The sequence below is a fragment of the Aquarana catesbeiana genome, linkage group LG09 (genome assembly GCF_042186555.1).
Source record: "Aquarana catesbeiana isolate 2022-GZ linkage group LG09, ASM4218655v1, whole genome shotgun sequence".
Taxonomy (NCBI): Eukaryota; Metazoa; Chordata; class Amphibia; order Anura; family Ranidae; genus Aquarana; species Aquarana catesbeiana.
Window position 1 is genome coordinate 198055890 of NC_133332.1, and position 231504 is coordinate 198287393.

The window sequence follows — 231504 nt, forward strand, 5'->3', positions numbered from 1 at the left end:
AAAAGGGTTGCCGGTGCTGCCCAATGATTTCAATGGGCAGGGGCGCTTTAGGAGAGGTGTATACACCGCTCTTACAGCGCTGCAAAGATGCGGCTTGCAGGACTTTTTTACCGTCCTGCCAGCGCACCTCTCCAGTGCGAAAAAGCTCTCAGGCTTTCACATTGGAGTGAGAGGAGAGGCTCTTTCAAGGCGCATTGCAGGCGCTATAGCGCCTGTAAAGCGCCTCAGTGTGAAAGCAGCCTTAGAATAACGTAAAGTAACTTGAAGTATTGGAGGTAACTGAGTAATTTGAAACAACGTGGAGTATCGGGAGTAACTTGGGCAATATAGAGTACTGAAAGTAACCAGTTAATATCCTCATTGGAGTAGCAGGTAAAATGTCCAACAGGATTGGTAATGCGACCCAGTGCTCATTTTGTGGCATGTATGCGTTCCTTGAAGAACCGTTTGAGGGTGAATACTGCTGTGTGAGATTTCAGCTAGTTGTTTCTCTGGAAGCCCAGATTCTGGATCTAGAAAACAGGGTGGCAACACTGCGCAGCATCAACAACCTGGAAAGGAGTTTTTTTTTTTAAAGGTATTTTATTAGTTTTCACACAGGCATCAACAATATTCCACAAGAAAGGGTATCTATTATTCAATATACAATGTCAGCAAATAAAAATACAGACATACGGACAGTGCAGCATACCCAAGATAGGCAAGCTTGATTACCGGAAAACAACAATATCCAACAAAACAAGACATAACAGCTGGTGACTAAGTCAGTTTATCAAAGCGCCATCCCTCCACTCCAAGGATATAGCAACATGACATTAAAGAGAAACTGCAGTCTGCTCACATAATTTGTAATAAAAACATCTTTGCCGGGGCGTGTCCAAAATGGCGACCGGAGCAGAAGCATAGTGAGAGAGCTCTGCTGTCTAGCCTGCTATTAATTCTGTCTCCCTGCGGATATTCATCCCTCTGAACCCCCCGAAGCTCTGATAAAGACTCCCAGACCTGGTATGCCTTATAAGCGCAGATCAACGGCGCTCCAGAAACCCTCTCCGTCTCCCTCACAGCCTCGTGGCGGGAAAGCGGGACCCCGCAAGCTCTCCAACATGGTGTCGCAGACGGAGGAAGCAGACCCACCGATCCAGGAGCATGACAATTTTGCTGCCCTGATGCAGGCCATCAATACACGCCAAACCACACTGACGGGCAAGATCGATTTCATTCGGCTAGAGGTGGGCCTAATCCGCAAGGATACGGACAAGTTCCGGACCCGTCTGACAGAGGTTGAACACCGAGTGGGGGATGCAGAGGACCTGCTACGTGACCACTCCAGCTCCCTCCACACTACTAAGGTAGGGCACTCGAACACCGAGCCGAAGATTCCGAGAACCGGAACTGGAGGAATAACCCCCACATCATAGGGCTCCCGGAGGGATCGGAGGACCCCAATCCTGCAGTCTTTACCGAACGCCTCCTCCGCCAGCTGCTCCTGCAGGCGGCCTTCTCTCCATTCTTTGTGGTCGAACATGCCCACAGAATGCCTGCTGCCCATGGAGCTCCGGGAGCCCCCTGCGCACATTCATCCTCCGGCTCTTGAACTTCCGTGATAGAGACCTGGTGCTGCGGGAAAGCAGGAAGATAGAAGCCCTGTGATTTGAAGGCTCCAAAATCATGATCTTCCTGGACTTCTCTGTGGAGATACAGAAACAACGAAAGTCCTTCGATCATGTGAAGCTCACCATGTGACAAAGAGGTTTGAAGTACAGTATGTTATTCCCCACTAGGCTGCGAGTACAAGATGGAGAGTCCCTTCGCTTTCATCCCTGGAGGAAGCCTCTAACTGGATTGAATCTCTTCCACCCCCCTGAAGCCACGGACCCCTATGAGACCCGTCTTTCTCTCCTCTCCTCCTCCTCCCGGTTGGGTGAGTTACATGCTAGCTTGTTAATGCTCTGACTGTCCCATGCATAACTGTATATGTTACTGGCTCCCTTCCTGTTGGAACTACCTCCTTGTTTATCTGACTATGTTTGCTTTGGGAGGCCAACACGGCGGCCCACCTGGCTCCCGGGAACGGTAGCTGTAGACACCTGTTAGCCCCATCCACAAGTTGGAACTTCTACCGATGTGTAAATAGAGGCTTATTAACGCTGTCCAGCTGACTTTTTACTCAGCAGCGATGAGGAGAGATGGAGACGCCAGTCCTGCTTTACCTGCCAAAGATCAGATTTGGGAACTTACCCACACTTTTTCTCAGGACCCTCGGATTCATAAAGAACTGTGCCCCCAGTGTTAACTGGGAAAATACCTTCCCGCAGGGAGGTCGATATATTACCCCCCTTTCAGGGGCTAATCCTAATTTGTAAATTTTTTTTACAGGCAGCACAGTTGCTGACTAAGTTGAACTTATTTCTCATTGTGCCTTCCAGGGGCCCTCTTGATATACTGCTCCCCAGAGACTACTAGTAGTCATGTTTAGTTTGGGATGTCAAACGTGCCCTGGTTTTTGGGGTGGCAAGGGGTGGGGGATGTTGGGGTGTTTTATAAGTTGCAGCAGCGTTTGGTGTTTAAATGCTATGCTTTTTTATTTTCTCTTTACTGTTCTTTTTTACACCTACCGCACATCTGCATAATGCAGGAGACCCATCTCACCGGATACAGGGTGCTCTCCCTTAAAAAACCCTGGGTGGGCTCTTACTACCTTTCCACCTTTTCCTCCCACTCCCGAGGGGTCAGTATTCTGGTTCATAAAACGCTTCCCTTCATGCTGCTGGATCTCCGTATAGACCCAGATGGTCAATATGTGATTATGCATGCCTTGTGCGACTGAATTGATATAGTAATATTGAGGATTTGTGTAATGGCAGTGTGTGTATGACCTGGTCTGGCCAATCCAACAGACAAACAAGAAAAAAACCTAGTGTGCAAGGCTCAGCGTAACCCCTCAGGATTGTGAGGACAGACCAGGAAGTACCATATTTATCGGCGTATAACACGCACTTTTTTCCCCTTAAAATCAGGGGAAAATCGTGGGTGCATGTTATACGCCGATCTCGGCTATTCTTGGCTCTACTCACAGTCAGGGGCGGGACTGCGAGAGGAGCCAAGTCTAGCCGAGTACACTCGGCTTTGTGTATCTCGCCGGCGCTCCCTCCTCTCCGCTCACAGTCAGCGGAGATCGGCACCAATTTTAAATAATCAGCGGCTAGGCAATGCTGCAAAGAGACTGGCAAGGTTGCAAAGAGACTGGCAAGGTTGCAAAGGCACTGGGCAAGGCTGCAGAGGCACTGGGCAAGGCTGCAAAGGCACTGGGCAAGGCTGCAAAGGCACTGGGCAAGACTGCAGATGTACACTGGGCAAGGCTGCAATGATGGACAAGGCTGCAGATGGACACTGATAAGGCTGCATTGATGGGCATTTAAATGTACGTTTTTTTCCTTAAACTTCCCTCCTAAAAGTTATTTTCCTTAAATTTCCCTCCTAAACTTGGGGTGCATGTTATACGCCGATAAATACGGTATTTAAAAATGAATACATTTTATTGAAAAAGTAATTAACAATAGAAACATTAAAATCAATATCAGTACAAAATTATATACATAGTAGTAATTGCCCTCTTAATTACTGAGGAGCTGATGCATGCAGCTGTTATGGATGACGCCTGACATGTTTCAGACTCATATGTGCTTCTTCATAGGCTTTATGTCATCAAGAGCATACATGTTCTGTGATGTAAAAATATTTAAGCATTAATACAATAGTATAATCGCATTATAATCGCATTAGAGATCGTTTTTAAACAGAAATAGGATGATCATTGAACATGATACACATGACAAAAAGGAAGACAGTATACTCACATAGCTTAGCTGTTCACTACCCAGGATAGAGGGGGACGGCAGTGTGGAAAATGCCTGTACAGGTGTTAACTTGCGGTGCAAAACTAAGGATATGTGGCTGAGATGGTAAGCCAAGGGGAGGAAAGACAAGGGCTGGACAGACCCACAATGGTTGCAAGAACTCCCACTGATGGGAGTAACTACTCCACTCAGTATATGGTCGGCCAGCAAAAACAAGGTAAAACTTGTAACTTCCTGTCTGCATAAAGACAGAGAGACAGAGACAAAAGACAGTGATGGCTCCTTCCAAAGCGAACTGTTTCTGGCAGCGTCCAGTTTCCATCTCGAACCGTTGTTGGCATCCATCCTTTTTGCCCAATACAATAGGGCTAGGCGTAACTGTTCTAGCGATGGCCTCTTTGATCAAGAAGCTGCCATACTTAGACAGAGATTACATGCTCGAGGATACTCCAACAGCATCCTCAAAAAAGCATACAAAAAGGCAAGAGACAAATGCAGGAGGGATCTCCTCTTTTCAAAAAGACTGATCAGTGAAATGCCTCCTACACGTGTCATTACCAGATACTGCCAACAACATCGACAAATTAGAGACATTCTACAAAAATACTGGCATCTATTAAGTATGGACACCACCTTAGCACCTTATGTGTCAACACAACCCCTTATTACCTATCGAAGAGCCCCCTCTTTACGAGATAAATTGGTCCATAGTGAGTTCAAGGCTAACACACGTGACCATAGCACACTAACAGGCACATTTAGATGCGGTAATTGCAATTACTGCCAATATATGGATGTAAATAAGGCCGTGGTGCTGCCCAATGGAGAGTCATTTAGATCCAAATACTTTGTAAATTGTTGCACTGCAGGGGTAGTTTACCTAAAGCAGTGCGAATGTAACTGTTTTTATGTAGGCAAAACCAAATTACCTTTTTGGCAACTAATTTATTGACATATTGTGAGCATCAATAAAAAGGATCCTGATCTCCCCATTGGCCGACACTGCCGCATAGTGCACATTGATTGCACTCCTAAAGTGCAATTTTTAGCCCTGGACCACATTCCTATGAGCCCTAGAGGAGGTGACTTCAATAAAGCACTTTTACAGAGCGAATTGAGGTGGATATTCCACCTCAACACCACTGCACCCCCAGGCCTCAATGAGGCTTTCAACTTTAAGCCCTTTTTGGAGGGTTTCCAATCAGGCGTGTGCAAATTTGATCTCCAACGAGAGGCAGTTCTCTTGAGTGCTGACATTGTACCTCCCCTGCAAGCCTCACCACAATAGGTTAGCTTTGCCAGTCCATTTTACATCTGTGTATGTATTGTGTTTTATACGATTTCTTATGCGATTTTTTTATGTTCCTTTTGGGTTATTTCTATATGGAATTGAGATATGTAGAGCACAGAATTATTTTAACACTATCAACTGTTGTTGGATCTCCAAACAGAGGCAAGTCTTTGAGTACTGACATTGTGTTTGATGCGATTTGTTATGCGATTTTTCATGTTCCCTTTGGGTTATCTCTGTATGGGATTGAGATTATGGGATTGAGATATGTAGAGCACAGACCACATCCTCTGTAGGTTCCATCTTACTAGGTAGCTTTACTGATCCACTTCATACCTGTGTATATATCATGTTTAATGCGATTTTTCACATTCCCTTTTACAACCATCTCTGTATTTTGACCAAGATATGTAGAATGCAGCGTTGTTGTTTTGCACATTATTAATTGTCGTTTTTGCTGTTCTAGATATTTCCCCGCAGAAAATGGTGATGTACTATTTTACTGACTCCTGGGCTTCAGCTGATCACTCCTCACCACCAGGTGGCGCACTTCTTCCTCCTGACTAAGGATGAGCTCCGGCGTGTTCGCATGGCGCACGTGCCGAGCCCGCCAGGAAGTCGGCACGGCGCAGCGCTAATCACAGGCAGGGAGACATTTCCCGATCTCTGCAGCCGCACATCGGGAAATGTCTCACTGCTTGTGATTAGCGCTGCGCCGTGCCGACTTCCTGGCGGGCTCGGCACGTGCGCCATGCGAACACGCCGGAGCTCATCCCTACTCCTGACGGCACCTACCTGGTTGGCAATGTTTGCGATATATTTTTTCAAGTTTTCTGTCATTACATTGCTGTGGATGCTTGAGCTGGCTATCCCACTTGTTTGCCCGGTGCGCGGGAGACTTTTGATCCCTGCTTTATTGGCGGTGGTTCTGGGTCTCTTTGCCCTTAGGAGCCCAGAGAGCCAGCTGCTCTCCTTCGTGTTTGCGTTCCACTGTGGAGCGCAGAAGGGCGGGCTACACGCGCGACCGGTGATGGGGAGACACGGGACGCAGCCCTGACCCTCCCTTGCGGGCGGGCCTGCGGCGCGCCGCTCTGCCAGAGAACTCTGAGGCAGACCGTTGCAGCCATCTGGCGCAACTCTCTGCCTCATCAGCCACAGCTGATTTGGTTGCTTAAAGCGGTAGTAAACCCAGCCATAAAACAGTTTAATTTCCGGCACGTGCTGGAAATGCAGCACTCCCATTGGTTGTGCTCTCAACCAAACTGTCAAACCATCCAATGGCTGGTGTCATAATTGATCACATGTACAGCATCATGGCAGTTGTGGATTAAACAGAGGCAAAGATGGCAGCTTCCTTGGCTGAAAACAATAGGAGGATTTACTTACACTTTAAGTGCAACCTGCATTCAGCTGTTTGCAATAGCCTTATTGGCTTTTTAAACATTCGGTCACCAGCCGTATTTACACTGCTGGTGCTTGCTGCTGGGACCCACTGACCTACACATACTCTCAGATGTGGTGAGTTTTAAGTTTAACTACTTTTGCAAATTTGTTTATACTAGTAATCTGTAACTCAGATCATTACACTCACTACCATCATCTGTCTCTCTGTCTTTATGCAGACAGGAAGTTACAAGTCTTACCTTGTTTTTGCTGGCCGACCATATACTGAGTGGAGTAGTTACTCCCATCAGTGGCTCCCATCAGCAAGCTAACACCTGTACAGGCATTTTCCACATTGCCGTCCCCCTCTATCCTGAGTAGTGAACAGCTCAGCCATGTGAGTATACTGTCTTCCTTTTAGTCATGTTTATCATGTTCAATGAACATCTTATTTCTGTTTAACCACTTGCCGACCGCCTAACGCAGATATACTGCGGTAGAATGGCACGGGCAGGCAAAATCACGTACCTGTGCCCGAGGCGGTTGGCTTCATTAGGGGAGCGATACAGGCTGAGGGGGAGACCACTCATTCGTGGCCACCCCCTCGCGATCGCTCCTTACGAATGAGAATCTTCCTCTGCTGCTGTATAGTAAACAGCGGCAGAAGAAGTGATGTCATCGCTCCTCGGCTCGGTATTTTCGAGGAGAGAAGACATCGATGTGAGTGCACAACACACACACATACAGTAAAACACACCAGGCACACTTTACACCCCGCATCACCCCCTGATCCCCCCCTGATCCCCCCCCTGATTCGCGGTCAGCTTTTTATAGCATCAGGGACCCCCATATACTACCTAATAAAGGTTTTAACCCCTTGATTGCCCCCTAGTTAACCCTTTCACCAGTGATCACCGTATAAGTGTTACGGGTGATGCTGGTTAGTTAGTTTATTTTTTATAGTGTCAGGGCACCCGCCGTTTATTACCTAATAAAAGTTTAGCCCCCTGATCGCCCTGCGGGGATATAACTTAGGTTTTAGGGTCAGATAGGGTCTGCGTCGCCCCAGGCAGCGTCAGGTTAGTGCCAGTACCGCTAACACCCACGCACGCACCATAGGGAGGTCCCTTAGTGGTATAGTATCTGAATGGATCAATATCTGATCCGATCAGATCTATACTAGCGTCCCCAGCAGTTTAGGGTTCCCAAAAACGCAGTGTTAGCGGGATCAACTCAGATAACTGCTAGCACCTGCGTTTTGCCCCTCCGCCCGGCTCAGCCCAGCCCAGCCCACCCAAGTGCAGTATCGATCGATCACTGTCACTTACAAAACACTAAACGCATAACTGCAGCGTTCGCAGAGTCAGGCCTGATCCCTGCGATCGCTAACAGTTGTTTTGGTGAACTGGCAAGCACCAGCCCCAGGCAGCGTCAGGTTAGTGCCAGTAGCGCTAACACCCACGCACGCACCATACACCTCCCTTAGTGATATAGTGTCTGAACGGATCAATATCTGATCAGATTTATACTAGCGTCCCCAGCAGTTTAGGGTTCCCAAAAACGCAGTGTTAGCGGGATCAGCCCAGATACCTGCTAGCACCTGCATTTTGCCCCTCCGCCCAGCCCAGCCCACCCAAGTGCAGTATCGACCGATCGATCACTGTCACTTACAAAACACTAAACGCATAAGTGCAGCGTTCACAGAGTCAGGCCTGATCCCTGCGATCGCTAACAGTTTTTTTGGTAGCGTTTTGGTGAACTGGCAAGCACCAGCGGCCTAGTACACCCCGGTCGTAGTCAAACCAGCACTGCAGTAACACTTGGTGACGTGGCGAGTCCCATAAGTGCAGTTCAAGCTGGTGAGGTGGCAAGCACAAGTAGTGTCCCGCTGCCACCAAGAAGAAGACAAACACAGGCCCGTCGTGCCCATAATGCCCTTCCTGCTGCATTCGCCAATCCTAATTGGGAACCCACCACTTCTGCAGCACCCGTACTTCCCCCATTCACATCCCCAACCAAATGCAGTCGGCTGCATGAGAGGCATTTTCTTTATGTCCTCCCGAGTACCCCTACCCAACGAACCCCCCCAAGTAAGATGTTGTGTCTGCAGCAAGCGCGGATATAGGCGTGACACCCGCTATTATTGTCCCTCCTGTCCTGACAATCCTGGTCTTTGCATTGGTGAATGTTTTGAACGCTACCATTCACTAGTTGAGTATTACCATAGGGTACAGCATTGCACAGACTAGGCACACTTTCACAGGGTCTCCCAAGATGCCATCGCATTTTGAGACACCCGAACCTGGAACCGGTTACAGTAATAAAAGTTACAGTTACAGAAAAAAGTGTAAAAAAAAAAAAACCACAAAAAAAAAAAACCACACAAAAAAATATATAAAATAAGAAAAACAAAAATAGTTGTCGTTTTATTGTTCTCTCTCTCTCTCTCTCTCTCTCTATTGTTCTGCTCTTTTTTACTGTATTCTATTCTGCAATGTTTTATTGTTATTATGTTTTATCATGTTTGCTTTTCAGGTATGCAATTTTTATACTTTACTGTTTACTGTGTTTTATTGTTAACCATTTTTTTGTTTTCAGGTACGCCATTCAGCTTCAGCACGGATTTATTTATCTTGACAGCAACAGCGTTTGCTACCATGATATATAAAGCCATGACTCCAGCGGAGGTGATATATGCCAAAGCATGGGGGCAGCAGGGGCGGAGGAGCGATTTGCTCCTACCTTTTGCAGGAGGATGCCCCCCCTGCTTCGGCATATATAAATAGTGCATGTATGCCCATCATTAGAAGTGGGTGGATGAAGGGAGGTATTCTAATGGTGGGCATACCCACCAATCAATCTCTTTTTTTTGTTCAGCCAACAGGCTGCGTGAAAAAAAAAGATTACAATATATGCCCAACAACGTACTGGTATGTTGCTGGACTTTGAGTGGTTATACCAGAATGATGCCTGCAGGTTTAGGTATCATCTTGGTATCATTCTTTTCAGCCAGCGGTCGGCTTTCATGTAAAACCAATCCTAGCAGCTAATTAGCCTCTAGACTGCTTTTACAAGCAGTGGGAGGGAATGTCCCTCCCCCCCCCACCGTCTTCCATGTTTTTCTCTGGCTCTCCTGTCCCAACAGGGAACCTGAGAATGCAACCGGTGATTCCGCCAGCTGACCATAGAGCTGATCAGAGGCTCCAATCATCTCTATGGCCTAAGAGCATTTCATAACTTAGATTTCGCCGGATGTAAACAGCGCCATTGGGAAATTGGGAAAGCATTTTATCACACTGATCTTGGTGTGGTCAGATGCTTTGAGGGCAGAGGAGAGATCTAGGGTCTAATAGACCCCATTTTTTTCAAAAAAGAGTACCTGTCACTACCTATTGCTATCATGGGGGATATTTACATTCCCTGACATAACAATAAAAATTATTAAAAAAAAAAAAAAATGAAAGGAACAGTTTAAAAATAAGATAAAAAAGCAAAAAAAAATAATAAAGAAAAAAAAAAGCACCCCTGTCCCCCCCTGCTCTCGCGCAAAGGCGAACGCAAGCGTTGGTCTGGCGTCAAATGTAAACAGCAATTGCACCATGCATATGAGGTATCACCGCGAAGGTCAGATCGAGGGCAGTAATTTTAGCAGTAGACCTCCTCTGTAAATCTAAAGTGGTAACCTGTAAAGGCTTTTAAAATGTATGTAGTGTAATGGAAATTAATATTACAATTGTATGTTTATGGTAACAAGGGGCGTTACATAGGCAGGCTAATTCTAATCAGGACTCGAAAGAATGTAAACATATACTGAAAACCTTCAATTGCGTCATAATAAAGCAGAACAGTTATTTGGAAAGATGCTGACTCGGTTAAATTGATGATAGGCAACTCCTATTCTCATATTGATTAGTGGTTCCAAATTTAATAATAACTACTGCAGTAGGGAACAGACACAAAAGATACGCTCAGCATCTTTCCAAATAACTGTTCTGATTAGTCCTGATTAGAATTAGCCTGCCTATATAACGCCCCTTGTTACCATAAATGTACAATTGTAATATTAATGTGATACCTATGTAATCATGTGTATAAAAACCTTCAATTGCTTCATAATAAAGCAGAACAGTTATTTGGAAAGATGTTGAGTGTATCTTTTGTGTCTGTTCCCTACTGCAGTAGTTTTTATTAATTTGGAACCACTAATCAATATGAGGATAGGAGATGCCTATCATCAATTTAGCCGAGTCAGCATGGCGAGCTTTGCCTTAGGAGGGGATTCCAGGTAAGAAAGGGAAGAATAGTGCTGTTCACAGGTATATGTAGTGCACATCTGCTAGATAAAGTACTTTAGAGGCAAGAGGGTATAGGCACATGTAGAGAAGACTGGCCAGTCATTATGGGCATTGAATTAAGTAAGGGAATGAAGGGTAAGAGACCCTCAAAAATGCCCAGCGCAAGAGGAGCGCTATATATGAACCGAAGGTGCGGTTCCACCTATACTGAGCCCCTAGATTAATGGTTAAAGTGGACAGGGATCCACAATGGGTAACTGGGTTACCAAGGTCCACAGGGACTAAGAATCATGCAGAGTAAACAGCTAGAGAAACCGCTATCTATGTGAGCAAGGTGGATCAAGGGTGACAATAACACTAGACAGAAAGGGACATTTTCATGTTAAGTTGTGGGATGAATTTGGGGTCAGGCACTACAACTAGTAAAATCAGAAACAGAGAAATGAGAATTAAAACAGAATACTTTATATGTTGTCAGAGAGGGAAGATGAATAGAAATAGAAAGATATCTGAACAAAATAAGGAAAGCAGAATTTAGGCAGGGAAATATTAACCACTTGCTGACCGCCTAACGCAGATATACTGAGGCAGAATGGCACGGGCAGGCAAAATCACTGACCTGTACGTGATTGCCTTCCCGCGGGCGGGGGGTCCAATCGAACCCACCCCCCCCCCCCGGTGCCCGAGGCGGTCGGCTTTGGTCTGGCAGTGATCAGAGATGAGGGGGAGGCCATCCATTCGTGGCCCCCCTCGCGATCGCTCCCAGCCAATGAGAATCTTCCCCTGCCTCTGTGTAGTACACAGAGGCAGAGGAAATGATGTTATCTCTCCTCGGCTCGGCAGTTTCCGTTCCGGCGCCGAGGAGAGAAGACATCTAAGTGAGTTACACAACACAACACACACAGTAGAACATGCCAGGCACACTTTACACCCCCCTTTACCCCCCGATTTCCCCCCCCCCCATCACCCCTCCCCACCCCCGTCACACTGACACCAAGCAGTTTTTTTTTTTTCTGATTACTGCATGGTGTCATTTTGTGACAGTAATGCCCCGTACACACGGTCGGATTTTCCGATGGAAAATGTCCGATCGGAGCGTGTTGTCGGACATTCCAACCGTGTGTGGGCGCCATCGGACATTTTCCATCGGATTTTCCGACACACAAAGTTTGAGAGCAGGATATAAAATTTTCCGACAACAAAATCTGATTGCGTCAATTCCGACCGTGTGTGGCCTGTTCCGACGCACAAAGTGCCACGCATGCTCAGAAGAAATTCCGACACGGAACAGCTCGGTCTGGTAAAATTAGCGTTCGCAATGGATACAGCACTTTCGTCACGCTGCAATGTTAAAAATGGTTTAATACAGCGCACTCTCTTCTTCTTTATAATGTGACAAGAATTAAGTAGTTTTGCTGCTCATATTCACACAGACTTCTCACAAACTTATTTCTTTACTATTTATGGGGATTTCCTCAATATATTTTGATTTGTCACATCTGACAACATTATTTTGGTGTTGTTTTTTTTTTGTTTTGTTTTTAAGGCCGATTTTTTTTTTTTTTTTTGGGTTTGTATTTTTTTCAAGGCTTATTTTTTGTTTTTGGGATTTTTATTTGTACTCCTGAAAATGTTTGTGTGTTTTGTGTCAAGTTACCACAACACCATTGATATGTTGTTCTATTTAATCTGTAGGAGGTTGTTTGGTGTTGTTGTCCCTTGTTAATTTCACATTTTATGTTAGAAATGTACCTGAATCGTCACCAACAAACTGTCCTTTTTGGATGAAAACACACATAGGAGAGTATAATTTTCACAAAAATTTTTTTTATTAAGGGCTCACAACTAAACAAAGAGGGAGGCAACGCTGGAGAAACTGCAGAAATTGGCGAAGCCTTGGACCCCCAGGGCACACATCAACTATTTTCAAGCAAAATTGGTGGCCTGAGGAGTCCTTATCTAAGGGAGGGCAGTCTGGTCCATCAGTCCCAGAGATCCGGAAAGCAGTAGATGACATCTGTGTCCCCAGGCTGTGGTCATACAAGAGACTGCAGCTTTTGTCAGACCAGACTGAACCCAGGGCCATCACTCTCTGGTCTTCCTTCCACGCTTCCTTCCACGCGGTGGCTCTGGTGGTGGAGTTGTGGCAGCAGGAGGAGGAGGAGGAGGATGGTCCAACTCAATCACGTCGGTCTTGGGTGTTAGTTCCCCACTCACCCCCTTAGTTAGGACTTTATAAATAAGTTGCTCACACAGGAGGCGTTGACCCTCCTGCATGCCCTGCAGTTTGGTGGCAGCCATGCAGGCAAAGGCCTCTTCAGGAGTGGGTAAGGCTCGGAGGGACGCAGAAGCCTCCTGAATGAGCCTGAGCCCTGAATCCTGCATGGGAGTCGCCTTCCTCGCTCTTTTATATGGAAGGTGGAGGGGAGGAACCTGCGATTCAGTCAGGCTGCGACTGATCCCAGGCTTCTCTTGGCTGACACTTAGCCCCGCCTCCTCCTGGCTGCCACTAATCCCCGCCTCCTCCTGACTGCCACATTCCACAACTTCCTCCTGGCTGAGGTCTTCCTGTGTATGAAAAAGGGACATAGTTTTAGTTTTTTATTCATCATTCACACACAATTTTCACCTCATGACTGTTGCAAATTGAATGTTAACAAATATAACAGACTAGCATTCTGAGCCCAGCATTTTTCATTCTTGTCCCAATTATTTTTGCCCACTACTGTCTATTGATATGTAAAACACTTTTTTCAATCAGCAATTAGTGATCAATAATAACATCTAGTAAACATAATTTATTTATTGACCAGAAATCTGTAGAGGAATGCTATACCTGACTCCAGCTGGGCTCCTCCACTTCTTCCTGGCTGGAAGGCCCAGGTTGGACATCGGAAGCCTCAGCTGGGGTGGAAGGAAGAGTGGAAGGAAGAGTAGAGAGGGATTCCCTGACTTCAGTGTGGTCTGACAGAAATCGCAGTCTCTCATAGTACCACAGCCTGGGGACATAAATGTCATTTGCTGCAGCTCCGGAACTCTGGGAATCCGTGACCTTCTTGCGCTCCCTAAGATAAGTGCTCCTCAGGCCACCAATTTTGGTTTTTAAATAGGGGATGGTTGCTGTGGGGACCACCGGCTCGTACGTAATTCGAACGCGTGTTACGCTTTATACACACTGCGCATGCGTGTAACTCCGCCCGCCCCTGACGTTCTTTCTAGTCTATTTCCCGCCCCTTTTCGTTCTGCGCAGTGGGGGAAGAGCACATGGCGGATACACAGCAGGTGCGTGCTAATTATAGCAACGAGGAGGAGGAGGAAAGCCCAGAGCCTGAAACGTCTGGATCCAGAAGGAGATTTAAGGCCTCAAATATGTCCTTTGGGGAGATGTTGGAGATGGTGGACATCCTGAATAGGGCCGACTATGAGGGGAAGTATGGACCTCACCCCAACCCCAATGTCAGAAAGGCCAAGATAATGGCGAAAGTGGTCAAGAGTCTGCACCGGCATTTTGGGGTACGACGATCGAAAGATCAGCTCAGGAAACGGTGGTCAGACCTGAAATTACGAGAACATGAGCAGTACAGAAAGATCCGGAGAGTGCTGCAAAAAAGTAAGTAGCTGTCCTGTGTTCCTATTCTTTATGTTTCTTACGTTCGTGCTGCTCCATGTGCTTTTCTTACAAGTGTACATTTTTAAATGGCAAATTTCATGTTCATGGGTACATTATTCGTTCGTATCAAACATTTTTCTTTCGGCCTATAAAACACCATTGTTTAGGCCATATGCATTTGGCCACAATTTTTACGCCCTACTTGTCAGAAACTATTTTGGTTGCGTAGATGGCTTTGTTACTAGAATGAAATGCAAACTAGATTCTGTGTAAGGAGAGGACACTCAGCAGCTGTTTTCACATCTGGACACTGGGGCACTAGTGTAAGACACAAGAACACCATTTTTATTAGGGGGCCACACAGGTGCTCCAGTGTATACTATAGGGGGGGGGGGGCTACATCTGTGAAGCTTGTACCAAACAGGTAAAGTATTGAAGCTTGACAAAGGACACTGAAAATGCTACATCTTGGAACTCTGCCAAAATAGACAATTGTACCCCACTTCCAAGCAATGTTTCCTATTTATAGTTCTGCCATCAAATCACTGTGTGCTAAGTATAGCATTTTTGTTTTACATAGGGGAGAAAAGACTCGGAGGACATCCCTCATCCGAGGAGACCAGAGACCCCCACCTCTGGAAGAAGGTGAAATCCCACCATCCCAAGAAGTGCAGGAGGAAGAAGACGTGGTGGAACTAGTCACCACAACAGGTGAGTGTCTGCGACCACAGGCTCAGGTAAGAGATGGATGCCGGCATATTTTTATACCTTTTTTTTTGGGTTTCTCTCTTTTTAGGTGATCGTGATGTTGTGGATCCAGATCCTTTCACATCAGAAAGCCCAGATCCTGATCGGGGAGATCATGGGGTGTAATTTAGAATTGGAAAACCTCAAGAAAAACATCAATGATGTTATTCAAAAAACTAAAAACATCATTGATGTTTTGGGGCGAGTTTAAAACCCCTCCCAATCCCTTTGTTTTTTTTGTGTGCTCCAATGTTCAAAATGTTTTAAAGATTTGTAGAAAAGCCTAATTTGGAGGATGCACACAGTGTGCCAACATGTGCTATCTGCCATCACGGGAGATCAATGGACGCGTTTTGGGGGTGCAACCCCTTCCTCAATAATAAAGTAGCTGAGAGGAAGGGGTTGCTCCCCCAAAACACGTCCCTTGATCCCCCGTGATGGCAGCTAGCACATGTTGACATTGGGAAATTTGTGTGCATCTTCCAAATTTGGCTTTTCCTGGGGTGACTTCACCCCATCTGAACGCAATATCAAACACAGTTCCTAAATACTCATGTCTGATATTGCCTTCAAGTTCTACCAAATGTGAACTTTGTAAGTTCAAGATTTGTGTCTTTCTTGTTGGTTTTACACATGCCTGTTTTATCTTAAATTGACATTTATCTGCTTTATAATGCTACCCCAAAAATTGTTATACAACAAACATGTTGGTTTGTTAGAAAAACCTTTTCTAAATGCACATGTGATTGTGCAGGTATTAAAGAGATTGTTAAGCAAGAATGTGTGGATTATTGTGTCAACGCTAAAACACTTTGTTGGTGAGGTAATTGGTGTTTTCTGTGAAAATGGGGGTTATTTCCTAAGGGCAAATCCTCTTTGCACTACAAGTGCAGTTTCAGTGCACTTGTAGTGCAAAGTGTCTTTGCCTTTAGTAAATAACACCCAACAGTGCTTTGTATAAGGTTACACAATAATGCCATTTTCTGGACTCAACACATTTCTGTCAGGGTCAGCTAAAACAAACACAAGCAGTAAATGTCCACAAAGATTTTCTTTTTTTTGCTTTTTTATTTGGTAAAGGCTTCACAAATTTGCTGGCATATTGATGGCCCCCCTACCCGCAAAGAACTCCAGGTATCGTAACCGGACATCACGGGCACTCAGGGAGGGCAAGCCAGGACGGCCACTTTCAAGCGCCGTCAGTGTTGTTTCATGTATCATTCTGGCCTCAGGCCCAACTGAGCCAGCATAGTTGGCCGAATGTTTGCGTAAAAAGTTATGGAGAATACAGCATGCCAGGATTATATGATTAAGTTTATACTCCGCCATATGGATGGGTGTCAGAAATAGGCGGAACCGGCTAGCCAGGATTGACCAGCCGGTTGAGAAATGGCCAGAGAAATGTGTTCTCCACCACTCTTCTGGCTCTGGCCAGCCGGTAATTAAAAACCCTCTGTTCCGGGGTGAGTGTCCTTATAGGGAATGGCCACATAAGATGGTCCCCCAGCGCAAACGCTTCATCAGCAACGAAGACGAATGGGAGTCCTTCCACATTGTCCTCTGGAGGTGGCAAGTCCAAGCTGCCATTCTGGAGAGGCCTGTAGAACTCCGTCTGGGCAATGACTCCACCATCGGACATCCGGCCATTCTTCCCCACGTCCACATACAAGAAGTCGTAATTAGCTGACACCATCGCCAACATCACAATGCTATTGAACCCCTCATAGTTGAAATAGTACAACCCCCGAGTTGGGTGGTGGGACAATATGGACGTGTTTCCCATCAATTGCCCCTCCGCAGTTAGGAAAGTCCCACCGCTGGGCAAAGTGGGAGGCCACAGTCTGCCATTCCTGTGGCGTGGAAGGAAACTGTTGAGGAAAACAAAAATAAATTAATATTTTTGCACATAAACATGGCAAGCAGATTAGACACAAACATTCTTGGCCAACCTCCAGATAGCATTTATTAAGGGGAATTTAACAACACCAAAGTATAAGGTACACCTATCATATCCCCCCTCCCCCTCTCATGGGCCATTTCTAACATTATGGGGGGTGGGGAAATCTTGGACAGGTAACCCTCTCCACTTCATTGAGAGATGAATGCTTAAATACAGGGTATTACTTGGAACAGCCCCTCCTTAGTTACACTATTGGCAGCCCACTGGACAGGTAAGAAGTGTCATAATACAAAGATATAAATACACACTGTACACATTTGAGGACATTTGGACATTCTGCTATTACCTGTCAAGATAATAATAGGATATAAAAAGTTTAAACAGTAACATTTGAAAGTATACAGGCAGGCCCTTGCACTACATGCTTTGGGTAATTCATCCATAAATCTGAGCACAAAAGAGATGGGTATAGTGTGTATGGGTTTGGCAAAGTCAGCAGATAGATGATTGAGGATAGATAGAGAATTGGGATCAGCTGACTTAGCAGTTGGGGGGAGGGAGGGTTTAGAAAAATGATTTGGGGACACCACAAAAAAAAAAACCCTCTGGCACTCTGCCTGAATTTAAAGCACAAATCACATTTCTAAACATTTTAGGGGGTGTTTGGGTTAAAGCACTACTATGGAGCTGACAAAATACATTGTTAAGTGACTACATGAATATAGGGGCAGGAGAACATGCTGGGGAGGTTATTGAAGGCCAATCTGTATGAAGGACTAAAAAATTATTTACATAAAAATCCAGCATGCATGAGGACAAAGGGGACATTCACAGCATATTCCAATCATGGTAATTAGGGAATGAGGAAAGAAATACAAGATATTAGCAAACATTCAATACAATAAAATGTGATATTAAAGGATAAAAATCTTACCTTCATATACTCCTTCTGCAGGACCTGGATGATGGCAGAACAGGTCTCTGGGATAATGATCCCCAGAGCCTGGGGGGAGATGCCTGTCGAGAACTTCAAGTCCTGCAGACTTCTCCCTGTCGCCAAGTACCGCAGGGTAGCGACGAGCCTTTGCTCCAGAGTGATGGCTTGCCTCATGCAGGTATCCTGCCTGCTAATATAAGGGGTCAGCGAAGCCAACAAACAGTGAAACACGGGGTCTGTCATCCTGAGAAAGTTCCTGAAATCATCAGGATTATTCTCACGGATCTCACGGAGCAAAGGCATATGAGAGAACTGGTCACGCTGAAGCAACCAATTCTTGGTCCATGAACTCCTCCCCACCCTGTTCATGGACTGGACTTGTGTCAAGGTCAGGACCCTAACACCAAGCCCCCGCACAGCACGAACTCTACGAGGAGTGCGTATACGCAACATGGCTAGAAAACGGTCGGCTGCTCAGAACGCAATAACAGAACGCACTGAAGAACAGCAAGGCCTGTGAAGAGCGACCTGAAAAACAGTAACGAACGAACAAGAACACAATGACTACTTAAAGTCATGCGGAACTTGCTTGCACGCACTGAAGAGCAGATACAAACCCACAAGCACAAACTGAACCGCAGAAAATGATCTGAAAGCCACGAGTCTGAAAAAGCGCGAATCGTCTCTCACCAAACTTTTACTAACACGAGATTAGCAAAAGGAGCCCAAAGGGTGCCGCGCTTGGTTCTGAACTGGCCTTTTCTAGTCTTGTCGTACGTGGTTGACGTCACCGCGTTCTTGGCGATCGGAAATTCTGACAACTTTGTGCGACCGTGTGTACGCAAAACAAGTTTGAGCCAACATCCGTCGGAAAAATTCCTAGGATTTTGTTGTAGGAATGTCCGAACAAAGTCCGACCGTGTGTACGTGGCATTAGTGTGGCGTTTTATAGCGTCAGGGACCCCCATATACTACCTAATAAATGTTCTAACCCCTTGGTTGCCCCTTAGTTAACCCTTTCACCACTGATCACCGTATAACCGTTACGGGTGACACTGGTTAGTTCGTTTATTTTTTATAGTGTCAGGGCACCTGCCATTTATTACCGAATAAAGGTTTAGCCCCCTGATCGCCCGGCGGTGATATGCGTCGCCCCAGGCAGCGTCAGATTAGCGCCAGTACCGCTAACACCCACGCACGCAGCATACGCCTCCCTTAGTGGTATAGCATCTGAATGGATCAATATCTGATCCGATCAGATCTATACTAGCGTCCCCAGCAGTTTAGGGTTCCCAAAAACGCAGTGGTAGCGGGATCAGCCCAGATAGCTGCTAGCACCTGCGTTTTGCCCCTCCGCCCAGCCCATTCCAGCCCACCCAAGTGCAGTATCGATCGATCACTGTCACTTACAAAACACTAACCGCATAACTGCAGCTTTCGCAGAGTCAGGCCTGATCCCTGCGATCGCTAACAGTTTTTTTGGTAGCATTTTGGTGAACTGGCAAGCACCAGCCCCAAGCAGCGTCAGGTTAGCGCCAGTACCGCTAACACCCATGCACGCAGCGTACACCTCCCTTAGTGGTATAGTATCTGAACGGATCAATATCTGATCTGATCAGATCTATACTAGCGTCCCCAACAGCTTAGGGTTCCCAAAAACGCAGTGTTAGCGGGATCAGCCCAGATACCTGCTAGCACCTGCGTTTTGCCCCTCCGCCTGGCCCAGCCCACCCAAGTGCAGTATCGATCGATCACTGTCACTTACAAAACACTAAACGCATAACTGCAGCGTTCGCAGAGTCAGGCCTGATCCCTGCGATTGCTAACAGACAGTTTTTTTGGTAGCGTTTTGGTGAACTGGCAAGCGCCAGCGGCCTAGTACACCCCGGTCGTAGTGAAACCAGCACTGCAGTAACACTTGGTGACGTGGCGAGTCCCATAAGTGCAGTTCAAGCTGGTGAGGTGGCAAGCACAAGTAGTGTCCCGCTGCCACCAAGAAGAAGACAAACAGGCCCGTCGTGCCCATAGTGCCCTTCCTGCTGCATTCGCCAATCCTAATTGGGAACCCACCACTTCTGCAGCGCCCGTACTTCCCTCATTCACATCCCCAACCAAATGCAGTCGGCTGCATGAGAGGCATTTTCTTTATGTCCTCCCGAGTACCCCTACCCAACGAACCCCTCCAAAAAAGATGTCAAGTCTGCAGCAAGCGCGGATATAGGCGTGACACCCGCTATTATTGTCCCTCCTGTCCTGATAATCCTGGTCTTTGCATTGGTGAATGTTTTGAACGCTACCATTCACTAGTTGAGTATTACCATAGGGTACAGCATTGCACAGACTAGGCACACTTTCACAGGGTCTCCCAAGATGCCATCGCATTTTGAGAGACCCGAACCTGGAACCGGTTACAGTTATAAAAGTTACAGTTACAAAAAAAAGTGTAAAAAAAAAAAAAAAAAAAACCCACAAAAAAATATAAAATAAAAAAAAATAGTTGTAATTTCATTGTTCTCTCTCTCTCTATTCTCTCTCTATTGTTCTGCTCTTTTTTACTGTATTCTATTCTGCAATGTTTTATTGTTATTATGTTTTTATCATGTTTGCTTTTCAGTTATGCAATTTTTTTATACTTTACCATTTACTGTGTTTTATTGTTAACCATTTTTTTGTCTTCAGGTACGCCATTCACGACTTTGAGTGGTTATACCAGAATGATGCCTGCAGGTTTAGGTATCATCTTGGTATCATTCTTTTCAGTCAGCGGTCGGCTTTCATGTAAAAGCAATCCTAGCGGCTAATTAGCCTCTAGACTGCTTTTACAAGCAGTGGGAGGGAATGCCCCCCCCACTGTCTTCCGTGTTTTTCTCTGGCTCTCCTGTCTCAACAGGGAACCTGAGAATGCAGCCGGTGATTCAGCCAGCTGACCATAGAGCTGATCAGAGACCAGAGTGGCTACAAACATCTCTATGGCCTAAGAAACCGGAAGCTACGAGCATTTCATGACTTATATTTCGCCAGATGTAAACAGCGCCATTGGGAAATTGGGGGAGCATTTTATCACACCGATCTTGGTGTGGTCAGATGCTTTGAGGGCAGAGGAGAGATCTAGGTTCTAATGGACCCCAATTTTTTCAAAAAAGAGTACCTGTCATTACCTATTGCTATCATAGGGGATATTTACATTCCCTGAGATAACAATAAAAATGATAAAAAAAAAAATTAAAGGAACAGTTTAAAAATAAGATGAAAAAGCAAAAAAATAATAAAGAAAAAAAAAAAGCACCCCTGTCCCCCCCCCCCCCCCCCCGCTCTCACGCTAAGGCGAACGCAAGCGTCGGTCTGGCGTCAAATGTAAACAGCAATTGCACCATGCATGTGAGGTATCACCACAAAGGTCAGATCGAGGGCAGTAATTTTAGCAGTAGACCTCCTCTGTAAATCTAAAGTGGTAACCTGTAACCTGTAAAGGCTTTTAAAGGCTTTTAAGGCTCGATTCACACCTATGCATGTTGCTTTTGAGCGTTTTTGGAGGTTTTTTTTTCATGCTTGCCACGTTTTTGAGCCGCGTTTTTGCCGCGTTTTTGCGGCGTTTTTGCCGCGTTTTTGCCGCGATTTGCGTTTTTTTTTTTTTTTTTTTTTTTTTTTTCATTTTTTTTTACAGTCTTAAAAAAAAATTACAAAAAAAAAAAAAACTAAAAAAAAAAAAAAAAAAAAAAACGGCAAAAACGCATCAAAAACGCTGCAAAAACGCAGCACTTGCGTTTTTGATGCTTGTCCATTGAAAACCATTACATGCAAAATGCTGCTTTTTGCATGAAAAAAAGTCCCCGACCCTTTCCAAAAACGCTGAGATACAAAAAAGCATTGATGTGAACATGTTCCATAGGAACCCATGTTAAAAAATTCCCGTGCATTTCTGCAAAATGCAAAATGCATCAAAAAACGCGCTAGTGTGAATGGGGCCTAAGAATGTATTTATTTTGCTGCCACTGCACGTTTGTACACAATTTTAAAGCATGTCATGTTTGGTATCCATGTACTCGGCCTAAGATCATCTTTTTTATTACATCAAACATTTGGGCAATATAGTGTGTTTTAGTGCATTAAAATTTTTCAAAATGCGTTTGAAAAATCGCTGTGCAAATACTGAAAAAAAAATGAAACACCCACCATTTTAATCTGTAGGGCCTTTGCTTTAAAGAAATATATAATGTTTGGGGGTTCAAAGTAATTTTCTTGCAAAAAAAAATAATTTTTCATGTAAACAAAAAGTGTCAGAAAGGGCTTTGTCTTCAAGTGGTTAGGAGAGTGGGTGGTGTGTGACATAAGCTTCTAAATGTTGTGCATAAAATGCCAGGACAGTTCAAACCCCCCCCAAATGACCCCATTTTGGAAAGTTGACACCCCAAGATTTGCTGAGAGGCATGTCGAGTCCATGGAATATTTTATATTGTGACACAAGTTGCGGGAAAGAGACAATTTTTTTTTTTTTGCACAAAGTTGGCACTAAATGATATATTGCTCAAACATGCCATGGGCATATGTGGAATTACACCCCAAAATACATTCTGTTGCTTCTCCTGAGTATGGGGATACCACATGTGTGAGACTTTTTGAGAGCCTAGCCTCGTACGGGACCCCGAAAACCAAGCACCGCCCTCAGGCTTTCTAAGGGCGTAAATTTTTTATTTCACTCTTCACTGCCTATCACAGTTTCGGAGGCCATGGAATGCCCAGGTGGCACAAAACCCCCCCCCAAATGACCCCATTTTGGAAAGTAGACACCCCAAGCTATTTGCTGAGAGGTATAGTGAGTATTTTGCAGATCTCACTTTTTGTCACAAAGTTTTAAAAATTGAAAAAAGAAAAAAAAAATTTTTTTCTTGTCTTTCTTCATTTTCAAAAACAAATGAGAGCTGCAAAATACTCACCATGCCTCTGGGGTTTTATGCCATCTGGGCATTTTATGGCCTTCAAAACTAAACTGTGATAGGTAGTGAGGAGTAAAATCAAAAATTTACGCCCTCAGAAATCCTGAAGGCAGTGATTGGTTTTCGGGGCCCCGTACGCGGCTAGGATCCCAAAAAGTCCCACACATGTGGTATCCCCATACTCAGGAGAAGCAGCTGAATATATTTTGGGGTGCAATTCCACATATGCCCATGACCTGTGTGAGCAATATATCATTTAGTGACAACTTTTTGTAATTTTTTTTTTTTTTGTCATTATTCAATCACTTGGGACAAAAAAATTAATATTCAATGGGCTCAACATGCCTCTCAGCAATTTCCTTGGGGTGTCTACTTTCCAAAATGGGGTCATTTGTGGGGGTTTTGTACTGCCCTGCCATTTTACCACCTCAAGAAATGACATAGGCAGTCATAAATTAAAGGCTGTGTAAATTCCAGAAAATGTACCCTAGTTTGTAGGCGCTATAACTTTTGCGCAAACCAATAAATATACACTTATTGACATTTTTTTTACCAAAGACATGTGGCCGAATACATTTTGGCCTAAATGTATGACTAAAATTGAGTTCATTGGATTTTTTTTATAACAAAAAGTAGAAAATATCATTTTTTTCAAAATTTTCGGTCTTTTTCCGTTTATAGCGCAAAAAATAAAAACGGCAGAGGTGATCAAATACCATCAAAAGAAAGCTCTATTTGTGGGAAGAAAAGGACGCAAATTTAGTTTGGGTACAGCATCGCATGACCGCGCAATTAGCAGTTAAAGCGACGCAGTGCCAAATTGTAAAAAGTGCTCTGGTCAGGAAGGGGGTAAATCCTTCCGGGGCTGAAGTGGTTAATGAGAGTTAAAAGAAAGTGAGAGAATGATATGCATGTGTTGTGTACAAATGGGAAAAATGTAAGTGATTTTATAGAGATATTGGTGTATGTGTGTGCGAATGCTGGGGCCTTTAGTTCTATTGCTTGTGTGTGTCATGTACGCAGATGTGACCCCCTCCTTTGTGCTCTCATGAAAGAATGTGGCTGGGATGAGAGGTCAGTGATAAGCTGGAAAGACACCACGCCAATTCCATTTTTTTAGACAAAACATTTATAACAAAATGTGCCGGGTTAACGAATCTAATGATAAACAATGTGATCACAATTATTTTTTTAATCTGTTTTCTAAACATGGTAAAATGAAGGTTACATTTAACCGTGTATTACACAAATTGAATACCCTTTGATAGTGGAAAAAGTGCATTTAAAAAAGGGAAATTAAGTAAAATTAAGTAATAATGAGTATTCATTTCTAATATGAGTTTAACAATTTTTTTAATAATCAGATATATTGAAACTGGTTTGGACAACCTTTGGTTGGAAATGAAATCCAGGTTATTGTGGAAATAAAAATGGGATTAGTTTAGATTAAGATAACAATTTTGTAATTTTACATTTATACAATAAGCCCTTATTGAGAGAAAAAAATGATTAAAATGAGGTTGTTATTTGGAATACAGCTGCCATAATATTTAATAAAGCCAAGATAGATGGGATACATAAGAAGTTTTTCTACAAAAATGAAATTTTAAGGTTTTTGATAATAACTTATGTGCGGTCCGTGATGTGAGAGTAATAATAAATAAAATTTAAATATAACAGACCCATCACATCAAGTCCACCCACCCTGTTAGGATAGATGCCGCCTGCAGCCAGTTGTTTTATAGTTTTTGATGCTTTCTGGTCCATCATACAGATTGTTGATCCTTTTGTTTTTATTTATTTTTGAAATCCAAAGCAGAATGTGTGGATTGTGAAATGATGTGCCCCTTTTCCTTGTAAGTACAGTGGTATAAGCAGAAGAATATTTTGGATTTATGGGCATCTCTCCATGACTGCAGGGCATTGTTATCATTTATTATAATATTGCCAGGAAAAAGTTGTTTTTTGAAACATGAAACTGGAGTTCTTACACAAACAGTGTGATAGAAAACAAGCCATTGTAATATATTTATGCAAGCTGGACCCAGTAATGAAGGGTTCATCCCGATATATCAGAGCTGTAGCTTTTATGCAAAGGTGCTATTAGACAAAGTTAGATATTGTTTTGGTCAAACATTTAATTTTTAATGGTCCGACATTCTGCGCAGCAAATATACAGCTATTGAAATGTTTGTCTAATGAAAGGTTTAAAATATGAGTTTGTTTATGTACGAATCTAACAATGAAAAATGCGTACATTTAAATCCAGCCACCTTATTGCATCTATTGGAGGAGGCTGGAGGCAAAGGAGGACACGTGTTAAATTATTGACGTAGGAATCAGCTGCTGTGAGCCCAGTGTAGGACACACTCCCTGAAGACCCAGATATTACATTTTTTGTAGATTTGAGTATGCAGTTTATCACCCAGAAGGATACTCTGTATTCAAAGTCATTGGATCCCTTTTCCCCAGCTCAAGAAGCAGAGCTCCATGTTTTAGCAAAGCCTGTGAGCTATAAAAAGAATGTATATTTATATAGATAGTCGAGATATAGAGAGCTTTTGGTTCAATTTGAAGGGCCAGATGTTTGTTTTTACTTCGGCAGGTAAACCAACCAAGCATGCCAAGTTAATTTGATTGGCTGTTTTCAGCCTTCCAGGTTCTTGCTGAGGTAGCCATATTAACTTTCACACATGGAAGCAGACCAGGTGACTAAGGATGCTGCATTTACAGCCCCGGACACTTGATGGGTCTGTGCAACTCACAGATTCCACCCTAGTTCTGGCCCAGTATAGCTGGGATTATTAATTCAACTTTAAGGACCCCAGAACGAGAAGAACCAGTGGTACACAGGGGGCAACTTCTTATGAAACAGGACTTTGGAAAAATGTGATCATTTATGTCTGCTAGCCACTCTTTTCCCCCCAGCTTGACACATGGACCGTGTCATCAGTCACAAGCAGTTATGGCTGCCTTAGTAAATGAGCTTGGGATAGAGCCAGGGTTCTCCACAGTTGTTTTTATAACATACCACTTCTTGTTTTACCTGTTACCAAAGGTGTTACCAAAAGCTGAACATCCCTCCCAGAGATTACAAAAAGATATATCCAGATGCCCAAGTTAGGATCTTACGAGTATGCATTTTGTCTGTATGGACATGTTTTTTGGATGTCCAGTGGCAAATGCTACTGCAAAGGCCACAGTAAAAAGTGTTATCAGAAGTAGTTTGTAAATATAGAGTGCAGAATGTACAGAGAGCAACAGAGGAAATCATTTTTACAGGAGAGTCCTTACTAGAAGTTTTGAGGTTTTATTTTTACACCCCCTACTGTCTACAATGTAGCGGACAAAGTAGAGTAAGAAACTAGAAAACTTTTGCCTGAATGTTTTCTTATATTTTATGAAGCCCCTAAGGGGGGGGGATGTTGGACTCTCTCCTTATGGGATTTGGTTTGGGAGTGTGTTACTCACTTGCTTATATTTTGTCTCAGCAGCTGAAGTCCTCCATTCGGATCTCGCAGAGAATGTTGCTGATCTTTTAAGGTTTTTTACAAACTCATTTATGTGTTTTCTCCCCAATTCCAGATCCTAAATGTTTGGAAGGATCTAAAACTAAAGCCAGGTGACTTGTGGATTGTTAAGAGACATTTATATATAAGGAAATGTTTGGAGACTCAATACAGCATCTATTTCATGTACAGTTTTTGCAAAACTTGAAGGAAAAGTCACCTGGATCCACACCAGACACTGCAAAAATGACTAAATTAAAGAAATCTCTGTGTTTGATTTGTTTCCCTCTTGTCATCACAGTCTAGCGTACTTTTTGATTCAATTACTTTAATTGTAAGGGATATATATATATATTTGAAAAGTAGTTTAGCCATGTTGATATCATATTTGTCTTTTGTACATCTTCTATTTTATGTAGAATTGTCTGTGTTTACATATGCTGATAAGTCAGCATGCCCACAATTCAGCTAGAAGGCCATTCTGGCCGCAGGAGTGTACAGCCAGTATTCTGTAAATATGTCTTATCAATTATTTGTTTTTTACAATGAAAAGTCATTTTGTAATGAAAAAGTTGCTCAGCTATTATTTTCTCCACAATGGAGTTTTTTTGCCTCTTTGGCCAGGACTACCTCCACCTAAGCGTGTGGAGGTTCCAGGTTAAAGGTGATAGCAGGTATGGTTAGTGATCAAAATATTGATCAAAAGAGGGGAGACTGTAATGGAAATTTGTAAGTTCTGTATATAATTGTATTGTATTTTTTATGTATTGCACACTGCCCTCACTGTGCACACAGCACTAATAATGTTTTCAGTACATGTTTACATTCTTTCGAGTCCTGATTAGAATTAGCCTGCCTATGTAACGCCCCTTGTTACCATAAACGTACAATTGTAATATTAATGTGATACCTACGTAATCGTGTGTATAAAAACCTTCAATTGCGTCATAATAAAGCAGAACAGTTATTTGGAAAGATGCTGAGCGTATCTTTTGTGTCTGTTCCCTACTGCAGTAGTTATTATTAATTTGGAACCACTAATCAATATGAGGATAGGAGTTGCCTATCATCAATTTAACCGAGTCAGTAGTTTGTTGCCACTGCACGTTTGTGCGCAATTTTAAAGTATGGCATGTTTAGTATCCATGTACTCGGCCTAAAATCATCTTTTTTATTTCATCAAACATTTGGGCAATATAGTGTGTTTTAGTGCATTAAAATTTTAAAAAGTGTGTTTTTTTTCCCCAAAAAATGCGTTTGAAAAATCGCTGCGCAAATACTGTGTTAAAAAAAAAATTAAACACCCACCATTTTAATCTGTAGGGCCTTTACTTTAAAAAATATATAATGTTTGGGGGTTCAAAGTAATTTTCTTGCAAAAAAAAAAAAATTTTTTTTTCATGTAAACAAATAGTGTCAGAAAGGGCTTTGTCTTCAAGTGGTTAGAAGAGTGGGTGATGTGTGACATAAGCTTCTAAATGTTGTGCATAAAATGCCAGGACAGTTCAAACCCCCCCCAAATGACCCCATTTTGGAAAGTAGACACCCCAAGCTATTTGCTGAGAGGCATGTCGAGTCAATGGAATATTTTATATTGTGTCACAAGTTGCAGGAAAAAGACAAATTTGTTTTTTTTTTTTTTTTGCACAAAGTTGTCACTAAATGATATATTGCTCAAACATGCCATGGGAATATGTGAAATTACACCCCAAAATACATTCTGTTGCTTCTGCTGAGTACGTGGATACCACATGTGTGAGACTTTTTTTGAGAGCCTAGCCACATACGGGACCCCAAAAACCAAGCACCGCCTTCAGGATTTCTAAGGGTGTAAGTTTTTGATTTCACTCCTCACTGCCTATCACAGTTTCGGAGGCCATGGAATGCCTAGATGGCACAACCCCCCCCCCCCCCCCCAAATGACCCCATTTTGGAAAGTAGACACCCCAAGCTATTTGCTGAGAGGTATGGTGAGTATTTTGCAGACCTCACTTTTTGTCACAAAGTTTTGAAAATTGAAATTTTTCCTTTTCTTTTTTCATTTTCAAAAACAAATGAGAGCTGCAAAATACTCACCAAATGCTCACCGTGCCTGTCAGCAAATAGCTTGGGGTGTCTACTTTCCAAAATGGGGTCATTTTTGGGGGGGGGGGTTTGAACTGTCCTGGCATTTTATGGCCTTCAAAACTGTGATAGGTAGTGAGGAGTGACATCAAAAATTTACGCCCTTAGAAATCCTAAAGGCGGTGCTTGGATTTCGGGGCCCCGTACGCGGCTAGGCTCCCAAAAAGTCCCACACATGTGGTATCCCCATACTCAGGAGAAGCAGCTAAATGTATTTTGGGGTGCAATTCCACATATGCCCATGGCCTGTGTGAGCAATATATCATTTAGTGACAACTTTTTGTCATTATTTAATCACTTGGGACAAAAAAACATTTATATTCAATGGGCTCAACATGCCTCTCAGCAATTTCCTTGGGGTGTCTACTTTCCAAAATGGGGTCATTTGGGGGGGGGGGTTGTACTGCCCTGCCATTTTAGCACCTCAAGAAATGAGATAGGCAGTCATAAACTAAAAGCTGTGTAAATTCCAGAAAATGTACCCTAGTTTGTAGACGCTATAACTTTTGCGCAAACCAATAAATATACGCTTATTGACATTTTTTTTACCAAAGACATGTGGCTGAATACATTTTGGACTAAATGTATGACTAAAATTGAGTTTATTGTATTTTTTTTTATAACAAAAAGTAGAAAATATCGTTTTTTTTTTTCAAATAGCATCAAAAGAAAGCTCTATTTGTGGGAACAAAAGGACGCAAATTTTGTTTGGGTACAGCATTGCATGACCGCGCAATTAGCATTTAAAGTGACGCAGTGCCAAATTGTAAAAAGTGCTCTGGTCAGGAAGGGGGTAAATCCTTCCGGGGCTGAAGTGGTTAAAAACGATCTCTAATGCGATTATACTATTGTATTAATGCTTAAATATTTTTACATCACAGAACATGTATGCTCTTGATGACATAAAGCCTATGAAGAAGCACATATGAGTCTGAAACATGTCAGGCGCCATCCATAACAGCTGTGTGTATCAGCTCCTCTGTAATTAAGAGGGCAATTACTACTATGTATATAATATTGTACTGACACTGATTTTAATGTTTCTATTGTTAATTACTTTTTCAATAAAATGTATTAATTTTTAAATACTTCCTGGTCTGTCCTCACAATCCCGAGGGGTTACGCTGGGCCTTGCGCACTAGGCCTTTTTCTTGAATTGATATAGCAATGGTTGGTTTTTATGTTCCACCCACCTGCAAATGTGGTGGTCTTACATAAAATCTTGAGTATTGTAGCCAAATTCCCCACTACCAACATTATCCTAGCAGCTAGTGATTTTAATATGACCCCCAATCCCAGTGCTGACAAACTGAGCCCAGGCTTGACGACTGACTCGGCCCTGTCACGGTGGGCGGAGCTATATGGCCTACATGACACGTGGCGATGGAAACACCCGCATGAGAGACAATTTACGTGCTACTCAGCCACTCATGCTACACTCTCTCGCATAGATCTAGTCTATGTCAGTGACCCCTTACTACCCAGAGTGGCTACGGTCTCCATCCTCCCACGTGGCATCTCAGACCATGCTCTGATTAGAGTTGCCACCTCATCCCTTTAAACCCGAACACATATGAATTATACAGGTTCTAAAGGCTAATTAAATGCAGATAAGGAGAGATCTGGGGAATTGGCGCTGCCCCATTAACAGTAAGTATTACTTGGAGGTCAGAAAAATAAATAAATAAATAGATAAATAGAAATAGTGACAAAAAATGTGTATATGCAAGGAAAGGACTAGATGTGTGTCCCTTAAGTGAATGTACCCCTATATATGCGCCAAAAATAAATGAATAAAATAATTAATTTATATAGTATAAGATCCTAAAGGGTGAACGTGTAAATCCTCTGTGTTGTGTGAATAAATAATACAGTAAGTGGGTTGGGTTTACACTTGCTCCACCTTCAATGTGAAACTTTGCATATGCAATGAACCAAACAAAACAAAAAATAAAAAAATTTTTGTTGAAATTAGTGAATAGCCTCCTTTTTAAAATTATTGGGGTCCGTGAAAAAGCACACTGTTTGGGGGCTAATAGTATGAGGTTACCACATATCCCCAATATATATGGTGACTAAAGTGCACTGTGTATAAAGCGAAACCAAAGTGCAAAAAACCTCTATAGTACAGTATATTAAATTTCCTCAAAATTCATATATAAAAAGATAGGAATCCAAACAGTTAACACCCAAATTAAAAACAGCGAATATGAATACAACATCTGTAAACCAGTCCCTGTATTGGACCCAGGCAGGAATAAAATGTCTAATTTGTGGAGACAGGAATAATTAAAAACAACAGGATCGGTTGACATGCATTTAAAAATGTCCAAGGGGTGATAAGAGGTGACTTCCGTGCAAGTAGAAGCTGGTGACTCCAAGTGCTCCCCCCCCGTGCTCCCCCACTCACCAGAATCCGTCACCCCCAAGGGGGTATTAGGCAGAGGAGTGGGTGTCTTTGGGTAGCTGCCTCTGCAGCATAGGCCTATGCTGCAGCCAGAACCTTGCAGATGAAGCAACAGTGATCCCAGACCAGAGGATCTAGCAGCACAGAGGTGGATAGTAGCGGAGGTACCCGGGCCTGGATCAGTATAAGGGGACCCTTATCATCGGTCTAACGGAAGAAACTCATGGTGCAGTGAAGCCTAAAAGGGACATCCATCAGAGGCAGCTACCCAAAGACACCCACTCCTCTGCCTAATACCCCCTTGGGGGTGACGGATTCTGGTGAGTGGGGGAGCACGGGGGGGGAGCACTTGGAGTCACCAGCTTCTACTTGCACGGAAGTCACCTCTTATCACCCCTTGGACATTTTTAAATGCATGTCAACCGATCCTGTTGTTTTTAATTATTCCTGTCTCTACAAATTAGACATTTTATTCCTGCCTGGGTCCAATACAGGGACTGGTTTACAGATGTTGTATTCATATTCGCTGTTTTTAATTCGAGTGTTAACTGTTTGGATTCCTATCTTTTTATATATGAATTTTGAGGAAATTTAATATACTGTACTATAGAGGTTTTTTGCACTTTGGTTTCGCTTTATACACAGTGCACTTTAGTCACCATATATATTGGGGATATGTGGTAACCTCATACGGATACTATTAGCCCCCAAACAGTGTGCTTTTTCACGGACCCCAATAATTTTAAAAAGGAGGCTATTCACTAATTTCAACAAAAAAAATTTTATTTTTTGTTTTGTTTGGTTTATTGCATATGCAAAGTTTCACATTGAAGGTGGAGCAAGTGTAAACCCAACCCACTTACTGTATTATTTATTCACACAACACAGAGGATTTACACGTTCACCCTTTAGGATCTTATACTATATAAATTAATTATTTTATTCATTTATTTTTGGCGCATATATAGGGGTACATTCACTTAAGGGACACACATCTAGTCCTTTCCTTGCATATACACATTTTTTGTCACTATTTCTATTTATCTATTTATTTATTTATTTATTTTTCTGACCTCCAAGTAATACTTACTGTTAATAGGGCAGCGCCAATTCCCCAGATCTCTCCATTACATACTTTCAATTAACTCCTAATAGGAATTAATTAAGGGGAGGCTGCAGCTCTTCTAATAATTATTTTCCTAAGCGCGGACTTCTAATCAAGTAAATGCAGATAAGGCCCTAAGTGAGTTTAATTACCACCTTAATCAACCACAGAACCTGTGTAATTAATATGCGTTCGGGTTTAAAGGGATGAGGTGGCAACCCTAGCTCCGATCCTGGTAAGTTTTACCACTGATTCGGCAGCCAGCCTAGGACTATGGAGACTTTCTAGATACTGGATCACAGATGGAGCCACTGATGCTGTCTGAGGTTAGGGACTACTGGCATCACAACGACCAATCTGCTCCCCCAACCATGGTCTGGGATGCATTTAAGCCTATGCTAGGGGCAGATACCATTTGTTTTTTTTTTTTTAATTGTTTATTTATATCAGAAAACCGGTTCACCGGGACATACAACAATAGTGTGGTCATGTTTAACATCAATAAAGTCAAAGGTTCAAATATATTAATTACAATGCAAAAGCATGAAACGATACAAGAGGCATTACTTTTCTATAGAACATGTATGGCAGGGAGAGGTATAGCAGTGTTGGTTGTCTTATTGATTATATTACCTGAAGTCTGACACATAACCTGTCTTCCACAAGTCCTCTATCTGGCTGTGTGCCTTGTGTTTTGATTATGATATGTCGGGATATCATGTTCCCTTTGTGAGCGGTTCCCTGTTAATTTTATATTTTTAAAAGAAAGAATAACAGGGAGAGAAGAACAGGTTAGTAGTGGGCAGAGCCCGAATAGAGCAGAAAAAGAGAAAAGGGGAGGTTAGGGTGTGGGGGGGGGGGGGAGGGATGAACGAGGGGGGGGGGTGGAGACAAGGGTAGTAATTCACGAACGTGTATGTTAGCTATCACCTGTCATATTCTATTCCTAAACACATGTTGCAGAATGATATTCACTGCCTCGGAGAGCTTGCCCCTCATCTGAATATTTGAAGATGTTCCATAGTTGCCAAGTTTTAGAATACGTTTCTGGTCTATTTTGACTTGTGAGGATTAAGTCCTTCATTTGGTTTATTTCTTCAACTTTTTTGAGCCAAAGGGCTATAGTCGGTGTGTGAGGGGACTTCCAAAAGAATGGGATGCATGCCTTTGCTGCATCTAATAAGTGGCGTATGACTGATTTCTTGTAAATCCATGCAGGGGTGTCAGTAGCATGCAGAAGGAAATAAGCCGGGTCATCCGGAACATTGCGGTCTGTGAATTTTTGGGTTATCTGGCAGACTTTTCTCCAGAAGTTCTGGATCCGGGAGCAGGACCAGAAAATATGGAGGAGTGTACCTTTTTCTTCTTGGCATCTCCAACAAACATCTGACGCAGAGGAAAAAATTGTTTTAAGTAACGCTGGAGTTCTGTACCAGTGTGTGAGGATTTTCTAGTTTGTCTCCTGAATCTTGGTACATATAGAGAATTTGTGTGTAAACCTCAGAATGTGTTGTGTTTTGCTGGTTGTGAAATGGCAGTTTAGTTCTCTTTCCCACTTGGTGAGGCTCTGCAATTGGCATTCCCCCGATGGTACAATTAACAATCTAAAAGTTAGTGAGAGTGAGTGTAGCAAGGTCCCTGTCTCTGTGCATAGTTCTTCCATAGGCGTGGGGGTTTGGTTGATATCATTGGGTGGTGGCAAACTGTGTAGGAAATGGTGGAGCTGCAATGCTCTCAGAAAATCTAGTCGGAACTGTCCTTCAGGGTCAGACAGCTCCGAGATTGTTTTCCACCTGCCCATAGTGCTGAAATGTGAGGCTTGATACAGTCCCTCTTCCCTTAGCCCCCAGAACCCCCCATCCTGTAGGCCTGGTTCAAATAGGGGGTTACCCAATATGGGCCGAAGTGGTGAGTCACGGGAAAAGAGAGAGGAAGAATGAACCAGTTGTGCACAAATCCGAACCGTGTTTCCTATTAACGGCGTTTGAGATCTGATGGAAGAGCGGCGTAGCACCAAGGAGCTCTATGTAGGGGAGTCTCACTCTGTGCTTGTTCAAGTTGCGTCCACAATTTGGTATTTGTATGTCGGCACCAGTCGATGAGCCTACCTAGGTGGGTCGCTCTATAGTAGGTCTGGAGTTCTGGCATTGCCAGGCCTCCATTGAGTTTGGGTAGTGAGAGAATCTTCAGATGAAAACGCGGTCTTTTCCCTGCCCAGAGGAATTTTATGAATACTGCTCGTATTTGGTTAAAGTAGTCCGCGGGTATATGTATTGGAATAGTCTGCAGGAGGTAAAGGAGTTTGGATAGAATAGTCATTTTAAGGATATTGCAGCGGCCGAACCAAGAGTGCAGCCCACTGTTCCATTTATCTAGTATTTGGACATTTTTTAAAAGGGGAGGAAAGTTAAGCCTGAACAGCTGGGAGAATGTCGGAGGTATGAGCGTACCTAAGTACTTCAGGGCTGTAGTGGACCATTTTAAATGGAAACTAGTTTGGAGATGTGTGAGTTGTGGTTGGGGTATTCCCAGACCCATCGCTTCTGACTTGCTGAAATTAATTTTCAGATTAGCGAGTTGGCCGTAAGTGTGAAATTCTTTCATAAGTTTAGGGAGGGAGATGGTTGGGTTTGTGAGGGAAAACATCAGGTCATCAGCATATGCGGAGACTTTAAATTGTTCCTTGTTGACTTCTGCTCCTGTAATGTTTGGGTTCAGCCTAATGTGACACAAGAAGGGCTCTAGGGACAGCGCGAAGAGCAACGGCGACAGTGGGCATCCCTGCCGGGTCCCGTTAGTAATTGGGAAGACCTCCGAGATTACCCCATTAGCTCTAACTCTGGCTGTTGGGTCTGAATAGACCGCAGTTATCCAATTTAACATTCTGCCTCCTAGTCCTATGTGTCTCAGCGTTGCGAATACGAACTTCCAGCTAACCCGGTCGAACGCTTTTTCGGCGTCTGTCCCAAGAAATACGCATGGAGTCTTAGTGCTGTTAGCAACATGTAGTAGATTGAGGACTTTAATCGCGTTGTCTCTAGCTTCCCTAGTTGGGACGAAGACGACTTGGTCTAGGTGTATAAGTGAAGTGAGGTGGTGATGCAGTCTGATGACAATGATCTTTGTGAAGAGTTTCAGATCCGTATTCAGGAGAGAGATTGGGCGGTAGGACCCGCATTGACCTGGGTCTTTGCCCTCTTTTGGTATAACTGAGATTTGTGCCTGTAATGTGGATCTATGAAACTTTCCACCTGAGCCGAGATCATTATAAAGTCTGACCAGGTGTTGGCCTAGGGAGGGAAATAGAGTCTTGTAATAGGTGATGGTAAGGCAGTCTGGACCTGGAGCTTTACCCGGTTTGGTACTATTTAATGCAATTTGTAGCTCGGGCAGGGTAATGGGGTAATCTAATAGCGATTTAGCTTCCTCTGGGAGGGACGGCATAAGGGATGACGATATGTAATCTGCAGTTGCTTCTGGGGTATTTTGTGTCTCGGTCAAGCTGTATAAAGAAGGTTAGAAGGAACTTAACTCTTGCACTACATGTTGGGGTAGGGAAGCCTTCGGACCCGTGGGAGACATGATATGGGGTATGTATAACGCTAATCTTTGACCTCGGAGTGACTGGGCCAGTAGCCTCCCGCATTTGTTACCGGATTCATAAGTTTTTCTTCGGCAAATCTGTATTGCCGCTTTTGCTTTGTATCATAAGAGGTCAGTGACCTGCATACGAACTGAGTCTAGTTCTATTTCTAGTTGTTTGGTGGGCATCTGTTTGTGGTGTGCTTCTAATGCTTCTAGTTTCTTTAGTAGTGTAGTCAGCTGTGCAGTCCTTTTCTGTTTAAGTCGTGAGCCATGTTTGATGAGTATCCCCCTAATGACGACTTTGTGTGCTTCCCATATCAGACCGGTGTCGCAGTCAGGGGTGTTATTAGAAGTAAAGTAGTGACCTATTTCCTTAGTTACCTCTGCTAGTACGTCTGGGTCTTTCAGCAGTCCCTCATTCAGTTGCCATGGTGGTCTCTGTGTCAACAGGGAGTCAGAGAGAGCGTAGCGCAGTGTTATCGGAGCGTGATCTGACCACGTAATTGAACCTATTGTGGTTTCTTTAATCGCTTGTAGATGTCTGTGAGGAATCAGGGAGTAGTTGATTCTAGAATACGTCTGGTGCGATTTAGAGAAGAAGGTGTAGTCCTTTTCTCCCGGATGAAAGAGACGCCAAGCGTCTATCAGTTGCATGGCATGTAGTGTCGAACCGATACATTTACGCATGTCTCGTGAGGTAGAAGACGTTCCAGTGGAAGTGTCTTCTGATGGTGTAAGGGGAACGTTCAAGTCACCGCCCAGGATCAATTGCCCGTCTGAGAATTGCAAAAGTAGGTCTAAATGTCGTTTGAGGAATGTATCTTGGTGTGTATTGGGAGCATACAAGTTGGCCAAAGTCACTTTTACACCTCCTATCTGCCCCTTTAGGAAAAGAAATCTACCTTCCCTGTCATGTTTTACATCTGTGAGTGACCAAGGGATTTTTGCCGAAATTAGAATAGAAACCCCTCTGGATTTAGATTCCGTGTACCTTGAATGGTATAGCACTGGGTAAAATTTGTTCTGAAGCGTCGGTAGGGACCCCTCCCTAAAGTGCGTTTCCTGCAAAAGCACGATGTCAGCTCCCATGTGGCGCATATCATGAAGCAACATGCGTCTTTTCTCAGGTGTATTTAGGCCCTTTACATTTAAGGAGACTATGTTTAGGATGACCAAGTTGTAAGAGTGTTGAGGGTCGAGGGACTTGTGGGGGGGGGGGGGGGGAGGGTGGTTGGAAAGAGAGGGGGGAAAGACTGGAAAATTGAGAGGAGTAGAGTCAGTAAATGAGGGTGGATAGACCCAACTGAGAGTTTCAGAATGAATTAGGAAGCTGTCACTAGGGTGTGCAGCTTAGAGAAAGCACTAAAGTAGCCAAACCGGCTAGTACGCTCCCCAGTCAAAAAGCTGGGAACGGAGCACAGTCCTATGTGGGACGGTGGATAGACAGAGCCGGGAAGCGAGCTCCCGGACCTCCCCTTCCACCCCCGGCTATTTATGATTTTTATGTGTGATTTCGATGTACCACTGGAAATAAAGCAGGCAGGTGTACTATGAGATATCATCTGTTCTGGTGGTATAAACATATATAAAAGCAAAGGCAAAGAATGGAGCCAACATTACTAGACACAAAAAACGGTTTCATAAACATAAAACCCCAACAGGTGAAATAGTATGAGTAACAATCTCATCCCCATCCAGCATTACAAATCAGCCGTGCCAAGTGCATTGAGATAACATAGAATACCATAAAATAGGATAAAATGAACTGGAATGAAATAAAATGAAATGTAACGTATTGTAATATAATACGGGCAGCCTCAAAAGTAATAGTGTTCCAGTGTGCAGGATAAGGCACAAAGTTTGTGAGCAGTATGTCACCCACCAGGAGTCATTTAAGCGGTCCTCCTCTGTCACGGCACTGAAAGTAGGGGCTGAACATTTAGGGTGTCCCCCCCCCCCCACAAGTAACGGTAGTTAAAATTAACTTGTAAGAGCCTGATTCCACCACATCGTTACAGTACAGGCAGTGGTTGCTTAACAGAGACGAGGTCCTTCTACCATACGCTGTTTCCCATTCCTGCACATGTAGAGCTGTGTTCCTCTGTCCATGAGGAGCGGGCATAATGAGTTCCGTGAGGGTTACACCCCTGATGACCTTTCATTTCTCTGTCTCTGCGACCTTTGAGTCAATAAGGGCTTCTGAAGGAAGTGACCCGAAGTTCCTTAGGTAGGGCTTTTCTTGTAGTCAAAAAGGAGAGTTCAGTAAAAAGAAAGCCCCAGAGAATCCTTCCATAACACAGTAGCAAGGTTGGATCAGCCAAAATTAGGCATTAGGTAAAAAAGGGCCACCATTATACTCCGTATGTCGTGTAGGCTTGTATACTGTCCGTCACCGGGTCTACTGTGCATGATAAGGAGAAGGGGGGGGGGGATGAATGTGTACCCAGGGTACTGTCGCTTGTCTGATCTCCCCCATAAAGTACTGGGATAAGTGTCCAGGATACCTTGCCTTGTGTGCAGGGACTGGGGGCTACCCGCATTGGTCTTAGTAGCTGTGGCTGGACAGGGATGAATGGCCGTTGGCCTACTCACGTGGTTCTCCTTCCGAAGCCGTCCGGTGTTTCCTCCTGTTCCTTGGCTGGCGCGGAGGCAAGGGGTCGCGGAGCCTTAAGGGACCAGATCTTCCAGTTGGACGTGGAAGAAACTGGAGCCAGTCCGGAACCTGGATTGGTTCCGCTTCCATAAATCGGAAGAGAGCTGGAAGATCCTCGGTTTGCTGAAGGGAGAAGGTGCCTGTGTCCTTGCGAAACAGCACTGACAGTGGGTATCCCCAGCGATACGTAAGACCCTTCTGTTTTGCAAGATCCAGGAGAGGGCGGAGGAGGGCTCTGCATCTCAAAGTTGCCCTTGATAAGTCCGGCAGGATTTTAGTTTGCATACCCCCCCACTTCCACATCACCATGTTCCCAGGCCCGGCGGAGAATGCTTTCCTTCTGGGTGTAACAATGTAATCTGCACACTACATCGCGGGGTCTGTTTGGGTCTTCAGACCTGGGGCCAAGAGCTCTGTGCACCCTATCTAGTTCAATCGTAAGTCCAGGGTCCTCTAGTACAGTGCGGAAGATCTCCCTCACCGTCTCCCCGAGGTTCTCCGACGCTGTCCCCTCCAGAATCCCCCGGAGCCGCAAGTTGTTCCTGCGGCTCCGGTCCTCAATATCCTCCAGGTGCAGCTGCAAGGCTATGGCGGAATCTCGTTGCTGGTCTCTGGCCTGCTCCAGCGCCGATACTCTGCCCTCTAATGAGGATACCGAGGCTTCCCCTGTGGACACCCGCTCTGCTAGGGTCGAGACTTCTCCCCTTACCTCCTGTATGTCACGTCGGTGTGTTTCCTCCAGTTTGAGGATGAGCGCCTCAATGTCCGTTCTGGTGGGGAGAGCCTGTAGCAGACTCCGGATGTCTTGGTCAAACATGATGGGTTCAGGTGGTTGTGGGGATGCCATCGTGCCTCGTTGAGATCCTCTGCTGGTATCAAAGGAGTGTTCGGGTGTAGCCCGGGAGCTAGAAGAGGTGTAAGCTCCAACCTGTTTTGAGGCCTTCTGATTCTCTCCTCGTGGGAGGCCTTGTGGTGCTGCTACTGTGGCTCCAGGAGATGGACCTTGTAATTGCTTGAAATAGTGGCAAATTTCTCCTGGGCTTCTGCCAACGGGTGTCCCCCGTGTAGATGCTCTTGTTCTGTGCCTTTTGGTTGATTGCATGCCTCTGGCAAGGTAAAGTTAGCCGGGTTTTTCTGGACGAGGCCGGGAGCTCTAAGAAAAAGCAGCCTCACTCAGCCATGTCTAGGCCACGCCCCTACAGATACCAATTTAATATTGCCAAGATCAGGAAAGAATCAAGACTCAAGCTCTCTGAGGCTGAGTTGAGGGCTCTTAAACTGGAAGAATGGTATACGAACTCCCCAGACCAGAGCACACATACTGATATGCTCACAGCTTACAGAGAACTGGCGCTGATCCGTGCCACTTCCTGTCTACGTTTCCTCTTGGCTCAAACTCAGCGTATTTTTGAGCAGGGTGAACGCCCGGGCCGAGTGTTAGCCTGGTTGGCGGCTGAGAGGACAGGGAAACCATGCATTGCGAACATTAGAGAAGAAGATGGTACATTACTCTCTGACCCGAAACACATCAATGCCAGATTTGAGCAATATTATACGCACCTCTATGACTCTAGGGCTACCTACTCCCTAGATGACCTAGAAGCCCAGTTTCTTGACACAGTGGACTTCCCAACCCCAACCGTAGAAGCCGCTCAGACTCTTGAAAGCCCTATCACCCTGGAGAAGGTCCAAGGTGCTATTAAATCTTTACAGGCGGGTAAAACTCCGGGTCCTGACGGACTGCCCTCAGAGTTCTACAAGACTAATTTAGAGGTTGTTGGCCCACAAAGGTCACTAAGGCATTAGATTTGCAGTCCCTCCCATCTTCTATGTCAGAGGCGGTGAAAATCCTAACCAATCTATTGGCCAATATCTTGAACAAGATCATACTCTCCTTAATACATAGAAACTAAACAGGATTTATTCCGGGCAAGTGTACAGACATCAACATCTGCCGGCTCCACACCAACATATCATTATCCAGAGATCAAAATAATGGGGGAGCGGTGGCCTCTCTCTACGCAGAAAAGGTCTTTGATTCTGTGGAATGGGACTTCCTTTGGCAGGTTATGGCTATATTTGGGTTTGGCCCTAAATTCATCTCCTGGCTCCAGTTGCTCTATAGTTCCCCGGTGGCTCGGGTGCACATTGGCGGTATTCTCTCCCCCCCTTCCACCTCTGTAAGGGTACAAGACAAGGCTGCCCCCTATCCCCGGGGCTCTTTGCTCTTGTCATAGAGCCTATGGCGATCCTGATCCGTGCATCAGATGAGGTGGGAGGACTGCGGGTTGGCCCGTTGGTGGAGAGGATATCGCTATATGCAGATGATACACTTCTGTACCTGGGTGACGAAGCAGACTCACTTGTGGCGGCACTGGCGATCATTGACAGGTTTGGTAAATTCTCTGGAGTTAAAATTAATTGGGGTAAATCCAATCTATTCCCACTCTCCAAGTCTGCTCCCCCTCCATCCTCCCCGACCCCTCTACAGAGGGTCTCACAATTTAGATACCTTGGCATAGAAGTCACTACCGAACGATCTCGTTACATGACAGACAACCTTTATGCGGTCATGCAGACTTTGATAGAAAATGCCAATCCTGGAAAACCCTTCCCCTGACACCGAGGACAACTCCCACTGTCCTCAGGGGGCCTGGCATTGCCCTCCTTCCATGAATACTGCAGTTAACCTCAAGGTGGCCGTGCTGGGTTCCTACTCGGCCCTAACCAACATAGTATATAGGGGGGTGAAGGCCTGCCCACAAGCAATGACATTGATGCGCACCACGGTTCAGGTTTGGGAAAGGGTTACTGCCGCAGTCAAGGCTGATAACACTATCTCACCCCACACCCCACTATGGGGCAACCCCAAACTTCCACACTTTAGATCTGTTCCGGATCCCAGTATTTGGGCTAGATTTGGGGTGGTGAAGTTGCAACAAATCATGCCCAATGGGGTAATACTCCCCATCCCGGAACTTAGAGACATATCAGCTTCCCTCGTGGATGCTGTTTCGTTACCTACAGTTGAAACACCTCGCAGGCACAATTCCCCACTCCAATTTCAGTGATACCACATGTAGTAGAAAGATTTCTCATTTCCAGTGGTGTAGATAGAGTCCTGTCCTCTTTGTACTTAAAGTCTAACCTGTGACAACCCTGAGCGGCCGTCTCCTCTATTTCATGCTTGGAAGGTGTTAAGCCGCCCCTATTTCTCCTTTGAACCCTGGTTGGACCTATGGGTGTATGGATAGAACTCTCTGATTGATCGGGTAATCAAGACACACACATGGGATGGTGAATCGAAATTACAATGGTTTACTGGGTTTGCATATATCTTATACACTTACAGAGAGAGAGAAAAACCTCCCTCTTATTATCAGCCAATGAGATTGAAGCCTAGACTTTATGAAAAAATAAGCATAAAACGTCATAAATTGCATATTCTGCCTATAGATATCCCTCAGGCTATATCTAAATATAAGTTTATATATATATGTGACCACGTATGCTAGGCAATCTGCCAATGTTCCAGACACCCAATTTCTAACATGTTATAACTTTGTTATTCATTGTCTATATTAAAATGTCAGGCTAACCACACGTACATCCTGTTCAAGTACATAGCTCGCAAATAATCTTTGCACTTCTAATTTTCTGCATAAGAAAGCAAAATACATTTTTTCTTGTATAACATATCTTAAAGCAGCACTCTAACATCCTTACAGAAGGCAGATATTCTCTCCCTAACAGAAGAAGACTGGGACCTGGCCCTACAACAATATATTACAACAGTAATTTCAGCTAAAGACCGCTTCATACAGCTAAAATTCATACACAGAGCCTACTACACTCCCCAAAGGCTTGCTAGAATATATTCTACACAGGGCTTTTTTTCAGCAGGAACTAGGGGGAACTCAGTTCCACCACCTCTGGCTCAGGTCTTCTGCTCCCTGCTCACCACTATCACTTGGTAACACCTGAAGTCCAGCTTCTGCGTTTACAAGTGATAGCTTATCTCCCAGTAGCTCCCACAGGTCAGATCTCCTGCGCAGATCCCACTGAGTGCCGGTCAGGGACAAGGGAGATACAGAACAGGTGCCCAGGGTTCAGTGCAGTCATGGGCAGGAGAGGGTGCGTGGTAGGCTGCACCCTCTGTGGACTCCATTTTTTTCCCTGGTGACCAGTTGATGCTCCTACTGCATGATCTCCCTTTCAAGTGTATAGTATGCTGGGAGGTACTACAGCCGGATAGGTGTTTCAGGTTAATATTGCAACAAAGGTAAGACATATGACAGATGGTGGAGCTTTTAAGGAGGGGGGAGAAGATGAGGGCAGTGGAGGGAGGGGGTTGTATGCAGAGGGAAGAGCTACTATTTCATGCCATTTGGCAGGTATGTGTGTGTGGCGGGCATGGTTGAGTTCCTGCATCTATTCTCTGAGGAAAAAAAGCCCTGATTCTACACAATCTGAGATATGCCCTAAGTGTCAACAGGCAGTTGGGACATACTATCATGTCATCTGGGAATGCCCAATCATTCAGACCTTCTGGGAAAAGGTGGTCGCAGATATCAATACTGCTACTGGCCTCTCAGTATCAGTGGATCCTAAAATACTTCTCCTAGGCATAAACGAATCGGTGACATACTCTACACATACTAGACTACTTTTATTCTATCTGTGTTTCTATGCCAGAAAGGTACTCCTACAGCACTGGAAAGTGGCGTCTCCTCCTACAGTAGCCCATTGGTATACATTAGTAGACTCTGTGCTACCTTTGTACAAACTTACATACATAGGCCCAGAAGTTTGATAAGGTATGGGAGTTGTGGGTGAAGGCCAGGTCGCTCAAGCTATAGTCCTTGAGGTAACTAATGATGAGACTGACAGCGCCTCTTCTCGGCAACAACCGGTGTTACATACCTTTTCCACTGGTACAGGTCACACTGAGCAGGATTGCTTAACATAGACCCTGGCTCAACACAATTATTCCTTTGCTAAAAGTCAGCAGTGTGTCTTCCTCCAGCTCGGCTCCCTCTACCACAAGGCCCCTTCCTCCCCTCTCCTCCGCCCCCCCTCCTCTCCCCCTAACTTCTTACTCGCCCTTCATTAGACCATGATCCCTAGGGATGGAGGGCCCTTCTGCTGATACCTGATGTACCAGGTAAGGCACCAGCACCTCTCTGATTCCGACAGGGCCCTCTCCATTAAGTTAGAACTCCCCTCCAGAATGCACTGTCTATGTCAGAATTGGAACTTGCTCCACCCTAATAATACATTGTAGACCTTTGTATGTCCAGCATTACACCAATGTATTTATATTTTTCTATTGTCTTACTGTGTTACCTGCCTTATTGTTGAATTCCTGAATTGTCCTGCCGTTTCCTTTCTTTTAAATAAAAACTTTTCTGTTAAAAAAAAAACATCTTTGCCATTCTGAAGCTTCCCTCCAACCACTTTGCATATTATTTTATATATACTGTGATTCTGTACTTGCCAAATATGCTGCATAAATCCCGATCCACTGAGTCTGGCTGCAATCATTTTAACTGTGGACAGCTGAAGCTGCTGCCTGTTCACTTCCTGGATTTACACAGAGGCACACCTCCAGATCTGCAGTTCTCATTGGCCCTCTTATGACTCACCCCCCCTCCCTTACTGGCAAACTCTCATGAGAGTTAGAGAGAGCTGTGCATGATGTCATAAACCTAGGCTTTTTACCAAACAGGAAGTGGGCTGTATAAGGTATTTACTGGCAGAAAAAAAATGTTTTACTATCCAAAGTTAAAACAACAAGGGCAAAAGATTTAATAGATGGAAAGATGAAAAAAATGACTGTTCCACTTTAATGCGGACATGACATAGGGCACACATCTGTACCTCTGTACCTACATAGGGGTATGCCTCAGTGTCATTAAACATCAATCACTCCAGAGACCCTAAGGCTACTTTCACACTGGAGCGTCGCGGGCATTGGCGGTAAAGCGGCACTTTACCATTGTTTTAGCGGCGCTATTTGGCCGTTAGTGGGGCGGTTTTAACTCCCGTTAGCAGCCGAAAACCGGTTAACACCGCCTGCGCTTTGACAGCGGGTTTGCAGCGCTGCCCCATTGTTTTCAATGGGAAGGGGTGCTTTAGGAGCGGTAAATACACCGCTCCTACAGCGCTCCAAAGATGCAGCTTGCAGGACTTTTTTGACCGTCCTGCAAGCGCACTGCTCCAATGTGAAAGCCCTCGGGCTTTCACATTGGAGACACAGCAGCAGCTGTTTCAGGGCGCTTTGCAGGCGCTATTTTTAGCGCTGTAGCGCCTGCAAAGGGCTCCATTCTGATCATATTTTATCAATTTTTTTTGTACAGCCTCTAGCAGTATAGGTCATTTTATACATAGGCAACACTTGGTTGACCAGGTCTATCCACATTTGTAAAGATAGAGGTTCTGAGTTTTTCGGAGGGCAATTGCTTTTTTTGCATAAAAGAATAGCAGCCTTACCGAAACCTTCCTGGCGGCACTTAACTCTTCCTCCTCCAGAACACCAAGGAGACATCTGGCAGGGTTACATATATTGGGTAAAGCAAGTTTGTCCTCCATCCCCGGAGATAACTCTCCCACCTCGCCCCCAGCCTTGGCGCCCAGCTCGCCGTAGATGATGAAATGGCCCCAGGCAGGGCCCCTCCGGTCAAGCCCAGCTTCCTCCTTCCCCCAGAGGGACAACCTGAGTAACTGAACCGACCACTGCAGGCTTCACTGCTACACCGAGGGCTCCCCCTCTCCCTCTGGCTGCTGTACTACTATTTGCATTAAGTTGAGGTGCAGGTCTGCACCTTATGTTGGTAGCGGGTCCTAACTAGGACTCACTCTCCATGCCTTACTACCTACCCCCAGTAGGTCAACTCCTCAGAGTTATGTTCCTTTTTTTGGGACCTAATGCTGCTCGCTGGGCTCCACTGTCTCATTGCCTTGAGGACTGGAGTGGAGGCTCTCGACTAGTGTTGTCACTGCACTTTGGTGCGCCCTTCTGGCTTTGTGTTTTTTATGTTGCTCATTTTGTCTTTTTTTGTTTTTTGTATGCCATAACTGTGGTTTGCTTTCTAGGCTCTTATTCCTGCTTGATGTGTTATCGGTACTCCCTGATTCCTGGTCTGGCGTGCTGTGTGTCTCTCTCTCCTCCTGATGGGGGTCCCGACATCCCTCTATGTTACCCTCCATCATGGCCTCCATAAAAGCCGTATTGTACAACGTCCGTGGTCTAGGTTCCCCTTCAAAACGCAGTAAGTTGTGGCTTGAAACAAAACATCTGGGGGCACACATACTCTTTTTACAGGAAACACATTTTTGTTTTGCACTGACTCAGTCCCCCGTCTCCCTACTCACCTGTATAAGTATATATATGGTACTTGAGTAAGGCTTAATGTATACGGGACGTTTTTACAACCTCTCCTGAATGGTTTAACTTGACAGTAACCCACATTGAAAATGTCAGTTTTTCCGCGTTTACATGCCGCGTTTAGCCGTGTTTGCGTTTAAAAGCGTTTAAAAAAAAATGTATTTTTTTTAAATAGCCAAAAATGAAAAACACCTGTAAACGAAACGCAGCTAAACACGAGTTACCACGTTTAGAAGCGTGGTAACTCATTTTTTTGCTTTCCAAAAAAGGTCTCTAAACTCAACTGCCTAGAAACGACTATAAATGACCCCGTGTACACAGGGCCGTCTTTAATATTGATTGGACCCTGGGCCCCCACCATGCATTTTCGCTCCCCACTTACGCTCCCTGATTGATTGCTAGAGACTACCGCACATCATTACTGCTCACTCATTGGCTTTTGGAGCTGTGGGGGGAGGGGGTGTGTGATCAGTGGCAATGGGGGGTGGGATTGGTGGTAGTGTTGGGGCAATGGGAGGAGTTACAGTGCTGGTGGGGGGATGGGATCAGTGGCAGTGCAGAACCCCCCCCCTCTTTACATCAGAGTCCCCAGAGTTTCCCCATCTGAAATCATGGTCCCAGAGTCACCTTTCTTGTATTAAGGTCCCCAGAGCCCCCAACCTTAAAATCAGGATTCCCAGAGTTATCCTCTCCCAGAGTTTTCCTTTCTATATATCGAGATCCCCAGTGCCCCCTCCTTACTTTGGGGTCACCAGAGCCCCCCTTTTCACATCAGGGTCCCCAGAGACCCCTTCTCACATCAGAGTCCCTAAAGACCCCTTCTTAACATAAGTGTCCCCAGAGAGCCCCCCTCCTTATATCAGGGTCCCCAGAAAACCCCTTCTTTACATCAGGGTCCCCAGAGAGCCCCCTCTTTACATCAGGGTCCCCAGAGAGCCCCCTCTTTACATCAGGGTCCCCAGAGAGCCCCCTCTTTACATCAGGGTCTCCAGAGAGCCCCCTCTTCTTACATCAGGGTCCCCAGAGAGCCCCCCCTTCTTACATCAGGGTCCCCAGAGAGCCCCCCTTCTTACATCAGGGTCCCCAGAGAGCCCCCTCCCTACATCAGGGTCCCCAGGACCCCCCTCCTTACATTAGGGTCCACACATTTCCCCCCTTCATCAGGATCCCCTCCTTCTTATATCAGGGACTCCAGAGCTGCTGCTACTCCTCTAAAATAAATCAGATATTTTCCTTACCTTCCTTGAGTTCACTGAGCTGGCACTGGCCTGGCAGCAGCCAGGTGTGGAGGGAGAAGCCCCGTGCTCCTCCACTGAACACTGAGGGGTGGAAGGGCAGTGTCAGATAAGCCATGTGGCACAGGCAACAGCTGCAGCAGCCCAGTCTGGAGCAGGAAAACCCGTGCTAGTCCATGGAACACGGTGGGAGGAGTCAGACAAACCATGTAGTTGGTTGCTAGCTGCTGAGTGGTCATGACCTAGCAACCAACCACCACTGACAGCTGCAGGGGGAGCCTGGAGGTGTGGCAGCAGCCAGGACTGCAGGAGAAAGTTCAGATCTCCGCTGAATGCGGGGGCAGAATCGAAGTCAGACTATCCACGTGGTTGGTTGCTAGACGCTGGGCGGTCCTAGCAACTAACCACTATTGTCAGCAGCGGCAGGAACAGGAGCCAGGAGGTGGGACTTCAGCAGCGTCACTGTGGCAGGCAGAATGTCAGATCTACGGCAACACTGGCGTGGGCTCAAGGGGCTGCTGCTTCAGGCCCCACAACAATAACTGGGCCCTGGGCAGCTGCCCCTTTTGCCCTGCATTAAAGACGCCCTGTGTGTACATGTACTGATAAGATAACATAGAGGAGAGTTCAGGAACAGGTGAAAAAAAAACAACCAACTGCTCCTAAACGTCCATTTAGCAACAGCAGCAGTGTACATAAGGCCTAACTCCCCGCGACCCAAATCTGGGGGAGTTGCCATAGCTATAAACAATCAATGCCCTTTTGTTCTATTGGAACATTTAACAGACACTAATGGTAGGTTTGTGTTTCCTAAAGGCACTATTTTTGACCGCAAGTTCACGTTTGCAGCTGTGTACGCCCCAAATAGTAAGCAGCTTACTTTTCTGGACTCTGTTTTAGAATCTCTTTCCGCCTTCCGGGAAGGCCAGCTAATGTTGGGGGGTGATTTGATCCACAATTGGACACGTCCTCAGGCCATTCTGCTCGTTTGTTTGCTTTCCTGAAGCACTTTAGAAAGTCTCTGCAGGTGCACCATTTGGTTGACTGTTGGAGGCTGCTCCATCCCAGTGGGAGAGCAGGGTTGCCAACCGCCAGTAAATTTACTGTCAGTTTGTAAAAATCTGTGATTTTTTTTTTACAACTGCCAGTAAATATCAGGGGCTGATAATTTCATGCTGTGTTGACTTTTTAAGTGTAAATTAAGCAAATTACTTTGTTGTAGGTATAGTCAGTTATTTCTATATCATGTTTATATTGTTTTTAATAGGAGTTCTGTAATTTCTCAGGATGCCAGTAAAAAATGTTCTCAGCCAGTAAATTTTCCATGTTTTGTCAGTAAAAAATGCTGTGGGAGGTTGGCAACCCTGTGGGAGAGACTATAGTTATTTTTCGGCTACCCATAATGTCTATACACGTATAGACCTCCTGGTGATGGACCACTTTTTCCTGGACTCCTAACCTGGCGCATCCATTGGCTCCATAACTATCTTGGATCGTGCTCCGGTTTCCATTTCCCTGCATCCCCTGTCTTCAGATGCATGGACATGGACCTGGCGCCTGAACGAGAGTATACTGGATGACGCAGTGGCTCTGAAACGAGTATTCAACACCATCTCCTTGTACTTTGCTGAAAACAAGATGGGTGAAGTGGGGATGGGTTCTATATGGGAAGGACATAAAGCAGTGGTTCGGGGGAAGCTAATCTCCCAGGGGTCTAGATTAAAAAAGGCAAGGGAGGGGGAACTGCAGTCCCTCTTGTTATAAATCCGCTTGGCTGAACTCACCCATAAACGCCGCCGTACCCCAGAGCTGGCGCTGGAACTACAATCTCTTAGGCAGGAACTGGCCACTTTGCTTGACTTTCGGATTCGGGCACGACTGCGACACTCTTCCCACAAATTCTATGAATTTGTGAACAAATGAGGGAGACTACTTGCACAAGCTCTCAAACGTCAACATGACTCAGGACATGTCCATAAGCTCACCACTGCAGCGGGCCCTTCTGTGGTACATTCATCGAAAATAGCTAATGCTTTTAGGGTCTACTATGCCCAGCTATACCATCCCCCTGATACTCTGCCTGGTTCCATGGAACCTCAAAAGGTGGAACGTATTCTGCAATATCTGGAGGAAGCCAAATCCCAGCAGCTCACTACCCCGATTAGCAACCAGCTTGACACCCCTATCTCCCTGCCACAAATTGAGGCAGTCATTAAAGATCTCCCTAAGGAAAAGAGCCCTGGCCTTGATGGCTTCACGAATGCCTATTATAGGAAGTTTTAATCACTACTCTCCAGCCCCATGTGTGCCTATTTCAACGCTTTGGCATTGGGTACTGCGATGCCCAAAGAGGCTTTGATGGCCCACATTACAGTTTTCCCCAAGGAAGGTAAAGACCACACAGTCTCCTGGGAATTATAGGCCGATTTCACTTTTGAATACCGATATTAAAATATTGGCAAAAATTTTGGCCAACCGTCTTAAACTGATCCTTCCACTGGTCATACACCTTGATCAAACGGGGGTTCATTGCAGGGAGAGAGGCCAGGGACAACTCTAATAGAAAGATCCAGTTAATTCATTGGGTTGAATCACAGGCTACGTGCACTCCCTGTCTTTTGCTTTCCACAGATGCAGAGAAGGCGTTTGACAGGGTGGATTGGACTTGCCTATGGACGGTGTTGGCCAGACTTGGTCTGGGTCCTAATATGCTGTCGTGGATATCCTTTACAGTTCCCCAGAAGCGAAAGTGAATGGGCTGTTATCAGACTAATTCCCTATTCGCAACGGGACGCGACAGGGGTGCCCTTTGTCCCCCTCATTTTCGCTTTAACCCTCGAGCCACTGCAGATACGCCTCAACAGTGCCAATAAAGGTTTTATGGTAGGGCCAACGGGACATAAGTTATCTGCTTATGCGGATGATGTACTGTTCTATGTCTCAGACCCCTTGATTTCTCTCTCTAATATTATAGCTGAACTAAGGGACTTTAACCTGCTTTCCAACTTTAAAATAAGATAAATTATAATAAGTCAGAGATTCTGTCCTTGAATATACCTTCAGGTTTGCATACACAGCTGCAGGCTTCTTTCTCCTTTACCTGGTGCCAGACTTCCCTAAAATACTTGGGAGTTTACTTACCTGCACGCTGCTCCCAGTTATACACCTGTAATTATGCCCCATTGCCTTCTACTATCAGAGCGGACCTAAAAAGTTGTAACCCCACTGCCTTCTCCTGGATGGGCCGAGACAGTGTTCTAAAAATGAACATGTTGCCCCGTATTCTTTTTTACTTGTAAATGGTGCCTGTTTCATTGACCAGACCTTTCTTTTCAACCCTGAACAGTCTGTTCCTGCAATATATTTGGAATGGGATAAAGCCCTCGTTTGGCACTCCGCACAATACAACGCCCCAAATGCAAGGGTGGTATGGGTGTCCCGGTCATTCGCAAGTACTATGAAACGATAGCTCTACAACGAATTCTGGATTGGTACCATAATGTAGCCTCTAAACTATGGGTCCCGCTTGATAAATTTCTAGCAGGCAGCAACTTATCACATGCCCCATGGATCCCCCGGGACTGCAGGGGACTCTTCGCACTGGCCTCTCCCAAGGACCATCCATGTCCTGACAACTTGGGACACCTTGAATGGGAAGGCACAAGTTGCCCCTTTGATTTCCCCCCTGGCTCCCTTACATAGTTACATAGTTGGTGAGGTTGAAAAAAGGCACAAGTCCAACCTATGTGTGTGATTATATGTCAGTATTACATTGTATATCCCTGTATGTTGCGGTCGTTCAGGTGCTTATCTAATAGTTTCTTGAAACTATCAATGCCCCCCACTGAGACCGCCTGTGGAAGGGAATTCCACATCCTTGCTGCGCTTACAGTAAAGAATCCTCTACGTAGTGTAGCGCTGGTAGATTTTCAATCTACCTCTGATAAGTAAATCTTGTGGGTTACTTGTTAGGTGAAGTTAGATTTGCCTCTGTTTTAGCTTGGCTGAGTTGCGTGTAGTTCCACACTGTGCCGGTGGGTGTCGTTGGCTGGTGTTGGAAAGGCAATGTGTTGAAGCGTATGAGTGCTCCTCTTTCCCGGAGACAACTAGGTGGAGGTGGTCCTCCAAGTTGCATTCTGGGAGAGGGTATTTATGGGACAGACGCCATGTTTAGGGGTTCGTTTTCAGCCACCTGCTGGCCCTCCTGGCCGACAGGTATGCGTTAAGAGTACCACCTCGTGGTCCTCCGTTCCGGAGGCCCACATCGCTGCGGCATGTGGGTGGGCCCAGAAGCCTGTCTGGGGCCTACCACAGCAGCAGAGGAATGGTCCTGAGCTGTCCATCCTGAGTGAAGAAGCTGGACAACCGGGGAGATCCCAGGGGAGGACCCGTCGTGGAAGGATCATGCAGAGCGCTGGTCTGGAGAGGGGCCTGGTGACTCGGTTGGAGGACGTATCCTGAAGCAATCTTACTGCATAGTACTGCCAGGTTGGCTTAAAGGTTCCAGTACTGTGTCTGACATTTATCGCAAACCAATACATCCTGTGGCAGAGGATTGTACGGGTTTTATTCCAAACAAGTCTGTGGCAGAGACTTTTGTTCGTGCTGCGTACTGGCTGCTAGGCAAATGAGAGAGGCCTATCCAGGCGGGCAAAGATTGAATCCCACAAGGGGAGTGCATTCAACTACAAGTGTTCAATTCCAAAGAATGTTCTAAAGAATACTTAGGAAAGGTATTTGAGCTTCCCTGCTACTTTCCTTCTGCCTCTTTCCTGCTACTTCCTTTATTACTTGTTCATTATAGCATTGGAAAATATACTCAAGTGTTTGGTGTCTACATCGTCCAGAGGTAAACTCAACGGGACCCTAGACCGGTGAAACAGAGGTATCGAGAGTGAAGGTAACAGCCCGCTTTAAACCAGCAGCTCCACCGAGAGTTAGTGCTACAGTAGTTTAAGGTTAAACCTCTTTTCTTCTAATGTTAATGAGTGGCCACGAGTCTTGTTAAACTCCCTTCTGCAAAAAAGTTGTATCCCTATTATGGGGTCACCAGTATGGTATTTGTAAATTGAAATCATATCTCCTCTCAAGCGTCTCTTCTCCATAGAGAATAAGTTCAGTGCTCGCAACCTTTCCTCATAACTAATATCCTCCAGACCCTTTATTAGCTTTGTTGCCCTTCTTTGTACTCGCTCCATTTCCAGTACATCTTTCCTGAGGACTGGTGCCCAGAACTGGACAGCATACTCTAGGTGCGGCCGGACCAGAGTCTTGTAGAGCGGGAGAATTATCGTTTTGTCTCTGGAGTTGATCCCCTTTTTAATGCATGCCAATATTCTGTTTGCTTTGTTAGCAGCAGCTTGGCATCGCATGCCATTGCTGAGCCTATCATCTACTAGGACCCCCAGGTCCTTTTCCATCCTAGATTCCCCCAGAGGTTCTCTCCCCAGTGTATAGATTGCATTCATATTTTTGCCACCCAAATGCATTATTTTACATTTTTCTACATTGAACCTCATTTGCCATGTAGTTGCCCAACCCATTAATTTGTTCAGATCTTTTTGCAAGGTTTCCATATCCTGCGGAGAAGTTATTGCCCTGCTTAGCTTAGTATCGTCCGCAAATACAGAGATTGTAATGTTTACCCCATCCTCCAGGTTGTTTATGAACAAATTAAATAGGATTGGTCCCAGCACAGAACCTTGGGGGACACCACGACCCACCCCTGACCATTCCGAGTATTCCCCATTTTTCACCACCCTCTGAACTCGCCCTTGGAGCCAGTTTTCAATCCATGTACTCACCCTATGGTCCATGCCAATGGACCTTATTTTGTACAGTAAACATTTATGGGGAACTGTGTCAAATGCTTTTGCAAAATCTAGATACACCACGTCTACGGGCCTTCCTTTATCTAGATGGCAACTCACCTCCTCATAGAAGGTTAATAGATTGGTTTGGCAAAAGCGATTCTTCATGAATCCATGCTGATTACTGCTAATGATACCGTTCTCACTACTAAAATCTTGTATATAGTCCCTTATCATCCCCCTCCAAGAGTTTACATACCCTGTTTCCCTGAAAATAAGACCTAGCGTGATTGTCGGTGATGGCTGCAATATAAGCCCTATCCCCCAAATAAGCCCTAGTTAAAGTCCTTGTAGGTCTTGTTTTCAGGGTAGGGCTTATTTTCGGGGAAACAGGGTAGGGCTTATTTGGGGGGTAGAGCTTATATTGCAGCCATCACCGACAATCACGCTAGGTCTTATTTTCAGGGAAACAGGGTACTATTGATGTTAGGCTAACTGGTCTGTAATTCGCAGGGATGTATTTTGGGCCTTCCTTTTTCAGGGCTTGGTCAGCCGATGGAGAGACATGATGTGGCAGATTTATCCAAGACCAGGGTTTATTGCCACTGGCCACATTGAGAATACAATATGGGTCTTTCCCCATGGACGAATAGTGCTATAGGCAGCTCCAACACTTTGCTCATAGCCCACCGCAAGGTGTTCGATCCCCTACCACAGCATCCCCCTTTGAGTGGCTCTGTGTGTCTACCTCTGCTATTCAACATACTATATCTGTGCTGTATGAATTACTACAGTCATTGGAGAGCGGGGGGGGGGGGACCGGTTTACATAAGGGAGTGGGAGAGAGACCTTCAGCATGTCTTTACTGAAACACAGTTGGACCGTCTCTACCACCTCACGCATACGAGCTCGGTGGACACAAAAATGCAGGAAAATATTTTTAAGAAACTCACCCTGTGGTATAGAGTTCCCTCTAAGCTTGCCAGGATATACCCATCTGTATCCGACACTTGCTGGAGAAAATGCGGCCTCAGGTGCTCATCCTCCACATTTGGTGGAAGTGCCCTAAGATAAAACCCCCTCTGGCTAGATATACAAGCTCAGATTAAGGCTATTCTGACATTGAGATCCCAAACAGCTGGGCAGGGGAGCCAGGATATAGTGCAATAGATGCTCATAGCAGTCCTGGAGGGCCCTTATAGTCAATGATAGCACCAAGGACATCCTGTGGGCATGATTAGATGTAAAAGAACAAAATCAGGAGTAAGGCTGATAGTGAGTAAAGTGAGGCAGAACAATCAACAGTCGTGCATAGTCAAAGTACAGCAACATGTCAGGGATATCCATATAGGGAACAGTAAATCCTTACAACTTCCCCAGGGATTCAAGCAAACGATACCCTTCTGCAGGGGTGGTAAAAAACTGGATTTTTTTTCTACTCACCGTAAAATTCCTTTCTCTGAGATCATTGACGGACACAGCACTTCTAATCTTGACCTTAGGGTTATATCACCACCTTCAGGAGTAGGACATGGCAGAAATAACAAAACAAGCACAGCACCGCCTAGGGGCGGTCCTTACTGGTAGTAACCCCCTACTCTGCTACAGGCAGCTCAGTTCGTTACAAAAGCAGTTCAAACATAAACAGGAGGAGCGGGTGCTGTGTCCATCAATTAACTCAGAGAAAGGGATTTTACGGTGAGTAGAAAAATATCCTGTTTCCTCTTTCGTTCATTAAAGGACACAGCACTTCTAATCTTGACCTTAGGAATGTCCCAAAGCAGTGCCACAACGAGGGGTGGGAACACAAAACAAAGGAAAAAATAACCTCCACCCAAACAGAGCCCCCCCATAAAGGGAGCCAAAACCTCAGACGGCTGCCTACAAAACTTTGTGGCCGAAACACGCATCCGAAGATGCGCCAACATCCACCTTGTAAAACTTGGTGAAAGTGTGTACCAACAACCAGGTAGCCACCTTACACACTTGAGAAACGGAGGCTTGATGCGGGAAGGCCCAGTAAACACTAACCACCCTGGTAGAATGCGCCGTGACGGAAAAGGGGGGCACCCGCTCTTTAATGGCATACGCCTGGACAATAATCTATCTGATCCACCGAAAAATAGTGGCCGAACAAGCTGCCAGGCCCTTCCTCGGACCATCCACAGTTACAAACAGTGAATCCGACTTACGAAAAGGAGCCGTAACCGACAGATACACGCGGAGAGCCTGAACTACATCCAAAGAGTGCAAAGCGACCTCCTTGGGGTAAGACGGTCGAGGACACAAGGAAGGAAGCACAATGTCCTCATTTAGATGAAAGGCAGAAACCACCTTAGGGAGAAACGAGGGATGCAGACGCATCACTGCCTTATCCTTGTGAAGAACCATATAAGGAGATTTACACGACAAGGCCGCCAGCTCAGAAACTTGCCGAGCGGACGTAATAGCCACTAGAACGACAACCTTCTGAGAGAGCGTAAGTAAAGGGATCTCCCTAATGTCCTCGAATGGCGGCTTCTGAAGTACTGAGAGCACCAGGATTAGATCCCACGGAGGCAGCGGTGGGCGTACCGGGGGAGCCACATGTTGAACTCTGAATAAAAGTATGCACCAACAAGTGAGCGGCCAACGGCTGCTGAAAAAGGATAGCCAGAGCCGATATTTGCCCCTTGATAGTGCTCAAAGCAAGCTTCTGATCAACCCCACGCTGCAGAAACACAAGGATCTTAGACACTGAATAGGAACGCGGATACCATCCCACAGTCTCGCACAACGAGATATAAGCCTTCCAGGTGCGATGATAAATCTTCCATGAAGTGGACTTACGCACCGTCAACCTCAACATAGTGGGAATCACAGAAGCTGATAACCCCCGGTCTCTCAGCACCTGGCTTTCAATGGCCAGGCCGTTAAAGCCAGGGACAGTAAAGCAGGGTGGAATATCGGACCTTGGGACAGGAGATCCTCCTGCACCGGCAGCCGCCCAGGGAACGTCCGCCACCATCCGTACCACGTCGGGATACCACGTCGAGGCCAATCCGGAGCAATTAGAATTACAGGAAATCCCTCTGCCTCTACCCTGCGCAGCAGATGAGGAAGGAGTTTGAGAGGAGGGAAGGCATAAATGAGCTGATAATGCCCCCATGGCGCCACCAGCGCGTCCGATGCATCTGCCAAGGGATCCCTTGTTCTGGCCACCCATCTCTGCACCTTCCGATTGAGACGAGAGGCCAGAAGATCCACATCCGACGTGCCCCACCGCAGGCAAATGACACGGATACAGCGACCACTTCCCCTGATCTAGCAACTGATGGCTGAGGTAATCCGCCTGCCAATATTCTACGCCCAGAATGTAATAGGCTGAAAGAGCTGACATGTGAAGCTCTGCCCACTGCAGAATGTGAGTACTCCAGCGCCACTGCTGAGCTCCTTGTCCCCCCTTGGTGGTTGACGTAAGCCACAGCTGTGGCATTGTCCGACTGGTTCCTGACCGGACAACTGAGCAGCCGCTGCGTCCAAATGGAGAGGCATAACCTGATCGCACGCAACTCCAGCACGTTGATCGATAGGCGAGACTCCTCCGGCGTCCAGCGGCCCCGGGCCGACCGAAGGCCCAGACCCCCCCCCCCCAACTGGTCAGGCTGGCATCTGTTGTGATCACCGTCCAATGGAGAGGAAGAAACGACTTCCCAGACCATAGAGCCGGGGACCGTAGCCACCAATGGAGCGAGGCCCTGGCCAGATGGTCCACCCGGATCTGTCCCATTTGGATAAGATCTCCCTCTGCAAGCCCCAAGTGTGAAACTGCGCATACGGAACAGCCTCAAAAAGGTGGATACCATGAGGCCCAGAACCCGCATGCAAACACGCAGTGATGACCACTTGCGGGACAGCAGCAACTGCACTGCGGAGTAAAGGGTCTGCAGTTTGATCAGTGGAAGAAAAACCTTTGTCTGTGCAGAGTCCAGAATTAACCCCAAGTACTCCAGGTGTTGGGTCGGGAGCAACATGGACTCCTAGAGATTCAACACCCTGCCGAACTTATGTAAGGTCTGCATGGTGATAGCCACATCTTTTCTCAGTTCTGAGGCTGACGCCGCTCTCAAGAGAAAATTGTTCAGGTAACTCACGACCGTGATCTCCCGCTGTCCCAGCAATGCCAGAACCAGTGCCAGCACCTTGAAGACCCGTGACGCCGACGCCAGTCCAAAGGGAAGTGCTACAAATTGATAGTGCGCATCCCCGACTGCAAAGCGCAGGAACCGCTGGTGGCTGACGCAGATGGGGACATGCAAGTATGCATCCTTAATGTCCAGGGAGGCCAGGATATCCCCCTCAATAAGCGTGGCCACCACTGAACGGACATACTCCATCCTGAACCCCCGTACCCTCACAAAACAATCGAGGGCCTTGAGGTCCAGGATCGGACGAACCCCTCCCTTCTTTGGAACTATGAACAGATTGGAGTAGAACCCCCGGAACCTTTCTGAAGCTGGTACAGAAACTATTACTCCCCGAAGAAGCAAGTCCTGCACCGCCCCAAACAAGGCCTGCCGACGAGATGGGAGAGGATGAAGATTGGAGGGAGAAAACCTGTCTGGCGGACAGGAAAGAAACTCTATTTTAGTTTGCAGACCCACTGGTCGGAAAGAAGAGAAGTCCACCAGTCTGCGAACCACCGAAGGCGACCCCCCACCTGTAAGTCTGGCGGTGGTAAACCTTCATGCGGAAGAGGACTTGTCTGCGGGCTTGTTTGGCTTGTGATGCCAAGGATGCTTTTGCCCATCCGTGGGAGCCTTGGTGGGCTGGGAACGCTTGCCCGCAGAACTGGGCGGACGAAAAAGACGCTTGTGAGCGAAAAAGGGAGGGACCCTGCCTACGACAAGGCTCTTTGCCTTTTTTGGACTGTGGGAGAAAAGCACTTTTCCCCCCAGTAATGTCCTTAATAATGTCGTCCAGAGAAGCTCCAAATAGCCTCCCACCCTGGAAAGGCAAATCCGCCAAAGCCTTCTTAGACGTCTGGTCCGTCGACCAGCACTTGAGCCAATGCAGCCGGCGAAGAACCACGGCCGGCACGGAGACCTTAGAAAGTAATGGGGATGTGTCCAGGGCCGCACCACAGACATACTTAAGTCCCTGCACTAACTGGTCTGCCAGTTCCACACAGACTGGGGATGCTTGCTCATTACCCAACTCGCGGTGTAATTAGCTTAGCCCATTCAGTAAGTGTCTGCGACACCAGAGCCGTGGCTAGCACCAGACAAAGAGCCGACCCCGCCATCGTAAACATAGACTGAGCAACCGCCTCGGCCTTTCTGTCGGCAGGATCCTTGAAAGAAGGGGACCCCCCAAAGGAATCATGGTCGCCTTATTTAACCTGGACACTGGAGGATCAACGACCGGAGGCGAAGCCCATTTCTTCAACAGACTCTCCTCAAAGGGGTAACGCACCGAAAAACGCCTCGGAACTGAAAAGGACCGCTGCAGACGTTCCCAATCCTTGTAAATAAACTTATCAAAATAAGACAGGTAAGGAAACACCTTAGCGATGCGGACCGGCTTGTGCGACCCAAAAGGGACTAACACTTCTGTAGACGTCCCTGCTGGATCCTCAATTTTCAAAGTATCGTGCACCGCCGTAATGAGTGCACTCACCAGCGCTTTCTCATGCGCCATGGAGGATTCCTCCTCACTGTTCGAAAGATCAGGGGCCGCATCATCCGAACCATCCAGGCAGGGGCCGCCTGCCATGGCGGGGCCTGAGTCTGGATCAGAGTCCTCCCCAGAAGATGGAGGGGGAAGGGGACATTTTTTACTCGCCTTACCCCGCACGCCACCTCAACCCAGGAGAGGAAGCATTCCAGGACTGCCGACAAAGCGTCCAGGGGCAGCGCACACCCAGAGGAGCCAGCTGCCGTCACGAGGGTGTCTGGGCGGGGGCACCTGCTTCAGACGCCATGGCGTCCCATGCTCAACTGGACACTACTAGGAACCGAACGCCCACTAGGAAGAGAGAAAAGTAGACCACCCCCTTAGCTGCCGCAGACTGGGGGACCCCCAGAAGGACTCACCACCTTGACCTACGAGGAGCAGTGCTGTACTGTCCATCCTCCGCAGATGGGACAACTACGAGGAGATGCGCGCTCTTCACTGGCTTCAAATGCAGAGACTAATGCTAGAGGACCAGCCGAAAACTCCCCACGAGGCTACAAGAAAATGGCCGCCGGCCGCGCGTCTGCAGATAGGGCCCGAATGGCCTGAGACCACAGGAAAAATGGCCACCGAGGCTACGAGAAAATGGCTGCCGAATGCCCTGAGAGCACGGGAAAATGGCCACTGAGGCTACGAAAAAATGGCCGCAGCGCTCGTCCCCACAAAAACAGCGGCTACTACATGAGGAGACAGATGCCAGCCACCCCCCCAGCACCCCTGACAGAGACTGCCCGGAGGGGACCCCACCAAAGTCAGGTAACCCAGCAACTTGCAGCGTAGCCGAGGGGCGGGGGAGAGGATGAAATACCTGAAAACCGATTACCCCATGGAGTACCCTGGCCTGGGCCGGTGAAGCTCATACTTACCCATTAAAGCAGGGATTGCGGGTCTCACTCCCCGGACAGATCCACTTCCTGCCTAAAACGGAGTGCCTGGTCATATGTGTCCCTGCGAGGCGTCTAACCCGCCGGCCGCCCCCAGTCCAGAGTGGGGCTTGTCGCAGCCGGTCCCAGCAGAGAGCCAGGTCCTTCTCCTAGACTAAGCAGAAAAAAACTGAACTGAGCTGCCTGTAGCAGAGTGGGGGGTTACTACCAGTAAGGACCTCCCCTAGGTGGTGCTGTGCTTGTTTTGTTGTTATTTCTGCCTAGTCCTACTCCTGAAGGTGGTGATATAACCCTAAGGTCAAGATTAGAAGTGCTGTGTCCATCAATGAACGAAAGAGGAAATTGGACTTTTCCCTTGTTGACCACATGAAGCCTCGCGAGGTATAGCATGCTATAAGGAAGGCGTAAATCTCTAAAATGTTTCTTTACCCCTGAAAATGCAGCCCTATGTTTCTGCGTCACAGCAGAAAAAATTGTGAAGGATTGTAATGACATTATTGTTATATAGCAAATCTGGCAGGTTGTGAGCCTTCCTCTGTGCTGCATCACAATCCCTAAAATGCAGGATTTTTGCCAGCAGTGGACGTGGAGGACCTCCTGGAGGGGGGGGGGGGGCTCAGAGGGATCTTATGAGCTCTTTCTTTGGCAAACAAGGGGGAGAAGGTATCAGAACTTAGCATTGTCTTCAGCTATTCCGTAAGGAAGTCTTAAGGGTTCTTTCCTTCAGAACCCCAAAAATCTCAGATTATTCAGACGAAGTCTGTCCTCCATGTCCCCTAACTTTGCCGCCTGTGCTCACTGTGCTGTTTGAATATTTCAAACTGCAGCAGACAGGGTGTATAATTCATCCTCCACAGTACTACTACTCTGCTCAGACACCCTGTGCCTTAGCTTATGAACATCCTTTTTCAGGAGGGAGAAATCCAGAAAGACCCGTGGCACAAACGCCAGTCCAAAGGGAAGTGCTACAAATTGAGTGCACATCCCTGACTGCAAAGCGCAGGAACCGCTGGTGCTGACGCAGATGGGGACATGCAAGTACGCATCCTTGATGTCCAGGGAGGCCAGGAAATCCCCCTCATGAAGCGCGGCCACCACTGAACGGAAAGACTCCATCCTGAACCTCCGTACCCTCACAAAACAATCGAGGGCCTTGAGGATCTTATGAGCCCTTTCATTGGCAAACAAGGGGGAGAAGGTATCAGAACTTAGCATTGTCTTCAGATATTCCGTAAGGAAGTATTAAGGGTTCTTTCCTTCAGAACCCCAAGAATCTCAGATTATTCAGACGAAATCTGTCCTCCATGTCCCCTAACTTTGCCGCCTGTGCTCGCTGTGCTGTTTGAATATATTTTAAACTGCAGCAGACAGGGTGTATAATTCATCCTCCACAGTACTAATACTCTGCTCAGACACCCTGTGCCTTAGCTTATGAACATCCTTTTTCAGGAGGGAGAAATCCACTCTGAGGGTGTCAATTTGTGTGCACAATTTAATGGTGGCCATGATTTGGAAGAGTGTCGGCTCCTGCTGCTCCTCCGGGGGATCTAAGGTGTCTGTTTCCCCCCAGATTCAGTTCGCCAGACTCACCGAAGCTGGTGCCCTGTGTGTCCTGCCAGGCAGCTGGGTCCTCTTCCCATTCAGGAGAAGGCTAAGGCCACGGTGCAGCCCGCGAGTTTGGGCCTTGGGCGCCATCCTGGGCAGCATGTGTGAAGCGGCGCCAGCTTCTCCTCAGGGGTGACAGGATGATCTCTCCCGTATTTCACTATCCTCAGGTTGGTCAGGTTGGAGTTGGTACACCACAACAAATATGCCAAGTTGCATGATATTGGGGATATCAGCTCAAGGGTGGCAGTGCTGGAGAAGGAGCCCTCCCTTAGCTGCCAGGGGAATGACTGTTCTGGAAAGGAGGGGTGCAAGGACACAGGCAAGGTTAGACAGGTACTGGTGGTAGGAAACTCAATTATTAGAAGGACAGATAGGGTAAACTGCAACAAAGACTGCGATCACCGAACGGTATGTTGTTTGCCGGGCGCTCGGGTTCGACACATCGTGGATCAGATGGACAGATTATTGGGTGGCGCTGGGGAGGACCCAGCTGTCATGGTACACGTTGGTACCAATGACAAGGTAAGAGGAAGGTGAAGCGTCCTAAAAAAAACAAAAAAAGAAAAAAAAAAAAAGACTTCAGGGACTTAGGAGCTAAATTGAAGAGAAGGACCTCCAAGGTGGTATTCTCAGAGATCCTCGAGCCACACCAGAGAGACAGCAGGAGATTAGGGAAATTCACAAGTGGCTGAGGAACTGGTGTAGGAAGGAGGGTTTTGGGTTCCTGGAGAACTGGGCTGACTTTTCAGTCAGTTACCGGCTCTTTAGTAGAGACGTGCTGCACCTTAATGGGGAAGGTGCAGCTCTGTTGGGGAAAAAGACGGCCAAAAAGTTGGAGGGGCTAGGTGTTGGGTGGGAGGGTTCAGAGGAAGCAATAGCCGGGAGTGAGCACAAGACAGAGGGGAACAGTGGAGGCACTAGTGATAATATATACATATCATTAAATCCCAGGGTTAATGAGTTACCAAATCATAAACAAAGCCTGAGAAATCATATGGAAAAAAAATATGCACCAGTACAAAACTCTGGGAATGTTCACAAATGCCAGGAGCCTAGTCAATAAAATGGAAGAACTCGAGCTGCTATTACACGAGGAGAATGTGGACTTCATGGGAATAACAGAAACTTGGTTGAAAGCTTATATGACTGGCTGGCAAATATCCAATTGTATTCCTTGTATCGGAGAGACAGGGAGGGTAGAAGAGTAGGAGGGGTGCGTCTATATAAAGGAATGATTTACGGGTAGAAGAGAGGAATGACATCAGTGATGGGGCAAGGGGAGAGGTGGATTCCATATGGGTGGAACTCCAAACTGAAAAAGTAAGCTGGAAATTAATAGTGGGGGTATGTTACAGGCTCCCTAACCTGAAGGAGTAGGTGGAGTTGGATCAACTTTCACAATAAGAGATGGCAGTAGGGAAGGGACATGTCACTGTGATGGGGGACTTCAACTATCCTGACACTGCCTGGATGGAAGGGACATCCCACTCAAAGGCCTGCCATTTCTTAAATGCCTTACAGAACTCCATGACAAATGATACAGATCTAATTTCAGATGTGGAAATACAGGACAACTTGGGAAATAGCAACCACAGGATTATTACATTCAGCATACAGTGCATCTGGAAAGTATTCACAGCGCTTCACTTTTTCCACATATTGTTATATTACAGCCTTATTCCAAAATTGATTAAATTCATTGTTTTCCTCAAAATTCTACAAACAATTCCCCATAATGACAATGTGAAAAAAGTTTTTTTGAAATCTTTGCAAATTTATTAAAAATAAAACGTGAAAAAATAAAAATCACATCTATACAAGTATTCACAGCATTTGCCATGACACTCAAAATTGAGCTCAGGTGCATCCTGTTTCCACTGATCATACTTAAGATGTTTCCACAACTTGATTGGGAGTCCACCTATGGTAAATTCAGTTGATTGGACATGATTTGGAAAGGCACATGTCTGTTTATACAAGGTCCCACAGTTAACAGTGTATGTCAGAGCACAAACCAAGCCATGAAGTCCAAGGAATTGTCTGTAGACCTCCGAGACAGGATTGTATGGAGGCACAGATCTGGGGAAGGGTACAGAAAAATTTCTGCAGCATTGAAGGTCCCAATGAGCCCATGGCCTCCATCATCTATTAATGGAAGAATTTTGGAACCACCAGCATTCTTCCTAGAGCTGGCAGCCTGGCCAAACTGAGGGATTGGGGGAGAAGGGCCTTAGTCAGGGAGGTGACCAAGAATCCGATGGTTACTCTGACAGAGATCCAGCATTTCTCTGTGGAGAGAGAGAATTTCCAGAAGAACAACCATCTCTCCAGCAGAGTGGCCAGACACAAGCCACTACTCAGTAAAAGGCATATGACAGCCCGTCTGGAGTTTGCTAAAACGCACTTGAAGGACCATGAGAAACTTCTCTGGTTTGATGAAGCAAAGAGGGAAATATGAATGCAGCAATATACAGAGACATCCGTGATGAAAACCTGCTGCACAGCGCTCTGGACCTCAGACTGGGACGACGGTTTATCTTCCAACAGGACAACGAACCTAAGCACACAGCCAAGATAACAAAGGAGTGGCTACGGGATAACGCTGTGAATATCCTTGAGTGGCCCAGCCAGAGCCGCCCAGACTTGAACCCAATTGAACATCTCTGGAGAGATCTGAAAATGGCTGTGCACCAATGCCCCCCATCCAATCTGATGGCGCCTGAGAGGTCCTCCAAAGAAGAATGGGAGAAACTGCCTAAAAATAGGTGTGCCAATCTTGTGGCATGATACACAAAAAGACTTGAGGCTGTAATTGGTGCCAAAGTTGCTTCAACAAAGTATTGTGCAAAGGCTGTGAATACTTATATACATCTGATTTTTTTCATTTTTAATAAATTTGCAAAGATTTCAAACAAACTTCTTTCACATCATTATGGGGTATTGTTTGTAGAATTTTGAGGAAAATAATGAATTTAAACCATTTTGGAGTAAGGCTGTAACAATGTTGAAAAAATGAAGTGCTATAAATACTTTCCGGATGCACTGTAAATCATAGGAAAGGGAGGCACAAGAGGAGTACAAGAACACTAAATTTCAAAAGAGCGAACTTTTCTAAACTGCGATATTAAGTGGGACCAAAACCTTGAAACATTGAATATGGAGGAAAAATGGGAATGCTTTAAGAACATATTATATAAAAGTATCACCGAGTGCATCCCAATGGGTAATAAATATAGAATAACAAAGGTTAAACCTAGGTGACTGAACCATAATGTAAAATATCATATTAAGGACAAAAAAATGGCCTTTAAAAAGTACAAAGCAGTGGGATCATTGTCAACATTCCAACACTACAAGGCGTGCAATAAGAAGTGTAATGCCCCATACACACGGTCGGACATTCCGACAACAAAATCCTAGGATTTTTTCCGACGGATGTTGGCTCAAACTTATCTTGCATACACACAGTCACACAAAGTTGTCGGAAAATCCGATCATTCTGAACGCAGTGACGTCGGGACTATAAACGGGGCAGCAGCCAATAGCTTTCATCTTTTTATTTATTTCTGAGCATGCGCGGCACTTTGTGCATCGGATTTGTGTACACGCGATCGGAATTTCCGACAACAGATTTTGTTGTTGGAAAATTTTATAGCCTGCTCTCAAACTTTGTGTGTCAGAAAATCCGATGGAAAATGTGTGATGGAGCCCACACACGGTCGGAATTTCCGACAACAAGGTCCTATCACACATTTTCCGTTGGAAAATCCGACTGTGTGTACAGGGCATTAGAATGCAATCAGGGCTGCTAAAAAAGACTATGAGAGATACATAGCAGAGGAGAGTAAAAAAATCCCAAGAATTTTTTTTTTTAAAGTGCAAGTTCACCTTTACAGAAAATCTTTAAGGTGAACTTGCACTGGACCCCCTTCCCATTGGTCACCTGGAGTCGGCGATCCCCCACAGTGACAGATCGCATTGGTGCTGTACCAGTCCGGGGGTTTTAAATCCCTGCGGCTTTCTCGCCTGCGGTGACAGGATGGGCTACGCGTGACGGCGCCGACCAATTACAACGCTCCTAAACATACCTCCTGACGAGGTACGTTTTAGAGTTTAAGCTGCGGGGGTTTTCTAAGCCCTGGATGGTAAGGCGGCGAACCGATGTCTCCTAGCAGGTGATCCCCATGCTCCAGGTCAGCGGGACTGGGGGGTTGGGGGGGTGAGGAGGGGGTCCTGTGTAAGTTCACCTTACAGATTTTTCTGTAAAGGTGAACTTACCTTTTAAATATTTTAACAGTAAAAAGGCGAGGTTGGATTACATAGGCCACATTAAGAATGAGGAATGGAAGATGGTTACAGATGACAGGGAGAAGGTAGCTGTACTAAATACTTTCTTTTTTGACCGTCTTAAATAGAGGAAAGGAGGAAACATCCTGATGGTGATTAGTCCTCTGTGTGGGGGATGTTTCCTCCTTTCCTCTATTTAAGACGGTAAAGTGGGCCGGGAATTAGGTCTGTGATAACGCCCTGTAGGTTGGTGAAGGCATGTTGACGTTTTTCCGGTGGCACTGACGTCATTTCCTGCTCCTTGGAATGCACTTCCTGGTTTCTAGAACGCACGCAGTGAGCAGCGTCCGGATCCATCTCTAATCCATCTCCATCTCTAATCCCATGCCTGTTTTTATCAACTATTTTGTAAGCACCCATTTGTATATGGAATAAATCCCTTCTCAAACGGTACTTTTCACTATTAGTTTCATTTTTTTATCCTTTTTTTGGTGCCTGGTGATTCTGCTGAGAAATTCCAACAAGAAATCCTTTGATTTGATGTGCATAACACCACTCCTGAGCTTCTCTGGATACCATCACATAAGCCTGAAGTGACCCCCAGACTGCAAAGCTGGGGGGTCATCGCCATTTGGTGAGTGGGGACACATGTGGGGGTGGCGTTTCTGCACCTGAAAAGCCCTAGAGCGACTGTGGTCTATTGCGCATCAAAAGTTTTTTCCATTGCGGATTACAATATTCAGCACATTTATTTGGACTTTATTTGTATGTTTTGTGCTTTGTATATTCACATGTTTAATAACATTTGCGAGCGCACTTACCATAATTGTTTGAACCATGAATTCTGAGCGCTACCAGAAAATCCTAAAGGAGAATGTACAGCCATCAGCTTGTGACCTCAGGCTCAAGCGCACTTGGGTTATGCAGTAGGACAATGATCCAAAACACAACAGCAAGTCCACCTCCAAATGGTTCAAAACTCTGCTAGATTGTAAGCTCTAACGAGCAGGGCTCTCTGATATTCTCTCTGATACTCTCTGACCTCCTGTATTGAATTGTATTGTTATTGTACTGACTGCCCTGATGTTGTAAAGCGTTGCGTAAACTGTCAGCGCTATATAAATCCTGTATAATAATAATAAAAGCAAAATTTAGGTTTTGAAATGGCCTAGTCAAAGCCCGGACTTAAATCCAATTGAGATGCTGTATCATGACCTTACACAGGCCGTTCATGCTGGAAACCCCTCCAATGTTGGCTGAATTAAAACAATTCTGCAAAGAAGAGTGGGCCAAAATTGCTGCACAGCAATGTGCAAGACTCATTGCCAGTTATCGCAAACGCTTGATTGCAGTTGTTGCCACCAAGGGTGGCACAACCAGTTAATAGGTTTAGGGGCAATTACTTTTTCACATAAAGCCAGACAGATTTGGACAGCTTTTTTGCCTTAATAAATGAAACCATCATTTAAAAATTGCATTTTGCATTTACTCTGGTTATCTTTGTGTAATAATAAAATTAGTTTGATGATCTGAGTCATTTAAATGTGACAAATATGCAAACAAAAAAAAAATCCTTGATGGATTTGCTAATGTGTTTTGGATCATTATTATGTTGATAGATCCATTCCCAGTTCAACTTCAACTTTCAGACAGATGGTCTCCCATTCTCATTAGTCACACTTTGATATTATGCAGAAAGTATAGTTGACTTACTGACTGCAAGCTGCCCAGGCCCTGAAGCAGCAAAACACTCCACACATTCAGTTTGCAAAAACATCTCTACTCTTACTGTGGCCAAACGACCCTATCTTTGATTTATCGCTCCACAACACATTGTTCCATAAGGCCTAGTCTAAGCCCATATGGTTAGTGGCAAACAGTAATGTTCTTTTTGGACAGAAAAAGCTTGTTCCTGGCACACCTCCCATGCATATTAGATTGGTGCGCCCTTTGATTGTGGACGCCCTCACTTTGATACTATTGCAAGCATTATCTGCAGACCCTGCTACAGTAGATTCTGGCGTTCTTTTGAGAGTTTGTTTAGAATGCAACAGCTATCTCTTGGGTTGAATTTGCTGGGCCTGCCAGATATGGACCAATTAGAGGCCATTTGAAATATATGCCACTAAATTAGTTTCTTTATATTGTAATGATTAATTTCAAAACTGCTGTGTTAATGCTAGTTACAGACGTTTCCCATAATTAGATTTTATCTGTTAGAATGTATCAAACAAACAGAAAAGCAAAAGATGGAAACATCAGAACTCATCCCATCATCCCTATGCACACACTGACAGTCTCTCACCTCTCTGCCCTATGCACACAACACTGATGGTCTCTACCACCATCACCTTGTTGCCATAAGTACAAACTGTCGGTCTCTGCCACTATCAGTTTCCCACTGCCACATGTACGATGGGAATCTCTGCCCCCACCACCCCTCTGCCATGTTTACACATCCCCTTACCCCTATGCTGTATGTACACTTTGCCAGTCTCTATCACCATAAACTTTTTGAACTGTACACCTTTTCATGGGAAAGTGAAAATACTTTAATAAAAATTGGGCATTTAACACGCAGCAAAAATAAAGGTTCATATCGTGCCTTAAGCCGTGTATACACGGGCGGACTTTTCGACTGGACTGGTCCGACGGACTTTTGACGGACTTCTAACTGACTTTTTAACGAACGGACTTGCCTACACACGATCACACCAAAGTCCGATGGATTCGTACGTGATGACGTACACCAGACTAAAATAAGGAAGTTGATAGCCAGTAGCCAATAGCTGCCCTAGCGTTGGTTTTTGTCCGTCGGACTAGCATACAGACGAGCGGATTTCTGGGTCCGGCGGAGTTACGACGTAAAGATTTGAAGCATGTTCCAAATCTAAAGTCTGTCAGATTTTCGACTGGAAAAGTCTGCTGAAGGTCCAATGAAGCCCACACGCGATTGGATTGTCCGATGGACTCGGTCCGTCGGACCAGTCCAGTCGAAAAGTCAGACCGTGTGTACGCTGTATTACCCATGTTTATACATACACCTGTTTACTGTTTTCTGAAACCCAAAATAACCACAATTCAGTTAGATCTCAATAATGATGGAATATATAATTCAGAACGTGCAGAAATTATACATAGTGGTAATTCTCTGCCACCTTGCAACAGTCAGTCCTTGTCCATTTTAACCACACATCAGCGATCTAAGTCAGTTCACAGCCACATACTGTCTTGTATTTATAATTGGTTTTTAGAATATTCATCAGCTAGAGTGGAACTTTCTGTACGAATTTCTTGAACCACATGAATGTAGTGGCAGCACAGAGACCATACCTGTAAAATAAAAGAATAATTTCACAATTAATGAGTTTGTCTGGCTTCAAATTGAAAAATAAGTCTTTCTACTATTAACAAGCTACTGCTGAAAAAGCATTTCTATTCTGATACAATGGACAGATTTTTAAGAAGGTAGGGGGGAACAGGGGGACACTTTTCAAATTATAACTAGCACACAAGCTGCATTTGCTGGATGCCAGGGTTCTGCACCAGTACAGTAGTTCTTAAGAAACTACTGCTTTATCAGTTCTGGAGAAAACATATACTCCCAGTTGTCAGTGCTTTTACAGATTTATATCCGGGACCCGACTTTTTAAAACCCATTTCTGATGCTGCCAATGGAAGCTCTTCTTTACGGTTACTACACTGGGCTGACTGACTCAATGAATTCTGCGCTCATTTTTCCATGCTTCCTTAATAAAAAGGGAAATATAATTACCATGTAACAATGTACTGCATGTGCTCATTCCTCAATGTTACCCTTGTCTGTCCTCCAATGGGTCCACCAGGAACTGTGTTGGCTGTGATAATATGCAAACAGTAGTTAATTGTACAGTTTCTCTTTTGCATTATACACAAATAGAATATCATTAGGCCATGTTCAAATTGGTGAGCTGTGTTCTGGGTGAAATGCAATTGTACTGTATGTGCCTTCTACACACGGTTTTAGGTGGATCCCATTCACTACTATTACACTGTGCGTTTTCTGCAGCATGCAGGACTTTAATGCGCTTTCATGAAAACACACAGTTAAATAGAAGTCAACAGAATTACTCATACAATTGCGCTGTGCCCAAACTGCATTGCACCAGTGTGAACCCGACCTTTTTTGAGGGAGAAAATACTTTTTTGTACCCACCAAATATTTTTTCCCCAATAAGTCATTGCTTTGGGTATAGCTACTGGCTCAAGGAGGTTGTACAGTATGCAAATCAAAAGAGGCAGAGCCCCAAATGGCTGGGTACTGTTGGTCTGGCTCCCTTTCAAATAGTCAAAGATAGAACTCTAAGTGGAGGAGTGTCCTCTGGTCTAGTGTGAAACAAGTGCAAGTAAAGTGGTATCATATGGTTCGGGACGCTACTGCTGTATGGACCTCACAATTTATTAATAATAACTATACTACAATTGTGTATTTACTATACCTTAACATACAGAGGCTGGTTGTTAGTTTCTTACTGCACTGAAGTTTTAAACAGTGTATTTGTTTTTACGTCTTTACAAGGTTGGCTTTTTGTTTCTTATTTTCTTTTTCACCCCTTTTCGTTTTTCTCCCTATTTATGGGGAACTGGGAAAAGCGCTTTGCAGGCGCTTCGGCAGCGGTGCCGATTCATTTCAATGGGCAGGGGGGTGGAGGAGCAGTGTATTCACCACTCCTAAACCCCTCCAAAAGATGTTGCTTGCAGGACTTTTTCTAACGTCCTGCAAGCGCACCGATCCAGTGTGAAAGCACTCGGCCTTTCACACCGGGGCTGCAGAGGAGGTGTTTTCAGGCACTTTACAGATGCCTTACAGGCGCTATTTTTAGCCCTTTAGTGCCTGAAAAATGCCTCCAGTGTGAAAGGGGTCTTACACATACAAAATAAGGGTGTCTGTCCTCCAATTAACTTTGGAAGAAGATTTTTGCATTTTTTATGTCTTTACACAGAGCATTATTGGTTATAAATTGGCTTGAAGGTCAAATAAAAATTCTGACACTTGTAGCATTTTTCTATTCCACCTATATATTTAAGAAAATGAAGCTGTTTATTTTTCGCAAATCTTGATTTATTTTTTTTTTACTACCACTTTAATATGACAGCCACATTAAGCAGGTGAAATAAAGTGGATGATAATTCTAAATGTAAAACATGCAGTCCCCACAAAACCTCCAAAAATGCAATAGATTGTGGCATAAAAACAATGATCTGCAGCACATCCTGATTACGAAGACAACTTAGAGCCGGTTCACACTAGAAGCGGCATGACTTGCAGGTCGCCTCACCGAGGCGACTTGCACATGACTGCCACGGCGACTTGCAAAACGACTTCTGTATAGAAGTCTATGCAAGTCGCCCCCAAAGTAGTACAGGAACCTTTTTTCTAAGTCGGAGCGACTTGCGCCGCTCCGATTAGAACGTTCCATTGTACAAAACGGGAGGCGACTTGTCAGGCGGCTAGGTCGCCTGACAAGTCGCCCCCGTGTGAACCGGCTCTTACTGATTTCCAAGTGGGTCTGGAGAGAATAACATCATGAAGCCAATCTGCCTGGCTAATTCTAACTTTACAGGAAAAAATCTTTCATAGTGCTGATAGTCAATAAGTAGGAATATTGCCTTCACATCCTTTTCAAAAGATGCATCTGCAAGGTATGTCTGTAACAGTATCATTTATCCAGGACACATTATAGCTAGCAGTAGCCAGTCACTTTCACTGGACTTGTTCTGTAATGCTGAAGATGTTCCACCACTTATCTATGCACTTTCCTCACTTTGAATTAATTTTGGAAACATATCCCTGCATTTATAAGCACACAAGTAACTCAGTCACCTTAATCCAATCACCATGGTGTCATTAAATGTGTGAGGGCAGATTTTTGTGTTGTGAAAACACATTTTTCTAATTAACATAATCCAACTAAAATGATACCATGAAGTTAACTTATGCCTACAGGAATATGACTCAAGCAATGAACACATGGACCAGATGCAATCACCATGACAATTGGATTTTAATAATTATTTAATGAAGGCTGATCTTCCTTAAAGTGAAGATCAGCCAAGACATCAGTTTTTGGGTAAAGTAGAGAAGGGTTAGGATCTCTGTCAGATATTTTTGCAGTGTTTGTCACTGGTTGGGGAGTTTGTTCTAAGGACACAACAGGAAGACCTAGGAAATCTCCTCAAATTAAGGGGAAAACCCATCCTTGGAGGTGATCACCAGAGCCTCAGTTTTCCTCTCACCTCCTACTATAGTGTCTACTGAAAAAATTGTCTTTTCATTTTCTATTCCAGGCACAACGGTCACCAGAACACAGCAAAGACATTTCCTAAAGAGGCAGAAAGCAATAAAAAACTAAAACAGATATATGTCTTAACACTTCTACACAAAAACAAAAAAAAAACTAAGTTACTTACTGGTAACGTTCTTTCCCGGAGTCTTTCAGGACAGCCACCTGAGAGACCTTGGCTCTTTCCCTCTGTAGAAAACACCGTGCCAGCCTTCTATAAATTTCCTCCTCCCCTGCTGGCTCCTCAGTTCTTTAAAGAGCACCTCCAGTCCGCTAGGGAGACACAAGAACATATGATACACATAGTCAATTTTATCACATTTCCTGTAAGGAAATCTTTATGTCTTAATATCCATCTGGGTGGGTACCCGGCTGTCCTGAAAGACTCTGGGAAAGAACGTTACCAGTAAGTAACTTCGTTTTTCCCCTAATCGTCTTTTATGACAGCCACCTGAGAGGATAACCGAGCACTTACCCTTAGACCCCATTCACACAGGGACGACTTGTCAGGCGACCTAGTCGCCTGACAAGTCGCCTCCCGTTCTGTGCTATGGAACCGTTCTAAGGGGAGCGACGCAAGTCGCTCCGACTTAGAAAAAGGTTCCTGTACGACTTCGGGGGCGACTTGGGGCGACTTGCATAGACTTCTATACAGAAGTCGTTTTGCAAGTCGCCCGGGCAGTCGTTTGCAGGTCGCCTCGCTGAGGCGACCTGCAAGTCGTGTTGCCCCTGTGTGAATGGGGTCTTAGGGCGGGACCATGTTGCCGCTTTACAAATCTGTTCTGGGGTTGCTCCAGCTCTCTCTGCCCGTGACGCTGCCATTGACCTCGTGGAGTGTGCCCTGATACCCTCTGGGATCTGCATGCCTCCTAACTTGTATGCCTGTTCAATGACGTCTCTTAGCCATCTGGCTATGGTGCTTCTTGAAGCCTTGTGCCCTTGCCTAGCTCCAGAAAATAAAATAAATAAAGAATCCATCTTTCTAAGTGTTTTTGTTACCTCTAAATAATGCAAGACGCATCTCCGGACATCTAAATTATGGAATTTTATTTCTTGTTCTTTAGAAGGATTTGAACAAAATGATGGTAACACAATCTCTTGGCCTCTGTGAAATTTCAAGGCCACTTTAGGCAGAAATCCCGGATCCATTTTAAAGACTATGCGATCCGGGAAAATCTGACAAAAGGGGGGTCTAATTGATAGGGCCTCTATCTCCCAGACCCTTTTGGCTGTAGTAATTGCTACCAAGAAGATTGCTTTAAGTGTCAGCATTTTCCGGCTGCAATTTTTTAATGGTTCAAAGGGTTCTGCTGTCATAGTTTCCAACACTAATGATAGGTCCCACTTTGGAAAGGCTGTACTCTGTATTGGCCTCTGCCTGCTCACGGATTTAAAGAGTCTGATTATCCATGGATTTGATACTAAACTTCTTTCCTGGTAAACCGACAGTGCTGACACTTGACTCTTTAATGTACAGAGGCTTAGTCCTTTATCTACACCACTCTGTAGAAACTCTAATGCCCTGTACACACGGTCGGACATTGATCGGACATTCCGACAACAAAATCCATGGATTTTTTCCGACGGATGTTGGCTCAAACTTGTCTTGCATACACACGGTCACACAAAGTTGTCGGAAAATCCGATCGTTCTGAACGCGATGATGTAAAACACGTACATCGGGACTATAAATGGGTCAGTAGCCAATAGCTTTCGTCTCTTAATTTATTCTGAGCATGCGTGGCACATTTTGCGTCGGATTTGTGTACACACGATCGGAATTTCCAACAACGGATTTTGTTGTCGGAAAATTTTATAGCAAGCTCTCAAACTTTGTGTGTCGGAAATTCTGATAGAAAACGTGTGATGGATCCCACACACGATTGGAATTTCCAACAACAAGGTCCTAGCAAACATTTTCCATCGGAAAATCCGACCGTGTGTACAGGGCATAAGACTGCCACTGAGCTTTGTGTTTTGAAGTTGTTTTCTGTGCACCATCTGCAAAAACATTTCCATACTCTTTGGTAGATATTACGTGTCTCAACCTTCCTGCTTTTTAGCAGTGTCTCTATTAAACGGCTTCAGAACCCTTTTGCTTTTAGCAGCTGCTCCTCATATACCAGGCGGCTAAATTCCACCTTTCCACCTGGGGACAGTACACTGGGCCCTGAGAGAGTAGATCTTCCTGGATTGGTAGCAATCAGGGGGGCTCTATGGCGAATTTTTTGAGCATAGAGAACCACAGTCTCCAGGGCCAGTGAGGTGCTATGAGAATCAGTGATGTGTTCTCTGTACGCAATTTTCTTATCACCGCTGGTTGTAGTACTGGTGGGGGAAAGTCATAAAAGAACATTTGTTGAACGCCCACTTTTGTGCTAACGCATCTACCCCGAGCGCTCCATCCTCTCTTCTCAGGGAGAAGGCGGCTCGAACTTTCCTGCTTTCTCTTGAAGCAAATAAGTCTACCTGAGGTGTTCCCCATTTTTTTGTAATCTGCTTGACTACCTCCTGTTTTAGTACCCAATCGCCTTCTCTCACTTTCTTCCTGCTGAGAAAATCTGCCACTTTGTTTAAATCCCCTTTTAAGTAGACTGCTGATAGAGAGTATGTTTTCCTCTCCCCAGTTCAAGATTTCCTTTGCTAAAGAATACAGGGCTCCGCTTCTGGTTCCCCCTTGTCTGTTTATATAGGCGATTACCGATGAGTTTTCAGACCTGACCTGTACACGATGTCCTCTCAACACTCTCTGGAACGAATGAAGCGCAAGCCATACTGCCTTTAACTCTTTTCAATTGGACGACCTCATCCTCTCCTCCTTCTCCCAAGTCCCTTGTGTTATTTTGGAGTCTAAATGTGCTCCCCACCCGACGCCGCTTGTGTCTGTGGTTAGGGTTCGGGAAATGGGTAGGATCCATAGCCGTCTTTTGTTTAAATTTTCTGCTCTTCTCCACCACCATAGTGTCCTTTTTACCCTTGCTGGTATTAATACTTGTGTATCCAGTGACTCCTGCTTGTGATCACATATCTTTAATAGGAACATCTGCAGTGGTCGAAAATGTAGGCTTGCCCATTATACCGCTGGGATTGCAGACGATAGCAACCCCAGCGTTGACATTATTTTTCTTATTGAACATGATAGATTGGCCTGTATTGTTTTTATTTCTTTTTGAATTTTTTTCTATCTTCTCCTTGGGTAGGAGCATTCTTTGTTGAACAGAGTCTATCATATGTCTCAAATACTTTATTCTGTTGCGTGGGTTGTAGATTGGATTTTTCTAGATTTATCAACTAACCTAGATTTTCTAAGAATGTCCGTGTTTATCTGAGGTTTTCTAGCAATCTCCCGGGAGATTCTGCAAAAAGGAGAAGGTCGTCTAAATAGGCAATGATGGATATGCCTTTTAGTCGTAATGGTGCCAGAGCTTCTGCCAGAATTTTTGTAAAAATTCTGGGTGAAGAAGAGAGGCCGAAGGGTAGAGCTCGGAATTGAAGGTGTATGGTTTCTTTTCCTGTTTCTATTGCTAACCTTGGAGACTTCTGACAACTTTGATGGTATGTGTAGGTACGAGTCTTTTAAATCTTGGGAAACCATGTATCAGTATGAGGGTAACAGAGCCTTCACTGAGTATATGGAATCCATTCTGAATCTCTTATTAGTTATGGATAGATTTAACGGTTTGAGGTTGAGGATTGGTCTGACCTTTCCCAAGGGTTTTTGTACTCCGAATATATGGGAGTAGAAGCCTTGTCCTTTTTCTTCCTTTGGTACCTTGATGATTACACCTTGTTTCCTGAGATACTTTATGGACCTCATTAACCCTCTGGCCTTTTCTCTGTTCTTTGGAAGCTTGGTGGTGTAAAACCTGCTTGGGGGTGATCTTGAGAACTCCAGGCAATACCCCTCTCCTATTGTTCTCAAGATAAACTGATTGGAGGATATCCTTTCCCATTGCGAGAGGAAGGCCCCCAGTTTTCCTCCCACTGAGACTACTTTGTCATTGTTTATTTCTTGTTTGCTCAGGAGGACGAAAAATCGCTCCTCCCTTGCCTTTCCCTCTCTGTCCTCAAGGTCTTTTCTGGTTCTCCACCTTGGGTGCTGAAAACAGGATTTTGTGTCCCCTCTTTGCTTCCTTTTATTCTGCTGAGGCTGACTCCAGGTTGCTTTGCGTTTCAGCGGGAATGCTTTTTGTCTGCTGTACGGTCCAGCACTTTCCCCAACCCTGGCCCGAACAGCAGATCCCCTGTAAAAGGGATCCCGCAAAGTTTGGCTTTAGATGCGCAGTCCCCCTGCCATGTCTTTAGCCATAGGGCCCTTCTTGTAGAGTTGGCTAGTGCCGAGGATCTGGCCGCCATGCGTACCAGCTCTGCTGATGCATCCGCGATATACGCGATGACTCGCAGAAGAGTGTGAAAAGAGGATAAAATCTGCTCTTTTGCAGTTCCTTCCTCGATGTGTGCCTGAATCTGGTTCAACCAGAACCCTACATTTCTGGCTACTAACGTGACTGTCATGGCTGACTTTAGGCTTCCCACTGTGGAGTCCCCTGATTTTTTTAATAGGGAGTCCATCCTCTTATCCAGATAAGACCCCCATATCCTCAAAAGCTAAATCTGTGTGCCTCAAAACCTGTGAGAAGGCCGCATCTAGCTTTGGGGTTTTGTTCCATACTGATGGTTCGTCGTCTGAAAATGGAAACCGTCTTTTTAAGGCTTTAGAAAAAAAATGTCTTTCTTTCTGGTTCCTGCCATTCTTCTTTAATTGCCTCTATTAGAACCTCATGAACAGGAAAATTCTTCTTTTTCTGTTCTCCTAAAACCTAATACATTTGATCATGCAGGGATAAAGGTTTCTTTTCAGTTTGTATACCTAATGTGGTATGAATGGCTCCCAGGAGATGGTCGACCTCTTCTAAAGAGAGCTTGTATCGGGAGGGTTTTCTGGAATCCCCTTCCAGAGCTTCACCCTCTGATTCTTGGGAGCCAGGCTCCTCTTCTGCCTCCTCCCTAGGGGCTACTGAAGGGCCTGCAGTAGTGGAGGGTGGTGCTTGTGTTTTTGGTAGTGCTGTCTGTACTGAAGGAGGAGCAGTCTGCAGTTGTGGGATCTGAAACCCTTCAAAGAAGGTCTTAAAGGATTTAAAGGTACTGGATAGTTCCTTAACAGATGCCGCTTAATCACTGCCCTGCTCAGTGGAATGTTCCTGTACTAGTTTGTTAATACATTCCTTACATAATGCTTTCCCCCAGGAATCTTTAAGTGTATTTTTACAAGAAGGGCACCTCCTCTTTGAGTTGTGAGAGGGCCAGGTTTTGTCTGTTTTCTGAAAAGACAAAAAAATAAAACCCCACAGTATTAACACTGCCGTAATCCTTTCCTGCAAAACTGCAGGTGCAGAGCATCTTCATGTGGGTTTACCTCACCCGAGGCCCCATGAACCACCCTCTGACACCAGAGGGACCTTTACCTACCCCCCTTCCCCCGTCCATGTACTCCTTTGGGGGGGGCGGTGGGTTCAGGCCAGGGGAGTTCCACCCTAGGTTCCCCTTACCTTAACATGGCTGGAGCTGGTCTCTGCTGGAGCAGTCTGGTCCCTTCCTTCTGCATCCGACATTATGGTGCCACCACCGGAGCCTTTGCTGTGTCTACAGCATGTGCGGCTCCTCTCCAGACCATGCCTGACTCCTTTTCATGATTCGCGGCCGGAACCGGAAGCCGCGAACTTGGAAGTACACGCCCCTTTTGCCAGACGTGATGTCACCCAGTGCCGTGTGGTCTCAATACCCGGCGTGGTTTGCACTGCAGTGCTACACGCTGCTGAGGGTATGAGATGGCTGGCCATGTACCTCCTGCTACCGCGCTCGGTGCTGAAAAGGAGCCCCCCCTGACCTCCGCCTGCACTCAGGGATGCGGGGGTGACAAGATTTTCTTCCAGGTTAGTTTTTTCCTGGTCTGCCCAAGGAGCCTCTGCTCCCTTTTAGGACATCTGCCTGAGCCTCCTGACTTGGTTCCACTGGTGTCTCCCCTCTGGAGGAAACACAAATAACTGAAGAGCCAGCAGGGGAGGAGGAAATTTATAGAAGGCTGGCGCGGTGTTTCTCACAGAGGGGAGGAGCCATGGTATCTCAGGTGGCTGTCCTGAAAGATGATTAGGGGAAAATACGTTTCTTATTAGAGTTAACTACAACATTCTGGAAAGTAAAGTACACAATGGGATTGATTTACTAAAACTGGAGAGTGCAAAACCTGATGCATCTCTGCACAGAAACTAATCGGCTTCCAGGTTTTTTGTTGAAGTTTAATTGAACAAGCTAAAGTTAGAAGCTGATTGGCTACCATGCACAGCTGTACCAGATTATGCACTCTTCAGCTTTAGTAAATGGACCCCATTGTGCTCTGTGTGTTTCTCTTAATACCACAATGGTTTATAAACAGTGATTAGTGTACAATGTCCCCGCTTCCAACATGGGGAGGGGGAGAGGGAAGGAGGGAAGCAAGGAGGGAGGGAAGGAGTGGGGGCTTTATTTTCTGTAATGACACAACACAGATTAATTGCCATGCATCAAATCTTGTCAGTCTTACCAAGACTAGCATCAACAAGTATCGGCTCTGCCCCAGTCAGTTTTGCCATGGCTTCCACATCCCGGTAATGCCATCTGTTTCTCTCAGGATCATTTTTCGGAACAAATGGCTTGCGCTTCTCTGAATGTCTCACAATACCGACTAAATCCACTTCTCCTTCTACCTACAGGAAAATAGAGGACAGCATCTTACACTCCTCCTGCATTGTATATACGATAAACACTTTATTGTATAAGGCACTTCTTCCTTCCTCCTTCATTGTCTAGTGTAAATGTCACCAGTACCTTCTTCCTGCATTGTATACTGTACTCATACTGTAAGCTCTCCCTGTCCTTTCCTACTTCAATGCATACTGTACACCACTCCTGTCACTTTCCCCTACAAACTATACTGTACTCCTTACTTGTCCTTTCCTTCTGCATTTTATATTTTTTTTCTCACCTGTCCCTTTATCCGTGTCTCAGGATTAATCTTCTTTCTGGGGATAAAACCTCGGTTAACCAGGATTGTAACTCTGGAGAAAGAGAAAAAGACATATTTACAGCTCTAGACTCCTAACTCAATGTATCAGAGGTTAACTGTTAAACAGTCATGTAGCTGTAATAATATAATGCACGTGGCTTTGTAGCACTCTTATGCTAAAAACATATTATGCATTATAATATTTTGGGTCCCCCTATCCCTTGTTAAAAAAAAAAAAAAAAAAAAAAAAAAAATAGAAAAAACAAAACAAAAAACTTTGCGCATTTGCTAAACATGCTCTAGGGCTGCCCCATGGGTCTTCTCTAGTGATCAAGCATCGGTCTTCTTCAGGGTTCAATGATGCCCAGCATCATTCAACACATTTCCTGTGAGCCTTGGGTGTCAGGGACACACCCCCTGGGGTTGCATCACCAAAACACCTTAAGAGGAAAGCTACAGAAAACATCAGGAAAAGGCATCACATTTTTATCCTGTCATTTGATACATTTTTATTTAACCAAGATCCCAGATCTAAAAATGTTAAAAACTCCTAATATATACCTTGCTGCACAGAGTTATTTTGTGACTGCATAGAGAAATGTAAAGAATGCAAACATGGCCTGAATGCTGGAATATGGGGGGGCTATTAATAATCTGTGCCTCTCTAGAACCATAACAATTAAAATATTATAACCAAGACCCCAATACCGAACAGGTATATATATATAACATCACAATACCCCTAACCCATATATAGCCACATTTCCATTACTACACCCCTTACTCCATATACAACCACTACTTTAGACCCCCTTTTCAGGCGTTTTAGTGCTAAAAATAGCGCCTGTAAAGCGCCTCCCATGTGGGAAAGGCCGAGTGCTTTCACACTGGGGCAGTGCACTTGCAGGACATTAGGAAAAGTCCTGAAAGCAGCATCTTTGGGGGAAATGAATGGGAAGCGCTGCCGAAGCACCTGCAAAGCTCTTCAGCAGAGCAACACGAGCGCTTTTAACCCTTTATTCGGCCGCTAGCGGGGGTAAAAGCGCCCAGCTAGCGGCCGAAAAGCACTGCTGAAACAACGGTAAAGCGTCGCTAAAACTAGCAGCGCTGTACTGCTAATGTGGCCGCGCTACAGTGTGAAAGGGGTCTTACTCCCGAAAATCTTTTTTAACCAAAACCCATAACTATACCTTTTACAACATATAAAACTATATTTCTATTACCATATGCCCACCCTATATACAACTGAATCTCTAACATTGTACCCTCCCCACTAAATATATAAAATATTCCTACTGCTAAACCCCACTCCATATATAATCGAAGTGTCTTTATTTTACCCAAACCCTATATACAACCAAATTCAGGAAACAAATCCAAATTACTGTAACCTCCCATCCTTTATAAAACCAAATGTACAATTCTACACTCTTCACACCATAAACTAAACAAATCACCCTTGCTATACCTCCACCCTATATATAACCAAACTCCCATAACGAATCCCATTCATCACATATACAACTGAATTCTCAGTACTATATCCCCCACACCATATACTATCCCATTACTACACTGCCGCCCCATATATAATCAAATTCTCATAACAACATGACTCTTCCAGTATACAAACAGATCCTAATTACTATACTCTCCTATCCTATATACAGCTGTATCCTCAGTAATAGCAACCCCAACCCATAGATAACCAATATTCTGGTACTATGCCACTCATACCATATATAATCAAATCCCCATTACTATAACCATACCCCTATTAATACTTATAACCAAATTATAACCCACCATTTTTATAACCAAACTCCCCCAGTACCATACCCTCCACACCACATTCCAACCAAATTTCCATCACTATACTTCCACTCGATATATGATGACATTCCTATTACTATACCTCCCAACATATAATCAAATTATCATTACTACACCCTCCACCCTGTATAAAACCAAATTCCCATTACTATAATCCCCACTTTATATACTCCATTCAACCAAAACATTATGACCACTGACAGGTAAAGTGAATAACATTGATTATCCTGTGACAATGGCATCTGAATGTAGGTGAGATATATCAAGCAGCAAGTGAACTGTTGTCTCTGAAGTTGAAGTGTTAAAAACAGAAAAAATAGGCAAGCGTAAGGATTTGAGCGACTTTGACGAGGGCAAAACTGTAATTGCTAGATGACTGGGTCAGAGAAACTCAAAAACTGCAGCCATTTCGAGATTTTTCTCGGTCTGCGGTAGCCAGGACCTACTAAATGTGGTCCAAGGAAGGAAAACTGGCGAGATAGCGACTGGGTCATGGGCAGCCAAGGCTCACTGATACATGTGGGGAGTGAAGGCTGGCCCGTGTAGTCCGATCCCATAGAAGAGCTACTGTAGCTCAACAAAAAGAGAATGATAATGCTACTTGTAGCTCAACAAAAGGATAATGCTGGTTCTGATAAAAAGTTGTCAGAACACACAGTGCATCGCAGTTTGTTGTATATGAGGCTGCATAGCTGCAGACCAGTCAGAGTGCCCATGCTGACCCATTTCCAAAGCCAAAAGCACCTACTATGGGCATGTGAGCAACAGAACTGGAACACGGAGCAATAAAAAAATAATTCTCCTTATCCCAATCAAATCGAGCATCTGTGGGATGTGCTGAAAAAAGTCAGATCCATGGAGGCTCCACCTCATAACTTATAGGGCATAAAGGATCTGCTACTAAAGGTTTACTACCAGATATCACATCATACCTTCAGAGGTAAAGTGGTGATCATACCTCCACGGGTCAGGGCTGTTTTGGCAGCAAAAGGGGGACCTATTCAAGATTAGGTGGGTGGTTATAATGTTATGGCTGATCTATGTATAGTGCATCCGGAAATTATTCACAGCACATGACTTTTTCCACATTTTGTTATGTTACAGCCTTATTACAAAATGGATTAAATTCATTATTTTACTCAAGATTCTACAATCAATACCCCATAATGACAACGTAAAATTATTATTTTTTTTTTTATAATCTTTGCAAATTTATTAAACATAAAAGATGAGAAAAAAATCAATTACATACACATACTGTAAGTATTCACAGACTTTGCTATGACACTCAAAATTCTGCTCTGGTGCATCCTGTTTCCACTGATCATCCTTGAGATGTTTCTATAACTTGATTGGAGTCCAACTGTGGTAAATTCAGTTGACTGGACATGACTTGGAAAAGTACACACATGTCTATGTAAGGTCCCACAGTTTACAGTGAATGTCAGAGCCCAAACCAAGTCATGAAGTCCAAGGAATTGTCTGTAGACCTCCGAGACAGGATTATATTGAGGCACAGATCTGGGGAAGGGTACAGAAACATTTCTGCAGCATTGAAGGTTCCAATGAGCACAGTGGCCTCCATCATCCATAAATGGATAGGTTTGGAACCACCAGAGTGGGCCGCCTGGCCAAACTGAGCGAACGGTGGAGAAGCGCCTTAGTCAGAGAGGTGACAAAGAACCTGATGGTCCCTCTGACAGAGCTCCAGCAATTCTCTGTGGAGAGAGGAGAACCTTCCAGAAGAAAAACCATCTCTGCAGCACTCCACCAATCAGGCCTGTATGGTAGAGTGGCCACACAGAAGCCACTCCTCAGTAAAAGGCACATGACAGCCCGCCTGGAGTTTGCCAAAAAGGACCTCTCAGACCATGAGAAACAAAATTCTCTGGTCTGAGGAAACAAGTATTGAACTCTTTGGCCTGAATGGCAAGCGTCATGTCTGGAGGAAACCAGACACCGCTTATCACCTGGCCAATACCACCCCTACAGTGAAGCATGGTGGTGGCAGCATCATGCTGTGGGGATGTTTTTCAGCGGCAGGAACTGAGAGACTAGTCTGGATCGAGGGAAAGATGAATGCAGCAATGTACAGAGACATCCTTGATGAAAACCTGCTCCAGAGCGCTCTGGACCTCAGACTGGGACAAAGGTTCATCTTACAACAGGACAACGACCCTAAGAACACAGCCAAGATAACAAAGGAGTGGCTATGAGACAACTCTGGTAATGTCCTTGAGTGGCCCAGACTTGAACCCAACTGAACATCTCTGGAGAGATCTGAAAATGGCTGTGCACCGAGGCTTCCCATCCAACCTGATGGAGCTTGAGAGGTCCTTCAAAGAAGAATGGGAGAAACTGCCCAAAAATAGGTGTGCCAAGCTTGTAGCATCATCCTCAAAAAGACGAGGTTGTAATTGGTGCCAAAGATGCTTCCACAAAGTATTGAGCAAAGGCTGTGAATACTTATGTACATGTGATTTTTTTTTATTTTTAATACATTTTCAAAGATTTCAAACAAACCTCTTTCACGTTGTCATTATGGGGTATTGTTTTGGAATATTTGAGGAAAATAATAAATGTAATCAATTTTGGAATAAGGCTGTAACATAACAAAATGTGGAAAAAAAGTGAAGCGCTGTGAATACTTTCCGGATGCACTGTATATTCTAATTCCTAGTATTATACCTCTTAGATCATCTATTATTTCCCCCTGGCATGTCAATCCCCCTCTGGTAGATCTATAAAATAACATACCCTAAGTCAGTACAGTAAAATGGAGTGATCACATGGGCCCCACTCTCAGTGTTTGATGTGATCTGCCCGGCCTCTCGAGCCTCCTTTGCTGGGTCCATCAGTGTGCGGGGCTGTACATACAGCTCCTTGGAGTGATCAAAATAACCTCTCGCCTTCACGGGACGATACTCCAATTTTTCCAGTTCTGCTGGGCTAAAGACACATAGAAGTGAGACAATAATAGAAGCAGAGACAATAATTTAAATCCTTCTTGTGTTGCTACCTGGAAGTCTGGAAGAAATTACCTGTTACTAATTTCAGCTATGCTAGGACCTGGACGTATAGTGAATATCACCTGTTACAAACTATCTCAGCCATGTTACTTGGAGGTTTGACTATATCCCCTTTACTATTTATTACAGTGGTCCTGCTGTCTGGCAGTCTGAAGGACACCACCTGCTACTAATTATCATAGTTGTGCAGCTAACTGGAGATCTGAAAAACGTTATGGGTTACTAATCATCTCAGTTGTGCCTCTACTTTGAAGTCTAGAGAATATCATCCCTTAATAGTTATCACAGTCATACCGCTATCTGAAGATCATTATCTGTTACTGATTATCTTAGGAATTTTTCCACCTGAAAGTCTGAAGAACCTCACCTGTGTTTGCCCCCTGTGGGCCACAATCTGGGAGACCCTGGCCTAGATGAAGCTTGTAAAAGGAAAAGAAAGTAGCATCATCAGGCCAGTCATACTTAACTATGTATGCAAAGTCAGGAAGACTCACTCAGTCGTAAGAGGGATCGGTGTAGCGTTAACTTGAGACTCCAGTTGCTCTATGAGTTTCAACTTCCACTTCCGTCGCTGAACCTGGAACAGACATAATGGTAACGTGCTACAGTGGCCAATCACCTTTTTCCCTTTCAAATTCCAAAACTGCAGTATAGGAAAACACTGCATTCATGAAATAGAACGTCCAAGCAATCATGAATGTTTTTAAAGCCCAACTCCAGGAAAACTAAAAAAGTCCTCACTTGCAGTGGGACTTCACCCATGATGCAAAGGTTAACAGCTCTTTTTTGTCCAAGGGAGGGGAAAAGCACTTTTACTTACCTGGTCCTCTGCTTCCCCAGCAGAAGTTGCTCCTCTAACTCTAGCAGTGGACTGTGCCTCAGCGACCATGTCCATTGCAGAGCTATGGTCCCTGCAACGATCTTGACAACATGAGAGGCATATGATCGCCAAAGGGTAGGGCATAGGAGGCCACAGGGACTGGTTTAGCAATAGCCTGTGGGAGCATAAGATCAGGTAAGTAAAACTGCTGTACCTGGTCCCCCTAGACATAAATGAACAGTTAGCCCTTGCAGTGTAGCAAACCAGCCACTTCTAGGCTGGTTTATAAAGGGTGTTTTCAGGGGCTTGCTTCTCCTTGCTAGGAGTGTATTGTAAAGTCAGACACTTTACCTGCCAGGTACCCAGGCTAAAGGTAGCAACAGGTATAAGCAGCAGAAACCATTTCAAAAACTGGTCTTCACTGGATTCAGTTGATGCGGAGGAAGTATAGAGTCTGTGCGATTGGGGCCCGGGACCTGTAAGACATACAGAAAATAAATGGCTCTGTCCCTTGAAGGATCTGCACCTAAATTTACCAAACTGAATCTTCAGCTGGTGGGATAATAATAAATCGCACACAAAATTAAATAACATCCCATGGTGGAAACTACATGCAAAATATGTCAGAAGCCATTTCTACTACAAAACATATTGCCTTTTCATTCTACCCTCCTGACAATTATTGAGAACCTGACATAGAAGTTTCTTCCTCTACAAAGCCAAGCCTTATCCCTTCATATTAAACAAAGATTAGATGTGCATAAAAGTATACTGTCAGACCACAACCTTACATTAATTTCTATATGATGCTTGCACCCCATTTCCCCTAACTTGTTCTTCCTGTCTTTTTATGGACTTTGAAACCACCTGAAGGAGAAAGGCCCTTTCACCCATTCCTATTTTCATGTTATTCTCATTTTACAATATGTTAATCCGTCCTCCACAGGGACAATAGCCATCTTAAATAGGAAAGGAGACTTGAATCAAACTTACTTTTTACCAAAAAATATAAAGTCCTCAATCTGCAATAGGATACAGGAAATTGGATCTAAAAAGACTTTAACAAGGTTGTACACAATCCCCAATCTGCTGTACTGCACAAATCCAACTACTCCAAACCATTGCTAGAGAGTTGAAGCTGAGGAGAGAACCTTACATCACATCCTGTGCGGGTTTACCAAGCCTAAAAGTAAAAATTCACCTTCTCAAAGAAAATGAAAAGGTGAACACCCTACACCCTCCCAAACCCCTGGTCACTGCTGCACTTACATGTGTGGACTAATAGCTGGCACTGCCCATGCAGCGGTCTTGGGATTTAAAAGCCCCGCTCTTCTTTTTTCAAGGACTTCTGGGAAGCTGAGTGGAAGAAGAGTGGGACTTTCAAATGCCCAGACCGCTGCACCACCTGCATGGGCAGTTACAGCTAATTGTGCAGTAGGGAGAATGGGTGTGGGAAGGGTGTTAATTCACCTTTTCATTTTTCGTAATGTGGATCTGTAGGTCTGCTGCTCTTTCCATATTGTGCTATATACACAGCATACTTGCAAATTATGGCTCCTTCTGTGCTCACAGTTCACAGCCGTCCCTCATCCCTTCAGTCCGCTGCCACTGACTTCTACCAGGTCCTCACCTGTCCACTTTGGCCATTAGGTGGCCACTGACAATCTAACTCCTGCACATGTGCATGTCATGGCCCCACAATTCAATTCTAGGCATCTTAAAGATGCTAGGAGTTGGCAGGGAGTGTACACTGAACTGCGAATGTACCGCAGGTAATGTACACTTAAACAAAAAAATATACACTATAATTCCATTACCAAGAAACTTTAAAGCAGAGCTCCACCCAAAAGGGGAAGCTCCGCTTGGTTGCATCCTCCCCACCTCCACTGCCACATTTGGCACTTTTTTTTTTTGGGGGGGGGGGGGGTAACTGTTTTGACAGGTACCTGCTCCCACTTCTGGGTAAGATCAACGATCTATGACATTTTCAGGCCCTTCTCCTCGCCCCCGCTGCCTTCTGGGACACACACAGGTCCCAGAAGACGACGGGACCATTTAGAAAGCACAGCGTGACTCGCGCATGCGCAGTAGGAAACCTGAAGCCTTCACTGCTGGTTTCCCTTACTTACAATGCCGGTGCCTGCACCGGCTGAGTGACGAATTGGCTCAAGGTGTCAACATCGCAAGATCCCTGGACAGGTAAGTGTCCTTATATTAAAAGTCGGCAGCTACAGTATTTGTGGTTATCCAGAATCATTGATTTTAAAGAAATAGCAGAACAAAAACCTCAGCAGTTAAAGGAACATTTGATAAATTTAAGAGATGGCATTATTAGACTGAATTTGTTAATACAGAAACATAAAAAAGTGCCAGCAGAAAAATAGGATTTTTTATAACAGCTTAACTGTAAAATCCTTTTCTTTTGATGTACATCACGGGACACAGAGCCTCAGTAATAACTGATGGGTTATATAGGTATCACTAGGTGATTGGACACTGGCACACCCTAACCAGGAAGTTCAACCCCCTATATAATCCCTCCCCTTGCAGGGATACCTCAGTTTTGTAGCCAAGCAATATAAGTGTATTAGAAGAGGGGCGGGACCTCTGTCCCGTGATGTACATCAAAAGAAAAGGATTTTACAGGTAAGCTGTTATAAAAAAATCCTATTTTATTTTTCATACATCACGGGACACAGAGCCTCAGTAATAACTGATGGGATGTCCCAGAGCAATGCTACCTGAGGGGAGGGGAACCACAACCAAGTAGGGTGCAATCAGACCTGACGACCCTCTACTGCTGCCTGCAGCACACTACGCCCAAAGGCGACATCCTCATGCCTTCTCACATCCACCTGATAAAATCTGGTGAATGTATGAACTGAAGACCAGGTTGCGGCCTTGCAGATTTGAGCCATAGAGGCCCGGAGATGCACTGCCCAAGAAGCACCAATAGCCCTTGTTGAATGTGCCCTGATCTGAAATTAAGGAATCTTCTGTTTCAAACCGTAAGCTTGAATAATCAATTGTCAAATCCATTTAGAAATGGTAGCTTTTGACGCTGCCTGTCCTCTATTGGGACCCTCTGGCAGCACGAACAAAACATCCGTTTTGCGAATTTGAGCAGTTGCTTCCAGATAGGTCTTGACTGCTCTTACTATATCCAAAGAATGTAGAGACCTTTCTTCCAAAGAACAGGGATCTGGAAAAAAAGGAAGGCAGAACAATGTCTTGGTTTAGATGAAAATCTGAAACCACCTTCGGTAAAAAACTAGGATGAGGGCGCAATACCACTCTATCCTAGTGCATAATCAAATAAGGCTCTTTACAGGAAAGAGCTGCTAATTCTGATACTCTTCTAGCAGAAGAGATGGCTACCAGAAAAATTAACTTCCTTGTCAACAAGACCAAAGGAATCTGACGTATTGGTTCAAAAGGCTGTTTCTGTAAAACAGACAGAACCAAGTTCAAGCCCCAGGGGTTTAGGGGCACCTTAACCGGAGGATTAAGACGCGTCACCCCCTGCATAAAGTTTCGGACCAAAGAATGCGAAGCAAGTGGTCGTTGAAACAATACTGATAAGGCCGAGACTTGGCCCTTGATGGTACTCAAGGCCAACTTCATCTCTAATCCAAACTGTAGAAAATCGAGGATTCTACCTATCACATATTTTCTGGGATGCCAACCCCTGGATTCACACCAGGATACATAAGCTTTCCAGACTCTATGATAAATTACTCTGGAAGCTGGCTTCCTTGCATTGATCAAAGTAGATATCACAGGACCTGAAAGCCCACGATTTTTCAGAATGTGGGTTTCAATAGCCAAACCGTCAAATTTAGCGTTTGTAAGGCAGGATGGAACACTGGACCTTGAGATAACAGGTCTGGGCGTAATGGTAGGGTCCACGGGGAACCCACCGTCATCCTTACTATTTCTGCATACCAGGTCCTCCTGGGCCAAGCGGGGGCTACCAGAAGCACCGACTTCCTTTCCTGCCTGATCCTGCGAAGGAGTCGTGGCAGTAGCAGAATAGGCAGGAATGCATAAATCAGTGAGAACCGATGCCACAGAATCACCAACGCATCTGTCCCGCATGCAAGAGGATCCTTTGCCCTTGCCACAAATCTGTCTATCTTTTTGTTGAATCGGGATGCAAAGAGGTCTACATCTGGAACCCCCCATCTTTGGCATATGGCCCAAAAGACGTCGGGATGCAGAGACCATTCCCCTGGGAGTAACTGCTGGCGACTTAAATAGTCCGCCTGCCAGTTCTCTATCCCTGGAATGAAGACTAGCGATATGCATGGCACCTGCTTCTCTGCCCAGACTAAGATCTGGTTCACCTCTCTTTGAGCAGCTCGGCTCCTGGTGCCTCCCTGATGATTGATGTAAGCCACTGCTGTGGCATTGTTGGACTGGATCCTGACTGGGCAACCCTGTAGCCTGAGAGTCCAGGCCTTTAGGGCTAGATATACCGCACTGATCTCCAGAACGTTGATGGGTAAGGTTCCCTCATTTTTGGACCATACCCCTTGGACTGCAGACTGTTCCAGAACTGCTCCCCAACCCGACAGACTGGCATCTGTTGTTACCACCGTCCAGGTCACCTCTAGAAAGGATTTCCCCTTCTGTAGGTTTTCGGGTATTAAGGTCCATCGGAAAGTCTAATGCCTGAACCTTCTTGTTCCAGGCCGACAGAATACTGTGTTGCAACAGTCTTAAATGAAACTGAGCATAGGGAACTGCTTCGAATGAAGACACCATCTTTCCTAGCAGCCTCATACAAATGCGGACAGAAGGACCCTCTTGGTCCTGACTACCAGAATCAACTCCCTTAAAGCAGTGATCTTTGCCTGAGGTAGAAACACTTTCTCCTGGCTTGTAGCTATGATCAAACCCAAATACTCCAGTCTTCTTATTGGTTTTAGGAAAGATTTTTCTAGGTTGAGAATCCAACCTAGGTGTTCCAGATACTTGACTGTGGTCCTCAAGTTCCCGTTCAAAGAGGCTACCGACCGGTCTATCAAGAGCAGGTCGTCTAGGTATGCTATGACAGTTATACCCTGAGGCCTTAATCTGGCCAGAGGAGGAGCCAAGATCTTTGTAAACACTCGAGGTGCAGTGGCTATCCCAAAAGGGAGAGCCACAAACTGGAAATTACGCCCACCTATCTCGAAGCGTAGAAACTTCTGATGAGCAGAAAAAATGGGCACATGCAGATATGCATCTCTGATGTCTATCGATGCCAGAAATTCTCCTCCCTGCAGGATGGAGACTACTGTCCGAATTGATTCCATGCGGAAGGACCGAATCCTTAGGAATCGTTTCAGATCCCTTAGATCCAGAATGGGTCTGACATGCCCATTTGGCTTTTGGACCGTAAAAAGGTTGGAATAAAAGCCCAATCCTTGATCCTTCGTGGGAACCACCATTATGACCTCTTGCGACAAAAGTCGCTCTAGCGCTAGAAGGAGCGACTGCTTTTTCTCTGGATCTCAGGGGACACTTGATCTGAGGAAACGAGGAGAGGGGAATTCTTGGAACTCAAGCTTGTACCCTAAAGTTACCGTGGAGATTACCCATCTGTCCTGGAAGTCCTCCTGCCAGAGCTTTGAGAACTGTAGCAGTCTCCCCCCCACTCGAGCGAGCAGGGGCGCCCCTTCATAAAGAGGCCTTAGTGTCTGGTCTAGTAGACTTCTTCCCCCAGGACTTCTTTTGTCCCTGGGGTTGACTCTTGTTTCTTGACCCAGACGGAGGAGGCCGTCCTGACTGCCTGGAGGCTGATGCCCCTGGCGCTGGGGAAAGAGTCCGTTTGAAAGAGGGACGCTTACTCTTTTTCTTAACAGGCAAGAGAGTGCTCTTCCCACAAGAGATCCTTTGGATATATTTATCCAAGTCTTCTCCAAACAACCTTGCACCATGAAATGGAAACCCAGCCAGAAGCTTCTTACATGGTGCTTCAGCTGACCAATTTCTCAACCATAAGATTCTACGTATATGCACCAACCCAAGTGAAAGACGAGAGGTTTGGATGATAGAATCTCTGATGGCATCACAACAAAACATAAGGCCGCTGGAAGATTAGCCAATCCCTGGGCCTGCTGTTCAGGTAGAACTTTGATGACCTGTTTAACATGGTCTCTTAAGTATTGAGAGACTCCAATCGCTGCTACTGCAGGTTGAGCCACTGAACCTGCTAAGGAGAAAACATCCTTCAACAGGGACTCCTTTTTATCCACAGGATCCCTGAGCATCTGCGCATTGTCTACAGGACAAGTCAGATTTTTATTTATGGAGGAGATGGCGGCGTCAACAGCCGGTATTCCCCACATCTTTATAAAACTTTTCTTCCATAGGATAAAGTGTTGAAAACTTTTTTGGTGGAAAAAACGTTTATCTGGGTGATCCCACTTAGAATAAAGGAGCTTTTCAAGTAAATTATGAACAGGAAAAGCATGTGCTGTTTGAGGAGGTTTCAGTAACCCCAAAGAAGAAGAGGGTTCTTTAACTGATTTAGATACGGGCAACTTAAATGTGAAGCGGACCAATCCAGCAAGGATCTGTGCTAAGACCTTCTCCTCCTGGGAAGCCAAAGAGGGTCCCTCTCCACCTGATTCCTCCGAAAAGGAATAATCCGTCTCATCCCGATCCACTGAAAGGGATTCTTCTCCCCTATCCCAGAGCTCCTCTGCCTGAGGGTCCTGGGAAACAGAGGAAGGCCTAGTGCGTTTTCTTCCTCTAAGTGAAGATGTGATCACGGCCATTAATCTTTCCTCTAATCCATTAATGGTTGAGGAAAAAACCTCCTGTGTAATGTATACAGGGGCTGAAGTGCCAGAAGCAGGTGTAGCCCCTGACCCCAACGGCTCTCCCTGCCTAGCCGTCCCTGGCCCCTCAGGGGGGGAGGATGCTGCAGAAAGGGGGTCCTCAGAACCTGAAGGAGATCCCCTAGAGCTCCTTGTTTCTGGGGTATTTGAACCTCTTCTACCCATAGTGCAAAGCAACAAGGTGGAGGTATCAACAAGGTGGAGGTATGTAGTCTGGCAAAAGCCCTGCTACCAAATGCCCAGTCTAGTGTTACCTTAGTAAATGCTGCCTAGGAGAATGCCTGTGTCCCACCTTACATGCGACCGTCAGCTCTGTGTCCCTCCAAAGGCTGTGCGCACCTGTAAAGTGTGCCTCCTATAGCCATGCAGTCGGCAATGTGGGCGCCTGAGCACGCTGAGGCCGCGATGACACTCCTGCCCCCCCCCACTCTACCGCCCCCCCCCCCCTCGTTTTTTCAAAAAAAACGTGCGCTTCCCGTGCGAGCCGACCCTCCTGTTCTGACAAGCATGGAGGAAAAGGCTGGGAGAGTGAAGGAAGGAGAGAGGCCGGCAGTGATGGGGCCTTCACATGGCAATGGCGGCGGTGACAGTGCGGTATACTACCGCCTCACAGACCACCTGCGGCCCCCCCTATTCTTGGGGGGAATCAACCGGAGGAGAGCCCCCCATCCCATCCTACCTGGAGCTCGGCTGGAGGAGCTGTGAAGCGTGAAACACTGAGACAGACATCAGCATGAGAAGGTATGTGCTCTTGGCAGCCCCCGGTGGCAACAATAGGCATAGCATGCATTTACTTCAAAGGAGAAACCTACTAGAATTAAAAAATTCTGTGGAATCTCCCTTACCTTATCCAGCCGCAGGGTTCTGTTATACAGACCCAATCTTCACCTCTCATGGTGGGCTCCGTTTGGAAAAACCTTCAGAGACTGGGCCCCCCTACAGATAGGGGGATCCACAGTTCTGGGCCTGTAAAGCACCCGGCCAGAAATAAGGCTAGAAAACCCATTTTCTGATATGCGGGGTCCAGCTCTCTAAAAAGAGGAAGCGTTACAGGTAAAACCTCGTTTCTTCGGACATGAGGCCTGGGTACCATCCAATTCGGTCTAGAAAGGACACTTTGAAATGGATCCGGTTCACCTGGCTTGCCCCAGTATAGGATATAGGATATTCCCTTTGGAGCTCAGCACAGGACATCTTTATACGTCCAACACCTAAGACACTGGCGTAAAATTAAGGTATCCCTGCAAGGGGAGGGATTATTTAGGGGTTGAACTTCCTGGTTAGCGTGTGCCAGTGTCCAATCACCTAGTGATACCTATATAACCCATCAGTTATTACTGAGGCTCTGTGTCCCGTGAAGTATGAAAAAGAAAAGAGTGGTTGATCAAGTCTGCCCCTTTGATTTTTCTTTTTTTTTAAAGCTGAATGGAAGGTAACTGATGAAAAACTGAGCAGGCAGCTCTATATTGCAGAAGAGACATGCAATGTCTTTGCAATAGCAAACACTTACATGCCTGCTAGCAAACTTCCATTATATATACACTGAACTGAACATGTGCATTCCTGGTACATTTCGGCTGTGCCACAATGACAGACTCCGGTGCAAATGTGTAGAATATTGTCATTCTACTACCGGCCAATCAAGAAGTCGAAAACCTGGCACCCAGAAATAGCCAGGGAGAAGATGACAGTAGCCGGCGAGGGATTTAACCTCCACATCGCTGGAATAAGAAGGTGATGATTTCTTTCAGTTTAGTTCTGCTTTAACCGTTTTGTTTGTTAACTGAATTGCTGCCTTTGCTGGAAATCCGTTCCAAGCATCAACTACTCATTCACTAAAATAATACTTTCTGTGGTTAGTTTTCCCTCCTAGTAGTTTGAGCTCATGTCCCCTTGTTCTTGATCTTGGCTTCATATTGAAATACCTCCATATTGTTGTTCATACCATTAAATCTGAATTCTCGAATAAACAGAAAATACCCTTGCAGCTCCCCCTGCTCTGCAAGAGTTAAGTGCTTGTTAACTCTAGGGGGTACACAAAAAGTCTGTAATACTTAAAGGTGGTACTAAAGGCAAAAACGTTTTTTAATTTTTTTCATTGTGGAAAGAGCAAGGGAGGGTTATATTTTTGCCATTGTGGAGATTTCTCTTCACTTCCTGTCCCATAGCCAAACATCATTCCAGAGTGAGGGAATCCATTGTTGTCACCAGGGTCAACAAATCAAGAGTCCTTAATAGCAAATTTTCCCTCTGTTCCTGTTCTGGTGACAACCCTCAATTTGGGGTTTTCTTTTATTTTCACTCCAAGTGATAATGATATACAGAACAAACACAGAGGGTGACTCTCCCTAATTGGGACAAAGACAGCAATAAAAAGCTGACAGTTGTTCTAATACCTCTGCACTCTATCCAAAACTAAAAAAGTTTTACCTTTTGTTATATTTTAACTTAATCCTCGCTCTCTTGGCTGCTGGTCAGCTCTTCTCTCCAACATCCTCACATACAATGTAAGACTTTTGGCCCTGCATTGTACTTGATGCGACCACCATAAGCACCTTAAAGAAAAGACTTTGGACCAGTGTTTCTCAACCCTTTTTCAGTCAAGGCACCATTTACAATTCCACACAATCTCGAGGCAGACAATTCTAAAATTTTAAAAATGTAAAATTAATAGTTTTACATAATGCAGCAACACCCATATGCGTAGGAAACCCAACATTAGCGTGGATTTATTCTTCCAATGCAAACACCTTTGCACACTGGTACTGACTAGTATTCCAATGTTTCTCTTCTCCCTCAGCTAATGTCACCCTAGTGCCAACGGAGAGGGGAAGGGGAGGGGCACACAAGGTTGCCATGCAGGTGTCACATGTCCTCCTTAAAAAGCGATGATGTCATTGGTTGTTAGGACACTGGCAGCTAGAAGGTTGTAATGGTGCACAATGAAAACCTGTGGCTTTATGTAACTAATAGCCAGGCTCCATCCACCTGCTGGCTTGTATACTATTTTTGGGCAGTTTCTAGGCATTTTGCCAAGGGCCCCTGAAGACACCCTGGTTGAAAAAGGCTGCTTTGGAGCACAGGAGTGAGTCTGCCATACTAAGGAATAATGGGTATGTCTTACACCTTATTCCCCTATCCTTAGACCTAATGAGCATTTAACTCTTGCAGTGTGTTACCTACCTTCTATCAATATCATTTTGTAAAGTGAGGTCTCCAGAACTGGACACACTACTTTAAATGAGGTCTAATGAAAGCTCTATATAACAAAGACAAGGCCCCCTTCCTTCTGTTGGTGAGCTCTCTAGTGAATGCAAATAACTCTTGGCTTAACTAATGTAAAATTTTAAGGGATAATAATGAGATGGGAATTTTCATTGTTGGGGTATCTATACTCAGATGAAAAAATGTTTAGGACAGAATGTTTGCCCCTCCTGTCCAACTGGCCCAGGCATGAGGCTCACCCTAACCCCTCTTTTTTACCTTCTCCATTTATCCCATTTCATCTCTCTACCTAGTTCCCTTAGTATTATCTAATCGTATTATACCACTATTCTCCCCCCCCTGGACTAACCCCAAGTACTTGAGGTAACCCCCCCTTTTTTTTTCTTTCCTTAGTGATAACATGCTCCAAGGATACTGTATTTCTTTGTGGGGTGACACACTGACTCTATTAATACTTCCTCAGTGATGCAAGATAAGGGAACAGAAGACCATTGTCTATTGAATCCTGTACTAAGATGGAGTAACTGGTTTTCCAGTTCCAATATGTGGGTTACATTGAGGTTGTGTCCCTCTTATAGTTGAAGTATATGTCACTTACCCCTTTTTAGATAAAGTGGACCAGACCCAGAGCAGACACGGGGGGTAATCGCCCGGGAGACAGACAGGGCAGAGCTGAGGATCTGGAAGAAGGAACAGTGCAGCAGATTAGAATTACACACAAATATGACAGGAGTCTTACTGATCTGACTGAAAGATGATGCACAGAAGATGGGAAAGCTCTGTCAGCACCTGGAGCAGATAGTCATAGCACCTCCTTACAGAGTGGGGAAGATGGCTCCTCATCAGTGTTCGATCATTCTGCATTTCTGACTTTAGACAATCGGCGATCCGAGAGGTGTGGATGGGTACACACCCGACTCGATTGACTGCAGAGTTTTTGCTCCATGTGTTCAGGATGCTCTTTTGTATTTATCACGTCTTTGAAAGCATCCAGAGAGCCAATAGTCACTGACATAAAGAGAAACACTAACCAAACCTACTAAGAAGGGTTAGATCCTGTGTCAGGCTTTTGCTGCAGTCTCTGTCCCCATTGGTACACCTGATTCTGGGTATGCAATGGGGTTGATTTACTAAAGGCAAATAGTCTGTGCACTGCAAGTACAGTTGCTCTAGATCTGAGGGGAACATACAAGGAAAAAAACAAACAAACGAACAAACAAAAACAGCATTTTTGCTTGCACATGATTGGATAATAGAAATCAGCAGAGCCTCATTTTAGACCTTCCCCTCAGATCTAGAGCAACTGCACTTGCGGGTGCAATTGCAGTACACAGTATATTTGCCTTTAGCAAATCAACCCCAATGCCCCACAGGAAGTCTTTATGTGTGTTACACAGGGCGAGTGAATGAACTCCTATCCACTGACCATTAAAGTGTTACTAAACCCCGGACCCTGCATTCACTATATCTGGTCTCCCACAGTACATGGAAATGCAATCATTTTAGTAAATATAAACTGCTAAATACGTTTACTCATCAGCAGTATATAGCAGTCTTGTGACTTCCATCAATGTCTGGTTAAAGCGTGTATGAGTTTTCATTCTCCTGATTGTCCTATGAGGCTGTATGACTCCTGACCCTCTGGGACCTCTGGACAGTGCTGATTGGCCCTGTGATGATCACAAGAAAATACAAACTCTCTAGCAATACACACCAAACTGAGCATGTGCAGAGTGCTCTGTACTATCAGGAGATGGATTGGGGACTGTGGACAGAGGGGAGGATCAGAGAAGTCAGGATCAAACAGCCTTTTTACACAATGTGCAGGATAAACCTCTTAGGTTCCACAATGAGTATAACAAGCATGCTTTACTGCATAAACAGACTGATTTTACTGTTGTGGGTTTAGTAACACTTTAATAACATCTGGATGAACCTCCCCATGGCAGAATATTTCTAAAGCCCTTACCGCAGTATGGAGGACCTGAGGATCACTGTTCTAAAGGGGAACTTTAAGGGCTCGTTCACACCATACATGCAAGAAATGAGAAAACCACACAGATTTCACTTGCAAAGACATCAGTTTACATGCGCGTTTCAGTGAGTTTTTAAGCACTTGGACATCAGTTTTCATGTGTGTCAGTTATGTGCCCTGGCACAGGGTAGATATTTGCCAGCACACCACGGATCTTTAGGTTGTCCAAACAGAGCTTTATTGAAGTATGATCACATCACAAAACAGGAGAGTGCAATGTTTTGGAGTCACGCAGGACCCCTTCAGGCCTGATGAAGGGGGTCCTGCATGACTCAAACTTTGCACTCTCCTGTGATGTGATCATACTTCAATAAAGCGGTATGGACAACTGAAGATCCGTGGTGTGCTGGCAAAAATATCTACACTGTATCATGTATGATCCAGTCTCCAGCTGGTGATTGCTGCAGTACCCGGTGTTCTAGAGCCTATCTCAGGAACCATGTGCTATAGAGCTGCACGATTAATCGCCAGGACTCATTATCGCGTTCTTTTTCCCATTGTGATCTTGACAAAGGGTTTCCCGATCTTCGGTATGCAGAGAACTTTCTCTCTGCCATCAAAAGTCAAAGTCTGGGCAGTCTGCCAAGTTTTAAAACATTCTATCAGTGAAATGTTAAGTCTAAACATTGTATCAATTTGTCTTACATCAAAGGAATAGACTTCTGTATGTAAATTAGGAACGTTTAACCACTTAAACACCAAGACCCGGTTCACACAGGGGCGACTTGTCAGACGACTTAGCCGCCTGACAAGTCGCGTTCCGTTCTGTACTATGGAACCGTTCTAATAGGAACAACTCAAGTCGCTCTGACTTAGAAAAAGGTCCCTTTACTACTTTTGGGGCGACTTCAGGCGACTTGCATTGACTTCTATACAGAAGTCATTTTGCAAGCCGCTGCTGAAGTCGTGTGTAGGTTGCCTCTGTGAGTCGCGCTGCAAGTCGTGCTGCCCCTGTGTGAACCGGCTCTAAACCTTTTTCTGACAGTTGTTTTCAAGTTAAAATGATTTTTTTTGCTATAAATTGCTAGACATTACTTAGAACCCCCAAACATTATATATATTTTTTTTTAGTAGAGACCATAGAGAATAAAATGGTGGTTGTTGCAATATTTTATATCACACTGTATTTGCGCAGGGTCTTTCAAATGCTATTTTTTGGAAAAAAATACTTTAATGAATTAAAAAAAAAAAACTAACCAGTAAAGTTAGCCCAAATTTTTTTTGTATAATGTGAAAGATTTTACGCTGCAAGAATCGTGATCTTTATTCTAAGCAAAAAAATCGTGATTCTCATTTTGGCCAGAATCGTGCAGCTCTAATGTGCAATGGGAATATGAATGGTTGTTAGTTATGTGTTCTGTTCACACCAGTGTCAATTTTTTTTCTGCACAGAAAACTGCATACACAATGCAGATTCCTGCACAGAAAAAAACCTGCACATGATCCCGGTGTTGTGGTGTGAACAGGACACATAGAGAATACTTGTTTTTATAGTGCCCTTGCAGAACAACTGACAACATGATGTGAACTGAGTCTAAAGGGTAACTCCACTGCGGGGAAAAAATATAGCAGACAAAAAAAAAAAAAAATGTTCTAGCATACACAACCATACTGTTATTGAATGTTATTAAAAATGACCTTTTCTTTTCAATCTGCAGCTCTGTAATTGTCTATAAAGGCTCATTCACACAGGCAGAAAAATGCTGCCTTTAGAAGTGTATTTTCTACATGAAAGAAAGGTTCGGTGTAAAATATGTGCCTAAAGTGCACACATGTTTATATGTTTATGCGTGTACGTGAGTAAAATCTGCAGATCTGATTATAATATCAGCTGCTATATCCTACTTTTTTTTGCTTGGCTAAACACGGCGTACATTTTCATATTTAGACACAGCTGTGTGTGGCCTCATTGCAGTATGGCAACCTGGAGGTGTCCCATACAGCGTTGTATGGAATAGCCTCAGAAATGTCATTTTCTGCTTGTGTGATTGACTCAGTGATTTTCCTAAAAGTCTGCACTAAGATACAATATACAAAAACATACTTGGGGGGCACACCCTAAAATGCTTTACATTCAAGATGTTGAAGTAGAGGAGTTTATCTCCCATGGTTGAGACACAGGTACTTTCAATCTATTACTAGGGTAGGACCCACTAATTTGGGGTACTTTGTCGCAGTAAGTGGGCTTAGCATTATATGACCATATAGTGTGACCAAACCCCTGTATTTTTGAATATGTTCAGGTGTTTTTAACTAGCCTTGCAGGATAAAAGTCATTTTTGTATGTATGCGCTGTAATCTGTTTTGCACTAAGATACAAGTCACATTTTTGGCATCCTCTGCAACAAAAATGTCAGTATTGGTGAGACACTCCTAAAGGGTTGATCATGTCTAAAGGGATGCAGACCCTGTCACTTTCCTCAGAGCCCTGCAAGAGCATCAGATGATTAATAAAGAGGAGCTCCAGCCCCCCCTCTCCAGAAAATGAAAAGTCAGCAGCTACAAATACTGTAGCTGCTGACTTTTAATATTAGGACACTTACCTGTCCAGGGGTCCCACAATGTCAGCACCCCAGCCGATTTTTCAATCGGCTCCCTGGTGCTGTTGCCGCCATTCCTTCTATGGGAAACTGGCAGTGAAGCCTTGTGGATTAACAGCCAATTCCTTCTTGTGCGGAGCGCGCTGTGCTTTCTGAATGACCCGGTGGCGGTGGAAGGAGAAGGGGGGGGCAAACTTCCGGGCGATCTTGCTGGGGCGAGGTCTCTCAGAAGTGGGGACGGGTACCTGTCAAAAACAGGTACCCGCTCCCCTCTCCCTCCAGAAAGGTACCAAATATAGCAGCGGAGGGGGGAGGAAGCAAACAAGAGGACAGGAGTTTCCCCTTTTGGGTGGAGCTCCGCTTTAATAAAAAGTTACTCCAATTTGGAATCACTCTACACAGACGAGAGAGAGAGAGAGAGAGAGAGAGAGAGGACAAACATTCCATGTGCTGCTATGACTGAGATCACAATTTGGCTCTCAGGCCCCTCACATATACACTTTAGGTCCACCCTATAGCAGTTTTACTTCTATAAGGTGGAACCTGTACATCGGATCACATACATGCAGTGGGGATGGAAGTATTCTGTGTTTTTCTGTCAATATGGGGTGCTGTGTGCACATTAATGAGGAAAAAAAATGAACTTAAATGATTTTAGCAAATGGCTGCAATATAACAAAGAGTGAAAAATTTAAGGGGGTCTGAATACTTTCCGTCCCCACTGTACATGTGATCCAACACTTCTGGGTAGAGGGCACGCATGCGCGCTGCTGGCGGCTCGCCTCTGCTGTAATTATGCACAGCAGAAGTCGATCAGTGGGTGCGCGGCACCCGATAATCCTCTGGCACCTGCTGATCGTTAGGCAGATCGCTGTTCTGACAGGAGGGAAGGGATGGCGTTTGTGCCCCTTTAAAGCAGGGAATACATTCCATCTCTTCCCCTAGTAAAAGCACCTCACACAGTTCACATAATCACTGGCTAGGCTAGAATAGTTAACACTTTGACTGTCCTAAATGTTTAACCCCTTCCCAGCCAGTGTCATTAGTACAGAGCATATTTTTAGCACTGATCACTGTATTGGTGTCACTGATTCCCACAAAGTGTCAGAATGTCCGCCGCAATATTGCAATCCCGCTATAAGTCGCTGATCACCGCCATTACTAGTAAAAAATAAATAAATAAATCTATCCCATAGTTTGTAGACGCTATAACGTTTGTGCAAACCAATCAAAATACGCTTATTGGGAATTTTTTTTTAGCAAAAATATGTAGCAGAATACATATTGGCCTAATTGATGAAGAAATTCGATTTTTTACATATTTTTATTGGATATGTTTTACATATATTGTTTTTATTTTCAAAATTGTTGCTCTTTTTTTGTTTATAGCACAAAAAAAAAAAAACACAGAGGTGATCAAATACCACCAAAAGAAATCTCTATTTGTGGGGAAAAAAAGGACATCAATTTTATTTGGGTACAATGTCATACACCTGCGCAATTGTCAGTAAGGACTCATTTACACTTGCTTCGGCTTCAACACACATTAACGGCTAGTTTACACTTGCTTCAAAACATGGCTTCGGACAGGCTTTGTTAAAGCCCTCTAAACACTAGTCAAAGCTCCTGTCACTAAATAAAATGGTTAGCTTACAGTCCTGTTTACAATTCGCGTTTGCTTTAGCTTCAAAAATTATACCCCAAGTCGCTTTAGTGATGCTTCAAAGCCTCCATAGAAGTCTATAGCAAAGCTCACTTGAAGCCTCACCGAAGCACCAAGCAAAAGCAAGGTGTAAACAGGACTGTAAGCTAACCATTTTATTTAGTGACAGGAGCTTTGACTGGCGTTCAGAGAGCTTTAACAAAGCCTTGTTTTGAGCCAAGTGTAAACTAGCCGTTAAAGTAACGCAGTGCCATATTGCAAAAAAATGGCCTGGTCATTAAGGGGGTAAATCTTCCAGAGGTCAAGTGGATTGTGAAGGAATTGCACGATGATGAAAGGTGCCTGTGACTGCTGAGATCATTCACCTATCTAATGACAGCTGCATGTAAGGTAAGTAGTCCCATGAGACCCACTCAGCCATTCCCTGACCCTCACCTTCCCCTCTCTCACGCCCCGCCGATACAGTGACAACCACACCGCGGCCATTCTTTCCTCCTTCCGCCACTTCCGGGTCACGTGCCCTGGTCACCATGGAGACGAGAAGCAGTCCTGTGGCGGCCATCTTATCGTAGCCCAGATGAGAGGTTTCTTCCTCTTGCGGACGGGAGACACGTGCTGCCAGCATGGAGGAGCTGGCGGAGGATGTGCGGGTTTTTCTTCTCCAGCACCCCGAGCTGCAGCCAGTCCCGGGAAATAAGGTGACCGTCTACTTGGGGAGTGCCTGTCCCAGGGAGGGGAGAGTTTGGTGATATTAGGAGTACCTGGCCCAGATCTGTTGCTCATACATATGTCATAGATGTGTGTCTTGTACCTAGGAGGAATCCTCCAGTAGGACTGGGTGATATTAGGGCGTACCTGGCCCAGATCTGTTGCTCATTCATATGTCATAGATGTGTGTCCTGTACCTAAGAGGAATCCTCCAGTAGGACTAGGTGATGACATGAAGGGACATCACATGGCTGTGATTTATTCTCATGTGGAATAACACTTGCATCCCCCCTGACACCGTGGAGTAGATTTACTGAATCTGGTACAGATATGCACGATAGCCAATCGGCTTCTAACCTCAGCTTGTTCAATCAAGCCTTGACAATAAGCCCTCGTTCACATTGAAGCAACTTGCCATGCGATTTGACAGGTCAAATCACATGACAAGTCACACCCTATTGTCCGCAATGGCACTGTTCAAATCGGTGCGGCGCAGACTTTGCGGTGCCGCATCAATTTGAAACCGTAGTTCCTGCACTACTTTTGGTTATTTCAGGTGAGACTTTATCTGAAATTACACGATTTCAAAGCCGCGTCATTGCAACTTGGAAGACATCTGTGCATGAAGCTGCACAGATGTCTTCCAAGTTGCAATGACGCGGCTTTGAAATTGTGTAATTTCAGATAAAGTCTCACGATTTCAAAGCCGCATTCAATGTGAACGAGGGCTAAAATCTGGAAGCTGATTGATTTCTATGCAGTAGTGAGCCTGTTTCTGCACTCTACAGCGATAATAATTCTCCTTCCATGTGTCTGCCTAGTAGGGGTCCATTTTGGGGCTCCCTGCCGTGTCCATCCTGTGTAGTTTACTAATCTGGTCTTCTCCTCCCCAGGTCCGTTTCACCCTGACTGGACATGAGCTGCCATGTAGACTCCCTGACCTGCAGAACTTCACCGCTGGGAAGAAATACAAAAATCAGCTGGAAGTATCATTTGATGGCAGCAAATATGAGCCCCACATTGTCCCCAGCACCAAGAACACGTATGTCAGCTGGTATCTTATTTTGTACTGAGGATTTAACGTTTTTATTGTTGCTACAATTTCCACTTGGGGGAGAGTTTTCCACCTTACTGTTCAGCTGTCATGGTGTCACTGGGACAGGTACAGAGAACGAATCCCTCAAATGGGGTCACACGTGACATATCAGCCAGCTGATAAACATGCACAGTCTATAGTTTGTGAAATATTGCATCCTCGTTATCTCTTCTGCCAAAAAAACTGCAAATGGTAATTTTTTCTATTGAATTTATACTCCTAAATAAGGATGAGCTCCGGCGTGTTCGCACACCCCACGTGCAGAGCCTGTCAAGAAGTCGGCACTGCGCCAATCACAGGCAGTGAGACATTGTCCCGATGTGTGGCTGCAGAGATCAGGCGATGTCTCTCTGCCTGTGATTAGCGCAGTGCTGACTTCCTGGCGGGCTCTGCACGTGGGGTGTGCAAACACTCCGGAGCTCATCCTTACTCCTAAACCCCTACTGGATTATAATTGGGGGATTGCTTTATTATATAACTTTTCTGCACTGGGATCTTCAACTAAGGCCATCATGGGGATGTCCAGGGGATAAAATACAATTCTGTATATTTAATTCAGTAACAAATTTGTGAGAACAAGCTTGTAAAAATGTTAAAGCCATATTAAAAACTAAACTCTGCAAAAAAAAAAAAAAAACCCTGAAATTTGGCACTTGCTGAAAATAATGCCATTCTATTACATTAGAGTAGTTGTAAACCCTCACTTATACCCAGTGAAGTGAATAGACTCAGGTGATACACAGAGATGAAACCAAATCAGCCTACATAAGTTTTACTTGTTTATCTGCCGCAATCTCTTCCCTACATCCCTTCAAAAGTGCACAATTGTGATAAAATCCTCCTTCTGTCAGAAGCAGAGAGGAGGGGGCAGAGAGCTGCAGTTAGAGCTCCTTCACACTGTGTGAGAGCTGATTGGAGGAAAGGGACACCCCCGCCTTCACTCAAGGCACCAGGAATGAAGGAACATGCAGAGCTGTGTGCTGATCTCCCTTCCCCGTCACAAATGTATGTGTTAGCGAAAACTTCTCAGAAGTGACTCATGCTGATAACAGAGGAACGAAGCACTAGAGAGAAATGACACTCAGAGCTTTGTAGATAGACAAGTAAACACCACAGATATATGTGCTTAGTTCAGATTTCATGACTGGGTAAGGATGAGCTCCGGCGTGTTCGCACACTCTACGTGCAGAGCCGCCAGGAAGTTGGCACAGCGCTGCGCTAATCACAGGCAGTGAGACATTTCCTGATCTCTGAAGCCGCACATCGGGAAAATGTCTCACTGCCTGTGATTAGCGCAGCACAGTGCCGACTTCCTGGCGGGCTCTGCACGTGGAGTGTACAAACACACCGGAGCTCATCCTTACGACTGGGATTTACAACCACTTTAACATGTTGCTGTAGGATGGGAGGGTAGAGCAGTGGCTTAATGGTTAGCACATCATGCCTTGCAGCACTTGGGTCCTTGGCTTGAATCTTGGCCAGGATACCATCTGCATGGTCTTAACGTGTAATAGGTTTCCTCCTGGTACTCTAGTTTCCTCCCACACTCCAAACACCTACTGGTAGTGAAAAAAAAAAATTGTCAAAAAAATTCTATGGAAACTGTTTTCCAGCATGTCTGATATGGTGCCCATAAAATCGCAGTGTGTTTGATATGACTGAACGTCGGAAGGAAATCATCCACAGATACAAGTCAGATTATTCTATTTATCAACCTAGAAAGGTGACTGGTGGAAATCTTTAGGTATAACTGAAGCACTTATCAGTGATAGCCAGGCTGATTTTATCTGTGCGACTAATGAAAATACAGTAAATGTGACTAAATGATCGCTATTTTCCTTCCAGAGGGCAGCTGTTCTGTAAGCTGACACTTCGTCACATCACAAAGCGCCTGGAAGATGTTGAGAGGCACGTAAATGGAAAACGCTACCAGCGAGCGCTGCTTAAATGTGAGTTATGTGCAGATTCCTCACCAACTCTAGTTATGAATACATGAGCAATGGTGAAATAATGACACTCTTCAGCACTTGCATTGTCCACATCCTTCTGCTTATAGGAACAGGCAGAATATGACTTCCTAGTTGTGTTTTCTATATGACCTCCTTCCGGTATTTTTTTCTCTGTTCTCTGTGGAAGGCACATGCAGAGCTTTTTGCCCATTGTTAATACCCCTCTGCTGTGCACACCGACATTCTGGAGCTAGCGATAGTGAACGCCATCTGAATGACTGCTGCTCCATGGAAAGAATAGTGCTTGGCAGTATGATGAGGTCTGTCATGTAAAATCTTCATTCCCAATGTGCTCATGCTCTAGGAATGTTTTCTTTCTACACGATCAGACTTTTCCAGTGATCTCTTGCAAAATAGTTTATGCTTTCACTAATTTCTTTTCAATATTGCTAATGTTTCATTAATAAAAGACCACTGTACACCACTACCTCTGAATATAGGTGAATAGAAGATTATACCATAGGGTGTGTAAAGTTTTTTTTATTTTTTTTTTTTTTTTTTTTTGGGTGTGTTGTATCTTAAGTCAACCACACACTCTACAAGAAGCATGAGATAGGACTGGATTAAGGAAAGTTGCACAGAGCATAATGCATGTAGATAGCTTTTGATAAATCAGTCTCCTGACTTTTTTTCTTTTCAGATGAGGAATGCCAGAAGCTGGGGGTGGAATATGTGCCTACTTGTCTCCAGAACAAAACCAAGCAACGAAAATTTGCGGATGAGCGAAAACCTGACAAAAAAGAACTGTGGGAGCCAGATGATGGCAGTGGTGAAGACAGTGACTCTGGTGACAGTATGAGCGACCTTTATCCAGGTATTGGTAATCACTTGCTACTGCAGCCAAAGAATCCGCTGCCAGCTTATTTGCCACAAGTTCAAACAAAAAGCTGTAGTCTTCCATGTTTGTCGTAAAGCTTGCATCAGGTGTTAACCACTTCAGCCCCGGAAGGATTTAGCCTCCTTTCTGACCAGGCCATTTTTTGCAATACGGCCGTGCGTCTCTTTACTGACAATTGCACGGTTTTGCAATGTTGTACCCAAACAAAATTTTATGTCCTTTTTCTCGTTGTTCCTACTTAGTAGGAACACATGATCTGTCTTCTCTCCCCTGACAGAACCAGATTTGTGTGTTTACACACACAGATCCCGGTTCTCGCTCTGTCACGAGCTATCGTGGGTGCCCAGCGGTCGTCGGGCATGCGCATCAGCTCTGCGGATGTACGCCTGCTACAGCGTCTTAAAGAGCCGACGTACAGCTACAAGGGCTCACGCAGCTATGCAAACTGCGGCTCGTCGGGAAATGGTTAAGGTGGCTCCTTTTGTATGTTAAAGGATAAGTTCAGCTTTGGGAACATGTTACTTGTTCCAACCATTTTGGGGTGGAATATGTATCATGTTCCCACTCCTGCAGTGGCTTGGCGATCTGAGCCCTGTGTGTGACAGAAGTACGGGGAGATGTTCCCTTTTCCCACTGTCACATTTTAAGAGTGCAGCTGTGGTGGGCTCTGCCCATGTCATTCATTCAATGAGTTCTGTTCAGGAATGAACTACAAGTTCCAACATCCTTTGCGGTTGTCAGCTTGTGGTTCTCAATGATCTACCATGGCACTTTGGTAGTTCATTGATTCTTCTTGTCAGTGTGAAACTGTCTGCAGGAGACCTGCATGGCACCCGCAATCTGCTGATCACTGGTGCAATGCTTTCCATGCTACTAAAAAAAAATAAATGCACATTTTTTTTTTTTTTTTTTTTTTTTTTTTTTAAAGTGCACTTATCCTTTAACAATTCAAGGAGATCTGTATGTAGTGGGGATTTATGGAGGCTGCCATGGCCTGCCTCTACATTTGAAAATACTAGTTTTCAATGTGATGCAAAGGATTCAGTACATAGTCAATGACAGATCAGGATTTCCCACTTCACCCCGACTTTCCTCATCTGCTTACTAATCCTGGTTGGTGACTGACACATTATTGTAACCAGAGACAGCCAGGATTTATGGAGACTGCCATTTCCCACTTTTGCTTCTGAAAATACTAGTTTTAAAGGCTTCAGTATTTTTTCTAAATCACTGACCAATTAGAATATTTGACTTCATCATGACTTTCCCTATCTGCATGCTTTTCCTGGTCAATGACTGACACAGTATTGAAGACAGACAGCCAGGAGACTGTCAGCCTCAGCATTTCTCTCAGTACCTTTCATTTTATAAGTTACACTATTTGTTAGGCCACTCTGTCTAATATGACCTTTAAAAAATATATATACAGTACTTGAAGCAAATGTTCAATGTACATTACTTGAATTACTCTGATACCTTTATTGGATCTGCAATCCAGAGCACACCACCAGATCTACCCCTCTATCATTTTCCCAATCCAGAGAAGAACACTTGATTTATCATATACACAATCTAAAGGATGACCCATTATCGACTTCCAAGTATGAAGCATAACATCGAGCCTGACCATTTTTTTGTATCTCCAAGCTGAAGCACTTTATTGTATTTCCAAACTGGAGCACCACACTTGACCTGATATTTTTTTTTTTTTTTTTTATTCATATACCCAGTTTGGAGCACAACACCTAACCTGGCCCTTTATTCACAAGCCTCATCTGCAGCAGGACACCAAGCATGATCTTTTATTCATAGTCCCAATCTGGAGCACAACACCTGACCCAAACTTATATCTATATCCCCAATCTGGAGCACATCTGACTTTACCCTTAAAGAATAAGTTCACTTTTAAAAAAGAAATGCCCATTTTTTAATTTTTTTGCAATTAACATAATGCGCATTTACTATTTTTTTGGTGCCTGGAAAGCATTGCACCAGCGAATCTTGGTGTGAGCTGTCTGCACCGTACATTGTATGGCCAAGCAGTTTTACACTGTCAGGAAGACTCAATGAACTACCACAGTGCTCAACAGCGCTGTGGTAGTTAATTGAGAACTACAAGCTGTCATCTGCAAAGGATGTTGTTACTTGTAGTTCGTTCATTCGTTCACAGATCTGTGTGAATGATGTGGCCATGTGAGGGGGGAGCCCCGTGGTTATCAAAAAGTGACAACTAGTACAGGGAACTTCTCTCCGTACTGCTGTTACAGGGAGAGAGAGCAGTAAGGGGAAAATGTAACCTGTTCCCAAGGGTGAACTTATCCTTTAATTTATATCTCCAATCTGGAGCACAATACCTGACCTCTCCCCCCCCCCCCCCCCCCAAAGAGGAAGCACACACTAGGTCTATATTCCCAGTCTGAATCACAATCCTATCGTAAATATATTTTATGGAGCACAACACCTGATTTTTTATTTTTAATTTTTTTTAATCCTGTCTCCAATCTGAAGCCCAAAACCTGACCTTACTGTTTCTCCTATCCCCATTCTAGAGTATAACGCCTTATCTGAACATAGATTGTGGTCTATGTAGGATACACCAAATACGTAATTCTGATTCCCAGCTTTTCTTGTGCTTTTCTTTGCTACCCTTTTAAATTGCCTTTACTAACACTGTTGTTCTAAAACTTTGGGATTTATATATAATTATTCTCAACTGAAAAAAAAACTTTTTTTTTTGCAGATCACATGTTTACAAAGAAAACTATAGAGGGAGAAAATGGTGACTTTCAATCAGACAGCGATGAAGAGATGGAAGTGGAGGAGAGTGTTAACAGCCACAGGAAACGGACACAGGTATTAAGGTGTTAGGTTATAGAGCATTATATAATAAGGAATAATTATCAGTCTGATGTTGTTTTTCTCTCTCTCTCTCTCCACAGAAGCAGGCAGGGCCCTCCCACAAGAAGTTAAAAAGTCACCATAAGAAATATAAAAATGTCAAGAAGCCCTCAAAAAAATGAATTCCATCTTATCATATTCTCTAACTCCCCCCCCCCTTCAGTGTCATTTATATTACTGGTGGCAGAATGCTGTGTTGTCCTTTTATGAAAACTCTGGAAGATGATACAAATTCCAGAAACAGATGAGAGCTGGCATTGATCTATAATTAGCCCTCTGTGCTGCCATCTTGTGAAATGAAGTACTGTGGCATAAAGTACATTTTTGTAAGGATCACAATCTTAATTATTCCAAACCATTTTGGGATAAATATTTACATGTCTATTGCTTTTTTTTTTTTTCCTTCTGAACGTTAACTATTCAGACAGCAGGAAAGTGGCATTTCCAGCATCATGCAGCGGTTGAGGCCTGTTCACGCTCTCACACATACACACACTGGGGTCACTTCAGTGCTCACTTCCTGTTGTGGTATGTGAAATAAAAGTGCATTAGTTATTAGTTTACATATTCTGCACATTCATAATGGGGTTTCAGGTACCCAGACAGCGGCCCAGCTTTTGCCTGCAGAAACACCCACTGACGTGAGGAGGAAATGCTATTATCTGCAGACATTTCCATTCAGCACTGGAACACAAAAGCGTAATTGTGGAGGTGAACGGCAGTTCTTGTGTACTGGCTTCATCCACGGAGAAAATGAATATGCATTTCTGAAAATACCAGTTGCCTGGTTGTAGTGCCGATTCATTGGCTTTGATCCTTTTGGAGTCTCTGAGCTGGGAAAACTTTGCATAACAGAAGCCCTCCTCTACCTAATTATTATAGGTCTGTGATGCAAATATTGTAACCATTGGGTCAGTATGATCATGCAGTTCTCTTTTTCAGAAGAGATCACCAATGGCTGCCTGCAACATGACAGGTTTCCCTAAAGTACCAAATAAAAATTACTTACCTTGTGCTCATGTCATAATATTTGGGTCAAAATTATGATTCCTGTGGTCTGCATTGGTGGAACCATGAAGAGCGATTGTGAGGCTGCCTTGTGTAAAATGAAGATGGATTTCCACATTGAGGAAGCATAAACCTACCAAACCGTATCCCATCCAAAACTAGCCAGCAAGGTTGAATGAACTGGTTTGAGAACTCCAATTGCTCTGATTATTTTGGAATGCTTCTTATGCATACGATTGGAGATAATCTGTTTGTATGTGTTTTAAATGTCCCCTTTAGTGTTTTTCTTTTTTGTATACTTATCCAACAGTTCACATCTTTATGCATCAAATTAGGCCAATATACTGCCGGCATTCCAACAGTGGATAGGTTGGAATGGTTCCTGTCACTTGAGGACCTTCAAGGACTGGGTACCCTTTTCATGTTTAGGGTCCACTCCCTTGGACCTGTACAGCACCCTGCAGGAATGCCTTAGCGCTATAGTGTCCAGGATTCCACTTCGCAGGGTCCAGCACCCAGAGGCCGCATTACAGGCAAAACCTCTTTGTGAGGCTCAGGTACCATTTATCTAAGCATATAAAGCCTGTGTCAAATGGATGATTGGTCGATCCCTTGATTCATTTAAGAACCGTTTGTGGGACTAGAGACCTGGAGCTCAGAGAGCTCAAACAACCGTGGCATCCACTGGTAAAAAACTGAAGTGCTTCCTGTATGGGAGGGGTTATATAGGGGATCACTGTCTGTCTAAAGACCTTTGGTCTACCAGTGTCCATTCACCTGGAGGTGAAGTATAACCTAGCAGGTAATGAATATTAGCCGAACTCTGTGTCCCATGATGTATGAAAAAGAAATATGCGCTTACAGCGTCCTAAATAAAAACAAGCAGTAGAGAGAGGGTAATCCAACCCAGGGATTATCAACAGGTATGGATCATGTTCACGTCACAACTCCTGTATCTTTCCAACGCATTTCCCCGTAACAGGCTACGTCTGGGAATGAGGGATGGAGTAGGGACATCTAGCACCAATTTTAAAGCAGCTGGGACCCTGGAAGTCAATTGTATTACCATGTTGACCGAGGTCACCGCAACATATGATGTCAAAATATTGAATTATTTGCTGTTTAAATCATTTATATAAACAATTTGTATTTAACAACCTGCTAGAACAGTAAAACAATATAAAAAATTGATTACAAAAATTAATTAAAAAATGTTACCAAAAATAACGATCACATGGTTAATGCTTCCCTCAAGAAACACTCAATAATATGGTACATAATTACATATCTAACCAAAAATGGTGATGTAACAAGATATATAAAAACAGTAATTGACCAAAACATATTCCATATGAATGTAGAAGCTGAAAATATTTAGGTTCTTAAAAACACTATTTAAATGAGCAGGAACTCTATTATTCAAAAAGAAATTAATATCCCAGTCCACATTGAGACCATATGGACGGAAACTACAGAGGTCAAAATTCCAGCGAGTTTCATGTCTGGATATTCCCTCTTAAGATTACTTTCACGCCAATGTGGAGTGTATCTCTCAATTCCAATTACGAGGGATTGTTCCTATGACAATAGGCAAAATGTTTGGAAAGACTATGTTTGTCAAATCCTTTTCGTATGTTGGCCAGGTGTTCACCAATACGCACATTTAGTGCCCTGCTGACATATTGGAATCCATATGTAGATAACACCCTTTGTGCTACATGTGATGAATTATTTTATCTTTGGCTGCATTCACACCTGAGAGTTTTCAGCTCATAAAACGCCAGAAGAAACGCCCAGCAAGCAAAATCCCATTCATTTAATTATCCCGTTCACATCTGAGTGTTTTGTAGCCTTAAGCAAAACACCTGAAGCTCAAAAAAGTACACAAGCTTCTTTATGGGCAGATTACAGGCGGTTTTCTGCTTTTTTACATTGGTGACCTTTTGACCTGTGCAAAAACGCGCGACTTTCTGCCTGAAAACGAAACGCTCAGGTGTGATTGCAGCCTCATACATTTTTTTTTTTGTTGTGTGAGTGGATATAAAAGTGGTGGTACATAACGTTTTTTTAATTCCTACATACCTTGCACCTTCACCTTAGGTTCCAAAACATTAGGTTTAGGAGGCAAATCGACAATATTAGGGGCCAAAACATTCCTAAGAATCTGAGATTTATGTTTAGAAATGTTTTGGCTCCTGATATTGTCGATTTGCCTCCTAAACCTAATATGTTTGGGAACCTAACTGGATTCTTTTCCTGTAGAAGGTGCAAGGTATGTAGGAATTCAAAAACTTAATGTGCCATATAAATATAAGATAAAAAAAATTAATCACATGTAGCACCAAGGGCGTTACAGTTGTATGAAAAAAATGTAGGTACCCCTGACAATTTCCATGATTGTCATTTATAAATATTTGGGTGTTTGGATCAGCAATTTCATTTTGAGCTATCAAATAACTGAAGGACAAGTAATATTTCAGTAGTGAAATGAGGTATATTGGATTAACAGAAAATGCGCAATATGCATCAAAATGAAATTAGACTGGTGCATAAATTTGGGCACCCTTGTCATTTGTTGATTTGAATACCTGTAACTACTTAGCACTGATTAATTGGAACACACAATTGGTTTGGTGAGCTCATTAAGCCTTGCACTTCATGGACAGGTGCATCCGATCATGAGAAAAGGTATTTAAGGTGGCCAATTGCAATTTGTTGTTTTCTTTGACTCTCCTCTGAAGAGTGGCAACATGGGGGCCTCAAAACAACTCTCAAATGACCTGAAAACAAAGATTGTTCTACATTATGGTTTAGGGGAAGGCTACAAAAAGTTATCGCAGAGATATAAGCTGTCAGTGTCCACTGTGAGTAATAGTGAGGAAATGGGAGACCACAGGCACAGTTCTTGTTAAGGCCAGAAGTGGCAGGCCACATAAAATATTGGAGGAAAAGGCGAAGGATGGTGAGAATGGTCAAAAACAGCCCACGGACCACCTCCAAAGACCTACAACATCAACTTACTGCTGATGGTGTCACTGTGCATCCTTCAACAATTCAGTGCACTTTGCACAGGGAGAAGCTGTATGGGAGAGTAATGCGAAAGAAGCCTTTTCTGCTTACACGCCACAAACTGAGTCGCTTGAGGTATGCAAACACACATTTGGACAAGCCAGCTTCATTTTGGAATAAGGTGCTGTGGACTGATGAAACAAAGATTGAGTTATTTGGTCATAACAAGGGGCGTTATGCATGGCTGCAAAAGAACACAGCATTCCAAGAAAAACACTTGCTACCCACAGTAAAATTTGGTGGAGGTTCCATCATGCTGTGTGGCCAGTGCCGGTACTGGGAATCTGGTTAAAGTTGAGGGTTGCATGGATTCCACTCAATATTAGCAGATTCTTGAGAATAATGTTGAGGAGTCAGTCACAAAGTTGAAGTTGGGGCTGGATATTTCAACAAGACAACGACCCAAAACAATGCTCAAAATCTACTCGGGCATTTATGCAGAGGAACAAGTACAATGTTCTGCAATAGCCATCCCAGTCCTGAATATCATTGAACATCTGTGGGGTGATTTGAAGCTGGCTGTCCATGCTCGGCAACCATCAAACCTATCTGAACTGGAGATGTTTAGTAAAGTGGGATGGTCCAAAATACATTCATCCAGAATCCAGACACTCATTACAGGCTATAGGACGCGTCTAGAGCAGGGGTCTCAAACTGGTGGCCCTCCAGCTGTTGCAAAACTACAAGTCCCATGAGGCATTGCAAGGCTGACAGTTAAAAGCATGACTCCCACAGGCAGAGGCATGATGGGACTTGTAGTTTCATAACAGCTGGAGGGCCACCAGTTTGAGACCCCTGGTCTAGAGGGTGTTATTTCTGCTAAAGGAGGCTCTACTAAATATTGATGTGATTTTTCTGTTGGGGTGCCCAAATTTATGCACCTGTCTAATTTCGTTTTGATGCATATTGCGCATTTTCTGTTAATCCAATAAACCTAATTTCACTACTGAAATATTACTGTGTCCTTCAGTTATTTGATAGATCAAAATGAAATTGCTGATCCAAACACCCAATTATTTATAAATGACAATCATGGAAATTGTCAGGGGTTCCTACACTTTTGCATACAACTGTATCTACCTCCTGGATTCCATTATGTTGTCAGAACCACCAGGGCACTAAATGTGCATATTGGTGAACACCTGGCCAACATACAAAAAGTATTTGACACACATAGTCTTTCCAAACATTTTGCCTATTGTCATAGGAAAATATCCAGATGTGAAACTCGCTGGATTTTTGACCTCTGTAGTTTCTGTCTATATGGTCTCAATGTGGAGTGGGATATGAATTCCCTTTTGAATAAGAGTTCCTACTCCTTTAAATAGTCTTTTTTATTAATCTAATTATTTCAGCTTCTACGTTCATATTTTCTTTTTATATTGTTTTACTGTTCTAACAGGTTGTTTAAATCATTTATATAACAATTTGTATTCAACAGCAAATAATTCAGTATTTTGACATCATATTTTGCAGTGACCCCAGTCAACATATTTATACAATTGACTTCTGCTGTCTCAGCTGCTTTAAAATTAGTACTTGATGTCCCTACTCCATCCCTAAACGTAGCCTGTTACGGGGAAATGCGTTGGAAGGAGACAGGAGTTGTGACATAAACATGATCCATACGTGTTGATGATCCCTGGGTTGGATTACCCTCTCTCTACCGCTTGTTTTTATTTACGATGCTGTAAGTGCATATTTTTAGCCCAATAAATCCTTTTTGTTTCTATAATATGCAATGAGCCTTCCCTCTTTTTAAACCCTATACATATATTGAGTGGAGAGTGCAGAGTGAATCCAGATTGGAGTGTGCTGGGCTGGGAAGCGGATCAGCAGGCTGTTTGACTGAACCATCGCGGAGGTCAGATTACATACTGGAGGAGTCCATACATCTGTTCACCTCATGCGTATCATGATCTCCTATAACTTAGAGATCATGGGGATCTGGTATACGGCACCTTTCATTTTATATTTGGAACACAGATTAAATATTACGTTGTCACTTGAATTGGTGTACATTATTTCTTGGCGCAAGATTTGATCATTGATTTAAATAAATACACATGGGCACTTAATTTGTGGAATTTGGTTTTATTAATTTTGTCATCATGTTGGTAAAATCACAAGTTTAAATATTCTGTGTTGGGTCACAATATTTAATTTTTGTTGGTTTACACAAAACAGCGCATATCTTTTATATTTTGTGCACAACTATATGATTTATGTTTGTATTGGCCAAGGTAATGTGGCACTTGCTAATTTTTGCACAAAGGAGTGGATGGTTGACAGGTGTTATGCATAAGTCACTTTAATTATCACACCAAGCACTATATTCCTAAAGGGATGGCTATTTTGTTATAATGTTTTTTTTTTTTTCTTTTTCCATGTATAGCACTATAGAAGATTATTTATTAATACATACATTGAGACAGAAGAAAAGATTTGACCAACACTCATGTGAAGCACTAAGAAATTACATAGATGCTTGATGCACAATGTTGCAGTCATAAGTAAAGGGCAAGAATTCGAGGAAAGGAAGTGGAGGAGGCCAGTATTTTGGCAAAATCTTTACCTGTGTATCTGTACAACCAACTAGGTTGGCAAGAGAACCAGTTCAAGAAATACAATTAGCTAGTAATAAGTGTAACCTGCAAATTGAGTCCACAGTTCATAGTTTATTCACAGCAGTAGTGGATAAGGGAAACTGAATCCTGGGGATGCCTTGCTGCTCTCTGCACCAGTGGGACACCAGAAACTGAAAACAGATATCTTTTTATTGTTTAAATAAAAACAAATTAAAATACACTTACAAAATCAGGCTTGTATAAAGCATTGCACCCATTTGATCGCGATATTGCCGTTGGTGTAGTCTTCTCACGCTGACTCGCATTATTGCCCATGGCTTCAGCTGCAGCATAACACTCGTTCCCTCAGCTGACAAGCCGCTGAGCTCACAGCAAGGCTGGTGCAAGGTCACCTGACAGACCGGCTCCTTGCACGGCCCTGCATGAGAGGGAAGATAGGCAGCGGATTGGGAGGTAGTATAGTTGCAATGCATTTTGGAGGGGCGGGGGAATAGGATTTTGTACTCACCATAAAATCCTATTCCTAGAGTTAAGAAATACAATGAGTCTGTCAGCTTCAGGCTATACTGCCATTGGAGGATTGCACACTGGTGAACAAAATTGTAGGCAAGCCCAGGAAAACTCATTCAACTATCAGCATACCTTTAGATTTGTACCAGAGCAGTAGATTTCATGATCATAAACATAGAAGGGAGAAGGGAGACCTATGTCCCTAAATGGATTCCATGGAAAGGATTTTAAGGTGAGTAAAAAAATATTATTCTTGTTCATTCAGGAATGAGACCTACAAAAGCAGTCCGAGAGGGGGGGGGTAAATAAAGAAAACATTCGAACAGGCCCATTAATACAATAGAAAACTGGGGACTGCCTGCAGCTCAAAGTCAACTGAAAGACCTTACTCCCCCATCTAGAATAAGATGAGGCCTCAATGCTCACATGGTAGAACTAAGAGAAAGTGTGAGCAAAACACCAGGTGGCAGCCTTGCAGATCTGAGAAAGAGTAGGCTGATGCCAAAAAGAACCCACCAATCTAGGATAATGCGCCTTGACAGAAAAGGGTGGAAGTAATCCTAGAGCCCATAAGTTTGAATGATGGTTGAATGAAAAAAAAATGATTTGCCTGGAGTATGTATGTTCTCCCTGTGCCTGCGTGGGTTTCCTCCAGGTACTCCAGTTTCCTCCCACACACCAAAGACATGCTGGTACGTTAATTGTCTCCTGTCTAAATTGGCCCTAGTATGTGTATATCTGAATGTGAGATAGGGACCTTAGATTGTAAGCTCCTTGAGGGCAGGGACTGATGTGAATGTACAATGTATATGTAAAGCGCTGCATAAATTGACAGTGCTGTATAAGTACCGGAAATAAATAAAAATAAATTTGCTTCTCCCATCAGCACACTTGTGTTGATGGGGGAATTGTATTCTGACAGTGGGGAGAGTTCCCAGATGTCAGAATACAATGATCAGTGTTGCCAACTATAGCAGGCGGCACTGATAGAGCAAAGAAAGAAAAGAAAAAAAAAAACCCAGACAGGCCTGTTGTACAGAAGTCAATCGAGAGATCAACTTCTGTGTAACCAGCATGCCCATAGGTGGATCGTAATTCAGCCGTTCCCTGTTGAAATGCCTGAATTTTGATCTATGGTAAGCTTTACAAAGTTGCAAAAAGGGAATCGGCCTCCCTGCTAGAAGCAGAGGCTGACAAACTCTCACAGTCCAAACCACATCCAAACAACGGAGTGAAATTTTCTTGGTGTGAACTGGAGCCGGAAGGGGGAACAGAAGAATTATGTCATGGTTAAGGTGAAAGACAAAGACTACATTAGGTAAGAAAAAAGTCACCACCTTGTCCCTACGTGAGATTAAAAAGGGTTCCTTCAAGATAAAGTTGCCATCTCTATTCTTTACCATTGTAAAACCTGGGTGGCCTTAGCGTTCCCAATCTATGGAAATATTACATGGCTGCACAAATAGCACTATTGATAAAGCTCCATGCTACCTATGAACATTTGTTGTGGTCCTCCTTGAAAATGATGTACTGCTCGCCTGTACCGATATTCAATTCAATATGGCTTCCCCCATCACATCGACCCCATATTGTCGATCCAATGCTGCAGCACTTGTTAAAGATTTGGGACTTCATTAAATTCTCTGGTAACTTCATCTCCCCCCACCTCCTGCTCCTTGGCATCTTACGCAACCCTATGTTCCTTCAGGCTTTTAAAAACCCTCAGGCCTTCTCTCGGTGGTCTAATAAAAACCCTAGATATATCCACAACTTTCTTCTACTGGTATCTAATAGTCCCATATAATTTGCTTGTCTACACGATCATTGGAAGCTTCCCCAAATTAAGACTTCTTCAAATAACTAATTTCATTCACATGCTACTTAAAAGCATTATATCATAAACCCAGAAAAAAACTGCACTTGGTGTTAAATGCAGATTGAGGCTGCTGCTCCATCTATATCCAAATACAATAAAACTTAAAATGGTGCACTGTTCCTTTAAATAAAGAATATGCTGTAATCTATCATAAAGCGCTGAGTCAATATGCTAATAATATTCTGTGTTAAAGTGCCAATGTGCAAAAAAATTCATACCACAAAATCCATGAAATTGCAAACATCTCAAATAGCCACAGAGCCACCAGAGCATCCAATGCTTCAGCTAGAGGATCCCTGCACCTGGAGACAAACATGCCCAGTTTGTTGATGAACCTGGAGGTCTGCATCCTGTGTCTGCACCTGTTACACAGCTCCTGGAACACCTTTGGATCTACCTTTGGACCACTCTCCCGGCTCCAGATGCTGCTGGCTAAAGACTGCTAATTGTTCATGCCTTGGATGTAAACAGCCAAAAAGGATGGAACATGAAGTTCTACCAAAGATAGGATTCAAATGAACGTTTTTGCTGTGGTGAGACTACTTGTTCCTCACTGACGGTTCACATGCGCCACTACCGTGGTGTTGTCGAACTGAATAAGGATCACATGACCCTCCAGCAGGATAGTCCGAGGCTGTAGAGACAGCTAAACTGCCGAAGTTCCAGGATGTTGATCTGAAGAGGAGACTCCGCCAATGACTAAGTTCCCTGCACCAACAGGGTGCCTAGGACTCCTCCCTAGCTCAACAGGCTTGCGACTGTTAAGACAATCTTCCAGAAGATGGGAAGTAATGACTTTCCCAATTCCACAGTCAAATTCCTGAACCACCAAGGAAGAGACAATCTTGTCCTTTTTTTTTTTTTTTTCTATAAACCTTTTTATTTAATTTCTTAGACAAATAAAACAAAACACGACAAAACATCATACACATTGAACCTGAAATATATTAGTAGAATATCAAGATCCCATCACATTACATAGCAGCTAACAATCCCCCCCCCAAAAAAAAGGAATATAATAATCACCGAAGAGGATATTTTATCTAGGACATCCCATATATCAATTCAAATGTCAAGCCTCACCCCATATATGAAGGAAAAAAGAGGAAGCAAACATTAGTCCCTTCTATCACCAATAGCCCCAGGCATCCCCTATTATGATTCATTACTACCATCTACATTAGATGCCGTGTACGATTTGTCCAACCACTTTGCCCAGACTTCATCGTACTTATTAGGGCAACCCCTATTCCTATAGGTGTCTCTGAACAATGGGAGATTATTGTTTATCAATTGTTTCCAATATAAAAGTGTAGGAGAACAGTGTTTCTGCCAATGCTAAGCAATGGCTTTTCTTGCATAGAACAATGTTGTATTAACAAATATTCACTCAGTCACTGTAGGGATAATAGCCTGTACCAAACAAAACAAGCAAACAGATTGTATCATCATTAAACTATCCTGTGGAAACTGTGCATGAAATGTGTGGTGAAGCTGGAAGTATCTAAATAAATGGGAACTAGGTAAATTCAAAGTTGAGGTGAGTGTAGAAAAAGCAGATAGTTTCTGATCAGTAACCACTTGAGAAAGTAATTTAATATTATATTTAGTCCATGCAATAGGCTCTGGTACTTTAACCACTTCCGGACCGATACACACCGATATACGTCCTTACTTTGAGGAGGAATATCGTTATGGCAGCAGCTAGCTGCCATAACCCAGATACCTTCTTGTTCAGCCGGCGGTCCGCTACAAGATAAAAGTGGTCTCTGCGGTGGATTCGCAGCAAGATCACTTTTATCGGCGGTGGGAGAGGGGCCCCCCCTCTGCCGCTTACCGGAGCCGTCGGCAGCGGCAGAGGCGATCGGGTCCTCTCTTTGGCTGGGCATGGAGACGACTGAGAGGAAGATGGCCCTACCCATTGTACATGACATTGCAGGGCGAAAGCAACATCAAAACGTTACTTCCGCCCATAGCTCTTAAAGGGTCATTTTTTTTAATTCATTTTTTAAATGACAGATTTTATTGCATTTTAGTGTAAATATGAGATCTGAGGTCTATTTAACCCCAGATCTCATATTTAAGAGGTCCTGTCATGCCTTTTTTCTATTATAAGGGATGTTTACATTCCTTGTAATAGGAATAAAAGTGACACAAAAAAATTTTTTTTAAATGTGCCCCGTCCCGCCGAGCTTGCATGCAGAAGCGAACGCATACGTGAGTAGCGCGCGCATATGAAAACGGTGTTCAAACCACACGTGAAATATCAGAGATTTTTAAGCGTAAAAGTTTGTTGCCATTCCACGAGCAGGCTCAATTTTGAAGCATGATGTGTTGGGTATCAATTTACTCGGCATAACATTATCTTTCACAATATAAAAAGAATTGGGCTAACTTTACTGTTGTTCTATTTTTTAATTAAAAAAAGTGTATTTTTTCCAAAAAAAGTGCGCTTGTAAGACCACTGCGCAAATACGGTGTGACAGAAACGACCGCCATTTTATTCTCTAGGGTGTTAGGAAAAAAAAATGTATAATTGTTGGGGGTTCTAAGTAATTTTCTAGCAAAAAAACTGTTTTTAACTTGTGAACAACACATCTAAAAAAGAGGCTCGGTCCTTAAGTGGTTAAAAAAATTGAGGAAGAGTAGGGTTAAACCATAGAGGGGCATTTGGAGAAAATGCACCCTTGGGATAACACTCGCATCTAAGACCAGCCTCCCAGGCTCGAATAGTATTAAGCATAAGAGTAGTCACCTGGTAGGATGCCCTACGCCCTCTAAATAAAAGTACCTTAAGAGCTTCTGTGGAACCTATCACCGCTGCTTCAAGCCGAGTGGAGGAGTTATAAAAAATCTGGGCTTAGCTACCATACGGCCATAACCAGCTGAGTGGCCAAAAAGTAATTATATAAATCCGGAAAAGCTAAGTCTCCCTGTTCACAAGGGTGCATCAGGGTAATTATTTATACCTGGGGTTCTTCGACCCCCATAAAAAAAGATGAAAACACCTGATTTAATCTTGTGAAAAAGGATACAGGGAGCCACTGAGGAGAATGTCTAAATAAATACATAAATTTTGGTATAATTTTCATTTTTAAAAGATTAATGCGTCCCAAAAAGGACAATGGTAGAGACTTCCATGCTTTCAATTTTGACCCAATGGCTCCCAGAATCGGAGTCAAATTCAAAGAAATAAATACAGAAGCTTGACGGGAAATTACAACTCCAAAATACTTGAAATTCTCTACCTACTGCAGTGGAATATCATTCAAAGCCATGCTACGGGCCTCCATATCTATTGGAAACAACAAGGACTTAGTCCAATTTACCTTCAGCCCGGTAACCCTTGAAAAAGAATCCAGAATCTCTAGGGCCCCTTGGAGCAAGGGTTCATCATCGTTTAAAAATAGGAAATCGTCTGCATACAAAGCTACCCTCCCCTCCAACCAACCAATCCGTAATCCCTGTAGGGGGAAGTGCGTAATGTCTCCATAGCAATCGCAAAAAGGCTTGGAGAGAGGGGGCAGCCCTGCCGACTTCCCCTAAATAATGAAAAGGGAGGGGACAACCCTCCCCCCATTTTCACTGCAGCTGTGGGATTCCTATATAAGACCTGCAACCATTTAATAAATACCATTAGAAAGCCCATTCTGCAGAGTACTTCCCACAAGAAGGGCCACTCCAAGGTATCAAAAGCCTTTTCAATATCCAGGGAAGCAAATGACCCAAGATCCTATATTAAGATGTGAAGCATAAATATTAGTATATAATCTCCTCAAATCAGTAGCCCTACCAGACATGAACCCCGTCTGATCTGAGTCGATAATATTCGACATCAAATGTTGTAGTCGTCGGTGGATCAGCTTAGTCAAAATCTTGAAATCTACATTCAAAAGAGCAATAGGCCTATATGAAGCACAAGAGGGTGGATCTTTTGGGTACTTGTAAATTAAAACTTTATGAGCATGACTAATTGAGTCCGGCAAAGCTCCCTCCTTCAGACAATCAGGGTAAAAGAGAAACAATACAGGAGCTAAGAGCTCTCCATGAGCCGTATAGAATTCAATAGGAAGGCCATCCGGCCCCGATGACTTCCCCAATGGAAAGGAGCCAATGAGAGAAAGGACTTCCTCCGATGTTATAGGACGTACTAGCATCTCCCTCTGGTTATCTGTTAACCAGGCCAGTGCGACTGAATCCAGTCAACTCACCAATTCAGTCGGCTGGAAATCAGAAGGCAACTGAGATGTATATAAATGTTTGATAAAATTGCAGAAAAGTCTCTAAAATTTTAGGCTGTGTACAGGCCATATCTCCAGAGGAGGTGCGTATTTCCAAAATCGGAATAATAGATTGTTCATGTTTAGCCATCAATGCCAAAAAACGACCATTACGGTGATCTCCCTGCTCAAAAGATTTCTGTTTATTTTTGTATAGGTCCATCCTCGTGGCCTCAGCCATATGCAAATGTAGGGCCCGTATGGAGTAAAGCATTAAAATTAGATTCTGAAGGATCCGCAGCATATTGGGCTATTTTTTCATCTACTATAAGCTTCAAAGCGTCATTCTTTACTCGTTGAGACTTATTGACTGCTTTAATAGCTGATATATATTGTCCTCTTGCATAGCCTTCAAAAGCATCCCATAGTATTGCTGAAGTAGACGACCCTGTATTAAACTCCCAATACTCTACTAGAAGGGGCAGAATGTTATTAACTATTTCTAGATGTGAAATCCAATGAGCACCCAATCTCCACTGTGCTGCATCACGAAAGTGATGCAGGCGAAGTGTAAGCATAAGCGGAGCACGGTCAGAAAACCCGCTTGGTAAGTATTTAACATCTACCATATATGCTAATGTCGCCGAATTAACAAAAGCTAGATCTATGCGGGAGGCAGTCTTATAAGAAGTTGAAAAACAAGAATATGATCTAATTAATAGATTTTTGCATCTCCAAACTTCTACTAGGTCTACCATCTGGGCCCAATTAGAGAGCTCTACAGAGAAATTTTTAAGAGGAATTGGTTTGTCCAAAGCAGGATCAAATATAGCATTAAAGGTGCCCATTATCAATAACTTAGCTGGACCGTACAAAGAAATTCTTTCCAAAAGACTATATAGGAGGGTCCCCGCAAAAGGAGGTGGTATATACACACTGACAATTATATATATCTGGGGCCCACAGAAGAAACACAACCAAAACATATTTACCCTGAGGGTCAGTGAATACATCTTCTACCGTGCAGGGTAAGGATCTACTAATCAATATCGAAACCCCTCTAGAAAACGTGGAATATGTAGCATGGTAAGCCTTCTGTACCCAAGGCTTCTTAAGGTCCAAAAGCTTTCTCCCCATAAGGTGAGTTTCTTGAAGTAGCACTATATGTGGGAAGTAACTTTTCAAATACTTAAATAACAATGCTCTCTTAAATTTTGAATTAAGTCCACAAACATTCCATGACAGAATAGAAAAGACCTCTTGTTCACTTGATGTCATCTAAAATGGAAAAAAATATAATGCTTAACTAATAAATTACATTGCAGAATGCATTGCAAAGTGATGGACCTTAAAAGCAAAAAACATCTGAATGAACAAACTTCAAAAAAATATATAAAAAGGAAACGTGTATAAACATTTAACAAAAACACACTCCACGGGCGTTAATATGCCCTTCCTGCCTTTCTCCAACGCCATCCCCAGAAAAACAAAAAACAAGGAGGTGTGGAGAAGGCCTTATTCCAAAATCTATCAAAAATAGGCAACTATAATCTACTTGTCCTATGTAAAAAACAAAAACAAAAAAAACAGACAAAAACAAGGGGGGGGGGGGGGATGGGGGTAGACAAGAAAAGGTGCCCCCACAGAATAGTTCACTCCTACTGCCCGAGATCTATGCTCTGAGGCGGTAGGGGGAAGCTGTAGTTGATACTAGGGGTGTCTAAGAGGTCCAAGAGGCGCTGGTTGGAGCTCCTGATGAAGGATTATAATTCACTTATCGTCCATCTAGCCAGACGGAAGCAGCAGCCGGGGTGTCAAAGAAAAAGGTCTGTCCACCATCTATAATGCGCAATCTGCTAGGAAAAAGAAGGCTGAACTGTATACTCTTTTCTCGTAGTCTCTTACGGATCTCCGTGTAGGACTTACGGCGTTGCTGAAATTATTGAGAATAATCCATAAAAAATAACTTGGTATTTTCAAAAAGTATATCTTGTTTAGCTCTGGCAGCTGCCAGAACCCTATACCTGTCTCAACAATTCAATAATAGTAACAGAAAAGGCCTAGGGGGGCCCCAGGTTTAGGTGGTATTGGTGGAACCCTATGTGCCCACTCCACCACAAAGGTGGACGGCACATTGCCTAGGCCCAAAACAGAGATAAGTAATTGCTCAGCAAATACAGTTGATCTAGTCCCCTCAGCCCTTTCAGGTAGACCCAAGATGCGATTATTTTGTCTAAATCGGTTTTCAGTATCAATAGCCTTTTCCTGCAACCGTCTGACCTGTAACTGCAGAGCCCGCAGTTCTTTAGAATCTGATTGAGTAGAGTCTTCCAACATGGAGACCCTATTTTCCACCTCAGAGACCCTGGTTTTAAACCCATCTATGTCCTGGCGGATCCGAGAAACATCTGAAGCTATAAGATCCATTTGCCCCTTAAGAGTCTCTTTACATTCCATAATAGCTGCCAAAATAGCTGCGACTGAAGAGGAATCCTCCAAGGTGGCTGATTCATCACTAGATGGTTGAGAAATAGCAGTCATTCGTGCTTTTGCTGTCTTTGCTTTCTTCGTAGGGATAATTACTGCTGCAGAAGTTGTATCTAGTACTGACTTGCTTGATGTCACTAACTTGCTTGATGTCGCTGAGCGAGTCTACGGCTGAGACATCTCCAGCCAAAAGAGACCCTATTTATTGTCTCTATTTATAATTGGTATTTAGAGCCCTATTAATATAAAATTAAACTGAGGTTAGCTAAAGGTAAAAATATAGGAGAAATATAGAAGAAATCCCCAACCTTTCCTCAGCAGACTGTGTATAAAACAGTATATAGCAATGTGATATATATAGTAATTTGGTATATATAGCCAGATGGATATAGCAAGATGGCTGCAGCACGTGCTCTGATGCCGCGCACACACGAGCGGACTTTATGGCAGATTTTGTCCTGTGGACTTTGACTGACTTTCCGAATGAACGGACTTGCCTACACACGATCAACCAAAGTCCGACGGATTCGTACGTGATGACGTACGACCGGACTAAAACAAGGAAGTTCATAGCCAGTAGCCAATAGCTGCCCTAGCGTCGGTTTTTGTCCGTCGGACTAGCATACAGATGAGTAGACTTTTAGACCGGACTCAAGTCCATCGAAAAGATTTGACACATGTTTCATTTCTAGGTCCGTCGAACTTTTGGGGAAAAAAAAGTCCGCTGGAGCCCACACACGGTCGAATTGTCCGACAGACTCCGGTCCGCAGGACCAAGTATGCCGTAAAGTCCGGTCGTGTGTACGTGGCATAAGCCTGAGTCAAGGGTCACAGCACAGCAAATAAATGGAGATACAAATGTCAACTTTTTATCCTTTTTTTAAATCTTTTTTTTATCTTCAGCAGCAAAGTCTTAGTCCAAAACAAAAAACCTCTTTAGTCCAAAAACTGTCCCATAGCTGTTGTACTTCAATACGCCAGTGAATCAATTGTATAGTATAGTATAGTATAGTATTACAAGGTTTATAGGCATACCTCAGGGTGTAGGAAGATGGCCACTACTCACACCGCAACTTACTCTGCCGGGTCTGGGTCTTCAGCTGATCTACCACCAAAGAGGGATACAGAGAGCAAAATAATCGCTCCACAGCACTGGGCGACAAGCAGCAACAGACAGCAGCAGCAGGGACCCACCCGCAGCTAACAATTGGCTTGTAGCCAGCAGGCGGACGGACTCAGAGCAAACATAGGGCCAACTAGACTGCAAAAAAATCCAGGAGTCCAGAAAACAGCAGTAGGTAACGCTAATTAATTAAAGTTAGTTAATGTTGCAGCTGTGACTAGCAGACTGTGGCAGAGGAGAGACCAGAGGAAAGGGGGGGGGGGGGGGGAGAGACGGGTTTGGTAAAAAAAAAAAAAAAAGATGCAGGATGCAATGTCTCACAGCATCTCTCCACACTAACACCACGATCTCCTGATTCCCCCTGGATCCTCAATCCTCCTCCTTCCTCTCTCCTCCATGCCAAGAAGCTACCGTCCTCAGACGAAACAGCAGCCAGCAGCCTCTGGCTATCTCCAGCCACGTAAACAGGAGTCTCAGGAACAGATCAGATCAGATCAGGATGGCAGGAGCTTTCCACCGCACACCACTCAGACCCTCACCTCATCCTAATCCGGCAACGCCTCATCCTCACAAATCTCATCCTTGACACAAATAAATTAGGCAGTTCAGGGACTGGACTGACTTGTTCCAAGACAACAGAATGCTGCCTTGTAATTGTCTGGCATGAGAGTGTGTAGATAGGACTGCCTCGAAAAAAGTTACCATCAGACCCAAGACTCCAATGCAAAAGCGCAGGGTCAGACAACTCCTGGACTGGAAAGTATGAACCTGAGATTGGAGAGTTTAATGTTATTCTGAAGGAGAAAAACTCTGGCCAGGGCTTGGTCAAGGACTAGACCCAGATACTCCAAACAATGAGTCAGTTCCAGTGCAGATTTTTGATGTTTCAGGATCCATCTGAACCACTGTTTTTGTTTGGACAGTCAAAGCTACATTATCTGACAGAGCCTGCATTAACTGTTTCTTTAACAGGAGATTGTCCAAGTATCCCACAATGGGGATGCAATGAGAGCGACACAGAGATAGTACTGGGGGCAGCACCTTGGTAGCCATCCAAGGTGCAGAGGAGAGCCTGAACGACAGGGCCATAAACTGAAAAAGTGCAGGGGACTGACAGCAAAGTGTAAAATGCTGGTGTGCTGGAAAGATAGAGACATGCACCCACTGCGTCCTTGATGTCCACAGAACCAGAAGTCTCTCTGGTGAAGGGAGACAAAAGCATACTTGGTAAATTACCTGCATAATTTCTGAGCTTGAATGAATTTGGGAACTGTGCACAGGTTGGAAACCATACTGCCACAGGAACTGGGTCAAAGACACCCTGACCTAGAAGCCCCTGGGTGGCTACATGGAGTTCTGCTAATCTGTGCGGTGACATGAAAAGGTGGGAGGCAAGAAAGCAATCAGGGGGCTGGGAGGAAACTCTAGCTTGTAGCCCCTGAAAACCATCTGCCGCACCCAGATATCTGAAATGCTAGTAGTCCAAGTGTTTGCAAAGGCTAAAAGATGACCCGGCACTTTGAAAAGTGTGAAGGCACCTTCATTCTGAAGGTGGTTTGTCCAGGGGTTTAGCGGACAGACCTTTACTACCTCAATATCAGCATGTTATATGTCCTTTCTTCCAGGCCAGCTTTCAGTTCTGGGATAGTTTAATCAACGTTTTGGAAAGTGGACATCCCAAAGTGATCTTATTTTTTGCCACAATTTTTTTGAAAAGTTGGTAATTAACTGCGCTTAGCCTTTAAAAGTTGTCTACTGAAGCCAAGTGCAAGTCTTCCGTTGTTAAAGAACATTCACTGCAGGATGAAATTGCATTGTGCGCATTGGTTAGATGTCATGGATAAACTTAAAACACTTTAACTTCTCCCCAAAAATCCTAGTGGCATTTTAAAACTCCTAAGCCCCATCATTAGTGGTCAGTTGTAATTTACCCCTGCCCACTCTAAAAAAAAAAAAAAAAAAAAAAAAATCCACAATCATTTATGGTCAGTGGCATTTTAAAACCCACCACCTCCCATTATTGGTGGTCAGTGGCCCTTTCAGTGGCTCCACCATCCCTAAAAAACAATCCCCCAACATTGGTAGTCACTGCCATTTAAACCTTCCCCACTGCACTTTGAATGAAGCCTTCCTCTACTGCTCCTTTCTCTGGGCCTTTGATCAGGCTGTAAACAGTTTAGCCTATGGTTTGTGCTGTCTAATATTCCCGAAATTAGAAGCAATGTGAGCGATCCCGGCATACATACCGACAGTAAACAGAGGGACGTTTTTCAAATGTTCGCTCAGAATAACCACTCTTCCTAGCCACTGTTTTACTACAAGAAACAGGTGCAGCTTCCATGTCTATGGTGGTACTTTTGTTAAAAAAGGAAACTGCCAGTTTCCCAGTGGGGGCAGACCGTAAAGTGGTTGTAAATGTAAATTAAAAAATAAACAAAACAGGTTTATACTTGCCTGCTCTGTGCAATGGAATTGCACAGAACGGCCCCGAACTTCTTCTTCTCGGGTCCCCTGCCAGCACTCCTAGCTCTTCCCCTCCGCCGACTGCCCCCATAGAAAGCTGCTTTCTATGGGGGCACTCGTGCATGCTTGCTCCCGAGTTTTTCTGGCTGTGTCTATTGACAGCGGGACTTGGCCCTGCCCCCCACTCCCTTGTCACTGGCTTTGATGGACAGTAGCGGAAGCCAATGGCCCCCACTGCCTCAGCAAAGCCAGGGAGATCAGAAAGTGAGGGAAGGAAAGTGCTTCAGACGTGCCAAGCACTGGATTAAATGGGGTAAGTATAGAGGGGGGATACAAACACATAACCATTCTTTACATTAATGCAAGCAATGCATTATGGTAAAAAATGTTAAGGCTTTATAACCACTTTAACAAATCATCTTCAAACAGTTACAAGGCTAATAAATAAGCTCTTGGGGGAGGCAAACATGATTTGGTGATTCCAGTATCTTTAGACAAGGACTTGCAAAAATGGGTGTGGTCTTAAGGGTTCTAAAGAAACCAAAACAGCAATGGTAGAGGCAACAAGATGATCCCCTAGTTTCAAAGTTGTGCGTATCACATCAATAACAGCCAAAGAGGGAATAATGGTAGAAGACTGCAACTCCTCGGAAGCATGCTCATCTGGTAAGGACTACAGAGACAGAATCAAAGTCTCAATGGCTGATGGCTCAGAGGCTGCTAAAATATGTGTAAAACGTCCTGTGAGCCTCCACTAACAATAAAAACCACTAAACCCTCTTTGAATCAGCTGCAAGCTATGAACATGTCTCATACACCATGCAAAAAAACTAGAATCAAATTACAGTTGCTGGGTAGAGAGGAGGAGGTGGCCGGTGGATGAGCCATGTACACCGCACAGGTCATAGAGTCTTGTACCAGAAGACTGACATCCTTGATGGACCAGGAGTGCATCTCTGCCTAAATACAAATTTACTGAGGCATATTGGAGACTGATCCAGGAATCCGGATACATTGCTGAACCCTGTAGTGGTTCTAAAAGTGTGTATCGACCAAGCTTAACAGCACGGTCACACATCTTAAGGTGAGCCTTCAATACATGGGGGGGAGCACTTGAGTGAGAGACACAGCGTCTGGTCATTGGATCATTTTCACAGCATACTGAATCGCATGAAGTGTGGAGCACCTGTGGATTGAATTAATTTGAACTTTCACAATGCACAGCAGCACCTTTTTAATCCCAGTATTTGGGATTTATTGATATTTTTGTTTCCCACGGACTTGATTTAAACATTTCACTACTATATGAATGCACATTGTCACTTTATATTTATGGTTATTAATCACTTGACTTTATATGTATATCTTTTTATATCACTAAGTATAGGTTATTTTACCATTTCACAGAAATCTTACGATTAGCATTTATGCTTATATCTTTGATAGCGCAGTGATTGTAATTTGATTCTGGCTCAGAGGCTGCTTACATATCAGACACAGATCCTGCAGGGGAAGGCATGGGAGCATATTTGTGACCTCTGTGGTTAGTCAACAACTAACTAGGTGATTTGGGCGATAAAGTCATGCATGATTGTAGTAATGATCTCAGTCAAGAGAGAACAGAGAAGCCAGCCACACTCGATGAGGCTTGGAAGACACCAAAAGATGGGAAAGACTCTAGGATCTGAAGGCAATTTGATTCAAGGCTGCAGATTTCAGCCACTTCAGTGGGCATGCTGCAAGCAGCATCAGAACCATTAGCATAATCTGAGCTGCGGGTACCCAGTACAGTGGGACTGTCCCCCTTGGTGTCTACAATCAGTCATAAAATGTAAAGCTCAAGGTACAAGGCAAAGCCTCAGGTACTCATGAAACCCAAACAGCTAGTAGCAAGTTAAGGTCTAAAAAGCAAGAGGTGGCCATGATTGTAGGAGGGCAGCAGGAAAAGACAGAGGATTGGAGTTCTACATGGCTCTATGCAATGCAGAAGCAGCAGCAGGGAGAAACTTCCTTGACAGCGAATAGCAGCAAAGAATTTGCAAAGCAAGTGCACAAGACACTCACAAAAATAATTATGCTATTAAATTCAATTGGCGTTTTCCCAGCAGCACTAAGGAAAATATGTCTACCTTCTTAGGACACCAGCTAAAATCGGAGGCATGCTGGTTGTAGAAGGGGTTATCCTAGGCCAGTGATGGCAAATCTTTTTGAGCCAGAGTGCCCAAACTACAACACAAAACCAACTTATTTATTTCAAAGTGCCAACACTACAAATAAACAAGGCGCACTGTGCCTCCAGTGACATCACTCTGCTGGGTTTGGAAGCCAAAAAACATACCAATAAGGGGGTGCTGTACCAGATAGAGACCAGGGCAAATCCTTCGAAAGACAAAGCATTTATTAATAAAAACTTTCCACAGGCAAAGGACAGTTTGCATGGCAAGCCAGGTGCATAGGCAGGTGGAAGAGCAATGTGATAATCAATGGGAGCATAAAGGAAACTTACATAGATGTAGAAAAGCACAAAACCGGCCGATCAGGTGAAGGTCTGGCTCAAAAACCCTGGATCTCCCGTGGGATGAATGAAGGACTCCAACGGGACCTGGGAGATGGACAAAGCCGGCACCTGCCGGAAGGACCCAGAGTCTCTGGGTCTCCTGGAAGGTGTTTGGAGAGCCCGAGGGTAACCAGAGGGATGGACGGAGCTGATGCCTGCCAGAAACCAGAAGCCAGGAGAGAGGGCTGAAACGCTCTTGGAGCGCAGCGTCAGGCTCGATGACGTCACCAGACGAGCTGCCCAGTGACGAGCATGCACACTGGCGATGGCCTGTCAGTGTGCTCTCCTATGTCAAGCTCTTTCGAGTATAGCTCTTTGCCCACAGAGAGGGCTCTGCGTGCCAATTGTGGCACGAGTGCCATAGGTTTGCCATTGCTGTCCTAGGCTGTCCTGTTTCTTGTTTGCCAGTGCCCAATCTGTTGGCAGCGGTATAGCCTGAAGGTGAAAGACTTTCTGTGCTCCTCAATGGACGAGAAAGAAATACATGTTATTAGATAACCTCAATAAACGTTTAGTATAGAGGTACAAAGGCATAGCTGTACTTCCCAAGTGTTTACCTCTGATTACCTCTGTCAGCTCTCTTCCCAGTGGAAAGGAGTAAAGGTAAAAAGCTTACTAATTATAGGATCTCTACTGAGCCTTGGTATATGGGTGTGCATTTTTTCCTCTTAGTGTCCAACCTCCTAACAGGCGGAGTACAGCCCATAGTTCTCATGTGACCCCCAATGAACGATTTTCAACTGGTTGGGCCTTGATCTCCTGTGACATGTGGTTCTGGAAAATAAATAAATTAAAAAAAAAAAAGAGGGGGGGAAGGAACCTCAGACTTGACCACTTTCCCCTAACTACGTCTGAATCCTTTGGTTGTTGGGTTCTGAAAATAATGAACACTGAAGAAATCCCCTTCAGGATTCTTTCCTGGCAGAGCTTAGATATTTTGGGACAAGAAATAATGAATACAGAGATCCTTATTTGGGTATGTGGAGCTTTATTGTGACAAGCAGAGAAAAGGCTGTGGATTCTGCTCTGTCAATCAGCATACAGGTGACATTACACGATTTAACAGTTGGACACAATTGCTTGTGGCGGGAGAAACCCAGGTGCAACATCCACACGCAGTCTCGTACAGGAAACTTCTCCAGGGTTCAAGTGCTTTTATACAAAAGCTGGTGGTGATGTCGATGGGGAAATTCCTGCCATATGTCATAGATAAACTAGCAAATCATTTAGTCTATTTTGTAATAAAATAGATTACATGTATAAAGACTATTGAAGACTGAAATCTATAGTACAAATGGGTGATGGAGAAAATACATGGACAGCGTTCTTTTCCTGTTTTCTTTAAAAGCAATCCAAAGGAAGGACTGTGGCTGGACATTAATCACGCACATAGTTCATGGTATGTATGTAAAAATAGGCAGTGAGATCCTTAAAGCATGCGAAATGCTATTGTGGCAATAAAAGGTTCGTTCCTCCTCAAAACTAAAAAAAAACAAAAAAACAACTATGATTGTGCAGTGCATGATGGGAGACTTTGGTTCATGCAAGTTATGCTCTGAAAGTGGTTGCTGATACTTCAGTCTGAATGTCCCGATAAAAACACCTGATTCCAGTTTGCTGCTCTCAGCCATTCTCTTTCCACAATACCAAATGGATACTGTGATCAGGCATACTTGTGGCAAAGACCAAGCCAACATCATTAACACCATCCAAGCCATTTAGCCATGCCATTTCTCCGGCCAAGAAGCTGGAGCCCCTTTTGGACTTCCTATACTCTGGCAGGGGCCAGCGGCTAATCACTTTCTCAGTCCGTAAGTCTATGATGTACAAGTGGTGGTTGTCAAACAAAAGAGCAAAAATGTCACCAAAGCCGAGGAGGGAGAGACTGGTGGAGTCTGGCATTTTTATAACTCTACAAGAAACAAACATTATTATAATATATATACATTAAAGCAGGCAAACATTTCAGTGGCCAAACGCCACAGTTTCTTACATCAATGAAGGATCCATCAGTTAGATCTATGCTTTGAGTTCCTTGGTCCTCACAACTAACACACTATTATGAGGGCTCCCAGCCTGTTTGTCGAGAATGCAACATAAGTAGTAGAATCCATTTCAGGAACTAAAGCACAGAAATCTCCCCGATGGGGTTACAGACTCCAGCTATAAGTGACTTAACACTGACCACCTGATAAATGTTAAGCTTACTATAATGAGGCTGTATGAGCATTAATTCGCCATGGTGAGTGTGACAGCTGCACTTCTTGGATTCCCCTGACAAATTTTTGTACACATATTATTTCATAATGTGTCTTTACTTTTTATATATTAGTACAGAAATAAGACATCTGATGTGTTCACACAAAATTGCAACATTGATTTATGGTTGTTATTAAATTGTTTGCTTCGACAGAGGTTGAGGAGTGGCGCAATAGCCTGTGGCAGACAAATTTCAGTTTACTGAAATCACACTGCAAAAGCAGTATTAAACCCAAAACCAGATAAATAATATATTGCAGCTTACAATCATTAGATGTAGTGATTGTATTAGGTTTATTTTTTAAGCTTTTCCCCTTTGTTTTACCTGATGATCTGGTCAGAACACATCTCCTGTATTAGAGTGCCCCTACTCTGAATGAAGGAGCACAAGGTGCAGATTTGGACAGCAGTATTACCAGTCTGGGGATAGGGGAGTGTTAGAAGCTTACCTCTAGCTACTGTATTTCTTTTTATTTTCAGCAATTCCTTTTTTGTTTTTTATTTTTGGGGTAAAGATTTTACCTAAGTAAATAAAAGCTGATTATTTTAAAGCAGCAGCAAAACTGGAAATAAAGGAATAATACAAATTTTAAATAAAAACTTTTCCCCTGCAAATTTTTTTATAATGTGCTAGTATGGATCGCATATTGGCACATTATGTGAAACTTACCTTAAAACGAAGCCCTCCAGCAGCGCACTGTCACCGCTGACAGGGTTTCTCTCTTCACACGGTCTTTCTTCCAGGTTCGCAGGCTCTGATCCATGCACGTGGGAGTCACTATTTACAGCGCAGAGCTCTGAAGGAATGGCACTGGTATGCTGTTCTTTCAGAGCGCATGAGCTGGTGACGTCACCGGCTGCTACACAAGTAAATACCTCCTAAACGGTGCACGTTTAGGAGATAATTACAGTACCTACAGGTAAGCCTTATTATAGGCTAACCTGTAGGTAAAACATTTACAAATTGACTTTACTACCGCTTTAAAGAGGGAGTCCACCTAGAAAAAAATATTAAAAGCCAGCAGCTACAAACACTGCAGCTGCTGACTTTTAATAAATGGTCACTTACCTGTCCTGGAGTCCAGCGATGTTGGCAGTGGAGGCCGATCAATCGCTCGGCTCTCGGCTGCTTCCGCTGCCATTCTCTGTGAGGGAATCAGGAAGTGAAGCGCTGCGGCTTCACTTACTGGTTCCCTACTGTGCATGCGCGAGTCACGCTGCGCGTTCTAAGTGGTCCCCGCTATCTCCTGGGACCCGTGTGTTTCCCAGGAGACAGCGGGGGGGTGCGGGAGGGGGCGTGACTCCCGCGGGAGTCTATTCCCGGAAGTGGGTGCAGATACCTGTCTAATACAGGTATCTGCACCCCTTCCCCCCTGAAAGGTGCCAATTGTGGCACCGGAGGGGGGGAGGAATCAGATGAGCTGAAGTTCCACTTTTGGGTGGAACTCCGCTTTAACTACTTCAGCCCCGGAAGATTTTCCCCCTTCCTGACCAGATCACTTTTTACAATTTGCCACTGCGTCACTTTAACTGACAATTGCGCAGTCATACAATGCTGTACCCAAACGAAATTTGCGTCCTTTTTTCCCCAAAAATAGAGCTTTCTTTTGGTGGTATTTTGATCACCTCTGCGATTTTTATTTTTTGCGCTATAAACAAAAAAAAGCGACAATTTTGAAAAAAAAAAAAAAAACAAACAATATTTTTTACTTTTTGCTATAATATCCCCAAAAATGTTTCTAAAAAACTAATTTCTTCATCAGTTTAGGCCAATATATATTCTTCTACATATTTTTGGTAAAAAAAAAGCAATAAGCGTATATTGATCGATTTGCGCAAAAGTTATAGCATCTACAAACTATGGGAAAGATTTATGACATTTTTATTATTTAAATTTTTTTTTTTACTAGTAATGGCAGTGATCTGCGATTTTTAGCGATACTGAGACATAGCGAGGGACAGATCGGACACTTTTGACACATTTTTGGGACCACTGACATTTATACAGCGATCAGTGCTATAAATATGCACTGATTACTGTGTAAATGTCACTGGTAGGAAAGGGGTTAACATTAGGGGGGCGATAAAGTGGTTAAATATGTGTTCCCTCAGTGTGTCCTAACTGTGAGGGGATAGGACTGACTGGGGGAGGAGACATATCGTTGTTCCTACTTAGTAGGAACAAACGATATGTCTCCTCTCCCCTGACAGAACAGGGATTTGTGTGCTTACACACACAAATCCCCGTGCTGGCCTTATGCACGTGATCGTGTGCGGCCGACGGCGATTGCGCCCGCGCGCATCGGGTACCCCGCTGTGCAGCGGGCGCTCTGGCGGCTCTTAAAGGGGACCCCGTACTAGTACGGAGTTTCACACAGCGGTGCCATTGTGCCACAGTAAATATGCTTGAGCCGGTCGGGAACCGGTTAAGCACCCCTTGTCAGAGGTAAATGGTCTGTCTCATCTCTGTAACTGCAAGAGAGCTCTTCTGTTGAAAAACATCTGGATCACCAGATGAAATCAGAAGAAAGCAAGCCTAAAAAGGAAACTAATGCAGCCAAGAATTGGTAAGCTGAAATTTAATGGATGTTTGCTTTTGGGTTTAATACTGCTTGAAGTAGAACTGCTGCTTGGTAGCTGCAATCTGCTCTTTTCCTTTAGCAGGGGCCTTGATTGTGTAGATGGAGGAAATTTATCTCAGGGATAAGAATAGGCTGAAATTCTGCCAGGAGCTCACAGCCAGCATTCATCTACCTGTCCCATAGTAGTCAGATATTTCCCAATATGGATAAAAAGAACTGAACAAGATAATGTCACCTCAGTTCTTTGGGCTGCTATTGACAGGATGCTGCATTTCAAAGAATTGTTTGCCTTTTGTCTGTACCACCCAAAACTGCTACTTGTTTGTCAGTAAAAATAAGCTTTGATGGAATTGAAAACACTTTACATCTTAGAGCAGGGGTAGGCAGCCTTAGAAGGATGTAGATCTACTTGAACAACAATGATGAAAGTCAAAGATCACCGGGCACAGTGTCCTGTTAGGGCTGGTTCACACCAGAACGTGATGCCAGAAAGGCATGATCCATGTGTGTTTCCTGCATAGTGTTCAAAACGCACTACTTGTGATCTACTGCGGGTGACGATACCTTGTTAACCCCAAAATAGATCCCATACGCAGTAGACACAAAAAAAGTATTACAAGAGAGTGCAGGGATCAGGAGTGTGTTACGCTCAGAATGCAGGGATTAGGAGTGCGGTACGCTCGGAATACAGGGATCAGGAGTGCGGTACACTCGGAATGCTGGGATCAGGAGTGCGGTACGCTCGGAATGCAGGGATCAGGAGTGCGTAATGCTCAAAATGCAGGCATCAGGAGTGCGTAATGCTCAAAATGCAGGCATCAGGAGTGCGTAATGCTCAAAATGCAGGCATCAGGAGTGCGTAATGCTCAAAATGCAGGCATCAGGAGTGCGTAATGCTCAAAATGCAGGCATCAGGAGTGCGTTACGCTCAGAATGCAGGCATCAGGAGTGCGTTACGCTTAGAATGCAGGCATCAGGAGTGCGTTACGCTTAGAATGCAGGCATCAGGAGTGCGTTATGCTCAGAATGCAGGAATCAGGAGTGCGTTACGCTCAGAATGCAGGGATCAGGAGTGCGTTACGCTCAGAATGCAGGGATCAGGAGTGCGTTACGCTCAGAATGCAGGGATCAGGAGTGCGTTACGCTCAGAATGCAGGGATCAGGAGTGCGTTACGCGCAGAATGCAGGGATCAGGAGTGTGTTACGCGCAGAATGCAGGGATCAGGAGTGTGTTACGCGCAGAATGCAGGGATCAGGAGTGTGCGTTATGCGCAGAATGCAGGGATCAGGAGTGTGCGTTACGCTCAGAATGCAGGGATCAGGAGTGTGCGTTACACTCAGAATGCAGGGATCAGGAGTGTGCATTACACTCAGAATGCAGGGATCAGGAGTGTGTTACGCGCAGAATGCAGGGATCAGGAGTGTGTTACGCGCAGAATGCAGGGATCAGGAGTGTGCGTTATGCGCAGAATGCAGGGATCAGGAGTGTGCTTTACGCTCAGAATGCAGAGATCAGGAGTCCTGATCCTCTGGGGCGAAAAGAGAAAGACTGGCACTAGCAGTAGCGGGGTCGGTGGCACAGACCCGTTCCCTGGCTAACCGTCACCTACCCGCGGTCGACGGGTTGCCGACCCTGGTCTTAGAGGCACCAACGATAAGCCCTCCATCCTTGCCCAGATGTCACACAGGGCTGTCCAATAGAACTGGCCATGGCCAGCCTATGTCCAATATACAATGGTCCTTTAATGTGATGGATTAAACTTGCAAATTTTAGTCAATGTAATGGTTTTTATGGCTCTCAATATCTAACCTTCTATAACATGGGTGTTTATCAACAAGTAAAAACTTGTGTTATTTGGCCTCTTTTGAGCTGTGTAACTGGTAGCATGAAGTCCTGCGAGACTAAAGAAAATGTTTCTACTGTCTACAGTGCATCCGGAAAGTATTCATTGTGCTTCACTTTTCCACATTTTGTTATGTTACAGCCTTATTGCAAAATTGATTAAATTCATAATTTTCCTCAAAATTCTACAAACAATACCCATAATGAAAACATGAAAGACGTTTGCTTGAAATCTTTGAAATGTATTAAAAAAAACAAAAAATAAAAAAAAAACAAAAAAAAAACAACAAAAAAAAAAAAACACAACATGTATACAATACGTTGTTGAAACACCTTTGACACCAATTACAGCCTCAAGTATTTTTGAGTATGATGCTACAAGCTTGGCACACCTATTTTTGGGCAGTTATTCCCATTCTTCTTTGCAGGACCTCTCAAGCTCCATCAGGTTGGATGGGGAGCGTCGGTGCACAGCCATTTTCATATCTTTCCAGAGATGCTCAATTGGGTTCAAGTCTGGGCCACTCAAGGACATTCACAGAGTTGTCCCTTAGCTACTCCTTTGTTATCTTGCCTGTGTGCTTAGGGTCATTGTCCCGTTGGAAGATGAACCTTCGCCCCAGTCTAAGGTCCAGAGCGCTCTGGAGCAGGTTTTCATCAAAGATGTCTCTGACGTGACGCTTACCAGGGCTTTTTTTTCTCAGAGAATAGGTGTAGGAACTCACCCCCCCCCCCCAGGCACACCTTGTTTACAGGAGAGAAGTACTGCGGCACCAAATAACTGTAATAAGTTAAGGATTAGAACTGCATATCACACAAGGCACGGGTTCAGGAATGAGTATTGTGCAGTGGTGAGAAGTGTGTATCACACAAGGCACAGAAAAAAAAATCAGCAAAAAAGGACAGTACTTGCATTCAATCCAAAGCATCCCTTGTGCTCAGGTATATGCAGCATATAGCCCTGTGTACAGAGTGCAGGGGTCAGGAATATGTAACAGAGGGTATCACACAGAGTGCAGTGGTAAAGCATATGTAATATGCAGACCAGCATACAGAATGCAGGGCTCAGGAGTATGTAAGGCAAAACCCATTGTATAGAATACAGCATGCAGTAGTACCATCCCAAGGCCTTTAATATGTGACATACAGCCATGCATTACATACTCTTGCTCACTGAACTCTGCATGCGTTACTGTCCCCCCCATCCCTGGTCTTCCTCATGCAAAAATCCCCATTCCCTCAAGTATCTTACCTCTGTGTCACCTCTTCCTTGACTCACCTTTGCGCCCCCCCCCCCCCATCAACATCTCACCTCTGCACCCCTACAACCGCAGCTTACACCCCCAGTCCACAACTCACCTCTGCTCCAAAGCTCACCCTAATCCATAGCTCTCACCTTTGCCACCCCCCATGCTTCACTTCTGCACCCCCAGCTTCCCCCATGGCTCTCACCTCTGCACAACCTGCTCCACCCTCCACAGCTCTCACTTTGCACAACCTACCTTCTGCAGCTCTCCCCTCTGCACAGAGCTCCCCCTTCCCAGTTCTCCTCTCCCTCTCTGCACAAATCCACCCCCCATCCACACTTTCCCAGTTCTCTTCTCTGCACATATCCCCCCAGCTCTCCTCCATGTACAAATCCCCTCTCTGCACACATCCCCCAGCTCTCCTCCATGAAGAAATCCCCCCAGATCCCCTCTCTACACACACCCCCCCCCAGCTCTCCTCCATGTACAAATCCCCCCCAGATCCCCTCTCTGCACACATCCCTTCAGCTCTCCCTCATGTACAACCCCCCCCCAGATCCCCTCTCTGCACACATCCCCCCAGCTCTCCTCCATGTAGAAACATCTCAAGGATGATCAGTGGAAACAGGATGCACCTGAGCTCAATTTTGAGTGTTATGGCAAAGGATGTGAATGTACATGTGATTTGTTTTTTTATTTTTAATAAATATGCAAATATTTCAAACTTCTTTCACGTTGTCATTATGGGGTACTGTTTGTAGAATTTTGTGGAAAATAATGAATTTAATTATTTTGGAATAAGGCTGTAACATTACAAAATGTGGAAAAAATTGGATTTTTTAAAACAGCTTACCTGTAAAATCCTTTTCTTTCTCGAACATCACGGGACACAGAGCCACAGTAATTACTGATGGGTTATATAGGGTATCACTGGTGATTGGACACTAGCACACCCTATCAGGAAGTTCAACCCCCTATATAATCCCTCCCCTTGCAGGGATACCTCAGTTTTGTAGCCAAGCAATATAGTGTATTAGAAGAGTGGCGGGACCTCTGTGTCCCGTGATGTCCTTCGAAAGAAAAGGATTTTACAGGTAAGCTGTTTTAAAAAATCCTATTTTCTTTCTCGAACATCACAGGACATAGAGCCACAGTAATTACTGATGGGATGTCCCAGAGCAATGCTACCTGAGGGGGGGAACCACGACCAAGTAGGGTGCAATCAGACCTGAGGACCCTGTACCGCTTCCTGCAGCACACTACGCCCAAAGGCTATATCCTCATGCCTTCTCACATCCACCTGATAGAATCTGGTGAATGTATGAACTAAAGACCAGGTTGCGGCCTTGCAGATTTGAGCCATAGAGGCCCGGTGATGCACTGTCCAAGAAGCACCAATAGCCCTTGTGGAATGTGCCCTGATCTGAAACGGAGGAATCTTCTGCTTCAAACCGTAAGCTTGAATGATCAATTGTCGAATCCATTTAGAAATGGTAGCTTTTGACGCTGCCTGTCCTCTATTGGGACCCTCTGGCAGCACAAACAAAACATCCGTCTTGTGGATCTGAGCAGTTGCCCCAAGATAGGCCTTAACTGCTCTTACTACATCCAACGAATGTAGAGGTCTCTCTTCTGGAGAACAGGGATCTGGAAAAAAGGAAGGCAGAACAATGTCTTGGTTTAAATGAAAATCAGAAACCACCTTCGGTAAAAAACTAGGATGAGGGCGCAGTACCACTCTATCCTTGTGTATAATCAAATAAGGCTCCTTACAGGAAAGGGCTGCTAATTCTGAAACTCTTCTAGCAGAAGAAATGGCCACCAGAAAAATTAACTTCCTTGTCAACAAGACCAAAAGAATCTGACTTATTGGTTCAAAAGGCTGTTTCTGTAACACAGCCAGGACCAAGTTCAAGTCCCAGGGGTTTAGGGGCGCTTTAACCGGAGCATTAAGACGCATCACCCCCTGCATAAAGCTTCGGACCAAAGAATGCGAAGCAAGTGGCCGCTGAAATAATACTGATATAGCAGAGACCTGGCCCTTGATGGTACTCAAGGCCAGCTTCATCTCTAATCCTAATTGTAGAAAATCAAGAATTCTACCTATGACATATTTCCTGGGATGCCAACCTCTGGATTCACACCAGGATACATAAGCTTTCCAGACTCCATGATAAATCATCCTGGAAGCTGGCTTCCTTGCATTAATCAAGGTAGATATGACAGGACCTGAGAGCCCACGACTCTTCAGAACGTGGGTCTCAATAGCCTAACCGTCAAATTTAGCATTTGTAAGGCAGGATGGAACACTGGACCTTGAGATAACAGGTCTGGGCATACCGGTAGTGTCCACGGGGAACCCACCGTCATCCTTACTATTTCTGCATACCAAGTCCTTCTGGGCCAAGCGGGGGCCACCAGAAGTACTGACTTCCTTTCCTGCCTGATCCTGCGAAGGAGTCGTGGTAGTAGCAGAATAGGCGGGAATGCGTAAATCAGTGAGAACTGATGCCACGGAATCACCAACGCATCCGCCCCGCTTGCAAGAGGATCTTTTGTCCTTGCCACAAATCTGTCTTTTTGTTGAATCGGGATGCAAATAGATCTACATCTGGAACCCCCCATCTTTGGCATATGGCCCAAAAGACATCGGGATGCAGAGACCATTCCCCTGGAAGTAACTGCTGGCGACTTAGATAGTCCGCCTGCCAGTTCTCTATTCCCGGGATGAAAACTGCCGATATGCTGCCGATATGCATGGCACATGCATCTGTGCCCAGACTAAGATCTGGTTCACCTCCTTTTGAGCAGCTCGGCTCCGGGTGCCTCCCTGATGATTGACATAAGCCACTGCTGTGGCATTGTTGGACTGGATCCTGACCAGACAACCCTGTAGCCTGATAGTCCAGGCTTTTAGGGCTAGATATATCGCCCGGATCTCCAGAATGTTGATGGGTAAGGTCCTCTCGGTCTTGGACCATAGCCCCTGAACCGCAGACTGTTCCAGAACTGCTCCCCAACCTGACAGACTGGCATCTGTTGTTACCACCATCCAGGTAACGGGTAGAAAGGATTTCCCCTTCTGCAGGTTTTCGGGTATGAGCCACCAATTGAGGCTCTGACGAACGCATGCGACAGGTGCATCAGAAAGTCTAATGCCTGAACCTTCTTGTTCCAGGTCGACAGAATACTGTGTTGCAGCATTCTTGAATGAAACTGAGCATAGGGAACGGCTTCGAATGAAGACACCATCTTCCCTAGTAGCCTCATACAAAGGCGGACAGAGGGACCCTTCTTGGTCCTGACTGCCAGAATCAGCTCCCTTAAAGCAGCGATCTTTGCCTGGGGTAGAAATATTTTCTCCTGGCTTGTATCTATAATCAGACCTAAATACTCCAGTCTTCTTACTGGTTTTAGGAAAGACTTTTCTAGGTTGAGGATCCAACCCAGGTGTTCTAGATACCTGACTGTGGTCCTCAAGTTTCCATTCAAAGAGGCTACCGACCGGTCTATCAAGAGCAAGTCGTCTAGGTATGCTATGACAGCTATACCCTGAGCCCTCAATCTGGCCAGAGGAGGAGCCAAGATCTTTGTGAACACTCGAGGTGCAGTGGCTATTCCGAAAGGCAGAGCCACAAACTGGAAATGGCGCCCTCCTACCTCGAAGCGCAGAAACTTCTGATGAGCAGGAAAAATGGCCACATGCAGATATGCATCTCTGATGTCTATCGATGCCAGAAATTCTCCTCCCTGCAGGGTGGGAACTACTGTCTGAATTGATTCCATGCGGAAGGATTGAATCCTTAGGAATCGGTTCAGATTCCTTAAATCCAGAATGGGTCTGACATCCCCATTTGGCTTTTGGACCGTAAAAAGGCTGGAATAGAAGCCCAATCCCTGGTCCTTTGCGGGAACTATCATAATGACCTCCTGCGACAAAAGTCGCTTTAATGCTAGAAGGAGCGACTGCTTCTTCTCTGGGTCTCTGGGGACACTTGATCTGAGGAACCGAGGAGAGGGAAATTCCTGAAACTCCAGCTTGTACCCTAAGGTTACCGTGGAGATTACCCATCTGTCCTGGAAATCCTCCTGCCAGAGCCCTGAGAACTGTCGCAGTCTTCCCCCCACTCGAGTGAGCGGGGGCGCCCCCTCATGCAGAGGTCTTAGTGTTTTGCCTAGTGGGCTTCTTCCCCCAGGACTTCTTTTGTCCCTGGGGTTGACTCTTGTCTCTGGACCCAGATGGAGGCGGCCGTCGAGACTGCCTGGAGGCTGAAGCCCCCGGCGCTGGGGAAAGAGTCCGTTTGAAAGAGGGACGCTTACTCTTTTTTTTGACAGGTAAGAGAGTGCTTTTCCCACAAGAGATTCTCTTGATATAGTTATCCAAGTCTTCTCCAAACAACCTTGCACCACGAAATGGAAATCCAGCCAGCAGCTTCTTACATGGTGCTTCGGCTAACCAATTTTTCAACCATAGGATTCTACGTATATGCACAAACCCCAGTGAAAGACGGGAGGTTTGCACGATAGAATCTCTAATGGCGTCAACCACAAAGCATAAGGCCGCTGGAAGGTTAGCAAACCCCTGGGCCTGCTGTTCAGGTAATACTTTGATGACCTGCTTAACATGGTCTCTTAAGTAATGACAGACTCCAATCACTGCTACTGCAGGTTGAGCCACTGAACCTGCTAAGGAGAAAACATCCATCAATAGGGATTCCATCTTTTTATCTACAGGATCCCTGAGCATCTGAGCGTTGTCTACAGGACAAGTCAGGCTATTATTTACGGAGGAAATGGCGGCATCAATGGCCGGTATTCCCCACATCTTAATAAACTTTTCTTCTATTGGATAAAGTGTTGAAAACTTTCTCGGCGGAAAAAAACGTTTGTCTGGGTGATCCCACTCAGAATAAATGAGCTTTTCAAGTAAATTATGAAGAGGAAAAGCCTGTGCTGCTTGGAAAGGTTTCAGTGACCCCAAAGCAGAAGAGGATTCTTTAGCAGTTTCAGGTAGGGGCAACTTAAATGTGGAGCGGACCAATCCAGTAAGGATCTGCACTAAGACTTTCTCCTCTTGGGAAGTCGCAGAGGGCCCCTCTCCACCTGATTCCTCCGAAGAGGAATCATCCGTCCCATCCCGATCCTCTGAAAGGGATTCGTCTCCTTTATCCCAGAGCTCCTCTTCCTGAGGGTCTTGGGGAACAGAGGAAGGCCTAGTGCGTTTTCTTCTACTGAGTGAAAATGTAATCACGGCCATTAATCTTTCCTCTAGACCATTAATGGTTGAGGAAAAAACCTCTTGTGTAATATATACAGGGGCTGAAGTGCCAGAAGCAGGTGTAGCCCCTGACCCCAACGGCTCTCCCTGGCTAGCCGTCCCTGGCCCATCAGGGGGGGAGGATGCTGCTGACAGGGGGCCCTCAGAACCTGAACGAGATCCCCTAGTGTCTCTGGTTCTTGGGGTGCTTGAACCTCTTCTACCCATAGTGCAAAGCAACAAGGTGTGAGGTATACAAATGAACACTGCCTGCTGAGCGATGTAGTCTGGCTAAAAGCCTTGCTACCCAATGCTCAGTCTGGTGTTACTTCAGTAAATGCTGCCTAGGAGAATGCCTGTGTCCCACCTTACATGCGACCGTCAGCTCTGTGTCTCTCCAAAGGCTGTGTGCACCTGTACAGAGTGCCTTAATAGCCTGCAGCTGACCTGAGTGGGAGTCTAAGCACCTGTGCTGACGTCCCGCCCCCCCCCCCTCGAATGTTGAAAAAAACGAGCGTTCCCGACTCTCCTGAAATACTATGGAGGAAGGCTGGGGGAGGGGGAGAAGCTGGTAGTGAAGACCTGCCTAAACGGCAATGGTCGGAAATGGCGGCCGAGGCAGCAGTGCCTGAGCGGTATAAACACTTTCTAGACCCCTGTGGCCTCTCTCTAGCCTGGGGGGGCATTCAAACATGAGAAATCCCCCCTTCCATTCTACCTTTGCAGCTGGCCTGAGACGCTGTGCGACACGTGCAACATAAACACTGAGACAGACAACCCAGCATGTGAAGGTTTGTGCTCTTGGCAGCCCCCGGTGGTCACAATAGGCATAGCATGCATTTACCTTAAAGGAGAAACCTACTAGAATTAGAAAATTCTGTGGAATCTCCTCTTACCTTATCCAGCCGCAGGGTTCAGTTTACACAGACCCAATCTTCACCTCTCACGGTGGGCTCCGTTTGAAAAAACCGTCAGAGACTGGGACCCCCTACGAATAGGGGGATCCTGCAGTTCTGGGCCCGTAAAGCACCCGGCTAGAAATTAGGCTAGAAAACCATTTTCTAATATGCGGGGTCCAGCTCTCTAAAAAGAGAAGCATTACAGGTAAAACCTTGTTTCTTCGGACACGAGGCCCGGGTACCATCCAATTCGGCCTAGAAAGGACACTTTGAATGGATCCGGTCTGCCTGGCTTGCCCCAGTATAGGATATTCCCTTTGGAGCTCAGCACAGGACATCTTTACACGTCCATCACCTAAGACACTGGCGTAAAACCTGAGGTATCCCTGCAAAGGGAGGGATTATATAGGGGGTTGAACTTCCTGATAGGGTGTGCCAGTGTCCAATCACCAGTGATACCCTATATAACCCATCAGTAATTACTGCGGCTCTGTGTCCCGTGATGTTCGAGAAAGAAAGTGAAGCGCTGTGAATACTTTCTGGATGCACTGTATCACATCTGAACAGAGATGAACAAAGCAGGGGGAAGGGGAATTGGGACTTTAATTGAAGTAGCGCCGGGTAAGGTCGCACACTTCCATCCCTATGAATACAATATATAAAAACCCACAAGCAGAAGCGAGCTTCTGCTTGTGGGTTTTTATATATCTGAACAGAGATGACGAGACATCTATTTACCTTAAAATGTCATAGCTAGCAAAGTCCCATTGGTAGAGTCCTAATGCTGAGCTGCATACAATATATTTGCCATCGAAGTGCAGGCGTGGCTGCAGTGAAATGCTGCGGTCATCCGACACATACAGTGTCTTCAAGCATTTGCAGTTGATTTCTCTGCCAATAGGCCAAATCTGCAACACAAACATAATATAAACCTGAATATAACCTCTATAATCAGCATACAGAAAAAATTAGAAGCTTTGTGACCAAATCAGTCACATATTTCTGAAATATGCTGTGTAAGTAAGTGGATATTAGATTGTGTAGTTAATGGAACCTTCATACAGCACAGACAAGCATTTTACCACCAAGTCACTTTGTGCGTGGGACCACGTTACAAAGGATGTGGCAGATGAGTCGATTATAGATAATTGGCATTAATATATGACATGGTTGAAGTGCAACCACCCTATAAAATCATGTGCTGGATAAAAAGTGTATAATATGATTTAATTTTTTTCACAACAGTTTTTGTTATGGAAAATACAGTAAAAGTACAAAAAAATTGTTTCAAGAAAAAAACTAATTGAACTAACTACTTGTGCACTTGGTAAGGCATTTAAATACTATAACATTAGAGCCTAATGTTAGGTTAGGTTGTTATATCTCTTTGTGACATAGCAGGATATTTTACTTTATTTCCTGTCTCTGTAAGACCATGACAAGTGTGGGGAGGTGAGAGTGATTTGTCAACTGGATAGAAAGGCGACAACAGCAATAAAATTCTAAACCGTAACCTTTTCCACTTTACTGAAATGTGTTTCAGCCTTGGTCTGTGTAAAAATATTTTCTTTTTTTCCCCCATTTCAGTTATCGATTTAGCCCCTGTCACGAGGGTCCGATTGGCCATTGTATCTAGTTTTCCTTTTTGGACTTTTTGCACCAATGGCAAACCCTCCCACCTCAGCTAAACATGTTTTGCACTTACTTACCATTGCCCCCCCCCCACTTTTTTTTTAATTCTTCAAATACCCTCATTAGTTACTTGTTTGGGCTTTACCCAGTTATTTGTTTTTTATTGTCAGATGTTGGACACATGCTGCCTTACTTGGCTTCGAGTAATAACGGCTCCTTTGCTAGCAGCTTGATTTGATAGGAGCTGGATACCGGTTGGTAAAGTTGGAGCCTGGCTGCATGATCGGTGCATCAAGCCTATATGCTATGCGAGATACCCCTGTAGGGGTTACTGGAGCTGGTGAGTGGGGAGCACTTAAAAGTCACCTGGATTTTGTTCCTGTGTATCGTCACCAAGCACTTAACTATAACATAAGACTTTGGTTGGATTGATTTTTTTTATGTATTTTTTGGACTTGGCATGTTAATTTTTTGGGGTCATTTCATATAATTTCAACTATTTTTTAATATTTTATATTTGTCCTACACTTTTGGAATTATTTGTTATTTTTATTTCATTTTGATTTGATTTGATTTATTTAATTTTCATATACCTGTATTTTTGTTATTGTAGTATCACGTTTTTTGTACCACTTCTAAACATTAATTTCTATCTAGTTTATTTGGCAACCTAGTGAGGTTTGCAACATTAGCACATGCACATTGGTAATTTATTAGGAATGCACTATTGGTATATGCACATTCAATAGTCACTATAGAGGCACATAGCACCTAACAAGTGAACAGGGTCTGTCGCCTTTCATTATATAGGTAGCGCCATTTACCATAAAACATACCGTATATACTCGAGTATAAGTCGTTCCGAGTATAAGTCGAGGCCCTAATTTACCACAAAAAAACGGGAAAAACTTAGTGACCCGAGTATAAGACGAGGGTGAGAAATGCACAGCTGCTGTAAGTGGAAAAGAGGGTCAACAATGCCCATTTGCATGCCTCACTGTGCCCATTTGCAGCCATAGGTCCCCCGAACTTCAAACTCGGTAGTTAAGGGTTCCTAGATGCCCCCTAGCTGCAGCCATAATTTGGGGTCTCTGAACCCAAATGGTCCCGAAATGACATTGCTGCAGATGGACACAGTTGACCGACTTTGGGGCCACTTAGTGCTAGGAACCCCAAATTTGGTGTGCAAACTCAGCGGAACCAGCACCATAAAACATCCAAAGCTGAGGTTTCTATCACCAAGTGTCCCCGAGATACAGGGCCTCAAAAATTGGTTCAGAAAATGTCACTGGGTTTGCACACCAAATTTGGGGTTCCTAGCACCTAGTAGCCCTGAGATACGTGGCCCCAAAGTTGGTTCAGAAAATGTCAAGCACCTTTCTGCAGCAGAGAATGACATTTTCCGAACCGATTTTGGGGCCCCGTATCTCGGGGCCACTTAGTGCTAGGAACCCCAGCTTTGGATATGTTGTGGTTCCACTGGGTTTGCACACCAAATTTGGGGTTCCTAGCTCAAAGTGGCCCTGAGATACGGGGCCCCAAAGTCGGTTCGGAAAATGAAATTTTTTGCTGCAGAAAAGTGCTTGACTCGAGTATAAGTCGAGGGGGGGCACGTTCAGCACAAAAAAATGTGCTGAAAAACTCGACTTATACTCGAGTATATACCGTACATAAAAACATAAAAAGTCTGAAAAGATGTAATTAGAAGGATCCAGACAACACGGGGTGTTAGCACAGGAAAGCTATATCAAATATACACGGAATAAATACCTTAATTTCATATTTATCAGCACTTAGAAGGATGTAATCTCCAGGACTATGCATGACAGATTTCACCTGACATTTCTGCAAGACGACCTATGGGTACACACAATATTTGCATTAGCTAAGCATACACATACAGCTGTTTATTCCTTTAAGGTGTATATAGATAGAGAACAGGTTTAAGGGTAGCACACATGTAATAAATACTGGGAGCAAAGTCTGGAGGTTGTCCCAAAGAACACTCAATGACAGGGGGAGCGTGTGACGGCCAATATGAATGTGACTTGTGGTGGATGGCGAAGTACTAGCGGAGGTCAGCATTCCTCAAACTATGGGGGTGATTTACGAAAGCCGTGCGCCATGCACATTTCCATATTTACGAAATGGTGCGCCAGGTAACAGAGCGCAAATCCCTATTTACTATAACGATCTCGGCACACAGGAGAATGCAATCTGTGCGCCACTATGGAGCGCGGCATCTCCAATTCAATATTGACAGAAGATGGAGGTGTCAATATTATGGGGTGATGTGAGGAAGTTTAGTAACTGCCCAAAATCGAATGAGAAAGTAACTTTTTCAGAGAAAGCCTGCAAGTACGTTTAGAACTGTGTGAGATCAATGTAAGCAGTGCGCATTGCGCAAGCGGCTCTTGCGCTCATTCACATGTGTTTGTTCACTGCGCGGCCAAAATCTTAGTAAATGTTAAGCAACGTACATGCATTTGCACGGGTTGAACGGATGCACCTCTAAACTTGACAATTTTTTTTTACGCTGGTTCACCTCAATGTATTTTTTTAAGGAGATTTGCACACAGGTCATTTTAGCATGTTACGTTGCCAACATGTGACATGTACCTTGTTAAAATTATGTAAAAAGACTCTCGCTCCTCTAGCTCCTCCTAAAAGGGCATTTAACCTTCCCCCCTCTAATGCATATGATTTCCTTGGGCTAGCTTTTGCTTTTAAAGGGGAACGCCACACTACGCTTCATTCTCAAAAGGCTATAAGCTGCCTTTACCAATCCAAACCACATCCTTTTTCAGAGCATACAACAGGGCCAGCTAGGAAAGGGGCGAGAAGAGCCATTGCCCAACCCCCTCCTGAACCATACAAGGTCACATGCACTCAACATAGCTGGCTGCCTTTGGGGCATGTTGGGCTCAGCCCAATACCAACCACAAAGCACCTTGTACCCACTAATTTAAAAGGGACTTTCCACACTCTGTAAAGCCCCCTGTCTGCAGCCCCCCACAACCCCAGCCTAGGGTTGTGTGGAAGAGGCCCTTGTCCCCCTGAATATGGGAACAAGGTGGTTGACCTTTGGGTTGCCCAAGCCCCTCCTGCCCCCAAGCATCCACCCCCTTTCATGGGCTGGCTTGCTGTGTGTTTGCTTAGGGGTTTGTTAGTGCGTGGGAGGGGCACAATATTTTTTTTGTTTGAGGTGGGATTTTTCACGCGGGGTTTGTATTGGTGGCCATGTATTGGGGGGGGGGGGGGGGGGGGGTGGGCTTGACAGGCTATTTTTTGTTTTGAGTTAAAATCTTGCAGCTGCAATGTAGATTTGTATGTTTTCTCTAAAGCCGTACATCTTTGAAGCAGCATTTTGGATACATGCTACAGATGCACCAGTTTACAGGCAGAGTAAGCCCCCCAAGTTACTAGTTTTTAAGCAATTTTACATTTTTAAAGGCAATTCTTGTTTCGATTTTGGGGTTGTCCAAATTGGTGACATTGATATATGTCCCTCAGGGTGGGACCTACCCATTTTAAGGCCAATAACTAGAATATAAGCCAGCTAAGTGGGGACTAGCAAAATTAACAAGTCAGTTCTCATAGACTGCAATGATATTTGTTGTATAACTTTTGCCCATGTTAGGCTCTTTGTTTGCCTGACACCCCGCAACACCGATCTAGGTAAAGAGTCTCTGACGGAGACTCTACCGCGTGATCAGCCGTGTCCAATCACGGCTGATCACGATGTAAATAAGAAGAGCTGGTAATCGGCTTTTCTTCACTCGCGTCTGACAGACGCGAGTAGAGGAGAGCCGATCGGCTGCTCTCCTGACAGGGGAGGGGTCTGTGCTGATTGTTTATCAGCACAGCCCCCCCTCGGATCCCGCCCAGGACCACCAGGGAAGCCGCCCAGGACCACCAGGGAAACCATCCACACTGGACCACCAGGTATGCCCCTAGACCCCTAGGGAAATACCACTATGTGACCAGGCATCTGCTAATCTGTGCCCAGGCAGCTGCCAATCAGTGCCCACTCCAATGCCTACCACTGCCAGTGCCACCAGGGATGCCTATCAGTGCCTCATATCAGTGCCGCCTATCAGTGCCGCCTATCAGTGCCACCCTATCAGTGCCGTCTTTCAGTGCCCATCAGTGTCGCCTATCAGTGCCCATCAGTACCACCCATGAGTGCCCATCAGTGCTGCCTATCAATGCCCATCAGTGCTGCATATCAGTGCCACCCATCAGTGCCGCCTACCAGTGCCCATCAGTGCTGCATATCAGTGCCACCTCATCGGTGCCGTCATATCAGTGCCCATCAGTGAAAGAGAAAACTTACTTATTTACAAATATTTTTAACAGAAACAAAAGTAAAACTTTTATTTTTTTCAAAATTTTCTGTCTTTTTTTTATTTGTTTAGCAAAACATAAAAACCACAGAGGTGATAAAATACCATCAAAAGAAAGCTCTATTTGTGGGAACAAAATGATAAAAATATAGTTTGGGTACAGTGTAGCATGACCGCGCAATTGTCATTCAAACTGCGACAGTACTGAAAGCTAAAAATTGGTCTGGGCAGGAAGGTGTCTAAGTGCTGGGTATTGAAGTGGTTAAACAATTAAAATTATAGGAAATCAAACAGGCTCTTGCACTAAATCTGATTTAAGATCTAACTGATTGCAGTGTATGGTCACCTTTAAAGATCAAGATCTGAAAATATTAATTTATTGTGTTTAGAAACTCTTCTCTGTTATTTGTAATGTATTGAAAGATTTGGGTAAAAAAAAAGAAAAAAAAAAAACATATTTCAAAGATATATTAGTAGTGATAGGAATGAGATTAGCATCAAAAGGATTAATTAACTGAGAACACCTACTAAATGCCTAACAAGACACATCCAATGAGATGAAATTAACCAATTGTATTGGGTGTGCGCTTATATCAATGAGAAAACCGCAGTTACCCTAGCACCAGTTGCAGTTTACATATGCGGATATTTCTTATCGCCATTTGTGCTTCAATGTGCGCCGGTTCGCACGTTCGATTAATGAATTTTCTGGCGCACCAATTAATGTATGAACTGGTGCAGTGCCTTCTTAGTAAATCACCCCCAATAAGTACAAGTAATCACTTGAGGGGGAATCCTGGAAGTCTGTTTCAAACACTGAAACCTTATTTCTGACTCCAATACTTTGCATACAGTGGGGTTTATTTACTAAAGCCGGAGAGTGCACAATCAGTCCCACTTCTGCAGAGAAACCAATCACCTTTTTTTGCACTCCCCAGCCTTAGTAAATAAACCCCACCGTGACAGGATTGCACTCCTTGTATTTATTTTACATGCATAGTGGCTAAATGCTTATATCTGTGGCCTTGCAGCACTTGTGTCTTGTATCAGATACCCACAAGTGTCACTATATGCATGGAATTTTATGATCTTCCAGAGCCCCTGAGACATAAAAAAAGTGATCACCTGTAAAGAGAATAGCAACCTTCTGTGTACTACCTACAAAAACACCTCATTTATAAGAGACAGAGTACCCCCAACCTATTTGCCTAGGTGCTTCTCTGAATGTTATTTACCTGCCTCTATATGACCCCGGAAGTGCTGAATTCTGGCCCCTGAGCTCCAGTCCCAGCAAGCCACTGTGTTACCACAGAAAGGTGCAGCAGAACAAACTTAAGCAAGATTTAAAGCACCAATTATTCTTTCTAGATATGTGTTTTAATTACCGACAGTTGATGTTCATACTCTATTACTTAATAGAATGAACACATTGAACTTACACAGCAGACAACGTTAAACACACATTAGATGGGTCACACACAAATGTACTAATCCTAGGAACTTTAGTAAAAGCAGATACAGGCGGTCCCCGGGTTATGAACACAATAGGGACTGTTTGTTCTTAAGTGGAATTTGTTTGTAAGTTGAAACAGTGCATTTTTAAGTGTAACTTCAGCCTGTGCAGGGATGTGGGATGTTCTGGGCGCTTCTGGGCATGCAGTCATGTTATCTGGGGCTCTTCTGGCCATGCAATACTAAAATGTGGGATGTGTCCGGCGCTGCAAGATGGCTGCCCGGCGGTATCCAGGACCAGCATGGAGCACAAGCGGCTGGCATTGAGGTCCGTTCGTAAGTAGGAGTCATTCGTAATTCGAGTGTTCGTAACTCGGGGACTGCCTGTACCAGTCTGTCAGTATAGCTTAAAGTGAGCAGAAACCTGCCTTGGTGACCCACTCAGTGTGTCCAGTGAGCGTATTCAAGCATGATCCGGAAGATAAGGCCCAGATTTTCACAGTGTTATCCGCAGAGCCACTGACCAAAATGTCCAGTTCATCATTATAGTCCACACTGAACACTGCAAAGAATGGAGAAAAGCACTTCTGTAAATAACAAATCAGCTGCTTCCTTTTACAGTCTAACCTACATCAGTGCACTAATCTGATTAATCGCTAAAGGCAATACAAATGCTTTCCTTCCTATAGTTATTAATTACAAGCACAGGTGTCCTAAATGTTTTATATGGAACAAGCCTTGAATTATACTGCAGCTGTGGGTGAATTCTGGAAGCCAGGTTCTAGCACCAGACACTTCACCCTAATTTCCGACCCCCTTTTTCTAGCACACATATTATAAAGGAATCACAATCCCCATGTTTATTTTACATACACAGTAGATAAGTGCTTATATCTATGGCCTTGCAGCACTTTTTGTAACAGATACCCATGTAACTATCTGTAATTGTTATGAGCTTCTAGAGCCCCTGGGACATACAGGCAGCCAGTACCCACCTGTAAATAGAAGTGCAGATTTTGACAGACTGAAAAACATTCAGTAATTTTAGAGCTTTTTTTTCCCAGGCCATAAGCTTTGTGTGTACCGCCTACAGAATCACCTCACTCACGAGTGACAAGAGTACCTCCACCCACCTGCCTGAATGTATCTCTGTAAGCTACTTACCTGCCCCTGTATGACCCCGGAAGTGCTGAATTCTTGCTCCTGAGCTCCAGTCCCAGCAAGCCACTGTGTTATCAAAGGAGCCAGTGATGAGTTTCAGTTCATCGAAGGTCACAGCAGCACATGTGTGTGTCTGGATCCCATATATACACTGACCAGTGCTGACGTCCCACAGTTTGGCGGATAAGTCATCTGAGCCTGTATGAGAGATATCTATGTGTAGCCAACAGACAAGACATCCATGTACGAGAAAGATCCATATGCGACTGATAGACAAGAATATGGAGTTTTCGTACTTACTGAAAAAAAATACATTTCTTGGGAGTTCATTGAGTGACACAAGAATTCAGACTGTTGGGTTATACTGCCACCTACAGGAGGATTGCACACTAGCAAACAAAGAATAACAAGCTTGACGTAAACTCTCCTACTCCAAAATATGCTGTAATTTGGTACAAATTAGTTTGCAGAACATAACAGACACAGAGAAGTGGACTTATGTCCCTCAAACTAAAATAAATGAATTTTATGGCAAGTATAAAAATCTTTTTCTTGTAGGTTGAGGGACATAGGAAGTCAAAAACTGCTGGAACATCCTAAAGCAGTTCCAGTGAGGGGTGGGCAAAAGCAACAAAATGCTAACAGGCGCACAAAAAAAAAAAAAAAACAAAAAAAAAAAAACTATAATTTGCCTGCAGTTCAAAGAGCCGCCTGAACGACCTTACACCCAAAGCTGGCATCAGATGAGGCCTGAACATCCACCTGGTAAAACTTGGAGAAGTTTTAACAGGTGGATGGTAGAGAAGACCTGGGCTTCAACAAGCTGTCAACTATGAAGCAGGATGGTAAACCCATCCTCGAAAGAAAAAAATCTGGAAGATACTGTAGTGTAGAGCCTACAGAGCATCTGTCAGGAGTCTGATCAGATCAGTGTACCACATCTGCTTGGTCCAATCCAGAATGAACTCCATCTATATTCTACAGAGGCTTTAAAGGAAGCTACCACCAACCCCAGAACTCTCCTGCAGAAAAAGAGACTCCTAGACTGAAGAGGCCGAATCTGGAGAGTTTAACATTTGGCCTTGGGAAGAAAAATTTTGGTTGAGCTGTATTTAGGATGAGCCCCAGATACTCCAAATGATGAAGAGGTTCCTGCATGGACTTCTGAAGGTTCAGAAACCAGCGGAAACATGCAAGGTCTGGACAGTTCAAGCTACATTGTGAGTCAGAACCTGTGTCGATTGCTCCCTCAAAAGGTGATTTTCCAGATATTCCTCAATTGGGATGTCCTGAAAATTCAGCAAGGCCAGCATGGGGGCCAGAACCCTGGTGTACACCCTCAGCATCATGAAAAAACAGAATAGCAAGGCCACAAACTGAAAATGTTGAAAGCCCAGTGCAAAGCTAAAATCTGACTGATTCAGTGCAGAATTTATGGGTCCAAATTAAAATATTTAGGGCCTTGAGATCCAAACTGGGCCATATGCCTTCTTTGCATGAACAGGATGGAGTAGAACCCCTGGAAATATTCTGCCACTGTAATTGAGCAGATGCCCCCTTGGTCCAGAAGACCCGCAAAGGCTGCATGGTCTGATTTCCCAGCTTTCCAGATGTTGCAAAGGCTAACAGATTCCTTCCCACTTTGGGAAGTGGGGACAACCCGTCATGCTGAAGAGCATTCATCTGCTAGTTTGTTGGACTTGGAAGCCCAATGTTTGCAGTTGAACTGGGTCCCTGGCTGGGGCTTGGTTTGTTGAGTTTGAGGCGCCTGGGAGTAATGAAGGGAACTCTTCCTGATCTCCAAAGAAAGATTGGAGGGGTATGAATTAAACTTCCCCGCCAGAGCTCTAGACTTCTTGTGCTGGGGCAGGCGAGTATTCTTACCCGGGATCCTTGACACAGCTCCGAAGATACAGTATCCCTTCAAAGCAACAATTTTTTGCATGCCTGCTCCAAACTCCAACACTTAACCAAAAATTCCTCCACATGTTCACTAACAGTAGGCTTACAAGGGAAATGAGTCAGGAGACATCCAGAAATCATTTGACACAGTGGCATAGGGCTGCAGACATGAGACCTAAATGCTACACAAGCAAGGGATTGGCATGGATGAAGACCAGATCCCTTCCCGTGGCCTTAGCACAGTCCACTATAGTTTGACAGACTAGCATCATGGCAAAGGCAGGTTGCAGGTCTAGGCCCGCCAGAGAAATCAAGGTCTTGGAAAGAATTTCCAAATATTTAAAGATGGAATCCTAAAAACAGACACATCCTCCACGGGGATCTTGAATGTATTGTTGAGATGGGTTACTGCTGGATCCACAGCAGGAACAACCCACTTCTTAACAAAATGGATACAGGGTTCTCAATCATTTGGGAGGTGTATAAAAAAACGGGAAGTCCCCCTAGTGGGGCTTTAAAGCAGCCAATAGTGTAAGTTTACCGAATGCAAGAGGAGTGGATAATGAATAATTTTATCGATACAGAAAAGTAAAATAAATACTGACATCAAAAAGTCAGGACATGAACTGGAATACAAAAATAAACAAATGAAAAAACAATACCAATAACAAAGGGCAGTGTGCAATAGGTTACACCATAAGCAACAGTGATACAATAACACAGAGATGTTGGTTGTGTAAGAAGCTGACGCATTTCGACCCCAATGGGTCTTCTTCAGAGGATAAATATATAAAAACTGTAAAGATGTAAATATGTGTCAGACGATTTCAAAACCATGAAAAAAAGAAAAAAAATATATAAACGAGTCACTATAGTAAGTCTTTACCAGTCACGATATACTCAATGGTTACAGGTAGCCATGGTATGGAGGAGTTTCCCTCTTGTTATATCCCCGATCTCCTGGCGGATGGACCAATCATAAGGGGAGCAAATGCCGCATACACATGCCTTACAAGGAATCACACACTAGATATCCCCAAAAATTGAGGGAAGGGTGTGCACTGCACCTGTGATGAAATAACAATGTGTGTTAAGTAAATGGTTCCAAAAAAGGAGTTTCTAAAGGCAAAGGAGAAAAATGTATCTTATTTATAACTAATTGGGTTGAAACGGAGGATGTTAGCGGACGTGGAGGTCAGAGTGGGTCCATACAAAAAAGCCTAGAAAAGAGACGTGAAATAACGTGAAGTGGGGAAAGAAGGGGAAGGAATGGTGAGGGGAAGGAAAATGGGGGGGGGGAATGGGTAATGGAAGGGAATGGAGGGAAAAGGGGGGGGAAAGAGGGAAGGAAAAAACAGGGAAGGGAAGGAAGGGGAAGGTAAAAGGGGCGGGAGAGAAAGTGCACGATCAAGTGTGGGAAGGAAGAAAAAGAGAAAGAAAAAGAGAACGAGAACAGAAACGCACAATCAAAAAAAAACAAAAACAGATGACAAGGACAGCGTGAAAAATATGGACCGACTCCCATAACAAATGTCCAATTTTCAAAGTTGAAAGGTAATGACAATAGGTTATGAGTGTATGAAGGCCAAAAAGTGTAGAGGAGGCCCATCAAGGGGCCAAGAGGGGCAAAAGGTGAAACAATGATAGTGACCGTGAGCAAAACAAAAGGCCATGCAAATGTGAAGTGTGGGTGACATCTAGAAAAAGCGTGTGGGGTGAAGGGGTATGTGAGGGGGGCATTACCTTTAAGGTAAAATCGATCGATTCGATCAAAAGGGCAAGTGATCTAAGAAACAATCTGTAATATCACAAAGTGTTGAAGAGATAGGTCAAAATTATTATTAGGATTGAGAGGGGTAACACAATCATGAGGTGAGCCACACATCATGAAAGCAGTGAAGAAGTATATGAGTTCTTACCAACAAGTCGAATATTAGGAAGCACAGGAGCGTCCGGTGGAAACAGATAGTGCCACTGAACCTCTCATACTGCCAAAGTAATTTATTTCGTAAGTGATTTCGTATTTTTCAGTATCATATAGTACAACCCATGAGAACTGTATCACTGTCCATAATAAACTATTCTGATTTTACAGGGATTTTGTTTCGCATATTAACCAGTTCACAGCTTTTCTTTTTCGACAATTGCTTATTTTGTTATGTTTTGTTATTGTATCTAATTTTTTGTATTTTCATGATGGGCAGTGTTAATTATGTGTATGTCATTGCTAGCACACGATATAATAATCCACTGATGGTCCTACAACAACCTTTATGGATTTCCCCTCTTCCCCCTTCTCCATGTTCTAGCTGCTATCCTTTTCAGTGCTATCGGTTGACCACGTCATTTTGGGGGGTGGAGCTGCGGCGCACATGCCTTCCTGGCAGGGTGGGGAGACGCAAGGGCCCTGCCTCTCCCTAATCGCCCACTAAGTGGAGGCACCAGGATGGACGCTATTTGCATCCCTGCCAGCGGCATTCCGGATTCCTCCCGGATGCCGTGAACTCGCTTGCGCACGCAAGATACCATGCGTGTGCACGTGACGTCACGGCGCCTGCGCAGTTGCGGCGGAGGTGACGGTGGATCCGGGAGAACTTCTCTTCCGGAACGCCGAGGGAGTCACACACTGAGCGCCGCCATTGCGTCGCTCTCCCCCTATGGGGGAATGGATGGAGGGGGAGGGATGCCTGCACCTGGGACACATTTAGGCAAATTATTTTCCCTATAAATTACTTCGGCAGTATGAGAGGTTCAGTGGCACTATCTCCACCGGATGCTCCTGTGCTGCCCAATATTCTACTTGTTGGTAAGAACTCATATACTTCTTCACTGCTTTCATGATGTGTGGCTCACATCATGATTGTGTTACCCCTCTCAATCCTAATAATAATTTTGACCTCTCTTCAACACTTTGTGATATTACAGATTGTTTCTTCGATCACTTGCCCTTTTGATCGAATCGATCGATTTTACATTTAAGGTAATGCCCCCCTCACATACCCCTTCACCCCACACGCTTTTTCTAGATGTCACCCACTCTTCACATTTGCATGGCCTTTTGTTTTGCTCATGGTCACTATCATTGTTTCACCTTTTGCCCCTCTTGGCCCCTTGATGGGCCTCCTCTACACTTTTTGGCCTTCATACACTCATAACCTATTGTCATTACCTTTCAACTTTGAAAATTGGACATCTGTTATGGGAGTCGGTCCATATTTTTCACGCTGTCCTTGTCATCTGTTTTTGTTTTTTTTCGATTGTGAGTTTCTGTTCTCGTTCTCTTTTTCTTCCTTCCCACACTTGATCCTGCACTTTCTCTCCCGCCCCCTTTTACCTTCCCCTCCCTGTTTTTCCTTCCCTCTTTCCCCCCATTTTTTCCCTCCATTCCCTTCCATTACCCATTCCCCCCCCCCCTTTTTCGTTCCCCTCACCATTCCTTTCCCTTCTTTCCCCACTTCACGTTATTTCACGTCTCTTTTCTAGGCTTTTTTGTATGGACCCACTCTCCCTCCACGTCCGCTAACATCCTCAGTTTCAACCCAATTAGTTATACATAAGATACATTTTTCTCCTTTGCCTTTAGAAACTCCTTTGTGGAACCATTTACTTAACACACATTGTTATTTCATCACAGGTGCAGTGCACACCCTTCCCTCAATTTTTGGGGATATCTAGTGTGCGATTCCTTGTAAGGCATGTGTATGCGGTGTTTGCTCCCCTTGTGATTGGTCCATCCGCCAGGAGATCGAGGATATAACAAGAGGGAAACTCCTCCATACCATGGCTACCTGTAACCATTGAGTATATCGTGACTGGTAAAGACTTACTATAGTGACTCGTTTATATATTTTTTTTCTTTTTTTCTTGGTTTTGAAATCGTCTGACACATATTTACATCTTTACAGTTTTTATATATTTATCCTCTGAAGACGACCCATTGGGGTCGAAACGCATCAGCATCTTACACAACCAACATCTCTGTGTTATTGTATCACTGTTGCTTATGGTGTAACCTATTGCACACTGCCCTTTGTTATTGGTATTGTTTTTTCATTTGTTTATTTTTGTATTCCAGCTCATGTCATGACTTTTTGATGTCAGTATTTATTTTACTTTTCTGTATCAATAAAATTATTCATTATCCACTCCTCTTGCATTTGGTAAACTTACACTATTGGCTGCTTTAAAGCCCCACTAGGGGGACTTCCCATTTTTTTTATTCATTACCCAGGGTGCACAGCTTTTTTTTGTCTATACTCCCATGAGTCTCCCAGTCTACATAAAGAACTGCTGGGAATAGCCAGTGCACTGGAAGGGTCTTTGTGGTCTCAGGGTATTTACAGGAATCTAGAGAGGTCACAGCACTGGTAGAAGCTGCAGGCTGATGTTCCAGTTTTAAGGTGGTGTACACAGCATCAATAATAGCAAAGATTGTCTCTATAAGTCTGGGAGAAATAGCAGCAGCATGGCTTTTAGTGACTCAACATCAGACAGAGCTTCTGCAGCAGAAGGCTCAGAGGCTGTGGGCAGATCATATAATTATTCAGCTATGGAAGGCATGGAAATATCTTCATGGCTTCTGCAGGTACATTCAGCAAATAAAATTGCAATCAGGATCACAAAATCTTGCTTAATTGCAATGAAATCCTCCTGGGATAGGAGGCGGCCATGCCTGATGAAGCTATTGAACACTTTGAGGATGGCAGAGACTCAAGCAACATTCCAGTGTCATTCCCTTCAGTGGGTACACTGCATTCAGGACCAGAACCAGTACTACAATGTGACTGCTTCCCATGCATACGAGATCTAAATGGTCACACTTCAAACCAGGGACAACGTAGCTCAGGGTACAAGGCTAGGCTAGGTACAGGGTATAAGGCTAGAACACTCACAAACCATCTGTCGGGAGCAAAAGAGGATCAGATGGCCAGAGGTGACCAAGTCACTGTAGGTGGGTAGCAAAGACCGACTGAGGAAAATATATGCATCACTTGCGATCAAGAGCAGTGGCAGAAAGGCGCTTCATCAATGCTGAATGGCAAGAAAGTGAGTGCAGACTGTGCGCGTGACAGTCCTCCTAGCAGATTAGTCCTTCGGTGGTAAACTGGCAGAAAACTGGGGGTTATAATAGTGCCCGGTGGTACTATTAATGGGGTAGCCCCCTGTCCACAGCCCACACAGCCTACTCAGAAAGCGAGTTTTCAGAGATAGGATCACATGAGAGTCTGTGTCATGGCCCTGGACCCAGAAAGAAATAACAGTACACACAGGGCTGGAAAGCATTACAATGCAGAGCCCAGTCCCTAAGGGTCACATTTCAGGCAAGCCCCATAATTGTCTGTCCAATGGAGTTCGGTCACGGTCTCTGCAACTAGTACTGAGGATACACCAGTCCAGATAACTGCATATATAGACAAGCGCAAGCATATTGTACAGGAATCTTAAAAATGAAGAAAACATTTTTGATTGGGAAAAAACAAGAGGAGAAGCTAGCAAGGTTAGACTTTTCTCAGCAGAGCAAAGAAAGGCAGCTATCCCACTAGCAAATAAGCTTAGAGTAGGAGGGTTTATACTAGGCTAATCACTGGTTTTTGTTTACAGTGGCCAGTCCTCTTGCAGGCAGAAGAATAACTCAACAGTCTCTGAATTCATTGTCCCTTAATGAACAAGAAACCTAAAAAAGTGTTCAATAAGTTTACATTTTCAATGCACAGTTATCTAATGTCAGTTTTCTATGCTCTTAAATGTTGTAGAATTTGGTCAGTTGGGTACACAACTAACAAAGCAGTGCACTCTAGTACAGCTAAGGCTGGACAATTTTGTTGCAAGACATGGTGGTGCGGACCCATTGGAGTGGACCTCTGTTTATATACGCTGAACAGTCTTCAGTTTAGGGTAGATCATGCTGCAAGCACTGTTCTTGTGAATAGATGTTAGAACAAGAAATGCACTCTAATGCCTGGTACACACAATGAGATTATCAGATAAATGATTGTCCGTTTTTTTTTGTATGCTAGTCTCATATCGAAAATGAAGAGTTTACTAAAGTGATTGACAAGTGATGTAATGTGTTGTAGTGTATTTGTATTGTATTTTTGAATGACAACAGCACTGATTAAACCAAAATCGTACGAGAAAATAAATATTTTGTGCTTGTCCCATAAGATAATATCGGACGAACTGTCATGATCTGCTCTCAAAAGCTGTGTACTAACAATCAGGTTTTCATACGATAGCTTAGAAAACTGTATTTTTTGTACGATTTTCTGATCGTGTGTATGGGCCATAAGGGGGTCACAGTACCAACACTGATGCAAGGAACGGCTGACTATGTGAGGAGGAACATAATACATCTCCCAGTCAAAATATTTCTATTCCTTCAACTCTCCCTGCGGGATGTTGCTACAGCAGACACTCACCTGTACAGAGGAGGCCATCTTTATAATAAAGTGCATAAACTCTGGCACTGTGCCCAATCAGTGACGCAGTCTGGAATGCTTCATGATTGGCCAGTTGTTTCATCCGCAAGATGGCCTTCAGGTAAACATTCTTCCAGTGAAGTGTATCCTGCACGGTGTCATCAATCTGCCAGCCTAAACTCCGACATGCAGTCTGCCACACCTCTGTACAGGCACTTATCACCTTGTTCCATTGCTTGGAGACCAGGCAGCAAGTGAGTAAGGTCTGCGGGTCCAGCCACTTTAGCAAGTAGAAGCTGAGCTCCAGTGGAAGAAGTTTCAGGAAATCTCTCTTTAGAAGTGTCTCCAGATTATTGGAGAGATGCCGCAGCTGCACCGCCCCGCTTAGGCTGATCAAGTGATCCAAAGTCTCATTTTTCTGCAGGTCAGTCAAGGTGAAGAAGGACGCTGAAAGGTTTTCAAGCCATGTCTCAAAATCCTTCTTCTCCATAGGTTTCTGGTAGTAGCAGGCTGGGAGGAAACAGATGAAATCACCAAAATGTTATCCAGTAAACCAGGCAGCCCATTTTACACAAAGGTTTCTATTTTAAAGACTTAAGATTGATATTTCAAAGTGAATAAGGATTAAAAGACCATCAAGTTCAGCTTTTCACAACTCCTGCAGCTTTTTTCCAGAGGAAAGCAAATATCACCCCCTCCTCAGGGCAACTGCTGCCAATTCTGCCACACAAAAGGAAAACAAAATCCCTTTCTGACCCTCGGTTCTGTGCTTTCACCACTCACACACAGCTGCACCAGATTCTGAGTGCACCAGTTTTAGTACCCCCCCCCCCCCTCCCCTTGTCTTCCTTTTAATTGAATTCCATGTCAAGCTTGTAGTTTCTAGAGCAAAAACTGGTGAACATTAGCAAAAGAACAACATGCAAAAAAAACGAACAGCAATTATATTTTTTTTAAAGAAAAGAAAGGGTAGGTGGAAACAGCAGCTAAAGTTAAAGCTTTTTTTTTCTTAATCTCAATACTACAAATGGCTGCAGTCCACACCTCCAGATCCACAAATTGAAATAATGGCAGAAACAACTTAGGTAGATGTGATTAAGGCCGGGTACACACTGCTCCAACATGGAAGTCAGACGACTTCCGATCCGACAATACCAGGACTTTCAAGTCTGGTATGAATCTTAAAGTGGTTGTAAACTGTTTTGTTTGACTTCTACCTATAGGTAAGCCCAGAATAAGGCTTACCTATAGGTAGTGGAAATATCTCCTAAACGTGCGCCGTTTAGGAGATATTTCACTTGTAGTGCGCAGTTATCGTCATCGGCGCATGCGCTATAAAGAAACGGACCTCCATGCCGTTTCTTCCCCAGCGTGTGCCGTGACTGATGGTAAATAGAGATATGTGGCGCTAACTCAAAGTGCATAAATGTGACGAAATAAATATAATCCAATTCTTCAAGTAAAGTGCATATGCGTAAAGGGCAAAATCACATAAATAAAGTGACTAAACATCCATTAAATTCATAAGAAGTGACATCAGATAAATAAAAGTAAAAATTAATGGAATATGACATCAAATAAATAAACGAATGCAAATGAAGGTGAATAAATCCAAAAATAGTCTAAAAGTGCATCAAGATGAAAAAAATCACAAATTTAAAAAAAATTGAAAAGAATCGCATGAGATAAAAAAGTCGCATAAAGTGCAAAAAAGTGCAGAAACGCTATAAAAATAGCCACAAGTTGTTAATTAATTAATGTAATACAGTTCCAGCAAAGACGCCTGACTCCATTACCCTTTGATAAAGTCACGTGGGCGGTGACGATACGCGTCAGGGAAGAGTCAGGTGTCATCACTTCCGGCCAAGACTGGAAGTACTGGGATCTGTGCTGTTCATTTTATGCTGTACATGTAAGTTACTTATGTTGTTTTGAATAAACCTGTTTTGAATACTGCACAATGGGGATACTCCTTTCTATTGCATGCCTCCACCCAACTTGCCGAACTTGAGGCCTTTCATTGGAGATTTGCCAGACCTGTGATGATCGGAGGAGACTGATCGATTGATGGTGTTTCATCCACTTCCAGATTGCAGGCTCGATTTGACCCTAGGGGTCTTTGTTAGAAGTGAGAGGCTGGAGGAAACGTGTGGTTCACCATGGAGTACGGTTATTAAGAGGAATCTGTCACCTATCATTGTTTGCACTTGCACTTTTTTCATCTATTTTTTACACAAACTGTTTTATGAAGATTCACTTTGTTCACGTTGGAACTGTATTACATTAATTGGATCGACTTGTGGCTATTTTTATAGCGTTTCTGCACTTTATGCGATTTTTTGTTATCGCATGCGACTTTTTTTTATCTCATGCAGATCTCATATTTACACTAAAATGCAATAAAAAAAATAAATAAAATTTTGTCATTTAAAAAAACAAAAACAAAAAATTGCCCTTTAAGAGCTATGGGCAGATGTGACGTTTTGACGTCACTTCCGCCCTGCAATGTTATGGAGACGGGTGGGGGCCATCTTCCCCTCACTCGTCTCCATACCTAACACCAAGAAGGATCCGATCGCCTCCGCCACTGCTGACGGCTCCAGTAAGAGGCGGAGGTCACCTCTCCCGCCGCCGATAAAAGTGATATCGCGGCGAATCCGCCGCAGAGACCACTATTATCGGAAACCGGACCGCCGGCTGAAGAAGAAGATACCAGGGTTATGGCAGCTAGCTGCTGCCATAACAACGATATTCCTCTTTAAAGTTAGGATGTATATCGGCGTCCGGCGGTCCAGTAGTGGTTAAAGGGGAACTAAATCCACTGATTTAACCATTTCCCGAAACAGTTATTTTAAAGCAGCTCTCAACCCATCAATTAAAAAAAAAAACAGTTGCCTTCCCAGCATGCCGGGAATGCTAACTGTCACATTTGCTTGTGCTCTCAACCACACTGTCAAACCATCAAATGGCCGGTGTCATAACTGATCACATGTGCAGCACCATGGCAGTTGATGATCAAACAGAGGCCAAGATGGCAGCTTCCTTGGCTGAAAAGGATAGGAGGGTTTAGTTCACCTTTAAAGGCATGCTGTGAATAACTGTCACATTTGCTTGTGCACTCAATTGAATTGTCAAACCATCAGTTATGGCTGGTGTCATAACTGATCACGTGCACAATACCATGCCAACTGTAGATCAAACAGAGGCCAAGATGGTAGCTTCGGTGGCTGTCAGTCACGGTTCACACTGCCATGTCTTGGGATCCGACTTGTGAGACCCCATGTCGCATGACATGTGAAATCCCATTTTAGTCAATGAGAGCTGTCTTAACCACTTGCCGACCAGCCACCGCAGTTTGGCTCAGCAAATCGGCGTCACCTTATGTCGCTTTTCCTTTTGGCCTCCAGGTGGGCGCGCACGCCTGCAGCGTGTGCCCGGAGCTGATGCGAGTGTGACCACCGGGCTCCCGCAATTGCTTGTGACAGAGCGAGAACCGGGATCTGTGTGTGTAAACACACAGATCCCGGTTCTTTCAGGGGAGAGGAGACAGATCGTGTGTTCATACTATGCATGAACACCGATCTCTCTCTCCTGCTAGACAGTCCCACCACCCCTACAGTTAGAAGCACACATAGGGAACACAGTTAACCAATTGATTGCCCCCTAGTGTTAACCCCTTCCCTGCCAGTCACATTTACACAGTAATCCGTGCATTTTTATAGCACTGATCGCTGTATAATTGTCAATGGTTTCAAAAATGTGTCAAAAGTGTCCAATGTGTCCGCCATAATGTCGCAGTCGCGATAAAAGAAAAACAAAAAATCGCAGATCACCGCCATTACTGGTAAAAAAAAAAAAATTAAATAAAAATGACATAAATCTATCCCCTATTTTGTAGATGCTATAACTTTTGCGCAAACCAATCAATATACGCTTATTGCGATTTTTTTTACCAAAAATATGTAGAAGAATACATATCGGCCTAAACTGAGGAAAAAAATTGTTCTTTTGATAAAAAATGTGAGATATTTATAAAAATACTGTGTTTTTTTCAAAATTGTCGCTCTTTTTTTGTTTATGGCAATCAAATACCACCAAAAGAAAGCTATATTTGTGGGGAAAAAAAAAACAATTAAGTTTGAGTACAGCGTCGCACGACCGCGCAATTGTCAGTTAAAACGACGTAGTGGCAAACTGCAAAAAATGGCCTGGTCATTGAGCAGCCAAATCTTCCGGGGATGACGTGGGGTTAATTAGCACTACTGAAGTCGCTCCAACTTTAGAAACGGTTCTTGTACTACTTCAAGGTGACTTCTATCTGACTTGTGCCCATAACTTTAATGGAAGTCACCTCCAAGTCGAATCCCCATCTTAATCAATGTGATCTGAGATTACAGGAAGATTACACAAGCATTCCCTGAAGTTGCTTCTGAAGTTGCCCTGACGTGGCAGTGTGAACCGAGCCTCAAGGATAATGGAGCTTAGTTCCACTTTGTTTTGAAAAACAGTTACATTGAAGGCATGCCATGAATGATAACTGTCACAATTGCTTGTGCTCTCAACTGACCTGATAAGCCATCAAATGGCTGGTGTCATAGCTGATCACATGTGCAACACCATGGTAACTGCAGATCAATCAGAGGCTAAGATGGCAGCTTCCTTGGCTGTAAATGATAGGAGGGTTTAGTTCTGCTCTAACTATATTGAAATCTTGCATAACTGAACAGAGATTGCCAGAGCAGCTGGATAATGGAGGTGAGCTAGGGAAGTAATGAAAAAGGAAATATTCCAATATTTCAGTGGTCTAAGGAATTATTTCTCCCACTTAAGGCCCCTTTCACTTTAACGGACCGTTCAGGTCTGCCTGTCAGTTTTTTAGGCGGACCTGAACGGACGCTCCATGCAGGTCTATGGAGCGACGGATGTCTGCTATCATCCGATCCGCTAAAATCAGACGTATGTCGATATGTTCGCCATCCATCCTGGCAGATCAAATCGGATGAGATCTGATGAAAATGGACATGCTGTTCATTTTCCTACGATCTCTCCATAAGCATCAGCAGCGCTCGACAGGCCCCTACTCACTCAGTGAACAGAGACGGACCTGTCATCCGCTGGCTCAGCGGAGATCAACAGAGAGATCTCCTGCTGAGCTGGCGGACTCCACTGAAACAGATCTGCCTCGTGTGGAAGGGGCCTTAGAGAGACCTCCTCCAACTTCTTGTTGCACGAATACGACAGAAAGTGAAGGGAAATCTCCCAACTGGCATACAGATTTAAAAAAAAATGACAGGAGTTCTAATTATTTCCAAATCTATCTAGAAAGAAAGCAATATTGCTTTAGATATATTTTAAACCCCAAGGCAACCTGAACCTGGGCATGCCTGCAGCAACCAAATATGACTGACATGACAAAACCTGACGTCTAAACCCCATTATTAAAATATAATAGCAAAAGAGAAAAAACAAAAACAAGCCCAATGCCACGTACACATGGCCGACTTCCCGACAGAAAAAGTCCGATGGGAGCTTTTGGTCGGACATTCCGACTGTGTGTATGCCCCATTCTGTCGGCATTTGCGACTGACTCAGATATAGAACATGTTCTAAATCTCTCCATTGGAAATGCCGACGGAGTTTAGCCAGTTGGCAAGTCCAGCCGTGTGTACGCGGCATAAGGCCTCATTCACATAGGACCATATACCACACCGGCACTCTTCTAAAATGTTATTGTTCTACAGGTCAAACACCAAAATCAAAAACTTTTTTGCCTACAAATTCCCTGCACAGGACTATCTGCTAATCAAAAAAAAAAGAAAATTAACATTATTATATTTTCACATTATGGAACCCGTTTATTTTTTTGGGATGTGGTAGTCACTATATAACATGGCATGCAACTCCTGGCTGACTAACTCAGCATTTCAGATGAGTGATACCTGCATGACAGTAATATGGAGTTTTTTTTTTTTACAGGACTCCTCATCGCAGTAATACACAGCGTAGATTACAAAAGAATTATACAATCACAGTAACATATAGATAACAGGGGAGCAATACGCACCATCACAGTAATGTCTCCTCTAATCGGCACACCGATGACTCAGCATACCCTATAGATGATGCCTGGACAGAATGACAAAAGGGCAGATTATATACACTCGGATACAGAGACTTGGGGTTCTCTGTACAGCACTACAGAATAGGTCAGAGCTATCTAAATGTATATTAATAATACAAATTATAGTATTTGAATGTGGTGGGGACATTAGAGTGTAAGCTCTTCTGTGGCAGAGGCTAACATGAATGGTTTCTCTGTAAAGTGCTGCAGAAAATGGCAGAACTAAATTAATAAATGAATAATAAGTGTGTGATTGTAGTGGGTCATTAGAATGTGAGCTCCTTTGGTGCAAATATGATGTGACTTGCTTAGTGTTCTCAGTCAGGAAAAAAGAGTCACAGCGAGATTATATAAATGTGTGATAATAATTCCTGATTATGAAGAGATGACACTTGACTGAATATGGAGCAATACCACAAGGAGGGAATACTCAATATACCAATCCAGCTATTGTCAGCGGAGGAGACTAAAAGGATTATGAAGAAGAGTCACATCTTTATCTGTCAGCAATCATCATTACCGATCAGGAATGGATAATGGAATAGAAGGGCTTTGATATATGGACAGTGGAGATCTCCCCTGCTTGTCACTGTATATAAATATATGTACTGTATAAGGAGGTGTATGGTGCGTGTACATCATTTGACATATATATGAAGAGGGTATATAGTGTATGTACCGAATTGGACATCTACATTCAGGGGGTATATAGTGTGCATACACAATTAGATCTATCATGGGGTGTATAGTTATTTTGGGGGGGTTATATAGTGTGCATGTATATAATTAGGTATAACTGATGGGGGTACACTATTAGACACATAAATGATGGCAGTATATAATGTGTGTGCATATAATTAGAGATATATATATGTGTGTATATATAATTATACATACAAGGGAGCATTTACTGTGTGTGTGTAAACAATTATATAAATGCTGGGGGTGTGTAGTATAAGGGGATAGATATGATGGGGTGATCTAGTGTATTATGTACTGTCGCAGCCTCTGTCCCCCGGGAGGGAGAAGTGCAGCGCACAGGTCGGCACTCGGGGTAATTACAGAGTTGTGTGGAAGGATTTGGAGATAGTGAGGTGGAGGAGATGACAGGAAGTGGGCGGAGACTCCAATAAGCCGTCACTGTATTGGGGCCCTAAGCGAGGGCCCCGGTGTCAGTGTACCTGGTTCCCCATGGGTTCGTCCTCCTTACTGCCGCCATCTTTCCCGGGAGGCGGAGACTCTGACTCCCGCCTGCCCCGCCCCCTGCCGCCGCTCCCCGCGCTGGTTGCTTCTGTTCAGGCCTGAAAGAGCACATGTCGCGAGAATCTCTGAATCCGCCATGATGGGTGAGGGTAGGGCTCTAGATATTGGTTGTAGGGTAAGCAGATGGGGCAGGTCATGGTAGAGTTGTTAATCAAAACAGACCCAAGGATTTCAAAATACTGAACTTCACTATATAAGCTGAGTTTACTGTTAAAAATAAGTGTGAAATGCATGACTCCGGTGGGTGTAACAAGATGTCCACTTGCTGCATTCTCACTGTATCCTTACTATGGACGAGTGCGGGGTGTAGCAAGATGGCGGTGATGGAACGTCACTTCCGTTACATATTCTGACGGGTAGCCAAATCTGATGATACGTCTTTACTAAGTCTATCACAAGCCTCATCCTAGTGGCTACAACAATATGGCGACTGCGGTACGAGTCCCATCTCCAGGGAGGGGGGAGGGGCCAATCAGTGTCACGTGCTGACCAGTGAAAGGAATCATGTGATCGCTGTATAGCCACATCACATCAGAGGAGTGCAGTGGGGATCGGGGTGATTGTATGATACATTATATGTATAAGCCAGGGGTGTTATACAGGTAGTGATACGGTGACATCATGAGACGAGCTGTGCTCTAGGAAGGAGCTCACCTTTGATCCAGTGCTTTGCTCATTACACTGAATACAGGTACCATTCACCCAAACTGTTCAATCTCTGTCCAATCAGATTACATCTCTGGTATATACACTGAGGTATATGGGAGAGGGGGGTACATATACAGCTAATAATGGCACGTTTCTATTTCAGGATGATGGACGGTGAGGATTCCCAACCCCTCCTGGATCCGTCTCCTACTGAAGACCGACTGACACAGCAGAGCTCATATCTGAGGTACGATGTGTGAGGTGTGCTGGGGTCAGGAATGACTGTAAATACTGTGTTCATATGTGTAGTTAGATAGATGAGGAGGGACCGGCGCGCACGCCCTGACGCTGTCCTAGAACAGGAGGAGAATGGTCCTTTGCGCACGCCCTGACGCTGTCCTAGAACAGGAGGAGAATGGTCCTTTGCGCACGCCCCGACGCTGTCCTATAACAGCAGAGAGAACGGTTTCTCAACCATTTGACATTGAAGGAATGCATGGTAACAAGTTTGAGATCTCGGGGGGACCCCTAAAATAATCTTCACATCTACAGCTCAGGGAACATTGGTGTGATCAGAGAGCTGTAGATATAACAATAATGAATTTTTGAAATAGCACTAAATAATAGAAGAAATATTATAAACTACCTATTAACGTGAAACTTGTGCTTGCTTTTTTCTGCACTGATGCTTAATTCTGTGTCAAACTTCAGATAAGCAGTGTACAGGGATTTAGCAGGGTGGGCTACCGGGGTGCAGCAGGTCAGAGCACAGAGAGCCAATAGGGCACATTACAGTAGCAGTTTCCTTCATATGCAGAGCGGCACAGAGAAGCTGCTGCGATAGACTGTGGTTCTGCCATGCTATTCCCTGCTGGCCCCCCTCCCTTGTTCATCCAATGTGACGTCACATACAAGCACCTGGAATGGACAGGAGAGGAGGAGAGGTCATTGGGGAACAGCAGAAACACTTATTGCTTCCCCGTGCTGCTCTGCCTGCAGGGGAAATGATAATGTTAGCTAAGTGGGAATGCAATCTACCCATCAGCTGCCTGAAATTGACAGGTAGATCATGGCAGTGCCCCGGTTGAGATACCGTGGCATAGAGAATTGCCCAGTGCACACATCCTGACACTGTCATATGAGTTATTATGGAAGAGAATGGTCCAGCGTACTCACTCTGGCACTGTCTATAACAGCAGTTAACTACCAAGTGCAGTTGTCATATAACAGCAGAGAGATACTGACCTGTAACATCAGAGAACTATCCGGTGACAATGCTCGTACACTAGCTAATGATATATTATGCTGTACTTACAAAGAATGATGCAGTGCATACAATGTTATGCTACCATATGTACGAGGGTTCTTCAAAAGATTTCCGCACTGATTGTTATAAGATTCACACCAATCTTCACCACAGTGTGACAAATCTTATATTAAACTGCACAGTCAGCCGGCTTGCCAAACTAGTCACATGACACTCTCAAACACAACCGATTACTACTCCCCTGGCCCTCACTGTTTCCAAAAAATATGTAAAAGTGAGGAAACTTTTTGAAGATACCTTTTTAGATAAACAAGGAATTGCCTTGTGCACACAATCTGACATTTTAAAAACAAAAGAGAATTGGCCAGTGCGTATGCACTGACAACGAACTATAACTGCTGAGAATTGTCAAATGCAGGCAACCTGCCATAGTCCTATTACAGCAAGGAACAGTCTAGTGCACACACCCGGACACTGTCATACACCGGTAGAAAATGGCTCAGTGAGCATGCTCTGACACTGTCATATGATGAAAGAGCACTGTCTAGTGTGAACACTCTGACACTGACCTATAATGGCAGAGAATTATTCTGTGTGCATGCTCAGACACCAACTAATGCTGTCATATAATGAGAAAGGAGGACTCATTGTATACAATGATATGTTGTCATAAGAAAGTAAGGAATAGCCCAGTGCACACAATCTGACACTGTCAAAGAGCAGCAAAGAATTGTCTAGTGTACACGCTATCATACTGTCTTATAATAGAAGAGAATGGCACAGTGCACATGCTCTGACACTGTCTAATAACAAGCCTTTTCTCGTTTTTTTCCCACAGGAAGGTGCAGAACAGAAATTTGTATTTGGCCACATTGGCTGCTGTATTGGGTCCTCTGAGCTTTGGTTTTGTGCTGGGTTTCAGCTCTCCAGCCATCTCTGATCTGAAGCATGCAGACGATCCACGTTTAATATTGGATAAGGGCACAGCATCGTGGTTTGGAGTAAGTGTTCCTTTATTATGTACATTTGTAGTCTCAGGTATGAAAACAGTACAGTTCAAAACTGTACTGGACAGGTCACTAAAAGAGGTGGGTGGACCTGACAGATCAGACCAGTGAGAGGGGAGGGAGGATCGGACAGACCAGTGAGAGGGGAGGCAGTCTCGGACAGACCAGTGAGAGGGGAGGCAGTCTCGGACAGACCAGTGAGAGGGGAGGCAGTCTCGGACAGACCAGTGAGGGGGGAGGCAGGATCTGACAGACCAGTGAGAGGGGAGGCAGGATCTGACAGACCAGTGAGAGGGGAGGCAGGATCTGACAGACCAGTGAGAGGGGAGGCAGGATCTGACAGACCAGTGAGAGGGGAGGCAGGATCTGACAGACCAGTGAGAGGGGAGGCAGGATCTGACAGACCAGTGAGAGGGGAGGCAGGATCTGACAGACCAGTGAGAGGGGAGGCAGGATCTGACAGACCAGTGAGAGGGGAGGCAGGATCTGACAGACCAGTGAGAGGGGAGGCAGGATCTGACAGACCAGTGAGAGGGGAGGCAGGATCTGACAGACCAGTGAGAGGGGAGGCAGGATCTGACAGACCAGTGAGAGGGGAGGCAGGATCTGACAGACCAGTGAGAGGGGAGGCAGGATCTGACAGACCAGTGAGAGGGGAGGCAGGATCTGACAGACCAGTGAGAGGGGAGGCAGGATCTGACAGACCAGTGAGAGGGGAGGCAGGATCTGACAGACCAGTGAGAGGGGAGGCAGGATCTGACAGACCAGTGAGAGGGGAGGCAGGATCTGACAGACCAGTGAGAGGGGAGGCAGGATCTGACAGACCAGTGAGAGGGGAGGCAGTCTCGGACTGACCAGTGAGAGGGGAGGCAGTCTCGGACTGACCAGTGAGAGGGGAGGCAGTCTCGGACTGACCAGTGAGAGGGGAGGCAGTCTCGGACTGACCAGTGAGAGGGGAGGCAGTCTCGGACTGACCAGTGAGAGGGGAGGCAGTCTCGGACTGACCAGTGAGAGGGGAGGCAGTCTCGGACTGACCAGTGAGAGGGGAGGCAGTCTCGGACTGACCAGTGAGAGGGGAGGCAGTCTCGGACTGACCAGGGAGAGGGGAGGCAGTCTCGGACTGACCAGGGAGAGGGGAGGCAGTCTCGGACTGACCAGGGAGAGGGGAGGCAGTCTCGGACAGACCAGGGAGAGGGGAGGCAGTCTCGGACAGACCAGGGAGAGGGGAGGCAGTCTCGGACAGACCAGGGAGAGGGGAGGCAGTCTCGGACAGACCAGGGAGAGGGGAGGCAGTCTCGGACAGACCAGGGAGAGGGGAGGCAGTCTCGGACAGACCAGGGAGAGGGGAGGCAGTCTCGGACAGACCAGGGAGAGGGGAGGCAGTCTCGGACAGACCAGGGAGAGGGGAGGCAGTCTCGGACAGACCAGGGAGAGGGGAGGCAGTCTCGGACAGACCAGTGAGAGGGGAGGCAGTCTCGGACAGACCAGTGAGAGGGGAGGCAGGATCTGACAGACCAGTGAGAGGGGAGGCAGGATCTGACAGACCAGTGAGAGGGGAGGCAGGATCTGACAGACCAGTGAGAGGGGAGGCAGGATCTGACAGACCAGTGAGAGGGGAGGCAGGATCTGACAGACCAGTGAGAGGGGAGGCAGGATCTGACAGACCAGTGAGAGGGGAGGCAGGATCTGACAGACCAGTGAGAGGGGAGGCAGGATCTGACAGACCAGTGAGAGGGGAGGCAGGATCTGACAGACCAGTGAGAGGGGAGGCAGGATCTGACAGACCAGTGAGAGGGGAGGCAGTCTCGGACTGACCAGTGAGAGGGGAGGCAGTCTCGGACTGACCAGTGAGAGGGGAGGCAGTCTCGGACTGACCAGTGAGAGGGGAGGCAGTCTCGGACTGACCAGTGAGAGGGGAGGCAGTCTCGGACTGACCAGTGAGAGGGGAGGCAGTCTCGGACTGACCAGTGAGAGGGGAGGCAGTCTCGGACTGACCAGTGAGAGGGGAGGCAGTCTCGGACTGACCAGTGAGAGGGGAGGCAGTCTCGGACTGACCAGTGAGAGGGGAGGCAGTCTCGGACTGACCAGTGAGAGGGGAGGCAGTCTCGGACTGACCAGTGAGAGGGGAGGCAGTCTCGGACTGACCAGTGAGAGGGGAGGCAGTCTCGGACTGACCAGTGAGAGGGGAGGCAGTCTCGGACTGACCAGTGAGAGGGGAGGCAGTCTCGGACTGACCAGTGAGAGGGGAGGCAGTCTCGGACTGACCAGTGAGAGGGGAGGCAGTCTCGGACTGACCAGGGAGAGGGGAGGCAGTCTCGGACTGACCAGGGAGAGGGGAGGCAGTCTCGGACAGACCAGGGAGAGGGGAGGCAGTCTCGGACAGACCAGGGAGAGGGGAGGCAGTCTCGGACAGACCAGGGAGAGGGGAGGCAGTCTCGGACAGACCAGGGAGAGGGGAGGCAGTCTCGGACAGACCAGGGAGAGGGGAGGCAGTCTCGGACAGACCAGGGAGAGGGGAGGCAGTCTCGGACAGACCAGTGAGAGGGGAGGCAGTCTCGGACAGACCAGTGAGAGGGGAGGCAGGATCTGACAGACCAGTGAGAGGGGAGGCAGGATCTGACAGACCAGTGAGAGGGGAGGCAGGATCTGACAGACCAGTGAGAGGGGAGGCAGGATCTGACAGACCAGTGAGAGGGGAGGCAGGATCTGACAGACCAGTGAGAGGGGAGGCAGGATCTGACAGACCAGTGAGAGGGGAGGCAGGATCTGACAGACCAGTGAGAGGGGAGGCAGGATCTGACAGACCAGTGAGAGGGGAGGCAGGATCTGACAGACCAGTGAGAGGGGAGGCAGGATCTGACAGACCAGTGAGAGGGGAGGCAGGATCTGACAGACCAGTGAGAGGGGAGGCAGGATCTGACAGACCAGTGAGAGGGGAGGCAGGATCTGACAGACCAGTGAGAGGGGAGGCAGGATCTGACAGACCAGTGAGAGGGGAGGCAGGATCTGACAGACCAGTGAGAGGGGAGGCAGTCTCGGACTGACCAGTGAGAGGGGAGGCAGTCTCGGACTGACCAGTGAGAGGGGAGGCAGTCTCGGACTGACCAGTGAGAGGGGAGGCAGTCTCGGACTGACCAGTGAGAGGGGAGGCAGTCTCGGACTGACCAGGGAGAGGGGAGGCAGTCTCGGACAGACCAGGGAGAGGGGAGGCAGTCTCGGACAGACCAGGGAGAGGGGAGGCAGTCTCGGACAGACCAGGGAGAGGGGAGGCAGTCTCGGACAGACCAGGGAGAGGGGAGGCAGTCTCGGACAGACCAGGGAGAGGGGAGGCAGTCTCGGACAGACCAGGGAGAGGGGAGGCAGTCTCGGACAGACCAGGGAGAGGGGAGGCAGTCTCGGACAGACCAGGGAGAGGGGAGGCAGTCTCGGACAGACCAGGGAGAGGGGAGGCAGTCTCGGACAGACCAGGGAGAGGGGAGGCAGTCTCGGACAGACCAGGGAGAGGGGAGGCAGTCTCGGACAGACCAGGGAGAGGGGAGGCAGTCTCGGACAGACCAGGGAGAGGGGAGGCAGTCTCGGACAGACCAGGGAGAGGGGAGGCAGTCTCGGACAGACCAGGGAGAGGGGAGGCAGTCTCGGACAGACCAGGGAGAGGGGAGGCAGTCTCGGACAGACCAGGGAGAGGGGAGGCAGTCTCGGACAGACCAGGGAGAGGGGAGGCAGTCTCGGACAGACCAGGGGGAGGGAGGGGAGTCAGGATCGGACAGACCAGGGGGAGGGAGGGGAGTCAGGATCGGACAGACCAGCGGGAGGGAGGGGAGTCCGGATCGGACAGACCAGCGGGAGAGAGGGGAGTCAGGATCGGACAGACCAGCGGGAGAGAGGGGAGTCAGGATCGGACAGACCAGCGGGAGAGAGGGGAGTCAGGATCGGACAGACCAGCGGGAGAGAGGGGAGTCAGGATCGGACAGACCAGCGGGAGAGAGGGGAGTCAGGATCGGACAGACCAGCGGGAGAGAGGGGAGTCAGGATCGGACAGACCAGCGGGAGAGAGGGGAGTCAGGATCGGACAGACCAGCGGGAGAGAGGGGAGTCAGGATCGGACAGACCAGCGGGAGAGAGGGGAGTCAGGATCGGACAGACCAGCGGGAGAGAGGGGAGTCAGGATCGGACAGACCAGCGGGAGAGAGGGGAGTCAGGATCGGACAGACCAGCGGGAGAGAGGGGAGTCAGGATCGGATAATACGGGTCAGTTAGTAGGAAGGAAGAGGTTGATGGATCACTGGGGGAGAGCGGAATCAGAGGGTCTGACAGAACACTTTTAATTGGATGAAGTCCCCGACTGTTTGCTGGGTATTAGATTTGATGGAGATGCCAGTTTTCAATGTGTTCTGCCTTTTTTGTCTCTAAGTCCTGTAGAGTTTTATGACATTTATCCCAGAGAAATTTTAGCGTGTCAAAGATTTTGTTCCTCGTCATCATATCTTTGGGGTGAAGAAATAGGAAGTGCAGCTACAGTATCTGTCATGTGCTGATGGTTGTCATAAATTAGTGTGAAGGTCACAAATAAGTGAGAAGTCTGCACCTTACCCTCTGTCCGGCATTATACACACACCAACATTAGCAGTTACCAATTGCTGCTGACCAATGTGGAATTATGTGTCAACTGATCCATGAATTAATGTTTCTGCCACATCACAGATTCTCTGTTGTACGTATCTTTTGTTGATTCCTAATTACTGATAATGCCATGTCTTCATCACATAGATTAATTATCTGTCAGAGCCCAGCATGTGCCGTTCTAGTAACTCTCCAATATGCGATTTTAGTTAGTAGTATGGTGACCGCACAGACTATACACTGCATTGATAACATCCCCACTGCCTACAGCAAACTAAATTCTGATTGGCTTCTGTCGGTTATTGGATAAGCAACATATTTATTTATTTTTTTCTCTATTTTCTGGTTAGTCTATTGTCACCATTGGAGCTGCCGTTGGAGGACTGTTTGGAGGCTGGATGGTGGACCGGCTAGGCCGAAAGGTCACGCTTATGATCTGCTCTATCCCATTTGTTTTGGGCTTCACCTTGATCATATCCGCACAGAATGTCTGGATGTTACTGGGGGGACGACTGGTTTCTGGGCTGGCCAGTGGCATAACTTCATTGGTAGTACCTGTAAGTTTCCTCTCGTATTATGTAAAGTAATGAAGACACCTTTAAACATAGTTCAGGAAGCAGTCTAATTTTATGATCCAGGACAGCAGTAGAATATGCTCAGAAAGGTTAGGTACCAGCTGCTCCTGGGATTTGTAAACTTTTTAGTCTTGTGTGTATGAAAAATAAATGTGAAACACCGCACGAACTAGTACGGCTAACGGGAGCTGCTGCATACAGTCTGACAAAAACAATGAACATACATATGAAAAAAATGCAGCGCATATTACATAAGTGAATAATCAGAACTCATAAAATTATGAATTGGTGCTGGAAAAATATTATCAAATCAAAAATAAATTGAACGTAAAGTCAATAAATTAATGTGAATGTCCCACTGCACAAGAAATGGGGGTACTCCAGGGGATGGTGGTATTCCGATGGTTGTCAGAAGTCACCTTGCACCATAAACCGACCTCTCAACTGGACGAACAAATCGTGGCAGAAATAAAAAAGGAGACTCTTACCAGATCCCGTGGATTCCCATGTCAGCGACAGGGAATCACATAAGTGGTATGCCACCAAAGGCGTGGAATGGAAGGTCTTGACATTCAGATCCTCTAGGCTGTAGTCTGCATGGATCTCCGGGAGCCACCAGGTAGGTCCTCACAGTGGACGGCCAAGGCGTGGATCAGGAGGGCCAGAAAGTCGCTTGTGGAACAGTTGGAGACACTTGACCTCATTCAGGGGATGTAAAGAGAGAAAAGATGTGCCAAACCAATTTGGCGGCAGCAAGCCAAGTGCTCACATCTGAAGGCCAAAAAGGCCAAAAACTTTAGTCTTGTGTGTATGAGCGTCTTAAACTGACAGGTTACCTTTAGGCTAAATTTATTTTTAATACAATATTTTTAGGGTTATTGTCAGGGAAGTAAGCCTCAAAAGAATTGCTGATGCATTTAGAATGCCTGCAAAATGCATATGTTGTTTGTGCACATACATGCACCTATTTGCAAAAATACATTTTTGCGCATCAATTTTGTGCATAAAATTTTATAACAATTTTGTAATATAAGTTAAAGTGGTTGTAAAGTCAGAAGGTTTTTTATCTTGATGCATTAAGATAAAAAAAAAAAAAAAAAAACCTTCTGTGTGCAGCAGCCCCCCTAATACTTACCTACTTACCTGAGCCCCGGGACTCTCCTACTGATTGGCTAAGACACAGCAGTGGTGCCATTGGCTCACGCTGCTGTCAATCCAAGTCAGTTTGCCAATCAGGAGAGGGGGGGGAGGCGGGGCTGAAGCGTGGCTCTGTGTCTGAATGGACACAGGGAGCTGTGACTCGGCTTGGGTGCCCCCACAGCAAGCTGTTTTATGTGGGGGCACTCGACAGGAGTGAGGGACCTGAGAAGAGGAGGATCTGGGCTGCCCTGTGCAAAACCACTGCACAGAGCAGGTAAGTATAACATGTTTATTATTTTTATAGAGAAAATAAAACAAGACTTTACAATCACTTTTAAATTGATGAAAAAAGGCCAGCATCCAAACCCATTTCGCCCTTCAGTGAATTAAGCTGTATATCTGTTAACTGCGGTACAGCCTGTAAAGAGGTCCTGCACCTGGCAGGGTTTTTTGGTTGTAAGCAACAAAACAACCTTCACTTAGAGGAAAAATAGTTATTCTCTAAATTGTGTGAGTTGGACAGCCGTACTCACAGTATTGTGGTAAAAAAAAATATTTTGCGCTTTCACTTGTATAACAATATTATATCAATCCAATATAAACCAAATTTTTATAAAGTGCATCAGTGCTGAATATTACAATTCATATAAAATTTCTTCAATGGCAAATTATGAATAAAGTGCAATCATCGAAATATAAAGTGTAAGGAAAATGATGTTAAAAACAATCCAGAAAAAAGTTGATATAGTGATAATCCAAATGTGCCAAATTAATGACTCGATAAATCCTCCAGTGGTAATCACCCAGTGCACCCCTTTCAGATCAACAAATTTAGCATTTTACCAGAATATTAGACCCAATATATCTCTTATATAGTGACAAACCATCTAGTACTAGTATATAATATATAATACAAACTAGGGTTGTCCTGATGCCACTTTTTTAAGTCCGAGTACAAGTACCAATACTTTTTTCAACTACTCGCCGATACCGATTACCATTTTTTTAATGTCGTGACAATTTGACTAATGGGCACTGATTGTTGGCACTGACTGATGGGGACTGATAGATGGCACTGACTGATGGGCATTGATAGGTGGCACTGATAGGTGGCACTGATAGGCGGCACTTATGGGAAATGATAGGTAGCACTGATAGATGGCACTTATGGGCACTGACATATAAGAGAGTTTACCAAGACTCGTGGCCACTCATTAAAATTAGAAGAAAAGAGGTTTAACCTTAAACTACGTAGAGGGTTCTTTACTGTAAGAGCTGCAAGGATGTGGAATTCCCTTCCACAGGCGGTGGTCTCAGCGGGGAGCATTGATAGCTTCAAGAAACTATTAGATAAGCACCTGAATGACCACAACATACAGGGATATACAATGCAATACTGACACATAATCACACACATAGGTTGGACTTGATGGACTTGTGTCTTTTTTCAACCTCACCTACTATGTAACTATGTATGGCACTGACATATGGCACTGACAGACGGCACTGATAGGCGCCAGTTATGGGCACTCACAGATGGCACTGATAGGCGGCACTTATGGGCAGGCACTGATGGGCACTGAAATGCAGCACTGATTGGCAATTGCATAATAAATGACATGAATGATGAGAGGAAGGATTTTGCAATACTATATGGCATATAGCATTGCAAAATCCTTCCTTGGCTCTCATCAGTCATATCATTTAACATCTAGTAAGTATGCTGCAGCGCCCATATTGGTACACCTTGCACTTGGCTGCAGTAAGCCAGCAGCGGACATCTTGTTACACCCAGCCCAAACTATATGGGCTGGGTGTAACAAGATATCCGCTGCTGGCTTACTGCAGCCGAGTGCAGGGTGTACCAAGATGGGCGTCGTGATGTTTACCCTCCGACGGAGACACGGAACGTCACTTCCTGTACCGAATGTGACGGCTCCAGTCACCGTTTTGGAGGAAATATGCAGCGGCGCCATGCACCCCTGCCCCGGCCAGCTTACGCTCACGAGGTTCCACAGCTACCAGACCAATCTCCGCTCCGCCCGCCGACTTCCGGTACCAGGTATCGAATCTGGCATCGGGAGCATTTGTGCGAGTACAAGTACTCACACAAATGCTCGGTATCGGTCCCGATACCGATACTAGTATCGGTATCGAGACAACACTGATACAAACTTTTCTATTGAAATAGAGATATTCAGCTGTTTGTGTACTTGTAGTATTATAGTTAGTTCTACTACTTCTACTACTAAATTAACAGGCCAGGTAATAAATAATTATATATATATATATATATATATATTTTTTAAGGTACTACTTCTTCTACTACTTGTATAGCTCCGTCAATTAATTTAGATAGCATTCAGTTCGTATGTTATACTAATACTACACTGACAAGCGTATGAATTTTTTAAACATGACAGTATGCACTATGCAGCAATATACTACAGCAATATACTAATATATACAAGAGGCAAGAGAGGTGCACTTTAAAAAAAAAAAGATGGGTGGTTAGGTTTATTTTTTTATTTTATAGCTGCCTGGGGTTTAGTTTTTTACGATTGATTTTAGTTGGATCACATACTGCAGCAGCTATCTGACGCTTTAAAAACCATGCTTGACACTTGAGAAGCCTAAAGTGTATTTGATTGTCCAAGATAATGCGCGGAACATGGCAAAGGCAATGGAGGACAGTGAACTTAAAAGCATACCATGTATGGCACACATGCTGCAATTGGCTGTGAATGAGGGATTGCTGAGTCAGCGCACCATATCTGATATCTTATCAAAAGGAAGAAAAATTGTGGGTCACTTTAAGCATTCTCCACTTGCTTATTCTAGATTACAAGCTTTGCAGATACAGTTTGGAATGCCACCGAAACGACTGCAGCAAGATGTGGCCCCTCGTTGGAACAGCACATACTATATGCTGCAAAGTCTTTTTGAACCAAAGCGTGTTTTAGCTGCATACATTGCAGATTACGAGCTTCCGACAACATTGAACGCACATCAGTAGATGTTAGTTTAAACTAGTTTGTCTCTTCTCTCTCCATTTGAACAGTTAACAAAAGAAATAAGCTCAGCTAATGCTTCCATTGCTGAAGTTATCCCCTTGATTGCTGCACTGAAGCGTCTGCTAGGAAAAGAGGCAGAAACAGACCATGGCATAAAAGCAGCTAAAACCACTCTACTGGAGGCCGTTAACAACCTGTTTAAGACACCGAATCCAACCCTCTGTACTGCATTGCAACAGTTCTAGATCCTTGATCCTTGAGCATTATTTTTTTTAATATGGAGAAAAAGCAACGTGCACGGGAAATGATACAGGCACAAATGGAGTTGATGCAAGCATCTGGTGAAGAAGTTTCGAGGTGTAGCACAGAGGAAAGTATACCAGTGAAACGGTCGCATACAAGTGAAGAGGAACACACTCCCTCGATATCTGATATGTTTGAAGAAATTTTACATGAACGCACCCCGGTCCATAGCAGTGCCACAACAACTGCAGCTACCCAACAGCTGGACATTTATTTAGCTGAACAGCCTATCGCCAGAAGTGACAATCCCCTTGAGTACTGGCGCATCAACAAACAACGTTTTCCTTTGCTTGCACAGATTGCATACAGATATTTATCTGCCCCAAGCACCAGTACAGAGAGTGAGAGACTATTCAGTCTAGCATCTCATATTCTTGATGAGAAGAGGAACTGTCTCTCCTGTGAGAAAGCTGAACAACTTTTGTTCTTAAAGCGAAATCTGCCACTTTTACTCTGAAATAGATTTAGAAATCAGTAGCACATTCCAATTCATTTATGTTGAACATAGTAAATGAATTGGTATAAAGTCAGACTGTGCTCTTGGACACACAATTGGAACATAATATGTTCCAATGTGTAGTTGTGCCATTGGTTGTTCAGTGTTCATTGTAGTTCTACAGTTGTGTTTTGTTTTTTTTGTTTTTTTGCACTTCTTCAATTTAAGAGAACTCCAGCTTTTGAACTACTGTACAGATAGTTTGTTGTTGGGCCAAACTATGTCTCACTCTCTTCCTAAGCTGTCAGCCCGCTGCATGTGCAAAACTTATATCTGTTCTGTATCTGTGGCTGGCTACTAGGGATGAGCCGAACACCCCCCTGTTCGGTTCGCACCAGAACATGCGAACAGGAAAAAAGTTCGTTCGAACACGCGAACACCGTTAAAGTCTATGGGACACGAACATGAATAATCAAAAGTTCTAATTTTAAAGGCTAATATGCAAGTTATTGTCATAAAAAGTGTTTGGGGACCTGGGTCCTGCCCCAGGGGACATGGATCAATGCAAAAAAAAGTTTTAAAAACGGCCGTTTTTTCAGGAGCAGTGATTTTAATAATGCTTAAAGTCAAACAATAAAAGTGTAATATCCCTTTAAATTTCGTACCTGGGGGGTGTCTATAGTATGCCTGTAAAGGGGCGCATGTTTCCTGTGTTTAGAACAGTCTGACAGCAAAATGACATTTTGAAGGAAAAAACTCATTTAAAACTACCCGCGGCTATTGCATTGCTGACAATACACATAGAAGTTCATTGATAAAAACGGCATGGGAATTCCCCAAAGGGGAACCCCGAACCAAAATTAAAAAAAAAAAATGACGTGGGAGTCCCCCTAAATTCCATACCAGGCCCTTCAGGTCTGGTATGGATATTAAGGGGAACCCCGCCAAAATTTAAAAAAAAAATGACGTGGGGTTCCCCCTAAATTCCATACCAGACCCTTCAGGTCTGGTATGGATTTTAAGGGGAACCCCGCGCCAAAAAAAAAAAAAAAAAAAAAAAACGGCGTGGGGTCCCCCCAAAAATCCATACCAGACCCTTATCCGAGCACGCAACCTGGCAGGCCGCAGGAAAAGAGGGGGGGACGAGAGTGCGGCCCCCCCCCCTCCTGAACCGTACCAGGCTACATGCCCTCAACATTGGGAGGGTGCTTTGGGGTAGCCCCCCAAAACACCTTGTCCCCATGTTGATGAGGACAAGGGCCTCATCCCCACAACCCTGGCCGGTGGTTGTGGGGGTCTGCGGGCGGGGGGCTTATCGGAATCTGGAAGCCCCCTTTAACAAGGGGACCCCCAGATCCCGGCCCCCCCCCTGTGTGAAATGGTAAGGGGGTACAAAAGTACCCCTACCATTTCACTAAAAAACTGTCAAAAATGTTAAAAATGACAAGAGACAGTTTTTGACAATTCCTTTATTTAAATACTTCTTCTTTCTTCTATCTTCCTTCATCTTCTGGTTCTTCTGGCTCTTCTGGTTCTTCCTCCGGCGTTCTCGTCCAGCATCTCCTCCGCGGCGTCTTCTATCTTCTTCTCCTCGGGCCGCTCCGCACCCATGGCATGGGGGGGAGGCTCCCGCTCTTCTCTTCTTCTTCTTCTCTTCTTCATTTTCTTCTCCGGGCCGCTCCGCATCCATGCTGGCATGAAGGGAGGCTCCCGCTGTGTGACGGCGCTCCTCGTCTGACAGTTCTTAAATAACGGGGGGCAGGGCCACCCGGTGACCCCGCCCCCCTCTGACGCACGGGACATGACGGGACTTCCCTGTGGCATTCCCCGTGACGTCACAGGGAAGTCCCGTCAAGTCACCGTGCGTCAGAGGGGGGCGTGGTCACCGGGTGGCCCCGCCCCACGTTATTTAAGAACTGTCAGACGAGGAGCGCCGTCACACAGCGGGAGCCTCCCGCCATGCTAGCATGTGTGAGGAGCGGCCCGGAGAAGAAAATGAAGAAGAGAAGAAAAGAAGAAGAGAAGAAGATGAAGAAGAAGAGAAGAGCGGGAGCCTCCCCCCATGCCATGGGTGCGGAGCGGCCCGAGGAGAAGAAGATAGAAGACGCCGCGGAGGAGATGCTGGACGAGAACGCCGGAGGAAGAACCAGAAGAGCCAGAAGAACCAGAAGATGAAGGAAGATAGAAGAAAGAAGAAGTATTTAAATAAAGGAATTGTCAAAAACTGTCTCTTGTCATTTTTAACATTTTTGACAGTTTTTTAGTGAAATGGTAGGGGTACTTTTGTACCCCCTTACCATTTCACACAGGGGGGGGGCCGGGATCTGGGGGTCCCCTTGTTAAAGGGGGCTTCCAGATTCCGATAAGCCCCCCGCCCGCAGACCCCCACAACCACCGGCCAGGGTTGTGGGGATGAGGCCCTTGTCCTCATCAACATGGGGACAAGGTGTTTTGGGGGGCTACCCCAAAGCACCCTCCCAATGTTGAGGGCATGTAGCCTGGTACGGTTCAGGAGGGGGGGGGGCCGCACTCTCGTCCCCCCCTCTTTTCCTGCGGCCTGCCAGGTTGCGTGCTCGGATAAGGGTCTGGTATGGATTTTTGGGGGGACCCCACGCCGTATTTTTTTTTTTTGGTGCGGGGTTCCCCTTAATATCCATACCAGACCTGAAGGGCCTGGTATGGAATTTAGGGGGACTCCCACGTCATTTTTTTTTTTTTTAATTTTGGTTCGGGGTTCCCCTTTGGGGAATTCCCATGCCGTTTTTATCAATGAACTTCTATGTGTATTGTCGGCAATGCAATAGCCGCGGGTAGTTTTAAATGAGTTTTTTCCTTCAAAATGTCATTTTGCTGTCAGACTGTTCTAAACGCAGGAAACATGCGCCCCTTTACAGGCATACTATAGACACCCCCCAGGTACGAAATTTAAAGGGATATTACACTTTTATTGTTTGACTTTAAGCATTATTAAAATCACTGCTCCTGAAAAAACGGCCGTTTTTAAAACTTTTTTTTGCATTGATCCATGTCCCCTGGGGCAGGACCTGGGTCCCCAAACACTTTTTATGACAATAACTTGCATATTAGCCTTTAAAATTAGCACTTTTGATTTCTCCCATAGACTTTTAAAGGGTGTTCCGCGGCATTCGAATTTGCCGCGAACACCCCAAATTGTTCGCTGTTCGGCGAACTTGCGAACAGCCAATGTTCGAGTCGAACATGAGTTCGACTCGAACTCGAAGCTCATCCCTACTGGCTACATACATACAGTATACTGCACTGTGTTTCGGGTATGGGCGGAGACTTCCAGGAACACAGACTAGTCTACATTGCTTGCTGTGATTGGCTGAGTGCCGCTGCTGTAGACTAGTCTGTGTTCCGGGAAGTCTCTGCCCATACCCGGGGCCAGAACAGTGCGGTATACTGTATGACTATGTATGTAACCCGCAGCTACATGTTACATATACATACAGTTTTATCGCACATGCAGCCGCTGACACCTTAGGGAGAGAACTTAGGGAAATTAGTTCTTATTTAAGTTGAAAATAAAATAATAAAAAAAACTATCATAATATGTTATATAATATATATTATTTACAGAAAAACTGTGAAACAGAATAATGCCCTTCTGCCATATTTGTTATGGTTAGTTGTTCTTTAATTTTATAACAGTTTGTTTTGCACAGTAACTTTGCCATTAAGCACTTGCCGACGGCTGGCCCTCATATGACGTCCTGGGCTTTGTGCGGGGATATCTGAATGATGGGTGCAGCTACAGGCATCATTCAGATTTCAGCTTTTTCACCCGGCGATTCCCTACACCATAAGAACGATCATAGCAGCTGGTCAGATTAAGGTGGTTAAGGGGATCTTTTAGTACCGAAGTTTGGCGACATTCCAGGAGTGTATGCAATTTTGAACCGTGACATGTTAGGTATCTATTTACTCGGCGTAACTTTGTTTCACATTATGCAAAAAAATTGGGCTAACTTTACTGTGGTGTTTTGGTTTTTTTTGTTTTTTTTAAGCAAAAAAAAAAACACGTTTGAAAAATTGCTGCGCAAATACCGTGCTAAAAAAACATATATAATGTTTGAGGGTTCTATGTAATTTTCTAGCAAAAAGTTATGATTTTTACATGTAGGAGAGAAATGTCAGAATTGGCCTGGTTGAGTGGATAAAATAAAGGGATATGAAACTGAATAGGAAAACACACAGAGGTTGATTTGATTTACTATTACTATACTAAAACTGGAGAGTGCAAAATCTGGTGCAGCTCTGCGTAGAAGGTTAGGTTAACCAATCCTCTTCCAGGTTTTTTAATTTTTTGTCAGCTTTGAACAAGCCAAAGAACTTCGATGCTCATTGGCTAGCCTAATGTACGCAGCTGCGCTAAATTTTTTCAATCTCTCCAATTTTAGTAAATCAACTCCACAATCTCTGGTGCTTTGAAGTGGGCCCCTGTTCACTACATTTTTCCCTGCTGGCTTCACTGGACATGCCATGCCTTGATGCCCTCTTAATACTCTTATGACTAGGGAAGTCAGTGGATATACTTACACCGTTGAAATAAAACAAGACAGAGGGCACCCCGGCCTAGTGCATTAAGGAAGACCTCTCTTTGTTAATATGGTAACTTAAAGTGGTTGTAAACCCTAGATTAAGGCTTACCTGTAGGTCCAAGAAGTATCTCCTAAACCTACATGGTTTAGGAGATATTTGCAAAAAGATAGACACCGCTGTCTATGGCGCATGCGCCGTATGCATCGGCGCGGAGGCGCACTGTGCATCCCGCGCATGCGCAAGGGAGCCGCCACTAACGACATATCGCCATTAGTGGCAGCTCCCTTGGCCATGAGCGGGAGTGACGTCATCGCGGCTCCGGCCAATCACATCGCTGGAGCCACGATACCCGGAAAGAAGATGGACACTCCGTAGCAGAGGGGACAGCGGTGACATTGCAGGCTCCTGTGTCAAGTAAGTGACACATAATGGGCTACTATGCGATACATAGTAGCCCATTATGCTTTACCTTTGCAGGGAAACAAAGAGGAAGTAAACCCATCAGGGTTTACTTCCTCTTTAAGTAATATACAACAAACCAGCAAGTGTACTCTATCAACCTTGTCGTCAAAGTAAGCTTCCAGTCCACAATACATCACATCACTATAGCCTAGGACAACTGGAAAACCCAACAGGCTAACATGTTTTGAGTCCTTGAAACACCTTAGCCTGTTGTTGGGTTTTCCAGTTGTCCCACTCCCATTATGTGATGTGAATGATGATGTATCGTGGACTGGAAGCTGATGTTTTATTTTGACAACAAGCTTTGATACAGAACTGACGGCTTAGTAGTATGATGTGTATAATAGCCCGTGCGCCCCCTGTCTTGTTTTAAACAAGAAAAAGGCCTAGTGCGCAAGGCACAGCCTAACCCCTCAGGATTGTGAGGACAGACCAGGAAGTATTTAAAAATTAATACATTTTATTGAAAAAGTAATTAACAATAGAAACATTAAAATCAGTGTCAGTACAAAATTATATACATAGTAGTAATTGCCCTCTTAATTACTGAGCTGAATACACGCAGCTGTTATGGATGACGCCTGACATGTTTCAGACTCATATGTCCTTCTTCATAGGCTTTATGTCATCAAGAGCATACATGTTATGGCTGAGCTGTTCACTACCCAGGTTAGAGGGGGACGGCAGTGTGGAAAATGTCTGTACAGGTGTTAGCTTACAGTGCGAAAGGATATGTAAGATTGAGATGGTAAGACAAGTTCTGGACAGACCAACAATGGTTGCAAGAACTCCCACTGATGGGAGTAACTACTCCACTCAGTATATGGTCGGCCAGCAAAAACAAGGTAAGACTTGTAACTTCCTGTATGTGTAGGTCAGTGGGTCCCAGCAGCAAGGAACCCTCTGACCTACACATACTCTCAGATGTGACAGGAATTTACAAGTCTTACCTTGTTTTTGCTGGCTGACCATATACTGAGCGAAGTAGTTACTCCCATCAGTGGGAGTTCTTGCAACCATTGTGGGTTGTAACGTGTTGCAGCCATAACATGTATGCTCTTGATGACATAAAGCCTATGAAGAAGGACATATAAGTCTGAAATATGTCAGGCGTCATCCATAACAGCTGCGTGTATCAGCTCCTCAGTAATTAAGAGGGCAATTACTACTATGTATATAATTTTGTACTATAACTGATTTTAATGTTTCTATTGTAAATTACTTTTTCAATAAAATTTTATTAATTTTTAAATACTTCCTGGTCTGTCCTCACAATCCTGAGGGGTTACACTGTGCCTTGCACACTAGGCCTTTTTCTTGTTTGTCTGTTGGATTGGTCAGACCAGGTTATACACACGCTGCCATTCCACAAATCCTCAATCCTGTCTTGTTTTATGGTTGTTCTATTTTTGAACAATAATAAAGTAAACAGTGCAAATACCGTATGTCTACTCAAACATAGAGGCTCTTGGTCTTTGGCATTTTTATAGTATGCCTGTTTATGCCTGTTTTACTTTTTTGTTAATATTTTTTTTCCAATTATTGTGCAATGTGCAGCAGTAGCATATGTGTACTGTTACTGTAAGTTACTTTCTTTATTTAATTTTGTATTTTATTTTCTGTGTCCAATTTATGTGGGTTACTTTTATTAAAGAAAGTACTTATTTTACTTTACTGGATTGTACTAATTTTTTTTTTTTTATTCATAAAATTCATGATAATTAAAAGTCAAATATGAATAATAATGAATATAATACAATTTTGAATTTTATATATCAAAAATGTTTTATTATTTTCAAAAAAAACATGTCGTTTTCGGCCTAGTATATCTTCCATTTTCGGGAACCAAAATTTCCATTTGGTGCACCCCTATATATTAGGTCTAATGTTCTGGTAAGAGGCTATATTTGTTGATCTGAACGGGGAGCACTGGGTGATTGCTACTTGAGGATTTAGGAAGTCATGTTTTTTACATAATTTTCTATGCGCTTTTATTCAACACTGATGCACTTTATAAAAATATGGTTTATATTGGGTTGATATAATAGGGTTATTTGGTTCACAGTAAGTAAAGCAGTTTCCATATTTGAACCCCAGCTTTACCAACTGTAGCAAGGTGCAGTACATGAGTTGCATCATGTCACATTACTCATACAACTTTCACACTAAATGAATTAAACAAATTTAGGTCTACATTTAGAAAAAAAATCAAATTGTTATGATAAAGAAAGCTAGAGCATTTGATCTTTTTGTGCCGTCGCTCTTTATAGAACTCCATTGGAAACCTCAGTGGCCCAGCTGGTTCATATTTCTTGTATGATAAAACTGTTTACAAAATGCCTCCATACTCTGAAATAGTTATATCAGAAAAGCTATCCTTGTACCTACAGTGCCTTTGAAAAAGTATTCACACCCCTCAACATTTTCCAAATTTTGTCATGTTACAACCAAAAACATAAATGTGTTTGTTTTATTGGGATTTTATGTGATAGACCAACACAAAGTGGTACATAATTGTGAAGTGTAAGGAAAATGATAAATGGTTTTCAATTTTTTTTTTTTTTACAAATATGTGAAAAGTGTAGCGTGCATTTGTATTCAGCTCCCTTTACTCTGATACACCTAACTAAAATCTATTGGAACCAATTACCTTCAGAAGTCACCTAATTAGTAAATAGAGTCCACCTGTGTGTAATTTATCTCAGTATAAATACAGCTGTTCTGTGAAGCCCTCAGAGGTTTGTTAGAGAACCTTAGTGAACAAACAGCATCATGAAGGCCAAGGAACACACCAGACAGGTCAGGGATAACGTTGTGGAGAAGTTTAATGCATATCCCAAGCTTTGACCATCTCACGGAGCACTGTTTAATCCATCATCCAAAAATGGAAAGAGTATGGCACAACTGCAAACCTACCAAGACATGGCTGTCGACCTAAACTGGCAGGCTGGGAAGGAGAGCATTGATCATAGAAGCAGCCAAGAGGCCCATGGTAACTCTGGAGAAGCTGCAGAGATCCACAGCTCAGGTGGGAGAATCTGTCCACAGGACAACTATTAGTGGTGCACTCCAAATCTGGCTTTTATGGAAGAGTCGCAAGAAGAAAGCCATTGCTGAAAGAAAGCCATAAGAAGTCCTGTTTGCAGTTTGAGAGAAGCCATGTGGGGGACACCGCAAACATGTGGAAGAAGGTGCTCTGGTCAGATAAGATCAAAACTTTACTTTTTGGCCTAAAAGCAAAATGCTATGTGTGGTGGAAAACTAACACTGCACTGCACCCTGAGCACACCATCTCGGTGGCAGCATCATGTTGTGGGGATGCTTTTTTTCGGCAGGGACAGGGAAGCTGGTCAGAGTTAATGGGAAGATAGATGGAGCCAAATACAGGGCAATCTTAGAAGAAAAACCTGTTAGAGTCTGTAAAAGACTTGAGACTGGGGCGGAGGTTCATCTTCCAGCAGGACAACGACCCTAAACATACAGCCAGAGCTACAATGGTTTAGATTAAAGCATAATTCTGTGTTAGAATAGCCCAGTCAAAGTCCAGACCTAAATCCAATTAAGAATCTGCGTCAAGATCTGAAAATTGCTGTTCACAGACACTCTCTGTCCAATCTGACAGAGCTTGAGCTATTTTGCAAAGAAGAATGGGCAAAAATGTCACTCTCTAGATGTGCAAAGCTGGTAGAGACATCCCCAAAAAGACTTGTGGCTGTAATTGCAGTGAAAGGTGGTTCTACAAAGTATTGACTCAGGGGGGGCTTAATACAAATGCACGCCATAAATTTCACATATTTATTTGTATAAAATTTTGAAAACCATTTATAGTTTTCCTTCCACTTCACAATTTATGTGCCACTTTGTGTTGGTCTATCACATACAATCCCAATAAAATACATTTACGTTTTTGGTTGTAACATGACAAAATGTGGAAAATGTCAAGGGGTATGAATACTTTTTCAAGGCACTTTACTTTTCTTTCCAGTCCCTAGTGTCCTGCAAAGATCTGCAGTAAGCAAGCACATCTGCGGGACACCTGGGGATACCATCTTTTACAGAACAGAACTGCAGAATGCTTCTCATTCCCTCAAGATATTCATCTAATTCATTGTCAGCCATTCCTGCTTTTAATGAGAAGATACACTTTAGAAATTATTATTTTAGGACTGCAAACTGCTGACAATGGTCTGTCAGGAGCTGTGAGCACCTAAACAGCCAGTGTCATTGTGGAGTAATAATCTGGGATGCAAACCAATGAAAAGTAAGGCACTAACACATATGTGATAATTACATGTGAAAAAGAATTAAAATACAATCCAATTATACTTGGAAGTCCAAAGGTGAAAGAAAAGTTATTTATAAAAATTGTTAATAAATATTACACAGTCAAAAAAAAAAACTCCAATCCCCATGCTCCTGGTCTTAAAGGGGTTTAAAAACCTCCTGTCATGCTGGAGCCCCCCTTTTACTTACCTGAACCCGGTCTTTCCAGCGATGGGGACGAGCACACCAGCTCCAGCCGGTGTCTTGGGTCCTGATTGGATAGATTGATAGCAGCGCAGCCATTGGCTCCCACTGCTGTCAATCAAATCCACTGACGTAGGGGACGGGGCCGAGTCCTGCTGTGTGTGTCAATAGACACAGCAGCAGGACACGGGACCGCGCCCGCATGAGTGCCCTGAGGGAGAGGGACTCTCCAACAGGGCACTGGAGGAGGAGGAGCCAGGAGCGCCACTGAGGGACCCCAGAAGAGGAGGATCGGGGCTACTCTGTGCAAAGTCAACTGCACTGAGGAGACAAGTATGACACGTTTGTTATTTTAAAAGAAAAAAAAAAAATCATGAAGCTTTACATATCCTTTAAACCTGCCTCAGATACTCCTCATATAAGTGTACCACCACAAAGTGTACAAAATGCATGCTTGCTTACTTACTATGATATGCGCGTTTGGTGTCATAGGGTACCACCCTTTTTTGCACATTGTTTTCACAATGTCCCACCTTGAGAATGGTATATGGGAAACAACCACCAGCTGATCTCCTCAAACATCAATAACCGAGACCCAGGGAAAGATAATAATCCAGGATAGTGTGATACCAATTTATTAAAAGTCAAAACAAGGATTTAAAAATATAAATTTGCCACTGTCATTTAAAGGTGGTATAGTCGGCACCAACACAACCAGCCTGTTAGATTATCCTGAACATCATCCCGGTCCGAGCCGGCATGCGTCCCAAGTGGCCGAATGTTGAAACCAGAAATGGCGTCATGTATGGCGGACGCGCAGCATGTCTTTGCATGGAATACCCCTGTGTTATGGCAGAAGAAGCCCTTTCTCAAGTACCATTCTGTCTTGTAGGTATATATATCGGAGACTTCCCACCCTAGGGTTCGAGGCCTGCTGGGCTCTTGTGTGCAGTTGATGGTGGTCATTGGAATTGTTGGATCCTACATTGCAGGTATGAGGTAGTGGTGGACTGGAGGAGGCAATGTTTAGTGTGTCCCATTGTCTGCAGCAATGTCTGATGGTTTCCTGCAGGAATGTTCCTGGATTGGCGCTGGCTTGCTGTTCTCTGCTCAGTGCCACCAGTCATTATGGCACTATTTATGATCTTCATGCCGGAGACGCCACGGTACCTTATCAGCCAAAACCAGAGAGTCGAGGCCTTGTCTGCGCTCAGCTTCCTGAGGGGGCCAGATGTAGACCATGAATGGGAGTACCGACAGATTGAGTCCAGTGCAGACCAGAAGGTAGCTTTTCTCTCTCTTTGTGATTCATGAGAAAATTGTTATTAATTGCTGACGTACGTAATCATCCACTTTTGTGTCCATCCAGGAAGGTAGTCTGAAAGTGGCAGATCTCTGGAATCCATCCATTTATAAGCCATTCCTCATTGGGATTTTGCTAATGTTCTTCCAGCAGTTCACTGGTATCAACGCGATTATGTTCTATGCTGACATGATCTTCGAAGAAGCCAATTTCAAGGTATGTGGTGCCTCCAGGTATACAGTCATTAGGATTGACCACACTAAATAGCTCCATGACTGCACTGTTTCTCAAAATATTTTTCAGAACAGCAGCCTGGCCTCTGTCATTGTAGGGTTGATCCAGGTGGTGTTCACGGCTGTGGCGGCGCTCATCATGGACAAGGCAGGAAGAAAAATTCTATTAATAGTTTCAGGTATATTCACTTTGTTCTTTATATAGAATTGTTCCAATACAATCCAGCCCTTGCGACCAGTAATGATAACAGTTAAAGAGTTAAGAATAGCAGGTGCTGCAGCAACAGGCAGCTGGAGACTGGAAGCTTCACAGATCAATGTACATCCAGCACACCATGGATCTTCCAACAATGCCCAAAGGTTTTATTCTAAGTGATCACATTACAGCAGAAGAATGCAACGTTTCGGGGCTGCACAGGACACTTTTGTCAGGCATGTGATCATGCATAATATGCCTGAAAAAGCCTGCATGGCCCCAACATGATGTACTCAATTAGAAAAAAAACCTTTTGACATCATGTGAAGATTCATGGTGTAAGGGCAAATATGTACATTGATCAGCAACATGGAGAAGGAACATCCATTTAAGTGTTGAGTTAGGACAGAGGAACTGAAATTGAAGTTCTGGTAGGGGAAGGCTTGAATCTCCCTAGCTAGAAAAGACTCACCCAAACCCTAGGTTAAAGGAGAAGTGGGGTGCATAACTTGGAAGAACTGCCAGGGCAGACATCCACCTCAAAAAAGCAAGGGATGCCCAGGAGGAATTTTGAAAAGGACTGATTCACCTCCAAGGTGTGACCAGTGGTCCCTGCATGCTCTTAGATTTTGATTCACTGAAATCAGCATGACCATTAGGAAAAAGTACAGCTTCCAGGTAGGGGATAACTGGTAGTTCTCCTCAGTGAATAATGAGAACTACAGATACGATAGACCTGGGAACCAAGCTTAACACTCGCCGATCTATAAAAGACATTACCCCTGGGGAAAATCCATTCCACCGCAATTTGGCAGATTAAGGTCATAGCTAGAATACAGTGAATGGTAGGGCACAACATGAACTGGGTTTAAAGAGGAATTCTAGCTGCTGATCAGTAGAATCCTTAAAAGTAAGAACACCCTCTACTTGTCTAGTGATTTCCCTAATAAGGTGGGCCACTGGCAGAACGTAGTGGGTATAGTGTCTCCAATCTTAATAGAGGAATACCTGAATAAGCAGAAGCATTGGAAAGGTCTTTGCACCTGTAGGAGTTATAGAAGACCCAAGGCTATAGACAGCAGGCCATATTCAGAGTGGTATGTACTGCATCAATGAGGGCCAAAATGGTCTCTTGTAATTCTGATGTAATGCAAGAGGAAATGCCGCTCCCAGGGCTACCACACCTGGGTAGATGCTCCCGCCCTACTCATTCTCTTAGGTGCAGGCTCTGCGCTTAGTATGTAGAAGAGGAAAAGGATCCTGGACAGCCGCACTCAATGAAAAAAGGCATCTTTATTTGACAAAAATAAATAAAATCCAAAATACAGTCAGGGGTGGATGGCACAGAGAGAATCGCTAACGTGTTTCACATCGACTGATGCTTACTCATAGCTAGATTAACGACTGTCAACTGAATGCATATAAGGGGGAAAGATGATATGGAATACTCAAATCACATGTGAAATTGGAGTTAAAAACCACACCTATTGCATAGTTAACCTGTTGGGTGTAAAGAACAAATATAGACCAAGACCAAAAAGTGAATGAAGTAATAATATTGAATAGAATAAAAAACAAAAAAAGAGGGGGGAGTGTGATACCAAAATCTATATATGTAAACACATGTTGGTCCATGGAGAAGTGTAAAAGATAATAATAAAGATAATAATGCTAAAAATAATAATAATGGTGATCTTAAAATCTATTATGTGTACACCGAGAAATCGGGAAATAACAATTGTTCACAGGTAGATATGCATTTAGAACATTAATAAATACAGAAGATGGGAAAGAGGGTATTGAACCACCTTCCCGAATATCTTTATGAAATATTATTATGTAGAATAAGAAAGTTCTGCACATGTAGCGAACATTTGTAATACACACAGACATGAGCTGAAACTTATCACCATCGTTAAGTAAAAATGGGACTAAAGTTCAGAATTACAAGAGACAAAGTCTAATGAAACTCCGAATGACATATCATATAAGATTTTAAAATTTTAAATAACATATTTCATGGTGAGTGGTGAGCGCATGAATGTGTAAAAAAGTCACCAGGACTCTATTATAGTGTATGATAATACAATATGATATAGTAGAGTCGAATCACAACTGGAAAAAACAACAACTTGGGGGACACGGCCAAAAACAGCTAAAAAGAACTGAAAAGAGAGGCCATATGGACAGAATTATGGAGAAAAAAGGAGACGTGAACGCTTCCATCATGTGAGCTTCCATTTAGAGAGCGGTGGAGCGATGGCGAAAGGTGCTGTGAGGCACCAAAGTCTCACTCCACCTGCTGCAAACAAGATAAAAAGACCTGAGTCAGGAAAAAATAATATATCCTTTCTGAGTATGTCATATTCTATTAGACAGAGACACAGTCCATAGTTGTTCACGTGTCAATATGTATAACAATATAAATAAAAAATATATATGTATAGAAAGGTAAATTTATAACACATACTAAGACACAAGGACCAACACGGACTGCAGAGTTATAGGGAGGTTGCTACTGTAAAAAGTATATATAACTACTAAACATCCTGATAGGTATCTAAATTAAAGACCATTAATTATTTAACTATAGACTTATTGGTAGAAACACATCCTATTCAAAGTTAAGCCCAAAGGGATGTCTAGTATTTAAAATGAAAATCCATCTAACCTCCCGCTTACATAAAATATTAAACTTGTCACCGCCTCTAAGTGGTTTTTTAATTTTTTTTATCCCCTGGATAGTGAGACTTTATGTGTTTTTCTGATGAATTTCGTTCCAATGTCGTGCAACATTTGTGGCATGGTTTTTCTCAATATCATAAAGATGATCGTAAAGACGATCTTTTAGTTTGCGAGTAGTCCTGCCAACATATGGTACGCAACATATGGTACAGGTAATGACATACACAATGTAGCATGTGTTGCAGTTAATGAAAGAATGTATCTTGTGAGTTTTTCCTGTGGAAGCAGACATAATGGTGTCTCCCTTTTGAATAAAGGGACAATAGGTGCAGCCGCGACACCCACATCCAAAAGTGCCCTGAATGGACAACCAATTTTTAGATATATTGGTGCTGGAGAAGAGGCTGGGTGACAGGAGGCTGTCCAATGATGGAGCCCTCCTAGAAACTGTGCGAATGCCTTTATTTTAGATCTGAGAGTATATTGGGTCATGACACAATATCAGAAGATATTTAGTGATAATCTTTTTGACTTTGTTAAATTCCTCACTATATGGAGTGGAAAAAGTGGGGATAGAAATGGACTTGTTGGGATCATTCTGTGTGCTTTTGTTTATGGGTTTGTCAATAAGAAGTTTACATCTGGGTGCCTGTTTAGCTATCATTAGACCTCTATTGATAACCGATTTAGAGTATCCTCTTTTTTCAGATCTAGCTGCCATGAGTGCAGCTTCAAGATCAAAATCTGTTTGCTGCACAATCTTTTAAGTCTGAGGAATTGGCCAACCGGGATATTGTTAACAGTATGTCCCGGATTGCTAGAATCCGCTCGTAAAAGTGTGTTGCCTGCACTCGGCTTCCTGTACAAACTTGAGACTATCCTATTGTCTTCGCCTGTCAATCTGACATCCAGGAATTCCATGGACCTGGTATTGATTTGTCCAGTGAATGTCAGATTGAGTTCATTGTCATTTACACGTTCATGCGCTCACCACTCACCATGAAATATGTTTAAAATTTTAAAATCTTATATGATATGTCATTCGGAGTTTCATTACACTTTGTCTCTTGTAATTCTGAACTTTAGTCCCAATTTTACTTAACAATGGTGATATGTTTCAGCGCATGTCTGTGTGTATTACAAATGTTTGCTATATATGCAGAACTTTCTTATTCTACATAATAATATTTCATAAAGTTCTCTTTAACATTATTCGGGAAGAAGGTTCAATATCCTCTACCATCTTCTGTATTTATTAACGTGGATGTAAACCCCCAATTTTTTTTTTTTTTTTTTTTTTTGATGTCCTAATGTAGAGTATAAGATTTCCTATCATTTGAGCCCAGTCTTGCCACACAGAGTTAATCCATCTCTGAGCAATCCTCTTTTATTGTTCAGTGAGAAAAGTCTTGACAAACTGAGAAAAACTTTGTCAAATCCTCCCCCTTGCTGTGAGTGACAGGTGATTTACATCTCGTGCACTAGCCTAAGACACAGGCATGATTTTTTAATTCCCACCCCCACTCCTTTCTTCTGCTGCTCTGCAAGGATTGGCTGTTCCACACCTCAGCATGATTTGGCATGCTGAAGTCATGTGGTTACTTTCCTGTCTTTTCACTGGATGTTAGAGATCAGAGCAGAAGTTCAGTGTAAGAAATGTACACAGGAGAAAATGCATATTGACAAGGGGAGTGTAGAGGTAGGCGGGGAGTCTACAGATATCTATAGATTTTAATATCACCATTATTATTATTTTTAGCATTATTATCTTTATTATCTTTCACACTTCTCCATGGGCCAACATGTGTTTACATATATAGTCATGGATATATATAGTTTTTGGTATCACACTCCCCCCTCTTTTTTTGTTTGGTATTCTTTTCAATATTATTTCATTCACTTTTTGGTCTATATGTGTCCTTTACACCCACAGGCACACCTCATGTTTTGGGACCTCAAAGGTTAACTATGCAATAGATGTTGTTTTTTTACTCCAATTTCACATGTGATTTGAGTATTCCATTTCATCTTTCCCCCTTTCATGCATTCAGTTGACAGTTGTTAATCCAGCTATGAGTAAGCATCAGTCGATGTGAAACGCGTTAGCTATTCTCTCTGTGCCATCCACCCGTGATGTGACTGTATTTTGGATTTTATTTATTTTTGTCAAATAAAGATGCCTTTTTTCATTGAGTGCTGCTGTTCAGGATCCTTTTCCTCTTCTAAATTCTGAGGTAATGTCAGAAGGCTGTGATTGCTCAAAAAAGCATCCAATCTGAGAGAAGGGGACCTTGAGTCTGAGCCAGAGATGGTAACTGCGACCAGTGGCCTGGCCTCTACTAAGGCTGTGGAAAAATCAGAATCGTCTCGGCGGGGTAAGAAGTACGCCTAGCGCGCCTACACTCATAACCAACAAGGAACTAAGTAAATGGTTGCTGTGTGCTGCTTTGAAGTGACACTAAAGGTAATTTTTTTTTTTTTCAATAACAAGCATATCATATTTACCGCCACTGTGCAGCTCATTTTGCACAGAGTGGCCCCGATCCTAGTCTGGGGTCCCTCGGCGGCTCTCTCAGGCTCCTCCCTGCATCAGATAACCCCCTGGGAGAAGCGCTCTCCTGGGGGGTTAACTTGCGGGCGTGCTCCTGAGTCCAGCATTCGGCGTCCAGAGATGCCGAATGCAGGACTCTGCCCCGCCCCTGCGTCCACGTCATTGGATTTTATTGACAGCAGCGGGAGCCATTGGCTCCCCTACTATCAATCTATCCAATCAACAGCCAAGATCCCCTTAGCACAGAGAAGGCGCATCCCCATGGGAAAAGTTCGAGGGGTCAGGTAAGTAAAAGGGGGGGGCTGGAGGCCGGTCACTGACAGGTGTTTTTTCATTTTAATGCATAGGATGCATTGAGGTGAAAAAGCAGGAACCTTTACAACCCCTTTAATGCGTGCCAGCAAATGGCCTACATTGACAAGCGACTCCCTTGCTCCTCTTTCGAGCCAATTGACGGATAGCTGCTAGAAACTGCACTGTCCTTTGCGACCTGGTAACTCGCTACATTCTGTCCCTGACAGGAAGTTGGGGAGAGCGGCGCTAAGAGCTGAAGCCAGCGGCATTGAGGACTAATTAGTGTAAGCAATTGTGCTGACATATGAAGCAAATAATGTGCAGGGTAATGTTTTTCTGGGTAAATAGAATACATTCATGTAAAAATTGTATCGTTTATTACTGCTTTAAAGTGATTGTAAACGATCACCTTGTAAAACAACCCATTCAGTTTAAAATAGAAATGAAAGACCAAACATTTGTGTATAGCTATTAAGAGTTGCGGGGTTCATAAGGTGTATAGTGCATAAGAGTTGGGGGGGAGAAGAAGCAGCAGCACACTGAGCTTCCCAGTGAATGACTGTGAACCGGGGCATGTCAGGACAAGTCTGATGATTGGAGGAGAGCACACTGATTTCCCAGCAGAGCTAGAGAACTGACCATGATATGCTCTTCTGCTTAGTGTGGTCAGTTTTTAATAGTAAAGCAGAGGGACTGACAGGAACACAAGGAATTTCACTCCAAGGAAGCAGCACAAAGGGAACAGGACACTGTTCTTATACAAGTACGTGTTACAGCAGGCACATATCGGGAGTATGACGTTTTGAGGTAACAAACGCTTTAAGTCAGACCTGACTTTGACCTCCCTTCAGACTACACTGCTGTTTAGCAATGTGGCCTGCTCCAGGCTCTGCCACAATATGTGAATGGATGGAGGAAGATATCTGTACATGGGTGAGGTTGTCCCTGCGTTTCGCTCTCTTGTAAGAATGTTCACTGTGTTACTGGCAGCACGGTTCAAAGCCACAGCACCCTGATCGGCTCAGAGTGCTGCCCTTCACACTCCATTTTTTACAGGAGGCTGATATTCAGGTACTTATGCTAGCTGTAAAAATACATTTAGTAATTCCTGTGTATTATTGCACATCTGGTTTAATTGTGTATTTATATCTTCCTGGAGCTCAGCTTCACAATAAAATTGATCAACAAGCAGCATAGTGATGAGTTCTGTTAGTTTTGATTTGGCTATTCTGCCCTGGTAGGAGGCTTCTCTGTTGCCCTGTACCACAGTCTCCCCTCTCCCACCATTCTGATCTGACTGGTTGTTCAACTGACACACTGTCTTCTCCCTCTTCAGGTACCATCATGGCTGTCAGCACCACCCTATTTGGGGTGTACTTTAAAATTATGGAGATGCATGCGAAGAATGCCTCCAGTGTCCTACCTGTGACAGCTATGCCGGATAGCACAGGAGAGCAATTGGCATGGCTGCCTCTGGCCAGCATGGCCCTCTTTATTTCTGGTGAGTATTCGCCAATTAAGGCTTCATCTGTGCGTGTACTGGACAATTTACCAGTCTAGGGCAGCTAAAATTAGTAGGGAGAATTCTGTAACTGGTCACACTGACATATTTTCCAAAAATGCTGCAGTTCTTTCAAGACTGATATACATGTTGTGAAGAATACAGGAAGTGAAATGGCATTTCTGTATCCCCCTTAGTTTCATGTTGAAATGCAGATTTTAGCTTCAGAATTTAGGATGAGCATTAGATTATTAGATTAGATAAATTATCTAAACCGGAGTAAAAGAGCAATTTTGTTAAGCATATTTCGTGATTTACATATATTTTGAAGCACAGAATAAAAAACTTCAATGAGATTTAAAAAAAGAACATTGATCAAAATTAGAGAACACTTTCGAATACCTCCCCAGTTATTGGTGTTAATCTGGCACCTTGTGCTAATTTCTTCATCCAACAAACCCTATTTAACTGGCAGCCTAACTTTCCAGTTTTCATTGGCTTTGCAAGATATTGAGCCGTTCTAAAGTGACCGAAACCCTCCGGCAGCAGGTTGTCCAGATGAAGGCCAAAGGGATGACCCTTTCAGCCATAGCAAGAGAAGTTTGTTGTTCCAAATCTGTGATGTCTAGAATTTTGCATCTTTACAACATCACAAACTCCTTTAATTCCCCCAAGAACGTCAGTCGTCCAAAAAAGACAAATGCAAGAAGGGACAGGATAATGCGCAGAATCTCAATGGACAATACGAACTCGGTTCAATACTGCAGCTGCGATTGCGTGCCAGTTCAGCCCGGAACATAGTAAGGAACTGTGTCGTCATACAGTGTCCTGCCGTTTAAGAGAATTTGGACTGAAAGCCCACTCTGCAGTGACCAAACCTCTCATTAGCAGAAATACCGTATTTATCGGCGTATAACACGCACTTTTTTCCCCTTAAAATAAGGGGAAAATCGAGGGTGCGTGTTATACGCCGATCCCCGCTATTTTGTGATCTGTCGGAGCGATCGCCGCGATCGCCGCCGACATTCACATAGCTTGTATTTTTAAACATGGCGCCGCGGAGTTCGGAGGGACTCGGGGGCGCTCGTTCAGCTGAACGAGCGCCGCCGAGGACACAGTAACTGGGCGGAGCCGAGATACACATAGCCGAGGGTTCTCGGCTTTTCTCGGCGCCGTTCACAGTCACGCCCAGTCCCGCCATTGGACCTCTGTTATGTCCATCATAGGGACTGGGCGTGACTGTGAACGGCGCCGAGAATAGCCGAGAACCCTCGGATATGTGTATCTCGGCTCCGCCCAGTCACTGTGTCCTCGGGGGCGCTCGTTCAGCTGAACGAGCGCCCCCGAGTCCCTCCAAACTCCGCGGCGCCATGTTTAAAAATACAAACTAAACGTTTGTATGTCGGCGGCGACAAGGCTGCACGGACCACTGGGGACAAGGCTGCACTGGGGACAAGGCTGCACTGGGGACAAGGCTGCACTGGGGACAAGGCTGCACTGGGGACAAGGCTGCACTGGGGACAAGGCTGCACTGGGGACAAGGCTGCACTGGGGACAAGGCTGCACTGGGGACAAGGCTGCACTGGGGACAAGGCTGCACTGGGGACAAGGCTGCACTGGGGACAAGGCTGCACTGGGGCAAAGCTGCACTGGGGCAAAGCTGCACTGGACACTGGGGAAAGGCTGCAGATGAACACTGATGAGGCTTCATTGATGGGCATTTAAATGTAAGTTTTTTTTCCTTAAACTTCCCTCCTAAACTTGGGGTGCGTGTTATACGCCGGCGCGTGTTATACGCCGATAAATACGGTAATCAAAATGCTAGACTAACCTGTGCTGAAGAACATGTTGTGTGGACAGAGAACTGGTCCAAAGCTCACTGCCCGATGGGGAAACATTATGTTTGTCATCAAACTGGGGAAGGACTGAACCCAAAGCGTGTAAAGAAGTCAGTGAAAGGTGGAGGGGGAAGCGTTATGGTTTGGGGGATGTTTTCTGCAGCAGGAGTTGGGCCTCTTGTACAGCTATATGGCAGAGTGAATGCAAATGTTCTGATAGAACCTTCTTTGACAACAAGCGGTTCCTTCCCTGCGCTCATCACCCAATCAGCCAGCAATTTTCATGCATGACAATGCCCCATCAAACAGCAAAACAGGTAAAGCAGTTCCTTGAAGCTGAAAACATTGAAATAATGAAATGGCCAGCCCCGAGTCCTGATCTAAACCCAATAGAAAACCTCTGAAAAATCCTTGGCGACAAAGTTATGGTCAAGAAACACACTACAGTCACCGAACTGTGGAAGAGACTGGAAGAAGAGTGGGAAAAAAAATGACACCAGAGCAGTGTGAGAGATTAGTGATGTCCTGTGAAATCAGATGTGCTGAAGTAATTCAAAGCAAGAGCCCCCCACTTCCTGCTAATTGATGATTTGTTGTAACCTTCAGAAATTTTAGTTGTAAGCTTTCTCTGTGCTACAGTCATTGCTGTTCTCTAATTTTGATCATTGTGTTTTCTACAAAATAAAGGTTTTTTGTGCCTTGGTTATTTTTTTTTTTTTAAATCTTTATTTAATTTTCAAAATCTCAGTACAAAAAAAAAGAAACTAAACCCCGCACATTTGGGGGGAACATAATAAGACAAATAACAAAATTCTTCAATTGTCTTAAACACATGCAATAAATAAGATCCCCCCATATGTCTCACCCTTTTCCTCCCAGCCCCCGCAGATTATCTCCTCTCCAAAAGGCTCTTGACAAGTACTTGTGTTCCAGATCCTATGTTACTGCATAATTACTTCCACGAATCGCTCGATTTTCTTGAATGCTATCCAGCGATCCCATTTACCCCTTTGTTCGTTCTGGTCCCCTTTCATATATTCTCCTGACTCTTCTCTCTCCAAAATATAGATTTCATTCACTCTGGCTACCCAGTCCCTAATCCTCGGGGCTTCAAGTTCCTGCCATTTCTTTGGGATTACGTTCTTAGCTGCATTCAATAAAACTGGGACTATTGATGTTTTATATCCTCTTTTTCCTCCTTCCAAACTATGGAACACACATTCCCAGGGGTCTAAGTGGATCACCTTACTCGTTATTTCTTTGATTAGCCTAATCACTTCTTTCCAAAAAATTTTAATTTTGGGGCAATCCCACCAAAGGTGTGCCATAGTACCTGGTAACCCGCATCCTCTCCAACAATTGGTGGACCTATCTGGTATAAACTTGCTAATTTTGGCCGGGGACATATACCACCTGGTCAAACACTTATAATCACTCTCCCTTGTTTTTATGTCCACTGCCGTACCGTGTGTTGCCCCTAAGATGTTCCTCACTCTATCTCCGTCACCGCATGCTCCCAATTCCTCCTCCCATTTTTTGATGAAGGGCGGAGACTCCAGCCCCGATCCCCTCGCCAAAATTTTGTAAATCTCTGAGATTTTCCTCTTCACTAAATCTTTACAAAATAGCTTCTCTATCGGTCTATAGTCCGCTTCCTCCCTTAATGGGCCAGGAAGACTATTAACAAAGTGCACGAGCTGGCCGTATCTCCACCCGTTTAATAACCATGAATCCTCTTGTGTCCTTAATTCTCTAAATGTACACATTTTCCCACACTTAATAATATCCCTTACTTGTGCCCCTGTGTCCAATATCCACTTGCCCCCTACATTCTCCATCCCCGGGGGAAAGTATATATTCTCTTTCAAAAAATTAAAGGTCAATTATACTCCCATTTATTATTCAAGTGCATCTGATCCCAAATTTTAAATGTAAGGTGTGTAATATAGTGTGTGTCTTTACCCAAGTTCCTAAAATGTGGGGGATTCCAAATCAAATGATTTAACTGTGTGTTGCTTAACCCTTTTTCTAAATTAACCCACCTTTTATTTCCTCTATTATTTTCCCAGTCCAGTGCCCGTGCTATTATAATTGCTTTATAGTACATCCTAAAATCTGATAAGGCCAGCCCCCCGTTTACTTTTTCTCTCCTCAACACTGTATGGGCTATCCTAGGTTTCTTATTATCCCAAACGTACTTATTTATTAAACTAGTCAATGCACTGAAAAAGTTTTGCGGTAAGGGAATTGGGACCATCTGCATCTTATATAGCACCTTTGGGGCTAACACCATCTTTACTAAATTAATTCGCCCTATCCATGAGACAGGGCAGTGTCTTATTCTGTTAATTTCCGCTCTAATTTCATTTAGAAGAGGGATAAACGTTCAGTTTGTACAGATTCTCCCTATGACCCGTTAAATTGACTCCCAGGTATTTAATATTATCTTTCCAGGGGAAGTGAAAAACTGCGCCAAGTCTGCTCGCTTCCTGTTTGTTGATGTTAATCTTTAGGGCTTCTGATTTCTCTATATTGATTTTAAAATTTGAGAGCTCACTATATTTCCTCAGTGTGGCCAACAAATTTGGCATCGTAGTTCTAGGTTTAGAAACATAAAAAAGTACATCATCCGCAAAAGCGGCCAATTTATGTTCCTCCTCACCCACTCGACAGCCACTTATATCTGGATTTTTCCTAATCTTAGCTAACGGGGGTTCTAGGGCCAGGACAAACAGAAGCGGGGACAAAGGACATCCTTGTTTTGTCCCGTTTTCCATAACAAATTGTGCTGAGGGTACGTTGTTGACCTTTACGAATGCTGTAAGTGGGGTATATAAGGTTTTTATCCATTTTAACATTATTGGCCCTACTCCCAGTACTTCGAGAGTACAAAACATGAATCCCCAGTCTACTCTGTCGAATGCCTTCTCAGCATCTATTGACAGAAGTAGACTGGGGGATCCATTTGATTTAAATGCCTCCATTATCAGGAGAGACCGCACCCCGTTGTCTCTTCCTTCCCTCTCAGGAACAAAGCCCACCTGGTCCGGATGAACCAGGTAGGTCATTTTCTCCCTGAGCCGTAGTGCCAACACTTTTGCATATAGTTTGGTGTCCGCGTTCAAGAGTGCAATCGGTCTATAACTCGCGCACGAGGTATGGTCCCTCCCCTCCTTGGGAATTAGTGTCACTGAAGCCAACAGAGCTTCTCTACACAACTCTCCCAGCCTCCCAAGGCCGTTCCACATTTGGTTCAACCGAGGGACCAGGGTACTACAAATTTTTTTATAGAAGCTGGTTGTAAAGCCATCTGGCCCCGGACTCTTGCCCGGGGGGATGACTTTAGGGCCAAATATACCTCCTCTTCCGTTATCGGACTCTCCAGCTCTAATACATCTGCTTCCGACAAGGTTGGAAGACCCGCCCCTTTTAAAAACTCTCTCATCTTCTCTTCTTTATTTCCACTACTTTTTTCCCTCTGCCCTACCAAATATAGCAATCAATAAAACTGTCTAAATTCCTCTCCAATCTCTCTGGTGGTGTGTCTCATTTCGCCTTTTTTATTTTTGATCTTCTCTATGAAGTTCTCGTCCTTTTTTTCCTTAATGACTGATGCCAAATGTTTCCCCACCTTATTTCCCTTCAGATGGCAATTTTTTAGATATTTATTCCTGGTTTTCACTGACTCTTCTTCTATTAACTCCCTTAGCTCCTCTCTTTTTAATACCAGTTCTTTAAATACAGATTTATCACAGCCCTTAGAGGCTTTATGGAGCTGTTCTAACTGGTGTATGTTAGTAATGAGACTTTCTTTCTTTTTTTCCCTTTCTGTCTTCTCACCTGAATCAATAGAGATGAGGACCCCCCTTATGCATGCCTTAAAGGCCTCCCATAGGACTGCCCCTGTTGTCTCACTTGACTCATTATTGGAAAAAAACTCGTCAATTTCCCGTTGTATTTTGTCGACAACGCTATCTTTCTTAAGAAGATCTTCATTGAATCTCCATGAGAACGGGACCCTTTGTAGGCCCCTGAACTTTACTATCATCGATACTGGAGCATGATCTGATAAAGTCACGGTCTCAATCTTCGACTCTACTATACCCTCCAACAGGCTGTGATCCACCATCAAATAATCCAGCCTTGAATAGGTCCTGTGGACCGGGGAAAAGAAAGAGTAATCTCTCTCCTTGGGGTGCTGTACCCGCCAAACATCGATCAGTTGGTTATCATGGAACTTTCTCCCTAAACTCATCAGCAATTTTTTACCCACTTTCCGGGTTCCAGATGACCTATCCAAGGCTGGGTCTAAGCAAAAATTAAAGTCGCCTGCTAAAATCGTTTCCCCTTCCTTAAATGCCCCCAAACTAACCCGGGTCCGGGAGAGGTATCTTATCGGGTCTCTGTTCGGGCAATAAACATTGGCTAATGTGTACGTCCTATCCCCTAGTTTGATTTTTACAAACATAAACCGCCCCTCTACGTCAATCCTCTTCTCAATCAGTGTAAATTTAATCCATTTCGAGAACCCGATAGCCACTCCCTTCGCCCTTTTGATTGGTGTATCACAATAGATCCATGATGGAAAATTCTTTGAATTCAGCTTTGTTTTCCTCATGCACCAAGTGGGTCTCCTGTAAAAAAATATATATCTGCACCATAGCTCTGCAATTCATTTAAGATTTTTCGCCTTTTCCTGGGTGAATTTAGCCCCTTCACATTATAGGACAGACACCTAACCTCCATCACCGCTCATTTCCACCTCTCCGTTTAATATAACTCTGCAAGGGCACCCCTTCCCACCTCCCGCCCCCCACCCCCCCCCCTCGACCACCACCCACCCCCCTCCCCTCCCCTGCCACTGCTTGGGCAATGGGCTGCAGTGCCAAGGTTACTATACTCCCGACCTGCGTCCCCTTGTGCTATGGGGTGAGGCTCTGACTATGGACAGCCGTGGGGTCCCTCCTCCCCTAAGGGTGGAGTGTACCACGGAGGCCCTCCTACCAAACACTTCTTCACCCCCCCTCCCCAGCCTCCCCCCCCCCCTCCAACCGACCCAACCCCCCAAAAACAAGAAACCTCCTCCAGCCCCCCATTCCCCCCTCCCCTTTTATTAGGGACATTTGCTATCAGAACCCTTCAATCAAGGCAAAACCCCTTCTGGGATATTTGGTACAGGAATATCTAGATTCCTGCAAAAATCCTGCAGATCTCCCTCTCTTTTTATTTTGAACACCCTGCCCTCTCTCGTCACACTCAGGGACAACGGGAAACCCCCAACTATATTTTATATTTGGCCCCCTCAATAAGTCCAGTATCGGTCTTAATTGGCGTCTTCTTGCCAAAGTTCCAGCGGAGAGATCTGAGAATATTTGAATTCCTTGGTTATTAAATTTCACTGGTTGTGCTCCTCTAAGACTACTCCAGATCTTTGCTTTGTCCTCGAATTGATGGAACTTAACTATAATGTCTCTGGGCACATCTTCTCTAACGTTTGGGGGTTTTCTTATCCGGTGGACTCTGTCTTTAATTCGCAGTCTGGTTCCCTACCCAGGAGTGGATTAAAAAGCTCTTTCATTACTGCGGACAGATCTTCTCCTCTCTGCTCTGGTAGGGATCTGATTCTTAGGTTTTGCCACCTGTTTTGATTTTCTTGCTCTTCTAATTTGTACATCAACTCACGGTGGTCCCCCTGCAATGTTTTTACTTGTTTCTTAAGAGCCGCTATTTCCTGGACCTGGTGTTCTGAAACCATCTCTACTTCAACTCATTTTAAAAGATGTCCCATGTCTGTCCTTACGTTGAGGATTTCTGCCTTAATTGAATTTTCCAGCCTGAAAAACATATCCTGTATCTCACATTTGGTTGGAAGTGCTTCTGCAGCCGGGTCAGCTTCCATGCTTAAATCCGGTTCTACTTCAGCGGAGGCACCGATGTTGGGGGTCCCCCCCTGCGACCTTTGTTCTTAACAGTGGCCTTCTTTTTATCCTTAATTTCATGTTGTTTGCTGTCCATACCTGGACTTTTTAGATATTTTTGGATTGTGCTGGAATTTAAACTATCTCTGGGCTTGTTGAGCTCTGCTTGCTTTTGGGAGCGTCCTCTCATATTCCTCCCTTCCTTGCACTTCGTTCGTTCACCTATTTACACCGACCTTAACGCTTCTTCCGGGTTAGCCCACCTCAATCTTTCCCCCGCGTGGCAGTTTAGCAGTTTACAGGTGTTTTATCTTCAAAATGTACCCCGTCAGCCCCTTTAAGTTTTACTTCCGAACACTTTACCAGTGCAGTTTTGTTAATGTAGCCCCAGGTCACTTCAACCCCTCCTCTGGCCTCCTTTACTTTTGATAGTACACAATAGTGGGCTGTAAAGGGTCTCCGCTCTCTTTCAAAGCTAAACCGCTCACACTTGATTTGTTAGGTTTTTGGTATGCATAGATATATTACTTTCCCTCTGGCTATCACAAGCCCGCTGCACCTTTAAATTAATTTATTGTTTCTGTGTTAAGGCTATTTGCCGTCACAACAATACAGTTCAGGTAGGTGAGATTGCTCTCCAAAAAGAAGGTCCTACCTGGGTCCTGCAGGCCTCTTAGGGACTTCCCGGTCTTCCAGTGGGGGTTGCTTGATTACTGCACCCTGACAGTGATACACGTCTTCTAAAGAGAGGGGATCCCCACGCCGCTAGGTCTTCACTTATCCACGCTCCGCTGTAAGCCAGAACCGCCATTCACTGAGTGCACTGCCCACACTCACTCCTCATCGTGTTGCTGTACGGCTGCAGAACAGAGGGTGATATAATGGAGAGCATCCAGGCGGTGTCCAGGGAGCTGAGCCGAAGGGGAGGAACGGGAGGACGCTGTGACGTCGGACGGACGCCGTGCCGGCCAGCCTGCAGATCTACTGTGCTTAGTCCGCAGGACTTTTTCTCCTTTTTTTGTGTGTGACCGGCCGCCCAGCGTACACCTCCGCCGCCTAGGAGGGGGGTTTAGTCGGCTGGCCCCGGTCTCTCACCCCGTGCCTTCTGAAAAGCCGTCTTCATTCCTGCCTTCGTCCTCCACCGCCCCACTGCCAGGCCCCTCCCCCAAACAAAGCACGTCACATCCTCACTTGCCTCGCCTTGGTTATTTTGAAAGACACTGTTCTGTTTGCATGGTATAGCCACAAAAATTCCATCAAATGTTGAGCAATGAAGATTACAGGAAGTCCCCAAGTTACGAACACAATAGGGACTGTAGGTTTGTTCGTAAGTGGCAATTCGTAAGTGTAACGTCAGCCTGTGCATGGATGTGGGATGTTCCGGGTGATTGTGATGTTATCTGGGGCTCTTCTGGCCATGCAGTACATGTAGTACTGCAGTATGGAATGTGTCCGGAGGTATCCAGGACCAGCGTGGAGCAAAAGTGGCCAGCATTTGAGGCCGTTCGTAAGTAGGAGTCGTTCGTAACTCTGGGACTGCCTGTACATTATTTCTGAAAAAATCAAGTGTTCATAAATTCTTCTCTAATTTTGATCTCCAGTGTATATTTAACAATTTTGAATAGTAACTTCACCCACTTGGAATTCTCCACGATGGCCTTAAAATTCCATCTAATGTAGCTGGTGGTTGCATCATAAATATAAGCTGTTTGAGTAGTGAAAGACGTGTACAATTCCAAAAGTACTAGCAGCAATACCTCCTATGCCTGCCCTCCCCAAAACCCACCACCACTTTGAAGTCCTACACTTTCACTCTGTCAGCACCACCATCACCTATCTATCCCCTACTTGGCTCTCTGCCAGCAATCAAACCCTATCACCCCACTCTGCCAGCACTACACCCCCAACCTGCTTCAACTACTCTGCAAGTACTACGCCCGCCATCTGTTCCCCCTACTCTGATAGCAGATAACTTGCTTTCTGTACAAACTCCCATTCTCGCTTTTAACATTCTTCTACCTTGCGCCCAACACCAATCAGCACACCTGTACACTCCACTTGCACCATCGCACCTGCCTGCCGACTCACCCTGACTAGTGTGCCTGACCCTTACGGGCAGGCTTGCAGGGCCACCTCCACTGTCGCCACCACTTCATTTGAGAAAGGTCAGCAACCCGGCTTTCAAAACTATAAAATATTATTTAATATATATACACTAAGAGTAAAAAAAATCCAACATAAAGAGAAATCTGGCGTGTTTCACCCCTTGCGGGCTTTAGTCGCCACCACACCAGTTGCCTCTTTTTCATCAACCCCCTGCCCTAACCACCATCCAGTGGAAGGAATTGTGGGGGTAATGTCCAGCAGGAATACTGGGGCAGGCGGGTATGTCCCAGTGGGAGGGATTAGGGGAGTTCTGTCATCCCCATCCGTTTCCCCCCATGTGGGTGGGGGTCATTAAAAATGTTTTCTGATTGGTCTGATAGTGATCCTTAGTGCATGTTCTATGTTTTGGGTTCTCTGCAGGTTTTGCAATCGGCTGGGGTCCCATTCCCTGGCTGGTCATGTCTGAGATCTTCCCTCTGCGTGCAAGGGGTGTGGCCAGTGGAGTATGTGTCATTACTAATTGGGGCTGCGCTTTCCTGGTGACAAAGGAGTTTCAGGATATGATGGTAGGTTTGCTGCTCTTCATGTATTATACACTGTGAATTACTTTATTACCTTTAGTGTAGTCTATATTTTCCCTTTCCGTCATTTCAGGACAGCCACAATAGAGAGATAGTCTCCTCCCCTTCCTCTGGAAACACTGCGCCAGCCCATAAAATCTCTCCTCCCCTGCCAGACCTCAGTTATTAGTGTTTCCTCCGGTGGGGAGACACTGTGCAGAGGAACCAGGCCGGGTGCAGTCAGGGAGACTGTGGCCTCTTTCTAAAAAATCATCCCTAGGGAAGCAGGGGCTTCCAGGATGAAGAGTGGCGGTACATACCGCAGCTGAAGCCACCCCTTCCTTGCCGAGCGTGGCATCAGGTCGTGGGGGACCCCTATCGCGTCCACAGGGCCGCAGCATGGAGACAGTCCGCTCTCCCCTGTATTCATACAGGCCGCAAAAGTTTGGAACCAGCGGGCCGGACGACGGGTGACGTCATTTCCGGCGGGGGGGCGAACGCTTTCCCTTTGACCCGCGACTTCCGGTTCCGGGTCGCGGGGCTGATAGGGGGCCGGGCTCAGGCTGGAGTGAGTCGCTTCACATGTACACAGTGTAAGACTCTACACAGGCAACCACCTGCAGTCATGTCTGAGGCAGATGCTGCAGCTCATTCGGACGCTGTCTCCAGCCTTCCAAAGGTAAGAGTTCCCTGGGGAGGGGTCCTCTCTATCTAAGGTTTGCTCTCCCTCTTGTATGGTTCCTTACTTAGAGGGAGGGCAGTCCCCCTGGGTGGTCAGGGGGTGGGGGGGTGAGCGCAGTTCCCTTAAGGTGGATCTGGTACACCCCCAGGGTTGTTTCCACTTAAACTTGCTGGAAGTAATATGTGTTTTTTTGTATGTATTTTCAGAAATCTACAGAAAAAACAAAGTCCACTCATGTCTCTAAAAGGAAGTGTGCCTCTTGTAGAGACAGTTTAGGGGAAGCATGGACTAAAGTTTTGTGTAAAGAGTGCATAGACTCCCTGGTTAAGGAAAGGGAATCTGAACAGCAGTCTGGGTTGGCAGCTTCTGTGAAAGAGCTGTCATCCACCTTTTCATCTTTTAAAACCTTATTTGAGACGTTCAAGCTTCCCTCTAAACCCATTCAGCAGGACACAACCCCGCCTCATGCTCAGGGCTCTGCACCTGCCAGATCTACCAATTTAGTTATGGCAGAGGAGATGTCAGGCCCTTCCGGGGTGGAGCGGAGGCAACCGGACAGTGGCACGTCTGATTCCCATGAGGAATCAGAAGGGGAGGACCAGGACGGGGAGTCCAGGAAAATCTCCAGGTATAAATTGTCCCTGGATGAGGTGGAAGATCTCTTGGGGGCAATATATACAACCCTCGGGATACACGAGGATAAAAAACCCCTATCTCTCCATGACCTTATGTATAAGGGCTTGGGAGATCAAAAAAGAAAAGTTTTTCCAGTACATGAAGTGCTGGTGGAAACGATTAAGAAGGAGTGGCAGGATCCTGAGAGGAAACCCTTCTTTTCTAGCTCCCTTAAGAGAAGGTTTCCATTTTCAGAGGATCCAGCGTCCATTTGGAATAAAAATCCCAAGTTGGATGCCGCCTTCTCTCAGGTCTCAGACCTGGCATTCGAGGATATGGGGGCTTTGTCGGATGTCATGGACAAAAGGATAGACTCACTTCTAAAAAAGACGTGGGACTCAACTGTGGGTAACTTTAAAGCCAGAAATGGCTGTTACGGTCGTAGCCCGCAATTTAGAGCACTGGCTTTTCCAGATTCAGGAGCACATTGAAGCTGGCACAGCCAAGGAGACTATCCTAGCCTCGTTCCCCACGATTCTGCGAGGAATCGCATACATTGCAGACGCCTCAGCAGAGTCGGTCCGTATGTCGGCCAGATCAGCGGCGCTGGCGAATTCGGCCAGAAGAGCGCTCTGGCTGAAAACTTGGCCGGGGGACACCGCCTCCAAGGTCAAATTGTGCGGGATACCCCTGACAGGTGATCTACTCTTTGGCCCTGGTTTAGAGACGGTCTTAGACCGTACAGCGGACAAAAAGAAGTCCTTTCCGCCTAAGAGGAAAGCCCCAGCTCAGACGAGAAAGGGGTTTCGTCCGAAAAAAGGCAAGGAATCTCCCAAGCAAGGGAAGAAAACTTGGGGCCAAAGAGGTAAGGGCAGAGGAGGGGCGATTTTTCGCCCTCCTGAGAAGGCCAGTAAAGATCAATGACTCTCTAGGGACGGTGGGAGGAAGACTGGGGGCCTTCCTTCCACAGTGGGAGACCCTCTCACCCAATCGATTCATCCTGGGGGTCATAAGAAGGGGGTATCTCTTGGAATTCTCAAGACCACCCCCGCAAAGGTTCCTTATTACGAAGCTTCCCAGCTGCACAGCAAAGGCCGAAGCTTTGGTGGACGCCCTGAAGGAACTGGAGATTCAGAACGTAGTTCACAGAGTACCAAGGGGGCAGGAAGGAGAGGGGTTCTATTCCCACGTATTTGTGGTGAAAAAGCCCTCGGGAAAATTCAGACTGATTCTGAACTTAAAACCCTTAAACAGGTCAATTTGCTACAAAAGGTTCCGCATGGAGTCAATCTTTACGGTCAGGGCCCTGCTACCACACAACTGTTATATGGTGTCTCTGGATCTCAGAGACGCATATTTACACGTCCCTATCGCAGAAACCTCCCAGAGGTTCCTCCGTTTAGCAGTAGACCTGCAGGGCACAATACTGCATCTGCAGTTTCAAGCACTGCCCTTCGGGCTATCCTCCTCGCCCCGCATATTCACAAAGGTATTGGCAGAGGCGTTGGCCTTCCTGCGACTCCAGGGGGTATCAGTTATAGCCTATCTGGACGACCTGCTTCTTTTTGCAGTATCCCCAGAACAGTTGATCCGAGACCTCGATCTAACCAAGAGGGTTCTAACAGGTTTGGGGTGGCTGCTGAACTTAGAAAAGTCCAGTCTCATTCCCTCACAGCGCATTGTGTACCTGGGGTACCTGCTGGACACTACGCTCTCGAGAGTTTTTCTTCCAAGGGAAAAAATTCTAAAACTGGACAGAGCAGTTTTCTCCCTCCAGTGCAGCCATCTGGTGTCCAAGAGGTCCATAATGTCAACATTAGGCCTTCTAACTTCTACTCTTCCAGCAGTGCAGTGGGCAGGATTACATTTTCGCCCCCTACAATCATATGTACTAAGAGTATGGGACCACAGTCAGAGGGATCTAGACACCTTAGTACAGGTTCCCCATCAAATAAAGAGATCTCTTTGGTGGTGGAGGAAGGAAGTGAACTTGTCACAGGGACGTCTGTGGCTCATCCCAGTCCCACAGATCCTAACCACGGATGCAAGTGGCAAGGGCTGGGGGGCACATCTGGGATCCCTTCTAGCGCAGGGCACATGGAAGGGCGACGAGCTGCAGAGGTCTTCCAATTGGAAAGAGCTGAGGGCAGTAGGCCTAGCCCTCAGATTCTTCAAAAAGGAACTCCAGGGCCACCATGTACAGGTACGGTCGGACAACTCATCCACCGTGGCCTATATAAACAAGCAGGGAGGCACCAGGAGCGGAAGTCTGCTGGCCCTAGCAGAAGACATTCTAAGCTGGGCCGAGTCCAACACTCTCTCACTCTCAGCGGTTTTTCTGAGAGGGGAGAGGAATATAATCGCAGATTTTCTCAGCCGGAGGAGTCTAAAGGAAGGAGATTGGGCCCTCAACCAGGAGGTTTTCAATCTCATATCCGAGAAATGGGGACCCCCGGAAGTGGATCTTTTCGCTTCAAAAGACAACGCGAAAACCCCCTGTTTTTTCTCCCTAAACGCAGGGGAAGGAGCACTGGGAGTGGACGCATTATCTCAGAATTGGCATTTCAGGACATGTTATGCCTTCCCTCCTCCGGTACTATTACCGGCGGTTCTGAGGAAGTTTCAATTAGAGAGCACCTCTCTTATTCTGGTAGCTCCACATTGGCCGAAAAGGGCATGGTTTTCAATCCTCAGTCAGTTAGCAGCGGAACCTCCCCTTTTCCTTCCACCTCGAAAGGATCTTCTGTCGCAGGGTCCAGTCCTCTGCCCACAGGTGCAGCAGTGGAAATTAGCGGCCTGGCTACTGAGGAGGGTATATTAAGATCCAAGGGGTTTTCAGAGAGCTTGATCTCTACCCTCCTCAACAGTAGGAAAAAGGAGACCCGTAAGATTTACAAAAAGGTCTGGCTCCTTTTCAACAAATGGTGCATAGAAAACTCCTTCTCGGTGCAGAGTCCCGTAGCTGCGTTGGAATTTCTGCAGTGTGGAGCGGACAAGGGTTTATCTGTAGCTACCCTTAAAAGTCAGGTTTCAGCACTCAGTGCTTATCTGGAGAAGTCTCTGGCTACCAATCCATGGGTGGTCAGATTCTTTAAGGCACTGTCAAGACAGAGACCTACCAGGGGTCCTCCCTTTCCCGGGTGGGACCTATCTCTGGTTTTACAGAGCCTTACGGGAAGTCCCTTTGAGCCATTGGACAAGTGCCTGTTAAAGGAACTTACCCTAAAAACAGTATTTTTAGTTGCAGTAACAACTGCCAGGAGGGTCAGCGAAATTGAGGCGTTATCAATTAGACCTCCTTTTTGTGTTATTTTGCCAGACAGGATAGTCCTTAAGACTGATCCAGCTTTTTTGCCTAAGGTGGCGTCAAGCTTTCATAGAAGCCAGGAAATAGTCCTACCCTCGTTTTGTCCCAATCCTTCAGGTGAAAGGGAACTAAGATTTCATTTTTTAGATGTAAGGAGGTGTATCCTACAATACCTAGAGATGACTAAGACAATAAGGAAGTCTGATTCTCTATTTATTTTATTTTCTGGGGCCAGAAAGGGTCTCAGAGCGTCCCGACGCACGATTGCCAGGTGGCTTAGATTAGCTATTGGGCAGGCATATTCTTTAGCGGGGAAGGAGGTCCCTAGAGGCATAAAGGCACACTCCATCAGAGCAGTGGCAACTTCCCAGGCAGAGAAGGCTGGAGCAACGCCAGAGCAAATATGCAAGGCAGCAACATGGTCCAGCTACTCCACTTTCGTTAGACATTACAGAGTGGACCTGGTGGCGGCAGGTGAGCAGGCTTTTGGGCGAAAAGTTCTGCAAGCTGTAGTCCCACCCTAATTGGTAAGTGCTCGATTATCCTCTCTATTGTGGCTGTCCTGAAATGACGGAAAGGGAAAATTAAAGTTACGTACCGGTAACGTCTTTTCCTGTAGTCTTTCAGGACAGCCCTAGTTACCCACCCTAAGCTTGGGGGGGTCTTATTAAAGACCAGAACGCAATATGGTAATGATATTGATTGGTATGTTATTAATGTGTTCTTGTGTCTCCCCAGCTGGCCGGAGGTACTCTTGAAAGAACTGAGGTCTGGCAGGGGAGGAGAGATTTTATGGGCTGGCGCAGTGTTTCCAGAGGAAGGGGAGGAGACTATCTCTCTATTGTGGCTGTCCTGAAAGACTACAGGAAAAGACGTTACCGGTACGTAACTTTAATTTTACTTTTTTAGAACAAGGTATTAACACCTTTCTATGAGCTATTTTATCTTTTGTAATTGTGGGTTGAGGGGTAAAGCAATTATTTTCATTCAGAAAGGTATAATAAACAGTAGTGATTTTAAAAAAAAAGCTACTGTACATTAGTCCATATTTTTTGAGGACTTGTGAAATCTTAAGGATGTTATTACAACATTTTATGTATAAACTAAACCAGTAAATCTTATTGATGCTGAATTCCAAGCTTTGCTTGGGGAGAAACGTGCTGTTGAAAAGTTAGATGTAATAGTAAATGACATTTAGCTAGGAAAAGTCCTGCTCAGGCAAGTCATGAGATGTGTTCAGATCCTAGTCAAGATTTACCTGAGCTATCCTGCCAGGAAATGGTCATTGCACAAAGCCAATCCTAAGCGGCCAAGGCATTCCCTTCCCTGCAGTGACACCTATACAAGTGGTGTACATTTGGCTTGGGGGGTGGGAAATGCCTCGACTGCTTATGATTGGCTTTGTGCAATGACCACTTTCTGGCAAAATAGCCATGGTGGCTTCAGACTGGGATCTGAACATGGTTACTTAGCACTCTGGTTATCATCTAACTCAGCCGTCTATGTGGGGTTTGAATAACACGGTCTTCTAACAGTCCTCTCTTTTGGCAGGATTCTATGACTTCCTATGGGACATTCTGGTTATTTGCAGCTATCTGTGCCCTCAATGTTCTTTTTACGGTTCTTTATGTCCCAGAGACAAAGGGGAAAAGTCTGGAACAGATTGAATCTCACTTTCAATCTGGACGGGGCACAAGATTTGGATCATTCTCCAATACAATTCAGTAACTGAAAAATTGTTACCTGGTGGAAGGTACTGTTACTTTACAAAGATTTATTTCTACTGAAAAGATATAAAGGATATTTAAGTTCGGGGCTGCCAATAAAAAACTTATTTGCCCAACTCATCTGGAGTCAGCTGCACTGAGCCCAAAGGCTGCCTTATGTTTTGGATAAGGGTGGCTACCTGCAGCTTTTCTGGAATAAATATCAAGATAACGCAATGAAGAATATATTACTGAGATATGTAGCATCAAGACTTCTGATTGGACCATAAATTCATTTTTATTCTTTTGGCTGGAGTGGGGAGAGCCATGCCAGTCAGGCTCCACCCACCCTGAAGCAGAAGGTATGATGTGAAGCTAGAGCTGCTGATGGCAGACCACGTCTGTGATGCTTTTTATTCTAGATCAAAAAAGTTCCAGGATACCTATGACACTCCAGGATTAGAACATCTTTGTGCACTAATGACACAACTGCTGTGTGCAAACCTAGAGCTCTCTTCTACATGGCACTATTGTGGTGGGATTGCTTGTTGTTGCCAGTTGTTGTGTGTTTGGTTCCGTAATGTGTGTTATATGTTTTTGAGATATATAATATAAATATATATATATATATTATATTTTTTTTTTTTTTAGGTACAAAATGAAATAAAAACCCCACAGAAAAAGCATGCACATGATCTAGATATATGTATGTTCTAAGGATGATAAACACAACAGATATGCTATAGACTTTTCAGCAAACTTTACAAGCGTGTCCCAAGAGACTGATATGATTGTTTCACATCTGAAAGGTTTTTACTGCACCCACTGACACCGATGCTGGGGGTTATTTAGTGCACCCACTGACACCGATGCTGGGGATAATATTGCATCCGTTGACAATGATGAGGCTTATTTTACTCATATTTTCTCTTCAGTGTACCCTTAGACCCTAATTTGTGTAAAGCAAGAGGGAAAGGTACCAAACACTGTGACATGATGCCCGCTTTATTGACTCGCTCACTTTTTGGCCACACCAACATACTGTAGGCGGATTGCGCATGCCACATTTCTTTTCATTTTTTTTTTTTTTTTTTAAATATCCCTTCAAGGTATCCCTCAAATTATTCTCAGATGTTGGTGACTATGGCGGAGGTTCAATTGCCATATATTATTGGGATTGAAAAATGTATCACATCATATTTTGAAGTTAGAAATAGTTACCAAAAAGGTATTGGGATTTTCAATCTACCCACTATCATTCATAGCACAACATCATGCACACTAAATTACTCTTCACAATTTTTATTTTCATACAAAACATTAAACAGTTCAATAAACAACATAAATGAGTGCCAGCAAATTCCAATTCCACTGGGAATTTGTTAATGTAATGTGACATCAACCTTCTGTAGTGATACAAAATACATGTGGTGAGTTCAGTTCAATGCATTTTGCGGGCTATACTTTTTCAGGCACCTAGAAATTATGAGAATCGGGCGTACATAGAAAGTGACATCCTACAGTCATAACCTAATATAAAAAAAATGACCATAACAAAAATAGGCATCTTGAAAATCAAACAATATGTGCTATTCAATTATTTATATTCCATACATTTTTTTTGCATAATGTGAAAGATGAAGTTACGCGGAGTAAATAGATACCTAACATGTGACGCTTCAAAATTGCACACGCTCACGGAATGGCGCCAAACTTCGGTACCTAAAAAAAATCCCCATTAGGCGACGCTTTAAAATGTTTTACTGGTTACATGTTTTGAGTTACAGAGGAGGTCTAGTGCTAGAATTATTGCTTTCGCTCTAACGATCGCGGCAATACCTCACATGTGTGGTTTGAACACAGTTTTCATATTTGGGTGGGACTTACGTATGTGTTTGCTTCTGTGTTTTTTATTGTTAATTTTACTTTTCTTTTCTTTTTTTAGTTTAACACTTTAAAATAAAATTGATCACTTTTATTCCTATTACAAGGAATGTAAACATCCCTTGTAATAGGAATATGGCATGATCGGTCCTCTTTACAGTGAGATGTGGGGTCAATAAGACCCCACATCTCACCTCTAGGCTGGGAAGCCTGAAATAAAAAATAAATAAATAAACGATCTTGGCTTCCCAGCCGAGGTGGCGCCATTTGTTTGAATGCAGAACTGGACATTCCAGTTTCTTACACTTCTCTTTTTTTTTTTTTTTTTTTAATTGAAATTTTTAACAAAATGTAAGAATTGACAGGTACATCAACATCTGATATTGTTCATAAATTGCATATCAGGTTACAGATATATATATATACGTGGTAAAACATATTTTCCTTTTGAGCAAATAACTTCAGAATGGTCGATCTCCGCCATGCAGGTCAAGGAGGAGGGGGGTCCTATGTAAGTTCACTTTACAGATTTTTCTGTAAAGGTGAACTTACCCTTTAACATGAGGGATTACAATCCACAGTTTCTATAGTGCCCTTTATTCCATAAGACATGTAGGGACGCCAGAAGAAGAGCAAAAAATAAATAAATAAAAGAATACAAAACAGTCTTGGTCCTCTTCTTCAACTTGTAATCTGAAAGACAAGATATGAAAATGATGTGAATAACTGAGTCTCCTAAAGGCACGGGGCTATCCAAATACCAATAAACTGTAAGTAAATCTGAAATCCAGCAGATAATGAGGGAGCCCTACATATTGATAACAGACCCAGAAACCCAGCCCAGTCCCAGAGAAATAAAGGAAACGGATGGCTTAAATCGCCCACCAAACACTGAAATATCAGTGTGGCAGGGAGATCTTTGTTGGAACTTAACCGCTTAAGGAGCGCCCCACGTACATATACTACAGCAGGCTGGCCCTTTAGCGCAAAATCACGTACCTGTACGTGATCTCTTCCATCAGGTCTGGGGCACGCGCTCCCACTGTGATTGGACAAGGCAGACCGTCGGTTTGTCAGCGAGGGAGAAAGAGATCTGTGATTCCTGCTAATCAGGAACACAGATGTGTGTCTTCCTCCAGTGAGTCCATCCGCCACACAGTTAACCCTTTGCTTGCCCCTGATGTTAACCCCTTTCCTGTCAGTGCAATTTTTTTTTTTTTTTTTTTTTTTAGCACTGATTATTGTATTGGTGTCACCAGTCCCCAAAAAGTGTCACTAAAGCCTCGTACACACGATCGTATTTTCGTCCGGGAATTGTGTGATACCAGACTGCCTAAAATCCAACCGTTAGTATACTGATCCTAGGGGAACCAATACCCACAGTCGACCCGCTCATCCTCTCCTGCCTATCCACCTGCATCCAGGCATGTCTCCCCCAAGAGATACGGCACGGCGGCCAGGTTGGCACAATACCGCCATGACGACCGGGACCAGGGAGAAGAAGATGGCGCCGCACAACCCCCCCGCTACTGACGAGCACACATCGGGTGATACGGCCAGGGTCCTGGAGGCCATACCCCTATGTCAATCTACCCTCACCTCCAGAATCGAGGAGGTGAAAATAGACATATCCCTAATCCGACAGGACGTCCAGAAACTACGCGACCGTGTGTCCGAAACAGAGCGCCGAGTTGGAAACGTGGAGGACGATATACATCCACTTCAGATCTCCACCGAGCAGCTCCAACATCAACTCAGCACGGTTCTCTCCAAGCAGGACGAGATGGAGAACCGCCTGAGGAGGTGCAACCTCCGTTTCGTAGGCCTGCCAGAAAAAGCAGAAGGTACTGACCCCCCCACCTTCCTTGAAAATCTCCTCATCCAAACCTTTGGCAGGGAGGCCTTCTCCTCCACATTCGTGGTGGAACGCGCCCACCGCCTGGCTGCAAGACCCCCTCCGGCCGGTGCCCCTCCAAGAACATTTATTGCCAAATTATTGAACTACCGTGACAGGGACACAATCCTTAGACTCACACGTGAAAAAGGCAACATCCCCTTCGGCAATGTCACCGTGGCTGTCTACCCAGACTTCTCCGCCGAAGTGCAGAAGAAAAGGGCGCGCTTCACAGATGTGAAGCGGCAACTCCGTATACACCATATCAAGTATGCCATGCTCTTCCCTGCCCGCCTCCGTGTGATCCACAACGGTAAGGCGCAGTTCTTTGAGGACCCCCACACTGTTATTTCCTGGCTGGAGCAACGCGGAGAACCTGATTTGGACCCGGCCTGAAATGCTTTGTGCGCTCTTCACTACAACCCCTGGCAGTTCGCATCCGGACAGTGCGTTACCAACGCTTCACCTGTTGTTTCCCACTACTGTCGAGAACCGTGAGTAATGCATTCTGCTGCTCCGCATGTTGGATCCATGTTTGATCTCCTCCCTTATTTCCCCCCACGTTATACAGCTAGCCACCATTCCATCCCCCACTAACTTCTACCTATTGATCTCGGGCGGTGCATCCGCACCAGCCATTTGGGAACTGAATTCCACCCCTCACATCCCCATGCGTTCTTCAGTTTGTTCGCCCCCCACCGGCCTAACTGGTCGCATCAGGACTGTGGCCCCTGAGCCACAATTGACTTCCACCCTTCTAAGAAAGTTTCCCTGGCCAGCCCCTGCCTCCTCAGTTCCCCGGGATGGCAATGAGCTACTTCTGCCTTGCTGGTCCAGAGCTCATGCAGAAACGGTTATTTTTGTTATTTTTACTTGTATTATGTTCTCACCTTTCTTATATTTGTCCAATTGTATGTCTACATTGATTGACAGCAGGTTTAAACTTTATTGTGGATGGCGGTCGGTTATGACAGTCATGATCCCTCTAATACGTCCGTTTGCGGGGGGAGGAGGCCTGCTTCATGCGGCGGCCCTCTGCACACGGACCCGGAGCTCTCTAGATTTTACTTCAGCTGAAGTTGTGCTCCACATCCCTGACAGTATGTCTAAATATTGTTTGACACCTAATGATATGTTTTACATATGCTGTTACTCTCTGGGGCTCCGGCTGCAACTATATAACCCCACCCCGTCGCCATGGCCATGCTCAAGATTCTAACGTGGAATGTTCGTGGCCTAGGCGACAGGGCTAAGCGGACTGCGGTTTTATCACACTTGAAGTCGCAGCATATGAAATTTCTATTTTAGTTGAGACCCATTTTACAGGCCAGAAACACCCTGGGTCGGTTGGGCGTACCATGCTTCATATACTTCCAACTCCCGTGGGATTGCGATCCTAGTCGCTAAAACAGTGCAATTCCAGCTCCACTACCTGCGGTCGGATCCCCAGGGAAGGTCATTATTTTTGCATGTTACTGTGGGGGGGTTGGAGTTTCTTCTGCTGACTTTCTACATCCCTCCCCCATTTCAATTTAATATACTACAGCAGGGTATAGATTTTATGTCCCAATATCCCTCAGTGCCAGCAGTTTGGGCAGGGGACTTCAACGCAGTCATAGCCCCACATCATGATAGGATAAGTTCTGCTAACCCTACACACCCTACTACCCACATCACCAGATTTGGAAAATTCCTCACAGAATTTGCCCTCACAGACACCTGGAGGCACTTACACCCAACACAGCAATGTTTCTCCTGCTTCACCCCCTCAAAATCATCTATGTCCCACATAGATTATATCTTTCTTGCTCCTTCTCTTCTCCTATACTTGACAGAGGCGGGGTTTGATGCCAGGGTGCTATCTGACCACTCTCCCTATTGGATCAGGTTACGGATGCCGTCTCCCTCTATCACTCGAATCTGGAGGCTGAACCCGTTCTGGCTCACTATCCTCCCAGATATAGAGAATCTCCAATGTGAATGGGACCACTATTTTAATATAAACGATGGCACTACCCTGACAGGATCCACTTGGGAGGCTTTCAAGATGCATGCTCGCATGATCCTCTCCACGCGCATCAATAGACACAAGGTCGCATCTAAACAACTGATAAGCCAGGCGGAAGAACATCTCCACACTCTAGAGCAAAATTTCCAGAACAGCCCCACTGCTGCGAACGCCTCCCTGGTACATCAGCTATCTTAACTCACAAACCAACTGTATTCTGAAAAAGCCAAACAGGGTATCTTCTTTAGCAAGCAACGTGTATACGAACACAGAGAAAGAGCGGGCAAGCTCCTTGCCTACATGGCCCACTTAGATCACAAACCCCCGGTGGTGGTCTCTTTGCAGACGGCCTCCGGGGTCAAAACCACTGACCCCGAACAGGTTGCTGAAGAGTTCAGGTCTTTCTACTCAACACTATATACCTCTACTTCCCATCGCACACAAGATGAACTTATAGAATTCCTGCAAGGCATAGAATTCCCTACGCTCTCTGCATCACAGACCGCTCAATTGGAAGCGCCCATAACCACAGAATGTATCACCGAGGCGCTTGCCTTACTCCCCACTTCTAAGGCCCCTGGCTCTGATGGGCTCCCTCTTGAATTCTACAAACAATTCGGTGACACCCTAATCCCCAAATTAAGTAAACTCTATAAACACATATTCGACACTAACGCTCTTCCTAAATCCATGAACGAAGCTCTCATTGTTCTTATACCCAAACCTGGTAAGGACCCCTCACTCCCCGAGTCATACAGACCCATATCTCTCCTCCAATTAGACGTCAAAATACTTGCCAAAATCTTAGCCCTATGCCTTAACAAAGTAATTTCCAGTCTAATACACCCTGACCAAACCGGCTTTATGCCAGACAAAAACACGGCTTTCAACCTCCGTCGGCTTTATATGAACCTCCAATCCCAACACACAAACACCGGTGGCAGAGTAGTGGTCAGTCTCGATGCGGCCAAAGCGTTTGATTCAGTGGAATGGAACTACCTATGGGAATGCCTTCAAAAATTTGGTTTCAGTCCGAAATTTATAAAATGGCTTCAGTTGCTTTATTATGCCCCTACAGCACGTATTCAGGTGAATGGCAGAATATCCCCCTCATTTCCACTGTCGCGAGGTACGAGGCAGGGCTGCCCCATATCACCCATGCTGTATGCCCTAGCGGTCGAGCCTCTCGCGATAGCGCTTCGGTCTCACCCCCATATCCAGGGCCTTTGCATAGGGGGGCTGACTGAGGTGATTAGCCTCTATGCAGAAGACATGCTTCTCTACTTAGCAGATGCAGGTCCCTCGCTTCGGGCAGCCCTACATGTGATCACGGCATTCGGCGCATACTCTGGTCTCCAGATAAATTGGGCCAAATCCCAAATTCTCCCCCTGGACTTGGGTGCCCCTAACTCCGAGCAAGCTGCTCTACCGTTAGTCAGAGCCAGTAAAATCAAATACCTAGGCATACAAATCTCCCGCTCAATCTCTGAATATATAGCGCTCAATATTGAACCGCTATTCACCACCCTCAAACTCAAAACGCAAGTGTGGTCTAGGCTCCCCCTAGGGGTAATGGGGCGCATTAACCTCGTGAAGATGATCCTCCTCCCCAAACTGGTGTACATATTCTGGCACTCTCCAATCCATCTCCCACGACGTATGTTCAAAGCAATGGAAACCATTCTCAATACTTTCGTTTGGGGTCCCTCCCGTCACAAATTGCCGTGGAAGGTCCTTAAATGTCCCACCGAGCTGGGAGGCACGGCGTTGCCAGATCTTTACATATACTACATTGTGGCCCAACTCTCCCACTTCTTCCACTTTAACCACTCAGATCACGCTACTCCCAAATGGTATGTTCACAAATCTCTTGCTTGATCTCCCACCCCTTTCAAATTCTGTTCTGTGAACCCCGTCCCTCAACTCACACTTGTAAAGGGGGAGCAATGCTAATACACCACTGTAAAATTTGGCGCACAGCGATGCGCATTGGCCAAGCACCCTCTCCGCACTCTCACACCCCTCTATGGGACAACCCAAACCTCCCTGAACTCACCACCATTCCAGATAATAACCTCTGGACCTCTATGGGGGTCATATATCTAACGCAAGTTGTAGCCCGCGGGGCGGTCAAACTCTTTCAGACACTCAAGGATGAGTTCGATATACCTAACCACATGTTTTTCTGCTATCTCCAACTAAGACACGCACTTAACACACAGCTGGGGGGCCCCATCCCGGCCCTTGAGATCCCACTCCCAGTAGATATAGTCATGGGGAAGGATTCAAAAAAACTGATCTCCCAAATTTACATATACCTAATAAGACCTACGGCTGATGCCATCACTCACCAATTAAAAACAAGATGGGAGTCGGATCTTGGCGCTCTAACAGATGAAGAATGGGAGGAGGCTCTCGCTAATTGCAAAATAGTCTCCCCCAAATTATCTGACCGCCTCTCCCACCTTTACATGCTCCACAGATCTTACTTAACCCCCCATCGCATATCTAAGTACAAGCATGAACACAACCCAAACTGCCCGAACTGCGGACACAACACAGCTACTTTTTTTCATTTACTGTGGGCTTGCCCTTCCATACAAGGATACTGGACCCAACTGGTGAAGTTTTTACATGATCGAATGGGTTCCCCACTATCCCTATGCCCTCGCCAATGTGTACTAGGCCTCCTTTCGCTCTCAGAAGGTGAAAAATACTTGCACACCTTTTTACAAGAAACACTATTTCTAGCCAGACTGCAGATAGCTAAAACCTGGTTGAGGGGGACCCCCCCCCCCCCCCCACTCTACAGCAGTGGATCAGAGCAGTTAACATCACTCTCCCTTTCAAAAAAATAATCTACATGCATAGGGGCTGCCCAGATAAATTTTACAAAATCTGGGATAGATGGCTAGAAGACACCTCAACTAATGCTGCAAGGGACCACCGCCCAAACTAACTAAGCGGTATATATTAACTTATCTCTCAATTTTCCCACTCTTGGTTTCCTCCCAACCTAATACCTGATGATTTGCAATATAGAGGCCTGTTTATTATATTTTTTATGTACTCCTAGTCCCACTCATCCATCTCTATTGTTAATTTTTTCTTTCCATATAAGCCGCTAGTTAATCTACCTTATGCAATGAATGTACCGGGATAATTTCTTTACCTGTATGTACCATATGTCAATTGGACGAATCTGTAAATGTAGTGCATGTTGCACTAAATGTACCTATGCTTGTTATATCTTTTCCTTATGCTCAATAAAAGTTATTTTTGATGAAAAAAAAAAATCCAACCGTTAGTACGCTCCATCAGACAATTGTTGTCCAACTTTCCGCCGACAAATATTGGATGGCAGGCTAGTAAATTTTTGGCGGACAACGGTCCTCTGATTTTTCCTTGTGTACACAATTCCGTCACACAAAAGTCCAAAGTACAAACATGCATGCTCGGAATCAGTGCTCACCAAACACGACATTAGCAGAAGGTGCCCAAAGGGTTGCGTTCAAGAGCTGAAATTCCTTGTAGTACATCACTATGTTTGTGTTTGTTGGCCCGGCAAATGTGTACCGTTTGTATGCAAGACTTGGCACACGCCCTTTGGACAAAAGTCTGACGATTTGTCTGCTGAGAATCCGATCGTGTGTACGAGGCTTAAGTGCCAGATTTGTCTGCCGCAATGTCGCAGTCCTGCTAAAAATCGCTGATTGCGGCCATTACTAGTAAAAACAATAAAAAATTAACAGTCCATAAATCCTATCCCATAGTTTGTAGACGCTATAACTTTTGCGCAAACCAATCAATATACGCTTATTGGGATTTTTTTTTTTTTTTACCAAAAAAATGTAGCAGGATACAAATTGGCCTAAACTGATGAAAAAATTATATTTTTTTACATTTTTTATTGGATGTGTTTTATAGCAGAAAGTAAAAAATATTGTTTTTTTTTTTTTTTTTTCAAAATTGTCAGTCTTTTTTTGTTTATAGCGCAAATACCACCAAAAGAAAGCTCTATTTGTGGGGAAAAAAGGACATCTATTAGGTACAGCGTTGCACAACTGCGCAATTGTCAGTAAGCCTGGGTTCACACTATAATGAACACAGACATCGCATGTGATTCGCACCCGCACTGCTGTGCCGATCACATGCGATGTCTGTGCAATGTGAATTCAGCCATACAGTTTGGCTGAACTTGCATTGGATTCGCATAAAAAAGGTGCAGGAATTTTTTTGTCCCTGCACTGGAATCGCATTGCAGGGGTGGGTGATCTGATTCCTGTGTGAGTTCACGCTGCGATCTGTGAACCGGTCTGGGGGTGTCATTAACCTTGTATAGACACCCGCAGCGGTTCGCAGAGGGCAGTGTGAACAGCCTGTGGGAGAGATGGGATGCGGGTACGTGCACTGGAATCGTGCTGGTTCCCGCATCGCTATAGTGTGAACCCAGGCTTAAAGTAACGCAGTGCCGTATTGCAAAAAATGGCCTGTCAGGAAGGGGGTAAAACCTTCCGGAGCTGAAGTGGTTAAAGGATAAATTCACCTTTTTCAGACCGAATTTCACTTTTCACATTAAATTGAAGCATTTTCTAATGCCATGTGTGTTCAAGCTATCCCAATGTGCTCACCTCTCACTTACCTTGTTTATGTCAGCTTTTAAAGTGTTACTAAACCTAAAAACGTTTTTTACCTTAATGCATCGTTTGCATTAAGGTAAAAAAAAAACATTTTTAGTTTCTCTGTGCCCCTTTACCTGTGTGAAGGGGAAGAGAGGGGAGAAGAGATCAGCGCTGTGCACGGCTGCATCTTTTCTCCTCTTACTTGCTCTTCACACAGCATTCGAACAGCAGCAGGAGCCATTGGCTCTTGCTGCTGTCAATTAGATTCAATGAGGAGGAAGTGGGGGGTGGGCCTAAATCCTGCTGTGTAAGTCTATTGAGCGCGGCTCTGTAGACACACAGGTCCGGAGAGCGGAGACTACACTCTCCCCATAGCCAGCAGCTGGTAGGAGGATCGGGGCCACTCTGTGCAATACCACTGCACAAAGCAGGTAAGTATAACATGTTTGTTATTTTAATAATAAATGAAAAAAAATTGAGTTTAGTAACACTTTAATTTGTCACTCTCTTTTCCTAATTTCAAAAAATGCAGCTGAGACCTGACTTCCTGTAACTTCATGTGCCCGTCCAGAAAACGTCCTATGCCATCATGCACCCTCACAAAGTAGGGTGTGTTTTACTGCTCTGGACCACACCTCTCTTATTTCTACACAAACTGATATGACTTACTACAAAACCATGGTGCAGCAATATTATTTGAATTAACCCCTTCCCGCCGAGCGTACGCAGATGTGCATACTCGGCTCTCGGGGGTTATACCGGGATGATGCCCGAAGCTGCAGGCATCATCCCGGTCCTGTTTTTTTAGAGCGGGTGATCGGCTATCCAGGTATAACAACCGATGCGGCTAAAAGCCACTCGGCTGTTATACCGGAGGATCGGGAGGGGACGTCCCGCAGCCTCCCGCCGCTCTTACTGGGCCTCCCGTTCCATCGGGAGGCCCGATCACCAATCTGCCGCCTCCGGCGGCTACTGACTGTCTGGAACGAAGCCGTGATCGGCTTCGTTCCAGCCTGCTAATAGTAAACACAGAAGCGACGTCATGACGTCACTTCCCTTTTACTTGGCTGCCAATGGCGCTGGTTTTAAAAAAATATACAGTATTCAGAATCGCCGTTTTCGGCGATCTGAATACTTTGAAGTGCAAAGGAGGGATTGGAGGTCTATTAGACCCCCGATCCCTCATTAAAGAGTACCTGTCACCACCTATTACTGTCACAAGGGATGTTTACATTCCTTGTGACAGCAATAAAAGTGATTAAAATGTTTGTTTTTTTTAAACACAATTTATTAATATAAAAATAAAAAAGAAAAAAAAAATCTTTTAAAGCGCCCCAGTCCCCGCGAGCTCACGCAGCAAAGAAAACGCATACGGAAGTCGCGCCTGCATATGTAAACGGTGTTCAACTCACACATGTGAGGTATCGCCGCGATCGGCAGAGCGAGAGCAATAATTCTACACCTCCTCTGTAACTCTAACCTGGTAACCGAAAAAAAAATTTAAAGCGTCGCCTATGGAGATTTTTAGGTACCGTAGTTTGTCGCCATTCCACGAGTGTGTGTGCAATTATAAAACGTGACATGTTTGGTATCTATTTACTCGCTGTAACATCATCTTTCACATTATACAAAAAAAATTGGGCTAACTTTACTGTTTGGTTTTTTAAAATTCATGAAAGTGTCCCTTTTCCCAAAAAGTTTTGTTTAAAACACCGCTGCACAAATACCGGGTGATATAAAATATTGCAACAATCGCCATTTTATTCTCTGCTAAAAAATATATATATAATGTTTGGGGGCTCTAAGTAATTTTCTAGCAAAAAATACGCATTTTAGGCTTAGTCATGAAAGGGTTAAACCAGTACTATAAATAGAAAGTATATATTTTAACAGCTGGCTTTAGGAAGGGCTGCTGTTAGAAATCAATCTCTACAGGCCACTCCATTAAAGTGAAAGTGGCCTCTGCGTGCAGTTGCAATGCAGGAAACAAGGGGTTACAGCAGGTGGTGAGGAGGTTTTGTCTGCCAAGTGCTCTCTGAAGAGCGATCCAGATTGCGTATCGTAAAATATCCCTTAGAGCTTGTTCAGACTGTAAATGCTTCTGAAGAGCAATCTGACTTTGGATCACTCTTTATATACTATTGTAAAGGTGGTTAGGAGGAGGTGGTCTATCACCTAAAAGAAAGAAAGAACCTTATGCGCTGCTAGAGGGCAAGTAGATGTCAAAAAAATGTACAGTAAGCTGCTGCATGTAGCTAAATGTGCTCCCTAAAAATAACCAAATATTATATGTGGTGCTGCTCTGCCACTTTGTTAATCAACAAAACTACATATACAGGTTACATTATCCCTCAAAGGCAGAGAAATAAGATATAGACCAAACTTATTGCTCTATAAGACCCCAAACCCCTCCTCTGCACTTGAAAGTATTCAAAACGTTTTTGAATACTTTCTGTTTTTTAAAACTAGATCCTTTAAGATGCCAGTAATCCGGAAGTGATGTCATGACTTCGCTTCTGGGTTACTAGATCAGAGCCCTTTGTTCAGGTCTTCAGACAGCAGGCGGACGTGCCGGACGGAGGCTCGGGTCTCCCAGTGGGACGGGAGAGCAGCGGCAGGAGGGGAGAGGGACGTCCCCTCCCGCTGCTTGTAATAACAGCCGAGTGGCTGCTGAGCCGCATCGGTTGTCATTACAAGAAAGCTGATTGTCCGCTCTAAAGAATGGTACCGAGGTGATGCCTGCAGCTGCATGCATCCCCCCAGTACAACCCCTTGAAGCAATATCGGTAAGTTTTGTGACCGATGCTTCAAAAAAGTGAATATTGGCCGCCGATAATCGCTTGACCCCTAATCTATATATGTAATTTTTTCTCATTTTATGTTTTTTTGCTCATGTTGGGTGGGCATTTATGTTTTTATGGGGTTTTTTTGCAATAAGTTTGATCTTTTTCTTATTTCAATGCCTTTTGAAGGATAATTTAATATGTAGATAGAGTTTTGTTAACTTAGTGGCAGAGCAGCACTACATATATAATTTTGTTGCATCGCCTAAAATCTTCTATGAAGAGCATTCCAAACACAGATTGCTGTTCAGAGGGCATTGCTAGTCTGAACAAGCCTAAGAACTCTTTTACACTAGCATTGCTCTCTGAAGAGCAATCCACAATTTGGATCACTCTACAGAGAGCATTTGACAGACAACGCCTCTTCACCACCTGCTTTAACCCTTTAAGCTCCACAGTAGTGCACACATTGCACACAGATTTGGGACATGCCCATTTAGTTGAATGGTCATGTTCAGCTGTCAGTACTACCCACTGAGCACATCAGAGGGGATAATTTTTGTTGAGGCACGGCGCAAAGCCATATTTATATACACAGTATCTCACAAAAGTGAGTACACCCCTCACATTTTTGTAAATATTTTATTATATCTTTTCATGTGACAACTCTGAAGAAATGACACTTTGCTACAATGTAAAGTAGTGAGTGTACAGCTTGTATAACAGTGTAAATTTGCTGCCCCCTCAAAATAACTCAACACACAGCCATCAATGTTTAAACCGCTGGCAACAAAAGTGAGTACACCCCTAAGTGAAAATGTCCAAATTGGGCCCAATTAGCCATTTTCCCTCCACGGTGTCATGTGACTCGTTAGTGTTACAAGGTCTCAGGTGTGAATGGGGAGCAGGTGTTTTAAATTTGGTGTTATCGCTCTCATACTGTTCACTGGAAGTTCAACATGGCACCTCATGGCAAAGAACTCTGAGGATATGAAAAAAAAAAAGAATTGTTGCTCTACATAAAGATGGCCTAGGCCATAAGAAGATTGGCAGGACCCTGAAACTGAGCTGCAGCACGGTGGCCAAGACCATACAGCGGTTTAACAGGACAGGTTCCACTCAGAACAGGCCTCGCCATGGTCGACCAAAGAAGTTGAGTGCACATGCTCATCGTCATATACAGAGGTTGTCTTTGTGAAATAGACGAAATGAAATGAGTGCTGCCAGCATTGCTGCAGAGGTGGAAGGGGTAGGGGGTCAGCCTGTCAGTGCTCAGACCATACGCCGCACACTGCATCAAATTGGTCTGCATGGCTCTCATCCCAGAAGGAAGCCTCTTCTAAAGATGATGCACAAAAAAAGCCCACAAACAGTTTGAAGACAAGCAGACTAAGGACATGAATTACTGGAACCATGTCCCGTGGTCTGATGAGACCAAGATAAACTTATTTGGTTCAGATGGTGTCAAGCTTGTCTGGCGGCAACCAGGTGAGGAGTACAAAGACAAGTGTGTCTTGCCTACAGTCAAGCATGGTGGTGGGAGTGTCATGGTCTGGGGCTGCATGAGTGCTGCCAACACTGGGGAGCTACAGTTCATTGAGGGAACCATGAATGCCAACATGTACTGTGACATACTGAAGCAGAGCATGATCCCCTCCCTTTGGAGACTGGGCTGCAGGGCAGTATTCCAACAAGATAACAACCGCAAACACATCTCCAAGACGACCACTTCCTTGCTAAAGAAGCTGAGGGTAAAGGTGATGGACTGGCCAAGCATGTCTCCAGACCTAAACCCTATTGATCTGTGGGGCATCCTCAAATGGAAGGTGGAGGAGCATAAGGTCTCTAACATCCACCAGCTCTGTGATGTCGTCATGGAG

At 44.6% G+C, this 231504-nt stretch overlaps 4 protein-coding genes across 6 annotated transcripts; 2 read left to right on the top strand and 2 right to left on the bottom strand.

The window, feature by feature from the left end:
- Positions 1–68348: 68348 nt before the first annotated feature.
- SURF1 (SURF1 cytochrome c oxidase assembly factor) lies at positions 68349–101166 on the bottom strand. The gene is made up of 9 exons (XM_073599514.1): positions 101039–101166; positions 94964–95045; positions 84662–84786; positions 83985–84067; positions 83219–83410; positions 78608–78680; positions 78167–78329; positions 69039–69120; positions 68349–68596 (listed from the first exon to the last, which is right to left on the bottom strand). Exons 1-9 carry the CDS (start codon positions 101087–101089, stop codon positions 68530–68532), a joined length of 918 nt encoding a protein of 305 aa, XP_073455615.1. The 5' UTR covers positions 101090–101166; the 3' UTR covers positions 68349–68529.
- Positions 101157–110387, top strand: SURF2 (surfeit 2). The gene is made up of 6 exons (XM_073599515.1): positions 101157–101301; positions 102205–102353; positions 104253–104356; positions 105057–105230; positions 107995–108107; positions 108194–110387. The coding sequence occupies exons 1-6, from the start codon at positions 101227–101229 to the stop codon at positions 108272–108274; spliced, it is 696 nt and encodes a 231-aa protein (XP_073455616.1). The 5' UTR covers positions 101157–101226; the 3' UTR covers positions 108275–110387.
- Positions 110388–131021: 20634 nt separating this feature from the next.
- Positions 131022–168480, bottom strand: FBXW2 (F-box and WD repeat domain containing 2). Of its 2 annotated transcripts, XM_073599513.1 has the most exons (9): positions 168355–168480; positions 167117–167178; positions 165620–165716; positions 161053–161562; positions 152735–152929; positions 151999–152132; positions 147543–147629; positions 144879–145048; positions 131022–131965 (listed from the first exon to the last, which is right to left on the bottom strand). In XM_073599513.1, the coding sequence occupies exons 4-9, from the start codon at positions 161540–161542 to the stop codon at positions 131677–131679; spliced, it is 1365 nt and encodes a 454-aa protein (XP_073455614.1). In that variant the 5' UTR covers positions 161543–161562; positions 165620–165716; positions 167117–167178; positions 168355–168480; the 3' UTR covers positions 131022–131676. The 2 variants fall into 2 exon arrangements, with proteins under 2 accessions (XP_073455614.1, XP_073455613.1); XM_073599512.1 differs by lacking the exon at positions 165620–165716.
- Positions 168481–168915: 435 nt separating this feature from the next.
- On the top strand, positions 168916–225515 carry SLC2A8 (solute carrier family 2 member 8). 2 transcript variants are annotated; one of them, XM_073599516.1, is made up of 11 exons: positions 168916–169127; positions 169248–169331; positions 171190–171352; positions 176329–176535; positions 191831–191930; positions 192011–192222; positions 192308–192457; positions 192545–192653; positions 199537–199701; positions 209984–210129; positions 216279–225515. In XM_073599516.1, the coding sequence occupies exons 2-11, from the start codon at positions 169249–169251 to the stop codon at positions 216453–216455; spliced, it is 1512 nt and encodes a 503-aa protein (XP_073455617.1). In that variant the 5' UTR covers positions 168916–169127; position 169248; the 3' UTR covers positions 216456–225515. The 2 variants fall into 2 exon arrangements, with proteins under 2 accessions (XP_073455617.1, XP_073455618.1); XM_073599517.1 differs by lacking the exon at positions 216279–225515 and adding an exon at positions 215466–215651.
- The last annotated feature ends 5989 nt before the right edge of the window (positions 225516–231504 follow it).

Bases quoted from the DNA above. Each gene is read 5' to 3' on its own strand.
- SURF1 (XM_073599514.1), bottom strand. From the start codon at position 101,089: ATGGCCGCGGTGTGGTTGTCACTGTATCGGCGGGGCGTGAGAGAGGGG. The intron at 69,121-78,166 runs GTAAGACTGACA...ATATTATCACAG, and splicing joins ACTTGTTGATGCTAGTCTTG to CCAACACAGTTCCTGGTGGA. The intron at 68,597-69,038 runs GTAATTATATTT...TTTATTTTACAG, and splicing joins ATGCAGTACATTGTTACATG to GTATGGTCTCTGTGCTGCCA.
- SURF2 (XM_073599515.1), top strand. From the start codon at position 101,227: ATGGAGGAGCTGGCGGAGGATGTGCGGGTTTTTCTTCTCCAGCACCCC. The intron at 102,354-104,252 runs GTATGTCAGCTG...TTTTCCTTCCAG, and splicing joins GTCCCCAGCACCAAGAACAC to AGGGCAGCTGTTCTGTAAGC. The intron at 105,231-107,994 runs GTATTGGTAATC...TTTTTTTTGCAG, and splicing joins TATGAGCGACCTTTATCCAG to ATCACATGTTTACAAAGAAA.
- FBXW2 (XM_073599512.1), bottom strand. From the start codon at position 161,542: ATGGAGAAGAAGGATTTTGAGACATGGCTTGAAAACCTTTCAGCGTCC. The intron at 147,630-151,998 runs GCAGGTTTCTGC...GTGTACCCATAG, and splicing joins ACACTGAGTGGGTCACCAAG to GTCGTCTTGCAGAAATGTCA. The intron at 131,966-144,878 runs GTAAATAGATGT...TGTTTCTTGTAG, and splicing joins GCTAGCTATGACATTTTAAG to AGTTATAAAAATGCCAGACT.
- SLC2A8 (XM_073599516.1), top strand. From the start codon at position 169,249: ATGATGGACGGTGAGGATTCCCAACCCCTCCTGGATCCGTCTCCTACT. The intron at 191,931-192,010 runs GTATGAGGTAGT...GGTTTCCTGCAG, and splicing joins TGTTGGATCCTACATTGCAG to GAATGTTCCTGGATTGGCGC. The intron at 192,654-199,536 runs GTATATTCACTT...CTCCCTCTTCAG, and splicing joins AATTCTATTAATAGTTTCAG to GTACCATCATGGCTGTCAGC.